General features: G+C 42.9%; 7 protein-coding genes, 1 non-coding gene and 1 pseudogene across 25 annotated transcripts in view; 5 read left to right on the forward strand and 4 right to left on the reverse strand.

Annotated features, from left to right (window-relative positions):
* The window catches only part of rfk (riboflavin kinase), a 13615-nt gene extending 10003 nt beyond the window's left edge, over positions 1-3612 (forward strand). Inside the window, exon 4 of the mRNA XM_021605452.2 lies at positions 667-3612. Within this exon, the coding sequence (XP_021461127.1) occupies positions 667-818 (152 nt within the window). The 3' untranslated portion in view covers positions 819-3612. The remainder of the gene's footprint in view (positions 1-666) is intronic.
* A 2088-nt stretch (positions 3613-5700) lies between these two features.
* Positions 5701-62910, reverse strand: pcsk5b (proprotein convertase subtilisin/kexin type 5b). 6 transcript variants are annotated; one of them, XM_036979524.1, is made up of 37 exons: positions 62333-62910; positions 54813-54917; positions 50587-50733; positions 46925-47068; positions 46715-46791; positions 44181-44269; positions 43890-44062; positions 42456-42668; positions 39817-39917; positions 38200-38303; positions 37178-37295; positions 35915-36103; positions 35439-35575; positions 34581-34706; positions 30730-30832; positions 29504-29697; positions 29138-29222; positions 24504-24622; positions 24248-24386; positions 23777-23892; positions 18431-18533; positions 17215-17351; positions 14368-14568; positions 13749-13817; positions 11119-11161; positions 10881-11026; positions 10567-10770; positions 10341-10424; positions 9879-10074; positions 9426-9640; positions 8963-9205; positions 8588-8821; positions 8234-8411; positions 7826-8043; positions 7324-7430; positions 7010-7205; positions 5701-6735 (listed from the first exon to the last, which is right to left on the reverse strand). In XM_036979524.1, exons 1-37 carry the CDS (start codon positions 62510-62512, stop codon positions 6314-6316), a joined length of 5655 nt encoding a protein of 1884 aa, XP_036835419.1. In that variant the 5' UTR covers positions 62513-62910; the 3' UTR covers positions 5701-6313. The 6 variants fall into 6 exon arrangements, with proteins under 6 accessions (XP_036835419.1, XP_036835420.1, XP_036835422.1 ...); XM_036979525.1 differs by having other exon boundaries at positions 24504-24607; positions 62333-62908; XM_036979527.1 differs by lacking the exons at positions 5701-6735; positions 7010-7205; positions 7324-7430; ... (12 more) ...; positions 17215-17351; positions 18431-18533 and adding an exon at positions 21196-22836 and having other exon boundaries at positions 62333-62896.
* Positions 62911-71940: 9030 nt separating this feature from the next.
* LOC110525392 (ubiquitin-associated protein 2) lies at positions 71941-120045 on the reverse strand. 8 transcript variants are annotated; one of them, XM_036979531.1, is made up of 27 exons: positions 119923-120045; positions 106352-106489; positions 106143-106220; positions 105867-105977; positions 105183-105336; positions 104972-105058; positions 101467-101530; positions 101126-101217; positions 100519-100574; positions 100357-100418; positions 99478-99670; positions 99132-99378; positions 98518-98774; positions 98086-98279; positions 97733-97982; positions 97454-97493; positions 97236-97365; positions 96920-97007; positions 96615-96807; positions 96391-96482; positions 96116-96166; positions 95783-95861; positions 79622-79978; positions 79256-79360; positions 74433-74506; positions 73675-73866; positions 71941-72645 (listed from the first exon to the last, which is right to left on the reverse strand). In XM_036979531.1, exons 2-27 carry the CDS (start codon positions 106445-106447, stop codon positions 72553-72555), a joined length of 3435 nt encoding a protein of 1144 aa, XP_036835426.1. In that variant the 5' UTR covers positions 106448-106489; positions 119923-120045; the 3' UTR covers positions 71941-72552. The 8 variants fall into 8 exon arrangements, with proteins under 8 accessions (XP_036835426.1, XP_021461131.2, XP_021461133.2 ...); XM_021605456.2 differs by lacking the exon at positions 119923-120045 and adding an exon at positions 108223-108525; XM_021605458.2 differs by lacking the exon at positions 119923-120045 and adding an exon at positions 108207-108395 and having other exon boundaries at positions 96116-96163.
* LOC118965125 lies at positions 98966-99044 on the reverse strand. The gene has a single exon (XR_005052456.1). It is a non-coding gene; the product is annotated as a small nucleolar RNA SNORD121A (small nucleolar RNA).
* Positions 120046-122611: 2566 nt separating the features above from the next.
* On the forward strand, positions 122612-131896 carry LOC110525393 (ubiquitin-conjugating enzyme E2 R2). The gene is made up of 5 exons (XM_021605462.2): positions 122612-123625; positions 126489-126575; positions 126886-126983; positions 128812-128946; positions 129133-131896. Exons 1-5 carry the CDS (start codon positions 123449-123451, stop codon positions 129380-129382), a joined length of 747 nt encoding a protein of 248 aa, XP_021461137.1. The 5' UTR covers positions 122612-123448; the 3' UTR covers positions 129383-131896.
* Positions 131897-161527: 29631 nt separating this feature from the next.
* On the forward strand, positions 161528-180155 carry LOC110525394 (Rieske domain-containing protein). Its single transcript, XM_021605463.2, has 4 exons — positions 161528-162147; positions 173244-173459; positions 177185-177219; positions 177513-180155. Exons 2-4 carry the CDS (start codon positions 173273-173275, stop codon positions 177822-177824), a joined length of 534 nt encoding a protein of 177 aa, XP_021461138.2. The 5' UTR covers positions 161528-162147; positions 173244-173272; the 3' UTR covers positions 177825-180155.
* LOC110525395 lies at positions 178181-179670 on the reverse strand (annotated as a pseudogene).
* Positions 180156-192926: 12771 nt separating the features above from the next.
* On the forward strand, positions 192927-216603 carry LOC110525396 (fibrous sheath CABYR-binding protein). Of its 5 annotated transcripts, XM_036979537.1 has the most exons (14): positions 192927-193410; positions 196113-196550; positions 196695-196850; positions 200692-200739; positions 207110-207154; positions 207950-208186; positions 208383-208424; positions 210190-210288; positions 210416-210502; positions 213575-213679; positions 213777-213869; positions 215316-215468; positions 215571-215643; positions 215738-216603. In XM_036979537.1, the coding sequence occupies exons 1-13, from the start codon at positions 193366-193368 to the stop codon at positions 215631-215633; spliced, it is 1611 nt and encodes a 536-aa protein (XP_036835432.1). In that variant the 5' UTR covers positions 192927-193365; the 3' UTR covers positions 215634-215643; positions 215738-216603. The 5 variants fall into 5 exon arrangements, with proteins under 5 accessions (XP_036835432.1, XP_036835429.1, XP_036835430.1 ...); XM_036979534.1 differs by having other exon boundaries at positions 196113-196850; XM_036979535.1 differs by having other exon boundaries at positions 196113-196850; positions 213777-213815.
* A 5556-nt stretch (positions 216604-222159) lies between these two features.
* Positions 222160-239584, forward strand: LOC110525398 (osteoclast-stimulating factor 1). 2 transcript variants are annotated; one of them, XM_021605465.2, is made up of 10 exons: positions 222160-222330; positions 225768-225814; positions 225914-225964; positions 226243-226306; positions 227658-227711; positions 227947-228054; positions 228242-228291; positions 231558-231636; positions 231953-232051; positions 238556-239584. In XM_021605465.2, the coding sequence occupies exons 1-10, from the start codon at positions 222297-222299 to the stop codon at positions 238612-238614; spliced, it is 645 nt and encodes a 214-aa protein (XP_021461140.1). In that variant the 5' UTR covers positions 222160-222296; the 3' UTR covers positions 238615-239584. The 2 variants fall into 2 exon arrangements, with proteins under 2 accessions (XP_021461140.1, XP_021461141.1); XM_021605466.2 differs by lacking the exon at positions 222160-222330 and adding an exon at positions 223296-223353.
* The last annotated feature ends 1401 nt before the right edge of the window (positions 239585-240985 follow it).

Raw genomic sequence — 240985 nt, forward strand, 5'->3', positions numbered from 1 at the left:
CCCTACCACAACACAACTGCTTGGCTCAAACACATTAAGGGGCGGCAGGGTAGCCTAGTGGTTAGAGCGTTGGACTACTAACTGAAAGGTTGCAAGTTCAAATCCCCGAGCTGACAAGGTACAAATCTGTCGTTCTGCCCCTGAACAGGCAGTTAACCCACTGTTCCTAGGCCGTCATTGAAAATAAGAATTTGTTCTTAACTGACTTGCCTAGTTAAATAAATAAAAGAAGGAAAGCAATTCCACAAATTAACTTTTACAAGGCACACCTGTTTTAATTTAAATGCGTTTTAGGTGACTACCTCATGAAGCTGGTTGAGAGAATGTCAAGAGTGTGCAAAGCTGTCATCAAGGCAAAGGGTGGCTACTTTGAAGAATCTCAAATATATTTAGATTTGTTTAACACTTTTTTAGTTACTACGTGATTCCATATGTGTTATTTCATAGTTTTTATGTCTTCACTATTATTCTACAATGTAGAAAATAGTCAAAATAAAGAAATGATTGAATGAATAGGTGTCCAAACTTTTGACTGGTATTGTGTATATATCTATATCACACACACACATTCTCACACACACACACACACTTTTCCCCATCCATGTACACACTGCAATCCTCAGAGACCCAAGGCAACACATTCTCACCTGTCTCTGTTTTTTGCAGATGCCCTCATAGCAGCAATCAACCATGACATTGAGGAGGCCAAGAGAAACCTGGAGCTCCCAGAACACATCAAACTCAAAGAGGACAACTTCTTTAGAGCCACCGCCAGCACGTCCATGACAACATCCAACAAGATCATGAACGGCCACTGACTTCTGAGCAACTAATGGGCTCTCCTGTATGTTATCCTCTGCTCTGTCTTTCTCTCTGTAATCACTACCACACCAATGGCCAATATGCCACTTATTCAGTCCTCTGTAGAGATTTTGTTTTGAGGATCAAATCTTCGTATCTGATCTGAAGCTACATTTAGACCATGGTCGTGTTCATTAGGGCACAATACCAAAAACATTACAGACTTTTTCCAATGGAGAACAAGTTTCTTTGTCGGACAAGTTTGGTTCCTAATGAACACGACCCAGTTAATAATGCAAGATAATGTGCATCTCCAGGAAGTGAATGTGATCTTTGTGTGTTGAGGGGGAACAAATTGTCTCTCGTCACAAGCCCTGTACCATCAAACCACTGCTAATAGAAATGAATGGTCATTTTGTATTGGTTTAGAATTGGAGTTTAGTCTCAGCTTTGCCGTCAAAGTTTATTCATCCTTTTCATATTCCGATGTATTAAAAATGTCTGCCTTGAAGCAGAGGAGTCCTCAACGTATATTGCATGTAATCTAGGCTAAATAATTGCATTATACACTTCGCTGAATTCAAGTGCTTTATTTTATTTGATGTACAGTATGGCTAGTTTTTATAATATATTACTGTTTTCCTAGACCAAATCTGTGAATGAGAGTATCTATTCCCTGTCCCTACCCCCTCAGATTTTGAGCTACATGGTTGGAGAAAATGTCAATGTAGCTTCAGCTTTCTGATGTCCTTCATTTGTATAGTTCCTCATTGGTCAAATCCAGCATTTTACCTCCCCACAAATGAGGGACATTTTATTTAAGTTTTGTGAGGGAGAAAATAACCAAATGGCCCCACTTAAGTGTCTGAAAGTTTCAACAATGTAGTTTTTACTGACTTAACCATGTTTGGACCCTAATTCCACTGAGATGAGCAATGATATGGTACAAGAGGAGTAAGTCCAGGCCTCTGATTCTCTACAGATGCATGTTTTTTTCTTGTTTTTTTTGTCATTTTCTCAGAGGACAGAGTGTTGAGAGCATACATATGTAGTGCTTTATAGCTGCTGTAAATAGCCTAGTTGTTCAACATTATTTGAGTTAATGTGATTTGAGATGTACTGTATTTAAGAGTCTCTAATATTGGCAGAGGAAAAAATATGGCTATTCATAATATATTACTATTTTTGTAGACCGACTCTGGAAATAAGAGACTATATTCCTCAAAGATATCCTGGCCTTTTTATTGCAGCTGACCTTAAATTCCCCTTCATGCAGAAAATGTACTGTATGTAGTAAGCAGTTGCTAGATGCATATGTAAATCGATACAATGACATATTGAACGCTATGCAAATGGCTGAGATAAGCGTCTCGCCTAGCACCTAAAAGTCCTTAGGGAAGGTTTCTGGTTAGAATAGTGACTCGGAGTACCAGTTGTAGAAGAGGGGACTAATTATTGTGTTCCCCAGACATATACGCCTGACTGGTTGGCAGTACTGTGCCTTAATACCACATTCACACACAAATTGTCACAGCCCAACATATACATACATTTTCTCACAAACAAAAACAGCAGAATCTGTGCTAATTGAAACCCAGGGCACCCCATTGTCTGACTAATCTGACTTTCCCTATCATCAGTTTGTTGTGGACAAGCACCAGGGAAGAGGATTGGTAAAACATGGCTTCTACTACATGTATTATCTTAGCATCCAACCATGTAAAGATATTATAAGCAGTTATTCCATTAAACCAGTATACTTTTATCTTGTAACGCTAGCTATCACCATACTACTGTAGTAAAACATACAGTAAGCAAACACAACTCAAGAAGGGACATTTTGTTTGTCTCTGTTTTTCCCAGCTCCAGTTTTCAGCCTGTAATGGTATTACTCTGAAGGCCAAGGTCTGGTTAATGAGGTCAGTGTACTCTGTGGTAATTGTATAAACAATACATACCTCCCCAGACCATGAAGCAGCTCGTTTTGTAGCTTGTATTTTGATCGTTGTGCCCTTTTTATATACGTACTGGTCAGAGATGTTCTATAAATCAGTGTAGCTAGAAGCTCTCATTGAACTATCCAAAAACATGGCTCATATTTCTGATCAAGTAGCCTATGCATTAGTGTTGGATTAGGTAACTACTCCTCGAAGGCATCTGGTAGTAATAGTGTTGTAGGGTTGCTCTCCAGTTTGGCACCGAACCACCACCCTCAGCCAACATATGATCTCATCACTAAACAAGGAAAACATTTAGCTCAGTTGAGACTGCTTAGTAGAATCAGACAGTGTCATGAACCAGTGTCACCTGATTCTTCTCCACTTTTGTTCTTCCATTTGTATTCTGCTTTTGTTTGTTCCTTTATAAAGTGTGTGATGGCAGAATGTTAATTGTTCCCAAAATATGTTTTAGCTAGATAGGCCTCCTTGTAAATCATTGAAATTCTTTCCAAGTAACTCTTGGATTTTCCAGACTTCCAGTACAAACTATTCTTTGTTATTTCAACTGTGAAGGCATACAGATTTGACAGTTCTTTTGTATGTAACAAAATCAGACCATGCAATGCTGTAATTGTTGACGAAGTAACATGTCCTGAGTTATAGTTTTGAATTAAAAAAAATATGCGAAAGCGTAACTGTTTATTTTTGTCATCACAGTTAACCATGGGTCTGTGTTCAGGGACCCATTGTGTGTGTTGGACTCATATTCAGAACCTTGCTGTATGATCCTGCTTGAAGTTTTATGGCTCTATTAAATCTAAAAAGCTGAAGCGATGCGGCTGGAATAGAGCCCTTTTTCTTATTAAACGTACAAAGATGCATGTCTCGTCTCACCCTCACGTTGCTCAAATTCGATCAGCTTTCAGTGCTATTTTATGGTGGGGTAGGACATTCCTGCTTCATTGGAAATTGGGTTGTTGCAAGTAGTTTCTTTCCAGGAATTACACTACATACATTGTTATTAAATATGGTTCCTTCAAATGCATAAAATATCACAACACAAGTAAATGTCTGGTTACATATGTGGTCTCGGAGGGCCATGAGACAACACACTGTATGTTTGGGATAGCCTACTCTGTCAATAACAAGGGACAAGAAGTATCAAAGCTGTGTCTGAAAATGTTATTATCCATCAAAAACTTGTTTTCTAAGTCCTCATCTCCTCAATTCCTCTGAAAGCTCTTTGGAGGAGGTCTCAGGGAGAGGCTGGATTTTCTCATCCAATGCACTCTGGCCCGATTCCAACCAGAGTTAAGTGTGCATAAATGGAATGTTAATCCCTTTTATGCACTTTTCTCTCTGTGTATTCTGACCTTGAACTTCAGCCTGAGAAAATCATGCTGTTCACCTGCTTATTGTTGTGGGTGGAGATTGAATAAATGGAGGCGTGTTACAGCCACGCCGTATTCTGTCTGACTTTGACTTAATTCCACCAATTCCGTGAGGAAACCATGAATAAGGTCTAGTGAACCTACCGGTTCCAAGTGGAAAAAGCATCTACTTAATTTTTTTCGATATAAATAACAGCATTTTCCATGCACTGTAATTTACAAATTGATAGGTGCTATTGATAAGAGCTAGATAAATGAGTAATCCGTTTGGATAAAGGAATTGTAAATATAAATGACACGTGTTTAAGATATATTTTACCTTATAATCGCTGGAAACGTGAAACCAGTCATGGCAACCAATTTAAGCATATCAACTTTCCCATATTTCACACGCTAAAGTTTATATGCTGTGCCATTATGCAGAATAACAATTGTACTGCCTTTTAACTTGCAGGCGTGGGCACTCAAATGTCTTAATTATAGGTAACCCCAACTTTCTCTGTTTCCTATTTCTATCATGTTAAATACCCCAATCAGTATTGACTGTTAGTAGGCCAAATAACATATTCAACTGCCAATTTACTGTAAGTTCCCTTCAGTTGGTATATAGTCTACATTTTTATATTTTATTATTTTCCCCTAACCCTACCACCCCTTCCCTAATTGGAGTAAACGCATGGACAACAATGGAATAGCCTACATTATCATTATATTTAATTACATTGTTTCGTTTACCTTTCTTTTCTTCCTCTGTAAACGTTGTCACAGCAAGTATGTTGTTGTTGCTGAGGATCATTAGTAACAGTTGATCATATTTTTAAAAAGAGGTTATGGAGCGGAGCTCAGACCAAGGCGTAACAGTTTGAACTTGACACATGGCACAATACTTGGCTGTGTCATCACCCAGTTCCATAGTTAGTGCAGGTAACAGACAAGGGTATAGCCTACTAATGTACACTATTCTCCCTATTATAATTCTATGTACACTAATCTTCCAACATTACAATGGGTTGAAGAACTGAATGTGGCAATTTTCAGAATTCATCAATATATTTCATATGGAAAGACTCTCCAAACAATTTTTTTTATGATTCATACATACTTTCCTAACCCTAAAATTTGCCAAAATAATCTACAAAATCAGATATTTTTTTTTTATCTACCAGTTGGTGTTAAAATGTGTTTTTTATTGAACCCATTCTCTTACTGAACCCTTTCTTGATTGATTCTAGTCTGTGGACAAAATTCTAATTTAAGTTACACCATATTTAAAGGGATGGTTTAAGACAAATGTATTGAAAACCCTATTGAATAACTTCACAGGAAAATATGTTGGCCAGCAAGTGGGAGGGTTTTCAGTGGTTGAATGACATTTATACAACACGCAACCAAGCCTGTTATACCTACCCTTAAGGTAAGTCTGAATACCAACTACTGAGAATGAAGCAAGGTTTTAACAGCTAGTAAAGTTTTCAGCCACAGCCCATGTGTTATGGTGAAGTGACCCAACTGAAATGCCTCAGTACATTTTGTGTGTGTTAATCATTCATGACAATGACTCAGCAGAATTCCAGAAAACATTCTCACAGTAACTCCAACTTTATTCAAGTAAACATTGATTCACCTCAACAAAGAGAACATTATCTTTCTGATTATTATAAATTAACACTACTCTTTCACATGCATGGGATCCAAAAACTCAGGGAGATTAAGTATTTTTATGAGCTCCAATTCTATAATCAAAATAAGTTACATAAAAATATTTTCACCTCTATCTTACTGTCCCTTTAGCAGTGCATGAGTGAAACTGGATGAATCTCTCAGTGATGCAATCAGCCTCTGTCTCATTTGTCTCGCAATATTGATTACAAAGTGCTTGGACTTCAATAGTGAACTAAAATGACAAACTAACCCTTTGAAGTCCAAATAAAAACTCAAAAATGTCAAACCAACCTGGAAGTCTAAAATACAATGCACTATTTAAGAAATTCCCTCAAAGACCCTCATTTTAAGCCCCACTACTGTGCCAAATATTTAGATCTTCACTATCGAGGTCAGGAAACATTTTAGAGGTGTTTGTGTGTAAACATCTTGGGATACATCACTACTACAGAAGGTAATAAATATTGTATAAAAGTAGTGGGCACGCCTGAGGGTTTCTAGTTGTGTTTACATTCCTCTTTATCTGAAGGAATAGCTCTCGTCGTCATAATCCATCTCAATGTCCTCGTCTTCCTCCAGGAGTCCATACTTAAACTTCCGATACACTGTACCATCCGGACCCATATACACAATATCTTCATCATCGTCATCTTCTTCCTCCTCGTCATCCTCAACGATGCGGTCACTGTAGTCGCCAATGGAGGAAGCGGGGTCTAAGTCTGACCCAGCCCAGCCCCCATTGGCGCCCAGCTTCTTGTAGCCATTGGCCTTCGTCTGGGGTAAACCAGCACCCGCTTTGGAGCGCAAGTGGAGGAACAGGAAGACAGCGGCACCAAGGGCCGACACCAGGAGCACGATGGCCAGGATGAAGACCTTGAGATGTCCCTCTGGCAGCTCCTCGATGCCCAGGAACACAAAGTTCACCCCAAAGACGCACTCCACTGGGGATGACACAGTGGGAGGTAAAGGGTCAAGGTTAGGGGTCAGTGAATCGTCACCACATAAAGTATAGTGCTTTGATATTTATGTTGTAACTTGCAATATAATTTTTACTGCCAAGAGCACATTTGTATGCAATATACAACCACACAATACAGCATGGCTTAGACCTAGAGTCCAATTCAATCAAACCTGCATTGTGGTATTTAACCAGTAGCTCGCTTTCACATGGTCAAATAAACCATGGGAAAGTGCGAAGGGGGGGGCTTCGCTTACTTTGTGATGCCCGGCAGTCACAACACTCTCGGGGGAGGGGGCTGCCGTCGTGTCTGGTCTCGTTGCCGCAACAGGACAGACAGCGGCCGTCGTCAGCTAGGAGCTGGCTGGCTGGGCACACAGTGCAGTTCCACTGACCAGGACCCTTACAGTCCAGACAGGACGGGTCACACTTCTCACACTGTGGATCTAAGCCCTGGGAACACACATACATGCACAGATGATCAGACTGGGATGTTGAATATTCCCAGTTATTGGGATAATTCCTGATTTTTAGCACCAGAACTGGAGAAGGAGGCCGTAGAGGGAGTTACCCAAATAGCTGAAGCAGCGTAAAGTCCTACGAGACAAGGAGAGTCACATATCCCTCCAAAAAACCTGAAGCCCTCGAAGCACGACTTACAGAACAGGGCTCCCTCATCTGCAAACAGAGGGAGGAACTCAACATTGTCATACTTACTAAGAAGTCAGTAGTACAGCATTCAATATGGCACATCGTTTGTAATGCAACATTTAGTGAAAAACAGGAATTCTGTGCCACAAATTCAACATACTCACCACCTTTTGTGGACGATCAAATGACCTTCCTACTCAACAAAGTCAATGCTGCTCGGCTCACATTACCATCACTACATCCTAGTAACTTTACAAGTCTGAGCTTTTACTAGATTTCAGTGATATCCATGCAAACCAGTGCAGCAGTTGATATTGCTGTTCAGGTGATGCAAGTAAAGTGAGTTGATCTTTGCTACTTGTGTCTCTAGGTTGTGTCTCTTCCTTATTGCAGGTTGAGCGCGAGTTCCATTTGGCCTTTACCTTCGCAGGTCTTGCAGGTGGGGTGGCACTTGCGGCAGATTTTGGCTCTGGTGTCAGGGAAGTAGTTTGTGGGGCACGTCTGGAGGCATTGGCCCGACTGCTTCAGGTAGAGGTACCCATCACGGCAGTTCAGGCAGTCCGCACTGCCCCTACCCCTGCACTTGCTACACGACGGGTCACACCGGTCGCAAGTCCAGGTGATGGTATTACCGAAGTGACTTACAGAAAGGGAGAGACGTAAAGAACTTGTTCATCACAAACGGTGAAGATGCCTGTTTCTGCTCACCTGCCAACTCCTTTTCCCACAAAAAAAAGCAGAAACAGACTGGCACCCAGGGTTAAACTTGTCTGTAACTTATAAGTGATGATTGGCTCTTCAGATTTCACTGATGTGTGTGCGTCTCCTACCTGTCACCACAGGTCTCGACACAGCTGCGTCCCTGTTTGAACAGGCTGGGTTTACACGCTGCACACTGGACACTGTGGCGTCCCACACACGACACACAGCTGAAGTGACATCGCTCGCACACACGCTCGTCCCCATCCCCATAGAAACCCACCGGACACTCATTCACACAGGTGTTGTCTGACGAGCACAGAAAAAACAACACGGTTAGAGGAAGAACACACATAATATCATCTAACCACAGAACAACTGGGTCATGTTCATTACGAACAAAACCACAAGAAAACAGACAGAAACAGGGAGAGACTACTTGGACATTTTCATTAATTGTAAGTCAGTGCTGACGGGTGACTCACTGAGCAGGAAGGTCTGCGGGTTGCAGCTGAGACAGTGCTCCTTGGTGGGCCCTGAGCAGCGGTGGCAGAGGGGGTGGCAGGTCTGGCAGTCGCCCTCCTCATCTTTGTAGGAGCGCAGGGAACACTGGCTATAGAAGACACAGTGGCCACTGGAGTCCTTTCGCATGTTGGGCCCACAGCTGAGGCAGGACGAGGGCTCGGGACCTGAGCAGGTGTGACACGACCTGTCGCAGTCTGAGAGACAGACGTCACATCTGTTAGACACAGCCTATCCGTTAGACACAGCACTATCACTTCACAAAATAAATGCCTCCTATGGTAGGTCATGAGACGATCCAATTATGGTAAAATGAGTTGTGTGAATAATCCCAGTACCCTGGCACTCGAAGGTGGCTACGTTGTGGTAAGTGTCTGAGGGACACTGGGACAGGCACTCCCCGTTGTAGCGCACTGCCGCGGGGTGCCTGCACATATCACAGTCGTCTGAGTCAGGCCCATCACACGACGCGCAGTCGGTGTGACAACGCACACACTCCTTCTGCTCCTCGCTGGGGAAGAAGCCCTCTGGGCAGTCATCTACACACTGGTCCTTATGTAGGAAGTAGTACTCCTCACACTCTGGTGCAGAGACACAGGAAGAGAGAGAATGATAAACACAGATATAAAATTACTCCTATTGGTACACTTAATATGGCCGCCATATTGAATGTCATGATTTTTTATGGCTGAATAGAGGAGATTAGAAAGAAAGTGGATCTTTTCGTACTGTGGCTGACGTCCCCTCCACCCCCTTTTACCCTGACCCCCTCCACCTCTACTCCCCGTGCTGCAGCCTTACCCTTACACAGGCCGTCCTGGCTACACTCTATGCAGTCGGGTGGACAGCGTAGACACACTCGCTCATTGGGGTAGTGCCCTTCGGGACAGTGCCCTCTGCAAGAGTGCTCCAGGAGCAAGTACTGGGTCTCACAGCTCAGGCAGTGGGTGGCGTTCCCCAGGCAGGAGGCACACTCTGGGGCACAGGGCTGGCACTCGCCCCCCTTAGGGTAACCCCTGCACATAGGACAGGAGGGGAGAGGTGAAGGGGGTTTTACAGAACTGAACATGACTGCAAGTGGGGAGAAAACTATTCTGATGACATGATACAGCAACAAAAAAGACACCTACAGCATTCTAGTTGGAGCGTGTGTGTAAGAGTGTACTGTGTGTGTATATACATATGTGAAAGTCACAGATCAGTTTCAGGGGGAAGGGATGGAAAAATGGGGAAAGATTGATGAGTAGATCTGACCTCTGGCACTCGGGAACACACTGGTCGCCCTGCAGGTAGAGGTGTGTGTGTCCAGTCCGGCACCTCTGGCACCGATGGGCATCCTGGCACAGAACACAGCCTGGCAGACAGTCGTCACAGTGGCCCGACGTGGAATTGCCGAAAGTACCAGACGGGCACTTTGCCACACACGCCTGGCGGGCCATCAGAAAGCGCTCTACAGAGCCAGACAAGCATGCAGGTGTCACCGTACACCACGTTTGGATTATTCTTCAATAAAGTCTAGTATTTTCTAAATGGAAAGTGTCACGCTTCACCTTCACAATGGAAGCACACCATAAAACTACAGTAAAGATGACTTAAGAATGACTAAAACAGGTGAAAGCAGATCAATTACACAAGCAAACTCTGGCAACTACCCCAGGCCGAGGATAGAGGAGAACACAGCACTCAGATACTAAATACCATGCACTCAAATCTTACCTGTGTCACAGGTGTTACACTGTTCCCTCCCAGAGCCTGCGCATGTCTTACAGCTGGAGTGGCACTGCTCACATTCCCCCTGACCTGAGCAAATATTTATTCAAATAGTGAGACTATATTGCACTGGACAACCTTGGCAGGGACCAGATTTGGCCCACCAGTTGCACACCCCTGAACTTACATGAAATGTTAGTTAAGTAAGTATGAAGGTCAGATGAGGCCTTACTGTTGAGGAAATGTTTGTCAGGGCAGGAAGCGGAGTGGTTGTCCACACACTCTCCGTCCTTCAGAGTGAAGTCATCCTCACATGAGTCACAGTCGTCATAGTTGGGCCCGCCGCACGTCCGACACATACGATGACATGGTTCGCATTCCTGACTCTCCTCGTCGACAAAGAAACCCTCCTTACACTGCTCCACACACTCTCCGTCTGGAGACACACACATTCGTTTAATAATCAACGACATAAAGTCTGTGTTTTACCAACTGACTCAGTGGCACAACCCAGAGTTGAAATATCAACTGAATGAAAGGTCCTACCTGAAACATAGAAGCCCTCCTCACACCAGTAGCACTGGGACTGATCACAGTTGGCACAGTGGCTGTCTTCACACTTGGCACATGTCATGGTATCAATAACACTGTAGGTCCTGTCTGGGCAGCTCGTGTGGCAATCAGGCCCGAACCTCCACAAAGACAGAGAGGTGAGCCACAGCACAATATCTCTACAGGCTGCAGTGGAACTGTAAGAAATATGATTCAACAAGAATTAACTTACTGGTAGTACTCCTTTGCACAGGTGACACATTGCTTGGGGTTTTCTGTATGGAGGAAAGGATTGGTGTCAATCATTCATCCAAAAGTCAGTTTCACTGTGCATCTCATTCCTCACCCTGGCAGTTACTGGGTGCATCTCAATAATGTGGTGGATTCCACTATCAGTCTTCTCTTCATAATCTGCACTGAGCCGAAAACATTAGGCCAGGTAAAGGCAATATGGTGGATAAGAAACTTCCTGTGAATTTGCTCTCACCTGTCCACTTTTTCACATCAGTGAATGTGAAGGCAAGAAGACGAAGAGAGGAAGCCACTCCACACGATTAAGACATAACCAACAGCTATCATTTGAAAGGTTCCCTTTTCATGCCAGCAGATGGCAGCCTAGCATCAGACCAGGCAGTCGCCACTCCTACACCTATCTGCCCACTGTGGGGATGAATGGGATCCACTTGAATCTATCAATGCAGCCTAATCCAATCCAAACTATTCTTTCCACATTTCATATGCGGAGTTCACCAAGTTCAAACTAATCACAACCAGCTCAGCCCACAGATATCACAATAAAAGCAGAGACCCCTTTATGAGTTCATCTGTCTCAGGACTGTTGCAATTTAAAGGAGTGTGACTAGATGGGGACATGTAAGAACAGAGCGTACAGTCATATTTACTGACCCTAACCAGGACTGTTAATGATAACCACTAACCAAAACCATCCAACCTAATTCCCCTCCCAACCATCAGAGTTGTCCAGGAAACGCCTATCCCTGTCATCCCCTCAGCTCTCAGCAGCCAAAACATCCCAGGGGGAAAGAGAGGAGCAACAAAAGCTCATTCTTCAGCTGTGCCCCATGGGGCATTCCTGGGAGACTCTTCCCCCAGCGCAGCACCACGCAGCTACACGGCTAGGCTAGCCCAGCCCAGGCCTCCCAGCACCCACAAGCCTCTACCTGCGAGAACAATTACTAAGAGAAAGAGCGGAGGGGAGAGACAGAGAGAGAAAGACAGGAGAGCAAAGAGCCGGAAATCAGGCCTTCAGGCCCTGTCTATTTCACATCAGGGGAAAAAACACCTCATATAAATATTCATGGAGCATGCCAAGATGAAAACTTCCACAGCTTTTCAAAACATTACACACGCATACACACACACACGCATCCACACACATATACGCATCCACACACACACGTGATATGGCACATTCAGTAAAAGTCACACAAACAAGCTACATGATCAAAGTCTCTGTGGGGTTGGTTAGTCGAACAAGGGAGATGAAGTTTACAAGAGACCCAAAAGACTTCATTATGTGACTCCCGTTTCAGGTGCTATCGCCCCTTACAGAGCGGGCTGGGAATAGACTACAGAAATAGACTACAGTACTGTGCGCTCTGCTCTACGAGGTGTATGGAGTGTTTTTTAAGTCATGAAGACAACTGTGGCCTGAGGGAAGGAGTTAGTGACAGACATCGGGGAGAGAAATTGTGTGGAGATTTAAGTACAGAGAGAGAGAGAGAGGTGATCTTTCACTCCCCCTCCTACTCTCAGCATCCGTACAGTTTGGAGGGGGGGGGGGGGGGGGGGGGGGGGGGGGGGGGGCTGCTGCTGCTATCTCTTATCATGCTCTGTCAGGCTGTAAGGGATCATATCATGCTCTGTCAGGCTGTAAGGGATCTTATCATGCTCAGTCAGGCTGTAAGGGGTCTTATCATGCTCTGTCAGGCTGTAAGGGGTCTTATCATGCTCTGTCAGGCTGTAATGGATCTTATCATGCTCTTGTCAGGCTGTAAGGGGTCTTATCATGCTCTGTCAGGCTGTAAGGGGTCTTATCATGCTCTGTCAGGCTGTAAGGGGTCTTATCATGCTCTGTCAGGCTGTAAGGGGTCTTATCATGCTCTGTCAGGCTGTAAGGGGTCTTATCATGCTCTGTCAGGCTGTAAGGGGTCTTATCATGCTCTGTCAGGCTGTAAGGGATCTTATCATGCTCTTGTCAGGCTGTAAGGGGTCTTATCATGCTCTGTCAGGCTGTACGGGGTCTTATCATGCTCTGTCAGGCTGTAAGGGGTCTTATCATGCTTGGTCAGGCTGTAAGGGGTCTTATCATGCTTGGTCAGGCTGTAAGGGGTCTTATCATGCTTGGTCAGGCTGTAAGGGGTCTTGAAGGGGTCTACATGCACTTGGTTTTTAGCGCCACACTGATTGCTCACTTAATCTCCGACATTTCAGCCGATGGCATCGCGTTCCCGGAACAATAATCTCAAAGTCTGCTGCTTGTCTTTTAATTCTGAGGATTATAATTACCAGAAGTGGGGAGGCGGGCAGGGGGATGGTGAGGAAAGACATTCCGCCCACGATTAATAACATCTTGCGTGGGCCTGTTAAGATTTGACTGAAGAAAACAGAATAATGCTGATGATGCATACCTGGTGTTCAGTTAGGGTACAGGAAATGAACATGAGCAGGTTCCGATATGAAGGTTTTGGCAGTCTGAAAGGATCTAAGATGATCAGTATTAATGTAAAACTTCTAAGTATTAGTCTAAGGACTTGGGGGGGATCTGAGGCAGTCTAGTGGAGTCTGTAGTGGGGTTCGAAAGTAGATTGTCTTGGACTTTCGTGACAAGTGTATACTTACTCTGCAGACATTTCTTACAGCCCTCCTCACAGGGCAGACAATCCTCATACTCTGGGTCCTCCACCTCACCTGTAGGATAGGTACATCATACATACATCACACACATTAAAGACTAATGGATCTATCAACACTGGCACCACAGCAGCCATTCAATACATTGCTTTAAACTTTGCTAGTGTGGATATTGGAGTCATACACACTCATTGGACTATCAGACGCATAGTTACATTCATACCAATGCTATCTATTACCGTCGCTGGATGGGAGACAGAGGTGAGATTGGGGTGTGGCGGCTTTACAGCAGCACTGAGAGGGGAAGGTGTTAAATGCAAAGTGTTCTGAGGCGTGAGCTGTGGCAGGCTGCAGGGCCGTGCAGGGGATCAGTCTGGACATGTCTGACACATACGATAAAACTTTATTTTCATCCTCCCCTCTCTCTCGTTTTAGCAGTTTTCAATCATGTCTCCCTCTCAAACATTCTCTGTCTCAGACTCAATCTTTTAAATATATTTTTTTTAACGGTAGTGTGGTAGAGCACAGAGGACAAAAGGAGATGAAAAGTGGGGGTCGGGGGGGGAGAGAAGAGAACAAGTTGAGTGTACTTGGTGGGGTGTCTCACCTTCGCCACACTCCAGCGGGACACACAGTCCGTCTCGGAGGTAGTGGGAGGGGCTGCAGTGGAGGCAGCGGTCGAAGTCGGTGCACACAGTGCAGTTGACGGAGCACACCTCACACCGCTTCCGCCAGGAATGGAAGAAACCCTCTGGACACACGTCACGACACTCCCCTCTATAGTGGTACCTGTCTGTCTGGAACTTGTCTTGGCCAGGCAGAGAGACAGACACAGTCAGTTTCATTGGCAAAAACACCAGTACAAACACACAGACAGTGAGTCAGTGGATCAAACAGACAAAGACCTACTAAGATCGTAATGTTGCTGCATTGAACTTTGTCATTTCCTTTATCTTCAAACGATTCAGACAGGAAATACACAGCTTCATAGCAGTACATCCTAAAACAGCTCCCTGGGCGCCTAGTGTGGCAGCCCCCTGCAACCCCCTGCAACTCTCTAAAACCTGTATACTGTATGTATGTGTCTTTTGTAACGCCGGCGCGTTTTGGACTTCTAATCCCCTTTAAACATTGTGAGCTACAGACTCCTGGGTTTCACCATTGAATTTGTCTATATATTCTGCATCCATAGAAACCAACCATTAGTCTGTGTATCATGGACGGGGGCTGAACTAGAGCGGTGTTTGTGAAACAAGGGCGAATCCTGAAGGAGCCTGGGCCCGGTCTTTTAACAAAAATATCTCTAGAGTCCTAATGGTTCGAGTAACAAACTATTAAAAGCAATCTATTAAAGCTGAGACTCTCACGAAGACGCTCATGTGACATGTTTTGCTCTATGACACTCACAATCTACACAACAGTCATTATAATGTAAGGGGTTCTTCGACATAGAAGATCATAGTACATCCCTGGACATAGTGTATGTAACACTGTAATAAACTCACATAGGCCTCCCGAGTGGAAGAGCAGTTTAAGGCACTGCATCGCAGTGCTAGAGGCGTCACTACAGACCCGGGTTCGATCCCGGGCTGTATCACAACCAGCCTTGATCGGGAGTCCCATGGGGCGGCACACAATTGGCCCAGCGTCGTCGGGTTAGGGGAGGGTTTGGTCGGGGGACTTCACTTAGCTCCTCACACTCTAGCGACTCCTTGTGGCGGGCAGGGCGCCTGCAGTGTGTTTCCTCCGGCACATTGGTGCGGCTGGCTTCCGTGTTAAGTGGGCGGTTGTTAAGAAGCACGGTTTAGCGGGTCATGTTTCGTAGGACACATGACTCGAGCCTGTTGGGGAGTTGCAGCGATGAGACAAGTTCAAAATTGGGGAGGAAAAGAGGGTAAAAATATATATACAGTACCAGTCAAAAGTTTGGAAACACCTACTTATTCAAGGGTTGAGTAGGTGTGTCCAAACTTTTGACTGGTACTGTATATATATAACACTTAAAATAAAAAACTCTCATAGTTGCTTTTACAAACTCCACACAGTTGTCACTGACTAGTTAGATATATATTTCCCAGTGAGAAAACTATTTCTGTACTTACAGCATTCATATCAATTCATTTTTGCTGGGGTCTCGGGACATGTAGGGTTAAAAGCGGCAGTCAAATTTTGGTTGGACCTTGTGTGCAATTGACCAATACAGTGATCTTAATATATTCCAATCAGCAGTAGGTCGAAAAGTAAGGATCTTTCTCAATTACTTCAGCATTTCTCTTTCTAAGATTTATCCCACTTCCTTTATGCATTCTTCCCCCCTATTCCCCTCCTTTCTCCCCTTCCTTTCTTTACATCTCTACACCAGTCTCACAACACCTTTACTTGTTTCTTGGAGAGCAATCATATCAAACTCTAGCCTATATTAGTCAATTATGTGATATCTCATTTAAAAAATTCATTACTCCATCAGGAGTGAGATCATGTCAGTATTCTGAGGCAGTGGTTCCCAAACTGTGGGGCGCGCGAGGGGTCAACATGGGGGCACAGGGGTCCGGCTTTAGACTTACTCTTGAAAGTTGTAATAGTAGAATTCATAAGGTGCAATTTTGAAATTGGGTAGTGCATCATCAGTTCCTCTTGTCATGTTAGTCATTGCATACATTGGAAAGCTATTTATAACTTGAAATGTCCAGATCAACTAGCCCATGCCAGCTAACATTTTGTATAGCCCATTTCTTAGTTTTTTTAGCCCATAGATATTGCTGTAATTTTTTTGTCACTCAAATATCACATGAATACACATTAGACGTGGCAAAATTTATAGAAGTGCAAGAAAATCTCCTTTAAAACCGGAACATTTTCTTTGCACCCAATGACAACGTGTTGAATTGCAGAAAATAAGCTCTAATCTGCTAAATTCTCTCCACCAACAAGAGGGGTGTAAACAGTTTGTGTCATGAACAGTGCTTGTGCCTGTGGAAACAGTTGTGGCGCGTGCGCAGTGGGGGCACAGGATGTTCCCCAATGCTGGAAGCCCCCCCCCCCCCCCAAGAGTGAAAAAGTTTGGGAACCCCTGTTCTGAGGTACTATGAATATAAGAGAACATCTTTGGAAAGCACGTGAAATAGACACTGGGCCATGGAGTTATTGTTTTGTCTCCTCAAATTCCAGACAGACTGGTTTTAAACGGAAGCACATTTCTAACTAATTGAATGTGTCTGTGTGCACGTATTGATAGGGTGCCAGCTGCATAGAAATCTGGTGTTCATCTGCTCTCTATGCAGTCTGGCATGTGTGTCTTTCAGTCAGCCCTTTGTGTGGCTAGAGTCAGTATTACAGTGTTGACAGAGATAATACTTTCTGTCACACACTGTAAAAACAGAGCTATTACCATCGATATCATGTTCTCCATTGATGTTGTGGGTGCTTTATTATGACTAAGAACTGATGATTGTACCTTTGTCACAGCTTGTGCAGTTGTCAGGTCCTCCATCATCACACTCCTGGCAGGTGTGGTGGCACAGGTGGCACTGCCTCTCCATGGCATAGCGCCCCCCCTGGCACCGGATTACACACTGGCCATCTTCAAAATACCTGGGGGGTTATGGTTGAGAACACACATCGCTTATGCACTGGTTTTCATTACTTTATTACATCAGTATAACATAATACATGTTAAGAATGAACATTTAATGTATAATTAATGTACACTATAGACAATATACACACATTATCTATGAGAACACTGCAAACAGTGCATTATTGCTACATAGAGCATTATAAAGGGTTAATGAATGTATTCATTGTAATACATAGTATGAAGGTGTGAACCAGAGTGGAAGAGTTAGTTGGACTTGATAAGGCAATGGCATAAAGTCAGCAAAGGTTATACATCCAAGTAATGTTTTCTAACAGCTGTGATCCGATCTCTTCATTCATTCATAATAAGCTTGAATAATTCTGGTTGTAATAACCCTCAATGTAGCTCTAACGTTTATGATGAGGTTATAGATTGTGATATATGCTGCATAATAGTTTATCGCTACTCATTGTGTATCTATTATTACGTCTTTTCTTTTCTATTATTTATCCATTTTCTTTCTCTCTGGATTGCTGGGAAATGCCCGTAACTAAGAATTTCACTATTAGTCCACACCTGTTGTTTATGAAGCATGTTGACGAATAAAATCTGATTTTTGGATTCAAATAATATACACAGTTAACGTAAATGGTTACCTTGAATAGAATTTCAATAATATTGACATGGAAAGTATTTTGTATCTACAAGGCATGATCATCATTCATGAATATGTTTATTTCATTTAGTTTTGTCGTGGCTTAATCTCGGTTACCCAGAAGTAAAATAATTGCGAAAATTGTCACTTCCCATTTACATGCGAACCTGTCCACGAGAGATTAGTCATGGCTGAACTTCCAAAGCAAAGTTTAATCAAAGAACATTGTGATGATAAATATCATCTCACTGACATTCGGTGGATCAAACGGTGCTCCAGGGTCGTATTCACAAGGCACCTAACAGAAGAAAACTGAAACGGAGAGGGACTGTCTAAAAAAGTCCAATACAAGACCCTTTTTCTGTTTTAGTTGCCATTTTGTGACGATGTGCACTATTGAATACAACCCATTCTAATACACTTGTATGTCTGTCTTACCTACTGGATGGGCAGCTTATGCAGTCCTCCTTCTCAGGACCTACGCACTTATAGCAGGTGGCGTAACACAGGTGGCATTTCCCATGCCTGCTCAGGTACTCACCTGAAAACAGAGGGAGAATATACTTACACAACCCTACTAGGACTCAGGTCTCACACAACTGACACATACTCCACATCAGTGGCCTGACAAATGTCCTTTTCATACTACTGAGCTGAGCAGAGCCGAGCCGCACTGCGCTGGCCTGGTTATGCATCCACCATAGTTGAAGCCACCTTCAACATAGGCACCAGGACAACATGTCAAATGATACCATTCTTTTGGTCAGGTGAGGTCAACACTACTACTACTACTACTACTACTACTACTACTACTACTACTACTACTACTACTACTACTTCTCATGCATTTTTTTTAAAACTCTCAACGATTCTGCTGGTGAGTTTTTTTTCAGCATTGAAAAGAGATTTGAGGAATTAACATTACCTACCCCCTCCCCCACCATAATTTCTATCAACACCCCCCACCCCACCTACATGTACTAGGACATGACTGACAGAGGGTGGGGGTGTCACAGCCCTCCGAGGGTAGCAGTGCGAGGTCGCTGACTGTGGGCTCTGGCTTTCTGTGAAAAGCCAAATTGTTTTCGCGGGCAAAACAAAAGCATCTCTTTGTGCTATCAACACAACGGGCAGATGCTCCCATTCAGACGGGCCTGGGCTACCGCCATTCAAATAGCCCCCCTCTCCCCAAAACACAGAACGCAGGGAGAGAAACTAAACTCGACAAAAGACAAACGACTTCTGAATAGAACAGCTCAAAGAATAGAGTGAGGAAAGAATGTGTCACTTGGAGAGAGCCGGAGTTGTTGCAGTGATGGAGTTGGCTGACCTTGAGGGCAAACTGACAGCAGGAAAAGCATTTTACACTGCCTGATATGGACCCTGGATACCAGACCTGGTTGGTATTCATTAGTGCAGTGTTTCCCAACGGTATACATTTTTCTGTTGTAGCCCCTGACAACATGTACCTGATTCAGCTTGAGGGCTTGATGATCAGTTGACAAGTTGAATCAGGTGTGCTTGTCTAGGGCTACAATAAAAATGTGTATGGTTGGGGGTAATCGAGGACCGGAGTTGGGAAATACTGCATTAATGCATGCCGTAGCAAAACGTTTTGCAATAGAAAACAAAATGAGTGTTTCTGGTAGTCAGGTATTCTCTCCCTGTTTCAGTACATTTTCTTCCATTTGGTGCCTAATTAACATTACCCTGGGTTCAAATAGTATCCATTTTCTTTCAAATACCACAGTGGTGCTTGATTGAGCTTGCCTTGCGCAACAGAACCAACCCTGCCCATCTGGCATGTCAACCAGGCCCATTCAAATATCAAAGTGTTTTGAAAGAAAACAAACTGTTTGTACACAGGGTCCAATATGAAGAAAATGTCTTGAAAACGAGCAAGTACTACTTGAATTTGTCCAATAAGAAACAGATTTTTATTTACAAAATTATATCTGTCGCAATAAAGTTTTGCTTGTGTGCCCTACTGAACAAGACCCAGACTTGCTGGATATTGATGGGGCTACAATGGTATTTGTTCACTATGCATAATCACTACAAGTATACTGTACATTGCTGCATTCATTAAGACCAGTAGTGCTGCATTCATTAAGACCAGTAGTGCTGCATTCATTAAGACCAGTAGTGCTGCATTCATTAAGACCAGTAGTACTGCATTCATTAAGACCAGTAGTGCTGCATTCATTAAGACCAGTAGTACTGCATTCATTAAGACCAGTAGTACTGCATTCATTAAGACCAGTAGTACTGCATTTCTTACAATCACCAAATCTAACGGCAGTAATAATAACAGCAAAATGATTAGTAGTTGTGGAAGAAACTGGCAATCTTAATGCAGGTAGCAGTGGTAGTGAATGGGGATACCATCTGGTACCATTCTTAAAATCTGCTCCCTTCTCTCTCCCAACCTTCACTTGCTAATATCACACTTTGACTGCACACATCAGTGGAGGCTGCTGAGGGGAGGACCGTGCATAATGGCTGTCATGGAGTAAATGGAATGGCATCAGATGGAAACCATGTGTTTAATATATTTGATACCATTCCACGAATTCCACTCCAGATATTACCACGAGTTCATCCTCCCCAATTAAGATGCCACAGACCTCCTGTTGTGCGCATGCATACACGCTACATGTGACAACTACATGTGAGACTACAAACTGTATGTCCCTTTGGATAAAAACATTTGCTAAATGATCAAACACTATTATATACATTCTGTAAATTCTTGCAGGAACAATGTTGGGTGAGGAATAGACTGGGAGGTTTATCATATAACCAGGGTTGTGTTCATTAGGGCTCGCAACAGAAAACATTTCATAACTTTTTGCAATGGAAAACAAAAATGAGAATTTCTTTTTGAACAAGTCCATGAAGTCTCTCCCTGTTTCAATCCGTTATTTTTCCATGTTCTGCCTAATGAACACAACCCAAATAAACAGTGTGGGACAATGAGGATGTTCACAATGACCAACAGAGCTTAGCAGAAAAAAAAACTAAAAGATGAACAGATTAACCATTTTAATTAGTAATAACATTGATATGTATAACATCGACACTCGTTTACAATATAAATGTGTGTGTGTGTGGGGGGGGGGGTCTGACAAGACATGATATAAATCAACATACTACTGACACTAATCAAATCTAAGTCATCTTCAACAATGACCAAGAATAAGTTTCTGTTAATCAAAAGGATCAATCAATCTTTATTTTCAATTAAACCACAATCAACAGTACAACACGACTACAGTAATACTGTAATTGTTCAAAAAGGTATAAACCCACATTGAGAATTAAATTTGACACATTCTTTATTGGAATACAGTGTCGTATTCACCTCAGTACTCATTCTATAATGGGTTTCATGAACAGGGTATTCAACCATTACAAAGTTGACTCCCATGGCCTGCGTGTTACAGAGAGACAGACTGTGGTCCAATTTTGCAGCACCAACCATTGTCTTGGATTCTCAGTCTCTCTGATGTGCTTACAACCTGGGTCGTGTTCACCAGGGCAAGCAACAGAAAAATGTTTTAATACATTAATAAGTAACAGTCTTTTCTTCCATTGAGGAGCCAAATGAACAAATCTTAATGAAATGCACGCCCTTTGCTATAGTGTCATGGACATGTCTTGAATGTGTGGCAGCTAGCAAGGATAGAATAACATTTAAATGAAGTTCACCAAAAAACGTCAACCATATCAAAATTGTTTGATGATCAAGAAGATACAGAACCACCTCAGCTCGAATGCAATGACATAACCGTGCAATGTTGTGGAATAAAGCCCTGCTAGTGCTGTTTGTCAGTGCGATGGCCCCATGGTCTCGGGTAGCAGTAAGAGGAGTCTTGTTCATTAGGGCACGCAAACGAAAACTTAAAAGCATTTTGTAATGAAAATAAGTGTTTCTTATTGGGCGAGACTAGGTCGTCTTCCCTGTCTGTCAGTTTTCTTGTGTTTTGTGCCTAAAAGATACGACCCTGATTTATCTAATGTGGTCTTTGATAAACAGATCTGATCTTAGTGCCTGTGGAATGATGAGTGAGTCAAGGGCACCTGTAATACTTTTTCTCTCACACACAACCTGAAAAATAGATGACAGTTTAGCAGTCAGGATTCCCTGTGGCACACAATGGATTCCCTGCGGCATTTAGAATGGGGACATGATTTTCCCACCTATCAATTCAAGTGTTTGCACAATCCTGCTGTGTGTGTGTGTGTGTGTGTGTGTGTGTGTGTGTGTCTGTCCTCACTTGGCAGATAGCAAACGCAACCCAGACAGTTTCACATTATTGAGTGAGCTTTAACATTTATTTACAAACACACAGCCGGGGGTTGGTACGTTCATCAGCTTTCACCTTCGCATCGTTACTCGAGGAGGAGCAAAAAACTGAAGTAAACACAGATTGGCAGGTCCCTCCTGCAAGCTACACATCCTATACTGGAAAATGGTACAATTATTTTGGCATCGATGCTTTGGTCACAAAATACCGACACATTATTTGTTTTTGTTTTTTTAGTAAGTCCCAGTTGCTACTGTCGCCCTGACCACATGTCCCAGTACAGAAAAAAGGTAGGTTTGTTGTAGTTCTGTCCTCACACCTCTGACGCAGTCCCTTAAGAGGCCCAGATTTTCTTATAAATTATGTGACTGAGTGAGTGGGCTTGGGTAGAGGGGTGCCCCCCCCCGGCTCCCTGCGGGACCTCCCGTCACCCTTTTAGCGAGCATGTTCTGCAGCACAGTTGCTGCAGAACTTTTCTCTGGCACAGATTGTTCTTTTTTACAAGCACACAGAAACTGCCTTCCGCCCAAGATTCTTCATTTGCTTTCCACATACCAGGAAGAAGAGATAAGTGGGGGTGGGGGAGGGGGGGGGGGGGGAGACAACAGGCATAGCCATGGGATTGGTCAGGACAGGCGGACAAAGCCAAGTGGATTGGTCAGGAGGGGTCAGGTGACAGAAAGAGTTTAGGTTTTGATCCATCAGAGGTGTGATGTTCATCGGAGGGGAAAGATTGTAGTCCAGCAGGAATGATTGGATCCATGTCGGAAAGTAAAACAGAAATTTGGGGAAAAAGAGAAAAAACGTCAATCAATTTCAAAGAGGGTCAATTTCAAAAGTCAAAACATTGTCATTTTTCATCAGAGAGGACTTTGCACAGAAAAAGTGGATCGCCAGTCTGTCATAACCTCAATTTGAAATATGTTTTTTTTTACTTGCTGTGCACTCAAACTAAGAGTCCGTTTTCTACAAGCAGAAGTCATTCATTTGTTTTGTAGTCAATAAAAAGCCATTGGTCTCAGTGGGTCATGGACAGACTGGGGATGACAATCTGAAGACAAATCAGATCATCAAAAACATTCCTCATATCTCACAGACAAATGGGCCCTATAGGATAGGACTGAGAAGGTTAGCCATATCAATGGAATACCAACAAGAGCATGGATATTTTCTATCCTAGGTTACAGTATGAGGCCACAAGACCAACCTTCCATCTAGTGTGAGATATGGGGAAGGCATTGCAGAATCAGACAGAAGTTGCCCAATTTTAAACATGCGCAATTTAGACAAGATGTAAAGAGAGATTGGTATAGATTAGTTAGGGGTGAATGCATGAGCACAGATCGTGACAAAAAGAGAAAGAGCACTGAGAAAGTTTAAAACCGCTGTTACCTGTGCAGTGACTGAGCAGACACTTCTAGAATGAGGTCCTTAAAGAATCTATAATACATATAAGAGGGTTTCTAGTACTCACCATCTTTGCAGATGGTGCTGACCACACACACTCCTGCCTCCAGGTTATAGCCATTCACACAGGTGCTGCAGTTCGTCTCACCGGGCCCTGTGCAGGCATAGCAGCTGTGGTCACACCTGGGGTGGGGGGGGGGCGGGTTACAGCTATAGTTTAGGTCATAGTTGGATAGAGGGAGAACTTTCCACAAAGCGTGTTTGTCCCTTTTTCCAAGTTTATGATTTTGGTACATCAAACAGGAGGGCTAACGCACAGATATCCTCCAGACCACATAGCCAGTAGTGTTAGATTAAAAAGGAGGAAAAAGGCAGGTTTAAGGGACCTTAGGTATATGACTGATGTTGGAACCCTTTTAAAGATTATAGTCCGGTTTGAGGCAGTTTGACAGGATAAACATGCCAGGTTGTAGGGAGGAGGTGTAGAAGAGAGGAGGAAGTGTAAGGTGTGGAGTTTGTATGCGTCAAGCAGACTCACTTCCTGCAGGACTTGTTGATGTCGCCCTTGTCCGAGGTCTGCTCATACATGTAGTATCCCACGCTGCAGGTGGACACACAGCGCCACTCCTCCAAGAAGTAGCCCTCTGCACACTTGTTACACGCCTCCATCCCTGTGCCTGCAGACAGGGGGAGACTGTGAGCAGTGCACAAACTTCACTTTGGGCAAAATATCGATTTTTACTTTGGCCAACTGACTGGGAGGGACCATCTTTACTTTATGAAGGGAGCTTTACCTGCACAGGTGGCACATGCTCGGTGGCACAGCTCGCAGGTCCTCCTGTGGCCATTATAGTAGGTCCCAGGGTCACAGGTCATTTGACATTTATTCCCCTGAAGACTGGAGAGCAATACACTGAATTACAAAAGGCACACGTTAGTACACAACACACTTCACTGGCAACCGGTCCCTTTTTTCATACATCAAATTAAAATCAGAAACTGTCCAGTGGTTTTCAAACTTCTCCTCAGATGTCCTCCCCAGACATTTACCAATTTTTTTGTAACCCTGAACTAGCTCACCTTGATTCACCAATTCAAGGGCTTGATGTTTAGTGAACAAGTCGAATCAGGTGTGCTAGCTGTGGAATAGTTAAAATACTTGGAACGGCTGGGGATCCCAGAGGAGAGGTGTGAAAAAAAAGATATGTTTAAGAACAGCACTAAAGGTTCTAAACTAGGAGGTCTTCACGGATATATCCTAACCCGATTACCAGAGATCCAACCCGGTATCCGAACAGGTCGGATCCAAAATTCTGTAATTGACCCTTGGATCCCATGTCGGCTCACACTCGGTGGACACTGACCTCGAATCAGTGTGAAAATATCTGAAATACCGACCAGAGCCGAAATTATATTAGAAGAAAATATCCCGATGAAAATACAAAATTCACCTCTATAAATCACGTGCTACACATGGCAGTTTGTTCAGTCTAAAGCATTAATCTCTCTTCCACCTGTCTGCCTCTCACCTTCGCTGGCTTCATCTCTTGCTATAGCGAACTTGCAACATTGTTTCAACTGGGCCCTCGTGGTTTCCCGTGCCAATGAGCTCGGAACAGACAGCCTATCTTATGATGTTTCCACTGGGGAAATGGGATCAGCAACATGTTTCTGTCACACCGAGGCAAGGAGGTTACTTAAGCATATTGAGAAGGAGAGTGTTGGAAAGATTTTTCAAATGCAATAAGAAATACTCGCAAATGGATGTAAAATACTCTGTGCGTGGTGCCAATTTTTTTTATTTTGAGATGCTCCACAGCTCATAAGTGGTGGTGAGTTAATACAATCAGAAATACTATCATTAGACATCCACAAATGGGAACTTTAATAGGCCTACACTTGTGCACAGGCCAGGTACTTCTATGCGTGCTCAAGCAAAATACACTGAACAAAAAATATAAACGCAACATGTAAAGTGCTGGTCCCATGTTTCATGAGCTGAAATAAAAGATCCCAGAAATGTTCCATACACACAAAAAGCTTCTCTCAAAATGTGTGCACAAATTTGTTTTACATCCATGTTAGTGAGAATTGTGTCATTTGTCAAGATAATCCATCCACCGGACAGGTGTGACATATCACACAGGTGCACCTTGTGCTGGGGACAATAAAATGCCACTAAAATGTGAAGTTGTGTCACACAACACAATGCCACAGAGGTCTCAAGCTGAATGTACAATTGGCATGATGACTGCAGGAATGTCCACCAGAGTTTTTTTCCTAGGTAGTGAAATGAACAATTAAATTACCATAAGCCACCCCCCAACATTATTTTAGAAATTTGGCAGTATATCCAACCGGCCCCACAACCACGACAGCCCAGTTTTCCGCCACATCCGGCTTCTTCACCTGCGGGAAAGGCCTATGCCTTCCTACGCCCACCCATGACTGTGCCCCAGCCCAGTCATGTGAAATCCATAGATTAGGGCCTAATGAACTTATTTCAATTGACGGATTTCCTTCTATGAACTGTAACATGTTGCATTTATATTTTTGTTCAGTATATATAAAAAATAAAAGATTAACAAAGGGAAAACAACTCACAATGAATGTGCACAAATCTGTGGGAGAACGAAAACGTCTGCCACACACCTTTTTGGTGTCAACATTTTCAAATTAGGGATGCATTTATGAAAATACTAAGCTGTAGTGTAGATCAACTCTATTTTAGATAGGCCAACATCAGAAAATACTAAGCTGTAGTGTAGATCAACTCTATTTTAGATAGGCCAACATCAGAAAATGCATGTGAAACATTAACATTCCCTGCTTGCCAGACAAGTCAAAACAATTCTGCTGGCATGCACAGCAATAAAGCTGCAATTTTAATCTTTCGGATCCATTTGGGTCCGATACAGACCAGACCCAATTTGGATCCGATTCGCACTCATCTCTGACATATTCTGGGTCGGATCTGGTCCACCTTGGAACCGAATATACAGTGCATTCGGAAAGTATTCAGACTCCTTGACTTTTCACATATGTAACAAAATGTGCAGCCTTAATTTACACACAATACTTCATAATGACAAAGCGAAAACATTTCTAAAAACCTGTTTTTGCTTTGTCATTATGGGGTATTGTGTGTAGAATAAGGCTGTAACGTAACAAAATGTGAAAAGTCAAGGGGTCTGAATACTTCCGAATGCACTGTGTGTGTATGTATATATACATACATACATACATACATATATAACAACATCTCCCCCATGTGTGTGTGTGTGTGTGTATATACACACTGCTCAAAAAAATAAAGGGAACACTTAAACAACACAATGTAACTCCAAGTCAATCACACTTCTGTGAAATCAAACTGTCCACTTAGGAAGCAACACTGATTGACAATAAATGTCCCATGCTGTTGTGCAAATAGAATAGACAACAGGTGGAAATTATAGGCAATTAGCAAGACACCCCCAATAAAGGAGTGGTTCTGCAGGTGGTGACCACAGACCACTTCTCAGTTCCTATGCTTCCTGGCTGATGTTTTGATCACTTTTGAATGCTGGCGGTGCTTTCACTCTAGTGGTAGCATGAGACGGAGTCTACAACCCACACAAGTGGCTCAGGTAGTGCAGCTCATCCAGGATGGCACATCAATGCGAGCTGTGGCAAGAAGGTTTGCTGTGTCTGTCAGCGTAGTGTCCAGAGCATGGAGGCGCTACCAGGAGACAGGCCAGTACATCAGGAGACTTGAAGGGGGCCATAGGAGGGCAACAACCCAGGAGCAAGACCGTTACCTCCGCCTTTGTGCAAGGAGGAGCAGGAGGAGCACTGCCAGAGCCCTGCAAAATGACCTCCAGCAGGCCACAAATGTGCATGTGTCTGCTCAAACGGTCAGAAACAGACTCCATGAGGGTGGTATGAGGGCCCGACGTCCACAGGTGGGGGTCATACTTACAGCCCAACACCGTGCAGGACGTTTGGCATTTGCCAGAGAACACCAAGATTGGCAAATTCGCCACTGGCGCCCTGTGCTCTTCACAGATGAAAGCAGGTTCACATTGAGCACATGTGACAGACGTGACAGAGTCTGGAGACGCCGTGGAGAACGTTATGCTGCATCCTCCAGCATGACCGGTTTGGCGGTGGGTCAGTTATGGTGTGGGGTGGCATTTCTTTGGGGGGCCGCACAGCCCTCCATGTGCTCGCCAGAGGTAGCCTGACTGCCATTAGGTACCAAGATGAGATCCTCAGACCCCTTGTGAGACCATATGCTGGTGCGGTTGGCCCTGGGTTCCTCCTAATGCAAGACAATGCTAGACCTCATGTGGCTGGAGTGTGTCAGCAGTTCCTGCAAGAGGAAGGCATTGATGCTATGGACTGGCCCGCCCATTCCCCAGACCTGAATGCAATTGAGCACATCTGGGACATCATGTCTCACTCCATCCACCAACTCCACGCTGCACCACAGACTGTCCAGGAGTTGGCGGATGCTTTAGTCCAGGTCTGGGAGGAGATCCCTCAGGAGACCATCCGCCACCTCATCAGGAGCATGCCCAGGTGTTGTAGGGAGGTCATACAGGCACATGGAGGCCACACACACTACCTCATTTTGACTTGTTTTAAGGACATTACATCAAAGTTGGATCAGCCTGTAGTGTGGTTTTCCACTTGTATTTTGAGTGTCTCCAAATCCAGACCTCCATGGGTTGCTACATTTCATTTCCATTGATAATTTTTGTGGGATTTTGTTGTCAGCACATTCAACTATGTAAAGAAAAAAGTATTTAATAAGAATATTTCATTCATTCAGATCTAGGATGTGTTATTTTAGTGTTCCCTTTATTTTTTTGAGCAGTGTATATAGCTACATTAAGCACACACACACACTTTTTTTTCTTTCTGGGTCCTGTTGGTGTATGATGGGAATTTCACTTAGGTTTGGATCTCAATTTTAGGATCAGAGAAGACCTCTATTCTAAACCTCATTCTGAGAAGTTCCTGCGAGAACAGGTTTCTGTGGTGACCGGAGCTGAAAACAACTGGCCTGGGTTATATTAGCTCTGTTTCCCAGAAAGGATTTGGGTTTTTGTCCTCCCTCTCCTGTGAATGGTGAACAAATGTGACTGTCTGTGGTCTTGCAGGCGTTCGGAAGGATTACGGCACGTGTTACCACCGCTGTCTCAGACAGCACTGAAAACTAGCAGGATTAAGTCAGGCTGGATTCAAGACCAATGTTTAGAAACACTTCAAAGTGTTTGGTGGCGGTGATAATCAAACTCCAGAGACATGAAAATATCACTGGACCGTTTAGTGATGCAACTACTACTACAGACCAGCAGTGTGTGTGTGTGTGGGGGGGGGGGGGGGGGCTAGAGGTGACGGGTTCAGAGGGAGAGTGTTTGGCTTGGTGGGTTTGGCTTACCTCATCCCTGGTTTGCATTCTGTGCAGATATTAGACGTGGTGCACTTCTTGCAGTTCTCGTTGCATCTTCTGCACATGTTGGAATCTGTAACTCGAAAGAAGACTAGTCAGATAGGGGCCAAAGAGGCATTGGAAGTGTTGGGGGGGTCAGCGGTGGGTAAGGGAGAAGAGGCGGAGTTTGAGGATGGTGGAGGGGAAGGGCGAGGGTAGGTTCAAATCTGTGCCTCAAGGTTTCATACCTGGGACACCAGATCATTGGTTGGTTTTCTAGCCAGTCAGTGACAATCAATCAATCAACCAATTGCCTTCAAGGCAAGTCAAGGCCCATATTAGAATATTCCTTGTGTGTGTGTCTGTGTGACTTGCCGTGGTCCAGATAAAAGCTGTCCACACAGCTGGCCACACAGTTGTTGGAGCCCTCGTTAAGGTGGAAGCCTGGTCTGCAGGTGGAGCACTGGTCACTACGGCTACCAACACAAGTCTCACACAGAGATGAACACTTCTTACAGCGTTTCCTGTCGTCGCGGAAAAACCCGGATGGGCACTCCGACACGCACGTCCTGCAGCGGCGTGGAGAAAGAGGGAGAAGGATGGGACAGAGACAGAGGAGAAATATGTTATCGCCATACAGGAACAGGCTAAAGGAAAGAAACGGAATGCTAGACTACATTTTTGCACTCTGACCGCTGACTCTGTTTGAACAAGGTGATAAACCAAAATCCACTAGATTCTAGAATAACAACCCCTCTCCTCCCATGGGAGCGAACAAAGCTCATGGCCCAAAATTATACACAGCATATGTTTCTGTGCGTATCAGACTGCATCAGCGTGGGAGTGTGTGTGCGCGTTTCTGTACGGTGAACAGGTGCCTTCTTTTAAAGCACATCTGTTAGATAACTTCATAAACCACCTCTGCCCCTTCGATCTCACGCTGTTTTTTAATAAATGTAAAACCGTGTGCTCCAAAACTTCTCCCATGTCAGAGCCCCCTCCCCCTCCAACCACTCACATCCCCACCCGTTAGACGAGGTCATCAAAGAGAAACATAGGGATATAATTATGAGCATTAGCGTCAGTACCCCTCCCAAACCCCACTCCAGCTACATTAAGTACTCAGGGGTTGAAAGTAGTGGAAAAACATTGTATTCTTAAGATGGCTAATGATACGGTTTTACAACACAAGACAGAGGCACCTGCACACCCCTCTTGTTTATTAGTGTACTGTGTAATGTGCACCAGATATTGGCAATTACAGTGGACTTAGATCGCCACTGAACACATTCACACAGGTCAACCACCCCCTCTCACACACACACACACACATTTGTTTGTTTTGGAAAACGGTTTGTTTATGGTACGCCTTACTCTACGGATCATGGCCTTGTAAGAATGGTTCTCACCGTGTGGCAATGGTCGGGTCACCACCGACTTCAATCAGAGCAAACGAGTGAGACAAGAGAAGTGCAATGTCCCTGACACTGCAGTCTTTTGACCAATCAGATCTTCTGCCAATAACTGGGAAAAAGATCAGAATTGGGCTGCCTGTGTAAACACAGCCAATGACTAGGCAGCCAGAACACTGACATTCTAACCTGGTGTTGTTCTTGAACTTGAGGAAGTAGTGGAGGCAGTTGTTGCACTGGTGAGGTCCGGGGCCTTCACAGCCGTTCTCGTTGCACTCACTGTTACAGAGCCCTGGTGAAGAGGATTGTTATACAGAGCATTATGGGTACTGTAATACACCATGCTACAGGGGGTGGGGAGGTTAGATGACTTTATGAATGAGACAAAACTGGGTGCGACTAAGTTTTGAAGAAACAACCATGTAGTGTGATGTTAGGGTGCAGTGTCTGATGTGTACTACAGCGAATCACATTACTGTTAGAGAAGTAGAAAGTATTCAGTGTCTTGTGTAATATTATCCTATTGCTAGGTATGTTTGAGTGAGTGAGTGTGTGAAAGGTGTTCCTATTGTGCAGAAGGCAGGAGTGTGTTATGTCTAACAAGCATAAAAAAGTTGGGGGTGTTTATGTTCTGCTATTATGGCTGTGGCTGATCACACTGGCTAATGACTATCAGCTGCCTGCTCACTGTAACCCTGCAGGAGAAACCCACAGAGGTAGAGAAAGGGGGAGAATAAAAAGAGAAAAAATGTGTACTTCTCTTTTCCTACTAGCACGGACTTTGCTGATAACGAAGTTACGGAGAGAGCTAGAGCTATAAAAGGAAAGTGGTTCAAGGTAGTGCGAGATAGTAACCATAGGAGGCACTGTACAATCGGAAAGTATTCAGTCCCCGTTACAACCATTTAGTCACGGTAATTAGGCTTCTCCAAACTCTGATGCTGCTGATGGTCATTAGTAGCCTACCAAACTTGCTAACTGCCAGGTACTCTGACATCAATGCAAATGTAATTTGAAAATCTAATCAAACACGTCATGAGAGCCCATATTACGCAACACTTCTTTCTATAGGTTACGCAATTGTGTGAGAAAACTGATCTGGGGAAGGGTACAAAACTAATTCTGCAGCATTGAAGGTCCCAAGAACATTGGCATCCATCATTCTTAAATGGAAGAAGTTTGAGATATCTGTCTAAAGTTGAAGTCGGAAGTTTACATACACTTAGGTTGGAGTGATTAAAACTCGTTTTTCAACTACTACACAAATGTCTTGGCAAGTCGGTTAGGTCATCTACTTTGTGCATGACACAAGTAATTCTTCCAACAATTGTTTAGACAGATTATTTCACTGTATCACAATTCCAGTGGGTCAGAAGTTTACATACACTAAGTTGACTGTGCCTTTAAACAGCTTGGAAAATTCCAGAAAAGTATGTCATGGCTTTAGAAGCTACTGATATGCTAATTGACATAATTTGAGTCAATTGGAGGTGTACCTGTGGATGTATTTCAAGGCCTACCTTCAAACTCAGTGCCTCTTCAGTTGACATCATGGGAAAATCAAAAGAAATCAGCCAAGACCTCAGGAAAAACAATGGTAGACCTCCACAAGCCTGGTTCATCCTTGGAAGCAATTTCCAAACACCTGAAAGTACCATGTTCATCTGTACAAACAATAGTATGCAAGTATAAACACCATGGGACCACGCAGCCGTCATACCGCTCAGGAAGGAGACACGTTCTGTCTCCTAGAGATGAACGTACTTTGATGCGAAGTGCAAATCAATCTCAGAACAACAGCAAAGAACCTTGTGAAAACGCTGGAGGAAACGGGTACAAAAATATCTATATCCACAGTAAAACAAGTCCTATATAGACATAACCTGAAAGGCCGCTCAGCAAGAAAGAAGCCACTGCTCAAAAACCGCCATAAAAAAGCCAGACTATGGTTTGCAACTACACATTGGGACAAAGATGGTAATTTTTGGAGAAATATCCTCTGGTCTGATGAAACAAAAATAGAACTTTATGGCCATAATGACCATCATTATGTTTGGAGGAAAAAGGGGGAGGCTTGCAAGCCAAAGAACATCATCCCAACCGTGAAGCACAGGGGTGGCAGCATCATGTTGTGGGGGTGCTTTGCTGCAGGAGGGACTGGTCCACTACACAAAATAGATGGCATCATGAGGCAAGAAAATTATGTGGATATATTGAAGCAGCATCTCGAGACATCAGTCAGGAAGTTAAAGCTTGGTTTCAAATGGGTCTTTCAAATGGACAATGACCCCAAGCATACTTCCAAAGTTGTGGCAAAATGGCTTAAGGACAACAAAGTCAAGGTATTGGAGTGGCCATCACAATGCCCTGACCTCAATCCTATAGAAAATGTGTGGGCAGAACTGAAAAAGCATGTGCGAGCAAGGAGGCCTACAAACCTGACCCAGTTACACCAGCTCTGTCAGGAGGAATGGGCCAAAATTCACCCATTTTATTGTGGGAAGCTTGTGGAAGGCTCCCTAAAGCGTTTGACCCACGTTAAACAATTTAAAGGCAATGCTACCAAACACTAATTGAGTCCATGTAAACTTCTGACCCACTGGGAATGTGATGAAATACTTTTCTCTATTATTCTGACATTTCACATTCTTAAAATAAAGTGGTGATCCTAACTAACCTAAAACAGGGAATTTTTACTAGGATTAAATGTCAGGAATAGTGATAAACAGCGTTTAAATGCATTTGGCTAAGGTGTATGTAAACTTCCGACTTCAACTCTATCTATCTATGTGATGGGATGTATAGACATTTTGGAAAGTATGTGGATATAATTTTTTTATCTGTATACATAGGATAGAATAGTACATATACAGTACAGCAATAGTTTAATAGGATGACATTGACTAGAATACAGACTCTTCCTAGAGATGGCCGCCCAGCCAAACTGAGCAATCGGGGGAGAAGGGCCTTGGTCAGGGAGGTGACCAAGAACCTGATGGTCACTCTGACAGAGCCCCTCTGTGGAGATGGGAGAACCTTCCAGAAGGACAACCATCTCTGCAGCACTCCACCAATCAGGCCTTTATGGTCGAGTGGCCAGACCAAAGCCACTCCTCGGTAAAAGGCACATGACAGCCAGCTTGGAGTTTGCCAAAAGGCACCTAAAGACCATGAGAAACAAGATTCTCTGGTCTGATGAAACCAAGATTGAACTCTTTGGCCTGAATGCCAAGCATCACGTCTGGAGGAAACCTGGCACCATCCCTACGGTGGAGCATGGTGGTGGCAGCATCATGCTGTGGAGAGGTTTTTCAGCAGCAGGGACTGGGAGACTAGTCAGGATTGAGGCAAAAATAAACAGAACAAAGTACAGAGAGATCCTCGATGAAAACCTGCTTCAGAGCGCTCAGGACTTCAGACTGGGGCGAAGGTTCACCTTCCAACAGGACAACGACCCTAAGCACACAGCCAAGACAACGCAGGAGTGGCATCGGGACAAGTCTCTGAATGTCCCAGCCAGAGCCCGGACTTGAACCCGATCGAACATCTCTGGAAAGACCTGAAAATAGCTGTGCAGCGACGCACCCCATCCAACCTGACAGAGCTTGAGAGGATCTGTAGAGAAAAATGGGAGAAACTCCCCAAATACAGGTGTGCCAAGATTGTAGCACCATACCCAAGACAACTTGAGGCTGTAATTGCTGCCAAAGGTGCTTCAACAAAGTACTGAGTAAAGGGTATTAATACTTATGTAAATGTGATAATTTTTATAAACATTTCTAAAAACCTGTTTTTGCTTGTCATTATGGGGTATTGTGTGTAGATTGATGAGGAAAAAACTTTTAAATCAATTTTAGAATAAGGCTGTAAATTAACAAAATGTGGATAAAGTCAAGGGGTCTGAATACTTTCCAAATGCACTGTAACAAGGTAGCAAACAGAGAGGTAAGGAACAGAGAGTGGTAGGGAGAGAACTCCTGTATTCTGTCCTCCACCTCTTTCTTTAGTCTCTCCTTCCCTCCCTCTGTCATATTCCTCACCATTGTACTCCTCAGTGAATTCTTCGTCTGCAGGGGGCTCGGCCGAACGGGGCTTGTCGCTGCGCAGGGAGGAGTACGGGTGCACGGAGGTGCCATATAGCACCAGAGACCACTCCTTCAGCTTACCTGGGGGGTTATGCAGCCCAGCATCAGCAAAGACAGACAAGAGAGAGAGTGAAAAATTACACATCATTGGTAAAAGACACATCATTGGTTTACTGCTACACAATATAACTCTGGTTGGTGAGTATCCTTAAGCGGACAGTTCACTTTAAGCATATTTTGCACTGGTGCCGTCGCTTCTTTAGACAGGACTTCTCTAGTCTACTGTACTACTTCTCTAGTCTACTGTACTACTTCTCTAGTCTACTGTACTACTTCTCTAGTCTACTGTACTACTTCTCTAGTCTACTGTACTACTTCTCTAGTCTACTGTACTACTTCTCTAGTCTACTGTACTACTTCTCTAGTCTACTGTACTACTTCTCTAGTCTACTGTACTACTTCTCTAGTCTACTGTACTACTTCTCTAGTCTACTGTACTACTTCTCTAGTCTACTGTACTACTTCTCTAGTCTACTGTACTACTTCTCTAGTCTACTGTACTACTTCTCTAGTCTACTGTACTACTTCTCTAGTCTACTGTACTACTTCTCTAGTCTACTGTACTACTTCTCTAGTCTACTGTACTACTTCTCTAGTCTACTGTACTACTTCTCTAGTCTACTGTACTACTTCTCTAGTCTACTGTACTACTTCTCTAGTCTACTGTACTACTTCTCTAGTCTACTGTACTACTTCTCTAGTCTACTGTACTACTTCTCTAGTCTACTGTACTACTTCTCTAGTCTACTGTACCTGGGACTTTCTGGCTGCGGAGCTGCGAGGGGGAGTCATGGATCTCCAGGATCCAGTCCCCGGCCGCTTTCTCCCCCCAGCAGTGAGTGGTCATGAACTCCCAGTTCTTAAAGCCCTCCATGGAGTGGTCAAACAACCTAGAGGAGACCGCAAGTCAACCACATTTCTATTTCCTACAAGGGAGAAACCACATGGTTCAACCACAATCAGACAACAAACTGGAGAGACTCAGTAGTAGAAACATGTTGACCAGTGATCTTCAATCCTGGTCCTGGGGAGCCACAGGGGTGTGCAGGTTCTTCTTATTCCGGTCCAGTACCAACACATCTGGTTAAACTATATAACGGCTTCATGATTCGTCTAAACAAGTGTGTTAGTGCAGGGATGAAACACAAGCCTTCATGCCAGGAGTGAAGAAACCCTGGTGCGTAGTGTAAGAGCGAGCGTAGTAGAGTAGAATTGAAGGGGAGGTTCACCTGTTGCCAAGCAGCTGGGACTTGGTTCCCGAGGGGGACGTGAGGTTGATTGACAGGTCACCGCGGCGCGGGTGTGTGATGGTGATGCGTACGATCACGTGCTCCAGGTAGATGACATGGTGGTTGGAGTTGTCAATGCAGCCGGTGGCCTTGTACACAGAGCGCACCACATGCTCCGGGCGGATCGTCCTGCAGGCAGAGGGAAGCAACCAAATCAGGTGTCAGTGTCAGAGCAGTCACCCAATCAGAATCTAAATCTGATGTGTGAGAGGAATTGGAACCCAGCTATCATGGATTATTGATGACTCTGAACCGTGTTTTTTTGAGAGCCGAGGGGACAGGACGAGTGATATCACAGCTTGGCTCCCAAACACTATGCCAGAATCCACGCTAGCACGTGTGTGGTTTGAGGTGTAGATCTGCATTTAAGTGTGCTTGGGACAGGGGGGGTTGGGAGGACGAGACAAACCCAGATTACGACTTCCCTGGCAGTCTACAGATCTCATGGTTCTCTCCAATACTCCAAGGATGAGAAGGCCCAGACGTTACCAAATGCAATGGAGAGGCCAGCCAAGGGGTGTCTCAGTGCAGAGCCCAGCGGCTGTAAGATGACGTCCTGAGGACAGCTCCAGAGCAAAATCACAGTGTTGCCAAAACACACCCGGTGCTGCCTCACTTCACATACTACAAACACTCCCTCAAAACACAAACATATGCTTCCCATAAGATTCCTATCGTCCGGCCATCATGGGGCTGATAGATAGGGATATCGACTGGGGAACTAGCATGAGGCTAATTGGTTCCATTCAAAGCCAGTAAACTAAACTGTGATTGGCTCGTCAATGTGTTCAACAAGGGCCCGATTAAGCATCCAGCTGCACAGAAAGAAAAACAAGCAGATCAAATTGAAAGGGCCTGTAAGTCATCTGGGATGTGTGTGCACGCGCGTGCGTTAGACCCTCCAGAACTAATGCTTGGCTGGCTCCCCTCAGTGTGCAGGAGCTTGCACAATCCCATACATGTAGGTGCATGAAAACCTCTGGACAAAAACACACACCCCGGGAGAGAGTCAGTAGGCACGAAATGGGAAAATATTCTCCAAAACGGAGTGAAACAACTTTTTGCCCTGATGAACACTACCCTTGGTTGTTGTTTAATATAGTGTTGTAATGTATTTGTCAATAGCTTTGAACAGATCACATTTGATTGGTTGGTTGATTGGGTAAGGACAAGAAAACTAGGGAGTCGTTGGTTGTGTAGTACCTGATCTGGCGGTCGGCACTCTCCACACAGATGTGCTGGGCGGGGACCTGCTTCCATCGCTCCGCCTCCTTTACCATAGCCTCCGCGTCCATCAGACCAAAGCCATACAGGTGGCTGACTGCAAGACACGCCCACTCATCAGGCAATCCGAACCGTTCAAAACATCAAGTCAATACATACACCGACCCATATACATATCTATACAGTGTCTTTAGGAAGGATCCACCACAATTACCACAAATATGTTGCCTTCCAACCTGGGTTGTTATTGAATTCAGATGTAAACAACATCCCACCCCCCAAAAATCTAGACAGTTAACATGTGTAACAGCCTGAAATGTTTTAATTCGATAAGTATCCACCGACTTTCCTATGACAGAGCTTGAGTAATTCCAACCAGAGGAATGGATAAAGAGTACAGGATTCTAGTTGACACAGGAGTGGATACTTTTACTTAAAAAAAACTCATTTGAAACAAAATAAAAAATGTCAAATTAAAATTGTGCAATGTTCTATGGTCACTGTATATGGCTCTGAGTCTATAGTTATTGATGTCATAGAACAACCAATTAAAAACAGTATCACATCAATGTCAACCCAATCAACACAGCCAATCAAATATTGTTTCCTCACCCGCTCTTTCATTACGCTGTCACCCTTTCTCTAAAACCTCTCCATTTCCCTCTGGGTGACATGCCCCCCCTTCTCTCTCTCAATTTCCCATTGCTCTTTGAAACAGCCACTTGGAAAAACTGCAGACAGACTGGGACTGCAGCCTGGCTGACCCTCAATTCACATACTACAAACACACAAATATCACTCTCTCTCACACACACACACACACACACACACACGTATGAAACAAAGTACACCACATGGAATGCCTGACAGGTAGTTGGCAGGCGGTGGGATGTTCTATGGTGAGCGACTGGGACAGTCAGGGGTATGAAAGAAAGAGGGGGTGGGGGAGGAGGAGAGTAGCTGAGGTGAAGGGAGGAGAGGAGGCAAGTAGTGTTAAGCACCGTTGTATCCAGCGGCATTGGTCTTCCAGTCAGGGGCATTGAGGTGGCCGGCTCGAGATGTCTTGACGATGATGTGCTGAACATCCCTCCACGACAACAGAGGACTGGGGGATAAATCACAAAACACCACAGACACACATTGATGACCAAATATACAGACTTCAGTGTGTGTACACACATTTAAAAGGTGAATGGATGTGTGTGTGTGAGAAAAAGAACGCGAGAGAGGGGAGAAAAGGGCGAAATATAGCAGATATGTCCATCCATCTCCCTCCCCTGTCTGATCTCACGTAAAACCATTACAAGATGGTAGCCATGTGTCCTTTGATGCAAAAACACACACAAAAAAAATCTAGATGTGGGTCACCAAGTTTCCCGGGAATCCCCTCATATGCCGACCAGATGCTTAATTTTTTTTCCCTCCGTCTCTCATCTCTCCTTCATCCTCTGGGCACAGCATTCCGGAACATTCTAGAAAAGTACTACTCTGCATGGATATATATTTTGTGGAATGGGGAAAACCTTCACAACTACCCAACGCCAACAAACTCTTGAACACTAGTGGGACAGTATGTGGATGTGTTTCCCTTCCCATGAGTCATCTGTCCGGACGTCTGCCATTACGCTCGCTGTCCAACACTCACTCTGTTGAAAGTTTTTTTTTTTAATTCAAGTGAAAACCAGAAGTTGTTAGCCTGGGCGCCAGTAATAGTGTAACAGTGTTGCTTCCTTCCCACTCTTTGCCCCAACCTGGGCTCGAACCAGGGACCCTCTGAACACATCGACAACAGTCACCCTCGAAGCTTCATCACCCATTGATCCACAAAAGCCATGACCCTTGCAGAGCAATGGATACAACTACTCAGAGCCAATTGAAACGCTACCAGCGTGCACCACTAACTAGCTAGCCATGTCAATTCCATAAGGACAGAGAGAGGTCTTCTGGAGGGGGAAAGCAGGGGAGTCCCAACTCCAATACCTATCCATAAAAACAGATTCATTGACAAACAAAACCAATAGTTTAACTCCACAACTCCATCCATAAATCAAGTTCTAGAAATGTTTCATCATCATTGCCGTGGTGCCCTAACTAGGCCATGGCACAGGCATCCTAACATCATTTGAACGCTGCCAGAGTGCACACACACACAAACTGTTTCAACAGCTCGTTCGGTCCCAACAGACCCGACATCAAACCCAGCTGAATTCCTCAGTGAGCAGAGCGTCTCCTCTGGTGTTCTGACTGAAGTGTAATTATGGTATAAACATACAGGCGTAATCTGAGGCGGAGGGAGGAAAGATAGGCTGGATTTCAAATGACAGAGCAGGCCTGCTGGCAGCCCCAGCTCCTCTCGGGTATGTTTATCAAAGTCAACTCCACTCTTTCATTCACCAGATAACCACTGATACCATCAGCAGTACTCAAAGAGAAGTTTGTGTGTAAGTAAAAGGCGGGGGGGCAGCAGAGGACAGAAAGAGAAAGTGAAGAAAGGCAAACAGTCAGGAGAAAGAGAACAGTGTGACTGTGATAATGCAGGAAAGCGATGTGATTGACTGGCTGAGTAAACTGACTAACTGCAGTCGTGTGAATCCCTGCATTAAGGTTAAGGAGCTTACTTAGCCTCCAGGGCCAGCGCGATGATCCCAGCTGCCATAGGAGCAGAGGCTGAGGTCCCTGTGTGGCTGTCGGTGCAGCGCTGACGCAGATCTGTAGTGATCTACAGAGGGAGGGAGGGATGGAAAGGAGGGGGGTTAAATCCTGTGGATCAGGGTGAGTTTGAGGCACACCTGAGACTGCATACATTCCATCTTTGATACTCTAACCTGCTAGAATTGACACGCACACAAAAACCTGCTGTTCCCAAAGGTACCTAGGAAATAATTTCCTAACCAAGCGGACCAAAGGGATTGGGGGAAAAAAAACAATAATAATATATATATTCCCATTGCAGGACTTCGGTTAGTCCCTCAATGACAGGAGAGAAAAGCTGTGTGCCAAATCCAGTCAGTCAAAAATAAAAGCCATCATCCAAAAGGGATCCCTAGCTGACTGACAGGTCACTGTAGAGCTGGATAGGCCACAATTGTGGGCAACTGGGCATTTTTATACATAATAATTGCTTAATTAACTCAGGAACACCACCAGTGTAGAAGCACCTGCTTTCAATATACATTGTATCGCTCATTTGTGTTTCCTTTATTTTGGCAGTTAGTTTTATAGGGTCTTCAGAAAGTATTTACACCCCTTGACTTTGTGTTGTGTTACAGCCTGAATTCAAAATGGATTACATTTAGATTTGTTGGGTCACTGGCCTAGTACACACAATACCGCATAATGTCAAAGTGGAATTATGTTTTTCAAAACTGTAAAAAATGAGAAGCTGAAATGTTTTCAGTCAATAAGTATTCAAACCCTTTGTTATGGAAAGCCTAAATAAGTTCAGGAGTAAACATCTGCTTATCAAGTCATAATGATTTGCATGGACTTATTTGAATGACTACATCATCTCGGTACCCCACACATTCAATTATCTAAGGTCGAGCAGTGAATTTCAAACACAGATTCAACCAAAGACCAGGGAAGTTTTCCAAGACCTCGCAAAGGGAACCTATTGGTAGATGGTTTAAAACATTTTTTTAAAAGATATTGAATATCCTTTTGAGCGTGGTTAAGTTAAACTTGGGATGGTGTATCAATACACCCAATCATTACAAAGACACAGGCGTTCTTCCTAACTAACTCAGTTGCCGGAGAGGAAGGAAACCACTCAGGGATTTCAACATGAGGCCAACAGTGACTAACAGTTAGTCATTAAACTCTATGATAGAAAACTGAGATTGGATCAACATTGTAGTTACTCCACAATACTAACCTAATTGACAAGAGTGAAAAGGAGGAAGCCTGTACAGAATACAAATATTCTAAAACGTGGCAAAATAAAGTTATGTCCTAAATACAAAGTGTTAGGTTTGGGGCAAAGCCAATGAACACTCCCCATATATTCAAGCATAGTGGTGGCTGCATAATGTTATGGGTATGCTTGTAATCGTTAAGGACTGGAGAGCTTTTCAGGATCATTTTGTATTTTTATGGCATGGCGCTGAGCCCAGGCAAAACCCTAGAGGAAAACCTGGTTCAGTCTGCTTTCCACCAAACACTGGGAGATTAATTAATCTTTCAGCAGGTCAATAACCTAAAACACAAGGCCAAATCTACATTGGAGTTGCTTACCAAGAAAACATTGAATGTTCCCAAGTGGCCAAGTAATAGTTTTGACTTTAATCTACTTAAAAATATATGGCAAAATCTGAAAACGGCTGTCTAGCAATGATAAACAAATAATTTGAGCTTGATGAATTTTGAAAAGAAAAATGGGTAAATGTTGCACAATCCAGGTGTGGAAAGCTCTTAGAATTATCCAGAAAGATTCACAGCTATAGTCGCTGCCAAAGGTGCTTCTACAAAGTATTGACTCAGGGATGTGAATAGTTATGTAAATGAGATATTTCTCTATTTCATTTTCAATAAATTAGAAAAAAATCATTACGGGGTATTGTGTGTAAAAACCTATTTAAATCAATGTTGAATTCAGGCTGTACCATAACCAAAAAGTGTAATAAGTCAAGGGGTATGGATACTTACTGAAGGCACGGTATATGCACAGCGGGGGACCGGATCCTAGATCAGCACTCCTACTCTGAGATGCTTAATGAAGACGGGCCCTGGAGTGGGTCGGATTGAAAGGGTGGTTTTGGTTGTGTGTGCGCATGCATGTGACTGTACGTGTTGAGTACTGGTCATGGTTCTGTGTGAGTCTATATGGCAGCATAGGCCTGGCTGGATCTTAGTCTCCCCCTGCTTAGTCTTCTGACCCTCTATGGGGAATGTGACAAGACACTGCCAGACAAGCTGGGACAAAAGGGCCAACTGTCACTGTCTGTCCGACTGTCTGTCCCAGGGGGTCAGCCCAGGACACAGCTTGACCAACACGCTGACCTCTATCACCCAGCCTTGGGTTCAAAGGTCACAGGCTTTACAACTAAAGCCTGTTTCTGGCTTTGCCAGCTCAGGAATTAGTTACATGTTAGTATGCCATCTAGTCGGCCTAAATAACACCACATAGCGGCATTAGCACAGTAGTGCACTTTCTCGCTCACACACACTAGTTCTGTCCTCACTCTGCTGTTGCATGTTGTGGTAAGAGTGGAGGAACATCCACATACACTTTTTCCCGCCCCCTCAGAGACAGACTTACTATCTTCCGGTCATAGTTTTCTCCGCTACTGTAGGTGGTGGTGAGGGTGGAGGAGCACTCCTCCAAGTACCAGGGCTTGCGTCCGCTCTCAGCGGTGCTGGAGATGGAGATGGTGTAAATGCTGTTGGTGTAGCCATCACAGGAGCAGTGGTCCCGGCTCCGCCCACCGTTCCCTGACGCCCACACAAAGATGGAGCCGCGCCCCTTCCTTCCCTGGCAGGAAATCAAATCAATATAAATTAGATCAGAGGTGGGACTTCCTGCGGCCGGCAACAAAGAAAGTTCTCCCTCCACCTGAATGCTGAAATGGTAATAGCAAGTGAACTCAGCAGTGGAGGGGGAATTCTAAAATGCTGTGTTCCATTTCTTTGAGTGTTTCTCTTATGTAACCTACTTGTTGTGTCTATGTACTGACATGTATGTGTAACTGATAAATGTAACTGATAAATGTAACTGTAACTGATAACACACGTTAATGTGTAAAAATGTATTGATGTAAAAAGTATTTTTGTCTGTAACGTCTTTCTCGTTACGTGTCGGACACAAGTAAGACAAGCTGTCGCCATTGGCGTCAGCTAATGGGGGTCCTAAAAAAAGTCAACATCTCTGTGTGATTAGCAGGGACACGGGAGGAAGCCTACCGCTCTGAGCTCTGACTATCACTCAAACACACACACACACACAGAGGGGATAAAAGGTGAAGGGTAGCACTTCAAAAGGCCTCTGTCAGCCAGTGATAAGAGAGAGAAGCCCCTCTGAGTGAAGAGTGGACCAGACGGAAGAAAACGCTGACGGACAGCTTGGACCAGCTATGAAGGGAGGCGAGGGAGAGAGCGCAGGAAGGGAGGTGACTTCTTAAAGAAAAGAGGGAGGCAGGAAAGAGACAAAAAAACAGAACATTTGCCCAAGAAAGCAGGTCTCACACACAGCTAAGTCTTACTATACTTGAGGACTTTTTGGGGACCAACAAGTGATTCCCATTCAAGTCTATTTTCCCTAAAATGAGGACAAGTGAGGACTGGCAAAAATATTCTTACTTCTCTGAATTTACTATTCTTGTGAGGACTTCTGGTACTCACAAGTATAGGAAAATATGTCCACACACACACGTCATAATAGCCCAATAGACCTCTTCAGCTTCGATGCCAAACAGAGATGTACGTAACCCACCACCAAACTCTAACCATTGTTTTACTTTCTCCACAATCAAAATGTCAGCAGCATTTCTGACTCAGCAAGGAGAGGGTGTTCTGACATCACCACAAGTGGACTGTGAACACCACTCCCCTCCACTTAACCCTAGGCTTAGCTCCTCCTTTGAGCCATCTCCACAGCATACTTATGAATATGGATACCATGCATGAATATGCTAATTAGACGCAGCAGTGTGAGTGTGTGTGTACACAACGTACAGTGTGTGCGCGCGAGACGCACCATGCGGATACCGTTCTCGAAGGCTTGCCTGGCCAGAGAGGCGGGGCCATCCACAGTCTTGCCGTCGTCATCGGGACCCCAGCTGGCACTGTAGATGTCAATATGTTGTGGCTGCAGACTCAGAGACTTGGCCTCAACCATGTCCGTCACGTCGCCGTCCAGCATCCGCACCCCTGATACACACACACACACACACACACACACACACACACAGAGTGAACACACACCCAAGCCCTCACACACTCACCACTGTTGAATAAGATTTAAAATAACCTTGAAACACACACTCACCCCCTATCCGTGCGTTGTAGGCGATTCCCACAGTGCAATGGGAGTTGTTAGCAGATGCAGCCACTTCCCCAGCACAGCGAGTTCCATGCCTAAAGAGGGAGGGACACACAGACACACATTTAAAATCTCTCACACACGCACATTAACAAACTCACAAATATGTAAACAGATTTACTGGGGCCTCCCGAGTAGCGCTGTGGTCAAAGGCACTGCATCTCAGTACCAGCTGTGCCACTAGCGATCCTGGTTAGAGTCCAGGCTCTGTCGCAGCCGGCCGCGACCAAGAGACCCATCGGGTGGTGCACTATTGGCCCAGCATCGTCCGGGTTAGGAGAGGGTTTGTCCAGCAGGAATGTCCTTGTCCCATTGCACTCTAATGACTCCTGTTGCAGGCCGGGCGCAGTGCACGCTGACACGGTCGCCAGGTGCATGGTGTTTCCTCCAACACATTGATGCGGCTGGCTTCCGGGTTAAGGGGGAATTGTGTCAGGAAGCAGTGCGGCTTGGTTGGGTTGTGTTTCGGAGGACGCACGGCTCTTGACCGTCGCCTCTCCCGAGTCCGTACGGGAGTTGCAGCGATGAGACAAGACCAACTACCAATTTAATCCGTGAAAATTGGAGAGAAAAAGGGGTCAAAAAATAATATAAAAACAATTAATAAAAACTGAAGAATTCACAAACAGTCGGTATACCATCTGACAACATGCATATTTAAGAAAAAGAAGTGGGGAGAAGCGAGTGGAGTTAGACTTAGTTCAAGCTATGGGCTGGAGGAACAGGTCGACACATGGCCAGTAGCAGGGGCTGGGTCTTGTTCATAAGTCCACGCAATTTAAAACGGCTTCTTCCCTTTGGTGCCCAATGACGTGACCCTGGATTCAGAGGCAGCAGCAGCTGCACTGGGATACATACAACCCTCAAATATTTTCACAATGTGAAAGAGACAATGATTTGTATGTTTCCGAGCCCTCAACAAGCAAGGGCAACATTCTGCCAGACTGTAGCCGCGTCAACAAGTGGCCCGGTTAGTGATGAGCGCAAACAAACAAGAGTGGGTTTTAGGAGAGGAGGAAGAGGCAAAGACATTCTCGCGCTCGGCACGACCAGCCCTCCTGCCGAGAACATCTGGAACAAGCGGCCAAGAGTCACCACTGACCGCTGTCATGGCAACTCAGCATCTACACATTGGCAGGCAGGGTGCGCACACAGAATTCCATGCTCAAACACACACACGCCCTCGCTAGCCTAAAGGTTCTACTGTAGTGTATTCCATCACCTGGCTGAAACCTCTACACTTATGGCAGCCGTATGGACAGTTTGTTGAGCCAACATTCAAATTCTTCAGTCCTGTTTGGCTTCACACAGCGCCATAGTCTTCCTGAGTCTCCGCTACATATGTGTGTTGTTTGTGTTGTCTGCTCTCAGCCCATCTCCATGCCATGCCTGCTCCAAGTCAGTCTGAACCAGACCATCTGTGCGATGAATAAAGGGCGATGTGAATAACACACTGTCTGGATCAATCCTGGAGGTCAATCCTTTGTTTAGCTCACGGAAGTGGAGTTTTACATTATAGCAGAGATTCTACCACATGGAAATGGCCAAATTCACCAGCAGATGTGTTCCTCATAAGCAGAAAGAACAGCTTGTTCTCCTCTAGAAACACACGCACTCAGAATAGGTAACAAAAACACAGTGGATGCAAGGTTATTGTCTGTTTACTTTGAACAGCTGAGAAACTGCTGGTTTATAGAGAGGGACTGAGTCGGTAGAGGGGAGTGTATCCAAACCATTCTGGTGTCGTTGTTTGGTCTGGATCAGAAGTGGCAAGTCCTCCCGCTTAAAATCAGTACCATGTCATAAAGCTAGAGCCGAGAAACTGAATCACCTACCACCACACTTGTGTCTCTAACCAAACGTATTGAATAGGGACATAGCAAGTGTATCAACAGTGTGGGGAAGCTTTCATAGAACCTATCATAAATGGTGTTCCCTCAATGTTTATATGATCACTTAGAATATGTCCTCCAAGACAAGTTGGGACGATGGAAAGATACAAGTCTGTCTGAAAATGCGTGTAGTGTGTAGGCTTTAGGTAGCTAGCAAAAACACACTAATGGCTGTGTTCCAATAGCCTCGCTAGCAGCATACTACCTAGAATAAAGTAATGAGTTGGGCCATGCATTCTAAGCAGTATGCTAGTATGGACATTGGAACGTACCCATTATTGTGACAGACTTGTCAACGAGCCCCACTCAGAGGGAGAGGTGGAAGGAGAGAGAGAGAGAAAGAGAGGGAAGGGCAAAGTGAGAGAGCAAGGGAGAGAGCAGACCATGATCCTTCTAAAGCAGTGGGCTAGTTAACCTCCTGTCTCTTTAAGAAAACAAACTACCACAGAGTACTGAGCGTTTGCCAAGGCATTTGGGATAGAACGTCCAAAACCACTGACAGCCAAACTGGCACAGGACACAGGGCTCCCAGGCAGAGAAGAGCCACACACACACACACACACGTGATGCTGTGACCTGGTATCTTACTTATTCTCGTTGCTGGCATCATAACGGGGCATGGGGTCCATGTCATTCCCGTTGACATCATAACTGGCCTGGTTGTCCTGGAAACAGAGGGAGAAGCCTTCACCATCATGGTCTTATGGCCGAGCAGCATAAATCCTCCAATGGCTGAACACGCCACACACACTCCTACTACAACACACATACCCCATTCCAAAACGCACCCACACTCACGTAGTTCTGAATGAGGTCGGGGTGGTTCCTCTCGATGCCGTCGTCTAGGATGGTGATCACCACGTCCTTCCCTGTGTAGCCCCTCTTCCATGCCCCCACTATGTTCATGTCCGACTGGCAGTTATGGATGTCATCGTTACAGTGCTGGCACACACACACACACACACACGTCACTGGAATAGTGCTGAAATAAAACTAGCAACCCACTTAAGTGGTAATTACAGTTCTGGAACAGTGAGACATCTGTGTTGTGGCAAAAGTGTGATCACATAGATATAGGCCCTGCTTGAGTACTTTTCAAATGCAGCTTTCCAACCTCCGTTCCTTAAAGTAATCACTGATCTGACATGTCTGGGTTGGTGAAAGATATGAAGTGGGGTTCTTGCTTTAACCTATCAAATCATTCTAGATCATCAGTGAATGGCCCAATGAGAAAATAAACAGCTGTCAAGCAGGTCCAAAGATGGCAGGAGAAAGTCAGTTGTAGGCTAATGCCCAGGTTAACAAATGCCAATGGACATGAACATGGACAAAAAGTACTAAACAAGTACTGCCTAAAACAGTAAACACTCATGATTGAATATTTATGACAAAGTCCAAGCTCTATCCTCTGTCCAAAAACACTGGACTGATAAGAACTAAGGTCAAAGTATTGTTGTTATCATTGCCAAGTTAACCATTGACAGAACCCAGAAGAAGAGCAAAAGACCAGAGAGCTTACAAATAGCGCACTCACACACAAAATGGAAGGGGAGTAATGATTTGTACGTGGATGTGACTAGCGGCCACAAGCGAGTGTAGTATTCTTTCGGTGTAGAGCTACATATCTTGCGCAGTCTGAACGGAGTCATTTGACACTGCTGTGGGCATTTAAAATCCTCTCAATGTCAGATCAGCTTAAATATTGCAGATAGTTTTCTTTGCATATATACACACTACAGTTCAAAAGTTTGGGGTCACTTAGAAATTCTTGTTTTTTAAATAAAAGCACATTTTTGTCCAGTAAAACTGAAGATCTCATACAACACTGTACCACTCCCTTTACAGAACAGAGCAAACTGACTAACCAGAATAGAAAGGATTGGGAGGCCCCGGTGCACAACTGAGCAAGAGGACAAGTAAATTAGAGTGTCTAGTTTGAGAAATAGACGCCTCAAGTCCTCAACTGGCAGCTTCATTAAGTAGTCCCTGCAAAACACCAGTCTCAACGTCATCAGTGAAGAGGCGACTCCTGGATGCTGGCCTTGTAGGCAGAGTTCCTCTGTCCAGTGTCTGTGTTCTTTTGCCCATCTTAATATTTTATTGGCTAGTCTGAGATATGTATTTTTCTTTGCTACTCTGCCTACACAGGCGAGGACAAGGCTGGAGATCACTCTGTCATGTTGATTAAGTTCGAATAACAGACTGGAAGCTTCAAAAGAGGGGGGGGGGGGGGGGGGGGGGTGGTGCTTGGAATCATTGTTCTTCCTCTGTCAACCATGGTTACCTGCAAGGAAACACATCCCATCATCATTGCTTTGCACAAAAAGGGCTTCACAGGCAAGGATATTGCTGCCAGTAAGATTGCACCAAAATCAACAATTTATCGGATCATCAAGAAGTTCAAGGAGAGCGGTTCAATTGTTGTGTAGAAGGCTTCAGGGCACCCAAGAAAGTCCAGAAAGCGCCAGGACTGTCTCCTAAAGTTGATTCAGCTGTGGGATCGGGGCACCACCAGTACAGAGCTTGCTCAGGAATGGCAGCAGGCAGGTGTGAGTGCATCTGCACGCACAGTGAGGCGAAGACTTTGAGGATGGCCTGGTGTCAAGAAGGGCAGCAAAGAAGCCACTTCTCTCCAGGAAAAACATCAGGGACAGACTGATATTTTGCAAAAGGTACAGGGATTGGACAGCTGAGGACTGGGGTAAAGTCATTTTCTCTGATGAATCCCCTTTCTGATTGTTTGGGGCATCCGGAAAAACCTTGTCTTCTCCTGACAAGCTTGAGTGCTACCATTAGAATTTGGCCATTTCCATGTGGTGTAGTGGGCTCACTCACAATTTTGCCTAAGAACACAGCCATGAATAAAGAATATGTTCTTTACATACAACACATTCTCCGAGAGCAACTCCTCCCAACCATCGAGGAACAGTTTGGTGACAAACAATGCCTTTTCCAGCATGATGGAGCACTTTGCCATACGGAAAAAGTGATAACTAAATGGCTCGGGGAACAAAACATTGATATTTTGGGTCCATGGCCAGGAAACTCCCCAGACCTTAATCCCATTGAGAACTTGTGGTCAATCCTGAAGAGGCGGGTGGACAAACAAAACCCCACAAATTTGACAAACTCCAAGCATTGATTATGCAAGAATGGGCTGCCATCAGACAGGATGTGGCCCAGAAGTTAATTGACAGCATGCCAGGGCGGATTGCAGAGGTCTTGAAAAAGAAGGGTCAACACTGCAAGTGTTGACTCTTCGCATCAACTTCATGTAATTGCCAATATAAGCCTTTGACATTTATGAAATGCTTGTAATTATACTTCAGTATTCCATGGTAACATCTGACAAAAATATCTAAAGACAATGAAGCAGCAAACTTGGAAATTGGAACTGTGGAAATTAATATTTGTCATTCTCAAAACTTTTGGCCACGAGTATAGGCAAGTCCATAAGCAAATAGGTAAACTGGGATATGACTAAAGAGTTAAATCAGGGTGATTTTTTCCCACAAATAGACATGTATTTTCCTTTCCATGGTAACACAATCTTTCCATTTTTGGTAACTTTATTAACATTATTGGAGAGCATTTATTTATTTATGGATATGTATACCGAGTATATCCACATCACACCATTTTATTGGTAAACTACATGGTAATGTAAAAGTTTTATTTTTTAGTGATCCAATATTGTACACTTATAATTTGGTTGTAATCCAGAGAGGTTAGTTCAAGTATCTAGATCCTCTGAGGCTCTGGAGGGATCCAAATTGTGGATTTAAATAGAAAACTAATCAGCGTATAACACCTTTCTTTTTAAGCCCTTATTGTTATTATTGTTGGATCTGATTTGAATAGCTAACATTTCGATGGCCATAATAAATAGATATGCCGATAGTGGACAACCTTGTTTTACTCCTCTTGACAGTTTAATACTTTGAGAAGTAGCCATTATTTACTATTTTACTCTTAGGGTTACTATACACGACTTTAACCCGTTTTATGAGATTCTCCAAAATTGAAATGTTCCAGGCATTTATATATAAAAACTCCAGTCGTACTTTACCAAAAGCCTATTGAAAGCCAGCAATGAATAGCAGCCCTGGTTTCCCAGATTTTTCATAGTCTTCTTTTGTTTCCAGTACTTGTCTTATATTATCTCCAATGTATCGTCCATGTAAAAAAGCTTTCGGATTAGAATTAATAATATCCGGCAATATCTTTTTAAATTCTATGCACTATATATATTTAGCGATATACATTCCCCTCAATGTCATTTGAAATCTCAGGAAGATGTTTGAAAAGTAATCTAGACATTTGCCTTTGAGGCACGACACTCTTAGGCACACTACAAACTAGGTGCATGCACACACTGCCCGCCCCCCTTATGGAGACCTCCATTAAGTAGGTCTGGTGACCCTTGACCCTGAGAGCTAGGGTGTGGTCCGCATACTTACTATGTACCACATACTGCTCCACTTGGCATCATTGAAGAATATGGACTGGGCGGGGCTGGTCTGGGAGGGGCTGGTGAGGGGGGGAGGGGCCGCCTTGTAATCCCTCTTGATCCGCCTCTTTACCACCTGCTGCTGAATCCACTCCACCTATAGCAGAGGCCACACCATTGCACAGTGAAGAAAGAAAAAAAAGCATCAAAACATATCCAATGTTTGAACATGAATACGCAGGGTTGTTGGGCAAGCATGTTCAGAGTGGACATGTTCAGAGTGTAAAGGAAAGAATGAATGGGGCCATGTATCGTGAGATTTTGAGTGAAAACCTTCCATCAGCAAGGGCATTGAAGATGAAACGTGGCTGGGTCTTTCAGCATGACAATGATCCCAAACACACCGCCCGGGCAACGAAGAAGTGGCTTCGTAAGAAGCATTTCAAGGTCCTGGAGTGGCCTAGCCAGTCTCCAGATCTCAACCCCATAAAAAATATTTGGGGGGAGTTGCCCAGCAACAGCCCCAAAACATCACTGCTCTAGAGGAGATCTGCATGGAGGAATGGGCCAAAATACCAGCAACAGTGTGTGAAAACCTTGTGAAGACTTACAGAAAACGTTTGACCTCTGTTATATACCCTTTGTTGGCAATGACAAAGTAGAGAAACTTTTATTGACCAAATGCTTATTTTCCACCATAATTTGCAAATAAATTCATTAAAAATCCTACAATGTGATTTTCTGGATTTTTTTTCTCATTTTGTCTGTCATATTTGAAGTGTACCTATGATGAAAATTACAGGCCTCTCATCTTTTTAAGTGGGAGAACTTGCACAATTGGTGGCTGACTAAATACTGTTTTGCCTTACTATGTGAACACGCATACAAATTTCTCAGGTCACAATCAATCTCTCAAACCTAATGGATTCGTTTCAAGGAATTCCTTGGTAAACTCATCTCAGAAATTTGGGAGTGTTGGGTAGGATTATTTTTGTAACGACTGCTGCCTTTCACTTTTACCCAAGGTAGCCAAATCATTTAGGTAAAACAATAACAAACCAGAGACAGAGGTGATCGACTTTAACATTCCTACAAAGCTAAAAAGAAAGAGGGAGTGAAAGAAAAAAAATCCTATCAGAGTGAAGTACGACCTACTAAAACAATCTGTCAGTTTCTCCAGAGAGCAGAGGGAAAAGAGATGAGGGATGGACACAGAAAAAAACACTGGCAGAAAGAGAGAGAGAGTGTGATTGAGAGATAGAGGAGAGAAAAGGGTGTTATAAAAATGGGGGATAGAATGAGAAAAACAGGCAGAAAGAAGGGGTGGGGGGAACTGAGGGAGAAAGATTTCATAAACCAGAATGTAATGAAGTCAAAAAATAAAACATTTGTAACAATGATGGATGGCGATGATCATGTGAAGACAGAGCAGGCACAAGTCTCTGCTCATTTCACCAAGTCTGTCATCAGTTTCAAAGCAACCATTTACACACCTCATTAAGCTCAGAACAGCAGAGACATCATTATACATGTGTGTCTGTCTAGAGCTCCCTGTCTGTCTGCCCACCCAATGTCCATGTGTGTTTGTGTAACGGATGATAAGCGGTAAGCCTAATGCGGCGGTCCTCAGACCGTCACCTAGACAGGAAGTCCGACCGCCGGCAGCCAGTCTTCCATTAGTTCCACCACTGACCTGAGAGTCCACTGAGACGGAGAAAAGACGGATCCTCCCGCTCCAGATGGTGAATTGGACTCCTGAAATACAACTGCTTCTGCATTCCCCCTTCTTAAGGATTTGGAGGTGGCTCTCTCTTGCTGACTTGGTCTGTAACCAAGGGCAACCAGGATCCAAAAAAAATCCAGCTATACTGTAGAAGTGTCAGCTGAAATGGCACTTTAGAAATGCTTCCTTCCTTGATGGGATCACTGATCTGACATGAAAGCATAGATAGAAGCAAAGTGATGGGCGTCCTTGCCTATACCTATCCAAATCTGTTATAATCAGTGATTACACTGAACAAAAATAGACGCAACATTTTCAAAGATTTTACTAAGTTACCGTTCATATAAGGAAATTAGTCAATTGAAATAAACGAATTAGGCCCTAATCTATGGATTGCACATGACTGGAAATACAGGACATGCATCTGTTGGTCACAGATACCTTTAAAAACAAAAAAAAAGGTAGGGGCATGGATCATCAAACCTCTCAGTATCTGGTGTGACCACCATTTGCCTCATGCAGCACAATACATCTCCTTCGCAGAGAGTTGGTCCGGCTGTTGATAGTGGCCTGTGGAATATTGTCCCACTCCTCTTCAAAGGCTGTGCGAAGTTGCTGGATATTGGTGGGGACTGGAACACGCTGTCGTACACGTTGATCCATAGCATCCCGAACAAGCTCAGTGGGTGACTTGTCTGGTGAGTATGCAGGACATAGAAGAACTGGAACATTATCAGTTTGAAGGAATTGAGTACAGATCTTTGCAACATGGGGCCGTGCATTATCATGCGGAAACATGATGGCGACGGTTGAATGGCACGACAATGGACCTCAGGATCGTCACGGTCACTCTGTGCATTCAAATTTCAATTGTGCAATTGTGTTCATGGTCTGTAGTTGATGCCTGCCCATACCTTAACCCCACCATGGGGCACTCTGTTCACAGTAAACCGCTCGCCCACATGACGCCATACACACTCTGTCATCTGCCCAATACAGTTGAAACTAGAGGTCGGCCGATTATGATGACCAAAAAAAGCCGATACCAATTCCAAAGCAGACGACAATACTGAATACAACAATACTGAATGAACCCTTTTATTTTAACTTAATATAATACAGAAATACAATCTATTTAGTCTCAAGTAAATAATGAAACATGTTCAATTTGGTTTAAATAATGCAAAAACAGTGTTGGAGAAGAAAGTACAAGTGCAATATGTGCCATGTAAAAAAGCTAACGTTTAAGTTCCTTGCTCAGAAGATATGAAAGCTGGTGGTTCAATATTCCCAGTTAAGAAGTTTTAGGTTGTAGTTATTATAGGAATTATGACGTGTCGACTATTTCTTTCCATACCATTTGTATTTCATATACCTTTGACTATTCAATGTTCTTATAGGCACTTTAGTATTGTCAGCCTAATCTCGGGAGTTGAATTGCATGCTCCCTCAAAACTTGAGACATCTGTGGCATTGTGTTGTGTGACAAAACTGCACATTTTAGAGTGGCCTGTTATTGTCCCCAGCACAAGGTGCACCTTTGTAATGATCATACTGCTTAGTCAGTTTAATCAAATTGCTGGGATGTTTTATTTCAGCTCATGAAACCAAAAACTTTACATTTCACTTCACATTTTTGTTCAGTGTACTTTGAGTGTCTGAAAATGGGGCCAAATGTCACTCGGGTGAGGTTAGTCACACACTCGCTCTCCAAGCCGACGACCTTGGGCTGGTAACTTACTGACAGCCATACCTTTGACCGTGTCCCACATGCGCCAGGCGGTGCGTCAGCAAGCCATAAAGCCATTATCACTGCCTTGTCACCATGGAGACCTGCATGCCAACAGGTAGATCGCACAGCGCGCGCACACAAGGTGTGTCCGCTACACCCAACTGACTCACACACATACAGATGACTGTCATTAGACAACTAAGCATAACAACGTGATTATTTATATAACCGGCTCCACGGACTGACCCCAGTGCATCCATGATAGAGAGCAGCCCGAAAACAGCAGTGAAATGATACTGGCATCAGAATGGTAATGATATGACACTGATCCCTGTACAATAGTGATGGGAGCAGAAAGACTCCCAGCTCAGACTGCAGACCCAGCTCACATCATCCCTGTCAACCCTTCACACAGGAGAGAAACTTCAGGGGAAGAAGGGAGAGAGAGGAAAGAGAAGAACACTGGTCCATCAATGGCAAACTGCCTCCTGCCCCAAGGGGAGTCTTTGTTTATTACACGAGTCAAAGTTGAAAAGGGCCAACATATCCAGCAACAGTATATAATACATAATTCATCAAAGATCTCTCATTGAATGACAACTATGCTCAGCAGTGCTATGGCTGGTAGACTTTCCATCGGTGTACTGAACTACAGCTGTGCCCTGTAATGTACGCATCATCAGGGCGAGACCAAGGGTGGTGTTCTGTGACTCATCAATAATGCAGGCGTGTGTCGATGACCTGGTGGGGTGGCCCGCCAGCACGGTGAGGCGAGGCTTACCTTGGACTCCATCGAGAGGAAGCTGTGGCCACCGCGACTGGAGAGAGTTGACCTTTTGATGGTCCTGCTGTGAAAGAAGTGATAGTGGTCCTTCAGGTCGCCAATCTACCGAATAAAAACACACCACGATCAGTCTACAGTAAAAACACTGGTTGCATTCAAACGTCAACCAAGTCAGACAGAGGAATTAAACAATGTAACCTGTGAACCACAAACCTCCAAAATAAGAAAGACAGACAGACATGAGGCAGGCGAAGTGTGATTAACTTTAATAATTCAGAGGCAGATTATCAAACAGCAATGGCTGCCAGGTGTCATATACCCTTCCCATTGACCCAGGGCTTTAGAGGAGTTACCCAAGGGACTGTATCAAGCCCCTATATCCTTTCATGTAACTCACAACAATGTTTCACAAAAGATGTCTGCAGAAAGAATGCAGAAATTACATTATTTAATAAACTGTGGATGCTGAAATCAAGACCCGGTCCAGACCGTCCCAAAAAATGACGTCTGTGGACGTTGAAACCAAGGCCAGGGCGAATTGACCCAATTCCAAATGACAGAAAACAGTTATGAGCTGAACATAACTGTATGCCAGTGGAAGGGAGGACAGTAAGCAGGTGAAGCAACTGTGGTTAGTGACTACTATTCTTTTATATTGTAGCCAATGCAGTAAGTCCGGTACTGAGTAGTAAATCCGTTACTGAGTTTTAAATCACTTAGTAATTCATAAACAAAAATGTACATCAGTAAAAACACTAACTAATTGGTAGGTCTACCTTTACTTGTTAATTCAATTAACTTAAAATTACCCTCCATTAGAAAATGTCGGTTTTTGGTAACGGATTTACAAGGCAATGTTCCTTAAACATACAATAGGCAAATAATTTCCCCAAAACTAAATTTAAGCATTGATATTGGTTGGCAGGGATCTTTACGTCAAAATTGTTTATTTCTAATACCCTTTAAAGACTTTCTGGTAGATGTTTTCGAAAATCCCTTTTCCATCTGTTTGACCAGAAGTTAAATCCATTACTTATGCCTAATTTTGAAGATGGAAAATGGTTGAAAAATGTATCTATGCCTTAATTTCCCAAAAAGAGACTCTTGGCTGTCATTTGACACCCAATTTGATGTGCTCCTACGAACTTCACTTAGGTGCTCATGGGTCCTTTAACATGGAAATCACCCTAACACACTTGTTAGCTAGCTTTAACCATCTAGTTAAAATATAATGTTCGTACCATTCCTCCATGGGAATCAAACCCACAACCCTAGCGCTGCAAGTGAAATTATCTACCAACTGCCTTACTCCCTCTCCATCCATCTGTGTTTCTTTATCATTGTATGTTCTCATATCTCTATCCCTGTCAACTGAATGACACTGTCCTTCTCAGTCACCCACTCTGTTCACATCCCCGTCTCCTCTACCGTTTTGTTTTTCTCTGACAGTATTTACGTACACGCTGCCATTTCCCTGTTTTGCCAAGTCGCCCTCGCAAAATAGGTTTTTAACCTCAATGGGTCTTACCTGGATAAATAAAGGTCTTCCTCAACTTCATTATCGCATGAATGTCCCTAAATAAAACAACCTAATTTCATCCTGAAAAAAATTATAATCATGGGAACTTATTGAGTGTCAAGAACTTTATTTCATACACCCACACATGTATGCCTTTTTTGTGCAATCTTAATATTCAGAGCCAGTAGTACCTCAATGTTCTCAAGACCTGAATGTGTGGGGTCCCCATGAGTGAGAGAGCGAGAATGTGACAGTGCACTTAAGACAGTGTCAAAGTTCAGGTTAGGAGACTGGTGCAATATTGCCGCCTGGGAGTGTCTATCAACATACTTCGGGTCGGCTGGCGCTTTAAAAGACCTTCACTTGAAAAACAAGAAAAAAGCTGCAATAGTACCGTTTGTCCACCTTGAGACACCGTAGCCAAGAGTCTGAATTCATCTCAGATAAATCAAGAACCATTTAATTTGACATCTAAGATGTTAGGTGCAGTATTTCGAGTGAAAATAAAAATGTGCATGAAAACAATGTCTCCTGTTGAATGACAAACACTTCCTTGAAGAATCCCTACTGGTGACCAATCACTGGTCAAAGGGCAAACTTTTTCTTGCCTCAAGACAAAAATGTTGTGCGCTCGAACAGCCGAAAAACTCCTCCCAAACGATGCCTAACACCTAAAACTAACAAAAACATCACAAAATATGCACTAACTGTTTCAACTGGGAAGCATACGGTAAGATTAAAAGGGGAATGGGGGGGTATAAGACTCTTAGTTCTATAAAGGAGGGCTGGCTGGTATATGGGCACCATATAATTATGGAGAAGAGGGGCGGGAGGTGTGAGGGCAGGATGTCCCTGTGATTATCCTAGTCCACAACAGCAATTTTCCACCTGTCAGAATATGCAGTATTGCCTTCTCTGTGGAGAGAGAGCACTTTGGATTGCCTGGTTTTGTCATTGCTAGATATTTCTCCCATATAGACCACCCTCTTAAAATGTGTGTCGCTAAGCAACCAAATGTTGCCTACTCTGAACTTGCATGGGCCTCTCTGATTACAAGGAGAATTGTTGAACAAAATGACATCACAATTAAATCCAGCAAGTGTGCCCATATCTCCTCTTGGCTATAGCATTTTGTTTCCAGTGTTGTACCTGACAGCAGTTATGGATTGGAGTGGGGAGGGTTGGTGGTGACAGTAGACGTTACTTAGGAATGACATCAACAGGCACACACCATAACAGATATGCAGAATGTATTGATACTTTCAGAGCAATTCACATTATCACACCCTTGGCAACGTCAATGCATGCTTTCCATCCTTCCTTTACTGTGGCCACTTAATCTCAGCCGCTTGTAATTTTATTAGGTTATTAAAATATTAATCTTGCAGCTCATTTGGTTAAAGTATGTGTTAAAGCTAGAATCCTTAATTGAAACAAAGTGCTGTCCCTGCCCGTTTTGCTAAAAAGCTAAGGATTGGGCTGAAGAAATGTAACCACTCAAATGCAGACAGAGCTATGGATGCAAGGACTGACCATCCAGGATATCAAATGTATAGTTAACTAGAGGTCGACCGATTATGATTTTTCAATGCCGATACCGATTGGAGGCCCAAAAAAAGCCGATACCGATTAATCGGACGATTTTTATCATTTATTTATTTGCAATAATGACAAATAACAATACTGAAAGAACACTTATTTTAACTTAATATAATACATCAATAAAATCAATTTAGCCTTAAATAAATAATGAAACATGTTAAATTTGGTTTAAATAATGCAAAAACAACAGGTTGGAGAAGTAAAAGTGCAACATGTGCCATGTAAGAAAGCTAAAGTTTAAGTTCCTTGCTCAGAACATGAGAAAGCTGGTGGTTCCTTTTAACATGAGTCTTCAATATTCCCAGGTAAGAAGTTTTAGGTTGTAGTTATTATAGGAATTATAGGACTATTTCTCTCTATACCATTTGTATTTCATTAACTTTGACTATTGGATGTTCTTATAGGAACTTTAGTATTGCCAGTGTAACAGTATAGCTTCCATCCCTCTCTTCGCTCCTACCTGGGCTCGAACCAGGAACACAATTGACAACAGCCACCCTCGAAGCAGCGTTACCCATGCAGAGCAAGGGGAACAACTACTCCAAGTCTCAGAGTGAGTGACGTTTGAAACGCTATTAGCGCACACCCCGCTAACTAGCTAGCCATTTCACATCAGTTACACCAGCCTAATCTCGGGAGTTGATAGGCTTGAAGTCATAAACAGCTGCTGGCAAACGCACGAAAGTGCTGTTTGAATGAATGCTTACGAGCCTGCTGCTGCCTACCACCGCTCAGTCAGACAGCTCTATCAAATCATAGACTTAGTTATAACATGATAACACACAGAAATACGAGCCTTAGGTCATTAATATGGCCGAATCCGGAAACTATCATCTCGAAAACAAGACGTTTATTCTTTCAGTGAAATACGGAACCGTTCCGTATTTTATCTAACGGGTGGTCTAAATATTCCTATTACATTGCACAACCTTCAATGTTATGTCATAATTAAGTAAAATTCTGGCAAATTAGGCGGCCCAAACTGTTGCATATACACTGACTCTGCGTGCAATGAACGCAAGAGAAGTGACAATTTCACCTGGTTAATATTGCCTGCTAACCTGGATTTATTTTAGCTAAATATGCAGGTTTAAAAATATATACTTCTGTGTATTGATTTTAAGAAAGGCATTGATGCTTATGGTTAGGTACACATTGGAGCAACGATACGCACCGTATCGATTATCTGCAATGCAGGACAGGCTAGATAAACTTGTAATATCATCAACCATGTGTAGTTATAACTAGTGATTATGATTGTTTTTTTATGGGGCGGCAGGGTAGCCTAGTGGTTAGAGCGTTGGACTAGTAACCGGAAGGTTGCAAGTTCAAACTCCCGAGCTGACAAGGTACAAATCTGTCGTTCTGCCCCTGAACAGGCAGTTTACCCACTGTTCATAGGCCATCATTGAAAATAAGAATTTGTTCTTAACTGACTTGCCTAGTTAGATAAAGAATAAAGATTGTTTTTTATAAGATAAGTTTAATGCTAGCTAGCAACTTACCTTGGCTTACTGCATTCGCGTAACAGGCAGTCTCCTCGTGGAGTGCAATGTAATCAGGTGGTTAGAGCATTGGACTAGTTAACTGTAAGGTTGCAAGATTGAATCCCCCGAGCTGACAAGGTAAAAATCTGTAATAATCTGTGGTTCTGCCCCTGAACGAGGCAGTTATCCCACCGTTCCTAGGCCGTCATTGAAAATAAGCATGTGTTCTTAACTGACTTGCCTAGTAAAATAAAGATTAAATAAAAAGGTGTTAAAATGTTTTTTTTTACATTTATTTTATTTGTTTATATTTTTAAACCGGACAAATCGGTGTCCAAAAATACTGATTTCCGATTGTTATGAAAACTTGAAATCGGCCCTAATTAAATCGGCCATTCTGATTAATCGGTCGACCTCTAGTATTAACCATGTTTTGAAGCTATACCATTTTGTTTACATTTGATGTTTACAAACATTTGAGGAAAACAATGTATATATGTTGGGTTCCGATGTGGTACGACAGTTTAACTAAACTCATGAGGCTTTTAAGTTATATTTTTCAGTAAACAAATGGATATATATATATATATATATATATATATATATATATACACATATACACACACACACACCAGTCAAAAGTTGACACCTACTCATTCAAGGGTATTTTCTTTATTTATACTATTTTCTAGAATATGTGGAAACAACTACAAATACCTAGGTGTATGGGTAAACTGTAAACTCTCCTTCCAGACTCACATTAAGCATCTCCAATCCCAAAATAATCTAGAATCGGCTTTCTACTTCGCAACAAAGCCTCCTTCACTCATGCTGCCAAACATACCCTTGTAAACCGGACTATCCTACCGATCCTTGACCTCAGCGATGCCATTTACAAAATAGCCCGCAACACTCTACTCAGCAAACTGGATGTAGTCGATCACAGTGCCATCCGTTTTATCACCAAAGCCCCATATACTACCCACCACTGCGACCTGCATGCTCTCGTTGGCTGGCCCTCACTGCATTTCCGTCGCCAAACCCACTGCCTCTAGGTCATCTAGAAGTCTTTGAGATAAGGCGGTGCTTTACCTAGCAGCTCACTGGTCACCATAGCAACACCCACCCGTAGCACACGCTCCAGCAGGTATATTGCACTGGTCATCCCCAAAGACAACACTTCCTTTGGCTGCCTTTCCTTCCAGTTCTCTTTTGCCAATGACTGGAACAAATTGCAAAAATCTAAGAAGCCTTATATCTCCCTCTAACTTTAAGCATCAGCGGTCAGAGCAGCTTACCAATCACTGTACACAGCCAATCTGTAAATAGCACACCCGACTACCTCGTCCACATATTATTACTTACCCTCTTGCTCTTATGCACCCCAGTATCTCTACTTGCACATCATCATCATCTGCTCATCTATCACTCCAGTGTTAATGCTAAATTGTAATTATTTTCACCTCTAGGGCCTATTTATTGCCTACCTCCCTCCCTGTACATAGATTTTTCTATTTTGTGTTATTGACTGTGTTTATGTGTAACTGTTGTTTTTGTCACACTGCTTTGCTTTATCTTGGCCAGGTCGCAGTTGTAAATGGGAACTTGTTCTCAACTGGCCTACCTGGTTAAATAAAGGTGAAATAAGAATACAAAAAGGTTCATTTGTGGAATGTCTTTCCTTTTTAATGTGTTCGAGCCAATCATTTGAGTTGTGACGAGATTTTTGGTTCCAACCAAAAACCGTCTTTGAGACGCAGAGTAGGTGAATGGACGATCTCCGCATGTATGGTTCCCACAGTGAAGCATGGAGGAGGTGTGATGGTGTGTGGGTGCTTTGCTGGTGACACTGTCAGTGATTTATTTGAATTCAAGGCACACGTAACCAGCATTGATACCACAGCATTCTGCAGTGATACGCCATACCATATGGTTTGCACTTAGTGGGACTATCATTTGTTTTTCAACAGGACAATGACCCAAAACACCTCCAGGCTGTATATGGGCTATTTGACCAACAAGGAGAGTGATGGAGCGCTGCATCAGATGACCTGGCATCCACAATCACCCGACCTCAACCCAATTGACATGGTTTGGGATGAGTTGGACCGTAGAGTGAAGGAAAAGCAACCAACAAATGCTCAACATATATGTGGGAAGTCCTTCAAAACTGTTGGAAAAGCATTCCAGGTGAAGCTGGTTCGGAGAATGCAAAGAGTGTGCAAAGCTGTCAAGGCAAAAGAAGGCTCTAATATATATATTTTGATTTTTTTTAAACTATTTTTGGGGGTTACTACATGATTCCATGTGTTATTTCGTTAAAAACCCTTGAATGAGTAGGTGTCCAAACTTGACTGGAACTGTAAATAATTGATAAATCCAAAATGTATACAGCAACTAAGGATTCTAAGTTTAAGAGGCCCATATTGGTCTGAGCCATGAAATACGAGACATTAAACTTTTGGTAAAACTCTCCACTCCTAACAGCCCAATAAAACTGCTCTGCGGAACTGTGGGGCACCTGTTGTCCCACCGGTGTGGAGCCTAATCACTGCACCCCTGCCCCCGCTCTCTCGTTTTGTTCATGTCATAGTCAATCCCGTGTGTGCCAGGCTGATCCCCGCCACACACACGCCAGAAAGACTATCCTGGGTTCAAGGCACATTATTTAGAGTGGAGGTAGCGTGTTCAGGCTGGCCCGGGATGTGGACTATCCAGTGTGGGCCCGGGTGACTATGACGTGTGAACTTGAATTGGACTGACAACAAAACACCACCGTTCAAAAACAAAGTAAGTTTTAACGTATCAAAGAAAAAACACCAATGCTGTGCAGGATTTGACTTTGAAACTCTTTCGAATAAAAATGTAAAAGGAACGAAATGATAACAGAGGAACAATTTAAAACATACCTGTCCCATATTCTTATAGCCATATTTGTCTGCTATCCGATCAGCGAACACAGGTCCCCCGTTTATCCGTACAGCCCAATGGTTAGTGTAAATCCGAGCTTTGCAAGGGGCAGACGTAAAACCGAGCCAGAGCGCCAGAACGCACATCAAGCCTCTTCTCAAAGCGGCGTTCCAAACCATCTTCCCCCACTTTTTCCCCGAACCTCCCGCGTCTCCCTCCGACTAGGAAAACAGCCAAACTTCTCTTCTCACCGCAGAGCAAGCAAGATTCTCATAAACTGTTCGATCAACATCCACATACACCGCAAATAAAGGAAACAACGGAAACCGAAAAATGTCTCAAAAGCCCGTTAGATGGTCCTGGTCTGCTCTCCGCGTGCTCTGCATGGAGAGTTCGAAGTTTGCGTTCAGTCGTGCTCCTTCGCCGCGGTGGGGGTAGTTTGTCTGAATGCAGTGCTTTGGGATAATTTATTTTCCCCAGAACTCGGATGTTGGTTCTCCTTCTCTCTTTAAAGTGGCGAAATGGCTACAGCGCCTCCCACCAAATAACTAGCGACAATTCGTAGTAGAAACAACTGATGCTGCGTTTATAACCAAGTGGGAAGGTGGTAAATACCGATTTTGAAGTTGTAAATACCAGTTGGATGCATTAACGTGCTTTGAACTCATTGAGAAACGCCGATTGGCTAATAGCCAACAAAATGCGTCAACCATGAACTAAAGTGTCGCTATTATGCGTTTAAACAAACTATAGTGTTCAAAAGCCATGTTAATATATCTGTATAAATAAGGTTTAGTTGCTACATTTAACTGCCGAAAATGCTGTTATCGAGGTAATTTCCTTTTTGTCGGCGACGTCAGAGGGACTGTGGGAGCTCAGGGATGATAGACGAGTTTCCGACTTGTAATTGCGAGTGGGAAAAGTGGGAGCTCAGGGATGATAGACGAGTTTCCGACTTGTAATTGCGAGTTGGATAGGCGTTCAAAAGATTGTGCCCAGTCGGGTATGATAATTACCACCTTCCCAGTTGGTTATCAATGCAGCATAATCCGCCGGCTGGGCTGCCTGCACTCCGCTGGGTCTTAAAGCCACACCGTAAAAGATCTCAAACTGATCTCAGATACAGTGCACATTTTGTTACAGCCTTATTTTTTTTAAATCTGATTTTTTTCTCATCAATCTACGAACACTACTCCATAATAACAAAGTAAAAACAGGTTTTTAGATTTTTTTTTTGCAAATTAATTTAAAAAAAATCATAAATACCTTATTTACATAAGTATTCACAAGTATTCAGACCCTTTGTATGCGACTTGAAATTGAGCTCAGGTGCATCCTGTTTCTATTGATCATCCTTGAGAGGTTTCTGTAACTTTATTGGAGTCCACCTGTAGTAAATTAAATTGATTGGACATGATTTGGAAAGGTACACACCTTTCCATGTCAGAGCAAAAACCAAGCCATGAGGTTGAAGGAATTGTTCGTAGAGCTCCAAGACAGGATTGTGTTGAGGCACAGATCTGGGGAAGGATACCAAAACATTTCTGCAGCATTGAAGGACCCCAAGAACACAGTGGCCTCATCATTCTTAAATGGAATAAGTTTTGAACCACTAAGACTCTTCCTAGAGCTGGCCGACCAACCAAACTGAGAAATCGGGGGAGAAGGGCCTTGGTTGGGGAGGTGACCAAGAACCTGATGGTCACGCTGACAGAGCTTCAGAGTTCCTCTGTGGAGATGGGAGAATCTTCCAGAAGGACAACCATCTCTGCAGCACTCCACCAAGCAGGCCTTTATGGTAGAGTGGCCAGACGGAAGCCACTCCTCAGTAAAACAGACAGCCGCTTGGAGTTTGCCAAAGGGCACCTATAGGACTCTCAGACCATGAGAAAGATAATTCTCTGGTCTGATGAAACCAAGATTGAGCTCTTTGGCCTGAATGCAAAGCGTCACGTCTGGACACAACCAGAAACCATCCCTACGGTGAAGCATGGTGGTGGCAGCATCATGCTGTGGGGATATCTTTCAGCGGCAGGGACTGGGAGACTAGTCAGGATTGAGGGAAAGATGAACGGAGCAAAGTACCGAGAGATCCTTGATGAAAACCTGCTCATGACATCAGACTGGGGTGAAGGTTCACCTTCCAACAGGACAACGACCCTAAGCACACAGCCAAGACAACACAGGAGTGAATTATGGACAAGTCTCAATGTCCTTGAGTGGCCCAGCCAGAGCCCGGACTTGAACCCGATCTAACATCTCTGGAGAGACCTAAAAATAGCTGTGCAGCGACGCTCCCAATCCAACCTGACAGAGCTTGAGAGGATCGGCAGAGAAGAATGGGAGAAACTCCTCAACTACAGGTGTGCCAAGCTTCTAGCGTCATACCCAAGAAGACTCGAGGCTGTAATCGCTGCCAAAGGTGCTTCAACAAAGTACTGAGTAAAGGGTCTGAATACTTATGTAAATGTTATATTTAAGTATTTTATTTTAATGTGTACACATTTCTAAAACCTGTTATTGTTTTGTCATTATATTGTATTGTTTAGATTGATGTGGGGGAAAAAACGATTTAATGCATTTTATAATAAGGCTGTAACGTAACAAAATGTGGGAAAAGTCAAGGGGTCTGAATACTTCCTGAATGCACTGTATTTCTCACAGAGACAGTGTTAGCCCGTTTGATTAGGCCTACTATATTGTTATCTATTAAGAATGTATAACACAATAGTGTCAGGCGAGGTTAGTGTGATTTGGAACAACGTTACAGACTTTGTTACTTTATAGGCCTAACTAGGCCTATTTACATTTCTTACAAATTATTTCCGTTATTATTGCAACAGTAGCTAGGTTTCCATATAATTGGCAACAGATTTATGTGAATACACCAGATTTATGTGTTTCTATCAAATTGGCTTGTTGCAGATAAAAGGCTGTGCGTGAAAAAAGGCTGTGCGTGATGACACAGTGCAAGTGAAACAAACTTTTGCAGTTAAATTCCCATGTACCGACTCGAAAAATACAAGTCACAGTGCCTTCAGAAAGTATTCACACTCCTTAACTTGTTCCACGTGTTGTTTGTTACAGCCCAAATTTAAAATGGATTCAATTCAGATGTTGTGTCACTGGTCTATACACAATACCCCAAAATGTCAAAGTGGAATTATGTTTTTAGACATTTCTACAAATTAATAAATAATGAAAAAGTGAAATGTCTTGAGTCAGGCAATCCTAAATAAGTTCAGGAGTAAAAATGTGCTTAACAAGTCACATAGTAAGTTGTATGGTCTCTGTGTACAATTATAAAAATATATATATATATATATTTCACCAGGCAAGTCAGTTAAGAACAAATTCTTATTTTCAATGACGGTTAACAGACGTTAACTGCCTTGTTCAGGGGCAGAACGACAGATTTTTACCTTGCCATTTTACCTTGTCAGCTCTGGGATTCGATCCAGCAACCTTTTGTTTACTAACCACTAGGCCATCTGCCGCCCAATAATTGTGTGTAACATTTTTTTTTTATGACTACCTCATCTCCGTACCCCACACATACAATTATCTGTAAGGTCCCTAAATCGAGCAGTGAATTTCAGACACAGATTCAACCACAAAGACCAGGGAGGTTCTCCAATGCCTCGTAAAGTAGGGCACCAATTGGTAGATGGGTAAAAATAAAACAAACAGACATTGAATATCCCTTTGAGCATGGTGAAGTTATTAATTACACTTTGGTTCGTCTATCAATACACCCAGTCACTACAAAGATGCAGTAGTCCTTCCTAGCTCAGCTGCCAGAGGCAGGAAACCGCTCAGGGCTTTCAACATGAGGCCAATGGTGACTTTAAAACAGTTTGAGTTGAATAGATGTGATAGGAGAAAACTCAACAACATTGTAGTTACTAAATGACAGAGTGTAAAGAAGGAAGCCTGTACAGACTAAAAATATTCCAAAATAACCTATTTGCAATAAGGCACAAAAGTAAAACTGCAAAAAAAAAATGTGGCAAAGAAATTCAATTTATGTATTGAATACAGTGTTATGTTTGGGGAAAATCCAACACAACACATCACTGAGTACCACTCTTCATATTTTCAAGCATGGTGGTGGCACCATCATGTTATGTGTGTGCTTGTCATCAGCAATGAGTAGGGAGTTTTTTTTAAGATGACAAGAAATGGAATAGAGCTATGCACAGGCAAAATCCTAGAGGAAAACCTGGTTTAGTCTGCTTTCCAACAGACAAATTCAGCTTTCAGCTGGACAATAACCTTATGTAATCAATATATATTTGTTTATTTATTATTATGAATCTTTTTGTTGTTGCAAATGTTAGATTTGTTGTTCCAATTACTTTCCAGAGTATTTTGTGTAGATCGTTGACAAAAAAATGACAATTAATTTCCAACTTGTAACACAACATGTGGAAAAAGTCAAGGGGTGTGAATACTTTCTGAAGTCACTGTAAATGAGTTTCCATTGCATTTTAAACTCTACTGATAAATGTTCTAAATGTGGCATTATGTAGCGAATGTGCCAACTGGTATTGGCACGTGTGCTCTAGCCAACAGCTTGCAGAAACACTGTCGGTATGGCCTACATGATGAGATTAGGGCAGGGTTTCCCAAACTCGGTCCTGGGGCCCCCCCTGGGTGCACGTCTTGGTTTTTGCCATAGCACTACACAGCTGATTCAAATAATCAAAGCTTGATGATGAGTTCCTTATGTGCCCACTTTGTGTAGCATATTTAGTTGTGTCGACAACTATGGGAATACATCCAACATGTAGACTACTTTACGAGCTAAATATGGAAACCTAGTTATAGTTTCACAAATAGGGAAAACAACATTTTGCGCACTGGGCTGGGCTTATTTTAGCTTAAAAGGCTACATGAAAATCCCTTGTGATTGCTAGGTTTTTGTTTTCATAGCAGTTGCCCGGAGTAACTCCATAGCAAGCCAGGGACAGTGCCAGAGAGGAAGAAGCAAATCTGTCCAAAATAAGCCCAAAGTATTTCTACAGTCTTATTTTGGACCTAAGCTTGTCGCTTGCCTTCCCGACTCACATTGTTAGGGCGGAGACATGAGTATCCAATCATTATATAAGCTACATATCTCTGACTGCACACACAGCAGAAACTCTATTCTGCCTCGAACACAAGTAGCGAATCAGCATAATTTCTTTAATTGCGTCCAATTTCTCAGTGAATGGACACCACTGTCAAATCTAACAACAAGCAGGGGACAATAATATCTCACGGTCCTCCAAAATGAGATGAAAGAAACCAAAACACCCTGTGACTGCAAGCATTCAGCAGAAGGACAGGCTTGTAATTTAAAGCATTGAATGGAGGAAAAACAGGCAATGATTTGAGAACGAAATCAACTACCCAGCTCACGAGCAAGCAAGCCCTCCATTCACTGTGCGACCTCACTGCTGGGGGGCTAAATCCCGTGTGACAGCTCCAATATTTGGGAGTGAATCAAGTGAACCCCCACAAAACGTCTTTGTCGAAAGCATCTGAAAGAGCAGTAACGAGTGACAACAAACATCAGCATTCCTGCGTACATTCCTGCTCGATTTCATTGAAATATTAGAGATCGAGCTTAGACATCCACCATTGCGCAGCCACTATTAGCCTATTTTGAGCCATTGTGTAACACGAGCTGGATAGAAACATCAAGTATGAGGCAACAGACTTATAACAGCCTATATAACATAAATATATTATCTGCACATTATGGGGGCTTGGGGGTCTTTAGTGGGACCCTATTATGGGGCTTTCCCTGTAGTGAAAAGGCCTCCTCAGTTTTATCCACCTGTATGTGGAAAATATTGACGATATGGTGGAAGATAAAAAAGTGCCCCTTCAAAAATAAATAGGTGGGTGACGCCTCTGGCGAGGGCCAATCATACAAAGTAGCTTCTATACAGGGACTATCTATGGCATAACACATTACACACTAGTCCTCCTACTATAGCAGCATACAGGGCCAGAGAGATTAATTCCTCAAAAGCAGTAGCCTGCTATGACCATCCTGATCTTGCGAGCTTAGATTATATTTTGCTACACAGATTCAGTGACTGATTGATATAGTAAAAAAGAGTGCAGCAGTCAGGATGGTCTTGGACAGTGTTTGTGAAGTAGTGAACTACATGTAGTTCAACTAGTAATTCAATTACATTTGGTAGTTGCTTGGTGGTAGTTGAACTAAATTCAGATCCAGGTAGTGTTTTCAGTTAACACCTTTTTTTTGCCATGTAGTGGTGTAGCTAACTATGGGAACTACACACATTTTTTATCAAAAATATATATATTTTTTAATATTGGGGGAAATAGGCAATAATTTCCTTTTATTTTTCATCATCGGACCTGCCTAATTCTCATTTGAAACATTGTTTTTGTGTTTAGTAGGCTAAATTGCTGTTAACACCTGACTCCAGAGTGATCTGTTCTTACAATATGTAGTCTGTGACATTTCAGATATGATAATTTTTCCAGAAGTACAGTAGCTTGGATGTGCAGTAGTGAACTACTTTTTCAAAGTAGTTTTAGTTAAATAAACAATATTTCTCTTAAGGGTAGCTTTAGTGTAGCTTAACTTCTTCCAGTGTAAAGTAATGGGTAAACCAAGATTTCAGAGTAGCTTCCACAACACTGGTTGTGGATCAGGCTAGAGAAGCAGAACCCTGGGCGCTGTACTGCAGCGCCAGCTGTGCCATCAGAGTCCCTGGGTTCGCGCCCAGGCTCTGTCGTAACCGGCCGCGACGCACAATTGGCCTAGCGTCGCCCGGGTTAGGGAGGGCTTGGTCGGTAGGGGTGTCCTTGTCTCATCGCGCACCAGCGACTCCTGTGGCGGGCTGGGCGCAGTGTGCGCTAACCAAGGTGTCCGGGTGCACGGTGTTTCCTCCGGCGCATTGGTGCGGCTGGCTTCCGGGTTGGATGCGTGCTGTGTTAAGAAGCAGTGCGGCTTGGTTGGGTTGTGTATCGGAGGACGCATTGTGTATCGGAGGACGCATGACATTCAGCCTTCGTCTCTCCCGAGCCCATACGGGAGTTGTAGCGATGAGACAAGATAGTAGCTACTACAACCAACAATTGGATACCACGAAATTGGGGAAAAAAGGGGTAAAATTCAACAAAAAAAAAAAGAAAAAAAAAGAGAAGCAGAACCCTGCTGGAAACCAAAAGCATGAGTTAATTTACAAGTGGCCAAGGTTATACTAATTCATAATGATCGAGTCAAATCAGGGATGGCGATAACCAGTCGTGGATTTTTAAGGACTATTCAAACTGGCCTTCTCACGTTAAAACTCTCGAGCCGGACCTTTGTTTTTCCTTTCCTATGGCTTTCACCACCTTCCCCACTCTTTCCATGGGTGGCCTTCCAGAGAGGGAGATTTGACCTATTCAACTTCACTTTGACCTCTGACCCAAGTGCTGTGTATACTTCTGCAGTTGAGCACAATGGACCAAGCCACTCACCCTCCTTGTCCAGTCTCATTTGGTTGGAATACAGAGCTCTATTCTGTGGGACCAATATTATTGGGGGCCAAAAATGTCTATCACGTAGCTCAGAGAACGCCATCTGTGCCTACACATAATTAGGGTATACGGTAAGACAGTTACATACATTTAATAAGGCATTAAGTGAATTCAAATGGGTATATCCAACAGCAGCCAATCTTACATGGCTTGAATGTTACCTCCAAAGGTGTAATGATATCATATAAAAGCTCCACTTTTCCATTTGAATCATTAAAAAAAGATTAGCAGTAGCATTAGAATTTTGTTGAGCAATTTTAAATAGAGTATGGTGACTATCAGGTGTAAACTCCCTCTAGTCTTACCAATCTAAATGCTTAATGACTAGAAGTGTTCAAGAGCACATTTTATAGAACACAAGCCTAGGACTGGTTGTTCTAACCCCAGGACTGCGTACGCCCTCCAGTGGTGAATAACAACGGCGAGGGCATTTGTTGCTGTGAGTTTTGGGGAGGATTCTGCTGTTAAAAGCCTATGCAGTGCACCACCTGTGTATTCCCATCATGAGTGGTGCTCAATAGCCCTGTGTGCGTTGCTCTCATGCTGAGCTGCCATATGTCATGGGAACAAACCACTAGACAGAAACTAGTGAGTCTGCAACAGCAGGAGAGAATATATAGGCATATGCTTACACAATTTATAACAGCCTACAATCCAATGTATTATGAATGTTCTATAATGTTACTGGCTTTGTGTATAATATATATACACGTACTGAAAAAAAATATAAAACGCAACATGCAACAATTTCTAAGCTTTTACTGGGTCACAGTTCATAAGGATATCAGTCAATTTAAATAAATTCATTAGACCCTAATCTATGGAAGTCACATGATGGCAGGGGTGCAGCCATTGGTGGGCCTTGGAGGGCATAGGCCCAGCCAATCAGAGTGACAATAAAGGGCTTTATTACAGACATACTCAATATCCCAATGATCCTGCAGGTGAAGAAGCCAGATGTGGTTATGGGTGGTCTGCAGTTTGAGGCCGGTTGGACGCAACTTATGGTAGAGAAATTAACATTAAATTCTCTGGCAATAGCTGGTGGACATTCTCGCAGTCAGCACGCCAATTGCACGCTCCCTCAAAACATGAGACATCCATGGCATTCTGTTGTGACAAAACTTCACATTTCAAGTGGCCTTTTGTCCCATGCACAAGGTGCACCTGAGTAATGATTATGCTGTTTATTCAGTTTATTAATATACCACACCTGTCAGGTGAATTATTTGTCTTGGCAAAGGAGAAAAGCTCACTAACATGGATGTTAACAAATTTGTGCACAATTTTAGAAATTTAATTTCCCCCGCCAGCTCATTTAACATGGGACCAACACTTCACATGATGCATTTATATTTTTGTTCAGTTACAGTCGCTTATACAGTTTTGACCATTCTTTCAATAGGAATTTAAGATATAGCTGAAACTGGTGTAACTTTAGCATTTCCAGAGATTTTGCTAAGGTTTCTGATGAGTATTGTGAATGAATAACCAATGCCAAATTAAAATTGCTTGCCAAGTTAGCCATTGTGCAATAGAAAAAGAGCCTCTCACTCTAGGAGCTCAGATGGAATAATTTAATAACCAACGATGAGACAGACATGCGGTCTTAATCTGTCGAAGCGTTTATTAAATTATTGCATCTGAGCTCCTAGAGTGTGAGGATATCCTTTTATTTTTCAAGTGTTCTACTCCGCTAGCCAGAACCTCACCTAAACAAGTGTTCTACTCCGCTAGCCAGAACCTCACCTAAACAAGTGTTCTACTCCGCTAGCCAGAACCTCACCTAAACAAGTGTTCTACTCCGCTAGCCAGAACCTCACCTAAACAAGTGGCCATTTCTTTCGCCTCCAGATTAGCCATTGTACATTAAGCATCTCTGCTTTTCTGGGTCAGCGGTATGAATGGCGCTCAAGTACGAAGGTGGTGTGCGGTAGCCCTGGTCAGTTCAGGGTCAACAACAAATCACACATTCAATCACAACATCTAAGTCCAGTCTGCCCTCACAATCAGTACCTCACAAACTAAATGACAAGAAAGAACTTGGGCAAGATGATTACTGCTCAGAACTTTTATTCAGATGGAAACGGTTAAAATGAAATTAAAATATACAATTTTAATGGGCAGGTCTTTGAGGCGTATCGATGCAGCGGAAGGCACAGAGGCAGCCCCCCTTGCCAGAGCCACCCAATCAGAAACAGAAAACTGAGTAAAAGGAGGGAGGACCTACGGCCGAAGTTTTAAAAAAGTGAAAATGAAGGGGATAAGCTGGATAACTCAAGAGTTGTGTATAAAAAAAAAAAAGGAGACAAATGTAGTTTGTTAATGTGGAAACCCCCCATCTGAGATCCTCATTTCGCTCAGTGCTAAAGCTCTCTCCTTTCCCATTTTCCTCTATAGGAGTTCTCAGATGTATTTTTGTAATGTCTTCCTGCAGCTTTGAAAAAGTAAACAAAAACGTCTTTCAAAAATAAAATGCAGCAACCACATTTCATGTTCTACTATTACATACAGTATATATATATATATAAATACATACATAAATATCTTACATGTACAACCAATTTTGAAAAAGGAAAAGAGAAAGAAAAATGGGGGAGTTGGAGAAGGGACACACACACACAGCCTTTAGTATGGGGGGCCAGGACAGACTCCCCAGGGGTACCCTTCAGTTGGCCCAGTAAGGGCTTCCATAACTGGACTTACTGCCCTGGCTCTTCTGCTGCATGCTGCTGGACTGATTGCGCTGACCCGGACCACCCTACAGGGGGAGACAATTGTTAAGGGAATTTTTATCAATGATGACTAATTATGTATACATTTAAAAATCGGGACTGACTAGTCCAACTGCTATTATGTACTGTATATGTATGAATTCTCTCTTGCTCCCATTCCCAATTGTATATAATATAGTCAGGAGTTTAGAACAATGCCTTTGTACAAATGAATGAACTATCTCCAGACTGTCTGGAATGCTATCTACACTGACTGACCTTGGCTTTAGGCGAGGAGGGAAGGCTCGAGAACTATAGGGCCTCTCTACCAGTGTCAAGAAGAGATAGAACATTTAGAAAACGCTGATGTCATTTTCAGTTTATAACCTGTGGCAAAATGTGTATGTACCAGTACTCTCTTGAATTAAACGCTGTTACCTGACTTTTAAGACCGGGGCTCTGTCCATTCTTTATGCATTGACAGAGTGTTTAATTTTGATTGGGAAATAAAACAGAGGAATTTAGAATTCCTTCAACAACAATGCACACACACCCCACAGTCAATTATTGGCTATTGGGTCAAACTAGGGAGAGGCGTATTTACTAGAGGGTAGAAAAGTTGTTTGAGCAAGATGGGAATATACAGAAATGGCGCTTCCTAGTCAAAACTCATTGGAACCCATCCCAGAACCCCATCTCCACTTTTTATTTATATACTCAGCCCTATCTTGACAGACCATTAAAACCTTTGCAATCCGGCGGAAGTCATTCATCACTGCAGTTCAGCTCCGACACTAAGTCCATGTATGTCTATGGTGTTTATTAACAACAGGAGGAGAATGTTAAGTGTATGGTGTTTATTAACAACAGGAGGAGAATGTTAAGTGTATGGTGTTTATTAACAACAGGAGGAGAATGTTAAGTGTATGGTGTTTATCAACAACAGGAGGAGAATGCTAAGTGTATGGTGTTTATCAACAACAGGAGGAGAATGTTAAGTGTATGGTGTTTATCAACAACAGGAGGAGAATGTTAAGTGTACGGTGTTTATCAACAAGAGGTTGAAGGGCTGTTACCTGTCCGTCTTGGGTGAGGTGGTGGTGTAGCAACTGGGAGTGTGGCTGCTGGTGGGCAGGCAGAATGTGGAGGAAGGGTGGCGGGGCGTAACCGGGGGCACCCCCGGGGTTCAGAGGGCCCGTGCCCCCCAGCGCAGACGGCAGGCTGAAGGGAGGGGGCGTTCCCGCGTGGAAGCCCTGCTTATCAAAAGACTGGGGTTGGGGACAGTGAACAGAGTGTGGAGAGGACCATTATATTGTGTAATATCTGAGCATAAGAGGTATGATCCTGAATTTATCCTCATTCATATTTCAATCCTGTGGAACTGAGGTGGTCTGGCTCCTTAACATCAATAAATCCAACCAGCCATATAAATTAAAGCCGCTTATTCTCAGACATGACTGAAACCAATGATTTGTATACACATCATTGGCTGAAACTCTAAAACTATACAGCAACTAGTGATGTCACGACACACCGATACCATTTTATGTGGCAAAAAAGAAAACATGAAACAGACTAAACTATGATCTTTTAAAACCTACTTTTGTAAAATACTGTGAGCTATAGCTTGGAAATGAAACACGTGACTCTGGGTGACAACATAAGGTAGTTTTTTCCCCAAAATTAGGATCATTTTCCCTCAAATCTGAAATCTGCTTCATATTTTGTTTCCCTTGCTTCCTGGTATCACGACAACACTAACAGCAACAACTATAAACCAGGTGTTGACTGACTTCAGCATAGGCCACAGTACACAGAATGTTAATGAGCTCACCTGTGTCTTGCTGTACATTGAAGCACCAATATCGGCAACCCCTCCACTGCTGCCTGAGCTGGACAAACCTGGAGCTGTGAGCGAGAGGAAACAAACATGTCAGTTTGCCCCCGCGAGGTGGCACGGTGTCAGTTGGCAATGTTCAACATTTCTAGTGAGGAAGTTTACCATTTCAAGAGTTAGTAGTGACTGTGGGAGTATTTCTTAGTTAGTAGTGAGGGGGGTGTTTCAGAACAGTAGTATATACACTGCTCAAAAAAATAAAGGGAACACTTAAACAACCCAATGTAACTCCAAGTCCATCACACTTCTGTGAAATCAAACTATCCACTTAGGAAGCCACATTGTTTGACACTAAATTTCACATGCTGTTGTGCAAATGGAATAGTCAACAGGTGGAAATTATAGGCATTTAGCAAGACACCCCCAATAAAGGAGTGGTTCTGCAGGTGGGGACCACAGACCACTTCTCAGTTCCTGTGCTTCCTGGCTAATGTTTTGGTCACTTTTGAATGCGGGCGGTGCTTTCACACTAGTGGTAGCATGAGACGGAGTCTACAACCCACACAACTGGCTCAGGTAGTGCAGCTCATCCAGGATGGCACATCAATGCGAGATGTGGCAAGAATGTTTGCTGTGTCTGTCAGCGTAGTGTCCAGAGCATGGAGGCGCTACCAGGAGACAGGCCAGTACATCAGGAGACGTGGAGGCCGTAGGAGGGCAACAACCCAGCAGCAGGACCGCTACCTCCGCCTTTGTGCAAGGAGGAGCACTGCCAGAGCCTTGCAAAATTACCTCCAGCAGGCCACAAATGTGCATGTGTCTGCTCAAACGGTCAGAAACAGACTCCGTGAGGGTGGTATGAGGGCCCGACGTCCACAGGTAGGGGTTGTGCTTACAGCCCAACACCGTGCAGGACGTTTGGCATTTGCCAGAGAACACCAAGATTGGCAAATTCGCCACTGGTGCCCTGTGCTCTTCACAGATGAAAGCAGGTTCACACTGAGCACATGTGACAGACGTGACAGTGTGGAGACGCCGTGGAGAACGTTCTGCTGCCTGCAACATCCTCCAGCATGACCGGTTTGGTGGTGGGTCAGTCATGGTGTGGGGTGGCATTTCTTTGGGGGGCCGCACAGCCCTCTATGTGCTCGCCATAGGTAGCCTGACTGCCATTAGGTACTGAGATGAGATCCTCAGACCCAATGCTGGTGTGGTTGGCCCTGGGTTCCTCCTAATGCAAGACAATGCTAGACCTCATGTGGCTGGAGTGTGTCAGCAGTTCCTGCAAGAGGAAGGCATTGATGCTATGGACTGGCCCGCCCGTTCCCCAGACCTGAATCCAATTGAGCACATCTGGGACATCATGTCTCGCTCCATCCACCAACGCCACGTTGCTCCACAGACTGTCCAGGAGTTGGCGGATGCTTTAGTCCAGGTCTGGGAGGAGATCCCTCAGGAGACCATCCGCCACCTCATCAGGAGCATGCCCAGGCGTTGTAGGGAGGTCATACAGGCACATGGAGGCCACACACACTACTGAGCCTAATTTTGACTTGTTTTAAGGACATTACATCTAAGTTGAATCAGCCTGTAGTGTCTTTTCCACTTTAATTTTGAGTGTGACTCCAAAACCAGACCTCCATGGGTTGATAAATTTGATTTCCATTGATCATTTTTGTGTGATTTTGTTGTCAGCACATTCAACTATGTAAAGAAAAAAGTAATTAATAAGAATATTTCATTCATTCAGATATAGGATGTGTTATTTTAGTGTTCCCTTTATTTTTGAGCAGTATACATACGTATACACACACAGTGGGGCAAAAAAGTATTTAGTCAGCCACCAATTGTGCAAGTTCTCCCACTTAAAAATATGAGAGAGGCCTGTAAGTTTCATCATCGGTACACTTCAAATATGACAGACAAAATGAGAAAAAAAAAATCACATTGTAGGATTTTTAATGAATTTATTTGCAAATTATGGTGGAAAATAAGTATTTGATCAATAAAAGTTTCTCAATACTTTGTTATATACCCTTTGTTGGCAATGACAGAGGTCAAACGTTTTCTGTAAGTCTTCACAAGGTTTTCACACACTGTTGCTGGTATTTTGGCCCATTCCTCCAGGCAGTTCTCCTCTAGAGCAGTGATGTTTTGGGGCTGTTGATGGGCAACACAGACTTTCAACTCCCTCCAAAGATTATCTATGGGGTTGAGATCTGGAGACTGGCTAGGCCACTCAAGGACCTTGAAATGCTTCTTACAAAGCCACTCCGTTGCCCGGGCGGTGTGTTTGGGATCATTGTCATGCTGAAAGACCCAGCCACGTTTCATCTTCAATGCCCTTGCTGATGGAAGGAGGTTTTCACTCAAAATCTCACGATACATGGCCCCATTCATACGTTCCTTTACACGGATCAGTCGTCCTGGTCCCTTTGCAGAAAAACAGCCCCAAAGCATGATGTTTCCACCCCCATGCTTCACAGTAGGTATGGTGTTATTTGGATGCAACTCAGCATTCTTTGTCCTCCAAACACGACGAGTTGAGTTTTTACCAAAAAGTTATATTTTGGTTTCATCTGACATTCTCCCAATCTTCTTCTGGATCATCCAAATGCTCTCTAGCAAACTTCAGACGGGCCTGGACATGTACTGGCTTAAGCAGGGGGACACGTCTGGCACTGCAGGATTTGAGTCGCTGGCGGCGTAGTGTGTTACTGATGGTAGGCTTTGTTACTTTGGTCCCAGCTCTCTGCAGGTCATTCACTAGGTCCCCCCGTGTGGTTCTGGGATTTGCGCTCACCGTTCTTGTGATCATTTTGACCCCACGGGGTGAGATCTTGCGTGGAGCCCAGATCGAGGGAGATTATCAGTGGTCTTGTATGTCTTCCATTTTCTAATAATTGCTCCCACAGTTGATTTCTTCAAACCAAGCTGCTTACCTATTGCAGATTCAGTCTTCCCAGACTGGTGCATGTCTACCATTTTGTTTTGAGGTTGTGTCTTTTATACTGATAACAAGCTCAAACAGGTGCCATTAATACAGGTAACGAGTGGAGGACAGAGGAGCCTCTTAAAAATTTGATCATATTACTCCAGTGCTAGCCTCCCTACACTGGCTTCCTGTCAAAGCAAAGGCTGATTTCAAGGTTTTACTGCTAACCTACAAAGCATTACATGGGCTCGCTCCTACCTATCTCTCTGATTTGGTCCTGCCGTACATACCTACACGTACGCTACGGTCACAAGACGCAGGCCTCCTAATTGTCCCTAGAATTTCTAAGCAAACAGCTGGAGGCAGGGCTTTCTCCTATAGAGCTCAATTTTTATGGAACGGTCTGCCTACCCATGTCAGAGACACAAACTCGGTCTCAACCTTTAAGTCTTTACTGAAGACTCATCTCTTCAGTGGGTCATATGATTGAGTGTAGTCTGGCCCAGGAGTGGGAAGGTGAACGGAAAAGCTCTGGAGCAACGAACCGCCCTTGCTGTCTCTGCCTGGCCGGTTCCCCTCTTTCCACTGGGATTCTCTGCCTCTAACCCTATTACAGGGGCTGAGTCACTGGCTTACTGGGGCTCTCTCATGCCGTCCCTGGAAGGGGTGCGTCACCTGAGTGGGTTGATTCCCTGATGTGGTCATCCTGTCTAGGTTGGCGCCCCCCCTTGGGTTGTGCCATGGCAGAGATCTTTGTGGGCTATACTCAGCCTTGTCTCAGGATGGTAAGTTGGTGGTTGAAGATATCCCTCTAGTGGTGTGGGGGCTGTGCTTTGGCAAAGTGGGTGGGGTTATATCCTTCCTGTTTGGCCCTGTCCGGGGGTGTCCTCAGATGGGGCCACAGTGTCTCCTGACCCCTCCTGTCTCAGCCTCCAGTATTTATGCTGCAATAGTTTGTGTGTCGGGGGGCTAGGGTCAGTTTGTTATATCTGGAGTACTTCTCCTGTCCTAATCGGTGTCCTGTGTGAATCTAAGTGTGCATTCTCTAATTCTCTCCTTCTCTCTTTCTTTCTCTCTCTCAGAGGACCTAAGCCCTAGGACCATGCCCCAGGACTATGATGACTCATTGCTGTCCCCAGTCCACCTGGCCGTGCTGCTGCTCCAGTTTCAACTGTTCTGCCTTATTATTAGACCATGCTGGTCATTTATGAACATTTGAACATCTTGGCCATGTTCTGTTATAATCTCCACCCGGCACAGCCAGAAGAGGACTGGCCACCCCACATAGCCTGGTTCCTCTCTAGGTTTCTTCCTAGGTTTTGGCCTTTCTATGGAGTTTTTCCTAGCCACCGTGCTTCTACACCTGCATTGCTTGCTGTTTGGGCTTTTAGGCTGGGTTTCTGTACAGCACTGAGATATCAGCTGATGTACGAAGGGCTATATAAATCAATTTGATTTGATTCTTAAAGAAGTTACAGGTCTGTGAAAGCCAGAAATCTTGCTTGTTTGTAGGTGACCAAATACTTAATTTCCACCATAATTTGCAAATAAATTCATTAAAAAGCCTACAATGTGATTTTCTGAATTTGTTTCTCATTTTGTCTGTCATAGTTGAAGTGTGCCTATGATAAAAATTCCAGGCCTCTCATCTTTTTAAGTGGGAGAACTTGCATAATTGGTGGCTGACTAAATACCTTTTTTCCCCACTGCGCGCGTGTGTGTGTGTATGTATGTGTGTGTGTGTGTGTGTGTGTGTGTGTATATATATATATATATATATATATCTCTATCTATCTATATCACGGCTGATAACAAATGAAGGGGGCGGGGAGGAGAAAGGGGCGGGGAAGGTGCGTCCTGGGGCAGCGGAGTTCAGTGAGTGTACCTTTCCCTGGGCCGCTGCCAGCCGATTTGGCCTGTGACTGGGCAGAGCCTCCGTACCCTCCCTTACTGTACTCCCCCGCGTGGCCCTGAGACAGGTCGTCAAAAGCTGAGAGAGGAGGAATGGAAGAGGACCAGGAGGAACGAGTAAAGTGGATGGGGAGAGTAAAAAGGACGGCAGAGGAAGGGGTAAGGGGGAGAAGAAGAACCGAGAGAGAAGCAATAAGGCAACTGGCTAGAATAGCATGTGAACAGCGACTATATCCGGCAGGGGGGTGGGGCCATGCTCGCTAAGCAAGAACTCTCCCTCTCAGCCACACACGGTCTGTGATTTCAGTTCACTCTCTCGCTCACTCACTGACACACACACCTGTTCCATACGCGTGCTGGCCGTAGCTAGGCTGATGCTGTTGGTGGTACTGGCTGGAGGGGTTCCCCAAGCCCATGTTGGGCTGCTTGGCCGAGGCCGGAGGCACAAAAACGGTGGGGCCGTACTGGAAGGCGCTGGGCACCCCGGGCATGCCGGCATAGTAAGGAAGGCCGGTGTAGCCGTAGCCTGGGGGCAGAGGTGGATTGAGGAAGGCCTGGTTCTGCTGGCCCTGGCTCTGTCCCAGACCTTGGCTCTGAGCCTGGGGGGGCTGCTGGGGCTGAGTGGAGGGGCCTTGAGACAGGCTGTTGGGGGGAGCTGGGGAAGACGAGTCCCCTCTGCCAAACTTGGTCGCTTCACCTAAAAGAGAGGGGAGATGGTGATCAATATGGGTCTGATTCATACTTTAATGCTTTTCCGACCAACTTCTCAGTAGTTGGTATTCAGACTTGCCTTATGAAGGTGCATAACGGGCTTTGCAGGTGTTGCTACCCTGCACTGCTTAATACATAATTCAATTGCTGAAAACTCCCACTTGCTGGGTTCTCTTGTCGAGTTCACTCAGTAGGGTTTGTACATTTATCTAAATCCATCCCTTTAAATTTGGTGTACCTTTAATTAGAATTCAGACTCAATAGAATATATGGAGAGTTCAGAATATTAGGGTCAAAATATTAAGGATCAATAACAGAAGGCCATGTACATACACCCATGTTTCTTTCTGCACCAATTGGTAGATAAAAAAAACTGATATTGTATATTATTTAGGGTCAGGAAATTATTTATGAATAATAAACAGGTTTGGAGAGCCTTTATGCACTAAATACATTGGTAAATCAAAAATAGTGGTTTAATTCATCCTGAAAGTTGCCATAGTCAATTGTTCAAACCATGAAATGTCGGGAAGGGGAGGAGCGTACAAAGGACGTTGAACAATAGTCCTAAAAATCTTCACAAATAATTATTCATGGAACTGATGACAACGGTCCAGTAGTCATGTGCCATGTTTAAACTGCTACATAGTCTGCGGTCCATAATGATTCAAATAGGCTACACGTCCCAAATTATTGCATAACTAGTAATACGTTTGTCTAATATTACTAGCGATCCTCAGGAACAACCACACGAACGTGACAGAGGAAAGAAAGGTAAACTAACACTAACGTCAGTAACTGTTAAATGTGGGTATAACTGACGGTGCCTACCAATAGTGGCTAATATTTAACACAACACAAATTTTAAAAAGTGAGAAGTCTGGGCATGTATACTGAACAAAAACAAATGCAACATGTTGGTTTCATGAGCGGAAATAAAAGACGCACAAAAAGCATCTCTAAAATTGTGAACAATTTATTGACATCCCTGTTCGTGAGCATTTCTCTTTTGCCAAGATAATACATCCACCTGACAAGTGTGGCATATCAAGAAGCTGATTAACCTTTTGGATTTAGGGGGCGCTATTTTAATTTTTGGATGAAAAACGTTCCCGTTTTAAACAAGATATTTTGTCACGAAAAGATGCTCGACTATGCATATAATTGACAGCTTTGGAAAGACACTACTGACGTTTCCAAAACTGCAAAGATATTGTCTGTGAGTGCCACAGAACTGATGTTACAGGCGAAACCCAGATAAAAATCCAACCAGGAAGTGCCGCATTTTTTAAAACCGCCTCATACCAATGACTACTTATATGGCTGTGAATGAGCTTACGTTTTCCACGTATTCCCCAAGGTGTCTACAGCATTGTGACGTCTTTGTAGGCATTTCCATTGAAGAATGGCTGTAAGGGACCATATATAGCATGTGGTCACATGGTGTCTCCCGCAGAAAACCTTGCGTAAAATACTGAGGTAGCCATTTTTCCAATCGCTTCTTATGAGAAACCAATTGCCTCGACGGATATGTTATCGAATACATATGTTAAAAACACCTTGAGGATGGATCCTAAACAACGTTTGCCGTGTTTGTCGATATTATGGAGCAAATTTTGAAAAAAGTTTGGCGTTATAGTTGTAGCATTTTCCGGTCGATTTCTCAGCCATGCATGATGAAGAAACGGGAGCTATTTCGCCTACAAAAACAATATTTTTGGAAAAAAGGAACATTTGCTATCTAACTGGGAGTCTCCTGAGTGAAATCATCTGAAGTTCTTCAAAGGTGAATGATTTAATTTGGTTGCTTTTCTTATTTTCGTGAAAATGTTGCCTGCTGCCAGCAGAGCCTAGCATAGCATTATGCCATGATAAACTTACACAAATGCTTATCTAGCGTTGGCTGTAATGCATATTTTGAAAGTGTTGTTAACAAAAGGCTAAAGCTTGTTTGAATATATTTATTTCATTTGCGATTTTCATGAATAGGAAAAGTTTCTAGGGGTATTTATGTCCGTTGCGTTATGCTAATGCGTTTGAGGTTATGATTACGCTCCCGGATACGGGTTTGCTCGTCGCAAGAGGTTTTAAACAGTATGATCATTACACTGGGGCACTTTGTGCTGGAGACAATAAAAGGCCACTAAAATGTGCAATTGTCACACAACATAATGCCACAGACGTCTCAAGTTGGGGGAAGCTCATCTGCATCCTCACCAGGGTCTTGACCTGACTGCAGTTTGCAGACCTGACAACCCTGTCCAACTTTTTAAGATTACCAGAAGCGCACAGCAAATTGGAGAATTGGCTACAAAAAGCTTAAGTAGGCTAACGCAAAGAGAATGACAGCTGTTCGCTAAAAGAGTCAAGTGTTTAAAGCCTATGTAAAGGATCCTATTGTATTTCTTTGCAGCGCATACAATTTCAGATTTCTGAAATTGATAGAATCTCAAATCTAGTGCGAAAGGAATTTTAGAAGCATTGCCTCTATAGATAACACCGGACACCCATTCATTCTTCATTGCGCAGGCTTCTAAACTCCCGACTCCATTTAATCCCAAGATGTTTATTGTTTCAATATGCTTTGTGTTGTGGTCACGACAGACAAAGATATATAGTAAAGCACACTTTACTAGGCATGTTGTCAACTAGCACATTAATAAAAGTAACAACTGGTTTCCGTTTCCTGTGTAACATCAATATTGCTACATGTCCTTTTTTTTTTTACAACAAAAAAGGCAGACTCAACCTAACTTTGGCTTGTAAGTCCATGTCTGCAAAGAAATGGAATGTGAACTAAATGTTTACTGTCTGACTGTGCATTAATTATTATTTTTTACCTTCACACAAATTCTTTCAGGTGTATAGGTCTTCAGATGGCCCTACCAGACCTTGTGTGGGGAGTGTTGATTACATCAGGAGGTTCTTAACCTGAGATGTTTGGATCTTCGTGTTGAGGTGCATCGTTCACCTCTAGGTTGTGTTCTGCACCCTGCTGGGCATCAACTGGAGCTCTGTTTACTGGCTCTGTGCCAGGCTCCTCAACAGTGGTGAAATCCTCCTCTATTTCTCTGCTCTTCCTCAGGTGTCGCCTGTTCCTCCTGAAGACTTGTCCCTGTTCCGTCTTCACCTCGTAGGACCTTTGCTCCACAGGTCTGACTACTGTGGCCTTCTGCCACCACTGTTTCTGTCCTGTGAGTGGCTAAACTCCCACCCGGTCATCTCGTTGCAGCTCTGTGAGATCCTTAGCAGAGGTGTCTTAGTACTTTGCCTGTTTCTGTTGTCTCATTGAACTTCTCCAGCTGACAGTTCGCCATCCCCGGTCTCAGAAGATTTTCACTCATTATAAGTAGTGTCTTTGTACGTCTTCCCATGAGCACCATTACAGAGCTGCTGTCTGTTCCTTGTGAAGGGTATTTCTGTGATCCAGCATGGTCAGGTATGGGTCAGCACCTGCTCTTGACTTTTGCCAGTCTTTTGGCTGTTTTCACTGCCGATTCCACTTTCCCATTACTTTGCAGGTATCCTGGAGACGATGTGCGTAATGTCCCATACCTTGCTGAAACTTCGGAACTCGTCTGAAGAGTACTGGGGACCATTGTCTGAGTAAAGGATGTCAGGTATGCCATAGCGTGCAGTGTCTTCAGTTTTCAAATTACCGTTTTCAACTGTGTGTTCTCCAAATGGTCCACTTCCCAGAAGTTGGAGAGAATCAACTGTGACCATGTAGTCTGTCGTTGAACTGGAACTAGTCAGTCCCTATATTTTCCCAGGGACGTTTTGGTGCTTCGTGTGGCCTCACCGTTTCTTTCTGCTGCTTCATACCTATATTGTGCCATGTATGTTCTCAGCTGTGCATTCATGCCTGGCCAGTAGATACACTCGCGAGCTCAGACATCCCTCTGTTCCTATGTTTGAGGAATGGATTCTCTGCATTCTCTGACCTGAGGGCAGTAGGCACAATGACTTGCTATTCTCTGAAGATAATTCCATTTTGCACACTCAGCTCACCTCCGTTGTGAAAATACATGGCTACTTCCAAGGGTACATGTCCTTTCACTTCAGGCCACCGCTGCAGGATCAAATTTTTCAGTGTCTGGAGCTCCCAGTCTAGCTCAGTGGCTCTCTGGATGTGCTTTAGTCTCTCGCTTGACAGTGTATGATATTGATTGATTCCACTTTGACCTCCACAGGGCCTCTTGTCTTGTTCTGTGAGGTATGCCCTGCTCAGGGTGTCGGCCAACACCACATGTTTTCCCGGAACGTATCGGAGACTGACCTCGTAGTTTTGGAGTCTCATGAGCATACTTTGTAGTCTTTTTGGTGCGCTGAGGAGAGGCTTTGTCATGATGCTCTCTAGAGGCTTGTGATCTGAGTGCACTTCCACAGTTCATCCATATGTGAATTGGTGGAACCTCTCCATGCCAAACACCACTGAAAGCAGCTCCTTCTCCATCCGTGCATACCCTTTTTCAGTCGGTCAGGGCTCTGCTGGCGTATGCTATTGGTTGTCCTCCCTGCATCAAGGCTGCTCCTAACCCACTCTGAAGCATCACACTGTAGTGCAAGCTGCTCTGTTGGGTTGTAGTATTTCAGCACAGGGGTCTGTGTAATGGTATCCCTGATTTTATTGAAAGCCTGCTCATGTCTCTGACCACTCCCCCAGTGAGTCCTTGTGTGTTAGTTATCGCAGTGGCTCACAGAGCTCCGTGGCGTGGCTGCAGAACTTGGCTAGGTAGTTTACCATGCCCAGGAAGCGCTGCACCCCCTGCACATCTGTACGCCTAGGCATCTGTTTGATGGCGGTCACTTTTCCTGGGTCCACTTTCAACCCCTCTGATGTTAGCAGGCGGCCAGTGTAGGGCACTTCCTTCAGCCGGAGCTGCAGCTTCATATTGAGCTTCCTGCATCTGTCCAGGCGCATTTTAAGGTTTTTGTCATGGTCCAGAGTCGCCGCTTCATCATTGTCTCCTACTCCCACAATCAAGATGTCATCTGCAATGATTTTGACTCCTGGAAGTCCTTCCATTGTCTGGTTCAACTTCCTCTGAAAGATCTCTGGGGCTGGACTCATTCCCATTGATGCGCAGCCACCTGTAGCGTCCCATGGGTGTAGAGACGTGGTGAGATGGAGGAATCCAGCTTCCAGTTCCACATGCCAAAATCCATTTTTTACATCACAAACGGAGAACACGCATGCTCTATTCAGATCTGGCGGCACGTCTGGGTAATGGCTCCTCAAACGCATTGAGAGGTTTTGGATCAATGCACACTTAGTTTTCCAGACGGTTTCTTCACTACGATCAGGCTGCTAATCCAATCTGTGCTTTTTTCAACTGCTTTTATCATACTTTTCTCTAGAACACTGAGCTCCTCTGAGTGTTTATATAGTGCTACTGGCAGCTGGACGGGCTCCACTCACTCATCCACTTCCAGCTTCAGTTTGCCAGGTAAACATCCATCTCCCTGTAATACATCAGAGTACTCCTGTTTAATTTGCTCTTTAGTCCAAGATCCTGTTTTCTTGATGGCCAGGATGTTGTGATGCTACGCAGTAATTAACTCAATTGCCTGGATAGCCTTACTGCCTAGAATGGGCCTGTGCACATTCTCGTTGACTACGATGAACTCAACTCGGTAGGTTTTCTTAATGTGTGGATTGATAATTTTAAGTGTGCACTTCCCCAGTGGTTTCAGAGTACTCTTGTTATATAGGTGACTGGCTTTTGAGGTTTGCACGGATAACATTACAACTAGCACCACAATCTAGCTGAAATCTGACTGACTTTGTTGACCAGCATGGTTGCAAAGAGAGCTGCATTGGAGTCTGTGGTTTTCTCCTGCACCACATTGATGCGCTCTGACTTTGCCCCTAGTGTGATGCACAGAACATCCTCACCACTGAGTCAGCTGACGCATTTTCCATTGCCAGGACTGTTTCTCTTGCTGGTCCCTGCACTTTCACAAACTGTAGAGCAGTGATTGTTTTTTCCACATGATTTACATTTGTCCATATGCAGGGCATTTTTCCTTTTTTCTCTCATGTGTCCGTCCACAGTATTATGCTCTATCCCTCTGTAGGGTCTCCTCTCCCTCTCTTTCTGTGTTACTGCATGCACTGCTACAGGGCCCTACACTTGTATGACTTTAGCTCTCTGTCTGGACAGTTCTGCAGCTCTTCCAATCTGTATGCATTTCTCTAAACTGAGATCAGTCTCCGAGTAAGTGCTCTCCTAAGTGTGGGTCACGTGTCACACACAATCCTGTCCCTGATAAGAGAGTCTGATTACTTCAAAGTTGCAGGTGGCCACTAGAGTCCTCAATTCAGTGAGATATGTCTAAACTCTCATCTTGGCCCTGACTTCACATGAAAAAAAACTCAATTGATTCATTTTTCTTTAGATCACAAAATGCATCCAATGCTGCAATTACTTCAGAGAGATTGTCTTTTGTACTGCCCACACATAGGGTCTCACAAATCTCTCTGCCCTTTACCCCAATGAGATACAGTAGCTTCACTTTGTAGTCATCAGGTTCTTCTCTCATTGTAAGAGCCATATACAAATTTAAATTTCTCTTTCGCAGGTCAGTGCTAAATTACAATCATCAAAGTCTATTTTTCCCTGGAGGTTTCAGTGCATTTTCCATGGCGATTTAGTTGTAGAATGGAACGTTAGCTACTAACGAAACTGCTTGTATCCAATAGCCAGTTAGCATGGAGTCACTCACGATAGCCAGCTAACGTAGATGTTCGGGGCGATGACTAGGCTGTAAACGCGGCACTTCTTCAAACTGGGATGTATTCTTCATTTTCATCGATGAGATCCAGGTTCTTTTGGGTACCGCTGCCACCATGTTTCAATATGCTTTGTGTTGTAGTCACGACAAGACAAAGATATATAGTAAAGCACTATAGTAAAGCACTATAGAGGCCATTGAATTCCCATATTTGGTTCGCTAACGTTAGTGTGAAACGATTAGTGTTTGCCTTTCCACAACACACGGAGTTGAAAAGGGATTTGTACATGTGTTTAAGTACAGTGGACAGTTGACAAACTCATCACAACAAACAGGAGGGGCAGACACTGGGTATCTACGTTGAATAATGACTTAATCTCCATGTCCGTTGACTCAAACATGTACGCATGTTGCAGCTTGAGAAACGGGATGTTAGATTTACTCAGTGGATTCATGTTTTATTAAAATGTAATAAAAACATTTTTTTAAATCAAGCCTTATTCATTTCTGCGTACGTTTAACTCTGATCTCGTAGCTGCGGACAGAGAAAATTGGCACGTTTGATTTGACATCATAACTGACTTTGGTGGTCAAATGCTCACCTTCGATGGCCACTGGCACGCTGGAAAAGTGAGCGCTTCACGGATAAATCCCGGTTTCAACTGTACCGGGCAGATGGCGTTGTGTCGGCGAGCAGTTTGTTGATGCCATGGTGGCGGTGGAGTTATGCTATGGGCAGGCATAACCTACTGGACAACTAGGGTTGCCAACTGTCCCGTATTAGCCGGGGTGTCCCTATATTATATATTGTCCCATACAAGACCTCCCTTGTCCTGTATATTCATCCAATCACAGTAGTGTAAACACGCCACTTCCTGCAAAGTAATTATGTTATTGTTCGGTCGGTTTGGCATATCAAGGAAATATGGATAAACATGCAAAAAAAGACTGTGCAGATACAACAAACAATGTAACGCAAAAAAGATGTGGGTTAAGGCTGTCAGTGGTGACTCAACGAAAGCTGTGTACTTTATGCATCGGGAATTCTCAATTGGCTATGAAGGGGAGAATGACCTAACTCTGCATGCATCCACAGGAATGCACAAGGCCACACTAGCTAAAGGTGCTAGCAATATCGGTGCATTCTTCGTGACGTCTACTGCAGACACTGACATAATTGGAAAACACCCCTCCGTTTACCAGTTATTGAGCAGTGCCAACAATCGCATTCTGAAAGCTAATTGCCCAGCTCACATAGCTCATAATGCCTGCAAGCACGCCTGCGATCAGCGGTCAGTGGATATTGACAATTGTTTTACAGATCTACAGCCACTTATCAGTATCTGCTTCCCGAAGACAGGAACTGCGTGCATTTTTATTTGCCTTTGTTGACACTGAGTGGCGTGAAATTCTGCGACATGTTTGCACATGATGGCTCTCTCTTCATCCAGCGTCGATCGTCTCCAGCAAAGATGGCCAGCTCTTACATCATACTTCAGGTCCCTTACTGAGATAGGGAGACCTGTCCTGTGGCACTGAATAGTATTTTTGAGTATGAAGAAAAAAAACAGAAGCTGGTGAGATTTATCTGTGCCTTTTCCACAAAGTGGGTGTGTTTTTGACCAACTCGTAAAAAAGCTGGACGAAACAACGCTCTGCATCACAGATGTTTACGAGGAAGTCCAAAAGTTCAACATTAAATATGCTTCAGCTGAAAGAGGACAGTTTTTTTCTGAGCAGACCAAGTAGCTGATGGACAAACAATTGTCAGCACAAAGGTTCAAGCAGCAACAGGGCTTTGAAGTTCTATGACACTGGTTTGATTTCTCACCAGAAAATGTAATGGTGAAACTGATCGGCCTCTATGAGGAGCTCTCCTTCACTGACCTGGAGCAGGTGGTGGTGGCCCTCAAAATGGCAGAGTCAGTATGGACCAACTCTATGAAGAGTTTTGTGCTAGCCGGGAGGAAATACAGAAGGCCGGACAGAATACCACAAAATCCACCAGTGAGAAGTAGGTGGCAGTTTTTCAAAACCTAGGGAAAGCGAATTTAACCAACATGTTCAGGATAGTCTTATTTGTCCTCGGTGTGCCAGACTCAAATGTCTTTGCAGAGAGGATTTTCTGTCTGATGACCATTAAATGGTCAGACTCAAGAAACAGATGTAGCACAGAGCTGATCAAAAATGAACTTCAAATATCTGGGAACTGTGATGTCATGTAATGACTTCTCTCTGGCTATGCAAGAGGAGAAAGGACTGCTTGAATCAGTGAAGAGCAACAAAAAATATGTAGACTTGGTGAGTGACTCATGTCCCTCTTACAGCAAAAAAACAACTTTTCAAATGCAAAAAAGTCCAAATTGTGATTTCTTTGATAATTTATTTTGAGGTTTATTCACATAAGTTTACATAGTGATAAAGTTTTAGTAAAGCTAAAGGCTAAATGGAATATACAAATGGTTTTGCCTTTCCAATTGAAGAATGAATATACGCTGTATATTCATTAACACAACACCATACCGCCGTGGCACCGTGCACTGGCATGCCACCTTTTGTCCCTTATTTGCTAGTGAAAAAGTTAGAACCCATGGACAACTAACACAATTGCATTTTATTGATGGCAATTTGAATGCAAAGAGATGCCATGAGATCCTGAGGCCCATAGTCGTGCAATTCATCCACAGCCATCACCTCATGTCACAGCATGATAATTCATGGCCCGTGTAGCAAGGATATGTACACAATTCCTGGAAGCTGAAAATGCCCAGGTTCCACCATGGCCTGCATACTAACCAGACATGTCATCACCCATTGAGCATGTTTGGGATTCTCTGGATCGACATTTTTTAAAAAGGGTACACTACATGGCCAAAAGTATGGACACCTGCTCGATGAACATCTCGTTCCAAAATCATGACCATTAATATGGAGTTGGTCCCCCTTTTACAGCCTCCACTCTTCTGGGAAGGCTTTCCACTAGATGTTAGAACATTGCTGTGGGAACTTGCTTCTATTCAGCCAAAAGATAATTAGTGAGGTCGGGCACTGATGTTAGGCGATTAGACCTGGCTCGCAGTCAGCATTCCAATTCATCACAAAGGTGTTTGATGGGGTTGAAGTCAGGGCTCTGGAGGCCAGTCAAGTTCTTCCACACCGACCTCGACAAACCATTTTTGTGTGGACCTTGCTTTGTACACAGGGGCATTGTCATGTTGAAACAGGAAAGGGCCTTCCCTGAATTGTTGCCAGAAAGTTGGAAACACAGAATTGTCTAGAACACCATTGTATGGTGTTACGTTAAGATTTCCCTTTACTGAAACTGAGGGGCCTAGCCCGAACCATGAAAAACAGCCCCAGACCATTATTACTCCTGGGGCAGGTAGCGTTCTCCTGGCATCCGCCAAACCAAGATTTAGCTGTTGGACTGCCAAATGGTGAAGTGTGATTCATCACTCCAGAGAACACATTTCTCCTACTTGATTTTATACAAGTCAGCAACGGGTGTGGATGAAATAGCCAAATCCACTCATTTGAAGGCAACATGCATCTGTGACCAACAGATGCATATCTTTACTCCCAGTCATGTGAAACCCATAGTTTTCTAATTGATTTATTTCAATTGACTGATTTCCATATGTAAATCAGTAAAATCTTTGAAGTTGCATTCATATTTTTGTTCAGTGTAATTAAAACAGAAATCAAATAAAAAATAAATTGACTCTGTAGGTTTGCCTTTACACTGTTATTTGCGCATGGCTACAGAAGCCTATAATTTAGACCTCAATTATATCCCAAGTTACAAGGCCAGCACTTCAACTTCACTGTGGAAAAGGTGATATGTTGGCATGCTTCAGTTTGCTGCCATATGACTGGTTTCACAGTCTCCAGTAGAGGTCGACCGATTAATTACGGCCGATTCCAAGTTTTCATAACAATCGGTAATCTGCATTTTTGGACACCGATTGTGGCTGATTTTAAAAAAATAATAATTAAACCTTTATTTAACTAGGCAAGTCAGTTAAGAACACATTCTTATTTTCAATGACGGCCTAGAAACGGTGGGTTAACTGCCTTGTTCAGGGGCAGAACGACAGATTTGTACCTTGTCAGCTCGGGGATTCGACCTTGCAACCTTCCGGTTACTAGTCCAACGCTCTAACCACCTGCCTTACATTGCACTCCACAAGGAGCTTGCTTGGCAGGCTGACTACCTGTTATGCGAGTGCAGCAAGAAGCCAAGGTAAGTTGCTAGCTAGCATGAAACTTCTCTTATAAAAAACAAATCAACCTTAACATAATCACTAGTTAACTACACATGGTTGATGATATTACTAGTTCATCTAGCATGTCCTGCGTTGCATATAATTGATGCGGTGCCTGTTAATTTATCATCGAATCACAGCCTACTTCTCCAAACGGATGATGATTTAACAAGCGCATTCAGGAAAAAAGCACTGTCGTTGCACCAATGTGTACCTAACCATAAACATCAATGCCTTTCTTAAATCAATACACAAGAGTATATTTTTAAACCTGAATATTTAGTTAATATTGCCTGCTAACATGAATTTATTTTAACAAGGGAAATTGTGTCCCTTCTCTTGCATTCTGTGCAAGCAGAATCAGGGTATAGCAGCAGTTTGGGCCACCTGGCTCGTTGTGAACTGTGTGAAGACCATTTCTTCCTAACAAAGGACCGTAATTAATTTGCCAGAATTGTACATAATTATGACATAACATTGAAGGTTGTGCAATGTAACAGCAATATTTAGACTTAGATAAAATACGGAACGGTTCTGTATTTCACTGAAATAAACATTTTGTTTACGGATTTGACCATTTTAATGACCCAGGGCTCGTATTTCTGTGTTATAATTAAGTCTATGATTTTATATTTGATAGAGCAGTCTGACTGAGCGGTGGAAGGCAGCAGCAGGCTCGTAAGTATTCATTCAAACAGCACTTTCGTGCATTTGCCAGCAGCTCTTCGTTGTGCTTCAAGCATTGAGTTCTTTATGACTTCAAGCCTATCAACTCCCGAGATTAGGCTGGTGTAACCGATGTGAAATGGCTAGCTAGTTAGCGGGGTGCGCGCTAATAGCGTTTCAAACTTCACTCGCTCTGAGACCTTGAAGTAGTTGTTCCCTTTGCTCTGCAAGGGCCGCCACGGCATTTGTGGAGCAATGGATAACGATGCTTCGAGGATGGCCGTTTTCGATGTAACCCTGGTTCGAGCGAGGAGAGGAACGGAAGCTATACTATTACACTGGCAATACTATAGTGCCTATAAGAACATCCAATAGTTAAAGGTATATGAAATACAAATGGTATAGAGAGAAATAGTCCTATAATTCCTATAACAACTACAACCTAAAACTTCTTACCTGGGAATATTGAAGACTCATGTTAAAAGGAACGACCAGCTTTCATATGTTTTCATGTTCTGAGCAAGGAACTCAAACGTTAGCCTTTTTTACATGGCACATATTGTACTTCTCCTTTCTTCTCCAACACTTTGTTTTGCATTATTTAAATCAAATTGAACATGTTTCATTATTTGAGGCTAAATTGATTTTATTGATGTATTATATTACGGTAAGTGTTCATTCATTATTGTTGTAATTATTATTACAAATAAATATAAAATTGGCCAATTAATCGGTATCGGCTTTGTTTGGTCCTCCAATAATCGGTACCGTTATTGGAAAATCATAATCGGTCGACCTCTAGTCTCCAGTGATCATATGATCAAATAGATCTAAAACTGTCATTAATATTAACAATCCTCTTGTCCAAACAGATTACTCATTTACCTAGCTTTTATCAATTTGTAAATTACAGTGCATGGAGAATGGTGTTACATAGGAAATAATTAAGTAGATGTACCACTTGGAACCGACAGGTTGCTCGACCTTAATTGTTTCTTTGTGCTTGAAGGTGGTGGAATTGAGTGAACTAACAAGGTTCAAAGATGGCGTATCTGTAGACACCTCCGCCACACATTAATTTCTTTGATCTCCACCCCCAACGAATAGCATGCTATTCTTATGCTTAAATTGAAAGTCAGAATATGGGTAGAGAAGTGCATAAAAAGGGAATTACGCCCCATTTACGTGTGCTTAACTTCTTGGTGACTGGGAACAGTATTGAGTAGCTTGGATGAATAAGGTTCCCAGAGTAAACTGCCTGCAACTCAGCCATAAAAGCTAGAATATGCATAGATTGAAGTTTGAGTGTTTTCTAAAACTGTTTGAATGATGTCTGCGAGTATAACAGAACTCATATGGTAGGCGAAAACCTGAATAAAATTCAACCAGGAAGTGGGAAATCTGAGGTTTGTAGGTTTTCAACTCATAGCCTATCGAAGATAGTGGGATATTGGTCATCTTGCACTTCCTAAGGCTTCCACTAGATGTCAACAGTCTTTAGAACTTTGTTTGATGCTTCTACTGTGAAGTGGGGCCGAATAAGAGGGGACTGAGCCAGGTGTCTGGCAGATTCACATGACTGTGCGTCACGAGCTCATGGCAAAGTTAGCTTGGGTTCCATTGCTTTTCTACAGACAAAGGAATTTTCCGGTTGGAACATTATTGAAGATTTATGATAAAAACATCCTAAAGATTGATTCTATTCATCGTTTGACATATTTGGATTTGTTTACCAAACGCCCTAACAAAAGGAGGTATTTGGACAGAAATTATGAACTTTATCGAACAAATCAAACATTTATTGTGGAACTGGGATTCCTGGGAGTGCATTCGGATAAAGATCAAAGGTAAGTGAATATTTATAATGCTATTTCTGACTAACAACATGGCGGATATCTCTTTGGCTGTTTTGGTCTCGGAGCGCCGTACTCAGATTATAGCATGGTGTGCTTTATCCGTAGAGTTTATCTGAAATCTGACACAGCAGTTGCATTAAGGAGAAGTATATCTAAAGTTCCATGCATAACACTTGTATCTTTCGTCAATGTTTATTATGAGTATTTCTGTAAATTGATGTGGCTCTCTGCAAAATCACTGCATGTTTTGGAACTACTGAACATAACACGCCAATGTAAAATGAGATTTTTGGATATAAATATGCACTTTATCGAACAAAACATACATGTATTGTGTAACATGAAGTCCCATGAGTGTCATCTGATGAAGATCAAAGGTTAGTGATTAATTGAATCTATATTTCTACTTTCTGTGACTCCTCTCTTTGGCTGGAAAAATGGCTGTGTTTTTCTGTGACTTGGTGGTGACCTAACAATCGTTTGTGGTGCTTTCGCTGTAAAGCCTTTTTGAAATCAGACACTGTGGCTGGATTAACGAGAATTTTATCTTTAAAATGCTTGAGGAATTTTAATTATGAGATTGTTGTTTTGAATTTGGCGCCCTGCACTTTCACTGTCGGGACGGGACTCTACCGCCCTGAATATCCCTGAGAGGTTAACCCCTCGGCCGGAATTCCCCCTCTGAGAACAGGCAAATGCATGAGAGGGAATGAGAGAGTATTTATACCCCTTGATTTACTCAACATTTTGTGTTCCAACCTGAACTCAAAACAAATCAAATGTATCCCCCCCCCCCCCCCCCCACACACACACACCCCCCACAATGACAGTGAAAACATGTTTCTAGAAATGTTAGCAAAAAAATTTAAAATTAAATACAGAAATGCAACTTCCATCAGTACTCACACCCCTTTGCTATGACACTCCAAATTTAGGCATATACCTGGGAAGGGTATAAAACCATTTCTAGCGTTGAAAGTTTCCAAGAGCCCAGTGATCTCCAACATTGGGAAATTGGAAAAAATATTGAAGTACTCAGACTGCCTGGAGCTGGTCGTCCCACCAAACTGAGCACCCGGGCAAAAAGGATCCTGGTCAGGGAGCTGACCAAGAACCCAATGACCACTGTCAGAACTACAAAGTTCCTTGGCTGAGATGACAAACAACCATAAGTCTTTATGGGCGAATGGCCAGACGGACACCACTCCTGAGAAAAAGCACATCACCAACTGGCGTTTTCAAAAAGGCATTTAAAGACAGATAAGGCAAAAGTTTGTAGTCTGATGAAACAAATATAGCACTTTGCATTCAGGCCAAATAGTTATGTCTAGAGAAAACCAGGCTCAGCTTATCACCCCTACCGTGAAGCATGGTGGCGACATCATCATGCTATGGGGATGCTTTTCAGTAGCAGGGACTGGGAGACTGATAAGGATAGAGGGAACAATGAATAGAGCCAAATACGAGCAAATCTTGGATGAGAACCCGCTTTAGAGTGCAAACAACCTTAGACTGGGGCGAAGATTTGCGTTCCAACAGGCCAATGACCAAAAGCAATGATAGAATGGCTTCAGAACAAGAATATGAAAGTCCTTGAGTGACCCAGCCAAAGCTCAGACTTGAATCGCATTGAAAATCTGTGGAAAGACTTGATTGCTCTTCACCGCCACTTCCCATCTAACTTAACAGACCCTGAGAAAATCTGCAAGAAAGAATGGGAGAAAAAAAAAATAATCCAGGTGTGCAAGGCTTATGGACATACCCAAGACAACTCAAAGCTGTAATTGCCGTCCAAGGTGATTCGACAAACTATTGACTCAGGGGTGTGAATACTTATTTTAATAAGATATTTCTGCATTTCATTTTCAATAAATTAGCAACGTGTTTTCACTGTCATCACGTGGTGTTGCGTGTAGATGGATTATCAATAAACTTAATCCATTTTGTATTCAGGCTGTAACAACAAAATGTGGAATAAGCCAAAGTGTATGAACACTTTGTGAAGGCACTGTGAGAGTTGGGAGGAGCTGAATTAGCTAGTCCCTTTCAATTCAGCCACCGCCACCCCCCCCCCATAAGTAAATCAAGCTTTAATTATAATGTTAGTCAGAGGAGATGGAGATTCAGTCATTGAGGTAGTCCACAAATTAAGATTCAGCTATGTGCTTGTAACCATCATCATCTCCATATTATGGTATGCACCCAAGATCTGGTTCAGGCCACCGAAAATAGTGCATCTGTAAATGAATGTGGAACAAGAATTACCTGAGTATGGATTGTTGGCTAGCCCATCTCTGCCAGGCATTGTTGCGGTTGTACCAGGGAATGCAACTCCATAGTAGTCCTACAGGGAAATAGACACCAGGAGAAGCCAAACAGATTCAACAGTCATTGAGGTAGTCCACATATTAGGATTCAGCCATGTGCTTGTAACCATCTCCATGTTATGACAGGGACACAGATATGCAATATTAATCATTAACATTTATTTTTGTTTGGGTCATCTAAACCAGAGACCGTGCAAGAGTCCGTCTGGGCAAACAAATGTGTGCTGCATTGCTCTTCATCGGCGTAATACATGTGTGAAAAGTTACTCACCATAGGCAGACGAGACTGCAGCATCTGTAGGTCCTCATATCCATAGATCTGCTTTAGAGAGGTACAATGACCAAATGAAACAGGTCAACTAAAATAATCCACATATTCAACCAAGAACCGAAAGGTATTAAAGGGAAGAGAGCGAGAGAAAGGGTGCGATGGCAGGCCAGTGAGAGAAAGACTTGGGGAAAACAAGACTGGTAAAGAGAAATGGATGGGAATTCATGGAAACAAAGAACGAGCATGCAAGAGAAAAAGAGGTTTAGCGTCGTTACCGGGTATGCAGGGAGCAGGCCTCCAGGGCCCATAATGTACTGATTAGCCAGCAGAGGGGGCAGTCCTTGGGCCAAGTTAGGGGGGGCTTTGCCTGTGGAACAAGAATGAGAGAGGGGGGAGCCAAAATTACCAAGGTCTACAGTCAAATAATAGACAGCAGAGAGTAGGACCGTTAAGTGACTAAAAAAACCTGTGTGTGACAGCATGGTTCTCCTGAGCTCACCAGAGGTGGTGTTCAGCAGGGGTTGGGGTTGGGCAGTGCGTCCGGCAGCTGAGAGGGTGGTGTTGCCATTGGTGGATAGACCAGGTGCTCCGGGGACATGCATCATGCCATTGGAGCTGCTAACCGCAGCATTGATGGAAGGTCCAGATGAGGAAGAGAAGGCGTGGAGACTACTGCTCTCCTCGCTGGTCATCTGTAGGGCGGCGGGAGGGAGAGTTGGACAGACAGCAGTTACATTTTTTGGTAGCATTTTTACTCTTCACATTTTCAGAGCTTATTTTAGATAAGTTTTGGACGTGATTTACATTAACCCCAGAAGAAGACACCGTGCTGACCGTAAGGGAGGAGCTAGTGGAGAGGGCAGATCCTGACGAGTATGTACTGGTCACATGACTGGGGAAACCGTGGCAGAGAAAACAGGTAACGTTACCAAATCATCCGATGAGTCTTAAAGTTTAAACCAACTCATTACAACAAGGACTTTATTATTTTGTCAGTCAATAGAGTAGATGGGAGATTCAGTCATTGAGGTAGTCCACATATTAAGATTCATCTATGTGCTTGTAACCATCATCATCTCCATTATAAGAATTACTGGGGGGAGGGGAGTGATGGGCTTACCTGCTGACAGATGGTAGAGGGGCAGAGTAGGAAGGTGTGGGGGCTGGGGAGGGAACATGGTGGACGGGGCCACTGTCACTGCTCATGGGAGGTGATTGTGGCTTAGGGGTTCGAGAAACCAACGACATCGCTGAAAGAGAAGAAACAGATAAGCAAGCATGCTGGACTTCACCATGAAATAACACTTTCGGCAATCACAAATTCTCCTGAGTACTTACAGTCCTCAGGGCCCTGTGTCCTCACGCCACCATAGCCATTCTGTGAAAGACATTGACATTCTCAGTCGGCCATCTTGATTTCACTATACAGTGCTGATAAAGTAGAGCTCCAGTAATCTTAAATAATGCCTGAGGGTCTTAAGTGTCCATTGACCATAGGAGATTCAGTCATTGAGGTATTCCACATAGTAAGAGTCAGATATGTGCTTGTAACCATCATCTCCATATCTATGAGAGACAGGAGGAGTAGTCTTAAATCGAAAGAGTGTCTGACCACACCTGACAAATCCAGTGTTGGTGACTCACAGTGAGAGGGGCGGCGGGGGCGTCTTTGCTCTGGGGGTAGCCCAGGTGGGGGGGCATGCGCTGCACGGGGCCGTTGTCCACTCTGCTAGCTGAGGAGGTGGAGGGTGGGGCGGCGCTGGGGAGACCCAGGGAGGGGGATGGTGTGGCACTGGGCAAACCCAGAGACGGGAAACTGGGGTCTGATATCGACGGAGGCATGGATGACAAGCTGCCAAGGGGCTCACTGCAACAACAACGTAAAGGGACGAGTTAGTGTAAAGCAAGTTCACCGTGGCCTCTACCCCTATACAACACAGTTATACTAAGAAAATGCAGTAAATAAACACCTGACTGGTCCAGGTTTGGAAAACAAGCTGCTTTGGGGCTGGGGTACAGCTGTGGGGGCCAGATCCCTGGCAGGCTCAGCCTGGTGGCCCATGTCAATCACACTGGGCTCCGAGTCAAAGTCCAGGGCCCCAAATTGCACGTTAAGACCAGACACATCTGCTGAGCCTGGCATCTCCACCGCAGATGAGGGGATCTGAGGAGACCAAGCAAGAGGGATTAGGAAAGAGGATGAGAGGGACAAACTATTAACAAAGTTTAATACATAAATCACACTCAGTCACACACTCTAAGACATTTCAGACCGAATGTGTGCAAAGTTGCACTTACCTACAGTACTTTTAGATATGTTTACAAATGGTTGAAAAACAAACACTCATTGTTATGTACCCTCTGAGTGAGCAGGCAACCTCTACTTCCACACGTTTCCTAACCTTTGAGGGAGGAGGTACTCTGCGTCTCTGGGTCTTGATCTGCCTCTGTGGGGGTTCAGCCATGGGAGCCTGATGGTCCAGGGAGGGTCCGTCTCTGGGAGGCGGGGGCCCGGCATCGTAGTGGCCTGGGGGAGTAGGTACCTGGGGGGGAAGAGACAGAGGCTCTGCCTGGGGCAGGGAGCTATGCTGGGCCTGCTGCTGCCGCTGGGCCAGCTGGCTGAGGACAGAGGACGGCTCCGGCTGCATCTTTAGATCCACTGGAGAAGACAGAGAGAAGAGTTAATGGTGGCATTAGCAGTCCAGTAAATACAGATCTGACTCCTCAAATCTGCATGTACCATGAGTCTGCTGCCCCCCCAAAACTGTCACCATATACTTGACTTTTGGGGGGGATAGAATGAGAAGTTGAACAGAGTGATAATGTATTGGGGAAAAAATGCAATGAGGATGGAAGGAGATTCAGTCATTGAGGTAGTCCACACATTAAGATTCAGCTATGTGCTTGTAACCATCATTATCTCCTCCTATTCAACAAGTCGATACAGACAAACAATGACATGTACCCACACCTCACTTGAAACTTTTCCATATGATAGCACCCGTATGTGTCTTACAGTGAGAGGTTAGAACAGGGCCCTTCTCCACTCTCGGGGCCTTGGTTTCACTGGCAGAAATGGGGGCGGAGCCTTGAACTGCAGGTGGACCGGATTCTTTGGCGACACTGCTGTTGTCCGCGGTGACCAGCTGCTGATGGGTCCGCGGGGTGAGCTGGGGCCCGTTGAGCTGCTCTGGTATCCTAACCTCACCCGGGTTCGGCTTGGGCCCACTCAGAGCCCCAAATCCAGAGCCAAGGACTGAGGACTAACAGACAGAGCAAGACAGTTGATAGTGTGTCTGTGTGAAAGCCTGTACAGATATGTATAACCATGAAAAGTGTGTGTGTGTGGCTGGCTGCCTCACCAGGGCACCGTGGGTGTAGCTAGTGCCAGAGGCAGCACTGGCATAGCTGTGTGTGGCGGTGCGAGCGCAGTTGTGGTGAGAGTTGGTGAACACCAGGCTCTGGCCCCCCACGCACACAGGGGCAGGGGGCTCCATGCCACCCAGATCCGCCTCCACACCGCCCGTCTTGGGCAGCAGCGAGCCCATGTCCACACTGGAGAGGAAAGAGGACGACCAGTACATTTACAATGGGACACTGAGTGGATAGTTTAGTGTTGTACCCTGATACTACTTCTTTGCCAAAATGAAATATCACTTCTATTTATGTATAATACCTCGCATTTATATATTGCTCTCTCCATGAGAAGTTGAGCAGAGTGAACACAATGGAAAAAATAATTAAGTAACTGGACGAAAGGAGATTCAGAGATTGAGGTATTGCACACAACGGGTTCAGCTATGTGCTCGTAACCATCATCTCCATTATTTTACAAGCAGATATAGAGAGAACTTATTACATATACCCACAACTCATATTTGGGGCAGCAGGGTAGCCTAGTGGTTAGAGCATTGGACTAGTAACTGGAAGGTTGCAAGTTCAAACCCCCGAGCTGACAAGGTACAATTCTGTCGTTCTGCCCCTGAACAGGCAGTTAACCCACTGTTCCTAGGCCTTCATTGAAAATAAGAATTTGTTCTTAATTGACTTGCCTAGTTAAATAAAGGTAAAATAAAAAATAAATAAATATCATTACTATGAAACCTTCGCATTCCAACCCAAAGCCATTTTACTGTTATTTGTGAGAATTCGTGCTGTAAGACTCGGGGAAAGACGACAGAGATCGAGTATTTCATGGGGTTAAGTGTGCGTTCCTGTGAGCATTAGATTGGAGCCCATACTTGTGTCCAGATGTGATGTGGTTCGCAGGAGCAGAGGCAGTGAACACTTTGGTTTCAGACAGCTGTTGATAAAAACAGAATATCAGGAAGAGAACCTTTGTTATGCGTGTGTGCTTGTGTAGCCACTGTAATATAAAGTCGAAAGTGGCAACCATCACTCACATCCTCATTCCAGTCTTCTGCAGCCCAGTCTTCCAAGTTGCCTCTCCATGTTCCTCCTATGATGGTAGGGGACAGTAGGGGTACGTGAGTTAGTCCTCATGTCCGACAGAGCTCAGTCAGCAGCACAATCAGAGTTGTGTTCATTAGGGGCGCACAGAGCAAACACTAATGTATCACAAAGGAAAACAAAATACTTTCTTATTGGACAAACCCAGGTTGTCCATTCCAGTTTTAAAATCGGGTTTCTTCCTTTTCGGTGCCTAATGAACACGGTCCTGGTTGAGGCCAAACCGCACTGCTCCAACTGTGTCCAGGACTATACTACTACAACCATGCTTTAACGCTCTAAAACCTACACCTCGAAAGGGAGTGGGCTACATTTCAGAACTCAGGCAAACCAATTTGACCGTATAGAGTGTCAAGATCAAGCTTATTGGTTACAGCGGAGACATTTAATCCCCTCCAGGATCAAGATCCCTGTTGCCTAAAATGTTTTGAGAGTTTCTTATTTTTAAATAGCCCCCCGTGTAGACATTCAGTAATACCATATACCCCGGAGTTGTACAGAAACGGTATGAAAATCCAGATACCGCCCAACCCTACTCACCTATACCATCTCCACCTTCGTTCCCCTCTGCTTCCCAAGTTTCCTGGTGAGACCCGCTAGAGTTAGCGTTGTAGTCGGCGGGGTTGAAGATCCTTAGGTGGGGAGAGGGTTAGGGGTTCATCTATGTGCTTGTAATCATTATTAAGCAACGCTATGATACAGTGAAACAGCCACATCTACACACACTTGTTAGATTTACTGCACTGTCGGAACTAGAAGCACAAGCATTTCACTACACTCGCATTAACATCTGCTAACCATTTGTATGTGACCAATAAATTAGATACACACAGCTGAATAAACAAACAGCAGGAGATCGCCAGTGTGGATCTTCAACTCACCCCATCCCCTGAGAGGAGAACCTGTTCCCACCAGCTGCTCTTCCCCTTCCGCGACCCCCCAACCCTAAAGACACACAGAAACACTACGTCTGACCTCTGCTGCAAGACACAAACCAATCCATTAAATTACATTACTAATGCCTGTGTTTTAAAACAGACATGTTTTCAGCACAAATGTCTGATATGTGTTGCTTCAAAACAGGTTAGAAGGGGGCATGGTACAGTATGGTGTGCATGCTGCTATGAGTCAGTTACATGTAGACTGGTAGAGAATTTTGAACAGACTGAACACCTGACACTACTTGCTTATCAGAAATCAGGGTTGGATTTCAGGCTGACAGCATTTGACAGGTCTTGGATCAGTATACGAGGATTGGCTTAGCCTAGACAGCTTAGGACATATGATAAATACATTTACAGACAGCAACTGCCATCACTGCCAGATCTGACTTTACCCCAACCAAAACAACCTCCCTGGCTTGTCCACCCCTTCTCCCCGTTCTATAGCAGCTGCAGGACAGTAGTGCATTCAGAAAGTATTCATACCTCATGACTTATTCCACATTGTGTTACAGCCCGAACACAAAATGGATTTAATAGATATTTCTCACCCATCTACACACAACACCACATAAAGACAAAGTGAAAACCTGTTCATGTTGTAAATGCATTGAAAATAACATAATTTACATAATAATTCAAACCCCTTTGCTATGACACCCCAAATTGAGCTCAGGTGCATCTAACTTATTTCCAATGTCACTACAACTTGGAGTCCACCTGTGGCCAATTCAATTGTTTGGACAGTTTATATAATGGTCCCACAGTTGACAGCGCACGCCAGAGCAGAAACTATACCATGAAGTCCAAGGAACCGTCTCTAGATCCCCGAGATAGAATTGTGATGAGGCAAATATCTGGGGAAGGCTATAAAACTATTTCTATAGTGTTGGAAATTTCCTAGAGCGAAGTGGTCTCCATCCTTGAGAAATTGAAAAAATATGGAGCTACCCAGACTCAGCCTAGAACTGGCCGTCCAACCAAACTGAGCAACTGGGCAAGAAGCACTGACAGAACTAGAGCGTTCCTTGGCTGAGATGGAAGAATCTGCCAGAAGGACAACAGTCTCTACAGTGGCCAGACAGAAGTCACTCCAGAGAAAAAGTTACATTACAGTGTGCCTGAAGTTTGCAAAAAGGCATGTGAAAGACATACGGGTAAAGTTTGTGGTCAGATGAAACCAAAATGTAACTCTTTGGCCTGAACGTAAAGTGCTATGTCTGGAGAAAACCAGTCTAACACCATCCCTACTGTGAAGCATGGTGGCGGCAGCATCATGCGTGGGGATGCTTTTCAGCAGCAGGGACTGGAAGACTGATAAGCATAAAGTGAACAATGAATGGAGCCAAATACAGTCAAATCCTTGAGAACATGCTTCAGAGTGCAAACGAGAGACTGAGGCTAAGATTTACATTCCAAAAGGAAAATGACCCTAAGCACAAAGCCATGCTGGAATGGCTTCAGAACAAGAATGTGAAAGTCATTGAGTGACCCAGCCAGTCTGCAGAAAGACTTGCAGATTGCTTTTCACCACCACTCCCCATCTAACTTAACAGCGCTTGAGAAAATCTGCAAGCAAGAATGAGAGAAAATCCCCAAATCCAGATGTCTATGGTATGTATATCAGCCTTGCACAACTCAATGCTGTTATCACCACCCACGGTGCTTATATAAAGTATTGACTCAGGAGTGTGAATACTTAAGTAAATTAGGAAATTTATTGAAAATGAAATGCATAAATATCTAACATCTCTAGAAACATGTTTTCACTGTTATTATGGGGTATTGTGTGTAGATTGGTGAGAAATTAGATATCATTTTAAATTCAGGCTGTAACAAAATGTGAAATAGGTCAAAGGAATACTTTGAAGATTGTATATTTCACACACAATGGCACTTACAAGAATTGCTGGGCGACACAAATGGACATATCGCCAACTAAACCCCCCCCCCCCATCAACTAGATACCCACTTTATATGCCATTTTGGGGAGGATTAATGTAGAGGCTGTTGTATAGCATGGCAAAGTGGAATCTTGTGGGCAGGGTGTGGCAAGGTACAACAAGGCTCAGTGGGACATTAGTTCAGGTTGGCCAGTACCAGTAACGTAGTATAATGGGCAAAAAAACAGATTTGACAAGGTGCAGGTAGACAGAACAGAGCACTTAGGAAAAAAAATAAGTGTCTGCAAACTGTAGCGCTCCCGATGCAATGGATTTATCAAATAATCAACACTTAATAATATCAGAGCTATAGAATTCAGATACATGACATGGCCAAAAGTATGTGTACACACCCTTCAAATGAGTGGATTCGGCTATTTCAGCCATACAAGTTGCAGACAGGTGTGTAAAATCGAAGCGCACAGCCATGCCATCTGCAGACACAACGGCAGTAGAATGGCCTGGGACCGTCATAGGATGCTACCTTTTCAAGTCGGTTTGTTACATTTCTGCCCTGCTAGAGCTGCCCCGGTCAACTGTAGGTGCTGTTATTGCAAAGTGGAAATATCTAGGAGAAACAGCTCATCTGGAAAATAATAGGTCCCACAAGCTCAAAGGAACAGGACCGCCGAGTGCTGAAGCATGTAAACATTGCGTCCTTGGTGCAACACTCACTACTGAGTTCCAAACTGCCTCTGGAAGCAATGTCAGCACAAGAACCGTTCGTCGGGAGCTTCATGAAATAGGTTTCTATGGCCAAGCAGCCGTATAGAACCTTACGATCACCATACGCAGCATTTGGCTGGATTGGTGTAAAGCTTGTCACCATTGGACTCTGGAGCAGTGGAAAAGCATCCTGTGGAGTGATAAAACACACTTCACCATCGCACAGTCCAACGAACACATTTGGGTTTGGTGGATGCCAGGTGAAAGCTACCTGCCCCAATGCATAGGGCCACCTGTAAAGTTTGGTGGAGGAGGAATAATGGTTTGGGCAAGGCCCCTTAGTTCCAGTGAAGGGAAATCTTAATGCACAGCATACAATGACATTCTAGATGATTCTGCGCTTCAACTTTGTGGCAACAGTTCAGGGAATGCCCTTTCCTGTTTCAGCATGACAATGTCCCCATGCACAAAGAAAGGTGTATACAGAAATGGTTTGAGATCAGAGTGGAAGAACTTGACTGGCCTGCACAGAGCCCTGACCTCAACCCCATCAAACACCTTTGGGATGAATTGGAACTCCGACTGAGAGCCAGGCCTAATCGCCCAACATTAGTGTACGAGCTCACTAATGCTCTCATGGCTGAACAGAAGCAAGTCCCCGCAGGAATGTTCCAACATCTAGTGGAAAGCCTTCCCAGAAGAGTGGAGGCTGTTATAGCAGCAAAGAGGGACCAACTGCATATTAATGGCTAAGATTTTGGAATGAGATGTTTGACGAGCAGGTGTCCACCTACTTTTGTCTATGTAGTGTACATAATTTTCATAGTAGTATTTACCTCTGCCAGCAACGCCTCTCCCCCTGCGACCACGGTCAGCCACTTTATCCCCAGAACACATTTCAAACCCATTCTCTTCTGGCCGAACTGAAAAGGAGAGGCAAAGGGAGAAACAATTACGTATAAGTCAACACACAAGCAAAAACAAAGAGATATGATTTATGTAACACACTTCCTATCATATCTCCCCCTTGGGTGTGTTCCCCCTCACCCTCTCTGCTGCGGTTGGCTCCACGGCCCCTCCTGTTGGGGACTCCGCGGCTCCGGCTTGCCTCGCGATCTCCTCTCTTCTCTCGGTTGTCCTTCATCTCCGAGGGACCCCCCTCCTTCCCTCGCACCTTTTTCCCAACTGTCTCCCAGGTGGTCTGACAGACAAAGATACCTTATTGCAAACACGAAGACACTCAACACTAAATAAGCAAACTTGGAAAATGGGTACTAGATTTGGTTATGAGAATATATTGATGCAAACTTGGTACTGAATAGTCAAGTGGTTGAAGGGGCTATCAATTATCAAATATTTTTCTTTAAATTGATGTGTACTCATGGATTCTTAAAGAATATAACTTAAAATGCCACAGCTTGCATCCTGCCAGAAGCCAAAATACAACCGTGTTTTACACCTTTGTGTAAAAATGTAAACAAACACTTTTGCCACAAAACATGGTTAAAAAAAACAATAATTTTTATTTCATGGGTGGTCAGTCCATAAGTCAGACTATGAATTTGATAGTGGCTACATTTCTTCAGCCTCATCACTAAGCTGTTTATCAAAACAGTAGCTGGGAGACCGCTTTGTAGTTGTTGGAACTACAGATTACGCCTTTAATGAGAGTTAGTGGCACTGGATGAGTCAGAGCAAGGGTGAAGGTGAGCGTCTTTCGGGGACCCTCACTGTGTCAGAGGTGCTTTCCAGCAGGAAATTGATGGCTCTGTTGACATCCTCATTGCAGTCATGGAGGGCCACCATGCACTCATCTTGGGTCTTCCCAGTCACCTCAATCAGCTGTGGGAACACAATCAGCACGTGTGCACAACAACTCAGCTTTATTTACACAAGCACACCCACACAGATGTGGGGCTAGTGTGCATTGGTACTGAACTTAATCATACACGTATTAGGCTACATAAATTCTCCACATTTTCACAACTTGTTTCACACTGTACTCACCTGTTTGACCTTATCCTCAAAGTCAGCATCATTTTTGTCATAGATCATCTGGGCAAGCCGAATCTGTTCTGCTGTGGCCTGCATTCAAAGAGGGCAGTTACACACATGTCAACTCTATTGTTGGTTTGTGTAATGGCAGGAATAACATGAGAACCAAAGGTTCACTGTGTACATAGTGTTGCTAATCTGAAAGTGTGTATGAAACTCACTTGTATCTGTTTCTGTGGGTGTGTGGTTTGTGTGGTAGTGGGCAGCGCTCTGTCCCGAGTTCCTCGAGCTGGATTGCTGACCACTGAAGTCATCATATACAGTATATACAAAACAATGTATGTACAAAATAGAAAAATCTGAAACATATGAGGGGGGACATCAATCAGTGAAAGGGACATCAATAATTTCAACCTGCTAGACAAACCTTGGATCTCTGTAGTGTATACAGTACGGAGTCTTGCTTTTGTTAACTTTTCCATGTTAGACTAACCCCATCCATTACCCCTCATGTTTAAATTTAGACATCAAAACCAGGGGGAGGCTGTTCTGGTGTCAGCTTACATCTCTCATGCACAGTCAAAAACAGTTTCACAAACATAGCTCGATGTACAGGTCAAACAAGCGTCACACATACATCTGACTAAGGTTAGAACATCATAACCTCAAGTTTATTAAATGGCACCTTTGAGTATTGACTACTTATAAAACAGGACAATTATGTTGCTCTGTATTGACATGGCCAAGTAGTTTGGTATGGCTGTGAATGACGCTAAGCTAGCTAACGTAGCTTAGTCAACTATTTTTGAAAGTTCTAGCGAGGGCCTTGTGCAAACCACAGCGCCAAGTCCAAATCATGGGCAGCCATTTGGGGTGGCAAAAAACGAATTTGCGCCGTGCCAGGGATTCATGTGCCCGTGAAGTTAATCAAAACAGTAACGTTTGTTAGCTAAATTAGGCCTCACTACCGGACTGGCAAGTGGCTATAGTAGATTGCCTAGGTAGTTAGCTGAAAAACCAACTGATTAATGTAATAATGATAGTGCGTAGCTGGCTTGTTAGCACTCGTCTCGCTAACATTAAACAGATGCCATTATTAGTTATTGTGACAGCTGCGTTCTCTTATCCGGGTGGGAACACATGAACAAACTAGTTGATTATAGTAACTACTGTTAAATTAGCTAGTAAATTAGGCTAAGGTAGTTAGCTAGCCAATTTAGACGAGTCTCCTCGTTATTGAACGAAAATGAATCTTACTAAAGTATTTCTGAGCAGGATTAACGTTACGTTAACTACTTCCAACAATCAGTGCGTCCCAAAAGTATAGCTTCAGAGTTTGTTTAATTCGATGATTCACATGTCAAGAGGATGACCAACGTTGACTTGCTAACATTAGTTAGCTAAAATATTGCCAAGAAAAAGTAACAGTATTTGTTCAAATATACAAATTGAGCCTGGACAAAGCCCAAATGTACTAATTGCCTCAACCTTAAATATCCAGATGTTTTAGGTAATAACCCCATAACGCCACATAGATAAGCATGCTTACGACGTTATAGCAGATCACTTTCGACAAAAATAAACAATGTTGAGGACGAAACTCTTTGTGTAACCGGCTAGCTAGCTACTAAGTAGCTAGCTAAGCTACTGGTCGCTCCCATTGGAGCAGAAACATCAGTGACCCAACACAGGTCATCTTATGTTAAATTAGCTAATCAAATGTAGTAACGTTTACTATGTACACCTTGTAAAGTACTATGGCGTACCCGAAACGATTTGCTAGCAAGAAGCGTGTGAACATGGCTAGCTAGTCAGTAGTTAGCTACTTGACCCGTGGGTTAGCTGATAGCATGCTAGCAAATCTTTCTAGCATTTGAAAACGTTCGCACAATGCAATTGCTACGGCAGGGCTAGAATCTCCTAGCTCCATCCGCACCTCGTCGTCGCTTAAGTGGTTAACTGGTAACGTCAAATGATGGCCCGGTCTGTCTCTTCGCGAATAGTATTACTGAAGTCAATCAAACCCATACAACAAATGCACGAACTGTATTTTTCGTCAATGTTATCATAACAAACCTTTTTATTTCTTTACCTGCTAACACGCTTCGCTCAGCCAGCAGCAGATGCCGTCACGTGACCCACTGTACAGTTGTTCAACCCTAAATAACTGAACCAGCCACTCACTACAGGCCTAGCAGATCAGATGGTTTTACGCACTCTGCTCTTGTGTACGTGCTTGCTCCCTCTCCCCGGGGAACGTGCAGTCAGATAGAAAGAACCCCATACAGAATCAGTCGATATAATCGAGAACAATCATCAGAAATCACGCGATATGAATCAGACAGTGAGTGGGGTGCCGCCTGACCCACTAGTTTGTCAGAAGGTTCAAATCAGTCAGTTTCATATCGTAATTTTGCTCCTGAGTGGCGCAGCGGTCTAAGGCACTGTATCTCAGTGCTTGAGACGTCACAGCAGACACCTTGGTTCGATTACAGGCTGTATCACAACCGATCGTGATTGGGAGTCCCATAGGACGGCACCTAATTGTAAATAATAATTTGTTCTTAACTGACTTGCCTAGTTAAATAATGTAAAATAAAAAAAAATGTAAGTATTACGTTGGTGGCGGTAATCATTTTTATTGTGCCGTAACTAAAACTAGAACTTCTAACATCCTGTCCCTTCGTCAAAGGTACATAACGCATTGTTTTTTAAACTATGATTTACAAAGCCAATGTAATGGATTTTAAAGTGTTTTTAACCCGGGATAGCCCGCTAATATGACCCATAGTAGCGAAGAACAGTTCTTGAGTGCAATTCGATCTGAATATATAAAACATTTAAAAGGATTTACAATTTTACATTAGCAGTTCATTCGGCTTAAATTTCCCTGGAACCATGGCATGGTGTCATTTCCTGTTTCGGTGCTAGGCTGCGTCTCCTGTCTCTGTCTTTGTCTTTAATCTCCATAAGTGTGCACTAGTACACTTTCTCACATGGATTTAAACTCTCTCAAGCCAATGCTTACATATCCAAAGTGGGTACTTAGAAAGACTAATTTCATAGGATATGCCTACATTTAAAATGTATATGATGGGGTACTTTTTGGGCACTATGGGCAGAGCACGATGTGATTGGGCCTTCAATTATCAAAAAAGGTTGAGAACCACTGGACTTGGCAAGTATCAGATGGTACATGATAACAATTCCAGCAATAATCATCCATTAGCCAAGATGCCCAAAATATTCCTGTCCCGTGCTTGTTGAAGCATGTGTCATCACCTGTCTCAGGAGGCATTTCAGACTACTTAATGTCCATACGAAGCACAACTTCCTACCCATAATGGTCTATAGATTCCCTATAAGAAAATAATTGAGTGTAAGCAAAGTAACTCCACTAGTCATGCATTATGATACAGTAGATAACGTGTCCTATGTATCAGATAATTTAAATGTAATTAATATTATATCTTCATTTAGAATAAATCAAACTTAGTTGTTATTGTCTTGTTTTTCTTTTTGAAGAAAAAAAGCCATGCTGGTTTACAGAGACCTGACTAGAGGTGTGACAGCACACCCCTGCCATCAACTTGGATCAGTGAGAAAGTTGCTCTGTTCAGGTCTGTTCAACTTAATTTAACCAGGATAATTCCCTCAGTAACAATTGTCACTAATCTCTAGGTCTAGGGAGTACTCGGAGAACAGAACCGGTTCCCTCTGCAGCAGAAGTTGTACCCAGCTGCAGTGATGCACCTCCTCCACCAGCATAGAAAAAGAAAGGCAGAGGATGTTGTGGCCTGGAAGGGGTTGAGGGAGCTACTCCACACTACAAATCAGCCGGGCTAGACAATCTGGACCCTCTCTTTCTAAAATTATCTGCCAAAATTGTTGCAACCCCTATTACTAGCCTGTTCAACCTCTTTCTTATCGTCTGAGATCCCAAAAGATTAGAAAGCTGCTGCGGTCATCCCCCTCTTCAAAGGGGGAGACACTCTAGACCCAAACTGTTACAGACCTATATTTATCTAACCCTGCCTTTCTAAAGTCTTCAAAAGCCAAGTTAATAAACACATCACCGACCATTTCGAATCCCCCATACCTTCTCTGCTATGCAATCTGGTTTCCGAGCTGGTCATGGCTGCACCTCAGCCACGCTCAAGGTCCTGAACGTTATCATAACCGCCATCAATACGAGACAATACTGTGCAGCTGTATTCATCAATCTGGCCAAGGCTTTCGACTGTCAATCACCACATTCTTATCGGCAGACTCAACAACTTTGGTTTCTCAAATGACTGCCTCGCCTGGTTACCAACTACTTCTAAAAACAGAGTTCAGTGTGTCAAATCGGAGGACCTGTTGTCCGGACCTCTGGCAGTCTCTATGGGGGAGCCACAGGGCTCAATTCTCGGGCCGACTCTTTTCTCTGTATACATCAATGATGTCGCTCTTGCTGCTGGTGATTCTATGATCCACCTCTACGCAGACGACACCATTTTGTATACTTCTAGCCCTTCTTTGGTTAACTAACCTCCAAACGAGCTTCAATGCCATACAACTTTCCTTCCGTGGCCTCCAACTGCTCTTAAATGCAAGTAAAACTAGATGCATGCTCTTCAACCGATCGCTGCCCACACCTGCCCGCATCACCCCTCTGGACAGTTGACTTAGAATATGTGGACAACTACAAATACCTAGGTGTCTGGTTAGACTGTAAACTCTCCTTCCAGACTCACATTAAGAATCTCCAATCCAAAATCGGCTTATTTCGCAACAAAGCATCCTTCACTCATGCTGCCAAACATAACCTTGTAAAACTGACTATCCTACCAATCCTTGACCTCAGCAATGTCATTTAGAAAATAGCCTCCAACACTCTATTCAGCAAATTGGATCCAGTCTATCACAGTGCCATCCGTTTTGTCACCAAAGCCCCATATACTACCCACCACTGCGACTTGTATGCTCCCGTTGGCTGGCCCTCACTTCTTATTGGTCGCCAAACCCACTGGCTCCAGGTCATCTATAAGTCTTTGCTAGGTAAAGCCCCGCCTTATCTCAGCTCACTGGTCACCATAGCAGCACCCACCCGTAGCGCGCGCTCCAGCAGGTATATTTCACTGGTCACCCCCAAAGCCAATTCCACCTTTGGCCGCCTTTCCTGACAGTTCTCTGCTGCCAATGACTGGAACGAATCACACAAAAAAAAATAAAACATTTTTTTTTTTAAATCACTGAAGCTGGAAACTCTTATCTCCCTCACTAACTTTCAGCACCAGCTGTCAGAGAAGCTCAGATCACTGCACCTGTAAATAGCCCATCCAACTACCTCATCCCCCATACTGTTATTTACCTTATTTTGCATCCCAGTACCCCAACTTGCACACTCATCTTCTGCACATTTATCACTCCAGTGCTTAATTGCCAAATTGTAATTATTTCACCACTATGGCCTATTTATTGCCTTTACCTCCCTTATCCTACATCATTTGCACACACTGTACATATACTTTTTTTATTGTATTATTGACTGCATGTTTGTTTATTCCATGTGTAACTGTGTTGTTTGTGTCGCACTGCTTTGCTTTATCTTGGCCAGGTCGCAGTTGTAAATGAGAACTTGTTCTCAACTAGCTTACCTGGTTAAATCAAGGTGAAATAAAATTAAAAAAACATGCCTGCAGTGGAGCTGGAATGTCCTCCACCCAAAGCCATCTGCAGTGTGTGTGTGTGTGTATAGAGTTTTGGAGGAGGCGGAGCTATGGCGCTGTGGGGATTGTGGCTCAGATAAATATTCCTGTGCCACCTGTGCTGTGAGAACACACAGCACTCCCAACATTGTACACGTGCATTTTATGTTATGTCAACAAACCTGTCAACTTCTGGCTTAAAAATATTGCTTCCCAGTCCAAAATGTTGATCATGTACATATCAACTCAGATTTATTTATATAGCCCTTCTTACATCAGCTGATATCTCAAAGTGCTGTACAGAAACCCAGCCTAAAACCCCAAACAGCAAGCAATGCAGGTGTAGATGCACAGTGGCTAGGAAAAACTCCCTAGAAAGGCCAAAACCTAGGAAGAAACCTAGAGAGGAACCAGGCTGTGAGGGGTGGCCAGTCCTCTTTTGGCTGTGCCGGGTGGAGATTATAACAGAAAATGGCCAAGATGTTCAAATGTTCATAAATGACCAGCATGGTCCAATAATATAATCACAGTAGTTGTCAAGGGTGCAACAAGTCAGCACCTCAGGATTAAATTTCAGTTGGCTTTTCATAGCCGATCATTAAGAGTATCTCTACCGCTCCTGCTGTCTCTAGAGAGTTGAAAACAGCTGGTCTGGAACAGGTAGCACGTCCGGTGAACAGGTCAGGATTCCATAGCCGCAGGCAGAACAGTTGAAACTGGAGCAGCAGCACAACCAGGTGGACTGGGGACAGCAAGGAGTCATCATGCCAGGTAGTCCTGAGGCATGGTCCTAGGGCTCAGGTCCTCCGAGAGAGAAAGAAAGAAAGAGAAAGAATTAGAGAGAGCATACTTAAATTCACACAGGACACCAGATAAGACAAGAGAAGTACTCCAGATATAACAGACTGACCCTAGCCCCCCGACAGACAAACTATTGCAGCATAAATACTGGAGGCTGAGACAGGAGGGGTCAGGAGACACTGTGGCCCCATCCGATGATACCCCCGGACAGGGCCAAACAGGCAGGATATAACCCCACCAACTTTGCCAAAGCACAGCCCCCACACCACTAGAGGGATATCTTCAACCACCAACTTACCATCCTGAGACAAGGCTGAGTATAGCCCACAAAGATCCCCGCCGCGACACAACCCAAGGGGAGGCACCAACCCAGACAGGAAGATCACATCAGCGACTCAACCCACTCAAGTGACGCACCCCTCCTAGGGACGGGATGGAAGAGCACCAGTAAGCCAGTAACTCAGCCCCTGTAATAGGGTTAGAGGTAGAGAATCCCAGTGGAGAGAAGGAAACCGGCCAGGCAGAGACATCAAGGGCGTTTCGTTGCTCCAGAGCCTTTCCGTTCACCTTCACACTCCTGGGGCAGACTACACTCAATCATATGACCCACTGAAGAGATGAGTCTTCAGTAAAGACTTAAAGGTTGAGACCGAGTCTGCGTCTCTCACATGGGTAGGCAGACCATTCCATAAAAATGGAGCTCTATAGGAGAAAGCCCTGCCTCCAGCTGTTTGCTTGGAAATTTTAGGGACAATTAGGAGGCCTGCGTCTTTTGACTAACGTACGTGTAGGTATGTATGGCAGGACCAAATCGGAAAGATGGGTAGGAGCAAGCCCATGTAATGCTTTGTAGGTCTGCAGTAAAACCTTGAAATCAGCCCTTGCCTTGACAGGAAGCCAGTGTAAGGAGGCTAGCACTGGAGTAATATGAACACATTTTTTGGTTCTAGTCAGGATTCTAGCAGCCGTATTTAGCACTAACTGAAGTTTATTTAGTGCTTTATCCGGGTAGCTGGAAAGTAGAGCATTGCAGTAGTCTAACCGAGAAGTAACAAAAGCATGGATTAATACATACAGTTCTTTAAAAGTTATAATTCCCTGCAGCGATAAGGTAAATGTAGCAAAATCTGTCATGCCAAGCACAGAGTTGATTTGGAGTTTTCTAACAACTCGTGCAATGAAATATCCCCGATGGTGTAGTTTCAAATCTGTTCTAACAAGTTTGTGTATGTCTGTCGTAGTCAGGGCAGTTCGTCCCATGTGTCCCGGTGGGCCTACAATGGGAGTGGAAGAGACAAGGTGACCCTGACTGTCAAAGCCAGTACAACCGTCTTTTGACAGTTGTTGACGTTAGAGGTAGGCCTTACATCCAAATTGGAAACTATGACATCTGGCTCTTTTAGCATCTTGCAAATTGTATCAGAGAATCAATTGTAGCAGAGACAGTTTCTTCCTCCAAGCCATAAAACTGTTGATGAAAACTGAACTGACTCTTTGCTTCTATGGCAACTACTGTACTTAATAGACTGTAGTTATCTTATTTCATTCTATTGTGCACACTATACTGTATTCCTGCAAAAATAACTTTGATTTAATTGTATCTAGTTTACCATAACCCTGTTCACTCGGTTGTTATGATAAAAATATGGAGTAATTTCTAAAGTTCATAAGAGGAATGCATCTCACCAACATCGGAAGTAATGTCTAGTAATGCAATCTAGGAAACAGAATGTCCTCATTTCAGGACGAGCTCATGACGTCTGACTGCAGCTGTGAGCTGGAACCTGTCACCCTGATCTGCCACAGACTCTACCTTACCATCCCCGAGAGACTGTCAGGAAGTTGGTGCCACTGACCTCGGACGGAACCAAGTGTCCTCTGTCCACAGGTATGTCAATGATAACAATTAAGGAACAACTATCATGTCTCAGTAAGCTAGGATTCTTATTTACATTCAGTGTTGTTCATAATTTATAGGAGGAAATATATCCAACCTCAGTCATCTTTCATATATATATATATATATATATATATATATATATATATATATATCTCATTGCCTTGCCAAACAGTAGTAATGTTATGCGCAATACTATTGCAAGCCTCTCAAAAAACCCAATCCTTCGTCCAAGTCGTGGGAGGCGGAAACAGGTCAAGTACAGGATTGCCACAGGGCAAAGTTGTGGGTGGCCGCTACGGTTGCCATGAAGGCCAGTCTGGATCCACAACACGCTGGATAACGGGGCTCTGGCAAAGCTAGGTGGACCAATCATCTGCTTAGAGTATACTACCGATTGCAGATACATTCACGAAGAAACTACAGTGTAAATGTCTTGTGTTTCCCAAAGAGCAAAAGGGTTTAAGTAATACCCTTGCAAAAGTCAATTCCCTGTATCCCTAATAGTTTTGTAGAAGTCATTATTTGCATTATTGTTTTAAAGGAAAACGGTCATCAAATTATTGCAGCTGATGCCCTATTTGGGCTCCCAAACATGCTGGGTGGTTCTTGTGACCAAGACAAAGTTGACTGCTTTGTAGGAGGTGCATTAGACACACCAACTGAGGTACAGTACACTGGATTTTGAAGAATGGGATGTATCTCACAATCAGTTTAGTTTCACTAGCACTCTTCTGTGTGACTTGTGTTTGTGTGTATAACCAACAGCTGGGCTAATGTTGAAAAAGTTAAAAGGTTTGATTGAAATCAGGAGAAGCCATTTATCCTTGGTGATGAGACTCTAGCATTGGAATATTCTGTCCATACAAATATTTTTTAAATTGAACACACTAGACGAAACATGAACTGCTTGGTGAATGTGACTTTTTCCACTCATGGTTATTCACTTCATTTTACAGGAGTGGGCGAGGAAGCGCTGTGATCCAAAACCCAGAAACTGGACATAACTGGTGTGTTTAGGATGGCGTGCAGGCATGAGCATCCTCTGAAGTTCCTGAACCTGAAGAGGAGAGAAGTATGTTGATTGATGCATGTGGGTGGGTGGATGGATGGATACTTCAGATGGGTAGCTGGTGTATTTTTAGTTATATCTAACATTGGCTACGATGACTGATGTTGAACAGTCATTTCCTGTTTGCAACTGCTGTGTTCCTGCTGGGGGACCTGAAAGCAATGCAGGGACCAGACATCACAACGTCTCTTCACTATGACATTGCATGCCAGCTGAAGCCGCATTTACAATTGATCAAATCAATCTATGTTAACTATTATAATGCATTTAATATTTAACCACTATGCTATAGTGAGTTTCATGAATCGCTTGATACCATTATGAATGGCTTGAAACGGATTGCTCCATACCGACTTTGTAACCATAAGTCATATTTTACACACAAAATAACTGCTCCTTCACTCAAATAAATATATATATATATAATTATTATTATATATATTTTTTTTTTAAGTCCCGATCTGATGGTGGACACATTTGCAGTGCCAGCCTTTCATGCCTATGCTCATGATGCTGACAGTCAGGTAATGAATACTTCTCTTTATCATTTATTCTGCTAAACACCAATTCTTTGTAGTTGCAGACAGTTGCCCTAACAGTATTAAGAAACAGCTAGTTGTAATTTGTCCTAGTCCCTTAACCACCCATTGTAATGCTTATTATGGTTTCTGATTGTACTTTACATTTCAGGTCACTGATGGTACCAGGTATGTGACTGTGGGCTTGCTGACGGAGAACAAATGGAGAGGTTGTGGTCCTACCTTCGAAAAGTTGGGAAGATCACAAAAGAGATGACACCTTCTCATCGTGTTGACACCCTCACCGATGCCCTCCTATTACGCAGCCAGGGTCAGGGAGAAGCAAGGTACAAATGTATAACTGGAAATCAGTTAAGTATTGAAACGACCCATTGTTCAGGATTGTGCCGACATCATTTAGCAACAAAAAAAACACTGATGTATTTTAAACAATTTAGGAAATGTATGTTCACCATCATATGTTATAGTACCAACAATACAACTCTGTCGGCAGAAGGTCCTGAACGAGGAAACCGAGGCAAAGGAGTAGTTGAGGGTGCTGCTAAACAGCATTCCAGGTTAAATTCCATGTGTTTTGCTCATAATATGTAAGGATCCTTTTCTACTAATTCAATCAGATGAATTGGAAGCAGGGCTTCAGTAGCTGGAGGCTTTCACCGACAGAGACCCTCACAGACAAGAGGACGTTGTTCCTTACTTGGCAGGAGAAATACGTGGAAACTCTGGCAGAGCAACATCGAGTTGCGTAGGTAGTTGCTATATCTCTGACCTAAGGTTTTATCCAAACTCTAAACACCCCTTTTGGTCTGGTTTAGTCCTACCAGTCATGACTGCCACGTTCCTATACCCTACTATGTGCTGTATCCTGGTCCCACAAACTCTGGGATCTGCATAGCTACTCCGTTACTTTATACTCTTATCCACCTCCTGCTCTCACCTGCCCCTTTCCAATACATATCCCAGAAACATGAGTTCCCCCTTCCCCTGCTTAATCTATTCTACATGAAGTCTTCTGACCTGTGTGCCAACACTTCATGCTGCATAATCCACTCAAAATGGATTTGTCCTTCCTGTTTTTTTTCCATGTTGAGATGCTTTCATACTGTTATATTTTCACACACACACAATATGTTTTAGGTCTGACATGATGTCCCCGTCAATCACTGATGATAGGAAAGCTCAGTTGACTAATCAGCTTGAAAAGTAAATAGCTTTTTATAGCTACCCCAACAGACCATTCTCAGCTCACACCCCTCCCATTACACCTCTCAGATAGGGACTGCTGGTTTACTAACAGGCAAACACCTACTGTACTTCTACAAATATGTTTATTTGTCTGGATAGCATTGCATTTACACCAAATATATTTTTGTAATATCTCCTTACATGTTACCTAACCTAAACCCTACAGGTTAACCCCGTCGCAGCAGACAGACCTGCTGTCCCCCTTACCATACTCTGGAGTGCAACATGAGAGACGGAGGACAAGCTGAACAAGCTGGGCCAGAAGATCTCAGCCAGAGAGAATTCCTAGCTGCAGAATAAGATGATCCTTAAGGAGCAGTTCACCGAAGAGTACGTGAAGGCCAAATGCCTGAAGGACGACCCGGGGCAGCACCTGCAGACCAGCGTTGTACCTTGGCCACCCAGCAGTCCAGACTTGAATAAGGGAGTCTACCCCGATATCTCACGGGCTGAGGCTGTCTGAAGCACAGGACGACATCATGGCAGGTATGTGAGCAGTTACGGTAGAACTAAGTCTGAACTGGATGCTAGATGTAACTCTGAGCCCGATGCTTTAGACACCTTTCTGTGTTTTCAAACATTGTCGCACGAGGGCGATGCGCACAAGTTGGTGGCAGAACACAGTCGAGTAATAGAACGCCAGCAAAAAAAGCCTCTTTACATGTTACTTGTGAATGCATTTCACACTACTTTTAAGGCTTGTGTAAATGTCCTGCTTAATGTAATGTTTGTCTCATCACAAATCAACTGCCTTATAGTTTAAAAACAGTTCAACTTAAATGTCTTAGGCTGTAGCAAAAGCTAGCCAATGTCAATGAGCATTAGTATTCTAGCTAACAAATGCTGCATCCAAAATAGTTATTTTTTGAAGATCACAACCAAATACAATCTTAGCGACTGTTCAAGCAAGAATCAAAACATTGTAAAGGTATGAGAACCCCCCAAAATTATTTTGTTTAGAAGTAATACAAAGTTAAATCTAGGCTGTTGAATGGGCGCAGATGGCAATGGCTTTCTTACTGCAGCCAAGAGTCACGCGCATTTGTGCGTTATGTCAGTATGTCCGGTACTGGAAAGGGACAGAATACATTCAGATCAGAGTTAGTCCCATACGGAACCATTCCATGTACACACAGCACCGCACTTACATGGTTGTTGGCTGAGCTCCTTTCGTTTTATCTGCTGTTCTTCGTGCAATAATTATGAATGCTACCATATGTAGCTTGTTAGCTGGTGTGCCAAAGGCTATAGAGGTCAGTTACCTCAGGTTTTGTTTGTTGGGAAGCCAAAGTTGATTTCAAAGACATCAAAAAAAAGTACTATTTTGCTGTGACATTGTGTATCTTAATGACCCGGTGTCGAACCAGGGATGCTGCAGCCACAACGCAGAGGACTAACTACTTACTATACGCTCACAGCGAGCTACCAGGGCTTGAACGGGGGGGGGGGGGGGGGGGGGGCTTGAATTTGCAAGTGAAATCCATGGGCAATCATTTTGACATTGAAAAAAAAATTGCATTTTACATTACATTCAAGTAGTTAAATAATTTTGATATGTAACAATATACTGAATTCAATGATTTTATGTTGGAATGTTCAGTGATTTAAAAAAAATGTTATTGCTACCCCTTTGTAGTGTGTGTTTGCACTTTAACTGCAGAATCCCAGGTTCAAGCTCCACAACTATTTCCCTTCAATCGCTAGTGCATTGGTTGCAGCAGTGGGAGAATTCCCACGGTTGCTCCAGCCTGTGTTGGAAGTGATCCTCTATATCTAGAGAGTCTAGATCAGGGGTGTCAAACTCATTCCACAGAGGGACAACTGTCTGCAAGTTTTAAGTTTTTCCTTTCAATTAAGACCTATACAAACAGGTGTTCCTTACTAATTAGTGATCTTAATTCCTCAATCAATTACCAGAGGAGTAATTTACATACAACATTGAGAGTTGCATCACTGCCTGGTACGGCAATTGCTTAGCCTCCGACCGCAAGGCACTCCAGAAGGTAGTGTGTACGGCCCAGTACATCACTGGGGCTAAGCTGCCTGCCATCCAGGACCTCTACACCAGGCGATGTCAGAGGAAGGCCCTAAAAATTGTCAAAGACCCCAGCCATAGCCTGTTCTCTCTACTACTGCATGGCAAGTGGTACCAGAGTGCCAAGTCTAAGACAAAAAGGCTTCTCAACAGTTTTTACCCCCAAGCCACAAGACTCCTGAACAGGTAATCAAATGGCTACCCAGACTATTTGCATTGTGTGCTACTCTGTTTATCATATGCACAGTCACTTTAACTATACATTCATGTACATATGTACATACTACCTCAATTGGCCTGACCAACCAGTGCTCCCGCACATTGGCTAACCGGGCTATCTGCATTGTGTCCCACCACTCGCCAACACCTCTTTACACTACTCTGTTCATCATATATGCATAGTCACTTTAACCACATCTACATACTACCTCAATCAGCCTGACTAACTGATGTCTCTATGTAGCCTCGCTACTTGTATAGCCTCACTACTGTTTTCACTGTCTTTTTACTTACCTATTGTTCACCTATGTCATGTTCGTTATAAGGATCGGACCAAGGCACAGCGTGGTATGCATACATTATTATTTAAAGAATGACCAAAGCGTGATGCTATACGAACAAGTGCTGACAGGCAACTACACATAGACAAGATCCCACAAACACCCAAGGGAAATGGCTACCTAAATATGATCCCCAATCAGAGACAATGCTAAACAGCTGCCTCTGATTGGGAACCATATCAGGCCACCATAGACATACAAATCACCTAGACCTACAAACCCCTAGACAATACAAAAACTAGCATACCCACCCTAGTCACACCCTGACCTAACCAAATTATAAAGAAAACAGAGATATCTCAGGTTTTTGCACTATTGGTTAGAGCCTTTTTGCACTATTGGTTAGAGCCTCTAAGTAAGCATTTCACTGTAAGGTCCACCTTTTGTATTCAGCGCGTGACAAATAAACTTTGATTTGATAACCCACAGACACTCCTCCCTCTGTGGAATGAGTTTGACACATGGTCTAGATAGAGGGGGAAAAGTTTAGCCTCCCTGTGATTAATAACACTAGCCTACTAAACTCACTTTGCTGTAACCACTAGGTATACAAATATGAATCAAAAGACATCCATTGGTTTGGATTGAGCTTGACACATGGTCTAGATAGAGGGGGAAAAGTTTAGCCTCCCTGTGATTAATAACACTAGCCTACTAAACTCACTTTGCTGTAACCACTAGGTATACAAATATGAATCAAAAGACATCCATTGGTTTGGATTGAGCTTATCGGGTCACTGTGTTATTGGTCACAACACAAGGTGTGTGTATGCACCTAGTCATCCCACAATCTACTTATGTTTTAGAACTGGCCTATGTATTGTGGCCCTGCAAAGCCGCCTGATACCACGAGTTTACGCTGCACAGATTTAATGTAAGGTGGCTTTGTGATGCTATATATTTTGAACAGCCCGTGTATGATTTTCTTGAAAAAACAAATGTACTACTGGATCCAATGGTACAGTCAAGCCCCACCCTTCTATCACTATAGTGGTTGGCAGCAGTGGGATAATCCTCAGTCTTTCAGAGGGATATACCACACAGCAGGATCACTGAGTTAGCCAGCTAACATGCCTAAATATTCTGAAATAACTTTTTATTTTCTAGAAAGATAAGCTTGAAATGGCCATGGTCTAATTGAGTGTTACAAAAAATGTGACTTTTTTCAAATTGTAAGTACAAGGTGTTGCCTGAAGCAAAGCAAAGTGAGGAACGAAAGAGAGAAAATTAAGCTCCTACACAAATATGGATTCATTTATAACAGTATAATTATTTTAAATACTTTTTGCTGGTCATAGGAGAACTTTAAAACTAATCATAAACATTGGTAGAGTTTGAGACTCGGAGCGAGCACTAGCAGCACCCCTTACAAAAAAAGATTGCACTTTTGAAACTGTAGTAAAAGTGCAGTAACTGCAGTCGACTGCTGTATTTTGGACGCAGTAATTGCAGAATAACTGCAGTGTACTGTAGTTGAACTGCAGTTATACTGCACTGTAAATGCAGTTACACTGCAAAATTACTGCAGTAAAAACATTTTATTTTGGACGCAGTATTTGCAGCATACTGCAGTTATAATGCACTCTAACTACAGTTGTACATTTGGTGGTTCGAGCCCTGAATGCTGATTTGCTGAAAGCCGTGGTATATCAGACCTTATGTATACCATGGGTATGACAAAACATTTATTTTTTCTTCTCTAATTACATTGGTAATCAGTTCAAATCAAATGCATTGGTCACATATACATGGTTAGCAGATGTTATTGCGAGTGTAGCGAAATGTTTGTGCTTCTAGTTCCAACAGTGCAGCAATATCTAACAAGTAATATCTAACAATTCCACAACAAATACCTAATACACACAAATCTAAGTAAAGTGATGGAATAAGAATATATAAATATATGGATGAGCAATGTCAGAGTGCATAGGCTAAGATGCAATAAATAGTATAGAATACAGAATATACATGAGATGAGTAATGCAAGATATGTAAACATTATTAAAGTGCCATTATTAAAGTGACTAGTGTTCCATTTATTAAAGTGGCCAATGATTTCAAGTCCGTATGTAGGCAGTGGTCTCTCTGTGCTAGTGATGGCTGTTTAACAGTCTGATGGCCTTGAGATAGAAGCTGTTTTTCAGTCTCTTGGTCTGAGCTTTGATGCACCTGTACTGACCTCGCCTTCTGGGTGGTGAAAGCATTATAATAGAATAAGGCTTGTGATATATGGACAATTTACCAGACTAAGGGCGGTCTACTACCACCCTGCTTTGCGTCGTGCTTAAGAACATCATTTAGCCGTGGTATATCGTCCATACCACACCCCCTCGGGCATTATTGCTTAATTATACTGCACTCGGCGATTTTGTTTTGTAAGGGTCGTGGGATACAGAGAAAAGCTATCCTCCCGAACACAAACAAGAGGCTGAGAACAACCCGTTGGACCTGCAAATAATCTAGACAGATCTACAGAGAACGGACGAATGACACAGGAAAAACAGTATAAACACCGTTTATCATCTAATTCTACTTTTCATTATAACATTATGAAACAAGTTAAAATGGTTGGATACCAAATACCCTAGCTATATTTTTTACGTAGTTTTTCACGTAAAACGTAAGTGCAAGGTGTTGCCTACGCTACGACGTAAGTGCGCGAGGCAGCAAGCGCAGTGAAATCTCCAGGAAGCAAAGGTTGGAATTTAAGAGAGAAGGAAGTTCCTACACAAATGTGGATTAATTTATTAATGCTGTAGTTATTTTAAAGATATATTGCTGGTCATATGATTACATTTAAAAAAAAACGAATCATGAACGTTGGTAGAGTTTGAGACTCGTGGAGCAGCTAGCGAGCTCTCAAACAAACAAATGTCAAAACAACCCGCAGGATCTGCCGAGTCTTGACAGATCGACTTAGAACGAACGAATGACACAGGAAAAACAGAAACACCGTTTGTCATCTAATTGTACTTTTCATAACATTATGAAACAAGTTATAAATGTTTGGATATCAAAGACGCTAGCTATATTTTGAACGTGGGGACAGAAGGTCATTTGTAAACCTGACCACCCCCAGAATAAAAAAATAACAGATGCACAGGAATATGAGGAATATGCAGCGATAAAACATTTGGCGTGTCATAAAACTGTATATAAATATTTTAGTCTCTACCAATAGTAGCTTCTTCATTATCCAATGAACTGTCAACACTGCCAGCAGAAGTTTTATCGCTAGTTAATGCTCCCGACTTGTTTAGAGCAGGCTGCACCGTTAGGTGGATAGCTAGTGCTAGCCACCTACCATCAAGACGTGGAGGTTAATGCTTGCATACATTTATATGACTACCAGCTGTTGCTTTTTGGGACGAGCAATTTGAATTGGTCCTGTTTTATTTGACTGGCTGTTGAGAAAACTGCCAAAGAGCGAGAGCAAACGGGGTCGTCCTGTTTTGACACTTCATTACTCTTGGGTCACCATGGCGCAGCAGCAGATGCCAAGCTCTCATAAGGCACTGATGCTTGAACTGAAGTCTCTCCAAGAGGAACCAGTGGAGGGTTTCCGCATCACCCCAGTAGAAGAGTCAGACTTGTACAACTGGGAGGTGGCCATATTTGGACCCCCCAACACACTTTACGAGGGGGGATACTTCAAGGTGAGGGATAATTTAGTCTCAACTGGTTTTGCCTCTGGACCCAAATTGAACCAGGTTGCCTCAGTTGCGACCCAATATTTGCATCGAGAAAAATAATTGCCAAAATACAATCAAGAAAACTATTTTTTATGCTGTATTGATATTAAATGTTTCAATTACATTAATGTTTATAAACTCACTGGTTTGAGACCACAAAATCAGCCAAAATAGCACTGCAAATAGCTCTATATTGAAAGTACTGTGATTGAAGAAAAATTGTTCAGAGATTAATTTATTTAAAAAATGTACATTCATTATAATTTATTCACACTTCTACCTGGTTTATGTTAAATTCAGATGAGTATTTTTTTCACATCAAATAATTTATAAAAAAAATATGAATAGTTCATTTTTACTCAGACACCTATGACCCATTCAAAACCTCCCACGACCCACCAGTTGAGAATCGCTGATTTAGTCTGTCTTGTCTGTGGGCAATACACCTGATCCGGGCTAACTCTAGTCTTATAGTATAGACATAACATAACAAGAATCCAAACAGTACTTTTAGCATAGCCTAACACAACACACTTTTTTGTTGTTATATTTATATGTAGACAATCAGTGTTTGACTGGCCACCGTGAGTGCTAGCCCTTAATCATGACTCTAACCATACATTACATATAAGAGTCTGTGAAGGAAGGTTCCTTCTGTAGGGGCGAGTTTTGTTAAGAGCTGCGATGCTTGCTTGCAGTACGGTTTTGGAAACATAAGGACCTTGTATTTCATATCGGCGAGAAATACACTGAACAAAAATATAAATGCAACATGCAACAATTTTTAAGATTTTACTGAATTAGTCAATGGAAATAAATTCATTAGGCCCTCTTAATCTATGGATTTCACATGAATCGGAATACCGATATGCATCTGTTGGTCACAGATTACCTGAAATAAAATTAGGGGTGTGGATCAGACAACCAGTCAGTATCTGGTGTGACCACCATTTGCCTAATGCAGTGTAACACATCTGTTGTCCCACTCCTCTTCAATGGCAGTATGAAGTTGCTGGATATTGGTGGGAACTGGAACATGCATGCTCAATGGGTGATGACATGTCTGGTGAGTTTGCAGGCCATGGAAGAAGTGGGACATTTTCAGCTTCCAGGAATTGTGTGCAGCCTTGCAACATGGGGCCATGGATTGTTAGGCTGAAACATGAGATGATGACGGCGGATGAATGGCACGACAATGGAGCCTCAGGATCTCGTCACAGTATCTCTGTGCATTGAAATTGCCATCGATAAAATGTAAATGTGTTCGTTGCCAATAGCTTATGCCTGCTCATACCATAACCCCACCGCCACCATGGGCCACTGTTCACAATGTGAAACCGCTCGCCCACACAATGCCATACATGCTGTCTACCATCTGAAACTGGGATTATTCTCTGAAGAGCACACTTCTCCAGCGTGCTGGTGGCCATCAAAAGGGAGCATTTGCCCACTGAAGTCAGTTACGACCGCGAACTGCAGTCAGGTTAAGACCCTGGTGAGGACGATGAGCATGCAAATGAGATTCCCTGTGACGGTTTCTGACAGTTATTGAAATTATTTGGTTGTGCAAACCAACAGTGTCATCAGCTGTCCGGGTGACTGGTCTCAGATGATCCTGCAGGTGATGAAGACAGATATGGAGGTCCTGGGCTGGCGTGGTTACACATGGTTTACGGTGGGGCCGGTTGGACGTTCTGCCAAATTCTCTAAAACGAAGTTGGAGGTGGCTCATGGTAGAGAAACAAATATTAAATTATCTGGCAACAACACTGGTGGACATTCCTGCAGTCAGCATGACAATTGCATGCTCCCTCAAAACTTGAGACATCTGTGGCATTATGATGTGTGATGACAACTGCACATTTTTAGAGTGGCCTTTTATTGTCCCCAGCACAAGGTGCACCTGTGTAATGATCATGCTGTTTAATCAGCTTCTTGATATGCCACACCTGTCAGGTGGATGGATTGTCTTGGCAAATGAGAAATTTTCTGGGATATTTTATTTCAGCTCATGAAACATTTCTATAAATGTTGGATCAGCTTCAAGTTTGATTTCCCAATAAATCATTTACCATCTACAGTTCAGACTCAGTGTCTTCTAATGACAACAATTGAGGGCATAACTGCATGTGCTTGAGTGCAATGTTTTTTTACAAGTACATTATTATATTTATATTTTTTTCAGTATAATTTTCTAAAAACATAAGGTTAAATTGATTCACAACTTTTATAGGGTTATGGTTCTCACACAGCCATATTTCCACGTTACAGTGCTTGTTTATGGAAGACAGAGTGGACTTCTTGTGCTAATCAGCTATATGTGTCACCGAAGACGACACAAATGTGTTGTCACTGAAAAATACTGTCGGTTGCAACTGTGTTAAAACAATGTAAAGTAAGTGTGTGATTTGCATTTGTGAATTATTTTGATGGGATATGAAAGTAGAACGATTTATGTTTATAGAACCGTACCGCACCGCAATTGAGAATCGATTCACATTTAGATGGGAGTAGTTGGTTGCTTTGGCTTCCAGAGCCAATTCACCCTTTAAACATAACATGTAAGGTCCTTGGACTAAGGAGTAACGTTAGGTAACTCTAACCCATTATTGAGCTGCGTGAGTGCATACCCCGGCCTAGAGAGCAATGTTTGACAAACTTGGCGTACCACTTTAATGACCATCGAAAAATACTCCTTTGTTTGTTATGTTACAACTGAGTTGTTATCTGTCACCCAGGCCAAAATCCACCAGTGGGTTTCAACACATTTTCTGAAATGTCAAAGTATTCCTGCCCTCACAAATCACTGATTTTCTCTAATTTCTAGGCACACATTAAGTTTCCAGTTGACTACCCTTACTGTCCACCTACTTTCCGTTTCCTCACGAAGATGTGGCACCCCAACATATATGAGGTGAGGTGTACCACATTGTATGTTTGTGTAAGAGTTAAGGATGGATCGTAAGCTCATTCCACAACTAGCTTGGTACTTTTTGGGTGGCTCAGCCCTTTGGAACATTGTCAAATAGGGCGGTAACGTGTGTTGCGAAACAGAGGATCACTGGTTCAAGCCCAGTATGGGGCAGTCGGACAGTGTAGGAAGCTAAGCTGTTAGCAGCACACTGACCCCCGCTGTGTTTGTGTGTCTTGCTTTTGTGTGATTATATGAATTTATGGCCAGTTGTTGCTATTGCTGTGGAGTGTAACATGTTGCTTGTCTACAGAATGGGGACGTGTGTATCTCCATCCTTCACCCCCCTGTTGACGACCCCCGGAGCGGAGAGCTGCCCTCTGAGAGATGGAATCCCACCCAGAATGTCAGGTAAAACACCTGGGCTGCGTTCAGGATGAAGTAAACCTAGTAAACATTTAAGTGAACAGACTGTACTGTTCTGAACAACCTGTTGAGGAACATTGTAATGATGGTGGCTCAGAGGGCAGTTGTGCGGTGTAATGCTGGACATATTGTTCTAAAACGTTGCAAAATGTTTCATCAACTGAACACACCCCCAACTCTCTGGACATACAGTGCCTTGCGAAAGTATTCGGCCCCCTTGAACTTTGCGACCTTTTGCCACATTTCAGGCTTCAAACATAAAGATATAAAACTGTATTTTTTTGTGAAGAATCAACAACAAGTGGGACACAATCATGAAGTGGAACGACATTTATTGGATATTTCAAACTTTTTTAACAAATCAAAAACTGAAAAATTGGCCGTGCAAAATGATTCAGCCCCCTTAAGTTAATACTTTGTAGCGCCACCTTTTGCTGCGATTACAGCTGTAAGTCGCTTGGGGTATGTCTCTATCAGTTTTGCACATCGAGAGACTGAATTTTTTTCCCATTCCTCCTTGCAAAACAGCTCGAGCTCAGTGAGGTTGGATGGAGAGCATTTGTGAACAGCAGTTTTCAGTTCTTTCCACAGATTCTCGATTGGATTCAGGTCTGGACTTTGACTTGGCCATTCTAACACCTGGATATGTTTATTTTTGCTTTATGTTTTGGATCATTGTCTTGTTGGAAGACAAATCTCCGTCCCAGTCTCAGGTCTTTTGCAGACTCCATCAGGTTTTCTTCCAGAATGGTCCTGTATTTGGCTCCATCCATCTTCCCATCAATTTTAACCATCTTCCCTGTCCCTGCTGAAGAAAAGCAGGCCCAAACCATGATGCTGTCACCACCATGTTTGACAGTGGGTATGGTGTGTTCAGGGTGATGAGCTGTGTTGCTTTTACGCCAAACATAACGTTTTGCATTGTTGCCAAAAAGTTCAATTTTGGTTTCATCTGACCAGAGCACCTTCTTCCACATGTTTGGTGTGTCTCCCAGGTGGCTTGTGGCAAACTTTAAACAACACTTTTTATGGATATCTTTAAGAAATGGCTTTCTTCTTGCCACTCTTCCATAAAGGCCAGATTTGTGCAATATATGACTGATTGTTGTCCTATGGACAGAGTCTCCCACCTCAGCTGTAGATCTCTGCAGTTCATCCAGAGTGATCATGGGCCTCTTGGCTGCATCTCTGATCAGTCTTCTCCTTGTATGAGCTGAAAGTTTAGAGGGACGGCCAGGTCTTGGTAGATTTGCAGTGGTCTGATACTCCTTCCATTTCAATATTATCGCTTGCACAGTGCTCCTTGGGATGTTTAAAAAATCTTTTTGTATCCAAATCCGGCTTTAAACTTCTTCACAACAGTATCTCGGACCTGCCTGGTGTGTTCCTTGTTCTTCATGATGCTCTCTGCGCTTTTAACGGACCTCTGAGACTATCACAGTGCAGGTGCATTTATACGGAGACTTGATTACACACAGGTGGATTGTATTTATCATCATTAGTCATTTAGGTCAACATTGGATCATTCAGAGATCCTCACTGAACTTCTGGAGAGAGTTTGCGGCACTGAAAGTAAAGGGGCTGAATCATTTTGCACGCCCAATTTTTCAGTTTTTGATTTGTTAAAAAAGTTTGAAATATCCAATAAATGTCGTTCCACTTCATGATTGTGTCCCACTTGTTGTTGATTCTTCACAAAAAAATACAGTTTTATATCTTTATGTTTGAAGCCTGAAATGTGGCAAAAGGTCGCAAAGTTCAAGGGGGCCGAATACTTTCGCAAGGCACTGTATGTATATGTCTGTATGTTCAGGACCATCCTACTGAGTGTGATCTCTCTGTTGAATGAGCCCAACACCTTCTCCCCGGCCAATGTCGATGCCTCTGTTATGTTCCGCAAGTGGAGAGACAGCAAGGGCAAGGACAAAGAGTATGCCGAGATCATCAGGTTCTTAGAATTCACTTTCTTTTAAACACAAAATGACAAACAACATCATGCTCGTTTATACACATGCGAGTAAACGTCAAAATTCGGTGCAATCATTCACTTCATTTTTATATCTGAAACCTCTCACTCTTCTGTCTGTTGTGCTCTCTCCCTCTCTATTTCTCTCTCGCTGTCTATCTCTCTCAGGAAGCAGGTCGTGTCCACTAAAGTGGAGGCGGAGCAGGACGGCGTGAAGGTGCCTACTACGCTGGCAGAGTACTGCATCCAGACCAAAGTGCCTTCCCATGACAGCAGCTCGGACCTGCTCTACGATGACCTCTACGATGACGACATCGAGGAGGAGGACAACGATGACGATGATGCAGAGGCAGTTGGCCAGATGGCAGGAGAGGGTGGCTTCAATGACGAGGAAGACTCGGGCAACGAAGAGTCATGACCTTCCTTCTCCTCTCGTTGTTTATCTTGCTCCTTCCCACACCCTTCCTATCGAGGACTCCGCTGCAGCCTCGTCCTGTTCTGTCCTTACTTTCTGATTCCTTCCCACGTGCGCTCACACACACTCTTGCTGGCTCCATCCCTTCTTGAAGGCGTCTCCTTGGCACTTACTTTACCTTGAGATTTGTTTCAATCTCTGTCAAACATGCCCAAATGCATAATTTTAACATCTGTATGGGGATCAGATTTATTTGTTTTATTATGGCATTTTTTGTTTTTCTAATTTATCTCCCTCATTGACATTCATGAGGCATAATCAGTGGATTAGTTTATGCAACTTTACTTGTGGTCAGTTATATCACAAAGTGATATAAACCAAAATGGTTGTTTCTCTTTCAACTATTTGATGGGTCCTTATTAAACAATTAAACAGAATTGCATGCCTTTTGATGACACGAATTTGGCATGTATGCTGACTACCAGTATTGCAAAATGTTTTTTGTGAGAATTGCAATTGGCTGCTTGATTTGTCGCTAGATTACATTTTGCAGTTGCCGCCACAACTTCACGGCTCCAATTTGCATTGCTGCGGTCCCCGAAATTCGCCCCTTTTCCTGCCGCACACCTCTTCCCCTTGTGCTTCTCTGCCTGTGTGTGCACCTGCTGTGACTTCTGTTGCATAGGCAGCTATTCCCAATCTTGTTTGTGGGAAAAGTCGCTAAATGGTATCAAAACTCCCCAAAGGCAGCCTGAAAAGTAGTTTGACGCTAGGTTCTTTGAAAAAAGTCGCTGTGGGGGTCTGAGCTCTCTAAATATAGCGACTTCAAGTTGGCAACACTGGTCTCTATCCCTCCCAGGGTTCTATCCCTCCCAGGGTTCACATACACATTCCTCTTACAAACTAATTTAATTCCTTTTAAACTATATAGTGTAAAACCAAATCCTATTCAGATGTAAAACCAATTTAAATTAACTCAAATTTGTTCTTAAGCTGTGTAACAAGAGTGGTAAGATGCACTCAATGAACATACCCCTCTCTTACTCACACAGTCAACAAAATGAAGACCCTTTAATAAAAATAAACACATTTTCTGTATTGCCCTGACAGGGATCTGAACACAAAAAGGACACTTAATTTTGCCATTTTTGGTAGGTTCCCCATTTTTCTCTGAGTAATCTACTCAATCAAAGATCGCTAACAGAAAGGAAGGGCTGGGCACTCACTACCAACAAGCATCTCTTTGAGTGGATGCATCTCAGCATGCATCTCTCCAACCAGAGACAGCAGAGAAGCAATCTCTGCTCCAAACTCTCATACACCTGATGTCATTTGAGCTCTCAAACAGAAGATGCTCCCGAGTATTGGTACCGTACCAGCGCTGGATAATTTCCATGGAGACTGGACTGGTGATAGAGTTGTTTCCATGGAGACTGATTTGTAACTACCCTATCTTTCTTTGGGGGACTTGAACACCAGGGATAAATGAGACAAGCGGACCCCCCCACACACACACAGAGCGGTGGAGCCATGAGAATGCTCTGCACAGAAAACAGCAGAGATCACTGCTGTTTCAAGAACATTTGATCTGTTGTTTGTATTTGCTGTAGTCTATAATCTCCCATTCAAGGTTTGATGAAAACATCTCACTTTACCCAGATACACAGGCAATGAATGCTGGATCACCATAGGAAGTGTTGGCCATTCCATAACACTTTGTTACAGCTTTAGTTTGGGGTGTCTGTGTCACCTACCTCCTCTACATGTGTATGTGCAACAGGCCTAGGTTCCCATACTATTTGAAATAATTTCAAATGTCACAAAAGTGCAAACCTCACCTACCGGACATCCCAGACTGGCAAAAGCTAACTAATTGTAGATTTCAAATAGTATTTGAACACAGGTCTGATGACCAAGAGATTTTGAGGGAAACGTTAACTGAATGTCACTTAAAGGCTTGGATTTTTTTATTTTGAGTCTGATAGTCCATAAGGGCTTCCAGAGTCAATGAGATTCATGATGTTTTGTTGAGAAAGAGATTCTCTCCCAGTTCTAGTCACAGGCGCCTTGACCCCAGATAGGTAATCAGTAAATAGAAAAGCATTCAGTTTGGCAACAAGTGGAGTGCTACATAACCATTAATGCAAATGTATTAGATAATTAATTTCAAGGATCATGTAGAGACTTGGGGCTCGATTCAACCAAACCCACTGGGCAGTATTCACGCAGTAGCATGTAGGCCTAAGCATACTAGGTAAACAAATATATTGCGTAAACATTGCCAAAGCAGGTTGGCTTTGATACGGCCATTGGTGTCTTTCCGCTATTAAGTGATTAAGTATAACATTATCATTGTTTTTGTTTTCCTTGGTCTAACTTAACATGTGTCATTAATTTTTTCTTGTAATGGATGTTCACCAAAGATAAGAGGCTTTCCTTTGTGAGTGTAAGGCTTTATCTTTGGGTTGTTTGTTGCACAAATAAATAGAGGGCACTGGAAATGTTGTCAAAGCTATTGCAAAGTGAGGTTACTTTTGACCATTAATAATCCACTGGTATGATATGAATTGGGGTTTCAAAGAAAAACAAAATGCATTCAAATGAAATGCCCCTCAAAGTTTACTAATGGTAAAATTGGTGGGTGCAGAGGCAACCTAGTCTCAATCACAAGTGTCGGCAGAATTGAGGGCCTCCCACTACTGATATCCCTGTGTGTTATGGGGTGAGGTGAGGCTCTTAACCTTCTGCCTTACATCCTCTCTTGAAAGCCACATGGGCCTGAATAGAAAGAAAGATATAAAAAGTATCAACTGTATAACAGGGCAACAAGGTATAAGCATTATACTTAAGGCTTTTTATTTTTCCCCTCGCATATCTCTTCAGAGTGATGAGAAGTAGCCCTTCCTTTTACCCTCTGATTGGCTGCAGATGCGATTCTAAAGCAATCACTGGTAGAGGACATGTCTGTAGAGGGCTTCAGGCTGATAGCATTAACTACATGGAGCATGGCCTTGCTACTTTGGATTAAAACATCACCCACAAGGACCTGAAGTTGGTTGGAGGCTTTTGAGATTGAATTTGCAGCTACATCCATGATCTTGGACTTGCCCTGTGGGTCGTCCATGTCTGTGGCATGTTCCACTATGGGATGACTGCTGAATAGCTTCAGGTAGATGGAAATGACCTGTCTTGACTAGGTTAGCGGCATCGGTGGACACACCATAGAAATAGAATGATTAGAAAGGGTGTGTCCAGTCGAGTCAGTGGTAGCACAATGGGTGGACTGGCGTTCTATTTCTATGGGCCATACAGCCATCCAGGCTTGCACACTTTCAGCTACTTTGAATGTGGCCACAATTCATCGCTCCCAATACTTGGGCGATGACGAATGGAGGTGTTGAGTCGCAGCAGCTCCCACTCATTGGTAAAGATGTAGGGGATTATGGTGATATTATTTATCAAGGTGCAGCTGCTACTACTCTTAAACCTTTGGATGCCATCTACCATAGTGCCCTTTGTTTTGTTACAGATAACAGTTTTCATAGCCGAGAGCTGTCACAAGCATTTGCATAGAGGTACTTCTCGCCAAGTAACTCCGCAAAGCTCTGAGCGAATGTACTGTATGTACATACAGTACATTCTAAGAAAATAGTTTTAAGATGGAAATGGGAATGGTACCGGTTCAACATTTTCTCTGTGTGGATGGTTAAAGCTTCCATTCAAGCACAGCCGGTTTCATTTCAACAGTGGGACTTAAACTTGAACGTTTTGTTATCTCGTTACTTGGGCGGGTTAGGGTTCATTGACAGGTTAGGGATGTGACAGGTTTCAAACCAAAGTCCCACTATTTAAATAAAACAGACTGTTTGAATTAAATATTATATATATTTTTTGATTTAAATGACTTAACACTCCAATTACATTAAGAGAGGTGTCTATTTTATTCAACTATTGGGCTTTTCATGATTTGAATCGTAGTCATATGATGATACTTGTATTTGTTTGATTGAAAGCTGACCATTTGTTCATTTAAGAAACTATAGACTGGACTGTGTGGTTTGAGTTCCACCCCTCAGACAAGTTCCTGTATATAATACTGATAAAATATATTTTGTTACACAATTAAAACATTGATGCAATGAGTTATAAAGAGATACAGTGCATTCGGAAAGTATTCAGAGCTCTTGACTTTTTCCACATTTTGTTACGTTACAGCCTTATTCTAAAATTGATTGAATAGTTTTTTTTCCCCTCACCAATCTATACACAATTCCCCATAATGACAATGCAAATACTTGTCCCGAAGCCAATCCTGCGTTGTCTTGGCTGTGTGCTTAGGGTCGTTGTCCTGTTGGAAGGTGAACCTTCGCCCCCAGTCTGATGTCCTGAGTGCTCTGGAGCAGGTTTTCATCAAGGATCTCTCTCTACTTTGCTCCGTTCATCTTTCCCTCGATCCTGACTAGTCTCCCAGTCCCTGCCGCTGAAAAACCTCCCCACAGCATGATGCTGCCACCACCATTCTTCACCGTAGGGATGGTGCCAGGTTTCCTCCAGATGTCACGCTTGGCATTCAGGCCAAAGAGTTCAATCTTGGTTTCATCAGACCAGATAATCTTGTTTATCATGGTCTGAGAGTCTAGGTGGCTTTTGGCAAACTCCAAGCGGGCTGTCATGTGCCTTTTTGCTGAGTGGCTTCCGTCTGGCCACTCTACCATAAAGGCCTGATTGGTGGAGTTCTGCAGTGACGGTTGTCTTTCTGGAAGACTCTCCCATCTCTACAGAGGAACTCTGAAGCTCTGTCAGAGTGACCATCGGGTTCTTGCTCACCTCCCTGACCAAGGCCCTTCTCCCCCGATTGCTCATTTTGGCCGGGTAGCCAGCTCTATGAAGAGCCTCGGTGGTTCCAAACTTCTTCCATTCAAGAATGATGAGGCCACTGTGTGCTTGGGGTCCTTCAATGCTGCAGAAATGTTTTGGTACCCTTCCCCAGATCTGTGCCTCAACACAATCCTGTCTCGGAGCTCTACGGACAATTCCTTCAACCTCATGGCTTGGTTTTTGCTCTGACATACACTGTCAACTGTGGGACCTTATATAGACAGGTGTGTGCCTTTCCAAATCATGTCCAATCAATTGAATTTACTACAGGTGGACTCCAATCAAGTTGTAGAAACATCTCAAGGATGATCAATGGAAACAGCATTCACCTGAGCTCAATTTCGAGTATCATAGCGAAGGGTCTACTTACTTACGTAATACTTACGTAAATAAGGTATTTGTTTTCATTTTGATAAATTAGCAAACATTTCTAAAAACCTGTTTTCGCATTGTCATTATTGTGTATAGATTGATGAGGAACAAAAATTAATTTAATACATTTTAGAATTATGCTGTAACGTAACAAAATGTGGAAAAAATCAAGGGGTCTGAATACTTTCCGAATGCACTGTACATTGCACTGTCATGCTTTATCTTGTTCTAATTTACGGCATCAGTCTAGATGGCCGTGAATGATAAGAAAATAAACAATTGTTATCTCCAATATAGTTAGACAACTGAACGTTTTTAGCAGTGGCAGAGCTGATCCCATTCAAATAAGCAAAACAAAACAGACACCTGAGACTGAAACATATTCAAATCACCTGATGACCGGTTGCCTAAAACCTGTGTGTGATGTATTTTTTTCCCGTTTTTGTACATAAAACATTTAAGAAAAAGAAAGCTCAGTCCAAAATTAAACGTGTTATTGTAAAATCATATCGGATATAAACATTCCTTACAGAGGAAGATCATTCAAGTGACAAATGATGGTGTTTGTATATTATTTTATGAAAGTAAAGTGTTTGAAATGGGCTTCAGCAAAGACAAAAAGAGGACAAATAAATATGGGACAATCACATTCCTCCAAAAATGACCAACAAGCATGTGGGCAGAAAGCGCTACTGCACACAGACCATAAAAAATACATTGTGATGTTGGACATGACTAGGACCAGATGGAATCTGAGGTGCCAATTTCTTACCAATTGGTGACAGACATCAACTCCAACAGAATTCAAACTATTGTCTCTTCCCAATTTGCACCCTCCATTGAGGCATGCCTGCATTAGGAAGTCAATTAGAGTCCGTCTTAGTGGATTTACATTTTGTGGTTGTTGGTATACACTGAGTGTGCAAAACATAAAGAACACCAGCACTTTCCATGACATCAGTCAGTGGGCAGCTGCCTACAGTGTCAGCTGCAATGTCAAACAAGCCCTGAGGCTTTAGCATCCTGTTTGCCCTGACCCCAGGACGCCTGTTTTCTAAATGTCCATGTAATGCTCTGTGCATGTGCTATACAAAACCTTTACAGGGCCAGGCCAACAGGTTGCTAAGCCACTGATGCACAGAATATCATTCCCAAGGCGAGTGTTTCCCAACTCCAGTCCACCCAACAGCACTAATTTGTGTTTTAGCCCCGGACAAACACACCTGATTTAACTAATCATCGAGCCCTCAGTGAGTTGAATCAGGTGAGTTTGTCAGATGCTACAACAAGAATGTTTGCTGTTGGGGGTACTCGAGGACTGGAGTTGGGAAACATTGCCCTAGACATAGGGTTTTAAAGGCAATGCAGTTTCCCGACCTTGTGTAAGAAAATAAGAGGTTGAACAGCAGAACTGGGGGAAAAAAACAGGAAGGTCACTACGAGAGCAATGCACCCATTGTCATAGGGGATCACATCCTTCACCACCGACACAATAAGAGACGACCCGAAACTGACCACCAGCGTCGCCAAGATGACCATGATGGTTCTGAAAGCCCTCATCTTCAATTGTTCACTCTGCTTCTTGTCCCCGCCCCCTTCCCCCGGCCCTGGACGAATCAGAACCCTCAGAACGGCCAGGCTACAGAAACACATGAACATTAAAGGGGGTAGGAACAAGCCAAAAAGCAGTTTGGTGGGATATAATGGAAAACACCATACCATCACCCCCACCCAGCCCAGGGAAACCAGCCAGATAACCCCAGTCAGGGCCCACCTGTACCGGGGGGCTCTGAGCCTCAGGTAGGCCACAGGGTGGACCACGGCCAGGTAACGCTCCAGGCAGGTACAGCAATGGAACAGAGGTCTACCACACGTGACAAGGCTATCACTCATTATGGAGATGATTATCAATGCATCCACATTCAGGTAGTAGCTAATAGAGAAGCAGGTGATTATGAAGCTGTGGCCTATCTCCATTGCAGCCAGGTTACAGGTGAAGATCTCAATTGTTTTCGTTGTTGTTGGTGTTGTCATGGGAACTCCCGGCCTGGTATTGAGCCACATGACCCAGGTGTTGAGGGGGACCATGAGGAGGAAGTTGATCAGGGAGATCACGGAAAAGAGCACCATTGCAGTTCTTGAATCTAAACACTCGAAGATGGGCTGGAAGGGGAGAGAGGTATTGGTGGTGTTGGGGAGGAGAGAGGTGTTGAGAGGGAGAGTGAAGGAATACCCCTTCTTGAAGAGTGCTTCCATGGATGTCTGTGGACGAGAGAGGAGGTGAATTCTATTTGAGTCAGAAAAGGATACTCATATCATTGGTAAGATATACAAAGCCTTGCAGAAGGCCTATCCAACAGAATATCTTAGAAAGAAATATAAACTTTGGAACCAAGACCTAAAAAGAACTAATATTAGAACAAGCTGGAGGGAGTGTTGGAACATAACTAACAAAATTACAGTTAACGAAAATGTACAGTTAATCCAGTATAACCTAATGTACAGAATTTATTATACAAGAGACAAAATTCACAAATTTTACAACACAAAGGCAGAGTCATGTCGAAACTCTGGGGGAGGTATTTCATTTTTGGATAAAAAACGGGATATTTTGTCACAACAAGATGCTCGACTATGCATATAATTGACAGATTTGGATAGAAAACACTCTAACGTTTCCAAAACTGCAAAGATATTGTCTGTGAGTGCAACAGAACTGATGTTACAGGCGAAACCCAGATAAAAATCCAATCAGGAAGTGCCCCATATTTTGAAAGCACTGCATGCCAATGACTCCTTCAATGGCTGTGAATGGGCTACGAATGAGCTTACGCTTTATACGTATTCCCCAAGGTGTCTACAGAATTGTGACGTATTTTTACGCATTTATGTTGAAGAATAGCCGTAAGGGGTCACATGATGGCTCCCGCAGAAAATCTATTTTTTTTGTTGTTGAATTTTACCCCTTTTTCTCCCCAGTTTCGTGGTATCCAATTGTTGTAGTAGCTACTATCTTGTCTCATTGCTACAACTCCCGTATGGGCTCGGGAGAGACGAAGGCTGAATGTCATGCGTCCTCCGATACACAATGCGTCCTCCGATACACAACCCAACCAGCCGTACTGCTTCTTAACACAGCGCGCATCCAACCCGGAAGCCAGCTGCACCAATGTGTCGGAGGCTACACCGTGCACCTGGCAACCTTGGCTAGGGCGCACTGCGCCCGGCCCGCCACAGGAGTCGCTGGTGCGCGATGAGACAAGGAGATCCCTACCGACCAATCCCTCCCTAACCCGGACGACGCTAGGCCAATTGTGCGTCGCCCCACGGACCTCCCGGTCGCGGCCGGTTACGACAGAGCCTGGGCGCGAACCCAGGGACTCTGATGGCACAGCTGGCGCTGCAGTACAGCGCCCTTATCCACTGCGCTACCCGGGAGGCCCCCCGCAGAAAATCTACACCGTGCACCTGGCAACCTTGGCTAGCGCGCACTGCGCCCGGCCCGCCACAGGAGTCGCTGGTGCGCGATGAGACAAGGAGATCCCTACCGACCAATCCCTCCCTAACCCGGACGATGCTAGGCCAATTGTGCGTCGCCCCACGGACCTCCCGGTCGCGGCCGGTTACGACAGAGGCTACACCGTGCACCTGGCAACCTTGGCTAGCGCGCACTGCGCCCGGCCCGCCACAGGAGTCGCTGGTGCGCGATGAGACAAGGAGATCCCTACCGACCAATCCCTCCCTAACCCGGACGACGCTAGGCCAATTGTGCGTCGCCCCACGGACCTCCCGGTCGCGGACGGTTACGACAGAGCCTGGGAGCGAACCCAGGTACTCTGATGGCACAGCTGGCGCTGCAGTACAGCGCCCTTAACCACTGCGCCACCCGGGAGGCCCCCCGCAGAAAATCTTGCGTAAAGTACAGAGGTAGCGCTTCTAATGAGAAACCAATTGTCCCGGTGGATATATTTTCGAATAGAAATGTGAAAAACACCTTGAGGATTGATTCTAAACAACGTTTGCCATGTTTCTGTTGATATTATGGAGCTAATTTGGAAAAAAGTTCGGTGTTGTAGTGACCGCATTTTCTGGTCGATTTCTCAGCCAAACGTGAAGAACAAACGGAGCTATTTCGCCTACAAAAATAATATTTTTGGAAAAAAGGAACATTTGCTATCTAATTGGGAGTCTCGTGAGTGAAAACATCCGAAGTTCTTCAAAGGTAAATTATTTAATTTGATTGCTTTTCTAATTTTCGTGAAAATGTTGCCTGCTGCTAGCAGGGCATAATGCTATGCTAGGCTATGATAAACTTACACAAATGCTTGTCTAGCGCTGGCTGTAAAGCATATTTTGAAAATCTGAGATGACAGTGTGATTAACAAAAGGCTAAGCTGTGTCTCATTTTCTAGGGATATTTATGTCCGCTGCGTTATGCTAATTAGTTTGAGGCGATGATTACGCTCCCGGATCCGGGTTTGAGAGTCGCAAGAAGTTATTAAGTGTAAAACTAACAGTGACTCAATGATTAATGCCTTCTGGGAGTGCTATAAAGTACAAAAGTTATAGGCGGAGTTATAAAGTTGGCTGTCAGAAATGTTTTATTTTATTCTGTCTATCTGCATATTACTTTTATCGTCAATTATTTAAAAAAAATACTTTTGCTTAAAATGTTTTTATCAAGTGATCCTCCATCGCTGGGACGGTGGAAGAATCAAATGCAATATTATTTGAATACTGCAAGGGTGGGGGCGACATAAGGTCATGTGGAACAGAATCTTGCAGGAGCTAGAGATGGAGGTGGTGGGAACGTGGGTCTGGGCAGGGATGATGTCGTTTATGTTTGTGTGTGTCTGTCTGATGTATTTTGTCTGTGTATGTTTATATTGTTTGGAAAAACAAAATAAAATCGTACAAAAAAATGTATGCAAAAAATATAAATCGTATTTTATTAAGTTATTTATTAAGTATTGTACATTGTTCTCCGTGGCTCTTTAAAAAAAAGTTATTAGCAGAGGATACATGATCCCAATTTTATCTTTTGGGATCTTTTAGGCAATTGATAAAACAAAAAAAGGAGATTGTGATGATTTATTGGCACATTGAACCATATCACACATGGTAGGTAGTTCAACTCAGTGGCTAGTGCTAAAACAATGACATCATATCTGAATTCTGCCATCTTTCATGGTGTGCACGTTCACAATTCATTTCAATTCTGAGCCAAATATGAAACTGCATGCCTCATTCAATAAAGAACGTAATGTCATAACAATACAATGAATTATCATAAAACAATACATTAGATACAGTTGAGCAGTTACTATTCACATATTGAATCAATATTAAAATATGAGCAATATCCTAATAGAACTGCAAAGTTTGGCATGTCAACATTAGAAATAACTGTACATCTGAATTGAATATATTTGAAAAGAACTTACACATGGATTGTGTCTATCTCCCTGAAGTGTGTCTCAAATGGTTCCCTGTATGTGAGTGGAGTAACCTCGCTAAACAGATGCCTAATAGCGCACACACACACTTCAGAAATGCCATCAATTTAATGATCATCAGGTGATTTGCATATGTTTCAGCCGAGGATGTCTCTTTGTTTTGCTTATTTGAATGGGATCAGCTCTGCCACTGCTAAAAACGTTCAGTTGTCAAACTATAGATAACAATGTTTATTTTCTTATCATTCACAACTATCTAGTAACTGATGCTGTAAATTAGAACAAGCGAAAGCATGTCAGTGCAATGTATCTCTTTATAACTCATTGTGTCAATGTTTTAATTCTATCTGACCCTATAGCAAAATAAATTGTATCGTTATTATATACAGGAACTAACTTAGGATGGTTGGAAAGATTTGAATGAAACAAGCAACATTTACATCAAACTACAAACTGCAGTCCATATATAGTCTCTTAAATTAACAAATTGTCAGCTTTCAATCAAAAAAATTAAAGTAAAATCATATGACCATGATTCAAATGTGGAAATCCTAACAGCTGAATGAAATGCACACCCATCTTAATGTAATTGAAGTGTAAATTATTAAATAAAAAGCACATTATAATGAATGACCCTTTTTTGCATACAGTAATAGATGGGAAAACAAAACAATAACCAAATAGCACACTGATTGAAAGTGTGCGTTCAAAAAGGACTGGCAGGCATATCAGTGATACTTTGACAAGGTGGATGTTCATGTAAATATAACAACGATTTTAAATAGTTTGGATTACGATTAGTTATAGGGATTGGGAATTAGATAATATAATTAATTATAAAATGGGTAGGGTTGAGCCCTGAATGCTTGTTTCAAATATTTTTTATTAAACACACTCAAGAATGGTGTATAGGTATACAAGACAGGTATACAATTCTTATCTAAACATAAAAGAGCATATAGGAACAACAAGACCCAGAGTTCTGGGTGCAGAACAAATAATACAGAACACGACATACAAAACAAGGACACGTAGAAAGAAAGAGGGAAGATGTCCCCCCTATCCCCCCCTCTTATTAATTAATGGAGCATGTGTGGATATACTCCAAGCTCTCTTCCCAGTCTGCCACCAAGATGTCAGTCCCTAGTTCTTCCTCCCATTTTGCCTTGATGGCATCAGTAGAAGGTGTGCTAACAGATTGAAAAGCATCATGAGCCCTGAATGCTGATTGGCTGACAGCCTTGGTATATCAGACCGTATACCACAGGAATTCTAATTACGTTGGTAAACCAGTTTATAAACCAGTTTATAAACCAGTTTATAATAGCAATAAGGCACCTTGGGGGTTTGTGATATATGGCCAATATACCATAGCTAAGGGCTGTATACAGACACTCCACATTGTGTCGTGCATAAGAAGAGCCCTTAGCCGTGGTATATTGGCCATATAACACACCCCTCTGGCCTTATTGCTGAAATATACAGTTGAAGTCAGAAGTTTACATACACCTTAGCCAAATACATTAAACTCAGTTTTTCACAATTCCTGACATTTAATCCAAGTAAAAATTTCCCTGTCTTAGGTCAGTTAGGATCACTACTTTATTTTAAGAATGTGAAATGTCAGAATAATAGTAAAGAGAATGATTTATTTCAGCTTTTATTTCTTTCATCACATCACCAGTGGGTCAGAAGTTTACATACACTCAATTAGTATTTGGTAGCATTGCCTTTAAATTGTTTAACTTGGGTCAAACGCTTCAGGGAGCCTTCCACAAGCTTCCCACAATAAGTTGGGTGAATTTTGGCCCATTCCTCCTGACCAAGCTGGTGTAACTGAGTCAGGTTTGTAGGCCTCCTTGCTCGCACAAGCTTTTTCAGTTCTGCCCACAAACTTTCTATTTGATTGAGGTCAGGGCTTGTGATGGCCACCCCAATACCTTGACTTTGTTGTCCTTAAGCCATTTTGCCACAACTTTAGAAGTATGCTTGGGGTCATTGTCCATTTGGAAGACCCATTTGCGACCAAGCTTTTTGTCTGGAGATGATGCTTCAATATGTCTACATAATTTTCTTGCCTCATGATGCCATCTATTTTGTGAAGTGCACCAGCAAAGCACCCCCACAACATGATGCTGCCACCCTTGTGCTTCACGGTTGGGATGGTGTTCTTCGGCTTGCATGCCTCCCCCTTTTTCCTCCAAACATAACGATGGTCATTATGGCCAAACAGTTCTATTTTTGTTTCATCAGATTTCTCCAAAAAGTATGATCTTTGTCCCCATGTGCAGTTGCAAACCGCAGTCTGGCTTTTTTACGGCGGTTCTGGAGCAGTGGCTTCTTCCTTGCTGAGTGGCCTTTCAGGTTATGTCGATATAGGACTCGTTTTGCTGTGGAAAGATATATTTTTGTACCCGTTTCCTCCAGCATCTTCACAAGGTCCTTTGCTGTTGTTCTGGGATTGATTTGCACTTTTCACACCAAAGTACGTTCAACTCTAGGAGACAGAACACCCTGAGCGGTATGATGGCTGCATGGTCCCTGAGCGGTATGATGGCTGCATGGTCCCATGGTGTTTATACTTGCATATTATTGTTTGTATGGAAGAACGTGGTACCTTCAGGCGTTTGGAAATTGCTCCCAATGATGAACCAGACTTGTGGAGGTCTCAAAAAAAAATCTGAGGTCTTGGCTGATTTCCTTTGATTTTCCCATGATGTCAAGCAAAGAGGCACGGAGTTTGAAGGTAGGCCTTGAAATACATCCACAGGTACACCTCCAATTGACTTAAATGACGTCAATTAGCCTATCATTTTCTGAAAGTTTCCAAGCTGTTTAAAGGCACAGTCAACTTAGTGTATAAACTTCTGACCCACTGGAATTGTGATACAGTGAATTATAAAGTGAAATAATCTGTCTGTAAACAATTGTTGGAAAAATTACTTGTGTCATGCACAAAGTAAATGTCCTAACCGACTTGCCAAAACTATAGTATGTTAACAAGAAATTTGTGGAGTGGTTGAAAAACGAGTTTTAATGACTCCAACCTAAGTGTATGTAAACTTCCGACTTCAACTATAACTATTGGCTGTAATCACTGCCAAAGGTGCTTCAGCAAATTACTGAGTAAAGGGTGTGAATACTTATGTAAATGTGATATTTCTGTTTTTTTTTAAATAAATGTCTAAAAACCTGTTTCATTATGGCGTGTAGATTGATGGCAGAAAAAAACGTATGAATCCATTTTCGAATAAACGCGTAACAAAATTCAATGGCAAAAGTGAAGGGGGCCGAATACTTTCCAAATGCACTGTATCTGTCTATGTTGGATTAATCACTACATATCCCGTCAAGCCAAGCGGGAGAGGCTGCCCATTGTCACAGTTCCATTACCAGTCAGAAATGTCCTGCTAAACCTACGCCAATGACGCTAGTAGATCTTAAAACTGAACTTGGATCCTCGTTATGTAACAATGATATCCTTCGCCACTGTCATCTTACGACAGATATCAAACTAGTAATTACTATTCAACAAAACAATACATACTTTTCATGTTCATATTGAAGCTTAGGGTGCAATATTCATGAAATTTGGCAATGAGGATGAAAACTAGCATAGTTCAGCTTGCGAGCTAGTTTAGCCTGTGCTATTCGAGATCCTCGGGACGTCTCTACCCTAAACCCTACCATAACCTTAACCATTTGAAATGTGAACTTCAATGGAGTAGCGACGTCCAAAATGTTCATTGGGGGTGCAGGGAGGGAGGATTGTCTATAGCGAGAGCCGGTAGCTGACTAGTGGTGGCTATTCAGCAGCCTGATGGTCTGGGGGTAGAAGCTATTGGCCAATATGGCAGTTTTTGCCATGATGCTCCTATACTGCCGGGACTGAGTGATGGAAGTGGGGTGTACAGGCTGTGGCTTGGGTGGCTGAGGCCACTGATGATCTTCTTGGCCTTCCTGCGAAACCTGTTTGTGTAGGTGTCATGGAGGGTAGGCAGTGTGCACCCAATGGTACGTTCAGCTGAGTGCACCACCCTCTGTAGCGCTTTGCAGTCAGCGGCAGTGAAGTTGCCGTACCAGGCTGTGATGCAGCCCAACAGTATGATCTCATTTGTGCTCCTGTAGAACACTGTGACAGGCCCAAATTTATTCAGCCTCCTGAGGTTGGAGAGTCGCTGTCTTACCTTCTTCACCACGGGGTCCATGTGGTTTGACAATTTTAGCTCCCTGGAGATGTGTATGCCGAGGAACTTCAAGCTTTTGACCGCCTCCTTGGTGGCCCCATTGATGAGTATTGGGGCGTGCCCAGCCTGGTTCCTCCTGAAGTCCACAATCAGTTCCTTTCTTTTGCTGACGTTGAGGTAGAAGTTACTGTATATACCTGGTACCATGCCGTCAGTGTGTCTACCTTCCCACTGTAGGCCTTCTCGTCGTTGTTGGCAATAAGGCCTACTACTGTCGTCAGCGAACGTGATGATGGAGTTGGAACTGTGTGAGGCCATGTAGTCGTGGGTATACAGGGAGTACAGAAGGGAACTGAAAACACACCCTGTGGGCCCTCCCCATGTTGAGGATCAGTGTGGAGTATGTAGTGTTGCCTATCTTCACCACTTGGGGGCGGCCCGTCAGGAAGTCCAGAACCCAGTTGCATTGGGAGGAGTTCAGTCCCAGGGCCGTGAGCATTGTGGTGAGATTGAAAAATGTCCAAAAACACAACAGCTAGCTGGTCTGCACATGCTCTGAGGTCGCGGCTAGGGATGTCATTTGGGCCGACAGCCTTGCGAGGGTTAACACATTTGAATGACTTGCATACATCTCTGTGGAGACCTTAAGTATGTAGCCCTCGTTGTCCTCAGGGGATCTCCATGAGAACTCAGAGTTGTCCTTATGCTCGAAGCGTGAGAAAAAGGTGTTTAGCTTGTGCGGTAGGGCAGCCTTGGTGTCTGAAACGGGACTGGCTTTCTTTTTGTAATTTACGATTGCCCTTGAGGAGGAGCATGTGCGTACCGATTGGACGCATGGGGATAGAGTAGCTCTATTTTGTATTGACAAACCTGTGGATATATGAAGAAACCAGACAACATAGTTTACATTAAGCCTTTAAAATCAATAAATATACCCTACATATACAAAAGTATGTAGACACCACTTCAAATTAGTGGCTTCGGCTATTTCAGCCACACCTATTGCTGATAGGTGTATAAAATCAAGCACACAGCCATCCAATCTCCACAGACAAACATTGTCAGTAGAATGGCCTTACTGAAGAGCTCAGTAACTTTCAACGTCGCACCGTCATAGGATGCCACCTTTCCAAGTTTGTTTGTCAAATTTCTGATGTGTTAGAGCTGCCCCGGTCAACTGTAAGTGCTGTTATTATGAAGTGGAAACGCCTATGAGCATCTAGGAACTGCTCAGCTGTGAAGTAGTAGGCCACAAGCTCACAGAACTGGACCGCTGAAGCGTACGTCAGCACAAGCACTGTTAGACGGGAGCTTCATGAAATAGGTTTCCATGGCCGAGCAGCCGCACACAAGCCAAAGATTACCATGCGCAATGCCAAGCGTCGGCTGGAGTGGTGTAAAGCTTGCCGCTATTGGACTCTGGAGCAGTGGAAACACGTTCTCTGGAGTGATGAATCACGCTTCACCATCTGGCAGTCCGGCTGGTTTCTGGTTTTGGCAGATGCCAGGAGAATGCTACCTGCCTGAATGCATAGTTCCAACTGTAAAGTTTGTTAATAATAAGGAATAATGGTCTGGGGCTGTTTTTCATGGTTCTGGCTAGGCCTCATAGTTCCAGTGAAGGGAAATCTTAACGCAAAGCATACAATTACATTCTAAACGATTGTGTGCTTTCAACTTTTTGGCAACAGTTTGGGGAAGGCCCTTTCCTGTTTCAGCATGACAATGCCAACATGCACAAAGCGAGGTCCATACAGAAATTGTTTGTCGAGATTGGTGTGGAAAAACTTGACTGGCCTGCACAGAGCCCTGAACTCAACCCCATCGAACACCTTTGGGATGAATTGGAATGCCGACTGCGAGCCAGGCGTAATTGCCAAACATCAGTGCCCGACATCACTAATGCTCTCATGGCTGAATGGAAGCAAGTCCCCGCAGCAATGTTCCAACATCTAGGCGAAAGCCTTCCCAAAAGAGTGGAGGCTGTTATAGCAGCAAAGGGGGGACCAACTCCATATTAATGCCCATGATTTTGGAATGAGATGTTTGACGAGCTTCTCCGCATCAAAAAAGACAGCTACAACAGTCTCCTTGTTCACCTGAGCCTTCCTGACCTCTGCTTTCTAACTTTTAATACATTTGTTAAACTTTATAAAAACCTGTTTTCACTTTGTCATTATGGGGTATTGTGTGTAGATTGATGATACATTTTTTTAAATGAATTTTCAAATAAGGTTGTAACCTAATAACATGTGGAAAAAGTCAAGGGGTGTGAATACTTTCCGAATGCATTGGAATCTTCCTCAACAAGGACTATTCTGAAGCTTTGCGCCAGAAAAGGAAACAAAGCTGTCAGAGCTCGTGGGGACAAATCAAATCAAATTTTATTCATCACATACACATGGTTAGCAGATGTTAATGCGAGTGTAGTGAAATGCTTGTGCTTCTAGTTCCGACAATGCAGTAATAAAGAACGAGTAAACTAACCTAACAATTCCACAACTACTACCTTATACACACAAGTGTAAAGGGATAAAGAATATGTACATAAAGATATATGAATGAGTGATGGTACAGAACGGCATAGGCAAGATGCAGTAGATGATATCGAGTACAGTATATACATATGAGATGAGTAATGTAGGGTATGTAAACATTATATTAAGTGGCATTGTTTAAAGTGGCTAGTGATACATTTTTTTACATCAATTTCCATTATTAAAGTGGCTGGAGTTGAGTCAGTATGTTGGCAGCAGCCACTCAATGTTAGTGGTGGATGTTTAACAGTCTGATGACCTTGAGATAGAAGCTGTTTTTCAGTCTCTCGGTCCCTGCTTTGATGCAACTGTACTGACCTCACCTTCTGGATGATAGCGGGGTGAACAGGCAGTGGCTCGGGTGGTTGTAGTCCTTGATAATCTTTATGGCCTTCCTGTGACATCGGGTGGTGTAGGTGTCCTGAAGGGCAGGTAGTTTGCCCCCGGTGATGCGTTGTGCAGACCTCACTACCCTCTGGAGAGCCTTACGGTTGTGGGCGGAGCAGTTGCTGTACCAGGCGGTGATACAGCCCAACAGGATGCTCTCGATAGTGTATCTGTAGAGGTTTGTGAGTGCTTTGGTGACAAGCCGAATTTCTTCAGCCTCCTGAGGTTGAAGAGGCGCTGCTGCGCCTTCTTCACAACACTGTCTGTGTGGGTGGACAAATTCAGTTTGTCCGTGATGTGTACGCTGAGGAACTTAAAACTTACTACCCTCTCCACTACTGTCCTGTCGATGTGGAGAGGTGGGTGCTCCCTCTGCTGTATCCTGAAGTCCACAATAATCTCCTTTGTTTTGTTGACGTTGAGTGTGAGGTTATTTTCCTGACACCACACTCAGAGGGCCCTCACCTCCTCCCTGTAGGCCGTCTCGTTGTTGTTGGTAATCAAGCCTGCTCTGTCGGCCGTCTCGTCGTTGTTGGTAATCAAGCCTGCCACTGTAGTGTCGTCCGCAAGCTTGATGATTGAGTTGGAGGCTTGCACGGCCACGCAGTCATGGGTGAACAGGGAGTACAGGAGAGGGCTCAGAACGCACCATTGTGGGGCCCAGTGTTGAGGATCAGCTGGTTGGAGATGTTGTTACCTACCCTCACCACATGGGGGCGTCCCGTCAGGAAGTCCAGTACCCAGTTGCACAGGGCGGGGTCGAGACCCAGAGTCTCAAGCTTGATGACGAGTTTGGAGGGTACTATGGTGTTAAATGCTGAGCTGTAGTTGATGAAGAGCATTCTCACATACAGTGCCTTGCGAAAGTATTCGGCCCCCTTGAACTTTGCGACCTTTTGCCACATTTCAGGCTTCAAACAGAAAAATATAAAACTGTATTTTTTTGTGAAGAATCAACAACAAGTGGGACACAATCATGAAGTGGAACGACATTTATTGGATATTTCAAACTTTTTTAACAAATCAAAAACTGAAAAATTGGGCGTGCAAAATTATTCAACCCCCTTAAGTTAATACTTTGTAGCGCCACCTTTTGCTGCGATTACAGCTGTAAGTCGCTTGGGGTATGTCTCTATCAGTTTTGCACATCGAGAGACTGAACATTTTTCCCATTCCTCCTTGCAAAACAGCTCGAGCTCAGTGAGGTTGGATGGAGAGCATTTGTGAACAGCAGTTTTCAGTTCTTTCCACAGATTCTCGATTGGATTCAGGTCTGGACTTTGACTTGGCCATTCTAACACCTGGATATGTTTATTTTTGAACCATTCCATTGTAGATTTTGCTTTATGTTTTGGATCATTGTCTTGTTGGAAGACAAATCTCCGTCCCAGTCTCCGGTCTTTTGCAGACTCCATCAGGTTTTCTTCCAGAATGGTCCTGTATTTGGCTCCATCCATCTTCCCATCAATTTTAACCATCTTCCCTGTCCCTGCTGAAGAAAAGCAGGCCCAAACCATGATGCTGCCACCACCATGTTTGACAGTGGGTATGGTGTGTTCAGGGTGATGAGCTGTGTTGCTTTTACGCCAAACATAACGTTTTGCATTGTTGCCAAAAAGTTCAATTTTGGTTTCATCTGACCAGAGCACCTTCTTCCACATGTTTGGTGTGTCTCCCAGGTGGCTTGTGGCAAACTTTAAACAACACTTTTTATGGATATCTTTAAGAAATGGCTTTCTTCTTGCCACTCTTCCATAAAGGCCAGATTTGTGCAATAGACGACTGATTGTTGTCCTATGGACAGAGTCTCCCACCTCAGCTGTAGATCTCTGCAGTTCATCCAGAGTGATCATGGTGGAGTCTTGGCTGCATCTCTGATCAGTCTTCTCCTTGTATGAGCTGAAAGTTTAGAGGGACGGCCAGGTCTTGGTAGATTTGCAGTGGTCTGATACTCCTTCCATTTCAATATTATCGCTTGCACAGTGCTCCTTGGGATGTTTAAAGCTTGGGAAATATTTTTGTATCCAAATCCGGCTTTAAACTTCTTCACAACAGTATCTCGGACCTGCCTGGTGTGTTCCTTGTTCTTCATGATGCTCTCTGCGCTTTTAACGGACCTCTGAGACTATCATAGTGCAGGTGCATTTATACGGAGACTTGATTACACACAGGTGGATTGTATTTATCATCATTAGTCATTTAGGTCAACATTGGATCATTCAGAGATCCTCACTGAACTTCTGGAGAGAGTTTGCTGCACTGAAAGTAAAGGGGCTGAATAATTGTGCACGCCCAATTTTTCAGTTTTTGATTTGTTAAAAAAGTTTGAAATATCCAATAAATGTCGTTCCACTTCATGATTGTGTACCACTTGTTGTTGATTCTTCACAAAAAAAGACAGTTTTATATCTTTATGTTTGAAGCCTGAAATGTGGCAAAAGGTCGCAAAGTTCAAGGGGGCCGAATACTTTCGCAAGGCACTGTATATATATATATATATTCAGAGCCATATCCATGTAATGCATAGAGAAGATCTTATTTCAAGTAGAGGTCGACCGATTAGATTTCAAGTTGTTGTTTTTTTACACATTTATTTAATCTTTATTTAACTAGGCAAGTCCGTTAAGAACACATTCTCATTTTCAATGACGGCCTAGGAACTTGTTCAGGGGCAGAACGACAGATTTTTACCTTGTCAGCTCAGGGATTCAATCTTGCAACCTTACGGTTAACTAGTCCAACGCTCTAACCACCTGCCTCACGAGGAGCCCGCCTGTTACGCGAATGCAGTAAGAAGCCAAGGTAAGTTTCTAGCTAGCATTAAACTTAATCAATCATAATCACTAGTTGTAACTACACATGGTTGATGATATTACTAGTTTATCTAGCGTGTCCTGCGTTGCATATAATCGATGACGTGCGCATTCACGAAAAAGGACTGTCGTTGCTCCAACGTGTACCTAACCATAAACACCAATGCCTTTCTTAAAATCAATAGACAGAAGTATATATTTTTAAACCTACATATTTATTTTGTGTGTATGTATTGATATGTAGGCTACGTGTTCCTTTTTTAAATTGATGTAGTTCTGTCCTTGAGCTGTTCTTGTCTATTAATGTTCTGTATTATGTCATGTTTCATGTTGTGTGGACCCCAGCTAATGGGGATCCTAAAAAAAATACCAAAGACCAGATTAAATCAAGAATAGTCTGATATTAGCCTATCACTTGTGAATGATATATTATCACTTGTGAATGATGCCCAGGATAAGAAACAACGCCCAGGAGAAGAAACAACGCCTTTTTTTTTGTTGCGACTTTTTCAAATCATAGTTGCACAACCTCATGTAGCCTAGCCCATGGGTCTGTATTTTTTAAAGTGGCCAAATCCGCTTTACAAGGGGTGTAGAGCCTAACTGGCATACATAAGCAGCGCATGAGTTTCAAGTTTGGGGGGGAGATCATTTTCACTATAAAAATGCACCATTATAATTAAAGCATTACATGCATAATTGCATTTGCAGTCACTTTTGATAATGGTGTTTTCCGCTAATGGAACATTTGCGCTTATAGCCTACCACCATGTGCGCATTGCTGCACTTATGTGAATAAATAGTTCATCAACATTTTAAGATAAATGTTCTGATCTGTTGCGTCAGCCACATTGGGTAAAAAGTTTTTTTGATGCTAGTGGTTGTATTAATTTGGGATCTATCGCAGCCCACAACTGTCACAGACTAGGTTTGGAATATTTATTTATTTCACAGAACAGGTCGACTTTTGTACTATGGGGGATAGTAGACTGACATAGGCTTGTGCTTTTGCTGTTTGTTGTGCCTACTCATCTTGTTGGCTGACGAAAAGAAAATGTGGACAGTTCTTCCAATATGAACCTCGAAACTGGATAAGAACAGGTGTCAGAGGAAGGCCCTAAAAAAGACTCCCGCCACCCTATAGACTGTTCGCACGGCAAGTGCCAAGTCTCAGTCCAAAGGCTTCTTAACAGCTTCTACGCAAGCCATAGGTCTCCTGAACAGCTAACCAAATGCCTACCTGGACTATTTGCATTGATCCCCCCATTTTTACGCTGCTGCAACTCTGTTTATTATCTATGCATAGTCACTTTACCTCTACCTACAACTAACCTGTGCCTCCGCACATTGACTCTGTACCAGTACCCCCTGTTTATTGCCTCGTTACTATTATTTTCATTTTGTGAAACTGTATTTATTATTTACTTTACCGTTTACTTTTTACCGTTGAACTATTTCACAAAATGCCCCAAAGCCTATGCTCTGCCTGACCAGGAGGCAGAGACCATCGTCGACGCCCTGACAGAGGGGATGTTCAGCAGGTTTGAAGCTGCAGAGTCTATCTACAGCAACCAAGGCAGAAACTTTTAGTCCTGTGTGTTCGCCACCATGTGTGAGATGCTGGGTATGCAAAAGACCCGCACTATTCCTCTCCATCCTCAAAGTGATGGCCTTGTGGAGCACTTCAACAAAACGCTTAAACAGCAGCTGGCCATTGTCTCTTCTATACACCAGCGTTACTGCAACAAGCACCTGCCCATAGTCCTCATGGCATGACGCTCCGCTGTCCAAGACTCCACCACCTACACGCCTGCCCTCCTCATGCTGAGGAGAGAGATCCTCACCCCTGCAGAGATGGCGTTTGTTCAGCCCCTGGATAGCCCTCCTGTTCCCCCGGGGCTGGAGTATGCCCGGAGACTCCAGGCCCGCCTGGAGACAGCCCACGCCTTCGCCAGAGAGCAGCTGGTGAATGCAGGTCTGAGGCAGAAGAGGAACTATGACGTGCACACCCGGGGAAGAAGGGGAGAGAAGCCTTACTTGACACACAGACTAGATCCATGAGAGAGAATCTGGTACTTACAGGTATCCAAGAGAAATAAGGAGAAGTTCCTGAATCTGTAGTTAGAGAGTTCTTCCTTACATCACTTCGGATTCCATGCAAAGCTATCGACAAAATCGAACGTGTACACCGCTTCGGACAGAGGTATGAACGCCCAATCGTTGCCAAATGTGCTTCCTTTAAAGATAAAATAATGGTTAAAAGCCTGGGTAAAAGACTTGCTGGGACCCAAATTGGCATGAATGACCAGTTCCCAAAGGAAATTTCAGAACGGCGTAAAGTTCTGTATAAAATTTTCAAGGAACATAGATTAAAAAGGAAACGGGTAGCTTTCGTCGTCAATAAACTATATATTGATAACCAGTTGTTCAGGGACAAAGACTACTCCATGGCTATTTTAAAAATGACAAAGTTCTTCCTGTCTCAGCCTCCAGTATTAATGCTGCAGTAGTTTATGTGTCGTGGGCCTAGGGCCAGTCTGTTATATCTGGAGTATTTCTTATCTGATGTTCTGTGTGAATGTAAGTATGCTCTCTCTAACTCTCTCTCTCTCTCTTTCTTTCTTTCTCTCTCTCGGAGGACCTGAGCCCTATGACCATGCCTCAGGACTATCTGGCCTGATGACTCCTTGCTGTCCCCAGTCCACCTGGCCGTGCTGCTGCTCCAATTTCAACTGTTCTGCCTGCGGCTATGGAATCCTAACCTGTTCCCTGGACGGGCTACCTGTCCCAGGCCTGCTGTTTTCAACTCTCTAGAGACAGCAGGAGCGGTAGAGATACTCTGAATGATCGGCTATGAAAGCCAACTGACATTTACTCCTGAGGTGCTGACCTGTTGCACCCTTGACATCCACTGTGATTATTATTATTTGACCCTGCTGGTCACCTATGAACATCTTGGCCATGTTCTGTTATAATCTCCACCCGACACAGCCAGAAGAGGACTGGCCACCCCCCATAGCCTGATTCCTCTCTAGGTTTCTTCCTAGGTTCTGGCCTTTCTAGGGAGTTTTTCCTAGCCACGTGCTTCTACACCTGCATTGCTTGCTGTTTGGGGTTTTAGGCTGGTTTCTGTACAGCACTTTGAGATATCAGCTGATGTAAGAAGGGCTTTATAAATACATTTGATTTGAAATTTGATTAAAGATGAGTAAAATAATGAAACACAATTCTAGCCCGGTTATGGATTGTAATAATAAAACAAAAAATATAGCTTTTCCATGTATCTTGAAATATAACTAATTGGAACACAAAAGCACTAATTCAACATGGTGAAGATAAAAACTCAGTAAACAATAGGCACGGTATGTGTGGATGGTGTGGTGTGTGCTTTTTTTTATGTTTGGGAAAGTATGGCATTGAGTGAGAAAGGTAATGGTTGCATATCCCAGAACCAATGTAATGTTGTGAGCGGGGGTGTGAGAGAGCTTTCAATGTTGTTCAGATGATGGATATACTCTTTATAATGAATTATACATTTTATTTATTGTCCTATCATGGTAGAACAGCGTTTTAAAATAAACTACATTTTTAAAATAAATGATCTGATTTATTTATTTATAATCCTATATTGATGGAACGGTTCACAACCCTATACCCTAGACACCCACCTGAATGACCCAGATACTAAGGAGAAGTCCCTAACTGTTTTATGGGCCTGCTGTAAGCGGTCTGTATGCAGCCAGAATGCGGTCAGAGACCTAGAGCAGCACTGCCCCCTCAAGATTCGGAGCCTGCTTGGCAGGGATGGTCCTGCAAAGCCAAAGCCCCCTAAAGGGAGAGCATAATATACAAGGAAATTCTCAAAGCTGCTAATGAGAATCTTGACGACCTTGTACCTAGCCGGTGGGGATTCCAGTGGGGTGCCCCCACCCAGGCAGTGGCAGTGCTGGCAACACTAGCTGTAGTAACCCATGGGGAGTGGGTCACACTCGGACATTCAGAGAGGGGGTATATTATTGTGGCCCTGGTAGCACAAAATCAAAAGTCTGACTGCATGGAGATGCTTGGGAATATGGTCAATACGGGGGATTGTGTTGTGGGTGTTTCAGGGAAAAGGGGTAGATTTGACCATCATCTAGGACATGACAATGGTTAATAAAATCTCCCCATTTCTGCCCATTTGAACTTGTTATCAGTATAAAAGACACCTGTCCACAACCTCAAACAGTCACACTCCAAACTCCACTATGGCCAAGACCAAAGAGCTGTCAAAGGACACCAGAAACAAAATTGTAGACCTGCACCAGGCTGGGAAGACTGAATCTGCAATAGGTAAGCAGCTTGGTTTGAAGAAATGAACTGTGGGAGAAATTATTAGGAAATGGAAGACATACAAGACCACTGATAATCTCCCTCGATCTGGGGCTCCACGCAAGATCTCACCCTGTGGGGTCAAAATGATCACAAGAACGGTGAGCAAAAATCCCAGAACCACACGGGGGGACCTAGTGAATGACCTGCAGAGAGCTGGGACCAAAGTAACAAAGCCTACCATCAGTAACACACTACGCCGCCAGGCACTCAAATCCTGCAGTGCCAGACGTGTCCTCCTGCTTAAGCCAGTACATGTCCAGGCCCGTCTGAAGTTTGCTAGAGAGCATTTGGATGATCCAGAAGAAGATTGGGAGAATGTCATGTGGTCAGATGAAACCAAAATATAACTTTTTGGTAAAAACTCAACTCGTTGTGTTTGGAGGACAAAGAATGCTGAGTTGCATCCAAAGAACACCATACCTACTGTGAAGCATGGGGGTCGAAACATCATGCTTTGGGCTGTTTTTCTGCAAAGGGACCAGGACGACTGATCCATGTAAAGGAAAGAATGAATGGGGCCATGTATCGTGAGATTTTGAGTGAAAACCTCCTTCCATCAGCAAGGGCATTTAAGATGAAACGTGGCTGGGTCTTTCAGCATGACAATGATCCCAAACGCACCGCCCGGGCAACGAAGGAGTGGGTTTGTAAGAAGCATTTCAAGATCCTGGAGTGGCCTAGCCAGTCTCCAGATCTCAACCCCATAGAAAATCTTTGGAGGGAGTTGAAAGTCCATGTTGCCCAGCAACAGCCCCAAAACATCACTGCTCTAGAGGAGATCTGCATGGAGGAATGGGCCAAAATACCAGCAACAGTGTGTGAAAACCTTGTGAAGACTTACAGAAAACGTTTGACCTCTGTCATTGCCAACAAACGGTATATAACAAAGTATTGAGATAAACTTTTGTTATTGACCAAATACTTATTTTCCACCATAATTTGCAAATAAATTCATTCAAAATCCTACAATGTGATTTTCTGGATTTTTCTTCTCATTTTGTCTGTCATAGTTGAAGTGTACCTATGATGAAAATTACAGGCCTCTCTCATCTTTTTTAAGTGGGAGAACTTGCACAATTGGGGGCTGACTAAATACTTTTTTGCCCCACTGTATATAATACAAATCGAGGTGAGGTCGATGGAAATGCATTTGATCTACTTCTGTTCTGTAAATGGCACTGTGTGCTATTTTCAAAGGATGGATCCCAGTCTCTTCAGGGCTATGGGATACGGGGTCGGGAGTGGTCTGCCGGGCATTGGGATGACAACCCAACTCGGAATGAGGAGGGCTTTTAGCGGGTGGAATAGTGGGGACCAATTGGAAGTTTACTTATTAACAATGCAAATATCATGGTACAGTTACAGTATATAGACACTCAATCATCATGTTAATTTTTAATGGTACGTTTACGAACATATATTTTGATGAATAGATTTGAAAGTTGTGTCTCATTATGTTAAGTGGTGAAATAGGTATAGCCAGTTACCATTGTAATGGCTTAGCAGATAATAAGAAAAAATTATCAGTATTTACCTGGCTAAAAGAGAAGGAATATAATATCTATTGTTTACAGGAAACTCATTCAACAATTTTAGATAAAGTTTTGTGGAAAAAGGACTAGGGGGGCAAAATATATTTCTCCCATGGGCAAAGAAATTCAAAAAGAGTGATGGTATTAATTAACAGTAATTTTGATCCAAATGTGCAAATTGTCCAAACAGATCATCAAGGTAGATGGATTATTTTAAATATGTTATTGGACAATAAACAGATATGGCTTATTAACCTATATGGTCCAAATAATGATGATCCAAGCTTATTTGAAAATATATACAAGTATTTATCAACTCTACAAGCAACACTAGACTATTATTATGGTGGGAGATATTAATATGGTCTTAAAAACCTCTATGGGCCGGAAAAGAAATCACACTGCAAACTCTCACCCTCAGGCACTTGAATGTCATGGATATATTGGAATTAGTGGATATATGGAGGCTTAAATACCCTGACCTAGTGAGATATACATGGCAGAGGCTTAATCAAGCTAGTCGTCTTGACTACTTTCTTATGCCATTCTCTCTTGCACCAAAAGTTGAAAAAGTGTTGATAGGGGACAGAATGCAGTCGGATCATCACATAATTAGCATATTTTATATATATTTTATATATTACAGAATTTCCACATGGGCGAGGATATTGTAAATTCAATCAAAGCCTACTAGATTATAAATTGTTTAGAACTAGGACAGAAGAACTTATAACTGATTTTTCAGACATAACATAGGTACAGCAGATCCCCTTATTGTATGGGACACTTTAAAATGTGCCTTTAGAGGCCATGCAATTCATTACTCATTTATAAAACTAAAGCAATTTAGAACAAAATAGTCCATATTAACAAAGGAAATTGAAAGACTAACAGTACAGTTAGATAGCAATAAAAACGGTACCATAGAGGCACAGAATAAGTTAGAGGAAAAACAAAAAGAAATGGAGGAACTTATTCAAGAAAGATCCAGTGTAATATATTCTAAAAATAAAGTGAACTGGATGGAATATTGAGAAAAATGCACCAAATTCTTCTTCAATCTTCAATATAGAAATGCTAACAAAAATGTTTTATTGAAACTTGCTACAAATGATGGAGTCACACATGATTCACCGAATGATATTTTGAAAGAGGAAGTAAAGTACTTTAAGAATATGTTTTCATTTCAGTCTCCTCCATCTCCACTAACCGAAGCTAATTGTCTGGATTTTTTTCCTAATAATAATGTAAAATTAACATCTGTACAGAAAGACTCATTTGAAGGACAAATTACAGAGGAAGAACTTCTTGATACAATTAAATCCTTTAAGACTGGAAAAACTCTAGGGCTGCATGGCATACCAGTGGAAGTACACCAAACTGTTTTTGATATACTCAGAGGAACATTATTAGCATGTTTTAACCACTCCTATATTAATGGTAGATTATCAGACACGCAACAAGGTCTGATATCATTATTGCTGAAACAGAACCCAAGTGGTATATATAAATATCCAGTCCATTTAAAAATTGGAGGCCTCTTACACTTCAGTGTTGTGATGCAAAAATCCAATCAAATTGCTTGGCGCATAGAATTTTAAAAACTATTGTCAGATATTATTCATCCTAATCAGACAGGTTTTTACATGGACGATACATTGGAGATAATATAAGACCAGTACTGGAAACAATAGAATATTATGAAATATCAGGAACACCAGGCCTGGTTTTCATAGCTAATTTTGAAGGCTTTTGATAAAGTACGACTGGAGATTATATATAAATGCCTAGAATATTTCAATATTGGGGAATCTCTTATAAAATGGGTTAAGGTTATGTATAGTAACCCTAGGTGTAAAATAATAAATAATGTCTACATCTCAGAAAGTTTTTAACTATCTAGAGGAGTAAAACAAGGTTGTCCACTATCGGCATATCTATTTATTATTACCATCAAAATGTTAGCTATTAAAATTAGATCCAACAATAATATTAAGGGATTAGAAATCCGTGGCTTAAAAACGAAGGTGTCATTGTACGCTGACGATTCATGTTTTCCTTTAAAACCACAATTAGAATCTCTCCACGGCCTCAGAGGATCAGATACTTTTGCTATCCTCTCTGGAGTAAAAACAAATTATGATAAGTGATTATGATATTACGTATTGGATCTCTAAAAAAAATGTGCATTTTACATTATCCTGTAGTTTACCAATTAAATGGTCTGATGGAGATGTGGACATACTCTGTATACACATCCCAAAAGAAAGAAATTATATTTTTCCAATAAATGTTTATAGAAATTTAGCAAAAATAGATTAAGATCTTGCAACCATGGAAAGGAAAATACCTGTCTATTTGTGGAAAAAATCACCCTGATTAACTCTTTAGTCATATCACAGTTTAGCCATTTGCTTATGGTTTTGCCTACACCTAGTGACTTGCTTTTTAAATTATATTAACAAAAAATATTCAATTCTATTTGGAACGGCAAGCCAGACAAAATTAAAAGGGACTATTTATATAACGAATATGAATTCGGAGGGCAGAAGTTATTAAATATTCAAGCATTAGACCTCTCACTAAAGGCATCAGTCATACAAAAGTTGTACTTAAATCCAAACTGGTTCTCTAGTAAATTGGTAGGAACGTCTCACCCCATGTTCGTTCAAGAACGGCCTTTTTCCCTTTATTCAGATTACAACTGCTCACTTTCAGTTGTTGAAAAGGAAATCATTTCCAAAATATATATATATTTTTTTACACAAGCCTTAGAAAGTTGGTTGCAATTTCAGTTTAATCCACCTGAAAAGACAGAACAAATAATACAACAATTATTGTGGTTAAACTCAAATATACTAATTGATTAAAAAAAACACATATTTTTCCAAGAAATGCTTAAAAAGGTATAATTTTAGTGAATGATATCATAAATAGGACTGGTGGAGTTATGTCACACATGGAAATGTCTGCTCTACCCAAAATTACAACCACCTAATTGCAGCATTACCACAAAAATGGAAGAGGCAACTAGAAGGGGAAAAAGTACGTGTGTGTCGGCCCTTCATTAAAGAACATAAATGGTTAAAGAAAAGTGTGATAAATAAAAACATATACCAATTTAATTTAAGGACCAAAAACTGACAGCTGTGCCATATAAATTGCAAAATAGTTGGGAAGAGATTTGCAATGTATCCATTCCATATGGTTTATGAATTGATACACAAAACACCGGATTCAAAAACTTCGAATTTTTCAACTTAAATTACTATACAAAATTCTTGCAACCAATAGAATGTTATATATATGGGGGATACAATCTTCCCAGCTCTACAGATTTTGCTGTGAGGAGGCAGAGTCATTAGATCATTTATTTTGGTATTTGTCCATATGTAGCTCATTTTTGGTCACAGGTCCAGGAATGGCTGAAGAATTGCAACATTTGCCAAGAACTAGCGCTGCAGACAGCAAAATTGGGGGATTTGAAAAGCCATAGTCAATCAATCAATAATATAATAATTATTTTAGCAAAAAATATCATTTTTAATTTACAATCTGTAGAAGCTATGAGAATGGAATGGTTCAGTACTTTTGTGAAGCATCACAGCACAGTTGAAAAATATATGGCAAATAGAAATCCAAAATGGATGGTGTTAAGAGATAGATGGGAGGGGTTGAATGGAGCTGAAGGGTGGGACTAATAAAATAACCAATGTAAAACATGCGGGGTCTGTAAAATGCATATAGGTTCAGAAATTGTGAAATAGCACAGTTACAAATAGAAATCAAACTGGATGGACATCAGATATAGAGGAAGGACTAAAAACAAACAAAATATAACTATAGTAAAATAGATCCGGGTCGTTTCAGAGACTTTGTTTGTTCCCTCTGGGATGAGGGACTTTGTGGTGGGGGCTGGGTGGGGGGGGGGGGGGGGGGGGGTTGTGTACCGGCCCACACAGACAGCTGTGTGTCATGAGTTATGCTGTTCGTTTGTTGTGTTGGATTTACCAGTACCCAGTTACTGACATGCCAGTCAACCTGCTATCTGCCAACCACGGGAATGCCTGGGATGTTCCAGTGCCGGGCATCCTTGTGGTGGGCGGAACAGCAAGGGGGAGGGGGTTGGCAGGGGGGTGGAGCACCGCAAGTTTAAGACAATGCTTAGCCATTGTTCTCTCTCACGTTTTGTCTTAACAAGAGATGGTCACGGTTGTTTTATACTGTTATCCTTGATTTTTTTGGCATGAGCTACGGCCAAACAGTAGCCTGTGTTGAGTTGGGTTAATAAACCGAGAATTCGTAAACTAAATTCTCGGTATGGACATTTGTTAATTTATGATCTAGCCAGGTCATTACAATATGTATTGTATCAAATGGTAGCCTACAATGGAATATAAATCAATAGGCTACTTGATGGCCAACAGAGGCAAATGTATCATTCTCCACATTTAATGTCAGTTTCATTGAGGACTTTTCCCCCAAAAAAAGAACCACGCAAGGGAGTTCCATAACTTCCATTTCAAATGTCCACTCGGGCAGCCCGAGACCCAAGAACAGAGCATACATTAAACACTTCGCTTGATACCGTTTTCTTAATTAAGCAAAGTCAACATTAGAATGCAGTTCAAAACACCTCCTAGCAAATTGATATAATGCGCTCTTGTGCATCCAAACTAGTTTTCCAGTTATTTATCTCCATTATTTCTTAATGTGCATCAGTTCTAGCGTATTCATGTTTTATGGAAAAAGTGTTGGAAATAAGCATGTCTATAAGAACAATCTAAGGATGCATTCCAAACACTTAAAAGACACACCCAATCCCCTCAGCCCTCAAAATTAAGTGACACTTATATTGATGTATCATGACGTCTGACGAGTATACACTTGCAGGACAAGGGGCGAGGGAGGATGTTGGGAAAAAGTTTGGATGTTGCCACACACATGCCTACTTGTTAACAAAATTAAGGAAGTTTCCTTTAAAATTATTCATAAATATTTTCCTGCCAACCACTATATGAAGAAGTTTAAGGAAAACATCAACTCAAATTGCTCCTTTTGTAATGACCACCCAGAAACAGTGTTGCGTCTTTTTTTGGCATTGTATTCATGTAAGAAAACTGTGGCAAGACATCAGTAGATTTATAATTGAACACATTTATGAAGATCTTACACTATTGTGGAGTGATGTACTGCTTGGATTCTTTACCTACGATAGAAATAAGCTGAAACATTTATGTAATTAATTTCATTATATTTTTGGCCAAATTTCATATTCACAAATGTAAATTTACAAACAAAGAAACACATTTTCTTACCTTACAAAAATAAATGTAACTGTATTTTAAGACAATTAAATACTCTACTAACAAAAAAGCTTTTAGAATTATAAGTGTATGTATGTCCCTTAAGGTCCTTGTGTAATGTGATATTGTACCCGCTAGCTCAATTGTCCATTGTATATTATCCATATATACTTGTGCTCCCTCATGTACTTCCTGTATTGATTTGTTGTTAATAAAAAATACATTTAAAAAAAGGGCGAGGGAGGAAGGAATGATTTTTAAATGGACCGCCCTTGCCCGGAAATGTGTCAGTCGTTCATCCCGCAACGACTGTGTTTTCAGCCACCGGTAGCTTGTGGGTGGTTTATATGCGCTTACAGTCAATTATGATTGCATGTCTACTTATATTACTCTATATAACTGTAACGACCCTGCCACACGAGCATGCTTTGCGGCAAAGTCGATAGCGTGCCGGACCGCGGGCTTCGAACGTCGAGGGTTCGAGACCTGCTCCCTGCTTTTTCAGTCATTACATAATTATACACCTACTGTATGATAGCTAGCAAATGAATTACTAGCTGGAACTTCTGGAGGAAACATTGTTTCTTTCTACAATTTCCAAAAACTAGGCAAAATAAAACATCATTACTTTTACGAGACGTGTTTGTTCATTAGTAGCAACATTTCTAACTTATTTACATTCGTTTTTACATCCAAATTGTATGTTGACTCCATTATTGACGTTGAAGTTTTACGTTTTGACTTCTCTTAGCGGATGTACAATCATCGCGAATTGAATTATGGGGCGTTTCAGGCCCCGAAGTGGACATAATTGTACACTCGCAAACTCCATTAAAACGAGGGCTGAGGGGCTTACGTTGTAAACTTCCCTTGTTTGGACCGACGACAGATATGCCGGCGGGGATTCCCCAAGGACATAAGGCAGGGTAAGTGGACGAGAGTGAGTATTTTATTTGATAGGCAGCCTAAATAGCCTACCTACAACTGGTAAAAAAGTTGTCACGACATGCGTGCTTGCTGCTCTCTCGCTTACGTGACTCAGCCAATAGCTGTAGCGCTCTCTCAACACACACACACACACACACACACACACACACACACACACACACCTCCGGCCCCCCCATCCAATCACTCAGCAACAACCTGCTCACTACCATCAGCAGGTATTCAAAGTAGACCAATTTTTAGTCCACACCGGAGTCGTGGTCAGATTTGACGAAAGGAGGACAGGAGAGAGACTGTGTAGAAAAGGGACATAGCCGTGGTCAATCGCGTAATTTAAATATTTAAATTGTTGTATTATCAAAAAACAACACAGTTCTCATCTAGAACAGGGAATTTGTGGTAATGCCATTAGATTGATGGCATTTTGGAAATATGAAAAACACGTGACTGATTCAGGTTATACAATTACAGCGCGGTATGAAACATAATAAAACATGTTTCCATTGGGATACTATTAAATGTAACACCAAACATTGCCGCGCCAGCGGCTTAGTCAGAACAAAGATTGTTCTGTCGATAGCGCGCCGGATCTCGGGCTAGAAAGTCGAGGGTTCGAGACCTGCTCCCTGCTGTTTCATTACAATATTAACAGAACATGCATGTCAATGATGTAACTATGTGCCAACGATCTTACCAAATTCTGATGTGCACTTTGAACATGTTATAGTAAAAAGTAGCAAAACCACTAGCCTATGTCAATCAACTATAGTATAAACGTTTAGGCATCCTATTCTGTTGGTCAGCTTGGCGAGAAAGAAATAGCCTATTCCAAACAGACTGGGACCGTTGTGGGACGATAGATCCCAAATTCATACAACCAGTAGGCTACATAAAAAATAAGCAATGAGTCTGATGCAACAGATCAGAACGTCAATCTTAAAATGTTCATAAACTAGTATTTATTCACATTATAAGCGCAACAATGCGGAATGTTCGTTCCATAAACGGCACTGCACATGTGAGTGGTTTCATGTGACAGAGATGAAAATATCCAGTTAGAAATCGAGAATAGGCTACTTAAAAGCAAGGTAAGCCGTGCCTCATATGTATTAAAACGTTCAGGTTTCAAACAATTAAGTAGGCTATATGTTTTCAAAACGCATACTGCCTCCAGCTAAGTGGTGTGGGGCGAGTTGATGAAGCCTGCCTTCCGTTGCCGTTTGATGCCGCATTCAAAACAAATGGGAAAAACTAAATGGGAAATCTACGACTTCCGACTTCAGTGTGTTCAAGACAACTGGGATCTGGGGAAAAAACGAGCTCCGACTGATAAAAATCGCTTTGAACTGTCATCCAACTAGGAATTCCAATTTGGGAACTCAGGCCTCTTTCTAGAGGTCCGACTTTCGAACCTGAAGATCACTGACGTCATGATTTTACTACCATTTTTCTGAATTCCCAGTTGTCTTGAAAGCACCACAAGCAGTTCTTGCACTGTCTCACAGATTTTCCAGTCAGTCTCTGTATGCTGTACACCTGTGACCAGATACATAACAAATATACTGTACACACTCTTGTATTTCCATCAATTAATAGGCTAAGAAGCATTTTTTCACTATTGGATTTTTTTCCTTCTTCTCCAGGGCAATTGGCACCACTTTCATTTATAGGCTTTTATATATTTTTTTGCTGATTTTATTTATAGGCTTTTATTTTACTGGCTAATGGAAACCCTGGCATGTGTATAACTACAACCAGTTAGCAAGTCAGAGTTTCCTAGTTCCGACTAGCACATGAACGTGGCAATAGAGATAGGACTCATCTTTGTATGTGTGCCATTAAAGTGTCTATGACATCATGGGCAAAGACGCCATTTTAAAGTAGTAAATGTTCTTCTTCATTGCCAGTTGACTATTTTAAAGTGATGGAAGCCCTCAGTGACAATGTCCATGCTAAAATGGGTTATATGCATGATGCGTCTTCTATGTATCTCTTTGAGAACGTGCACAACTCCAATATATACAAAAACATCCTTCCCAAATTTGCCACTTAGGCCTATATCAGTGCATTCGTAACAAACTAACCATTACACAACGTAATAGACCTGACGTAGCAAAATTAGCTATTACATGTTTTGTTGACCAAATTCGACACTCCATTGACCTCCATTCAAAAAGTCCTTACTTTGTGGACAGATTTTTGGGTGGAGTAAAATCTCTTCTCTTCCTCTCTGGTTAGTACCAGTTCAACGCTCATTGCAGAGGGGTTAGTAAACGTCAGCTATCATATTTCATACCTCGAGAGGTAGCCTAATACGCTCCACTTGTTAGATAAAAATAAGACTTGCGTAAACGTGCTCAATTTAGTAATAGTGTCTATTTGTAGGCACTAACTCCGCCATGGACAAAGCCTGAGGAAAATTAATGTCATTTTGTTTTTTTGGGGGGGATAAACTTCGATAATAATGTCTGTGGTAAACGCATGCTTAGGAAATCTTATATGTTTTGTTGTATGAAATAATATTAATCAGCTAAGGTCACTTTTTAAATACATTTTTGAATGTGTTTTTTTAAAGCACAAAGGCTTCATAATTCATAAAGGTCATGTTAACTGACTGCTATTCTATCAGAACAAAACGTATAAGTACTAAGCCTGTGTAAACTGAAAACAGCAATGCAAAAATAATAATAATTTAACCTTATCAATTTGATTAGCTTGCTAGGTCTATTGAAAGACCAGAGCTGTGTTCGAATACTCATACTAACTGTAGTATGTGTGTTGGTGTTGTAAAACAGGAGAGTGAGACCAAATCATGGACGCTGGATAGAGTGTAATCAAGTATAGCAAAAAGGCAGGCCTGCTCTAGCCAGAGCAGGGGCCCCATTGGTGCACAGCAAAGTCCTTTGCTCTTGGCACCCGACCAGTGGGGGGGGAGAGTGTGAGTGTACAGTGCTCATGAAATGTATGTGTGTCAAGGAAGCGTGGATTTAGGGACTGGTAATGTCTGCTTTAGGGTCAATGTCAGTGAGATAGTTTGGCACTCTAAGCTCGTTAGTGTTGCAGGATGTTCTTTGTAGTTTACAGGGGAGTATATTTGCGTGATGGCAGCTGTGTGTCCTTCGGATAATCATGTTATTGCACGTAGGCTCTAAACTTGACTGAGGACACTGGGCCCAGAGTTATCTGAGGACATCCGGTTTAACCAGAGCATTGGCCTGCTAGTAATGCTTGATATTAGATTATTTATATAACAAATCCCCCTCTTCACATCTTATTAGACGTGAACAATAGAAATAAAATATGAAGCAACCAAACAATTTGGTAGGAACCAAACTTTTGAGTCCCCCTCTTCACGTCTATTAAGACGCGAAAACTATAGGAGAGTGCTACGTTTGGTGCGTGTGAGATTGAAGGGAGTGGTGCTAGGAATGTTATCAGGGATAGGGGTTGGGGTGAGAGGGGTTGATGCTTTAGTATGTGTTTGTTGTTCTATTAACCATGTGAGAGTGCCTAGGGTTACTTCAAATATCAGTAGGAATATCACAAACAGTGGTTCAGATATTCCTAGCCTTGCCCAGGGAGAGAGAAATATCCCTTTAACCTGTTAGAGCTCTAGGGGCGCTATTTCATTTTTGGATAAAAAACGTTCCCGTTTTAAGCGCGATATTTTGTCACGAAAAGATGCTCGACTATGCATATTCTTGACAGTTTTGGAAAGAAAACACTCTGAAGTTTCAGAATCTGCAAAGATTTTGTCTGTAAGTGCCCCAGAACTCATTCTACAGGCGAAACCAAGATTATGCATCACCCAGGAATTAGCAGAATTTCTGAAGCTCTGTTTTCCATTCTCTCCTTATATGGCTGTGATTGCGCAACGAATGAGCCTACACTTTCTGTCGTTCGCCCAAGGTCTTAGCAGCATTGTGACGTATTTGTAGGCATATCATTGGAAGATTGACCATAAGAGACTACATTTTCCAAGTGTCCGCCTGGTGTCCTGCGTCGAATTCGGTGCGCAATTGCCAGCTGCTTCTACTTTACCATTTGATTCAGGGGAGAAAGCATGTGTCCAAGAACGATGTATCAATGAAGAGATATGTGAAAAACACCTTGATGATTGATTCTAAACAACGTTTGCCATGTTTTCAGTCGATATTATGGAGTTAATTTGGAAAAAAGTTCGCGTTTTGAGGACTGAATTTTCAGATTTTTTTTGGTAGCCAAATGTGATGTATAAAACGGAGCTATTTCTAATACACAAGGAATATTTTTGGAAAAACTGAGCATCTGCTATCTAACTGAGAGTATCCTCATTGAAAACATCAGAAGTTCTTCAAAGGTAAATGATTTTATTTGAAGGCTTTTATGTTTTTGTTAATGTTGCGTGCTGGATGCTAACGCTAATGCTAACGCTAAATGCTAACGCGAAATGCTAACGCTAGCTAGCTACTTTTACACAAATGATTGTTTTCCTATGGTTGAGAAGCATATTTTGAAAATCTGAGATGACAGTGTTGTTTACAAAAGGCTAAGCTTGAGAGATGGCATATTTATTTCATTTCATTTGCGATTTTCATAAATAGTTAACGTTGTGTTATGCTAATGAGCTTGCTGATAGATTTACACAATCCTGGATACAGGGGTTTTTTCATAGCTAAACGTGACGCAGAAAACGGAGCGATTTGTCCTAAAGAAATAATCTTTCAGGAAAAACTGAACATTTGCTATCTGAGAGTCTCCTCATTGAAAACATCTGAAGTTCTTCAAAGGTAAATGATTTTATTTGAATGCTTTTCTGTTTTTTTGTGTAAATGTTGCCAGCTGAATGCTAATGCTAAATGCTACGTTAGCCATCAATACTGTTACACAAATGCTTGTTTTGCAATGGTTGAGAAGCATATTTTGAAAATCTGAGATGACAGTGTTGTTAACAAAAGGCTAAGCTTGAGAGCTAGCATATTTATTTCATTTCATTTGCGATTTTCATGAATAGTTAACGTTGCGTTATGGTAATGAGCTTGAGTCTGTATTCACGATCCCGGATCCGGGATGGGGAGATCAGAAAGGTTAACTGGGCGAGGTTCCTTTTTCAGGGGAGGTGGAGTTTGATACTCCATCACCTGAATCAGGAGTGTCTTCATTTGGTATCAAATTTAGGCTGTTCAAATCAGCTCAGACTTCAGTCAGTGTTCTGGAAGGAGTTGGGGCTGGGGTGCAATGTGTAAGGTGGTGCCAAGGTGCGCCTGATTTACCTTTGACCTGGACTGAGTGTGAAGTAACCTCCTTCACTTCGTACGGTCCAGTCCACCTGGGTTCCAGCCACTTTCTCTTGTGGACTTTAACCCTCACCCAGTCACCAACCTTTACCTTCAGTGGTGGCGTGTCCCCCGGCAGCTCCCCCTCCTGGACCTTGAGAACCTGGGTAGAGAGTGCTGCAGAGAGAACCGTCAGTTTTTTCACATAATCAGACATTACAATTTGTTGTACATCAAGGGCGGGCATATGACCTCCCTCCCTTGGTGGACCATGCATGACTCTACCAGTCATTATCCCATGAGGCACATACTTTAGCTATCTTAGCTTTTGCTTTTGGTTTGACGTTCCACCAGATTTTGGGATTGGGGTCTGTACACAGATCCAAATCTGTGGGTTATGCCAAATCTTTCTTCCACCTGTCTCAGGTGTTTGTTACTGAAATGTGAGCCATTTGTCAAATTTGATTTGTCTTGGGATGCCATACCTGGGTATTAGTTTGGTTTGTAGCCACTTAATGACTGACCTAGCATTCTCTTTTGCTGTTGGTATTGCTTCTAACCATTTGGACACCTATCTACCATAACTAAGAGATAGCGTTCTATGCTACTGTCCTGAAAATATGCATTAGGTATGTTTGATATGGCTTCTTCGGGTTGTGGCTGTCAAAAACATTGCATTCGTCATAAAATAAGTCATCGTCATAAAATAAGTCAGTCATATTTTTCATGAGGGTGCCACCAGATGTGCGAGACCTTTTGAAGGGTCTTTAGTTTTCCTTCGTGTGTGGGGCCATGTGCTTCTCGTAAAAGTTCTGGGTCCATCAGTGTGGACTGCTCCATGGGCATAGGCTGAGTCTGTATAGATATTCACAGTCTTTCCTTTTCCTCTGATGAGGGCCTGCGTCAATCCGATGATTTCAGCTAATTGGGCAGATGCTGGTTGAGGGATGATGGCTGATTCAAGGGTGACATGTGAACCGTCTGGGAGTTGCTGTACCACCGCATAGGCTGCTATGTTTCCTTCTTCTCCTTTGTAGCAGCAGCCATCAGTGTACAGCCATTGGTCGGGATTGGTCAGTGGTTCATTCTTCAGGTCTGGTCTCAGTTTTAGTTCTTGTACCGCTCTTTCAGCACAAGAGTGGGTCAGTCCTTCTTCTGCGTTGAGTGCATCTGCCATATTTTTCTCTGTGTTCACTTGTTGTTGTAGTCAGGTGCAATCACCGCTGCTGCCGCTGATAGATCTGTTTTCAGGAGTGCAAAAGCTGTTGATGCTTCATCCGTCCAGGTCAGGGGTGCATGGAGGTTCCTTGGTTGTAGGATGACCGGTGCTGCCACCCCCTCTGGGCCACACACAATGGTACAACACCTGATAGGTGGGGTCAGGTGCATCATGTCTTCGTCCCAGTCTTCAGTGTAGGGGCAGTCATCAGTGTCTCAGCTTGGGGCACAAAATAATTACGTGAACTGCTAAGGTAATTATTAACGTGGTTAGGCAAGAAATAACTAAGGCAGTGATTATCTGAAAAAGGTCTTATTTGGCTCCTAATTCTTATTCTAGCTCATCTGGTAATGTCTGTAATGTGTCCTCTAGGTTTCAGTCAGTCCTCAGTGTATATGTGTTCATTTCTATCTTTGTATACTTAGCCCGTCCTTGGTCGAAACCAGGGATGTATTCGCGGTTGTCGGCACAGACCCCACCCTCGCATACAAAGGTTTCCCAGTATGTGGTGCCAGCCACGTGTGTGTTTCTCCGGTAGTTTATTTTAATTTGTTCAGCGATTTATTTAGGGATTTTCTAGAAATGATTCGGCGATTACCTTTTGGAACAATAAATTAGTGAATTCAGGCGCTTCTATAACAATTGTCAGAATAATTTTATCACTTTGGGAACCAGTATTTTTTATTCTGATTTGTTCAGTCAATTATTTAAATACTTTCTAAAAATAATTCAGCAATCACCTTTTGGAACAATATATTAGTGAATTCAGGCGCTTCTATAACAATTGTCAGAATAATTCTATCTCTTTAGGAAATATCGATAGAAATTAAAAACTAAAAATCAGTGTATAGCTCGGCGGCTTGTCAATCAAAAGCAGTGCTCAGCTCTGTGACTCTTTCAAAAGTCCGTGCTCAGCTCTGCGGCTTATTTAAGTACTTTCTAGAATTAATTCAGTAATTTCCTTTTGGAACAATATATTAGTGAATTTAGGCGGGTGTGTAACAATTATCAGAATAATATTAGCATCTGGTGAATACCCACAGCAGAAAAAGTAAGATGGCAGCCAGTCAGCATTCAGCACGGCGGCTGGTATGGGCAGTATTTGGGCTCAGCGGCCGTCAATTTTACACCGTTTATGTATTCACAGTATGGCAATTATTCCCCAACAAATGTTTTCTCTGAATTGGGCACAAATGCATCCCCAGTCACGGAATCGCGGAATGTCAAATCTGGTTATATTAATTCTACCTGACTTCACTTCATACACAACCTATTGAGAAAAAAAATAGGACGGTTTTCTATGCAGATTTCAGTCTACTACTCAACTTCACTTCATACACAACCTATTCAAAAAATAGGATGGTTTTCTATGCAGATTTCAGTTGATCAATTATTCACATTAACAAATCATAAAAAGTTATATTATGCACAAGATATCTTTTGACCTATGCCTTCAACAGTTTAGTATCAAAATTTGGCAACGATTCATACTCACTCTCAGTACTTTCTGATCAAAATTTGGTTTAGGCTAAGATACAATATGCAGATTTTGATTTAACAGGCTCTGCTTACCTTTTGGTAGAGATCTCTGATCAGTTACCTGAGACAAGTCGAACGGTTGAAAGTCTCCTAGACTACAGGTCAATCCTTCCGTCTGATTCGAACCGGATGATTTGTCTCGCCTCTCACACCGACCTATCGTGGATCTAATTCAGGAAGAATAACCATCCTCTGCTACCAATTTGTTGGTGCTGTAAAACAGGAGAGTGAGACCAAATCATGGACGCTGGACAGAGTGTAATCAAGTATAGCAAAAAGGCAGTTTATTGAGTCAAAAGATATCTTGTCCTGCAGTTTAACGTGCACGGACCCTATTCCTTTGGCTCAGAAGGAGTCAGCCCAGGAAGGGGGTGCTTAGCCAGAGTTTACAGCAGAATGTATACACAGAATAATGTAGGTGGAGTCTCGTCGTGTTGGTCTTCTGACTGGTCCTGAAGAGTTGGAGGCGGGCCTGCTCTAGTCAGAGCAGGGGCCCCATTGGTGCACAGCAAAGTCCTTTGCTCTTGGCACCTGACCAGTAGGGGGGGGGGGGGGGGGGGGGGGGTAGAGTGTGAGTGTACAGTGCTCATGAAATGTATGTGTGTCAAGGAAGCGTGGATTTAGGGACTGGTAATGTCTGCTTTAGGCTCAGGTGTTTCCTGTCTTTGCAGGAGTGCATGCAAGGGTCAATGTCAGTGAGATAGTTTGGCACTCTAAGCTCGTTAGTGTTGCAGGATGTTCTTTGTAGTTTACAGGGGAGTATATTTGCGTGATGGCAGCTGTGTGTCCTTCGGATAATCATGTTATTGCACGTAGGCTCTAAACTTGACTGAGGACACTGGGCCCAGAGTTATCTGAGGACATCCGGTTTAACCAGAGCATTGGCCTGCTAGTAATGCTTGATATTAGATTATTTATATAACATGTGACGTAAATGTAGTATATAGTTTGTATGCCAAAAGTTCTGGGATGTCCTTCTGCATTCACCAAAAGCCGACGTATACAATCAGTGGACTCAGCAAATTTTTTTTAGGGCCTATAATGCAATTCTTCAGAAAATCGGCTAGGCTTCACAACGTTTTCAGATTATAAGAAAATGGTCGGAATATATGCAGCCAAAGGATACATTCATTGCTTTAACTAATTATGACAAATGTTAAGAAAATGCTGACCAATGTAATGACTTTTCAAATAAATGACCTTACACGTTATGTTGGTTAACAATTATGCTAACTAACTACCCAATACTTATTGACTTGATTATTCCCGTAATTTAGCGAAGTGGTATAGTCATTGCGCGTTCTCAATGGACATTCGGGTGCGTTAGTAAATTCGTTCTAGCTATCTACTCCGATTTCAGAGCACTCTCGTCTGAGTACCTGTCTCAGAGCGCAGAATAACTGATGCATTTACGAACTCTCAACACCAGTTGAATATGGTCGGTGTCAGTAAACGTCGACAAAACAGCTTAAAAAGACAATAAATGTAATGAAATTAACGAAACCTTGTTTTTCACAAGTGTATTATAGGTTGAGAGTTCTGCAAAACAATGTTCACCCCAACAATGAGAATGAACAGTAAATGACTATAATATATTGAATTCATTAACATAAATTACCATAACCAAACAAACATTGCAGGTTAGAAATGATGTGAATTAATGGTAAATGTAGGCTACTACTGGTGATGTATGTAATGGGGAATTGATAGAAGGCACACAATTAAGTTTTGAAACAATGAATGCCCACAAAATAGCGGGATAGAGTGCATTCTGGAGAGAGACATGCGTTTTGCATCTAAACCACAATCCCCAAATTCTTGGACCGTGACATCCCTGCAGCCTCTTCAATGGATTAGTCCACTGAGACAGGTGCAAATCATACAGGTGTCTTATGTGCCATTATTATTATTTTTTACTATTTGCGACTGCTCAACTAATTTTTAAAAAATGTTTTCAGTACAGACGTCTTTTGTCATACAGTAGGGTATTCCATATAAGGCACCCGACCTTATGAAAGTTGCACAGTTTACCCTTAATCTTGTAATAAATTAAATCTAGTGATACATAACTTGATATTTCTGCCATCCATTTGACAGGATAATCAACCTTCCAATTAATGGCAATGCATTTCTTAGCCGCTATGAATGCTAGGTTACACAGTTTGTTTTGATAAGTCTCCAGTATAAACATTTCCAGCAAACAAAAACAGGGAGAAGGGATCATCTGTATACATGCTGAGATAAAAGATCATACTCTTTCCAGGAATTCAGATAGTCGTCACAAGATCATAACATATGCAAATATGTACGCCGATATTCCTTCTTAATTCGCTCAATAACTTTGTGGAAAAAGGGTTTATTGGTTTAAATGTGCCAACTGTTCTCTTGCTACAAAAAAAGGGTTTTGGGCTAGTTTTCAAGCCTTGTGGGCTGTTTTGAGAAGCCATTGGGCTATATTGTTTTACCTGAGTGTAGTGTTTGTAATGCAAGATGGAGGAGAGTCTGTCTCTCTCGGAGATCTGGAGCCTTCAACCACAAGGGGGCATTGACATGGTCATTGAAATGCATTACATCCGCCAGAACATAATGTGCTTATGGGTAACGTGAACAAAGCTTAACATGCAACACAAATTGTGGAGCCTGCCAGAGTGCTTGATGAATGCTAATCTCGGTTATCCATAAGTAAAATTCTCGGGAAAATTGTACTTTAGCCATTTATATGTGAATCTGTCTATGAGAGATTAGATGCATGTTTGTGCTTACATTTTTTTAGATTACAGTGATCTTTATTTCACTAGGCAAGTCAGTTAAGAACCAATTCTTATTTTCAATGATGGCCTAGGAACAGTGGGTTAACTGCCTTGATCAGGGACAGAATGACAGATTTTTACCTTGTCAGCTCAGGGATTCGATCTTGTCGATCTTGCCTTTTGGTTACTAGTCCAACGCCCTAACCACTAGGCTACCTGCTGCCCCTTTAGTTTAAACCTAGTTCAGGTTGATGTTAAAACATACACACACACACACACACACAAACTACTAAATGTTTATCTCTCTCTCCCAGGAGTGCATCTACATTTGGAAGTTGTCAATATGTTCTCTGAGGAAGAGCAGACATCCCCTACATCCTCCTCTTCATCGCCACCTCCATCCTCCCACTTCATCGGGAGGAAAGAAGACGTTGTCCAGGCCAAGCGTGTCACCAAGCTGGTGGGCGGGAGGGATGTGCTGGTTCTGTGCCACCAGGGCAAGCTCCACGCCATGGACATGCGCTGCTACCGTAAGGATCGGGTCATGGGTGTGTGCAAAATGGATGTTGGGGATAGTTGTGTATTTATTTTCTGGGTGAGAGAGTGACAATTTTTTTTTCTTCATGATTTCGTAGTTTCCTAAGTCAAAGTTTGTACCAACAGATGTAGCCAATTGAATAGCCTATGATTATAGAATATGCATAAAATGCATCCTCCAATTGCAACAACTGCCTATGCCCATACATGTTGTCTAAAGAAAATGTTATATTTATATTTATATACCAAGTTAGGCATAGGCTACCTCATTTCAAAATAGGCCATCATCACTGTCAATGGTGAATGATAATTCTTCATATTTTACTAGTGAAACATCCAAACTGCATCTCCGTGCCAATCATTTGGTTGTTCTCAATTAGTTTCATGGTAATATGCATTTAGATCTCCTTGAATTACTGTTTCATGAGCGAACTAGAGCAGATGGTGTTAACAAACTAATAGCCTTTCTTCCATTTTGTTATAATACAAACATACATCTTGCCAAGTGGTGCGTTCTGTTGAGTTTTGGCACATGAGGAAAAAAATGTGACTCTTCAGCTATCCATCCTAAAATATAGTTCGAAATGAGGTGTTTTAGGTGTAACAGTAACGTTATAGGCCTACTATGCTATGGTATTACTGTATATTAAGTTTTCTTATGCAATCATTATGTGATCTTGCAAGACATTGATTCAGCTTTGCTCTAACTTCTGCATAAAGTTCCCTCAGCGCTCACAACAGGCAACCTCTGACAAAAGTCCCTCTACTTCTATTTGAGGTGAAAATTATGAATCCGACACCTTATCGATAACAACAGCTCGTGGTCCTCCTGGAATCAGAAGTTTTTTTTATCAATGGAGGAACGTAGTCAGAGAAATGCTGATGAATGTCTTGCTCGAGCTGTGTATGCCACTAGCTCACCTCCGATGCTCACAGGAAATGTGTATTGGAAGAGATTTCTGAATGTTCTTTTCCCAGCATACACCCCTCCAACCAGACATGCTTTATCTACTAATTTGCTGGATGCAGAGTTCAACAGAGTTCGTGTAGGTCAAGCAAATCATAGAGAAAGTAGACTGTATTGCAATAATCTCTGATGGGTGGTCGAATGTTCATGGGCAAGGAATAATTAACTACATCATCTCCACCCCTCAACCAGTATTCTACAAGAACACAGAAACGAGGGACAACAGACCCACCGGTCTCTACATTGCAGATGAGCTGAAGGCAGTCATCATTCACCTTGGACCACAGAAGGTATTTGCACTGGTGACAGACAATGCTGCGAACATGAAGGCTGCTTGGTCTAAGGTGGAGGAGTCCTACCCTCACATCACACCCATTGGCTGTGCTGCTCATGCATTGAATCTGAAAACAATGGATACAAGAGAACCAAGGAAATGATTAGGTATGTGGGTCATCAAGTTATAGCTGCAAACAAAGTGAGAAGAATAATAGCACCACATTGAAGAAGCCCAGCAACACAAGTTGGGGTGGGTCTCCTGGAGGGGAAGGAGTCTCTCCAAGATATGGCCAATCACAGTCTGGCGATATGGACAGCCCCATCAAGAGGATCCTCCCGGATGATGTATTTTTGGAGAGAGTGGTAAGCAGCCTGAAACTCCTGAAACCTATAGCAGTAGCCATTGCAAGGATTGAGGGAGACAATGCCATCCTGTCTGATGTTCAGACTCTGCTTGCAGATGTAAGAGAAGAAATCCGTACTGCCCTGCCCACTTCACTGTTGCTCCAAGCAGATGAAACTGCAGTTCTGAAATACATCAAAAAGTGTGAAGACTTCTGCTTGAAGCCCATACACACCGCAGCGTACATGTTTGACCCCAAGTATGCTGGCAAGAGCATCCTGTCTGGTGCAGAGATCATCAAGGCCTATGGTGTCATCACTACCGTGTCTCGCCACCTTGGCCTGGATGAGGGCAAGGTTCTTGACAGTCTGGCGAAGTACACTTCCAAGCAAGAGCTTTGGGATGGAGATGCAATCTTGCAGTCGTGCCAACATATCTCATCAGCCACCTGGTGGAGGGGACTTTGTGGATCTGAGGCTCTTTCCCGTTGCCTCCATCATCCTCCAAATCCCACCAACATCAGCCGCCTCAGAGCGCAACTGGTCCATGTTTGGGAACACACACACCAAAGCACGCAACAGGCTGACCAATACAAGGTTTGAAAAATTGGTTGCCATCCAGGCAAATTTGAGTCTTTTTGAGCCTGACAATGAGCCATCCTCAACAAGATTGGAAAGTGACAGTGAAGATGAGGCATCAGAGTGGGCCAATGGGCCTCTGCAGTGCACATGTAACAGTATAGCTTCCGTCCCTCTCCTCGCCCCTACCTGGGCTCGAACCAGGGATCCTCTGCACACATCAACAACTGCCTCCCACGAAGCATCGTTACCCATCGCTCCACAAAAGCCACAGCCGTTGCAGAGCAAGGAGAACAACTACTTCAAGGTCTCAGAGCGAGTGACGTCACTGATTGAAACGCTATTAGCGCGCACCCTGCTAACTAGCTAGCCATTTCACATCGGTTACACACACATGTAGCTTATAGTTCTTCATCATTCTTACCACCGCCAGAGAAGACAAGGAAGAAACCACCATGTACCTCTAGGCTGCTATACATATTTATTTGATTTGTCATTCTATTGTTTTTCATTTTAGTGGTAATTAAAGAGAATTTATTTATAATTTATCCGAATACATTTTCCAGAAATAGTTTTACCAGCTGTGTGTATTCTCATATTGAAAAAAGTGAGGGAGCACCGCTCCTCCGCACTCCGGCAGTACTACACCCCTGGTTGGGAAAAGGAATAGATTGGGGCTAGAAAATTCCACTCCTCCAAACCAACATTCCCCATGTTTTACGATGGACAGTATATCAGTTGACCTTTAAAAGCAGCACAATAAAGTCATTATTAGGATTCGCCCAATAACGGAGGAAAGGAGCCTGACCTTACTATAGTCCAAGGACCTTCTGTTTAGAGGTGAATTGGCTCTGGTAGACAAAACAGCCAGATACTCCATTTAAACATGAATCGATTCTCAATTGCGGTGCGGTGCGGTACGGTTCTAGAAACATAAAATCCTCTACTTTCATATCACAAAAAAATTATTTCACAAATGCAAAATATACAGTTTTAACATTTGCAGCCAACAGTATTTTCCTGTGACAACATGTTTGTGGTGTCCGTCTTCCATTTAGCCTACACACAGGTGTTCGGCGATAGCTAATTAGTTTAGGTAGTCGACTCTGTTCTCCGTAAACAAGCGCAGTAACAAGAAAATATGGCTGTGTGGGAACCCTAACCCTATAAAAGTGTGTTGTAATTTAACCTTTTTTAAAATGATTATTTATTGTGATATAAAAATGTCTGAATTAAATCATTTGTTTAAACGTAAATAGAATATTGTAGAAAGAAGGGTCAAGACATTTTATTTTTTGTCATTTGGCTTGTTTTTGAGAAACTTACCTCAACTTACCTCTTACCTTACCTCATTCACTTCATTGCTCTTTGTGTGGTATCAGGGCACGCAAAAGACACGAACAAGCTCCTAAAACACCCAAATACGTCCTTTTAGAAACAGACATGCTCTCAGTATAGTGATGTAGGTTGTTAGATGTTAGATGTTATGAATAGGCTATACTATCTATCCCTGACACTGAATTCCAGTGGTGTTGTACTGTCTTATCTTGCCAGATACCGGTGGACCACTGCAGGAGGGAGATATCGAGGTCAGTCGTCTGATTTCTCTTTGACCTACTACTTGTTCCACACTGTCCTCATGAATCCTGTGCTTTACCAGGAATCCCAGGCTCTTTCTCCATTGTCTCTCCTATATTCCTTGCCTCATCAAAACGCAGTGGAGGAAAGTGTCAGACGGGAGGGATCTTCTCCATTGCATTTTGAAAAGGGAGCTAGGACAGACAGTTGAGAAGAGCCCCACTCTTCTCTCTCATTCCTACAGCTCATTCTCATAGCTAAACAATCTTTTGTGTTTTTCTGTTTGTTTCTTTGATGTGCCCAGGAGTTTGATGGGCGGATGTGCATCGTGTGTCCGTGGCACAAGTACAAGATCACGCTGGCGGAAGGCGAGGGGCTGTACCAGGCGGTGAACCCCTCGGCTACACCCCCTAAACCCACCTGGCGCTCCAAAGGGGTCAAACAGAGGGTTCACCAGGTCACAGAGATCAACAGGGATGTGTATGTCACATTTAATGACTCACCGGACACCATTGACTCTGACTTCTACCAGACAGAGAGATACAGGGCCACTATAAATAAGGCCCAGCCCGAGACAAAGAAATTACTCGAGAAGGTGACGAGCAGGAAAGTGTAAGGATTTGGGCCATTTTGGTTGGGAGAAAACCCCTAGTGATACTAAATGTGTCTTTCGTTAGCACCGTGGAATAGTAAACGGGTGGTGCAGGTACAAGACTGACTAAGTACTTCCCTATCAGCAGCTCAAAGTGTAATCTCTGGGTTATCCTTTCGTATCCTCCAGTGCACTAACTGAGCTCAATCTCAATCTTTTCCAAGTTTTCAAACTTGTACACACTTAAATATGTGTTTAAAGATTTTCTGTTTTTCTACAGGTGCAGTCTTCCTCTATTTCTTCAGTTTTGTTTGACTTGTAATGTCTGCGTCTATACAGCAAACGTCTTAAAGAACGAAAGCAGAACTAGTTAACATTTGTGTATTTTATTTATACAAAAGATAGTGGTTAAGTGATTTAAAGATGTTTGGATGTAAACATCACTGGAGGAATATTACTGGAGGAACCGAGACAGGCCTACAGTCATGAAGATAGACGGGTGACTAACATCAGAGCTATAGATGACACACAATGTTTGGTCTCAGTTCAGCAGACAGAACGAAGGCAAGGGGTTTTCCAGGTGGTGCAGATATTCACAGCTGTCTGTGGCCAAAACAGAGAAGGACAGAGAGATGAGAGGTTGTGTGGAAAAACAGGTGAGCTAGCACTGATACCCTACACAGTCACAGTATCAAGAAGAAGCCTTGCACAGAATAGTGTGAAATGTTGTTCATCGCAGTACCTGAAGATCATTGCAGCAATCCGATTGACTTAAGCATTCCCTCCAGTTTCCCACTCTTATCCAGCGCTTTAACATCACTGCCCCCACCAACACACTCCTTACCGACGAACACCCGTGGCACCTTCACACACACACACACACACACATTCATATGGATTATAAGCTTTAATATATTTTTCAATTAATGTAGGAATTTGATCATGATGGTATCAACATTGCAAAGTATCAGATTGTTTTTATTTCCCTAATGTACTGCTTTGCTGACAATTCAATGGGAAATCAGTGGGGGGCTACAGTAGCCCACTGAAATGAATGGATTTAAGGTTTGTGCACACGGTTGTGTCGAACTGTATGCTTTCCGGTGGATTCCCATTCATTTCAATGGGAGGCATGCACCACTACGGATGCACCACTACAACTCACCTGGCAGATTATGCAGACTAGCAGTGTTTTGGATTCGTCCAGTTTGTGCGTTGCTTTTCTGTGCGGTATCAGACACGTAAATAGATAAACCACCGAATAAATGTGTAATGTGTAGCATGATTATGTTTGTTCTGATGCAGTACATAAATTGCGAAGACTACTTAACATTTACCGTACAGCAATGTAATGATGCAGTCTGTGTGCACGCGGCGTTAGGCGCGCTTCAAACCCCTTTTGCGCAACTCCTGCCCGCCTTTCTGAACATGGCTCATTTGCTGAGTGACAGTGGCAAGACTAAAATTAAAGTATGAATACACTAACAAAATTAGGCTACTTCTATGTACTTTGAAGGGTTGCCATATACGAAATAAATGTTTTATATGGCTCCTTCTGGGGGGGGGGGAGTTAAAAACAGGCTAGTAAAAGTCTAGAAATGGCTGGATAACAAAGCGAAACAAAAATGCATTCACTCACTCACTGTTCGTTCACCTGTCATTTTATTTAGGTAATCCTGGATTTCATTCATGTCATCTCGTCCAGTGATGTCTATGAATTCCAAGTGTCCAGATTTGAATCAATACTTTGACAATTAAATCCATACTTTGACAAAACATATTTTGCCATTACGCAATATGGGCATGACGGTTTTAGAAACACGACTACTTTGTCCCCTTAAATTCTGGCCGTAACGAATTCCTGAGCCATGTTGCTATTTAGAGAGCCGCAGCGTTATGAATAGAGTATTCCAACAGATTGTAAATATTTATGACTGAAATTGAGAGAGAGTTGGCGAAACGATAGCCAGAATAGATTCCAACCTTACTCTTGTTTACAGCTGCACTGGGGTCGTACAGGCTTCCTGTTTAGATTAGGACACTGTGGAGCCAGCGCAAGATGTGACTCAGAAAACGTATCTCAATACAGGGATGAGAAAAGTTTTGTAGTGAGAAAGAATTGTCCCATTTTCCCGTAAAGCACTTCACCTCAAATTTCAATCTGTCAAAATTGTACACGAGATCCATACAGAACTGAGTATGAAAAAACACCTTCTAATCAGTTGTACAAAATTGTATTATATTTTATGGGCTGCGTGAAAAAAATCACAATGCAAGTGGTGAGATGCGCATTAGGCCTATTCTTTGTTGAAGAAAGTGTTAATTGTTCTGGGTAATAAAACTAATTTGAATAAACATAAATAATCCCCCCATCATTATTCATTTTCACTTTTGTCTAGTTGAGCCTGCCTTTACCCAACGAAAGGATGACGTGTAGTTGTAGGCCTAGTCTAGACCACTTTATTCGACTACGATTCTAGACCAAGACTGGAAGGGTCGAGACCAAGACAAATTCCAAACCAATAAATATTTGGGGATTCTAAAAAGTTATTTTCCAACCCCAATTTTGCCAAAATGTCTTCTGGCCATCCGCAGTCTGCAATCACAGATTATAAATCAATGAACATATTGTTTTGAGATTTAGTCAAGACGGAGTAGATCGGTGTCCGATCCCGAGACAAGACAGAGACTATCAAAAGCGGTTTTAAGACTACAACACTGAATCTCACACCCGTTTTTTTGTGTGTTGTGCACTACCTTCACTTCTCTGTTAAACGAGGTTGTTGCACAGAGACTTTTGACCAGATCACTTTCAATATTGCCTCAAAGATCAATACTTAAAAGTTGAGCCTATATATTATTGTGCCTTAACTTGTAGCTACATCGTTAATCTGGAATGTTAGTGTGAGCTGTTTAAAGAAATGCTATTGCAGTGTGGCTGCCTCTTTCCACCTCTTCCTTTCCCTGATCCCTTACAAACCAACATGAGAGAACCTTAGGAGTGTCCAGTCCAACCCCAACTTCTACTGTAGTGTATTAAACACTAAAACGATGTCTATAATACTTATCATTGGACTGATAATACAACACACAATTCAAAAGAAGACAAGATAAGACACCATATTGTCTACATGGCAGGCTCACCATCATGTAAAACGATATAATGACAGAGGCCATTTTCCTCTTCATACAAGGATTTTATGTTTTTCAGTTCTTTGAGGGGAACACCTCAGTACATCTCACTTGCTCAGGAAGGGCAGCAAATGTCATAGAATTGCCCAGAATATAGTTCACACATCTCTCCCGTGCTCGTCTTTTAGACAGAGGCTGAATGTGTGATAGCAACTGGTGTGTGACGAGGGACTAGAGGCCAGTAGTACTAAATAGAGGTTACCGAGAAAGGATTTAGAGGAAGTTAAGTTTTGAAGAAATGTATTACTTTTGTCAGGCAGTTTTCTTTGAGTGAGTAAGTGAAGTTTAGATGGTGAATTAGGTGTCATGACACGAGCAATGCACCAGGGAGCGATCTTACTGTTGAAATGAGTACAGTACTCTGTCGTACTGTAGCCTTCTCCATTTGTGTATTTCTATTCAGTGTACAGTCCTCACATTTTGCTACATTATTTTATTTATTTATTTATTATTCTACAGATCTACACAACCTTATCCACATTTTCACAGTGAAATAAAAATATATATAATTTCTTGATTGCGTGTGTCTTCCCACCTCAGCATTGGTGAAATCACCTTTGGCATCCATTACAGCTGTGAATCATTTTGAATAATATTCTACCAACTTTGCACAACTCTTAGGGCAACAGATGTCCATTGTGTTTGTCTAAATCTGGTTGTAAATCATTGAGGGGGGGGGGGGGTATCTAGCCTTAATCAACGTCCACAGCTTCCAGGGTGTAATTGTTGGGGGTTAACTGCCATGCTCAATGGCAGAACTGCTCAGGGATTCGAAACAGTAACCTGGTTACTGGCCCAATGCTCTTAAACGCTAGGCTACCTGCCACCCCTACAGTCCAACTGAGAAAATAATATGCTAAGCATAATAGTTTGACTTTACAGTTGACCAAGAGATTCGGGAACTCAGTGTGCATTCTAGGTTCATGTTGATAGAACACAGAAAGCTCACATTATACCTAATGATGCTATTCACCATTTTAATTAAACAAGTTTGCCAAGTTAGGCTTTTTCAAGGTCTTCCTTATGCAGTTTGCACACATTTGCACACAGATCAAGGAGGCAGGCTAATGAGGCCAATAGCACTCCAATGAAAAACTCCTGTTTCCTGTTTCCTTTCACCATCTACCACCTCACTCTCTCACGCCACCTCCATCCCAAATCCTAGCCCCTGGGACTAAACTGCTGCAGCTTGCTTACGGTATGTTGATCTGACCACCACATCTGGGACTTTGGCATGGCGGAAATAAGCTCCAGCAACATGCCTGGGGGACTGACTTAAAAAGAGGAATGAAGGACAGACAGAAAAAGTGGTGAGGGATGGAAGAGAGAGCACATGTGAATGTGTGTCTTCATACTTACTGTTGACTGATGACTGGTCACAGCATTTGCTGATCCCTTTAGGGGGGGGGGGGGGGGGGGATTGAGTGACAGGCCAACAGATGTACTGCTGCATTTTTATCAGGGGTGTCATGCACCCCAAAAAACTGAAGGGGCAAAAAAAATCCACAAGGATGGCTGTTTTTTGGGGGGGAGAATTGTGCTTTCAAACACCTGAAACAGCTTTTTCCTGCAATCTAGAACCATAATCCTTATGCTTAAAAAAATGTCTATCTTTTCTGCATATCTAAGCATACTTCTTGAGCTGTCTGTATCCTTCTGACTGGTGTTTTTTTTTTAAGAAGCTAAATACTCTTCTTTGAATCTCTGCTAAAATCTGTGTAAAAGATGGAAAGGAATGTGAGTCTTATTCAGTACATTTAGTAGTTGCTTGCTTTTCTAATGTATACCAACATTGCCAGCACACATGCTAGCCAAGATAGTTAGACAAGGACAGGAATATAGAGAAGACATGCTAACTAACCACATCACACACATATGGCACAGGCTCTTCTCACTCCTTATATTTTCATACTGAACAGCACTTCAACACACCATATCTGCCCCCTCTCCTGTTTACTGTACCCATCCTGTGTCCTACTGAGCAGTCAGCTCCGCATTGTGTTCCTCAATCTTGTTACTCCTGGTAATCAGTTTAATTTCACAGTCTTTTAGACTGTCCATGGCACATGATGTAGAATTCACAGGAGACTAGTGAGGTGAGGACGGCTAATAACAAATTATGGAATGGAGTGAATGGAATGGTATTAAACACATGGAAACCAGCTGTTTGATACCATTCCATTTATTTTGTTTCAGACATTACTATGAGCTCATCCTCCCCAATTAACCTGCCACTAGCCACTTATGGTGGCCCTATAGGTAGTTTTGGCCAGTAAAACTGGAACCAGACATTGACATTCCTGACAGACTAGCCAGAGCGCACGTTATATTTGGTGACCAAAGACCACTGCTTGTCACAGGAAACATCTCTTCTATTCACCCCCCATACACACAGTGTAACGGCTTTCTTTGGTAGAAGGAGAGTCGGACCAAAATGCGGCGTGTAGATTGCGATCCATGTTTATTAAACTGAAACAACATAAATCTAAATACAAACACTACAAAAAAAATAAACGTCACAAGACCGAAACAGCCTAATACTCATGCACATAAACACAGACTAAGGACAATCACCCACAAAACACCCAAACAATATGGCTGCCTAAATATGGTTCCCAATCAGAGACAACGATAAACACCTGCCTCTGATTGAGAACCACTTCAGACAGCCATAGACTTCACTAGAACACCCCACTAAGCTACAATCCCAACACACCACATACAAAAACCCATGCCACACCCTGGCCTGACCAAAATAAATGAAGATAAACACAAAATACTTTGACCAGGGCGTGACACACAGACTATATGCTAATTATGCCCATTATTTTAATGTGTGCTTGAGAATGTTATTTGTGTACTACATTGAAGGCTGATGAGTTGAAGACAACTTGTTAGACATAACCCACTCAGCACAAGACGTTGAAAATACATATTTTGGAAAATACGTCCTTTCAACATCTTGTGCTCAGTGGGTTATATCTAACAAGTTATGCCTCGATAGTCACCTGTAGTAGAGTGCTTTGTACTAAGTTGCTATTTGTGGTGAAGTTGTCCTGCTCTCCTGAAGATGTGCTAGTACCTTTAGATAAGAATTAGTACTTCTTCTGTTCCTCTCTGTTACAACCTGGCATACCCGTTTTACTGCTATGTGGAGCAACTGTTGAGATATGTAGACTGAGATGCGTGCGTACACACACATTTTGTTCTTCTATCCTCGTGGGGACCTCAAATTTATTTCCATTCAAAATCCTATTTTCCTTAACACCAAACCTAATCCTTACCCTAACCTAATCCCTAAACCTAACTCCTAAATCCTAAACCTAACAACTAATTCCCCCCACACACGCACAAGGAAAAAAGGTATTTTTTACAAATAAAATAATAAACAAAGAGCTGATTGGCTTTCAGGCATTGATTAATTGATTCATTATATTCATAAAAGTCACCTTGTCCGAGAGAGATTTACATAGTTGTCAAAATGTCACACCAGGGTAAGCCTACACAAAACACAGCCCTTATTTTAAGTGTTTCTAAAATCCCCTATGGGAAAAATGAATGGTGGAAAAACAATTGGAACCATTTCCCTGTTTGACCGCTAGGTTTAATGGGTATTATGACACATCCACTGTGGGGCTCTATACTGTACATTTTAAAGTGAAAAATCAGCATCACTGTTACCATGGAATTTCCCATGCCAGACCGGGGTTGAGGGTTCAAACAGTATTTGAAACTTAGCACTAGTTGTGCCTGATTGAGCCTGTCAGGCTTAGTAGATGAATAGAACCCCTGTCCACCTGGCACTCCAGGCAGGCTCAAGCACATGCACGATTTGAACCATAGTCTGTTGTGTGTGAAAATGTCGAGGGGCGGAGGAAGTCACTCGAATGCAGTGTAAGTGCTTTTCACTTTCCAGTTTTTCCACTTGTTATGTAATCCCACACTGGCTGGTTGACAGCCCATTGGCGTCTGCTCACGTGCATGGAGACTAGGGGGTGGGGGAACATAGCTATAGGAGATACTATATAGGGGCAATGGCAGAGTGTGGGAGATCAAGTTTGGGCAGCCAGGGTTTTTCTTTTGGTTGGGAAAATGTGTATGTAAAGTATATTGTGCATATTTTGTGTATGCCTATGTGTGACTAAATATGTGCTTGTATGAGGGATTGTGTGTGGGAGAGTGAGGAAAACATAATAGTAGAGATTGATATCTCACCCAAGGTCCCTACTGGGTCGGAAGTCCACCAACCTGACACCAACCCAGGATGTATTCCTCAATTGCTATGTCCCTTAGTGCAGAGACACACTCTCACAATCACTCATTTTATCTATTTTTTCCCTCTCTCTCTCTCTCACTCTTTCTCGTTCTCTCTGCTGGGCCTATAGGCGGTTGAGGCTTTAAACAGTCTGTTCCCACATTGGGATAGAGTACAGGCTGTGGGAGATAACATGGTTAATGGAGAACATTATAACCACGTTGGCATTCTGTGTGCAGCTGCACACGTGTGTATCTACTTTCTTATAGTGTGGCTTAGGGAGAATGCATGCTGCTGCATGTGGGTCTAAAATTGTCATTTTGCATGTACCGGATATGGATCTTTGTGTGTGCATGCATTCACAGTACAAATATGACTGAGCGAGTTTTAGACATGTGTACATACAGGACTAACCTAAATACATATCTCAGTAGGCTGCTGAGGGGAGAACGGCTCATAATAATGTCCGGAACGGAGCAAATGGAATGGCATCGAATACCTGGAAACCATGTGTTTGATGTATTTGATACCATACCACTTATTCTGCTCCAGTCATTAACACAAGCCCATTCTCCCCAATTTAAGGTGCCACCAACCTCCTGTGGTACACATGTACATACTTACTGCATATGTATCAGTGGAGGCTGGTGGGAGGAACTATAGGAGGATGGGCTCATTGTAATGGCTGGAATATCATAAATGGAATGGCATCAAACACATAGAAACCACATTTGACTTCATTCCACCTTTTCCAGACCAGCCATTACAATGAGCCCGTCTTCCTATTGCTCCTCCCACCAGCCTCCACTGATATGTACAGTGCCTTGCGAAAGTATTCGGCCCCCTTGAACTTTGCGACCTTTTGCCACATTTCAGTCTTCAAACATAAAGATATAAAACTGTATTTTTTTGTGAAGAATCAACAACAAGTGAGACACAATCATGAAGTGGAACGACATTTATTGGACATTTCAAACTTTTTTAACAAATCAAAAACTGAAAAATTGGGCGTGCAAAATTATTCAGCCCCTTTACTTTCAGTGCAGCAAACTCTCTCCAGAAGTTCAGTGAGGATCTCTGAATGATCCAATGTTGACCTAAATGACTAATGATGATAAATACAATCCACCTGTGTGTAATCAAGTCTCCGTATAAATGCACCTGCACTGTGATAGTCTCAGAGGTCCGTTAAAAGCGCAGAGAGCATCATGAAGAACAAGGAACACACCAGGCAGGTCCGAGATACTGTTGTGAAGAAGTTTAAAGCCGGATTTGGATACAAAAAGATTTCCCAAGCTTTAAACATCCCAAGGAGCACTGTGCAAGCGATAATATTGAAATGGAAGGAGTATCAGACCACTGCAAATCTACCAAGACCTGGCCGGCCCTCTAAACTTTCAGCTCATACAAGGAGAAGAATGATCAGAGATGCAGCCAAGAGGCCCATGATCACTCTGGATGAACTGCAGAGATCTACAGCTGTGGGAGACTCTGTCCATAGGACAACAATCAGTCATGTATTGCACAAATCTGGCCTTTATGGAAGAGTGGCAAGAAGAAAGCCATTTCTTAAAGATATCCATAAAAAGTGTTGTTTAAAGTTTGCCACAAGCCACCTGGGAGACACACCAAACATGTGGAAGAAGGTGCTCTGGTCAGATGAAACCAAAATTGAACTTTTTGGCAACAATGCAAAACGTTATGTTTGGCGTAAAAGCAACACAGCTGAACACACCATCCCCACTGTCAAACATGGTGGTGGCAGCATCGTGGTTTGGGCCTGCTTTTCTTCAGCAGGGACAGGGAAGATGGTTCAAATTGATGGGAAGATGGATGGAGCCAAATACAGGACCATTCTGGAAGAAAACCTGATGGAGTCTGCAAAAGACCTGAGACTGGGACGGAGATTTGTCTTCCAACAAGACAATGATCCAAAACATAAAGCAAAATCTACAATGGAATGGTTCAAAAATAAACATATCCAGGTGTTAGAATGGCCAAGTCAAAGTCCAGACCTGAATCCAATCGAGAATCTGTGGAAAGAACTGAAAACTGCTGTTCACAAATGCTCTCCATCCAACCTCACTGAGCTCGAGCTGTTTTGCAAGGAGGAATGGGAAAAAATGTCAGTCTCTCGATGTGCAAAACTGATAGAGACATACCCCAAGCGACTTACAGCTGTAATCGCAGCAAAAGGTGGCGCTACAAAGTATTAACATAAGGGGGCTGAATAATTTTGCACGCCCAATTTTTCCGTTTTTGATTTGTTAAAAAAGTTTGAAATATCCAATAAATGTCGTTCCACTTCATGATTGTGTCCCACTTGTTGTTGATTCTTCACAAAAAAATACACTTTTATATCTTTATGTTTGAAGCCTGAAATGTGGCAAAGGTCGCAAAGTTCAAGGGGGCCGAATACTTTCGCAAGGCACTGTAAGTCACCGGATTCCTTAATGAGTGCATCGACGACTTCGTCCCCACAGTGACCGTACGTACATATCCCAAGAAGAAGAAGGCATGGATTACAGGCAACATCCGCACTGAGCTAAAGGGTTGCCACTTTCAGGTAGAGGGACACTAATCTGGACTCTCACAATAAATCCTCCTACGCCCTCTGACAAACCATCAAACAGGCAAAGCGTCAATACAGGACCAAGCTCGAATCCTACTACACTGGTTCTGATACTCATCGGATGTGACAGGGATTGCAAACTATCATGGATTGCAAAGAGAAACCCAGCTGCGAGATGTCCAGTGATGCAAGCCTACCAGATGAGCTAAATAGGTCTATGCTCAAGTAACACTGAACCTTGCATGAGAGCACCAGCTGTTTCGGAAGACTGTGATCACGCTCTCCATAGCCGATGTAAGACCTTTAAACAGGTTAACATTCACACAGCCGCAGGACCAGACAGATTACAAAGACGCATACTCAGAGCATGCGCTGACCAGCTGGCAAGTGTCTTCACTGACATTTTCAACCTCTCCCTTACCCAGTCTGTAATACCTCAAGCAGACCACCATAGTACCTGTGCACAAGAATGCCAAGGTAACCTGTCTAGATGACTATCGCTCGGTACCACTCACATCTGTAGTCATGAAATGCTTTAAAAGGCTGGTCATGGCTCATATCAACACCATCATCCCTGACACTCCAGACCATCAACCCAGACCCACTCCAATTCGCATACCGCTCCAACAGATCCACAGATCAAACACACCGAGACAGTCGTGAAGAGGGCACAACAACACCTTTTCCGCTCGCGAGACTGAAAAGATTTGACATAGGTCCCCAGGTCTTCAAAAAGTTACACAGCTGCACCATTGAGAGCATCCTGATTGGTTGCATCACTGGTTGGTATGGCAACTGCTCGACACCCGGCCCTAAGGCGCTACAGAGGGCAGTGGATATGGCCCAGTACATCACTGGGACCAAGCTTCCTGCCATCCAGGACCTACAGTTGAAGATCGCTGAGATCTTGATTGAAAATAGCAGAGGTGTATTTGGAGGGCGAGTTAGTTAGGATGACATCTATGAGGGTGCACGTGTTTACGGATTTGGAGTTGTACCTGGTAGGTTCATTGATAATTTGTGTGAGATTGAGGGCATCAAGCTTGGATTGTAGGATGGCCGGGGTGTTAAGCAAGTCCCAGTTTAGGTCACCTAGTAGCACAAGCTCAGAAGATAGATGGGGGCAATCAATTCTCATATGGTATCGAGGGCACAGCTGGGGGCAGAGGGTGGTCTATAGCAAGCGGCAACAGGGAGAGACTTGTTTCTGGAAAGGTGCATTTTTAGAAGTAGAAGCTCAAATTTTTTGGGTACAGACTTGAATAGTAATACAGAACTCTGCAGGCTATCTTTGCAGTAGATTGCAACACTAGCCCCTTTGGAAGTTCTATCATGGTGGAAAATGTTATAGTTAGCGATGGAGATTTCAAGGTTTTTGGTGGTTTTCCTAAGCCAGGATTCAGACACGACTAAGACATCCTGGTGTGCTAAAGCAGTGAGTAAAACAAACTTAGGGAGTAGGCTTCTAATGTTAACATGCATGAAACCACGGCTTTTACTGTTACAGAAGTCAACAAATGAGAGCACCTGGGGAGTGGAGCTAGGCACTGCAGGACCTGGATTGACCTCTACATCACCAGAGGAGAAGTAGGATGAGGGTACGGCTAAATGCTATACGAACTGGCCGTCTTGCACGTTCGGAACAGAGAGTAAAAGGAGCAGGTTTCTGGGCACGATAGCATAGATTCAAGGCATAATGTACAGACAAAGGTAAGGTAGGATGTGAGTACATTGGAGGTAAACCTAGACATTGAGTAATGATAAGAGAGATATAGTCTTTAGAGATGTTTAAACCAGGTGATGTCATTGCATATGTAGGAGGTGGGACAACATGGTTGGTTAAGGCATATTGAGCAGGGCTAGAGGCTCTACAGTGAAATAAGACAGTAATCACTAACCAGGACAGTAATGGACGAGGCATATTGATATTAGAGAGAGGCATGCGTAGCCAAGTGAACATATGGGTCCAGTGAGTGGTTGGGCTGACTGGGAACACGGCGATTCAGACAGTTAGCAGGCCGATGCTAACAAACTAACAGTTAGTAGGCCGGGGCTGGCAAGCTAGCATTTAGCCGACCGGGTTAGCAAGCAAGCAGTTAGCAGACCGGGGCAGGCAAGCAGTTAGCAGACCGGGGCAGTCAAGCTAGCAGTTAGTAGACCGGGGCTAGCAAGTTCGCCTACATCCCCCAAGATGTCACAATGGGGGTAAATCTATTTTTTCCTCTTTGTGCGGTGATGTCGATAGACCAGTCGTGGAGTTAGTAGGGTTCCAATTAACTCTTGGTAGCTAGTAGGCCTAGCAGGTTAGCAGAATGGGCCTTCAGCGGGCGTTGCGCCTGAGGGGCCTGTTGGAATCCTCGGGCAGATTATGTCGGTATTCCAGTCTTAGAGGATCGGCGGGGTTCCGTGCCCCGTACCGGCAGTAGAAGGGGTCCAGATATTGTAACCCAGGAGTGGGCTTCGGTGGTAGCACAGGAGCCCTCGCCGGGCTAGCTTCAAATTTAAACTTGAAGCAGATCAATCGGAAATGGACAGGTCATGGTGCTGAAAGTAAGTTAATTTGAGCGCTTGCTCCGGGATGGAAACGCTAGCCAGGAGTGGTCACCCGGGATTGCGGTTAGCTAGTTGCGAAGATCCAACATGTAAGCAGTGGTGTAAAGTAACTAAGTAAAAATATGTTTGGGGGTATCTGTACTTTACTATTTATATTTTTGACAACCTTTACTCCACTACATTCCTAAAGAAAATATGTGCTTTTTACTCCCATACATTTTCCCTGACACAGGAAAATGTTCAATTTCATGCACTTATCAAGAGAAGACGTGGTCATCCCCACTGCCACTGATCTGGCGAGAAGGGTCCAATTGCGGCCTGCAATTTGGGGTGATCCTGCATGTGGGCATTCCAGCATCTGCAATAACCCCTCTTTATACTTCTATTGGTCCCCTTTTAAGCTCCGGGGGTGGGGGCGACAACGGTAGCTAGCTAGCATGGACACCGGTAGACAGTGGCTAGCTAGGTAGGACTCCTTTACACAGCAGGTGGGTTGTGGAATAGGTAGGACACTGATAAACAGTGTTGTTCGCTCCCACCTGTCGTGCACTGCTTTCCCTCAGTTCTGTTAACGACAGCATGGGCAGGTGTTTGGCAAGTGGGAGCGAAGGACACTGTGTGCTAGCTAGCTAGAAGGACTCCGGTACACAGCAGGCAGGCTGTGGCGACACCGGCAGCTAGCTAGCACACCAGTAGACAGCGTCCTTAGCCCCCCAAAAAACTCTCAATACATGTATTTCCCTTTTAACCCACATTTTAAATCGCATAGATGATCAGGGGAAATCCAGAATATCAGAAGTGTCACACAAGCATGAAGATGGCATGTTTGAGGGCAGGTGTGCTATGTCTCAGTCAAGGAGGGTTTAGTATTTATTTTTAATCTATTCCAGGGGAGGGTCATGTAATTTGTAATTGATTAAATTTCTATATTTTAGTGTTTTAGAATGAGTTACTTATTATGCTATATATCGATATGTGCCCAATGCTGCTGGGCACACAATATCAGGTGTGCCTATAGGCTATTTAGTGTGGTCTCAATCAAATGATCCATAGCCAATAGGCTACGAAGTGAATACTCAGAGAAGAAGAGAGCAAAGTTATATTTCTGAGATATCTGCTGGGATGATGTAAATAAAACTAGGCTGCATTACACACTAGAATGGATATTCCAATCCTGGGCCCCGGCCTGCTCCGCTCTTGCTGATCAAAACCTTTTTTGTGTGCTGCTGCCTAACCAATGCTGTGCTGTGTAAACCTATAGTGGCAGTTCAGGAGGAGAGGCAAAGGCTTCTTCGGAAAATAATTTTTGATCTTACACATGGACTAACCTATAGCCTATGTTCTGTTCACTTTGAGAAGGAGAGCGCTAAGATGAGGAGGACCAGAGATCAACTTTGATAGCTTGCTACTACTATAATTAATTTGATTAAAAACAATATGGTTCTTGCTCATTATGTATTCATCAGAGTTATTGACCTCACAATAAGCCAGATTCAAGTAACTTGCATTGTGGTACTGAAACTTGAAGCAGATCAATCGGAAATGGACAGGTCATGGTGCTGAAAGTAAGTAAATTTGAGTGGGCATAATTAATTTAAACTGTCTTCATTTTAATTTGACTTTACTAACAAGAGGACTTTGTGTTGGTGCCTATTTAAGAAATAAGAGGTAGGCCTACCGGTTTGACAGACAAAATTAGGCTATAGGCTGTTATATCCATAGATTTGTTGGTCAATTCCTCCACCCACCATGCACTCTTTAACCTCTTGAATGTAACTAAATGTAATTTAAAAAATCGACTTAAAGTAATTATTTATCATAAACAATAACTAGTAATGTTGCATACTCCAAGAAATGTTCAAATCTCACATTTTTGGTCATTGAAAAAATAAATGACTGAGGTGCAGTCACTTTTGAGGAAACAAGCTCAGGTACACAGTACAAATATGATAAAAATATTAAATATATTATATTATAATTATAATATTTCTATGTATTTCCTATTCAACAAAACTGAATAAGACTTGAAATCACTTATATTTTTTTCTAAATATCTATTTATAAAACGACTAACTATAAGATTTCACCTTCCTTAACTGTAAAATACGTATTTGTATATTTAGTGTTAGAGAAAATGTGCATATTTTCTAAAGGTCTCCCTTGATCAAAACGTCTGCCCCCATCGTTGTGAACCTCACACATAGTTCTAGCTTTGCTTTCTGAACTCATTAGGAACTCGCCTTTCATCGCATATTAATCTTGTCCGTCTATGACAAAGTGCTATTTATTTTAAATGCATGAATTGTTTTAGATTATTGGGTATATATCGAACTCTAAATGCGCTACAGCCACGAAACCACTCTATCGCGATGGGCTACTGAAGCGCTCGGAGGGGGAGCACGGAGAACATAACGCACGCATGCTCATCTATGATGCTGCTCAGATTATTGCAATCGATTTTCATTACTGAACTCGGAGACAAACACACTTCACAAGATATGCCTACTCTATTTCTTCGGAGCTAAAATCCTGTCATGAGCAGTCGTTTACACATTTTCTAAACAGAGACGCATAAATAGGACACAACGTGAGGAAGACTAAGCCAACCGTGAGTGAGACAACATTTGGTCACAATTTCAAAATTCAAACAGAATCAACAAATTCGAACTCGAAAAGGGGGCTGGGTACGTTTTCTGAACCCGTCCAAAACGAGTTGCATAACTTCAGAAAACAACGCCAGTTTGTGGGCAAGGCAAGCCCACTCGATGCTAATCAACCAAGGGGCACACACACCCCTCTATCGTCAACGCCCCCTCCACAATCTCCCTCCCCGATAGGTCCAGGCAGAGATGAAAAAAACAACAACAAGGGCTTTAAAAACATCCACATTGTTCCGTCCATCAGTAACATCTGGTTATCAAACCGGGGTTTCTCGGCACATTTTTTATTTTTAAAGTTTATAGTTCTTTCTTGCGTGAACTCAAAACGCGAATATGCCCAGCAAGAGGAAGAAGAACAAGCGCCGCATGAGAAGGGTGGTAAGTGCGGACCACCTGGGCTCGTTCAGTTTCTCAGTGTTGTAGCTAATTAGGCCAGTGGTTCCCAAATAGGGGTACTAGGACCTGGGGGTACTTGGCCTATCAACGGGGGGTAATTGAGAAAACTCATGAGACTTTAGGACAACTGTTAAAATGCACATGAGTACTTCATGGGTACTCTGGGCAGAGCAAACTTCAGTTGGTGGTGCAGTAACCGAAATAGGTTGGGAACCACTGAATTAGGCTTTGATCACCTGCGATGTTTGGAATTAATTTGCGCTCCATGTTTTCATCCACTCGGGTAATTGAAGGCCATTGAAGATTTCATCCATTAAAAATATGCAATTTCAATGGATGAAATGTTCAATGCACTTCGATTACTATGTGTGTGTGTATGGAATGGATGAAGGATCGGTACCATGGATGAACAAACCTCCTTGTACGCTAACTAAATTGTTTTTCAAACCTAAATTACTTCAGTCATGCATTTTTAAGCCGAGTGGATGCATGTGAAGAAACCACTGCCAATATGTCCGTCATACATGCCCAACATCATTTCCAATCCATCCCTTCCAATCCATTGGATGTGGCTCGCCGTTCCTCTCCTTGCTGGCTTTCCGTTCCTCTCTATGCGGCGCGGTAACACAGCGCGCTGTTGGCAATGTTTGATAAGGGCCGTGCATAAATTTTGATCTCGCTGGGTATGCTTCTCGGCCAAGTAGGTTATCTATAAATTGTTATAAACAATCAGTGACGTGGTCATGCTGGTTCGTAGATTTTGTCAATTGAATGAACGGTTTATCACAAGCACGCAACATCGGCGCAAATTGCGCTCATATGCAGTGGTTGCGCTCGAAGTTTGTGGTTGCAAGTGCTTGGTTCGTCATTGGGCATAAACTGTCAGCTATTCATTGAATTGTCGTGAGCGGAGTTATAGCATTTAAAGTACTCGTCGGATTAGTAAAACATCTTAATTGTATATTCAGAGGTGGAATGGCAATAATTTGCTATTTTACACAAGCACATATCTTGCAAGATGCTCTGCACACTCTGTACCTAGGGCTTGGGTGGAGGGCGGCAGAGCCTTTCCTTCATAAAGGGGGGGGGGGGGGGGGGGGGGGGGGGGGGGGGGGGGGGGGGGGGGGGGGGGTCGGTGTCGAAGGGAAGGGCCAGAGAAGTTAAATGTGTTTTCCATCTTAGAACATGTGCCCCCCCTCCATTTATACCAAGATCACCTTATGCAACAAAGGGGCACATTTCTACAATGTTACCATCTAGGTCCATTCTTCAATTAATTACAATGTATATTCTACAAATAATTGAGATGTTATCCAAGGCTCTTTCATAGGTCTGCTGTAAGTCAGTTAACATTGTACATGCACTACACTTAAGATTCCTTGCAAATACTTCTCAGTATGGTGAGATTGGAATTCTCCTAAGCACCCCCCCCCCCCTCTAACTCAAACCAAGTCTGTATTTGGTAATGAATTTTATGCATGCCATGGGCCTGTACAATCTTTGAAACCTGTCACAGAAGCCCAGATTAAAACGTATCCCAAATCCTTATCACCTTTGCATGCTCAAGATATCTATGGAGGTGCATGGGTGTCTTTGATATTTACATGGATGACATTACTAAAGAAGTATGGTGAACAATAATATATAATATGCATTGACATTACTAAACAAATATTGTGAACAGTAAAATTTGGAAGACAAGATGTCTATAAGAATATATATATATATATATATATATATATATTCCATGCACACTGTAATCTGTATCATGTTATGCAATTATGTAATTGTATCATGTTATGTAATTAAATGTATTGTTGTTGATGTGTATTTATGGGAATGATTTGATAGTGAAATTAAAATGTGAAACTTCAATAAATATCTTTTTAAACAAAAACAAGACAGCAGGGGAATCAGTTCTGCTTCAGTGCTTTTCTTAACTTGTGCTTTTTACATGTGCTCCCCTGCCCCTTCAAACAAGTCTCTCTAGTTTCTTTCCAAAGGATGACGATGTCTGGTAAATGGTTTTAAGACTACTCTTATTGACTGGCCTAACCCTAAATCGTACCAGTGCGAAGGGGCGGGAGGTGTTGTTTTGACTGACAGACCAAAAGGCAGAGCTGTTTTTTTATGTACACTCACTGAGTTTATGCACTTGGCAGCTCTGTAAACTCTGCTGGCTGGCCGGGCCTCTCTCGCAGCTAACGAGGCATAGGGTGTGATTATAACATGATTATAATAAGATTGATGTGATTAGTTCAGTCTGCCCTGCGGGGCCCCATCCCTAGCCCTGAGCCCTGCTGACTCGGGGGTTTCGGTCCCGCCTGACTTGACGTGTCAGAATCACTCGGAGTCAGACAATTTACCACCATTATCTAACCCCCCCCCCCCCTCTCCGCCACATTGATTGGCACCATAGCCCAAAGGTTAAGTCCTCTGTTCTCTCTGGGAAAACATGTTGGTCCTAGTTTGGTATTCCTGGTATTTCATCGAATAGAATAGACCCTCTCCCCTTAACTCCAAACTAGACAAGTAATTCAATAACAAACAGCCCTCTGGCTGGATTACCTTCAGCAACCTCTCCTCATATTTTTTCTCTCCATCTCTCACTGTTTAATCAAAGCAGAGGGATTCATAGTAAAGTTCATCAGACACACTTCTCTCTCTGTCTTTGTGTTGAGCAGCAGGCCCAGAGGAGAGTCCTTGAGGAGCAGCATTCTACTGGCGCAGGCAAAGGAACCCCAGGAGTGGCTGCCGTGGCACCCCCCCTTGAAATATTAAATTGTCCCCCCCTTCTCTCACCCCCTCCAGTAGTAAAGGTCCCAGTCGTAAAGCCCCCTGAAATATCCAATTGTCACCCCCTTATTCACCCCACTATAGTAGTAAAGGTCCCATTCGTACAGCCACCGGCCCCAGTCAAAGTACCAGAGCCTGAGGCTGTGGTGGCGGTGGTAGAGCCTGAAGTGGTAGCAGCTGAGGTTGAAGTTGAGACCCCAGTCGAAGCTCCAGTGGAGGTTGAAGTCGAGGCCCCAGAAGAAGTTCCAGAAGAAGTCCCAGTCAAGGCCCCAGGGGAGGCCCCAGAAGAAGTCCCAGTCGAGGCCCCAGAAGAAGTCCCAGTCGAGGCCCCAGAAGAAGTCCCAGTCGAGGCCCCAGAAGAAGTCCCAGTCGAGGCCCCAGAAGAAGTCCCAGTCGAGGCCCCAGAAGAAGTCCCAGTCGAGGCCCCAGAAGAAGTCCCAGTCGAGGCCCCAGAAGAAGTCCCAGTCGAGACTCCAGAAGAAGTCCCAGTCGAGGCTCCAGAAGAAGTCCCAGTCGAGGCCCCAGTCGTAGAAGCAGAAGCTCCTGTTGAGCCCCCTACAGAAGAAACTGCAGCAGGGCAGGAATTTGAAGAAAGCATAATTCCAGAGACTGAGCCAGTAACTGAGGTAAGGACCTGCTCTCCCATTTTGAATTTGTTTGGGAATGGGGAAGATATGGGTTCAGGTGGTTTCGGACATGTTGGGCATAGACTGATTTTTTTACATTTCTTTTCACAAGTGACATAGTTTCTGTACTTAACATTAAACCAGCACCCAACACTTGAGTAAAGTTCTATCTTTGCTGTGCAAAATAGTTCCCTGGTTGCTTTGCTGTGCAAAATGGTTCCCTGGTTGCTTTGCTGTGCAAAATGGTTCCCTGGTTGCTTTGCTGTGCAAAATGGTTCCCTGGTTGCTTTGCTGTGCAAAATGGTTCCCTGGTTGCTTTGCTGTGCAAATTGGTTGCATTGGTTGCTTTCCATGGAAATGAGATGAAGTAGCGTCAGCGTGGTGTGGAAATGAGATGGGGGGGGGGGGGGGGGGCAGTAGGAGAACAGTATGTTCTATTTAACAGAGGCTGTACATGTACAGGAGTGTGGGCAGGGCCCCTGTTGCAGTCACTATACATTAACCTTGGCTACTGTAATTTGTCTTGGATGGATTTGTCTGTTCTAAAACTGATTTCACTTGTGTTTTCCAGAAGATTGTGGTAAGAGTAACTTAATAACATGAGATTACTTTCCTCTAAAGCTGTTTTAAGGTTTTCTAATGAACCAGGTTAGCTAACACTTTCCCCTACACATGACTGGCGTTAGTTCAGTTGCAATATTTTCCAAAGTTCCTCCAGTGCTGTAGCTATGACCCCATATGACGTGCGTGCTGACATGTGCTCTCACATGTATGTGAGTGTTTAGCGAGGGATGAGGGGGTGGTTATATATGATGATGCACTCACGGTCAGCCGATAGAGCTCCACAGTAAAGTACCAGCCCCTCACTCCCCTTGCAGGCTCTGAGGGCCCAGGCGGTGTTCAGCCCTTGGATCCCCGCCCCCCCCAGCCCACCCAGCCCTCTTTTCCTCAGCCCTATGCTGCTGCGCTCATCGTAGACATGCCAGAAACGCCTTAGACACACACACACACACACATTTTTTATAGATTTTTTTTATTTCACCTTTACACACATACACACACACACACACACACACACACAGAAACACGCTTTCATAAAAGTACTTTGGACTCACGCACACACATAGTGGGTGTGTTATACACACTCGGTATCAGGATAGTTTTATTTAGTTGGTAAGATTTGCACATCCTTGTAATCTAAACATAGGAGCACTGAGACACTGCACTTGCCCAAATCCATAAACCGTTGGTGCTGGTAGAGAAAGGCTTGACAGTTGGTGGCTCTGGTCAGTCAGTCGGTTGCGGTTTCTTCACGATGGGGCTCATATTCAGCTGGCTGAGGGGGCCAAGGCCCCTAGACTCCACACCCCTACTGGACGTCACCGTAGAGACACAGGTGAGCCCCCCCCCCCCCCCCCCCCTCTGATGGGGGTTGTGGTAATCTTATCCTGGATGGGGAGGGTGGGGCATCTGAGGCCAAACATTTTGTACCAGGCAGCTTTCTCTCTTGGCTCTTCCTCTTTCCTGCTCTTCCCCTCTTGTGTGCCCACTTATGGGGCCCCTATAGAGGTGCACTTTCTGTCTGGCACCTGTTGTCACCTAGTGCCTCTGCATGATGTCCCCCACCTTTCTAGTGCCTGCCTTCCTGGGCTGACTGAAACTAGGCATTTGTTATGAAAGGTGACCATTTTTTTCCCCACTTCACCCATCTCTCTCTCTCCCACATGTGGAAGAATTTACCATATAGGAAGCTTCTCCAGAATATAACAGGAGGCTAGCTCTCCTATATGGGCTGAATCATTTCTCTATTGTGTTCTCCAAAAGTTCCCCTCCATTGGAATTGGAGTGCCATTTAGCTCTGTCAGGATTTCTGTAGTAAATGTCATTGTTCGTTTTTTACATTGTGGGTATATCGTTCCCTAGCTTATACAGCAAAAACAGGAACTTGGCTGCTAGGAAGGAGGAGGAGGAAGGGGGTGTGTACTAGGATCATTATGTCCATAATGCGCTCTGAAGGCGTTAAATTGTGGTCTGTCTGATAGAAAGGGCTGCACTAGGATCAGTTTTGTACATTTTGGCGAGACAGAGCTGCGATCAGACCAGTTTGGTACACAGTGTTCCACAACAGCTAGGGATGGTAGTAGCGGCTGTGGCTATGTGAATATAGGCTGCCAGTGGAAGGCCTGTAGCCCACAGTCTCTCCCTCCCTCTACACAGCTCTACCCAAGCTATATATTTACTTACCTGGAGCTATAGACTACGTGCTTGTTCAGTATAGTTATGGTCCCTTCAACGGAACACTTTTAGACCCCTTGTCTTAGTAACATAACGTGCTAGAAAAATGCTGATGACTTTTTCTGTTAAAGGTCCCCAAAGCACACACATCCCTGGGATGCTCGTCTTTTCAGTTCGCTGCAGCTAGCGACTGGAACGAGCTGCAACGAACACTCAAACTGGACAGTTTAATCTCAATCTCTTCATTCAAAGACTCAATCATGGACACTCTTACTGACAGTTGTGGCTGCTTTGCATGATGTATTGTTGTCTCTACCTTCTTGCCCTTTGTGCTGTTGTCTGTTCCCAATAATGTTTTTATCATGTTTTGTGTTGCTATCATGTTGTTGTCATGTTGTGCTGCTACCATGCTGTGTGTCATGTGTTGCTGCCATGCTATGTTGTTATCTTAGGTCGCTCTTTATGTAGTGTTGTCTCGTCGTAATGTGTGTTTTGTCCTACATTTATTTTATTATTATTATATATATATTTTTTAATCCCAGCCCCGGTCCCCGCAGGAGGCCTTTTGGTAGGCCCGTCATTGTAAATAAGAATTTGTTGTTAAGTGACTTGCCTAGTTAAATAAATATTAAATTAAATAAACATAACAGCCCATTTGAACAGTTGTGTTCTATCTGCAGTTTGTATAATTTCGGTGTTTGACCACGTTCTGAGGTTTCGTCAATGTGGAGGTCGTGTGATTAGTGTGATCTATCTCCCTCCAATAGGGTACCCGTTTTAGACAGGCTTTTTTCTGGCCTGGTTCGTGTAATTTGTAAAGTAGCATATAGACTTTATGTAGGAGGGTATGCTCCAGTCCCAGAAATTGTAAATTATTTACAATCTCTGCACAAATGATGTGCTGTAGACAGTGTCAGTATTGGTCAACACACCTGACAGCACAGTGTGTGTTCAGTACCAAGTGTGCATGCTGTGAATTATGCACCGAGGTGGAGAGATGGACCATGTGGCACAGAAGACAAAGGCTTGGCGGATGGGAGGGGAGGGGGTGAGGGCAAAGATGGTTTCCTCGTAACCTCCATCTTGAGCTATCAATAGATATTTGTTATTTTTTCTCTGCCTGCCATGGAGAGAGGGAGATAGGAGGGGGGTGTGGCAGATCTCTGGTATTATGTAATTGGCTCTAACGTCACTTCGTGTTCCATACCCCCCCACACACAGACTCCTATGTAGTCGACACAAAGCCAGCACTGAGGGAGGTGTGTGTGCAGTGTACCCCTAGTGTATTTTCTAAGGAAAGGTTTATGATCTCTGAAAGTATATTTAGCAAAACCTTGCATTTTTTACACATGGGTGAAAAACATAACAATTGGGCACCACCGACCCACCCACCACTGTTTCTAAAATACAATTCCATCATGTAGTTGAATTAATTATTTAATACAGAATTTAAATCTGAATTGCTTAATCCTAACTTGATGTTCCAAACCGGATGACTTCTACTCTGCCACTCCAATATCAGGCTAGTTTAACTTTATTTCCATTTGACTATAGCAGTCAGCAAAATGTATATTCATAACAACTCCTTTCTCTCTACTTCTTCCAGGCCATACCCATTCCTGAGGCCCCTGTGTCAGCTTTTGCTGAATTTAAGGTAACCCCCTCTGACCCCCCCCTCCAATCAACTCACTGAACTCTGTTCCTCAACTCGCTGAACCAGTCATGGAGCCCCCGGGCACCCCGAAATTCTCCCACAAGTCATCTGCTGTTGCTCAAACATGGCTCTGGTTGAGCAGCAGGGTCTGAACAAAGAACAAGCCTGTCTACAGAGAGGTGTTCCTACATGCAGCTAACAAAAATACATGGAAATGTCTGCTCTATCCAAAATTACAACCAGCTTATTGCAGCATTACCGCAAAAATGGAAGAGGCAAGTAAGGAACTTGTCTGTTAGCCCTGCATTAAAGACCAACATTGGATAAAGAAAATTGTTATAAAAAAAAATAAGTATACCAAAACTGGTATACTTATTTTTTTTTATAACAATTTTCTTTATCCAATGTTGGTCTTTAATGCAGGGCTAACAGACAAGTTCCTTACTTGCCTCTTCCATTTTTGCGGTAATGCTGCAATAAGCTGGTTGTAAGGACCAAAAAATGTACAGACATACAGATCGCAAAATAGTTGGGAAGAGATTTTCGATGTACCGATTCCATCACACTTGGTTTATGAACTGATACACAAAACAACGCCGGATGCAAAATGTTAATTATTATACCAAATTCGTGCAACCAATAGAATGTTATAGCTTTGCAGATTTTTCCGCGAAGAGACATAATCAATAGATACTTTTGATTTGGTACGGTCCATATGTAGCTTGTTTTTGGTTGCAGGTTCAGGAATGACTGAAGAACTGCAACATTTACAGTGCCTTGCGAAAGTATTCGGCCCCCTTGAACTTTGCGACCTTTTGCCACATTTCAGGCTTCAAACATAAAGATATAAAACTGTATTTTTTTTGTGAAGAATCAACAACAAGTGGGACACAATCATGAAGTGGAACGACATTTATTGGATATTTCAAACTTTTTTAACAAATCAAAAACTGAAAAATTGGGCGTGCAAAATTATTCAGCCCCCTTAAGTTAATACTTTGTAGCGCCACCTTTTGCTGCGATTACAGCTGTAAGTCGCTTGGGGTATGTCTCTATCAGTTTTGCACATCGAGAGACTGACATTTTTTCCCATTCCTCCTTGCAAAACAGCTCGAGCTCAGTGAGGTTGGATGGAGAGCATTTGTGAACAGCAGTTTTCAGGTCTTTCCACAGATTCTCGATTGGATTCAGGTCTGGACTTTGACTTGGCCATTCTAACACCTGGATATGTTTATTTTTGAACCATTCCATTGTAGATTTTGCTTTATGTTTTGGATCATTGTCTTGTTGGAAGACAAATCTCCGTCCCAGTCTCAGGTCTTTTGCAGACTCCATCAGGTTTTCTTCCAGAATGGTCCTGTATTTGGCTCCATCCATCTTCCCATCAATTTTAACCATCTTCCCTGTCCCTGCTGAAGAAAAGCAGGGACAGGGATGCTGCCACCACCATGTTTGACAGTGGGGATGGTGTGTTCAGCTGTGTTGCTTTTACGCCAAACATATCGTTTTGCATTGTTGCCAAAAAGTTCAATTTTGGTTTCATCTGACCAGAGCACCTTCTTCCACATGTTTGGTGTCCCAGGAGGCTTGTGGCAAACTTTAAACAACACTTTTTATGGATATCTTTAAGAAATGGCTTTCTTCTTGCCACTCTTCCATAAAGGCCAGATTTGTGCAATATACGACTGATTGTTGTCCTATGGACAGAGTCTCCCACCTCAGCTGTAGATCTCTGCAGTTCATCCAGAGTGATCATGGGCCTCTTGGCTGCATCTCTGATCAGTCTTCTCCTTGTATGAGCTGAAAGTTTAGAGGGCCGGCCAGGTCTTGGTAGATTTGCAGTGGTCTGATACTCCTTCCATTTCAATATTATCGCTTGCACAGTGCTCCTTGGGATGTTTAAAGCTTGGGAAATCTTTTTGTATCCAAATCCAGCTTTAAACTTCTTCACAACAGTATCTCGGACCTGCCTGGTGTGTTCCTTGTTCTTCATGATGCTCTCTGCACTTTTAACGGACCTCTGAGACTATCACAGTGCAGGTGCATTTATACGAAGACTTGATTACACACAGGTGGATTGTATTTATCATCATTAGTCATTTAGGTCAACATTGGATCATTCAGAGATCCTCACTGAACTTCTGGAGAGAGTTTGCTGCACTGAAAGTAAAGGGGCTGAATAATTTTGCACGCCCAATTTTTCCGTTTTTGATTTGTTAAAAAAGTTTGAAATATCCAATAAATGTCGTTCCACTTCATGATTGTGTCCCACTTGTTGTTGATTCTTCACAAAAAAATACAGTTTTATATCTTTATGTTTGAAGCCTGAAATGTGGCAAAAGGTCGCAAAGTTCAAGGGGGCCGAATACTTTCGCAAGGCACTGTACCTGGAGTTAACTCTGCAAATAGCTCTGCTGGGTGATCTGAAAAGTAATAGTCAATCGATCAATAATATAATAATACTCATAGCAAAAGGGTTTATCTTTAATTGACAATCTCTAAACTACAGTATGAGAATAGAAAGGTTCATAACTTTTGTGAAACACAGCACAGTTTAAAAATTCAGAAAGTATTCAGGCCACTTGACTTTTTCCACATTTACATCAGTATTCAGACCCTTTACTCAGTACTTTGTTGAAGCACCTTTGGCAGCGATTACAGCCTCGAGTCTTCTTGGGTATAAGATTGGCAACATATATTTGGGGAGTTTCTCACATTCTTCTCTGCAGATCCTCCCAAGCTCTGTCAGGTTGGATGGGGAGCATCGCTGCACAGCTATTTTCAGGTCTCTCCAGAGATTTTCAATCGGGTTCAAGTCCGGGCTCTGGCTGGGCCACTCAAGAACATTCAGAGACTTGTCCTGAAGCCACTCCTGCGTTGTCTTGGATGTATATTTAGGGTTGTTGTCCTGCTGGAAGATTAATCTCTTTGCCCCAGTCTGAAGTCCTGAGCACTCTGGAGCAGGTTTTCACCAAGGATCTCTCTGTAATTTGCTTTGTTCATCTTTACTACTCTCCCAGTCCCTGCTGCTGAAAAACATCCCCACAGCATGCTGCCACCACCATGCTTCACCATAGGGATGGTGCAATGTTTCCTCCAGACGTGATGCTTGGCATTCAGGACAAAGAGTTCAATCTTCGTTTCATCAGACTAGAGAATCTTGTTTCTCATAGTCTGAGAGTCTTTAGTTGCCTTTTGGCAAATTCCAGGTGGGCTGTCATGTACCTTTTACTGAGGAGTAGCTTCCGCCTGCCCACACTATCATAAAGGCCTGATTGGTGGAGTGCTGCAGAGATGGTTGTCCTTCTGGAAGGTTCTCTGATCTCCACAGAGGAACTCTGGAGCTCTGTCAGAGGGACCATCGGGTTCTTGGTCACCTACCTGACCAAGGCCCTTCTCCCCCGATTGCTCAGTTTGTCCGGGCGGCCAGCTCTAGGAAGAGTCTTGGTGGTTCCAGACTTCTTCCATTTAAGAGTGATGGAGGCCACTGTGTTTTTGGATACCTTCAATTCTGCAGACATTTTTTGGTACCCTTCCCCAGATCTGTGCCTCGACACAATCCTGTCTCGGAGCTCTACAGACATTTCCTTCGACCTCATGGCTTGGTTTTTGCTCTGACATGCACTGTCAACTGTGGGACCTTATAGACAGGTGTGTGCCTTTCCAAATCATGTTCAGTCAATTGAATTAACCACAGGTGGACTCCAATCAAGTTGTAGAAACATCTCAAGGATGATCAATGGAAACAGGATGCACCTGAGCTCATTTTTTTTGTCTCATATCAAAGGTTCTGAATACTTTAGCAAACATTTCTAAACCTGTTTTTACTTAGTCATTGTAGGGCATTGTGTGTAGATTGATGAGGAAAATGCTTTATTTTATTTTAGAATAAGGCAGTAACAAAATGTGGAGAAAGGGTCTGAATACTTTCCGAATGCACTGTATTTCAGTAACACTACTAAGAATTCAAGATGCCAAAGCGAGGAACCCCCAATAAAGAACTGTCCAGTCCACACTGGAACATAGTTGTACTTTGGGGTCATGAGAGGAAATGTTTTAATTCCATTAAATGTAATTGAATCTCTTGGAAGTGTTACTGGCCTCAGCTCTTCCTTCCTATTTTGTTTTATTACAGATATCACACGTACACACAGCAATGCCGATGAGTACCTTGACGATGAAGACTGACTGATTTAATATATTTTAGAATAAAGATGTAACGTAAAATGTGGAAAAAGTCAAGGGGTCTGAATACTTTCCGAATGCACTGTACAGTGCCTTGCGAAAGTATTCGGCCCCCTTGAACTTTGCGACCTTTTGCCACATTTCAGGCTTCAAACATAAAGATATAAAACTGTATTTTTTTGTGAAGAATCAACAACAAGTGGGACACAATCATAAAGTGGAACGACATTTATTGGATATTTCAAACTTTTTTAACAAATCAAAAACTGAAAAATTGGGCGTGCAAAATTATTCAGCCCCCTTAAGTTAATACTTTGTAGCGCCACCTTTTGCTGCGATTACAGCTGTAAGTCGCTTGTGGTATGTCTCTATCAGTTTTGCACATCGAGAGACTGACATTTTTTTCCCATTCCTCCTTGCAAAACAGCTCGAGCTCAGTGAGGTTGGATGGAGAGCATTTGTGAACAGCAGTTTTCAGTTCTTTCCACAGATTCTCGATTGGATTCAGGTCTGGACTTTGACTTGGCCATTCTAACACCTGGATATGTTTATTTTTGAACCATTCCATTGTAGATTTTGCTTTATGTTTTGGATCATTGTCTTGTTGGAAGACAAATCTCCATCCCAGTCTCAGGTCTTTTGCAGACTCCATCAGGTTTTCTTCCAGAATGGTCCTGTATTTGGCTCCATCCATCTTCCTATCAATTTTAACCATCTTCCCTGTCCCTGCTGAAGAAAAGCAGGCCCAAACCATGATGCTGCCACCACCATGTTTGACAGTGGGGATGGTGTGTTCAGCTGTGTTGCTTTTACGCCAAACACAACGTTTTGCATTGTTGCCAAAAAGTTCAATTTTGGTTTCATCTGACCAGAGCACCTTCTTCCACATGTTTGGTGTGTCTCCCAGGTGGCTTGTGGCAAACTTTAAATGACACTTTTTATGGATATCTTTAAGAAGTGGCTTTCTTCTTGCCACTCTTCCATAAAGGCCAGATTTGTGCAATATACGACTGATTGTTGTCCTATGGACAGAGTCTCCCACCTCAGCTGTAGATCTCTGCAGTTCATCCAGAGTGATCATGGGCCTCTTGGCTGCATCTCTGATCAGTCTTCTCCTTGTCCTTGAGCTGAAAGTTTAGAGGGACGGCCAGGTCTTGGTAGATTTGCAGTGGTCTGATACTCCTTCCATTTCAATATTATCGCTTGCACAGTGCTCCTTGGGATGTTTAAAGCTTGAGAAATCTTTTTGTATCCAAATCCGGCTTTAAACTTCTTCACAACAGTATCTCGGACCTGCCTGGTGTGTTCCTTGTTCTTCATGATGCTCTATGCGCTTTTAACGGACCTCTGAGACTATCACAGTGCAGGTGCATTTATACGGAGACTTGATTACACACAGGTGGATTGTATTTATCATCATTAGTCATTTAGGTCAACATTGGATCATTCAGAGATCCTCACTGAACTTCTGGAGAGAGATTGCTGCACTGAATGTAAAGGGGCTGAATAATTTTGCACGCCCAATTTTTCAGTTTTTGATTTGTTAAAAAAGTTTGAAATATCCAATAAATGTCGTTCCACTTCATGATTGTGTCCCACTTGTTGTTGATTCTTCACAAAAAAATACAGTTTTATATCTTTATGTTTGAAGCCTGAAATGTGGCAAAAGGTCGCAAAGTTCAAGGGGGCCGAATACTTTCGCAAGGCACTGTATATGGCAAATACAAAATGTAAACTGGATGGTGTTCAGAGATAGATGGGAGGGGTTGAGGGTAGCTGAAGCATGAGACTAAAAACAAACAAAAATAACTAATGTATAATATACTGTGTCTGTAAAATGTATATAGTATGTAAAGCTGGAAGTAGAATCCATTAGCTTAGTCCAATTAGGAGAGGGGTGGTAGGGTTAGGGGAAAATAATAAAGTACAAATATATATATGGGGATTGGAAATTATGCAGACAATTGCATTGACAGAAGACACAATATATTTGCATTATTAAAGCTGATCCACCCCCTAAAATACCATTAAAAATAAAGGTGTTCCTACTAGTATGACACCTTCCTCCCACCTTTTCACTACCAGTGTGTTCAACAACTACCTCTCCTTCTGCATTAAGTCGGACCATTAACGGTACTCTTTATTTTATAAATATGTACACTAACTCCTTGTTGTCCCTATTCAGGTTCAGGTCGCAAACTCCGTAGCCATTACCACAGATATCGCACAGGTAAAATATTACCTTTGTCGCTAGTCTGTCACTGTGCAACATGAAAATAATATAGTGCATGCCATTTTAGTCCAAGTGATACTGGGCCCGGTTTCCCAAAACCATCGTTATTAAGGTTGCACTTGAAAACGTTAGTAATTTAACGCCTGCCTCAGACCACTCGTAGAACAGCTAAGTGCATCGTAGGGTGCTTTTTTCCCCCTCCCGTGTCACTTTACACAGAAAATCTCCACTAAACATACAATCACAGGGTTTATCCATCTCTGTTGAGTTCTATTTAGCTACTTCTAGACTACTGTCTTTAATTTCTCAATATATTTCATGATGTGTTGTCTAATGTGCGCAATGATGAATTAATGGATTTTTATTGGGTAAGCATTAGAATTAGCCACCTAAATATTTACACCCGTAGGTGGTAATATTGTTCTAGGGGGTGATCAGTCATCTGTAGTGTGAAATAATTATAATGTTACGGTAAGATTTGAATAGAGAAAGCTGATCTGAGAGCAGCGCTCTCTTTTGTTCCTATCAGTATTGACACATGCTCCAACGATGCACTTAGCGACCGCTCTCTCTGAGGGGTGTTTTGGGAAACGCATCTTCAGCCAATGTAAGAAAGATGCATCGTTAAAACACTCGCAAGCCTAAATTCCATCGCTATCGGGAAACCGGGCTCAGGTGCAAGGCAGAATCTGTAGTGAATCTAAGGTGTTTCAGTAGTAGCCTACTGTGTGTATATCAGCCACACTGCCCTTGCATGGTGTGGCGTTTGACGGTGTTCCACTGCATGTTTAGACTCATGATGAGCCGTGGATCGAGGCTGAAGTGGAGGCTGAAGTGGAGGCTGAAATAGTTGACGAGGTCCAAGCGAAAGTAGAGGCAGTAGTTGAGGAAGAACCAGAGCCCGATCCCATGGTCAAGGCCGAAGCTGCCCCAGTTGTAGAAGCTGAACTTGAACTGTCGGGAATCAAAGACGGAGACAGTCCTATCGTCAAAGCTGAAGCCATTCCTGAAGATATTGATGTAGAAGAGGTGCTACATTTCTCTGCCTCTGTTGAAAACTCAACTCAAGCCCTTTGTGTCCTGTTACGTGATGTTGTCTTTTGTGAATGTGCATGTAGTGTGTGGTTTGCTCTGTTCCTTCCCTTTTCTCTTAAACTGCATTCAGAAAGCATCTGATCATTTTTTTTCATTTAGAATTTTTTCTTGTAATTTCTCCTCTTTTCAGCATGAGACTGTTATGACAGAGGCACCTGAAGAGGTTCCAGTGGTAAGCTAATTTCTCATGACATTGAACAAAAATATAAACGCAACATGCAACAATTTCAAAGAATTTACTGAGTTACAGTTCATAATTCATCAGGCCCTAATCTATGGATTTCACATGACTGGGAATACAGATATGCATCTGTTGGTCACAGATACCTTGGAAAAAAGGTAGGGTCATGGATCAGAACCAGTCAGTATCTGGTGTGACCACAATTTGCCTCATGCAGCACGACACAACTCCTTCACATAGAGTTGATCAGGCTGTTGATTGTGGCCTGTGGAATGTTTGCTGGATATTGGCGGGAACTGGAACACGCTGTTGTACACGTCGATCCAGTTCATCCCACATGCTCAATGGGTGACTTGTCTGGTAAGTATGCAGGCCATGGAAGAACTGAGCCATTTTCAGCTTCCAGGAATTGTGTACAGATCTGTCCTGTACAGGTGAAACTGGGATTCATCTGTGAAGAGCACACTTTTCCAGCATGCCAGTGGCCATCGAATGTGAGCATTTTCCCACTGAAGTCGATTACGACGCCAAACTGCTGTTAGGTCAAGACCCTGGTGAGGACGGCTAGCATGCAGATGAGCTTCTCTGAGAAGGTTTGACAGGTTGTGCAGATATTGTTTGTTGTAAAAAACCCACAGTTTCATCCTGGACTGGTGTGGTTACATGTGGTCTGTGGTTGTGAGGCCGATTGGACATACTGCCAAATTCTCTAAAAAGACGTTGGAGGCGGCTTATGGTAGAGAAATGAACATTCAATTATCTGGCAACAGATCTGGTGGACATTCCTGCAGTCATTATGTCAATTGCAAGCTCCCTCAAAACTTGAGACATCTCTGGCATTGTGTTGTGTGACAAAATTGCACGTCTTAGTAGCCTTTTATTGTCCCCAGCACAAGGTGCACCTGTGTAATGATCATACTGATTAATCAGCTTCTTAGTATGTCACACCTGTCAGGTGGATGGATTATCTTGGCAAAGTAGAAATGCTCACTAACAGGGATGTAAACAAATTTGTGCACAAAGTATGCGCGAAATTAGCGGGAAATTTCAGGGATATTTTATTTCAGCTCATGAAACATGGGGCCAACACTTTATATTTTTGCTCGGTATCTTTTTAAAATTGTGCAACTTCTTATACATTCTGAAGATGTGCACTGAGAGTCAGAACATAAAATGGGGCTACAAGTAGCCTAGTGGTTAGAGTGTTGGACTAGTAACCGAAATCCCCGAGCTGACGAGGTAAAAATCTGTCTTTCTGCCCCTGAAACAGGCAGTTAACCCACTGTTCCTAGGCTGTCATTGAAAATAAGAATTTGTTCTTAACTGACTTGCCTAGTTAAATAAAGGTAAAACAATTAAATGGAACATAATACAAAACAAGAAGCACAGACAGGAAACAGAAACAATGACAACTGCGGAAGGAACCAAAGGGAGTGACATATATAGGGCAGGTAATCAAGGAAGTGAGGGAGTCCAGGCGAGTGATGGTGACAGGTGTGTGCCATAATGAGCAGCCTGTTGACCTAGAGGCCGGAGAGGGAGCGCATGGGACATATTATCTAGATGAATTTTCAAAGCTTTTGTATCAGTTCAACGCAGGCTGGGCTAGTGATCGTTCCTATTAGGAAGGATCGCTGGAGCACTTCACACTTCTGTTTGCTTCATACAAACAGGACCCAGGAAGCAATGGTAGATTGTCACCATAATTTTTGCTTTGGTGTTAAACTGACACGTGCCCCAACCTCTCACCTCCCAGGAGACAGAAATGATCCCAGAAAAGCTATGGAAGCCCGTGGAAGCACCGATTGAAGAAGCTCCTGTAGCCGAGGTCGCTCCAGCAGAGCTCCTCGTAGAGGTAAGGCTGACCAAGATATGGCATTCTCAGTCCTTTCACTTTTCTAAGTAAGAAAGTTGAAATGGAAATGAAGTTGGAATTTGTATATCTGAACATTGGGCTCATAACTCTTGTCTATTCTCTCCAGGCCTCAGTAGACCCTGTCATCAACACAATGGCTGACTTTGCCATCACAGAATCTGTTCCCGTTGTGGAAGCAGCCATGGCTGAGCAGGTGAAACTTGCGCTCCAATCATACCCACTCTTGACACATACACACAATGACCACATTTAGGTGTGCACATTATTCCAGATAGTAGCACATACAGTGCACATACAGTACCTTGCAAAAGTATTCATCCCCCTAGAGTTTTTCTTATTTTGTTGCATTACAAACTGTAATTTTTAATGGATTTTTTGTTGGATTTCATGTAATGGACATATACAAAATAGTCCAAATTGGTGAAGTGAGATGAAAAAAATTACTTGTTTCAAAAATGTGATAAAAAACTTGATAAAAAATAGAAAAGCGATGCGTGCATATGTATTCACCACCTTTACTAAGAAGCCCCTAAATAAGATCTGGTGCAACCAATTGCCTTCAGAAGTCACATAATTAGTTAAATAATGTCCACATGTGTGCAATCTAAGTGTCACATGATCTCAGTATATATACACACACACCTGTTCTGAAGGGTCCCGGAGTCTGCAACACCACTAAGCAAGAGGCATCACCAGGCAAGCGGCACCATGAAGACCAAGGAGCTCTCCAAACAGGTCAGGGACAAAGTTGTGGAGAAGTACAGATCAGGATTGGGTAATAAAAAAATATCCCAAACTTTGAACGTCCCACATAGCACCATTAAATCCATTATTAAAAAATGGAAAGAATATGGCACCACAACAAACCTGCCAAGAGAGGGCCGCCCACCAAAACTCACAGACCAGGCAAGGAGGGCATTAATCAGAGGCAACAAAGAGACCAAAGATAACCCTGAAGGAGCTGCAAAGCTCCACAGCGGAGATTGGAGTATCTGTCCATAAGACCATTTTAAGCCGTACACTCTACAAAGCTGGGCTTTATGGAAGAATGGCCAGAAAAAAATCCATCGCTTAAAGTTTTAAATAAGCAAACACGTTTGGTGTTCGTCAAAAGGGATTTGGGAGACTCCCCAAACATATGGAAGAAGGTACTCTGGTCAGATGAGACTAAAATTTAGCTTTTTGGCCATCAAGGAAAACGTGATGTCTGGCACAAACCCAACACCTCTCATCACCCCGAGAACACCATCCCCACAGTGAAGCATGGTGGTGGCAGCATCATGCTGTGGTTATGTTTTTCCATCGGCAGGGACTGGGAAACTGGTCAGAATTGAAGGAATGATGGATGGCGCTAAAAACAGGGAAGTTCTTGAGGGAAACCTGTTTGTCTTCTAGAGATTTAAGTTGGGACGGAGGTTCATCTTCTAGCAGAACAATGACCCAAAGCATACTGCTAAAGCATCACTCGTGTGGTTTAAGGGGAAACATTTAAATGTCTTGGAATGGCCTAGTCAAAGCCCAGACCTCAATCCAATTGAGAATATGTGGTATGACTTAAAGATTGCTGTACAACTTGAAGGAGCTGGAGCAGTTTTACCTTGAAGAATGGCCAAAAATGCCAGTTGCTAGATGTGCCAAGCTTATAGAGACCTACCCCAAGAGACTTGCAGCTGTAATTGCTGCATAAGGTGGCTCTACAAAGCATTGACTTTGGGGGGTGAATAGTTCTGCACACTCAAGTTCTGTTTTTTTTGTCTTCTTGTTTCACAAAAGAAAATATTTTGCATCTTCAAAGTGGTAGGCATGTTGTGTAAATCAAATGATACCCCCCCCCCCCCCCCCCCAAAAAAAATATATATATATTTTAATTCCAGGTTGTAAGGGAACAAAATATGAAGAACGCCAAGGGGGGTGAATACAGCAAGCCACTGTATCCCGCTTAAGGTCTTGTTCAGGATAAGCCACTGTATCCCGCTTAAGGTCTTGTTCAGGATAAGCCACTGTATCCCGCTTAAGGTCTTGTTCAGGATAAGCCACTGTATCCCGCTTAAGGTCTTGTTCAGGATAAGCCACTGTATCCCGCTTAAGGTCTTGTTCAGGATAAGCCACTGTATCCCGCTTAAGGTCTTGTTCAGGATAAGCCACTGTATCCTGCTTAAGGTCTTGTTCAGGATAAGCCACTGTATCCCGCTTAAGGTCTTGTTCAGGATAAGCTGTTTACATGCACCTTTGATATCCCGCTCACGAATATCCCGGTTTCCATGAATAAACTGAATATTCCTCATTTTAAATTCATATGGGTTAAATGGAATAGTAACTGAAATCTGGACACTGACTGTAGGTCTATAACCTCTCACATGTAGAGTAATATCATTTTAACTCCTGCAGAATTAAGCATTTCTTACAGTAATTTTTTTTTTTGTTGTTGTAGGAACAGGAGTGGAGTAATGTGATTTCTTTCAGCATCTCTTAAGAAAACAAGTTACATGTGCATTTGCATTATCTTTGACACTTATGCAAGCAGACAGTATTTCAACCACAAAATATGCACCCAAGATGAACTGAAGTCTTATCAGAAACGTGTTTAATCATTTTCTCAGCTACCTAAACAAAATAGACAACTTTACTGGTGTTAACTACTGTAAATTACTAGTGCATTCATTCTGGTGAACACTACTTTAGTCTTCTGAGCAACAAGTTATGACAAGAAGAGAAGCTGCATGTATCTAACTATAGTTGACAAATGGCCTACCAAAGTTTGGAAATTATAGGCAGAAAAGTACCCAAATTAGGGGTGAAAGTAGCATAAACCAGTAGGCTATACTGTTGTATCAGCAAAATAAATTGTTATGGAGGATCGAACTACACAGCTATAACATACTCTTTTTAAATGATTTGTTTGACAATCAGATGAAAACATCACAAAATCCATATGTAAAACAGTCCCTGCGGAGACAGTGAAAAACAGTCAAAGGGACAAGATGTTTACATGCCACAGTATCCTGTCAGAAAGAAACATATCCCAGGCTTCTTTTCGGGGTTTCGCATAACCGGGATACAAGCTTTTTCGTGTTATTGTAAACGGGATATGATGTTTGTATGCGTAAACTAAAAAACAGAATAATTGAGTATCCAGAATAATAAGAGGATATTGGTGTGCATGCAGATGTGGTCACATGTTGTTTTGGCACACCTTTAATCATACAGTATGACCACCTGCTGATGTCCCCTTCCTCAAGTCCGACTGCATGTCATCTCTGTTCAGGTGCCCGCAGTCTCAACGGATTCACTTGACGCCCTATCGGAGTTGCTGAACGACATCACTCTAGTCACTGAGCCCGCCCCTGTCACAGCTGATAAAGTAATTGACGTGAGTCTCCTACATTTCTCTATGCAGAGATGCTTTAGTAGAGCAGACGTGACACACAAAACACACTCCTGTAACCCTGTTGTCTGATTGGTCTCAGGAGCCAGAGTGTGAGGAGAAAGACATGACAGAGATGAGGGTGAGAGACAATGTACTTCCACCCAATTACCGGCCCTGCTCAGAGGACCTGCTGGTCAGAGTTGAATCATAATAACCTAAACTTCTCATCCACTCACTAATTTTGAATAATGAATTCAACCAACTCTTTACTCAATCACCTTGCTATATAATAACCTTAACATAATCAAACACTTGGGTGTAGGCTATCCTCTCATAACTTCTCATTTTAAATGCTCTCGCACATTTTGAAATGTGGCATTCCAGGGGTTCTTCCTCTCTCATGGGTTTCTCTCTGCCGTCTGTGGATCGATCCTCCCTCGCCTCTCTCCTTGTGGTCTTCCTTTTTACATTCTGTTCATTCCCTTGGTTGTGGGCTGCTCCAGCTTGTTTCATTGCATTAGGCATGCCAAGTACTGTAGTGGGACTGGTTTATTTTTTACTACTCTGGTGTTGATTAATTAGGATCCCCATTAGCGACAGCTAGTCTAACTGGGGTCAGACAACGAGAAATACATCTGACCAAAAAAAAAACTTTACAATTGTTACGCATGCTTCTTTTGGAGGGAACGCAACACCCTGCAACACTCAACTCCGTGGAGTGAAAGAGGTATGGGATTGCAGGTGCAGGTAAGGATGACAAACGCAGAGAATTACACCGTTAACAGGGAATTTATTCCTTCACACAGTAATTCTGGGTCAAAGGGTCTGGACTGAACCAAAGCAAAGAAAGTAAAAGTTAGAGCCCACTCTCCTACCCACAACTTATCTATTTAACGCCACCTGGCGTGCTAACCAAAATACAGGGGGTAGTCCGCCCAGGTCTTACCTAGTGTGCATAGACAGTACATACTACGAGTATATGTATGCCCACAGGCCTCTTGCCTAAGCACTCCCAAGGTGCCTTCCCCTTCCCCCCTGGGAACAAATTAAACAGATTAATACAAACAATTTCAATAATCAAAACAGTCCTTTTGACATAAACATACCGCCGCAGAACCGGCTACAAAATACTTTACAAAAAGTGTCTGAGCAACAACCAACACAGAATATCAAAGACGCTCTCCCTGAGCAACAAACAATACTGAGGCATACCCAGAAGCTCTTTCTTCCTAACAAAGGAACTCTGGCTTTTAAGCTGCAGAAGGAGTCTAATTGAAGACAGCTGTATCCTTTGACGAGAGGGCGGGGTCAGAGCTCCAATTATCGATGGGACCGACCAATCAGCTGCTTAGGACTTCAGGAAGCTATTTCCCGAAATACACACATAGACACATACAAACCCACAACAACACAGAAACTGGGGAAGTAACACAATTTACATACATTTAAAAACATGTAATGTGTGTGCATCTATCAGTTACACGTCAGTACATATACACAAAGCCAGAGTTCACATGGGGTAAGAAGCATTGTTGGGAAAGAGCTTGCAAGAAAGGCACTTCACTGTACTTGTGCACGTGACAACTTGAAACTTAGTGGTGCGCTCAACAACATTGACTGTCTGCGTTTCCTTTCACAGGCTAAAGAGGAAATTGGAGCCCAGATGGAAATCGAGGCTAAAAAGGATGCCATAGATGAGAAGACGGTCCTTGATGTCATCTCTGGAGATTTATCCGCCCCCCACCCTGTTATCTCAGAACTGCAGTGTCACACGCAGCTCGTCGCCCCCAAGGTAGGAACCTATAGTGTATTGAACTCTCCCAACCAATTGTGATCAGTCTTTAAGTATTTAAAATCAACCACCCTCTGTTCTAAACTCTTCTTGTTCTTTTAGGATACCCCAACAGAGGCAGTGCTGAATGGACAGATGGCAGCTGAGGTGGCCATTGAGGGATAGATCTCTATGGGTGACGACTTGTTTAATCTCCCTAAACACTGCGTTTGAATGCATAAGGTCTGGATTGGCATTAACATTCTGTTATTGTTCCTGTCTCCCCACAGATGTCCTCAGTCAGTATGAAGGACTAAAGAGAGCCTGACAGTGAGCCGACCAGCGAACTTTACTTTTCATTTTTTAGGGCTTAAAGGGACCGCTGGGAAATTTGACAGATATCCAACACTCAGTGCCTTTCTTGCTTGGGTTCTTACAAAAAAAATATTAAACAAGTTTAAAATGCGATATGAAGGTGGGGGAATAATACTTTTTTGTTGTTGAGCAGAATGTGACAATTTGGAATAAACAAATGATGGCTTTCATAGATTTCTGTATCCCATTGCATATATTGTGGATTTGCCTCAATTGTAAATGGCATGCATTGTGTATGAATACTGTAGAATTAATGAATGTGGCAATGGCTTGTCTTCACATGTTTGTATGGATGAGAGGGATTAATTCCTTGTACTCGTTTCCTGTTTTAACCTGGTTTGATTCCTTTTTGTGAAGGGACAGTATGGCAGTTTGTACAGTACCATAGCTACCCCCTCTTCTCCCTATCCCCATTGTGGTACTTTTGTTTTTTCAGGGACTGTATGATGACAGCTCCACCCTCTTTACTGTGTAGTGTCAGTGTGTCTACAGTCCCAAGTCTGTCCTGGGCAATGTGAAATGGTGTGTAGTTTTAGGTCCTCTGACCAGATGCTCTTAACATTTAATTACCTATGCTGCCAACTTAAAATAGAGTACGGGGGCCTGTAGATCCTGTTTCTAGTTTTTCTTTTCTTTTTCTGTTTTGTATAGACCATATGATGTGGTACAACCGCTGTTTGTGTTCAGTTACGTGCTCTGGAAGAGACCATGGAGTTGTCATGTAATTGAGGAGCTGGGTTGGATTTCATTCCCCTTTTTGAATAAAGATGTTACTCACCAAGTTCTTGATTCAGTTGTTGGCCTGTATTCTACATTCCTTAGTAATAATGTTTTTGTTTGTTTTAACACATTCAGCTTGAGTTCCACATTAGCATAACGTTTGAAACTATAAATACTTTCAGGCAGCTGAAGCAAGTGCATTTTGTGGGATGGAATACAGCTGTTATTAGCTCACAATCCTTTATCAATATTTAATAGTACCACAATCTAGAAATGTTGCGATCGCACAGTTGGAGAGTGTTAACATTACATGGCAAAGCATAACATACGGGGTATGTGAGCTTGTTACTTTACCAAAGTGAGACATAATTACTACCAGGATTTCTGTCTGAAACCTGTTCAAGAAAAACTCCAGGATCTAGTCCTTTGCTTCTTGGATGTTCAAGTAGGAGACTGGAAGCATTTGACTTGTTGGGTGATTTATGTATTTATTTGGAGGATCTCCCCACATCCATAGATGTCTGCTACTTCGACTGTTTACACAGGCAGCATAATTCTGATCTTTTGATCAATTACTGGCAAAAGACATGATCTGATTGGTCAAAAGTCCAATTAGTGGAAAAATATCAGAATTGGGTTGCCTGTGTTAATGCAGCCTTAAAAGGATACTTTGGGGGTTTGGCAATGAATTGCTTTATTTACTTCCCCAAAATCTCTCATGGTCAGATTCTGCATGTGAAGTTACAAACGTGTGAGACTTTCTCTTCTGGGTAACCGAGATTAAGTTCCCCAGAGCCAGATGAACTCATGGATTTTTGTATCTCTGTGTAACTAGCGTGGTAACAGTTAGCATGCTATTACCATAGACTTGCGTTAACGCTAGTAAGGTTGGCTTCATGGCATTTATTACTATGGTCATTAAACACATGCTCCAGAACTTTGGCAACTAGTATATATTTTTTAAACCTCCCATTTTGGGCTGGATGTGTCAATATGTAGTTCATACATGCATAATCTATGAGCAGAATTACTGTTTTACCTCAATTAGCCACAAAATCCCTAGTTTGAAAGCGACTGTTTCATGGAACTGTGCAGCGCCATTTTCCCTAAAAATTTTCCCATGTGGGCCAGCCCCATAGCAATTTGAGTTCCAACCAATGTGCTTCAGCCCCTTGCCATTTGAGTGAAAGCTAGAAAGATGCGCACACACAGCAGAGTGCGACAGAGAGCAATGACGTGCTGCACATATCTGCACATATGTGACGTAGTACACAATTTTATGGGACCACTTTTGGCTCGTGAGCGCAATATTCAAAACTACTGGCTAAAAACTATACAAAAGTGAAATCAAATCAGCGATCCAGAGTAAAAAATATAATATATAAATAGTAACACAAGAAGAATAAAATACACAAGAATGAAGCTACAGTATATACCAATACCAGATCAATGCCCTGGGGTACGAGGTAGACGTGTACATAAAGGCAGGGTAAAGTGACTAGGTATCAGAATAGATAATAACGATAACAATAATGAACAGAGTAGCATATGATGAGAGTGTGTGTGTGTGTGTGTGTGTGTGTGTGTGTGTGTGTGTGTGTGTGTGCGCGCGTGCGTATCTAATGTATGTGAATGTGTGTGGGTTTTGTGAGTGTCAGTGTAGTGTGCATATAGTGTATATACAGTGCATTTGGAAAGTATTCAGACCCCTTGATTTTTTCCACGTTTTGTTACATTACAGCCTTATTCTAAAAGGGTTTCAGTTTTCCCCCCTCATCAATCTACACACAATACCCCATAATGAAAAAGCAAAAATCGGTTCGAAATTTTTGCAAATGTGTATAATACACTGCTCAAAAAAATAAAGGGAACACTTAAACAACACAATGTAACTCCAAGTCAATCACACTTCTGTGAAATCAGACTGTCCACTTAGGAAGCAACACTGATTGACAATAAATTTCACATGCTGTTGTGCAAATAGAATAGACAACAGGTGGAAATTATAGGCAATTAGCAAGACACCCCCAATAAAGGAGTGGTTCTGCAGGTGGTGACCACAGACCACTTCTCAGTTCCTATGCTTCCTGGCTGATGTTTTGGTCACTTTTGAATGCTGGCGGTGCTTTCACTCTAGTGGTAGCATGAGACGGAGTCTACAACCCACACAAGTGGCTCAGGTAGTGCAGCTCATCCAGGATGGCACATCAATGCGAGCTGTGGCAAGAAGGTTTGCTGTGTCTGTCAGCGTAGTGTCCAGAGCATGGAGGCGCTACCAGGAGACAGGCCAGTACATCAGGAGATGTGGAGGAGGCCGTAGGAGGGCAACAACCCAGCAGCAAGACCGCTACCTCTGCCTTTGTGCAAGGAGGAGCAGGAGGAGCACTGCCAGAGCCCTGCAAAATGACCTCCAGCAGGCCACAAATGTGCATGTGTCTGCTCAAATGGTCAGAAACAGACTCCATGAGGGTGGTATGAGGGCCCGACGTCCACAGGTGGGGGTTGTGCTTACAGCCCAACACCGTGCAGGACGTTTGGCATTTGCCAGAGAACATCAAGATTGGCAAATTCGCCACTGGCGCCCTGTGCTCTTCACAGATGAAAGCAGGTTCACACTGAGCACATGTGACAGACGTGACAGAGTCTGTAGACGCCGTGGAGAACTTTCTGCTGCCTGCAACATCCTCCAGCATGACCGGTTTGGCGGTGGGTCAGTCATGGTGTGGTGTGGCATTTCTTTGGGGGGGCCGCACAGCCCTCCATGTGCTCGCCAGAGGTAGCCTGACTGCCATTAGGTACCGAGATGAGATCCTCAGACCCCTTGTGAGACCATATGCTGGTGCGGTTGGCCCTGGGTTCTTCCTAATGCAAGACAATGCTAGACCTCATGTGGCTGGAGTGTGTCAGCAGTTCCTGCAAGAGGAAGGCATTGATGCTATGGACTGGCCCGCCCGTTCCCCAGACCTGAATCCAATTGAGCACATCTGGGACATCATGTCTCGCTCCATCCACCACAGACTGTCCAGGAGTTGGCAGATGCTTTAGTCCAGGTCTGGGAGGAGATCCCTCAGGAGACCATCCGCCACCTCATCAGGAGCATGCCCAGGCGTTGTAGGGAGGTCATACAGGCACGTGGAGGCCACACACACTACTGAGCCTCATTTTGACTTGTTTTAAGGACATTACATCAAAGTTGGATCAGCCTGTAGTGTGGTTTTCCACTTTAATTTTGAGTGTGACTCCAAATCCAGACCTCCATGGGTTGATAAATTTGATTTCCATTGATAATTTTTGTGTGATTTTGTTGTCAGCACATTCAGCTATGTAAAGAAAAAAGTATTTAATAAGAATATTTCATTCATTCAGATCTAGGATGTGTTATTTTAGTGTTCCCTTTATTTTTTTGAGCAGTGTATACACTGTATATATATGTATATATATCTAAAACTGAAATATCATATTTACATAAGTATACAGACCCGTCACTCAGTACTTTGTTTTAGCATCTTTGGCAGCAATTACAGCCTCAAGTAGTCTTGGGTATGACGCTACAAGCTTGGTAAACCTATATTTGGGGAGTTTCTTCCATTCTACTCTACAGATCCTCTCAAGCTCTGTCAGGTTGAATGGGGAGCGTCATTGCACAGCAATTTTCAGGTCTCTCCAGAGATGTTCGACCAGGTTCAAGGCCAGGCTCTGGCTGGGCCCCTCAAGAACATTCAGAGACTTGTCCCGAAGCCACTCATGCGCTGTCTTGGCTGTGTGCTTAGGGTTGTTTTCCTGTTGGAAGTTGAACCTTCTCCCCAGACTGAGGTCCTGTTCTCTCTAGAGCAGGTTTTCATCAAGGATCTCTGTGTACTTTGCTCCGTTCATCTTTCCCTCGATCCTGACTAGACTCCTAGTCCCTGCCGTTGAAAATCATCCCCACATCATCATGCTGCCACCACCACGTTTCACTGTAGGGATGGTGCCAAGTTTCCTCCAGACTTGGCATTCAGGCCAAATAATTCTGTCTTGGTTTCATGTGACCAGATAATCTTGTTTCTCATGGTCAGAGTCATTTAGGTGCTTTTTGGTAAACTTCAAGCGGGCTGTCATGTGCCTTTTTACTGAGGAGTGGCTTCTGTATGGCCACTCTACCATAAAGGCCTGATTGGTGGTGTGCTGCAGAGATGGTTGTCCTTCTGGAAGGTTCTCCCACCTCCACAGAGGAACTCTGGAGTGCTGTCAGAGTGACCATCGGGTTCTTGGTCACCTCCCTGACCAAGGCCCTTCTCCCCAGATTGCTCAGTTTGGCGGACAGCTCTAAGAAGAGGATTGGTGGTTCCAAACTTTTTCCATTTAAGAATGACGGAGGCCACTGTGTTCTTGGGAACCTTCAACGCTGCAGAAATGTTTTGGTACCCATCCCCAGATCTGTACCTCGACACAATCCTGTCTCGGAGCTCCATGAACAATTCCTTTGACCTCATGCTTTGGTTTTTGCTCTGCCATGCACTGTCCTTATATAGACATGTGTTTGCTTTTCCAAATCATGTCCAATCAATTCAATTAACCACAGGTGGACTCCAATCAAGTTGTAGAAACATCTAAAGGATGATCAATGGAAACAGGATGCACCTGAGCTTAATTTCGAGTCTCATGGCAAAGGGTCTGAATATTTATGTAAATAAAGTATTTATGTTTTTATTTTTTTATACATTTGCTAACGTTTCTAAAGACTTGTTTTCGATTTGTCATTATGATGTATTGTGTGTCGATTGACATTTTTTTATTTTATTTGATACATTTTAGAATAAGGCTGTAACGATACAAAATGTGGAAAAAGTCAAGTGGTCTGAATACTTTCCAAATGTAAATGTTATTTAACTAGGCAAGTCAATTAAGAAAAAAACCCAATCACAGCCGAATGTGATACACCCTGGATTCGAACCAGGGACAGTAGTGACACCTCTTGCACTGAGGCAAACTAAGACCGCTGCGCCACTCGGCAGCCCAAATGCACTATACAACACGCACCCACGCACGCACGCACACACACGTGTGTTGGGATGTATAGACGTTACGTGGATAGAATATTTTGTATATCTGTAGACCACATAGGATAGAATAGTATATATACAGCAATAGTTGAACAGGATGGCCTTTACTATAATGCAGTATATACATATGAAATTAGAAAAACAGTATGTAAACATTAATAAAGTGACCAGTGTTCCATGTCTATATACATAGGGCAGCAGTGTGTTACAATAGCAATGGTTATAAAATGTACCGCAGAAATGGAACGTAAATCACAGAAAATATATGTTCTGGTGGCAGCTGCAGAGAAGTATTTGTGTATACGAGATCTTACTTCAAAAGAGTTACTGGATGTGTTGAGTGGCGGTGTCCAGTCCTCCCAGGCCGTTGGCATGGTGCAAGAGTAGACAGCGTCAAAGTAGTGGGAATGGGGTAGTGGGTTTTTAATTAGTGTAGGGTTAGATGGAATTTTTCCCATTTTGTATCTCAAAGTATGATAAATTTATATTATAGTCCAGTTGGGGGCGGTAATGCTACATTTTGGATGCCAACCGCCGTTAAACTCCGAAGAAGAAGGACAAAGTATGGAGGCATGCGCGTTGCTAGTTTTCCGCCTAGCTGGTTCTGTCAGTACTTCCTCATTGGAAGTAAGAAACTGCCTATTTTATTTTTGGACAATAAGCAACGTTTTCAGAATAAGAGAAGGCGTAGCTACGTTTTAAAAGTCTGAAGATGTCCAAACCGCCTCCCAAGCCAGCCAAACCAGGTAAGTATTTTATGATAATTAACTAACATTAGATAACTAGTCTTCCGCCTCATCAAGCAAGTGAAACCTAAACACCTAGGGTGTGTTCGTAAATTCAATCTGGATTGTGCTCTGGGCGTTCGTATATTCAGATTGTCTGTTCGTAAATTTAGAGCGTTTCGCTCTACACTGACACTGACTGGACTCTCTGGCCGAGGAGTAGGGTTGATCCGAGCGTTCTGACCTCACAGCGGAAGTCAAGCACGCAAGCTAACTGGCTAACGTTGGCTAGCTACTTCCAGACATATGAGAGAACACCTCACTGACAACTTTGCTCGCCCTAACTATCAGAGCTGGTTAGGCTGTTTTCATGTTATCCAGATCATTGGTGACTGTAACTGTTCTGCTGGCAACAATTTAATTACGCCTTTTCGCCGATGTTTACTGACACCTGACATTCAAGGGGTGTTGAGCGTTCGTAAATTCCTCAGTTATTCTTCGCACTGGCACATTCAGAGGAGGGTGTTCTGAAATCAGAGTAGATAGCCAGTGCGAATTTACCAACGAACCCCCTAGTGAGCGACCCAGCTAGTCAGCAAACGTTTGCTAGCAAATATGCTGGACCAGTTCTCATTTAATAATTGGACATTTCAAACGTCAGTGTCTCTGCACTCTTCTTATCGTGGTTGTTGTCGATCGTTATGTGCAAGTATGTGGCCGTGATGGTCTGAACTAATGTGACTTCCCCATTTCGAGTAGCTGATGAAATCTGGTTGCAGTGGCGGATTTATGTATGGGAGGAACTTGGTGCCTGCACCCCAAAAATCGGAATGGTGACATTTGCGAGATCGGTTTTCTATTGCTCATTTGCACATCACGTCAATTATATGTCACCGTGTGGGACCGTGGGACAATTAACCTTGGGGTGGGCGCCCTGATTCTAGTTTGTGAGTTAGGCAGGCTATTGCCTGATAAGGTTTCCCTCTTAGAAGTACGAGATGGAGCGGGGGTAGGTTGACCTCAGGACTCCACTGGACGCCGGAGGTAGGTGGAGCGATGGAATCAAATAGTGCAGCTCTAACTTTGTACAGTACTAATGCAATTAGTAATGCAATTATTTGTGCAATTTAGTTTGTTTTCTTGTTTATAGTGTAATAATCAGGTTCTCTAAGTGTGTTATTCAATTTGTGCAATTTAGTTTGTGTGTTTTTGTTAACAATAGGGTAATAGTGTAATAATTCAATTCTCTTTTTTTATTTGTATCTATACTACAACCTGTTACTACTTTTTGATCTTTCTTGAGTTATTTTTGTGTATATTTTTATATTTATATAGTTTTAAATGTTATTTATTTGTGGTGTTCCAAATGTCTGAACAAAATATAGTTAGTGCAGAATGGTTTATTTTTATTTTGTAATTTTTTACTTTTAGTTTATTTAGTAAATATTTTCTTAACTCTTTCCTGAACTGCACTGTTGGTTAAGGGCTTGTAAGTAAGCATTTCACCATAAGGTCTACACATATTGTATTCAGAGCATGCTCCACTCTCATGAAAAGCAAGAGCAGCAGCATCAATTATACCATTTCTCTCTCTTTCTCTACTGCAGCAGTTGCGTTCGGGAAATGCACAGGACCTTCTGGACAAGTTAATTAAAATTGCACATACCAGTGACAATTATATTAGATCCAACAGAGATCTTTGACATGATTTAGAATTCTAGATCTGGATCCGCTCAGGTCCTGGATCAGGTATTCATTCGGGTACAGGTGGCTCCATAAAGACCACTAGCTAAGAGTAGTGCGGGTGAGCTAGTCAGTACAGGCCCCAGAGTTTTCACAGAGGCAGGATGGGGCATGTAGGACCACAGTCACAGAACAGAGCAGGGTTTGTCTATTAACTAAACTGCACTGACTCACTGGAACACTGGAGTAGTATGTGGCTCAGTTAGGGTGTATGTAAAGAGAGGAAATCTCTCAAGGCTTGCATACCCCAGTGTTTTCAAGTAGCCAACTGATTCCCATTCAGCCTTTTTTGTGTTTTCTTATTGGACAAGTAGACCTACATGTATTGATCCCCTCCCTGTAACACCCAGTTTTGTGCCTAATGTACACAACCCTGGTTTTTCTGTGCCTATGAACTAGTTTAGCTTTCTCTCAACACCACTCTGGTCACATTCAACCCCTGGGATTGAGACAAGGCAGTACAGTATTTCTTCAGAGGCCCTCCGATCTTGTAGCCTTGGGTGTATGGACGAGGGCCAATGTCTGTTCACTGAGGATGGATCTGATAGAACATCTGTTGTTGAATAATGACATTTTCTGTAGTTAGAAACCGATAAGATTAGCATTCCTGCAACATTATTTTGATAAAATTTGATCTGAGAAATTTAGCTAATTGTTTACTTGCTTTATATTTAAATACTATTATTGGCATAGCTCATCCATATAAATACTGTGCATACCTTTAAAAAAAATGTCATACTGGACATTGCTTGTTCATTTATGTTTTTTTGTGTGATTTATTTGTGTATTAGTGTTGTACTGTTATTTACTGCACTGCTGGAGCTACATTGAACAAACATATAAACGCTACATCTAAAGTGTTGGTCCCATGTTTCATGAGCTGAAATAAAATGACCAAGAAATGTTCTATGCACAAAAAGCTTATTTCTTTAATTTTGTGCCCAAATTAGTTTATATCCCTGTTAGTGAGCATTTCTCATTTGCCAACATAATCCATCCACCTGACAGGTGTTCCTTGGCCTGCATACTCACTAGACATGTCACCCATTGAGCATGTTTGGGATGCTCTGGGTCAACGTGTAAGACATTGTGTTCCAGTTCATGCCAATATCCAGCAACTACGCACAGCTATTGAAGAGGAGTGGGACAACATTCCACAGGCCACAATCAACAGCCTGATCAACTCTATGCAAAGGAGATGTCTTGCTGCATGTGGCAAATGGTGGTCACACCCAGATGCCGACTGGTTTTCTGATCCACGGCCCTACTTTTCTTTTCAAGTATCTGTGACCAACCGATGCATATCTGTATTCCCAGTGATGTGCTTATCCATACATTAGGGCCTAATGTTTAAGGCAGCCTTCCACACCTCTGATTCAGAGGGGTTGGGTTAAATGCAGAAGACACATTTCAGTTGAATGTTGTACAACTGACTATGTATCCCCCTTTCCCTTTCATTCATTTATTTCAATTGACTTTCCTTATGAACTGTAACTGTAAAATCTTTGAAAATGTTACTTTTTTAATATTTTTGTTCAGTGTAGAAACAAACATGTGTATGCAACAAACGTTTTAATTTGATTGAATGTTTGTGATAGTCTGGTCCCAGGGTTCATTTTGTGCTGTATAGCCAACAATGAACAGGCAACGTTTGATGCACTGCACAGTTATATACATTCACACTAATGCCCGTTTCCCTCTCTGTTCTCTCATAGGCCAGGTCAAGGTGTTCCGAGCCATGTTCACCTTTGACCCTCGAACAGTGAGTGTTTCTTGTCCTATAGGTTGGTCTCGTCCCTCCACTCCACCTCACACCAATCCAAATTAAAGTTGGTGTTTGTTTTGATTTTTTTCTTTTCAGCCAGATGAGCTCTACTTTGAAGAAGGAGACATCTTGTATATCTCTGATACGGTCAGTTACTGTTAACATCCCTTTCCCTCCTCTTGTCCACTTTTCTCCCTTTCTCTCTTTTAGTCCCTAGTATAATTTCTTCTTTCTGTCTCTTTTGCCCTCTCTCTGTTTTGTTCTTTTTCTGTTTTCTTTACTCTTCATCCATCTCCCAATTTCTCTCGTCTTTCCCATATCCTGTTCGTTTTTCTTTCTCTCTGTCCGTCTTTTCTCTCACCTCAGAGATACTTGCTGCAATAATTCATTTCCACTGGCTCTCGCTGCCTGTCTATCATCCTTAGAGTGACAGCAATTGGTGGAAGGGGACCTGTAGGGGAAGGAATGGCCTCATCCCAAGCAATTATGGTGAGTAACTAAACCATAACACTCCATGTGATATTATTGCAAGTGGCATGCAGGGATTGACTTTTAAGGGTTACCCTATTGCTTGAGGTAAGTGGCCTGCGCAGTCACGCAAGTTGAGCCTGCTCTGTGGCTTCCCAATAGGGCAAGTGATATATACCTGTGTGTGTGGGTGAAAAATAGCCAGTGCTACTTTAACTTTTAATCTCTCGGGCAACCAAAAAAAGTATTCATGATCTCCAGCACCACTCCAACATCAACATATGTGAAAATGGCGCTTTTCTATATATTAAACTCAGCAAAAAAAAGAAACCTCCCTTTTTCAGGACCCTGTCTTTCAAAGATAATTAGTAAAAATCCAAATAACTTCACAGATCTATATTGTAAAGGGTTTAAACATTGTTTCCCATACTTGTTCAATGAACCATAAACAAGTAATGAACATGCACCTGTGGAACGGTCGTTAAGACACTAACAGCTTACAGATGGTAGGCAATTAAGGTCACAGTTGTGAAAATTTAGGACACTAAGGAGGCCTTTCTACTGACTCTGAAAAACACCAAAAGAAAGATGCCCTGGGTCCCTGCTCATCTGCGTGAACGTGCCTTAGGGATGCTGCAAAGGGGCATGACAGGAATGTCAGTGTTCTGCCATGGCCAGCGAAGAGCCCGGATCTCAATCCCATTTAGCACGTCTGGGACCTGTTGGATCTGAGGGTGAGGGCTAGGGCCATTCCCCCCAGAAATGTCTGGGAATTTGCAGGTGCCTTGGTGGAAGAGTGGGGTAACATCTCACAGCAAGAACTGGCAAATCTGGTGCATTCCATGATGAGGAGAGCGCTGCAATACTTAATGCAGCTGGTGGCGACACCAGGTACTGACTTAATTTTGATTTTGGCCCCCGCTTTGTTCAGGGACGCATTAATCCATTTCTGTTAGTCAAATGTCTGTGGAACTTGTTCAGTTTGTCTGTTGTTGAATCTTATGTTCATACAACTATTTACACATGTTCAGTTTGCTGAAAATAAACGCAGTTGACAGTGAGGACGTTTCTTTTTTTTTTTTTGAGTTTAGTAAAATAAGTGTTTCCAATGACATCAGCCAATTAGAAGGCAATGTCTACTCTATTGGTCAAAATTACCTGATACACACACTTATCTTCATCTGTAATTTTTACTTCAAAACATAGAAATGTACAATTTTCTCATACTGTATGTTGGTGCTGGAGATGATAAATATGAAGTTGAAAAATTGTGAAGTTTCTCTTTTAATAGCTCCATCTCCTTACTAAGGCTTTCATAGAAGCATGGTGCTCTGTTGAAATCCCATTCTGCTCTGACTTCCTCAACCTACAGTGGCCGAGCAGGCGGAGTCCATTGACAACCCAATGCATGAAGCAGCTAAACGAGGTGAGGGACCAAAAGAATCCTGCTGCGTCACTCACTCTTCCCCATGCACTGCACCACCAATCATCTTAAACTATGGAATCGTCCTATAACAAACTATACATTTTTCTTCATATTGATTGTTTGTTTGCTCTACACTTTCTGTAACCTGTATGAATATGAATGGTATACTCTAGCTTTTTGGGGGGGGGGGGGGTGTGTGTGTGTGTTTGCATTATTGCTTGTTTGTGTGACGCAGGGAATCTGAGTTGGCTGAGGGAGTGTCTGGAGAACAAAGTGGGAATTAATGGACTGGACAAAGCTGGGAATACTGCCCTCTACTGGGGATGTCATGGAGGACACAAAGGTAACAGATCATCTACAACACACATACCACTGCTCTCATTGACTGTATACAGAATGTACAGACACGTGCCTCAACGAAATCACACATTCAGCTTTGTTTCTTGAATGACAGGGCAAATGCATGTCAGCCCACACACACACACTGCAGTGAGATGTATGTCAATGTTGTGTTGTCATTTTTGTGACAGATGTGGTGGAGATCTTGCTGGGGCAGTCTAACGTGGAGTTGAACCAGCAGGTGAGAAGAACAGTTGAACATTTTGTAAAAGGCTGTTTCAAACAAATATGATTACATTTGAGTTATTTAGCAGAAGTTCTTATCCAGAATAACTCACAGGAGCAATTAAGGTTACGTACCTAGCTCAATGTCATAACTTTTTTTTTCTTCACCTAGTCGGCTCGGGTGTTCAAAACAGCAACTTTTCAAATCAAATTCTATTGGTCACATACACATGGTTAGCAGATGTTAATGCGAGTGTAGCGAAATGCTTGTGCTTCTATTTCCGACCATGCAGTAATATCTAACAATTTCACAACTACCTTTTACACACAAGTGTAAAGGAATGAATAACAATATGTACACATAAATATATTGCTGAGCGATGGCCGAACGGCATAGGCAAGATGCAGTGGATGGTATAGAGTACAGTATATGCATATGAGATGAGTAATGTAGGGTATGTAAACATTATATAAAGTGGCATTGTTTAATGTGACTAGTGATACATTTATTACATCCAATTTTTAATTATTAAAGTGGCTAGAGATTTGAGTCAGTATGTTGGCAGCAGCAACTCGATGTTAGTGATTAACAGTCTGATGGCCTTGAGATAGAAGCTGTCTCTCGGTCCCAGCTTTGATGCACCTGTACTGACCTCGCCTTCTGGATGGTAGCGGGGTGAACAGGCAGTGGCTCGGGTGGTTGTTGTCCTTGATGATCTTTTTGGCCTTCCTGTAACATCGGGTGGTGTAGGTGTCCTGGAGGGCAGGTAGTTTGCCCCCGGTGATGTGTTGTGCAGACCTCACTACCCTCTGGAGAGCCTTACGGTTGTGGGCGGAGCAGTTGCCGTACCAGGCGGTGATGCTCTCGATTATGCATCTGTAAAAGTTTGAGTATTTTGGTGACAAGCGCTGTTGTGCCTTCTTCATCACGCTGTCTTTGTGGGTGGACCATTTGAGTTTGTCTGTGGTGTGTACGCCGAGGAACTTAAAACTTTATACCTTCACTACTGTCCCGTCGATGTGGATAGGGGGGTGCTCCCTCTGCTGTTTCCTGAAGTCCACGATCATCTCCTTTGTTTTGTTGATTTTGAGTGTGAGGTTATTTTCCTGACAGCACACTCCGAGGGCCCTCACCTCCTCCCTGTAGGCCTTCTCGTCGTTGTTGGTAATCAAGCCTACCACTGTAATGTCGTCTGCAAACTTCATGATTGAGTTGGAGGCGTGCATGGCCACGCAGTCATGGGTGAACAGGGAGTACAGGAGAATGCACCCTTCCTACCCTCACCACCTGGGGGCATCCCATCAGGAAGTCCAGGACCCAGTTGCACAGGGCGGGGTTGAGACCCAGGGTCTCAAGCTTAATTACGAGTTTGGAGGGTACTATGGTGTTAAATGCTGAGCTGTTGTCTGGTAGAATTCTGTTCATAGGTATTCCTCTTGTCCAGATGGGTTAGGGCAGTGTGATTGCGTCGTCTGTGGACCGATTGGGGCGGTACGCAAATTGGAGTGGGTCTAGGTGATATGGTCCTTGACTAGTCTCTCAAAGCACTTCATGATGACTGAAGTGAGTGCTACAGTGCGATAGTCATTTAGCTCAGTTACCTTAGCTTTCTTGGGAACAGGAACAATGGTGGCTCTCTTGAAGCATGTGGGAACAGCAGACTGGGATGGGGATTGATTATGTCCGTAAACACACCAGCCAGCTGGTCTGCGCATGCTCTGAGGATGCAGCTAGGGATGCCGTCTGGGCCGGCAGCCTTGTGAGGGTTTAACACGTTTAAATGTTTTACTCACTTTGGCTGCGGTGAAGGAGAGCCCGCAGGTTTTGGTAGCGGGCCGTGTCAGTGGCACTGTATTGTCCTCAAAGCGAGCAAAGAAGTTGTTTAGTTCGTTTTCAGTTTCTGGCCCAATGCTCTTATCCGCTTGGCTACCTGCCGGCCAACATTGATAGTGTTTTTAAAGCCTGATTGGTTGTATGCAATTGATAGCATATTTAGTCTAAACGCGCTAGGCTCTATTTAGGCTCTTAAAGGAATAATCCACTCAACCTAAAATTCCTACGATTTACATTGTTAAATAATGCAAATATGTGAGAACAATATGTTGTGAAAAATGTTTGCATTTTGTTGTTATAATAAATTAGGAAGTTGTTGTGGAAATCTGTGGCGCTCAAGTTGACTACAAACCCCACAATACAATGCTCTTTAGAAAGGCTAGGTGGCTGGCTGGCTAGCTAGGTAGCTAGTTAAACTTAGCTACACACTATACTGCAAAAGTTGATATCAGCATTTGAAGTAATTAGGTAGTTGGAAAGGCCCTGAAACAAACTGCACTATCAATTTAGGAGGTAGCCTACAATGACACCATGTTCAACCCGGTTGAGATCGCATTTCTAGGTCAAAGCTGTGTGAGTTGGGTTGATATGGCAACGGGCAAGGGCACTGCAAGCAGGGTGACGAGAGAAGATAAACTCTTTTGCGCCATGCTAGTTGAAAGAACAAAGGATATTAATCTGGCAACACTTTGAGGACATTTGAACAAAATATATACTTTGTCATGATTACATGGACAGATGGATATGTTCTAGACAAGTATGCCCATAACATCTATTGGCTTATTTGGCGATCTGGAGTGCATGTAATTGTTTTAAAAGCATTAGTTTATCTCTAGTGACAAGAACATTATCATGATTAAGTATCACGTCACATTTAAATCTAGGACTAGATTAAAGTTCAGAACTAAACTTAGTGTTTTTTTTTTTTTTTTTTTTGCTTTTGTATTTCCACCCCTTGGGAGAGGCAAAAGTCGAGAGCCATGCGTCCTTCGAAACACAACCCAACCAAGCCGCTCTGCTTCTTGACACAATGCCCATTTAGCCAAGAAGCCAGCCTCACCAATGTGTCGGAGGAAACACCGTACACCTGGCAACCGTGTCAGCGTGCACTGTGCCCGGCCCGCCACAGGAGTCGCTAGTGCGCATTGGGACAAGGATATCCCTGCCGGCCGAAGACGCTGGGCCAATTGTGCGCCGCCTCATAGGTCTCCGGGTCGTGGCCGGCTGCGACAGAGCCTGGACTCGAACCCAGAATCTCTAGGTGGCACAGCAAGCACTGCGATGCAGTGCCTTTAGGCCACTGTGCCACTCAGGAGGCCCCTTTTAAAAAAAAGTGTTTCAATGGAGATTCTCTATTGAGCAATCATTTTATGTCCATATATGATGAGACTTATGCTACGATGTGGGTATGGTCTGATTAACATGTGGGCTGTTTTGTTCTCCTGCAGAATAAACTGGGAGACACTGCATTGCATGCTGCCGCCTGGAAGGGATACTCGGACATAGTAGAGATGTTACTGAATAAGAGTGAGTCCATCTTTCTGTTTCAAGTTACCTTTTTTTTGTGCTCTAACCAGTTTAATTTCCTATCTCTGTGTGTATGAGCCAGGGTTGGGGTAAATTCACATAGAAGTTGGTCAATTCAGGAAATGATATGAATTTTAAATATTAAAATGACACGCATACCTTTTCAATTGATTGACAAAATAATTGTAGCATTTTTTTAGTTCCGGAATTGACTGACTTCCATTTCAAATTGACCACAACCCTGGTATGAGCATGTCTGGTTATTTTGTGTGTTTCTCATCTTTTATCTTTGTTTATTTCTGTCTTTGTGTTTCAGATGCCAGGATGGATATTAAGAACAATGAGAAGAAGCTGGCTCTGGAGATGGCCACCAATGCCCAGTGCGCCTCGCTCATTAAGAGGAAACAAGGAGGCAGTGAGTCATTTAGGCCAGAAGATGGAGGCCTTACGCAATCTTTGGTCGGTTTCCCGGACACAGACAAAAGCCCTAGTCCCATAACTCAAAAGCACTTTCAATGGAGAATCTCTATTGCACATGTTCTTAGTCCAGGACCAGGCTTAATCTGTTTCCGGAAAACTGACCCTTATTTTCACAGTCGACTGATCAATGTCATTGACTGTTAAACTTGTTATGGCTGCAATCCCACTAACGGGAGAAATGTCATCAACAACCGCTGAATTGCATAGCGCTACATACAATAAATATTACTAAAAATATTTATATTCATGAAATCACAAGTGCAATATAGGAAAACACAGTTTAGCATTTTGTTAATCCACCTGTCGTGTCAGATTTTGAAATGATGCTTTACAGCGAAAGCAATCCAAGCGTTTGTGTAAGTTTATCGATCGCACGATAAAACATTAAGTACACTTAGCATCAGGTAGCTCGGTCACGAAAATCAGAAAGGCAATCAAATTAATCGTTTACCTTTGATGATCTTCAGATGTTTTCACTCACGAGACTCCCAGTTACACAACAAATGTTCCTTTTGTTCCATAAAGATTATTTTTATATCCAAAATACCTCTGTTTGTTTGGCGCGTTATGTTCAGAAATCCACAGGAAAGAGCAGTCACGACAACGCAGACGAAAATTCCAAATAGTTTCCATAATGTCCACAGAAACATGTCAAACATTTTTTATAATCAATCCTCAGGTTGTTTTTAAAATATCTAATCGATAATATATCAACCGCAACTGTCTTTCACAGTAGGAGAGGGAAAAGCAATACCTATCCAAACTCTGTTGCGTGAGCAAAACTCATGTGACCAGTTGACGCGATGTTATCGTTCTGGCTCATTTTTCAAAATAAAAGCCTGAAACTATGTCTGAAGACTGTCGACACCTTGAGGAAGCGATAGGAAAAGGAATCTGGTTCATATCCCTTTAAATCCAGCAAGGGAGGCTGGAATGGAACATGGAGTTTTCAAAATAGAAGCCACTTCCTGTTTTGATTTTCCTTAGGGTTTCACCTGCAATATCAGTTATGTTATACTCACAGACAATATTTTGACAGTTTTGGAAACTTTAGAGTGTTTTCTATCCAATACTAATAATAATATGCATATATTAGCGACTGAGGAGCTGGCCGTTTACAATGGGCACATTTTCATCCAAGCTACTCAATACTGCCCCTGCAGCCATAAAAAGTTAATAAGCATTTCTCATTTAGACAATTTTGTATATACAATACCAGTCGAAAGTTTTGACACACCTACTCATTGAAGGGTTTTAATTTATTTGTACTTTTTTCCACGTTGTTGAATAATTTTGATGTCTTCACTATTATAAAATAACACATGGAATCATGTAGTAACCAAAAAAGTGTTAAACAAATCTAAATATATTTGAGATGCTTCAAAGTAGCCACTCTTTGCCTTGATGACAGCTTTGCACACTCTTGGCATTCTCTCAACCAGCTTCACCAGGAATGCTTTTCCAACCGTCTTGAAGGAGTTCCCACATATGCTGAGCATTTGTTGGCTACTTTTCCTTCACTCTGCGGTCCATCTCAGCCCAAATCATCTCAAAATCTTTGGGTGATTGTAGAGGCCAGGTCATCTGATCCAGCACTCCATCACTCTCCTTCTTGGTCAAATAGCCCTTACACAGCCTGGAGTTGTTGGGTCATTGTCCTGTTGAAAACGAATGATAGTCCCACTCAGCGCAAACCAGATGGGACGGTGTATCGCTGCAGAATGCTGTGGTAGCCATGCTGGATAAGTGTGCCTTGAATTCTAAATAAATCAGACAGTGTCACCAGCAAAGCTCCATCACACCACCTCCATTCTTCATGGTGGGAACCACTGTTGTGATGTTGTATTGATTGATGTGACAACTGCTTTTCATCAAATGATTAACTGTTTTTAATTACGTGATTAAATTAAATCGGGTAATTATTAACTCAGTAACCTGGGGCATCATGGGATAGTTTGGCTTTGAGTTTCTATTTCCCAAATCAACTCAATATCAGAATATCGATTTTACAGCAGTCGCTAATTCATTTCCTCTGTCTCATTCTGATCGTCACATAATCCGTCAATCTGCACTAACCCGCGTCCCACTAAATAAGTTCGTACCACACCAACTGAGATGATTATTAATTTACTAGAAGCTAAAATGATACACAGTCTAGACTATTGATTAGAACTTAGTACAATGAACAGGTCCCTAGTGGGCCAATATGAGTTACACAAAATGGGGATTTCAAAAGAGAAAGAAAAGCAAACTTGGGTACATTTTGTAAACTTTGCTTATTTTAAACGTAACCTTGCCCCGAACTGCTGCTCTTATGGGTCAGAATATAATGATGTAATTACGTGTCGAAGGTCTCCGATGGGGTGTCTCTTTGTGGACCAGGTTTGCCTTCTCCTCTGACGACACATCTTTGGTTACCGGGTGTACGAGGTCCTCACGATGTCAGTGTCCTTTGTCTTAGTGATCCGTTTCCTCGCCCTTGTTCTGAAAGAGGGGTTTTCTGAGGACGGCTAATCAGCCATATAGGTGGTTCCAGCGTGGGAATGAAAGCAGTGTAGACACACGATTCCTTGGAGAGAATAACCGGGTGGTGCTGCTTGAATTCACCCTCTTAGACACAGCTACTCATCCGTAGCATAGATTGTTAAAAGGTTCCTTTGTCTTCAACCTTGTGTTGTGTTTTGGGGTTACAACTAATTGGACCTTGGCTGCAGCTCGTGGTCACCTAGTCATAATTCTTAACTCACATGTTTTATACCCTTTGGTCAGAAATGGGCATTTCCACCTTTTAGGGCAAGTTCTCTGTGCATAACTTGTTACGAGGCAAGGTCTGGATTTTACTCCGATCCAATTTAGACAACTAACTTCACATTTCATCTTTACAAAAACATTCACTTTGATCTGGACATTTTCCACACAATGTACATATTGTGAAAACTCTTCAAGTTATATTTTTTTCGTTATAACGTCGTCATTTAACTTTTAATAACATAACAAAAACGACATTCATTTTCATATTCCATCTATCGTCATTACTACTATTTTGGCTGACGAAACATAGTCCCAAAGTCTATTTTATTGCATGTTTCTGTTCTGTAGGTTCTCCATAGGCCTAGCATACATTCCATTCCTCCACAGTGCGAGGACAAAGGGATTTTGTCTGCTGCCTTAAGATTTAAAATGGGCATGAGATGTTAAAAAAACAACAAAAAAAACACCTCCATACTTCTCGATCTCTCCCCCTCTGGCGGGTGAGAGATATGTCTCTTGTAGGAGTGTAGTCCACGGTAACTTGACCTGAACAGGCCAGTCATGACACCACACATTCGTTTACCAACTCTGCATCTCATAGAGACACAGCGTTTGGAACCGAAAATCTCAAATTTGGACTCATCAGACCTAAGGACAGATTTCCACCGGTCTAATGTCCATTGATTGTGTTTCCTGGCCCAAGCAAGTCTCCTTCTTCTTATTGGTGTCCTTTAGTAGTGGTTTCTTTGCAGCAATTTGACCACGAAGGCCTGATTCCCACAGTCACCTCTGAACAGCTGATGTTGAGATGTCTGTTATTTGAACTCTGAAGCATTTATTTGGGCTGCAATTTCTGAGGTTGGTAACTCTTAACTTATTCTCTGCAGCAGAGGTAACTCTGGGTCTTCATTTACTGAGAGCCAGTTTCATCATAGTGCTTGATGGTTTTTACGACTGAAACTTTCAAAGCTCTTGAAATGCTCTTGATTGAATGACCTTCATGTCTTAAAGTAATGATGGACTGTCGTTTCTGTCTGTTTATTTGTGCTATTCCTGCCATAATATGGACTTGGTCTTTTACCAAATAGGGCTATCTTCTGTATACTACCCCTACTTTGTAACAACACAACTGATTGGCTCAAATGCATTAAGGAAAGAAATTCCACAAATGAACTTAACACACGGCACCCCTGTAAATTGAAATGCATTCCAGGTGACTACTTCATGAAGCTGGTTGAGAAAATGCCACGAGTGTGCAAAGCTATCATCCAGGCAAAGGGTGGTTACTTTGAAGAATCTCAAATATACACTTTTTTGGTTACCACATGTTTCCATATGTATTATTTCATAGTTTAGATGTCCTCACTAAATCAAATCAAATGTATTTATATAGCCCTTCGTACATCAGCTGATATCTTAAAGTGCTGTACAGAAACCCAGCGAAAAAACCCCAAACAGCAAGCAATGCAGGTGTAGAAGCACGGTGGCTAGGAAAAACTCCCTAGAAAGGCCAAAACCTAGGAAGAAACCTAGAGAGGAACCAGGCTATGAGGGGTCGCCAGTCCTCTGCTGGCTGTGCCGGGTGGAGATTATAACAGAACATGGCCAAGATGTTAAAATGTTCATAAATGACCAGCATGGTCCAATAATAATAATCACAGTAGTTGTCGAGGGTGCAGCAAGTCAGCACCTCAGGAGTAAATGTCAGTTGGCTTTTCATAGCCGATCATTAAGAGTATCTCTACCGCTCCTGCTGTCTCTAGAGAGTTGAAAACAGCAGGTCTGGGACAGGTAGCACGTTCAGTGAACAGGTCAGGATTCCATAGCCGCAGGCAGAACAGTTGAAACTGGAGCAGCAGCACAGCCAGGTGGACTGGGGACAGCAAGGAGTCATCATGCCAGGTAGTCCTGAGGCATGGTCCTAGGACTCAGGTCCTCCGAGAGAGAAAGAGAGAATTAGAGAGAGCATACTTAAATTCATTATTATTCTACAATGTAAGTAGGTGTGTCCAAACTTTTGACTGGTACTGTACATACATACGGTGCATTCGGAAAGTATTCAGACCCCCTGACTTTTTCCACATTAAGTTACAGCCTTTTTCTAAAATTGATTAAAATAGTTTTTTACAAATTCTTATTTACAATGACTGCCTATGAACGTGGGTTAACTGCCTTGTTCAGGGGCAGAACGACAGATCTTTTTACCTTGTCAGCTCTGGGATTCGATCTAGCAACCTTTTGGTGACTGGCCCAACACTAGGCTTACCTGCCGCCCCACAGTCTTCTTGGGTATGACGCTACAAGCTTGGGGAGTTTCTCCTATTCTCTGCAGATCCTCAAGCTCTGACAGGTTGGATGGGGAGTGTCGCTGCACAGCTATTTTCAAGGAAATTCAGAGACCTGTCCCAAAGCCACTCCCGCGTTGTCTTGGCTGTGTGTTTAGGGTCGTTGTCCTGTTGGAAGGTGAACCTTTGCCCCAGTCAGGTCCTGAGCACTGGAGTAGGTTTTCATCAAGGATCTCTGTACTTTGCTCCGTTCATCTTCCTCTCGATCCTGACTAGTCTCCCAGTCCCTGCTGCTGAAAACCATTCTAACACCATGATGCTGCCACCATCATGCTTCACCGTAGGGATGATGCCAAGTTTCCTACATGTTTGGCATTCATGCCAAACAGTTCAATCTTGTTTTCATCAGACCAGAGAATTGTTTCTCATGGTCTGAGAGTGCCAAAAGGCACCTAATGCAAACTCCAAGCAGACTATCATGTGCCTTTTACTAAGGAGTGGCTTCTGGTTGGGCCACTCTACCATAAAGGCCTGATTGGTGGAGTGCTGCAGAGATGGTTGTCCTTCTGGAAGGTTCTCTGATCTCCACAGAGGAGCTCTGTCAGTGACCATTTGGGTTCTTGGTCACCTCTCTGACCAAGGCCCTTCTCCCGATTGCTCAGTTTGGCCGGGAGGCCATCTCTAGGAAGAGTCTTGATGGTTCCAAACTTCTTTTCATTTAATACTGACTGAGCCCACTGTGTTTTGGGGGACCTTCAATGCTGCAGACATGTTCTTTCCACAAAACTGTGCCCTGACACAAGCCTGTCTCGGAGCTGTATGGACAATTCCTTCAACCTGATGGCTTGGTTTTTTGGTTTTTGGTCTGACATGTACTGTCAACTGTGGGACCTTACATAGACAGGTGTGTGCCTTTTCAAATCATGTCCAATCAATTGAATTTACTGCAGGTGGACTCCAAGTTGTAGAAACATCTCAAGGATGATCAATGGAAACAGGATGCACCTGAGCTCAATTGTCTCATAGCAAATGGTCTGAATACTTATGCAAATAAGGTATTTGTTTAATTAGCAAACATTTCTAAACCTGTTTTTGCTTAGTCATTATGGGGCATTGTGTGTAGATTGATGAGGAAAATGCTTTATTTTATTTTAGAATAAGGCAGTAACAAAATGTGGAGAAAGGGTCTGAATACTTTCCGAATGCACTGTATTTCAGTAACACTACTAAGAATGCAAGATGCCAAAGCGAGGAACCCCCAATAAAGAACTGTCCAGTCCACACTGGAACATAGTTGTACTTTGGGGTCATGAGAGGAAATGTTTTAATTCCATTAAATGTAATTGAATCTCTTGGAAGTGTTACTGGCCTCAGCTCTTCCTTCCTATTTTGTTTTATTACAGATATCACACGTACACACAGCAATGCCGATGAGTACCTTGACGATGAAGATTCTGACTGATTGCCATCTTCGGAGTGGGCTGTCTCATGGGGTTTGGGGGTTGCAGTATGTGGGACATAAATAGCTTGGTGGGGGGGATAGATTCCAATTTTTACACATTTTATCCTAACATCTGTTCATAGAATGGTAAACAAAAGTAATATATTTCATAATGTGATGGGAACATGGAATTTTTAAAACCTTAGGGCCTTGGTGAGGCCATGGGGTCGAGAAGGGAGAGATGTTGTCTTTATAATTTAGACGATCGAGGGTTCCACTTGCTGCATCTCCGGGTGAGTCTGTGATTGCTAACATCAGAGAGGTTGAAACCGAGAGCTGGACCAATAAGCCTCTCACATTAAAGGTGGTCTGAACTTACATTGCAGGTGTGGCAGGAAGTGACCACGTGTTGAGTCTCTGGGTTTATTTATCTCTGGCGCTAGTAAACAATGGCTCGCACGATACTGGAATTAGGCTATTGACATACTTTCCTCTGCTTTGTTTGTTTACAGTTAACGTCATGCTGAAAGTAACTTAATGGAGTCGTAATGCATATGCAATGATGGTCTGTCAATGCATTTTCTGCATTGTCAAATGTGAACATTTACTGTCAACAATCATGCCATCACTCATGGAATATGGTAATATTAGGTGTGCTGTTCAAAACATTTCCTTCAACATATATCTTCTCTTCCCTGGGCATTTGGAAAGTGCCACTGTATTTTCTCAATTTCCTTTCTATTCCTCTTCATTTGTTGTTGTTCGTCACCGACCGCTGCGCCATTGTTAAAAGATAAGTCTCTAAAAGTGCCTAATGAAGCCGTAAAGATTGAGTTTGTCTACAGATATTCATGTGATTGCAAGTGTATGTGAATGAGTCGCCTGATCTGATGTCTTTCATAAAGATGTTTTCATCATTGTTGATTTTATTTTTGTCTAACTGCTTTGTCTGTCCTGTCAAAACTATGCAATAAAAAAGTTTATCTAATAATTTTGTATATAGAATATTATTTTGGAAACGGACATGTTTGTTTATTGAAACCCCGTTTTTATTTTGGTTATTGGGCCACCTGCTTGCCATTTATGTTCTCACCTCAACACTGCAGATGTTAATGCGAGTGTCGCGAAATGCTTGTGCTTCTAGTTTCCGACAATGCAGTAATAACCAACGAGTAATCTAACCTAACAATTTCACAACTACCTTATACACACAAGTGTAAAGGAATTAATAAGAATATGTACATGAAAATATATGGATGAGCGATGGCCAAACGGCATAGGCAAGATGCAGTAGATGGTATAGAGTACAGTATATACATATGAGATGAGTAATGTAGGGTATGTAAACATTATATAAAGTGGCATTGTTTAATGTGACTAGTGATACATTTATTACATCCAATTTTTAATTATTAAAGTGGCTAGAGATTTGAGTCAGTATGTTGGCAGCAGCAACTCGATGTTAGTGATTAACAGTCTGATGGCCTTGAGATAGAAGCTGTCTCTCGGTCCCAGCTTTGATGCACCTGTACTGACCTCGCCTTCTGGATGATAGCGGGGTGAACAGGCAATGGCTCGGGTGATTGTTGTCCTTGATGATCTTTTTGGCCTTCCTGTGACATCGGGTGGTGTAGGTGTCCTGGAGGGCAGGTAGTTTGCCCCCGGTGATGCGTTGTGCAGACCTCACTACCCTCTGGAGAGCCTTACGGTTGTGGGCGGAGCAGTTGCCGTACCAGGCGGTGATACAGCCCGACAGGATGCTCTCGATTGTGCATCTGTAAAAGTTTGAGGGTTTTTGGTGACAAACCAAATTTCTTCAGCCTCCTGAGGTTGAAGAGGCGCTGCTCCGCCTTCTTCACCACGCTGTCTGTGTGGGTGGACTTTTTCAGTTTGTCTGTCAAGAGTACGTCGAGGAACTTAACTTTCCACCTTCTCCACTACTGTCCCGTCGATGTGGATAGGGGGCTGCTCCCTCTGCTGTTTCCTGAAGTCCACGATCATCTCCTTTGTTTTGTTGACACTTGAGTGTGAGGTTATTTTCCAGACATCACATTCCGATGGCTCTCACCTCCTCCCTGTAGGCCTTCTCGTCATTGTTGGTAATCAAGCCTACCACTGTAATGTCGTCTGCAAACTTGATGATTGATTTGGAGGCGTGCATGGCCACGCAGTCATGGGTGAACAGGGAGTACAGGAGAACGCACACTTGTGGGGCCCCAGTGTTGAGGATCAGCAGGGTGGTGATGTTGGTACCTACCCTCACCACCTGGGGGCGGCCCGTCAGGAAGTCCGGGACCCAGTTGCACAGGGCAGGGTTGAGACCCAGGGTCTCGAGCTTAATTACGAGTTTGGAGGGTACTATGGTGTTAAATGCTGAGCTGTTGTCTGGTAG

Source organism: Oncorhynchus mykiss, chromosome 6 (assembly GCF_013265735.2).
Source record: "Oncorhynchus mykiss isolate Arlee chromosome 6, USDA_OmykA_1.1, whole genome shotgun sequence".
Lineage (NCBI taxonomy): Eukaryota > Metazoa > Chordata > Actinopteri > Salmoniformes > Salmonidae > Oncorhynchus > Oncorhynchus mykiss.

What these genes read in the sequence shown, in the direction of transcription:
- pcsk5b (XM_036979524.1), bottom strand. Translation starts at nt 62,512, where the DNA reads ATGGTTTGGAACGCCGCTTTGAGAAGAGGCTTGATGTGCGTTCTGGCG. An exon ending in GATGCCAGCAACGAGAATAA is followed by an intron (nt 44,270 to 46,714) that starts GTAAGATACCAG and finishes CTCCCTCTTTAG; the next exon opens with GCATGGAACTCGCTGTGCTG. An exon ending in AAAACTATGACCGGAAGATA is followed by an intron (nt 39,918 to 42,455) that starts GTAAGTCTGTCT and finishes CTCCCTCTGTAG; the next exon opens with ATCACTACAGATCTGCGTCA.
- LOC110525392 (XM_036979531.1), bottom strand. Translation starts at nt 106,447, where the DNA reads ATGATGACTTCAGTGGTCAGCAATCCAGCTCGAGGAACTCGGGACAGA. An exon ending in AGCCAACAATCCATACTCAG is followed by an intron (nt 79,979 to 95,782) that starts GTAATTCTTGTT and finishes CCTCTCTTTTAG; the next exon opens with GTGAAGCGACCAAGTTTGGC. An exon ending in CAATGTACAGCAAGACACAG is followed by an intron (nt 73,867 to 74,432) that starts GTGAGCTCATTA and finishes CCCCAACCCCAG; the next exon opens with TCTTTTGATAAGCAGGGCTT.
- LOC110525393 (XM_021605462.2), top strand. Translation starts at nt 123,449, where the DNA reads ATGGCGCAGCAGCAGATGCCAAGCTCTCATAAGGCACTGATGCTTGAA. An exon ending in GGCACCCCAACATATATGAG is followed by an intron (nt 126,576 to 126,885) that starts GTGAGGTGTACC and finishes GCTTGTCTACAG; the next exon opens with AATGGGGACGTGTGTATCTC. An exon ending in AATCCCACCCAGAATGTCAG is followed by an intron (nt 126,984 to 128,811) that starts GTAAAACACCTG and finishes CTGTATGTTCAG; the next exon opens with GACCATCCTACTGAGTGTGA.
- LOC110525394 (XM_021605463.2), top strand. Translation starts at nt 173,273, where the DNA reads ATGTTCTCTGAGGAAGAGCAGACATCCCCTACATCCTCCTCTTCATCG. An exon ending in CATGGACATGCGCTGCTACC is followed by an intron (nt 173,460 to 177,184) that starts GTAAGGATCGGG and finishes TTATCTTGCCAG; the next exon opens with ATACCGGTGGACCACTGCAG. An exon ending in TGCAGGAGGGAGATATCGAG is followed by an intron (nt 177,220 to 177,512) that starts GTCAGTCGTCTG and finishes TGATGTGCCCAG; the next exon opens with GAGTTTGATGGGCGGATGTG.
- LOC110525396 (XM_036979534.1), top strand. Translation starts at nt 193,366, where the DNA reads ATGCCCAGCAAGAGGAAGAAGAACAAGCGCCGCATGAGAAGGGTG. An exon ending in AGACTGAGCCAGTAACTGAG is followed by an intron (nt 196,851 to 200,691) that starts GTAAGGACCTGC and finishes TACTTCTTCCAG; the next exon opens with GCCATACCCATTCCTGAGGC. An exon ending in CAGCTGATAAAGTAATTGAC is followed by an intron (nt 213,680 to 213,776) that starts GTGAGTCTCCTA and finishes GATTGGTCTCAG; the next exon opens with GAGCCAGAGTGTGAGGAGAA.
- LOC110525398 (XM_021605465.2), top strand. Translation starts at nt 222,297, where the DNA reads ATGTCCAAACCGCCTCCCAAGCCAGCCAAACCAG. An exon ending in TCCCAAGCCAGCCAAACCAG is followed by an intron (nt 222,331 to 225,767) that starts GTAAGTATTTTA and finishes GTTCTCTCATAG; the next exon opens with GCCAGGTCAAGGTGTTCCGA. An exon ending in GCATGAAGCAGCTAAACGAG is followed by an intron (nt 227,712 to 227,946) that starts GTGAGGGACCAA and finishes TGTGTGACGCAG; the next exon opens with GGAATCTGAGTTGGCTGAGG.